Consider the following 254,881-nt stretch of genomic DNA (forward strand, 5'->3'; position numbering starts at 1 on the left):
TATTGTTCTTCAGAAAATGCTTTCAGTTTAATAAATTAATATAGTGAAGAAGATCGGGAGCACACCTCTGACAACATACCAAGCATACTAAGTGTACAGTATGCCTCATTAACCATTCCTATGCTCCTTTTCTCACATTACTACATTCCCATCTAACATCCATTCATCTTCGTCTGTACCACATTCATTCAGTATACTCCCCCCATCTCCTTCACCCTCCTCCTTTCATTCAGACCTCTCTCTACTCTCCATTCTTGAATATCTAAAGCTCAAAGGGAACTTGGATGACATAATGCCCGTACAAGCCCTGCCCACTGAAAATTAATTTCCTTTTTTCATCCATTCATACAACTTCCACAGCTACTCTGTTTAATGGACCTAAATCCTCAAATCAAGTATTGCTGATTCCTCAAAGATGAGGAGTGCAAGGTGTGAAACAGCAGGTTTAACATAAAGTAGTAACTATGAGTGTTCATGTTTTTTTTTTTCAAATTTGGCCAATCTGACTTTCGACAACTCTTAACTACAGAGTTTATCCTCTTTATTATGAGTTGTCAGTATAGTTTTTATAATTGGGTAAAAGAAAAAAAATGGGATTTTATTTTTTTAGGTTAAAGATGCAAAACAGATAAAATGAACAATATATTTACATTGCTTTTCTTAAAAAAAAAAAAAAAAAAAATATATATATATATATATATATATATATATATAAATATATATATATATGCATACTGTATATTAATAAGTTCTAATGTATCTGCATGTAAACTTTACCAGTCACATACAATTTTTTTCTGAAGTAGCAAAGCCTTGCAGCGAGGGAGTAAAGTCAAACCCTTAATGCCTTTAGGTATGTCAATGTGAAACTCTTTCATGTTGCAGATAGTTTAGTTAACCAAGCCGATTAGATTTAATTAGTGGTGAAACTGTCTTCATCATGAACATCGTTACAATATGGGATAGAAAAAATCTTTAAAAAAATCTAAATTGTGACTCCTTATCTCAGTTTGCTATCTACTACTTAAATATAAAGTCCAAATAAATGCAGATAATCTGTACTTTTTTGTTGTTGATTTACTTCAGAACTGCCTTCAAACTGTTGTGAATTCACAGAGGATCACCTGAGACGTCTGGCCAACATAGATTTAAAGCTCTTTCCCTCAGCTAACAAATGTTAAATTCTCATTGTTTCAGTTGCAATATTGAAAATAACTTACTGCCGTTGAGTGCCTCCTTACTTGGCTGTCAGCTCTTATATGACTCACAAGGGGCACCACAAACACCTGCTAATGACCCAGTGCAAGCCGTGTAATTACATCACAACTACATCATGTGATGTGAAGCTCACGGAAAATGCACCTGATTGTTTACATGTCCTGCTGTCTTCAGACCGACATTGCTCAACAAAAACACACTTATCTTTAACCGATTTTACCTGATATTTGACTAATGTGAGGTTTACCAAACCATATCATCTAACATTGCAATTGTGTTTTCCATTTACTGGTTGAGAGCCACATCTAAATATGACTCATGGTCAATTAGCAAGTCTGTTCTATGAGTGCCGTAAAAGTCAAACTCTCATTATACATGTGTATCAGCAGGAAATTTGGACGGGACCTTCATGTTTTTCCTGACTTCAAACAAAGTTTACTACTATGAGTTCATTTAATAATTAATAATAAGAATAGGATCATTAAACTCAACTTCAATTCAGAGGTTTTGGTGCATTTATCCAGGCTCCTTTGATTAAACTGTAATATCGAACACAGCAATCCCATAAGCAGCCTACTCGTGTTATTTCTACTTCAGTCAAACAAGTTAAAGAAAAGGCAGATAATAGAGTACAGAGTCACTTTTTAGGTGTTCGATGAGGAGGGAAATGGAGATGTGAAGACACGGGAGCTGAAGAGATAGATGCATTCAGTGGCTATCAATCCTACCAAGACCTAGCTCAGACAGATGGCTGAGGATGTGGTCAATGATGGTGAATATACCATGGAAACAAATATTACTCTTTAAAGCAAATTAAACCAAAATCAAAAGTTCTATTTTGATTCCAAATTCTATTCTTAGAATTCTTCTTCTTCTTTTCTTTTTTACCTTTATGTGACAACAACAAAGATGGTAATATATTAGATGAAAAAAAATAGTCCAGTGCATCAGCCTCGCTATCATTACTACATTAGGACCGTGTGTAGTGTAATGTTCAACTTCTCATCATACTTTGTTTAAAAGCTGTCGATTCAATTCAGCTTTAAGGCCACAGGGATTATGTTGTATTGGAACTGCTCTGAGTGCAAGACGGTTCTTTTAAAAACACAAGTAACATCTTTGAAATGCCTTCAAGCAATGGCCTACAACTACTCTGATCAGCTTTTGAGTGTGTGGATGTTGGTGGCAGCTTTATCTCCCTTAATCTTTATTCAAAATCATATAAATACTCAAAGTTTTGGGTTTTGTTAGAAAGGTCTGGCCATTCATGCTTGCTGAGGTGCGGACACATGAATAAAATTGATGAGGGTTAGTTGTTACCTCAATAATGTTCAGGACATAACATCAGTCAGATCTATGTGGAAGTTTGTGCGGAAATAAGACTGCATAATGCTCTATAAAATAGCAAACTGTTATCTAACACAGCAGTATTACTGCAGCTTTCCTCATGCATCTCAAGGTGGCAGTGTTTCTCAATGTGCAGTCTGTGGACTTTATAAAAATGACTTTATAAAAAATAACAACACACAATCCCATCTGCAAATATTATTGGAGGTGGACATGTGTATTGGATTGTATTGGGTTACCAGCCATAGTCCTGCAGTTCAATCAGTTTATAACCAGCCTGCATGTTAACACATTCAATGTTATCTCTTTAAATATTGGTGCTGTTTTTTGTTTTCAATTTTTTAGCTTGAGTCTAAAAGTTCTGAAACTGAATTGTACATTTAATAGCTGAGTTAAAACATTCGGTGGAATGACATGAGTATTGTTCCAGCATTACTGTGAAAACCAATTCTACAACAAAACCCTAACAATGAGTTTTCCATCGCTGTAATGTGAGTTGAAAAGGACCTTCATGATGAGATGCCGCAATGCACTGAAATACTACCTTCTGCTCATTGAAATGGGACATTTTTAAAATGGGCCTTTCCTGTTAGAAAGATAGTTTTCATGTCGGACTAAGTTCCTTTCAAATAACTAACACATTTTAGCTATATAACCCTTTTTTTTATTATCTGCTGGAGAATATCAGCACCATTTCCTTTCCTGTTTCCTATTTCCTCTGCGCTTCCCTGCACGCTTTATGCCTCCCAACTCACGGCAAGCCGAACAGAAGAAAAAGCATGTGTAAGCTGAGACACTGCAATTTGAGATTTGTCTGAGATGCTCTGTAAATATTTGAAGAACACCTCCCTTTTAATCAGTGAGTGTTGGGATGCTGTGCAAAAATGTGAATAAAACCAGAGTGTAAAACCATTGAAGCCCTCCATTTAACAGGGAATAGTAAAAAGACTAAATGTTTAATTTGGAACCAGATGTTTTGATATTCTGATTTTTACTTTATACAGTACAGCAGCTCTTTTGTTGTCATTTTTTGCTAAATAATGCTCCAAATACTTTCAGTGAGTGATAGGTCTGGGGTCCATGCAGGCGAGTTTAGCACCAGGACTCTTTAACTTAGGAGCCATGCTGTTTTAATGTGGGAAGAATGAGGCATCTTTCTCCTCCCAACAAGACTAACATTTTTTTTCACTTTTATGACTTTTCAGGTAAGAAGAAATTTAACTGTGAGAGCCAAGAACAGAGAACCAGGACGCTGGAGTCAAAGCTGCTTTTAAAGCAGTATATGAAATAGGGCATGCTCAAAGGAGAGTAAAATGAGGATGAAATATTTCTATTAAAAAAAATGTAACATCTTCCTGCAGTAAGTAAATTATTTCTCAGCTCTTATGTTGAGTCTTACACGACTGGTCCCAATTCAAAATTCGGCTATGATTCACTTGCTTGTATTTTTGTTGTCTTGATCTTTCAGGTTGTTTCTATCTATCTTCAGCAATTATTTCTTAGTTTCTACATGTGTTAATTAAATTGTTATCAATATATTTATACTGATTTCTTCACTTTAAGGAATCCATGGCAATGATGACAAGGAACTTGTTGAAAATAAGATGAAGACTACAGAAAAAAACAAAGACACTCATTTCAAATATTGTGGGTACAATGCCAAAAATGCAAACATACTGCGTGTGGAAGCCACTTATCTGTGTGATTTTACAATAAGTTAAAAAAAACAGAACTTTAAAAAAAAGAAAATAATGTAAAAAGGTTGGATGTTGATTTGTCTTCTCTTCTGTGAGTAATTCAGAAAATTCAGGAACAGACAAAGACATCACAGGGTTAATTTCCTCAGACCTGCCACCCGGATGCAGTCATTCACATGGTTCTGACAGCATCTGGTGTGCAGAGCCATTAAATCCCATTCTCATCCCTGCAAAGCCAAACGGGCAGCTGAGGAAGCCAACCACATTTATCATCTTGAAGCCATTAGACCAATTGCAGGCTGAAGGGGGAGGGAGCTTGCCGCACTGATCTCTGTTTGCAGCATCCCAAAAGCAGCCTCTGTTGTGTGAAATTCAAGAAAGGGCAAGACAGCGGGAGTGGATCCAGGGAGGCAATCGAAGAACTGGAGGGGAATCTCCTGGGGACTGCCAGGATAGGGTTACTTTGGTGTGCGGAGGGCTTCCTCAGAGAAAATGGCTGTTGTGTCAATGTAAACAGCCTGTGCAATACCTGCATTGCTAAAGGGGGAAGCAGAAGAGGCTGAGGAGAAGGAGGAGGAGGAGGGGCAGACACTGGAGCAAATGTTGCCTCTTCCAATGAAATATTTCTGCCTTTAGCTAGCCTGCTGCAGTCCACCTCTGAACATACATGTTGTATTTTAAGGTACGTATGCATCTCTAATCTGAGAGGACACAGGACTAAGACCTGCCCAGGTTGGCAGGATTAGTAGCTCAGCTGTTTGTGTGAGACAGCTGAGATACAGAACATGTTGACTAAAAATAACGTGTGTGTATACACAACAACAAGTCCATAAAATAGTCCTGACAAAGACTACTATATTAAAATGCTGCAAGCGCTGTCTTTGTGCAGTGCAGGGCTCGTACACTAAACAACAGCAATGACTGAATTCAGTCTTTGTTTTTCATTGGTTGGCTTCAGTTGCACATGTTCCTCATTAAGAGCACAAGCAGACAGGATGAGGAGGGAGGAATGGATCATATGTCTGTGCCTTCCTGTGTCACCATATAACACAAATAGAAAGCGTGCTCCTGTTTTAAAACTCTTCATATATGCAGATCTTCAGAAAAAATAGCTTTTCACTCTCATGGGACGTGTATAGTACGTGAGTAGGTGGGCGGCACGTGTACTCACTTATGGTTGCAGTGGATATTTATGGAACTGTGTGCTTCTGTGTGTGTGGTAATGTGTGTGTGGGAGGGTGTAAGTTGATTTTGAAGTCTGTATGCGCTGCCAACACGTTTCCTCACTGTGAACGTTACAGTTTGAGTGGTTAGTATTCCTCCGTATTTATCAAGTTGGTATACCAGATTTCTCCCATGCTTTTGCTACCCACATCCTGCCCAAAACACCTAACACAACCCTGCTGGCATTAACAGCCACAAGTTGAATGACAATGAGGATGTTTGATTTTTTTATATATATCTTCTTTTTGCATTTATGTTAGGATGTAAGCAAATCACAATGTACATTTGTTTGGGAAACTAAGATGTTGGGATTTTTGCAAAAACAAAAAAGTATCACATAACTCTACGGTTGTTCTTCCTTCAACTAATTCAACATCAGATTTCACAAATCCAATCAAATCTTTAGCGCTGGAGTCCTTCATTAGTGGTTTTCCTTTATGTTTTACTCCACAGGTCTAATGGCAGACGCACCATCAATACGTCAGCCCACCCCAAACCAGCAGGAGGACACCTGTGTTGACCATGATACACACTAGAAACTGAGCAAATTTACCCTGAGTTTGAAAATACATCCTTCAGTTGAAACACTCACACCTAACCATGGCTGTGAATGCAGCTAAGACAACTCCGAGCTTTTTCTCCACAACTGCCACAACCACCACGGCCCCCCTGCTCTCAACGAGCCCGGGAACAGGAGAAAACTTCACCTCTAGAACATTAATGACTGTTACCATAACAACAAACGAGACCAGCTTCAACGCAACCACGTTTCCAGAGGTGGTGATTGAAGGATCGGGTGTTGGAATGTTGCTTGTACCCCTTGGCATCATTACGCTCATTGGCCTAGCTGTGGGAATAGTAAGGAATCTTTAATTGTCTTTAAATGAACTTTTAGTTCAACAGAAAACAGAAAGATCCTAAATACTTGACCTCCATCTTTTGGATAAGTTGATTTTGTTAATAGCCCTATTTGCTTTTCTTTTATTTCAGATGCTGTACATTCGGAAACGGAAGCGGTAAGTTTATCAAGTTTGCTGATCCCACAACCAGGCTTGGAACAAACTCTGAGAGCCAAAATCTATTTTTCATGGCTTTAAGAATTTTTGCTAGTTTGTGACAGAATTTGCACCACTAATCAAGCTTACAATCTTGTGCAAAAATGTAGTTTAAAACGTTTGTTTTAGTAGCACCATTCAACCAGGCTGGACTTTTTCAGAACTGCCAGCTGCTCCTCACTTGCGTATTTTTTTCCTCTTAAAGGTTGGAGAAGTTGAGACACCAGCTTATGCCCATGTACAACTTTGACCCGGCTGAAGAACAGGACGACCTGCTGGAACAGGAACTGCTCGATCACGGCCGAGAGGGCAGCCTCACTGGACCCAATGCCAAGGTAGGCCAGGTGTTTCTTTGTTGTTTTTTTTTTATCTCTAAATATCCTCATGTGAACCTCTGTTTGGATTTGTTTCACTCACAACAAGACGTAGCGTCACAGCTTTTGTGATAACAATGTTTCACATGACCCCATAGTTATAAGAGGCATGAATGAAAAGTTTTAAGCTTTGCTGCACGGTAGAAATGTTTCTCATCATCGCTGTAATTTCTTTTCAAAGCGTAAGAGTGTAAACAAAAATGTTTTTTTTAAAAGTACTTTCTGATTCCCTGATTGAGTGCATTACTGTTAGCCTTCTTGTTTTCTTTTCTTATATCCTGTGTAGTCTTTGGGCTGTTAATTTGAATATTGCATGTATGTTTTGTTGATGCTGTTTACTGTTTTAAGTTTTTCATTGTGATAATTCTTCTGTATTTTCTTTCATTTCTTTTTTTTTTTTAAAGTTTTGACAATGATATAAGGCAAACATGGTAAAGTATCACTTGTGTGTCTTTTCAACCATTTCTCTTACACCCCTTTTCTCCCCACGACCCTTGTTTTTTTCATGCCGTCTTTGTTTCAGTATCTAAAGCAACGACCAGTAGGCTGGATATTTGTCAATGATTTCTAATGATTACATCACTAATATGTATCAACACATCTGAGCCGCAGCATTTACTCTTGAAGTGTTCTCCTCTGAATCTACCTTCGTTTTTCACTTCTTTACATGTATGATCCCTCAACTAAATACTTCAAACAGAAAGCACTGTAAGGGCCGCATGAAGCAGAAAAATAAAACCTCTCAAAACCTTACCTTCTAACTCCAAAGGTGGGGGGAAAAAAAATCAACAAAATCCAATATGATGTATGTACTTCACATTCTATCACACATGGAAAAAAAATGAATCTTCCTGAAAAACTATAAATGCTTTTATATTTGTTAGATTATTCAAGGGATTTTTGTCCAGTTGCCATTGCATCATAACTGCAATCTAAGAAGCTTTATGCCTTGTTTTGAGCTTTCCCTATAGTTTTCTAAAGCATCATGCTTGTTGTAGCAAAGCTGATCCTATAGCCACTGAGCAAATGCCATGTTTGCCTTTTTAAATGCTTCAATCTTAGTTAAGATTATTTTATCAAACCCTTATTTCTGTATAGCAATGCCTTAACACAACAATTATTTGTCAACCAATGTTGGAAGTAATGTCAGTAATTTATAAATGTGCAATTTCTACAGTGAACTTCCTGCTTCCTTGTAGCCAATTACATGCTGTGTGGTCTGTGGCTTTTGGTAATAATCATTTCCTGCTTTTGATTATTAATCACTGCCCACATCCTAAAATAATAACAGTTGTCATTATGATAAAATTAATAAAACACCACCTTGAACAGGCACTTGTTACACTGGGTGTGTGTGTGTGTGTCTTTTTAATATTTAAGGTCTGGAGTCACTGTGTGATTGTAACATCCCTCAAAGTTTTATCTCCTATCTTCTCTGCAGACTCTCACAACTTCCCAAGGGACAACACAGCGACCCAGTCGTCTGGTCTTTACAGATGTAGCCAAAGCTCTCAACGCTTAACAGCCCTCTTCCATTAATTGATTTCAGTTTGCGAGGACTATTGGCCTCGTCAAGACATAGACTGTCTTTCAGGAAGGAAAACAAAGGGAAACTGGACTATTTTAGGATGCGAATGGAGCACGGATGGAAGTTTTCTTCACAGTGTGTGAAATGGCAGTGGTTTAATTGTTGTGACAAAAACAATTAAAGCAGAGGTCTGTTATGATCTTGAACTGTTATCATCTTGGCGCACAAATGAAGTGCGGTGCACTTTTTTTTAAAAACTTATTGTGTCACTGCTATTTAAATGTTTGTTAGCTTGTCAGTGAAGTTCCTTTGAGGTTCTGCATCCACTTTGTTTTGTAAGAGAGATTGCATCTGCGTTCTAGTGATTTTGTGGTCTTACATTTCTGACAAGCTTGAACATGGGATGCGTCACCAGTCTCAAGAGATGCTATCCTCCATACTTTTCTTCTCTATCAATCAATAAAACTTACTGTTTCCATCTGTATACATTAAAACTGTCCAAACCCAATCTGAAGATAGATCGTACAAATCTGTAAGCAAAGAGTTGATACGTGATATTTTATTGATAAGCGATAAAGAAGCAGAGTAACACAAATCACAAGGTAAAGAATCATAACAAAATATATATCACAGGTTTGTGAGTTGTATTAATGAAGTGGATGAGGACACATCAATAACATATCTATAAAATGGTGTTAAAAGTAAGGCATAAAAGAGGATTTCTCAAGTTACACTTCAACTTTTCAATAGTTGAAAATGGATCAAGTACTGTATGTAACTATATCACTATCAGTAAGATCACAGAACAACATTGTCCCCATATAGAGAGTAAATATCCAAACACAGCTCGTGTAAAATAACACACACTGACTCAGCTGGAGTTTAAATTAAGAGGCACCCTTCAGGCTGACTCCCATTCACTTGTGGTCATATGAATGTAGTGAGATGAGATGTGTGGACTACGACAGTACTAGTTTGACAGTTATTTCAAGATTTCATGATCCACGTCGCCTGCAGGTCTGATGGAAACTAGTGGCCACAAGTGACCAAAAGTCTCCCCAGAGATGACTCAGGCTAGGTTGTCTTCAGAGGTAGTCCAGGGGACAAACAAGTAAGGTCAATGCAACATTGAATTAATCTGTAACTTGGCAGCAGTTTAGTCAACAATGCTGAAATACATGAAATGATTGAAATACAACATATCATCAGTGATAAGTAGAAACATTACATATAAAGACAATTATGGGTGACATTCAAGTAATGATCAACTTATAAGTGACACAGAGTTTGTGGTGGATAAATATTTGCCACTCATGATGAAAAACAATCTTAAAAAGTTGGTATATTAGCATTAATGACTTTGGACTGTCAGTGTAAATACAGATATCCAAAAAAAACAAACTCTCAAGACAATCTTTTGTACAACTAGACTGGAGGATGTTTTTTTCAGACATTCAGTTATCCATCTTATAAGCTTATCAATCAGCTGCTTACAGTGAGTATTACAATGTGTTTTGGGTTATCCCATCATAAATGGACAACTCTGCATCAGTTTACACCTGGTATTAACATGTGACTCCACCTGTGTCTTGAGCGACCACTTATGATTCCCACTTGGGATGCAAGTATAAACATAGCCACGTACAATCAGCTGTGGTGAGCAACAAACAGGACAAGATTCTGCAAAATCCCAAAGCAACATTATTATAGTTTAGACTCGCCCTACTCACATCTATTGCAATATTTTGAAAAATGCTAGTTTTGTTAAGTCATAAAAGCGATATACAGTACGTTGAAGAGGTCAGTCTAAGTGCACCTCTGTCGAATAAAGGCATGCGAACCGAGGCTTTTGAACTTCCTGCAGTTTGAATTCTGAACCAGCTCCAGTGCAGAAATCTAAATAAAAGCCTAAAAAACAGGAAATCACTCTGCTCACAATAAAAAGTCAATTTACTGCACCAAATATTTCCATGAGCTCTGTGTGCAGTGTGATGTGTAGGAACACATTCCGCACTCCCTTTAAGTTTCGGCAGTGCTGTCAGTGTTGTTTTGTTAAGCAGAAATCCTCTCAGAAACCCTGACTCCTGTTTGGAGGCACTTCAGATGAGTGTTGGGTCGCCCAGTTTGGCCTAAGACACATTTGAGTTTTGTGCTTTATGAGAATGTGGTCACATGTGTCCCTAACCACCACTAGATGTGGTCTGAGTGATCAGATCTGCATGTGTCCTGAGAGCGTTTACACCTGTACCATGAGCTGTCCACTTGTGATCAGATTATCAAGGACACATGCTAATAGCAGGTGTAAACAGGGCCAACTTGGAAAACAGATTGCAGCTCTCCAGAATATTCTATAACATTTTGCAAGTAGAGTCATTCTCTGGCTGTGAATCTACAAACTGAAATAACACAGAAAAAAAAAAAAAAAAAAAGGTAAGGTAAGGTTCATTTACATTTTCAGTCAATCTTCCAACATTACCAGGTTATGTAATAATAGTGGTGAAAACTAAATTCCCTTTACTGTTTTGGATTTTTACACTACAGTAAAATCATCAAAAAACCCTCAATCATCACTAGAATGTAAGTCTTAATTATAAACTAACTTATGATCAGTTTTGATCTGAAGTATGACTTAATCATAAAACTACATATAAAGGCAGTAGATGAATTTATCTCTAAGGAAAGTTTAAACTTGAAACGGGTGATTCTCTTGCTCATTATGCTGGGGTTTTGCATTATGGGAGGCATACGAACTTCAATGGTGAACTTTGGCTGAGCTTAATGGTAACTGTGGCAGGAATTCACTACTAAAGGTGTGAGGACTAATCACCAGATAGAGGTCGCAATGTTTGGCTCCCAAGCTGTGGGTTTGGTTCTGTTTGTCATCCCTTAACTCGTCCACAGAACAATGCATGTTGCCTGACTTCAATTTCCTCTACGGTCGCTGTCCCCTCGCTCGTCTAAAGATTTGCACTTTTCTTCTGGTCCAAAGATATCCCTGACAAACGTCAGTTGTGCTGGCCTTATATGACTGGAAATCATCATCATCAGCAGCATGCGATGTAAGTTTACGTTGGTTTAAGATTTATGGATCATGTGAACTAGTTAAAGATGGGACTCTTAGAAGCTGCTTCATCGAGTTTTTTTCTGTTCAGCATGTTTCCAGAAATCAAAACAAATCGCATTAGCATTCTGGTCAAAAGTTATCTCAAGACTTGGGTCAATTTAGAACAGTTTCATTAATGAGGTCACTGGTTTTGACCAGGTTTAATTTCACTGAAGCTTTATTTGAAAATGACCCACATCTGTAGGTGACAGAGGCGTTTAATTTACGGTAATCAAAGAATCAATTTCACGAGAAACAACATAACATACTATGTTACTGTGGATGAGCCACAAACTTCTAAGTACAGACTTTTCATGGAAGGATTTTTTAAAAACAAGAAACTGGCTCCAATGCAATCTATGCGCCACAAATGAAATCCCATTCACTTTATTGTAGCTACACAGTCTCAGAGGTAAACAAAATGGTACTTTAAAGTAAGACTGTGTAAAATCCAAAGAAAGAAACTAAACATTCGTCCTCTGTGAAATGACATATCAAATTGTTGAGCAGTAAAACGCACCCTCAGTTTCATACAATCAGGTGTTTTGTTGCTCTAATACGAGTTGCTTCAGTAAAAAAGGCGGCGGCAAATGTAATAGTTACCTTTCATGTATTTCAGCACTTTGTGGCCATTTGCTGCCATGAATTAAGAGTGTCACACATACAATTTACAGTGTAAGAATCAGAAAAATACATGATGTAGTAAAAATGAGAAAAGAATAACAACCCCCCCCAACCCCTAACCCCCCCCCAAAAAAAACAAGTATTTCAAAAGGAGCTATACCCTAAAAAGCAAGTATTTCATCAAGTTGTAAACTATTGGCTGCATTTTATTTCCCAGGAGAACAAAGTCTCACTGCAGTTTTTTTTTTCCTAAATCAGATACAGTTTTTCTTGTTGTTGTTGTAAAGAAATGACATTGATGCTTTATTTGTACACCTCTACTGGAGTGTAACATCTGCTTGTGTGTGTTTGTGTGTTGGCATGTAGCCCTGAAAACTCTTTGCATGTTTGTACTGTATAACTGCACATGAACCTGCGCTTGTATATATGAACGTGTGAGTGTGTGTATACAGTATCACTCCTGAGGGAGTGATGACTTTGTAGGAGATCTTCTGTCTTTTGTGTTACTGAGGTAGAATGAGAGATTAAGAAACTGAGGGTAACTGAGGTTTCAATGAGGTCTTTGTGTCAAGGCATACTGGTAATGTCAAATACAGATCAGAAATGCACAACAAACACAGCACCACAATTATTACTGAGTAGACATCATGTTCCTGAATAGTTCTGTACCTGAGGTTTTAAAATGGTGTAAAAGCACTGTTAAAAGTGAGATCCTGAGTGAAGTAAAATGACATGTCAACACTGGAGTTGACCAAAGTATGTATGAAAGGTTTCTTTGCTAAATTAAATATCCATTTTAAACTTCGGGCAAGCTTTTCTTCAATCAGCTTCGGTTTGGAGGGAAAAACTGAATGTTACTCATAATTACAGTGAGATTGGAGTCAATGTAATAACTTGAGGTACTTTTCATCTTTTAGACTGGAGATTTAATTTTTTAAGCAAACCTTTCACACCAACTTTCACAAGAATGACCAGCACACCTTGTTTATGTTGTAACAAAGTTAAAAATGTCATGTTTCAAGCACTTGATATAGAAACACGTTAAAACTGTTCAGCTTGGTTCCTTTGTTTCTCTTAACTCCTCTCATTTTAGCCTGCAAATCTGACCCCTCTCCACACACACAAGCACACACAGACTCACCCAGACACACTGAGAGGTTCAGGACTGCCGACATTGTCGAAGAATAGTTCGACATTAAGGGAAAGCTTGCCTCCTTTCCCTTTGTGAAATTTGGAAGAAAATAAATGCAAAAAAGGATTTACAAGGTTCGTCTTAAATGTAAAAACAAGATCGACTTTTTTATCTTGGGAACAAAAAAGCAAAACCAAAACATGTTTATTAATGAGTTGTGGAGATGCTGCCAGTGAATATTTACCTTAAATCCAGGCAGGTGACAAATTAAAAGAAAAGTGAGGCGCCATCATGCTGGTGCGGGGGTTACTAGCATGGACTGGGTTTGCTTAGAGTGAGTTTATCTTCTGAAGAAGCATTTATAACCTGATGAGTTTTCTTTTCTATGTCGACAATGCTCTCTTCCATAAGGCACGAAGGTCACTGAAAGGTTTGATGACAACATGAAATCCTCTGACCGTTCAGAACATACGTCTACAGATTTTAGATGGACGTTTAAGAAAGCAAGCGCCATCATCATCAAGCCGTCAAATGAAGCGCTGTCTGTTGGAAGAAAGGAGTCCCATCCCTTCAGTTCCAAGGAGGTACAGTGAGGCTATTCGGCCCCTCACTAAGAAACTTGGTGTTGGTCTTTCTTTTAATTTGTCACCCGTCTGTATTCAAAAAACAAAACTCATCTTCTCAAGAAGCAAGACAATGAATACCTTTCCCAAAATGTGGAACTATACCTAAGCAAAAGGTCAAATACTTCCATGTTAAAGAAGAATTTGCCCACCAAAAGAAAACAAAAACAAAAAAACCTCTTCAAGGCAACAACAAATCCAGGGTGCTGTTTAGAACAGGAGAAGAAACCACTGTCTGCCATGATTTGTGAGTGTGAAAGTGTGTGAGTGTGTGTGTTCCTGAATCCCCATCACAGATAGGAGTCAGATTGTACCCCTGTTTGCTTGAGGCCAAACCTTGAGGTAGGTAGAGAGGTATCTTATCTACTCCCCTTCCTCCTGCTCAGGGACCTGAGATGACGAGGGGCCCTCTTCAGCCTCCTCTGAAGGGCCCTGGAACAAGAGGGCACCAAGTGGCTATCAGTTATTATGTCTGTTTACTGACTCATGATGCTCAAAGTAATGAATCAATACTAGAAAGAGCCCGAGAATACAAGAATGACTGTTAAAACTTCATTGAGTGCTTGCGTGCGAGGAAGTAGGTTCCGGCTGTCAGACCTAGAAATGTGAGGAAGACGACGGTTACATCAGGAAACCAGAAGACAGGGGAAGAGAGCAGTTAGATCAGGTTTCCCCTCTCTACACTGACTCATTCTTCCCCTTAATGTGCATGCATCTGAGACAGGGAGTCTGTCTCAACGGTTTCAGTTCTTTAAGCATCTTAACCTCTTTGACAAACTGCTAAGCAGGGAGGATGCGATAAGACAAACGAGGGGCATCACAGGTAGTGGCTCGCTTTGGTGAGAACTGTTGTGCAACATTTTCCTTTGGTGAACGAATAAGATGGCTAAAATAGCGCAACGTTTCTGAGAAACACTAGGTGTATATTCTCCAGAAACTGGATGAGGCGAGAGCATGTTTGCCGGTGTATGTGGGGAATTCAGCACTTCCGTCTGTGAGTTTCCAAGAATTCGCCACATCACCATGAAGTCGGTTCACAAAAAAGCCCAAGAAGCATGTGCAGTCAAATTTCATGTAATTTTACCGTTTTAAGCTACTTAACTGTTAATCCGCCACCATTTCTAGAAGTAAAGTTCCGACTTTGTACTTCGCTACACTATTTATTTGACAGCTTCAGTTCATTAACTTTTAAGATACAACGCATCTTCGAAGACTGAGCCTATGATTTCCAAACTTTTGAGCTTCTGATGCCTATATGTATACAAATGATTGTTTACCAAAAGGTGAAGATATTAACCTTGCCCCCCAAATCACGTGATTTAAATTGATCAAAACATTCTAATAAATCAAAATATCACAAAAATACACATATTTTCTTCATTTTTGACCTGTTAATTATTTCAGGGCCCCTTTAGATTTTTCAGGTATACTGTTCAGGTAGAAAGACCAATTGATCTAATAGTTGAACAACATTTTCTTTGCTAATACGTAAGCATTTAACTACACTTCAGCCTTCGCTGCACTTTTACGTCGCCTAATCAGAACTTGTACTCGACTTGAGAAGTATAGAATGGTGCTTTGATTGCAACCATTTGATGTTGAACTCATAGTTCAATGTTATCAACTCTGCAAATCAACACTGCACTACCTAACTATGTAACCGAATCTAGTCAAATGATAAAAGTGACACGAAATGGGATTTCTGCTTACCCAAACCAGAGGTTGAACTCTTAGAAAGTTTGCCCCACCCTCAGCTTGATCTAACACTTGATGTACTTTAGATTATTCAGTTATTAAAAGAATGAAAAGAACGTATGCGAAAAATAATTTATTAGATCTGTAGTGGAGGAGTTTTACACAGGAGAGCTTCTATGGTTAGTGGCTTAAATGGCTGAAGGGTTCTACCACAAACCGACCACTAAATTTGTTACATTATAAATCATGAATATACCAGGGGGAAAAAAAAAAATCTGCGAAAGTTAAGTGATTTGCCCTACATCAAGCAATCATTTTATGCTATTGTCTTTAAAGCCTTATTTTCATTTTTCCGAATACAACACAACAGCTGCAACCTGCGTCTCAAAGTGCCACATCAAAACAAAACTGGACCAACCCACTGCCTCTTAAGATTTCATTTTCCTCACCTGCTGCTCTTCAGTCACTTCTGGAACAACTTTCTGGGGCTGTGAACAGAAAGGAATTAAACATGAAGGGAAATGAGCCCACAAGGACTGCAAAGCTCCAGCAGAAAGAAACAGTGGAAGCTTTGCACATACGTGTACACTAATCCATGAGTGTCAGTGCATGCTCCATACCCATTTCCTCGGTCTCCCTCGTGGTCGTCTCTCCCCAACAGGCTCTACTTTCTGAGAAGGAACAGACGAAGGGTGGAAAAGGTTTGAGATTTGACTAATCATGCCATGCTAATCCCAGTTTTCATTTGAGTTTTTGCAGTTTTAAGCCATTTTTACGTTTGTGTGGGGAACATCCCTCCCAGGAGCAGCAGAGGCTTTATGCTGTAAACTATCACGATGTTAGCTAAACAACAGTTCTTACAGCCTGGTTGTTAACAGCTGCAACTATGCTCTTTGGTGCTAAAAAGAATTTTCTTTCCCTCTCAGTCAAATCTCTTCCTCGATATGCATAATGCCAACATAGATTTCAAATACTACAGATACATTAACATCAGAAATGAGGAAAACTGATTTCTGGATTATTCTGATTATTTAGCATTTTATGTCCTTTTCCTCAGAGAAATGTTAAATTTGCCAGAATTTGAAAACACAAAGAACGCATCGGTGTGATTGGCACGTCTAATTGCGGTCTCAGACACGAAATGTCTTACTCTCTCATGTTGTAACAAGTTGAACAAGTTCAGTTGCCTGACAATAATTGTTTTGTCATTGCTGGTAATGTTTCTTTTAGTTTTTTTTACAATAAGTTTATTTTGTGTCTCCCAACAAAATAATGACAAAGGACACTTTTTCACACATTTATAAAAAGACTACCCAACTTCCAGAAGTTGAGGTCGAAAGCATTACATAATGCAAACACTCAAGTCTCTGCCAGTCGTCTGATTTGAATGGAAAGCTGCCAGAAGAAGCACTTCTTCAGGAACAACAGGCTCCCTAAACCTTTCAAACATCAACTGTAACAGGAAATTGTTCAGAATTGTAAATAATTTCTACACCAACAAGTACATCATGAGTATCACCAGAAAATAGTTGATTGACTGAGTGGATTTTAAAGCCAAAGAACCAAAACTTCACTGAACACGGAGTTTCAAATTTGGCTTTGGGTTAAAAGTCATAGATTTTCTGACATTTTACGGACAGAATGATCATAGGCACGACATAGCTGCCGCAAAAACCCTTATACATCCTTAAAAATCTAACGTGTGTCATTATTTTTGTTAACGAGGTTCTAATTTCCAATGCACAAAAACTACATAAACTACTACCTTGTGTCGCTTTACAATTTTTGTTTCTTTTGTTTGAATACACAATGATAAAAGCCTTGAATCCAAACTTATATGCAGTTTAAAGAGGTGAATTCTATTGCTGAAGTATCCATGACTACAAAGCAATTTACCGTTGCAGCTTGAATGGCGGAGGTGTAGCCAGTTTCAGCCACGTGGTACACTGATATATGATAAACCATAAGAAGCAGAGTGAAATTTGAATCAAGTTATAGTTTTATGCCGACTGCCCTGATCAGTTCAACTTTAACGGTTGAGTCCCAGGCTAAAGCATGAAATGTAAACAGTGTACTGATTCAACAGCAGCTGTACGCTGACACTGACCCCGCTGGCGGCTGCCTTAAAGTGTCCCACAGCACCACTGAAACTAATGCAGATGCACTTGAAACAGAAACCACGCAAGATCATGTGCAGTACAGATAGTGCTACTATAACCGACTCTGTAAGACAGATAAGCACTAGGATTATCACAGGTTGTTAATTAGACCTATAGTGATCACACTTATCAGTGCCACATTAACTGTAACGTTTGAGTGTTATAGCAAAATGATTTGATGATTCTGACATGATCTTTTCACACATTTACACAAATGTGAAAGTGTTTGGATCAGTTTTGCACCTTCAGTGCAGTTTTGGGGCCTTTGTTCTTGCTGCCTTTTGGTCGTCCTCTCGGTCGCTTTGGAGTCGGTGGTCCAACAGGCTCCTGTGTGCACAAATCAAAACTGCATTATCTATCATCTGCCAATAGTGCACACGTACGCAAGTCAAGTTTTGCTGATTTCATTTCATTTTTTGACATTTCAACGAAATACTTGTCAGTAAAGGCTGAGATCCAAGCTGAGCACAGTCACCTACTCTTAAAATTGAGGTCATACCTGTTGCTGTTTCCGTGGTCGACCCCTGCCCCTGCGCTGAGGCTCATCGGGTGACTGGGCAGTGCTTGGCTGAGGAGACGGCTCTTTGGTCCCACTGTTACTCATGCCTGCGTCTGTCCACCTGCTTCAAAGAGTGTGGGCATCAAAGCCTGGAGCAGTGGCCTCGAGGGCTTAAAGAGGAGAAGAGCTGAGTATCAGGAGCTGGAGATGTGATCACAACAAGAGAAGAAGTGGAAAAAAAATGACTACTTTTGAATGCAGCGTTTGCAATCATCTTTTACAAATTTGGGATAATAGGCTCTAATCTTCCACTTCAAATCATCTTTTTGCACAATTACCAAGAGGAGTTCCAATCAGAGCTCAGTGTGTCATCACAAGGATAATTTCGAATCACACAGGAACCTTTTCCAAGAGTGAGCGTGGGAACTGCTCATATATAAGCCTTGGCACCAGGTTCATCGGAACACAGACAGGGATCTGGCAAATGCAGGGAAACATGAGAGTGGTGTGCAGAGACTAAAAGTAGCGCAGATATTCACAAGTCAATCTGCCACCCAAAATCTGCATCTACTGTACTGAGCTGTGCGTTTCCATCTGCCCTCTGCGAGGTATTTCTCAATGGGGGGTTGTGAATACTGTTGGTGTGGTGATGCTGTTAGGGTCAAACTTTTACGACTGTGACAATAACATGCAAGCACACACACGCACACACATGTACGACATGGAAAAGCTTAATGGAAAGAATCACAAACAATTAAGTAACCTGAGAGCAACAATCAGTCACATGAAACCTGCATCTGTTTTAATAGGTTAAACGTTCACTCGAGTGCCAGTTTCTACACTAATAATTTACTTTACTTTCAATTTTCATTCATGCGTTTTGGGTTTTAGGAATTATTGGACAAAAAGAGAGACAAGCCCTCTTAATAGATTTTAATTGAATTTTGCAGTCCTATGGATGGATTAATGTATCAATTAAATGTTTTATCTGCTTCTACACCCATTCATTTAAAAAAAAAAAAAAAAAAACTAGCAGCAAGGTCCACCCCATGATCCACGGTGACATCGTCCAGTTGCCTGCTGTGTCTAACCAAAAACCAAAGGGAAACCATGGTCAGTTTATCTTTTTTTTTTTTCCCCAAAGAAAAACAGAAATTTATCACATTTTGTATTAACATTTTTGTCTGACCAGGTACGGACTGTTTCGGCTCTAGCCGAATCCCTTGTTTTCACTTGAAACTAGTTTAGTTAAGCTCAATTAATCCCAACCGCATGCACTAATATGGTAAGCAATGTATCCTTAGGTTGAAACACTTTTTTAAATGTAGTTAGCTGTATCATTAGCTCACTTAATTGACTTCTTATTAGCAAAATAAAGCATGCATATCTTCTTGAAACCAACTGTTGGTAAGGTCCCGAGGTGGTCGTTTACACGACGTCCAGCTCCGTCAGGAATGTGCCAAACACTAATTGTCAACACAGCCTATCAAAACGGCCACACTGAAGCAGGAAGTCGGAGTAATTTGAGAAATACGTCCTCGTAGAAACGATTTAAAGCCAAACGAGACGCACGACGTCGTTTCGTCGCCAATAAACTCGCTTCGGAACAACAAGCGCCGTGGTGCACTTCTTCCTCTGCAGCAGCTCGCCGTCCACTCTACTTGTTGGTGTTTGGCAGTCAAGTACGGGACTGAATGTACTTTTTGCATATGGGCGGCAATAGCAACCATAAGTGCACATTATTGTGCGGCGTTAAAGGAGGCGCGCGAGGCGCTCGAGAAGCGAACCCGTGAGTTCAAACCTCCGACTTCGGTTGAGTAACTGGTACATGTTGACGCCAAAACAACAGTCGAGGCCATCGGCGTTTTAAAGCATAAAGTCGGCGCTCGCCAAACAACATCCTCCTGTTTCCATCACTTGCGCAATCGATTCTCTTAAATGTGTTGGGTTTTGTGGGCGATAACACAACAGGTCCGGAGAATTGGATGGACCGAGTGGCAAAACGAGCTGGAAAAAAACTTTACCAAGGACAAAGGCAAGCGACACAGGTGCAAAAGCTCTGCTTTCAGACCAGCCAGGCTGAACAGAGCCTACATGTATACATTCAGGCTATAGGCTCCATGTTCAGGCTGAGTAATCCCGCTCATGCAGCCAAACGCTACACAGAGAGAGCAGAGGAAGTTCAACTTACCTTATGTTGGTTTGCAGTTTTACCTGGAAGTTCACACACACTCCGTTCACTTTGTGCTCCTGCACAACTATGAAAATCTTAGTGTATCGACCGCCTCATTGGCTGAAATGAAAGGGTAATGTCTCTCTCTCACTGGCCCTGTCTCTCTCTCTCTCTCTCTCTCTCTCTTTCCCTCCCTCCTCCTAATCGGAAATGTGTGTGATTCCCCCAGACGTCCAGTCGCGAATACCCCAGATGCAGTATAGTGGGGGGTTGTTGCAGAGCAGTATGCATTGCATACTTTCTCTATTAAAGCATGTTTCAAGAAAGAACGAGGATAGGAGGGTTGAAACAGAGGACCCCGCCCCGAGCAGCTCACCGGACCACCCACTTGAGAGGGAGAAAGAGGGAGAAAGACGGGCATTAGACTGGAGGGTCTGGTTCCGGGGTTCACAAAGTGGGGTCTGGGGGGCTGGGAAGTTCCCCAAAGAGGGGAGGAAAAGGTTCAATTTGCTTCAGTAGAAATCATAGTGAGAGTAGACTATCTGCACAGTTTCAGACAGAAGTTTCTGTCACTTTCCCTGCCGTTATCTCCCCACCTACAGTGTTAGAGATACACAGTATCTGTAAGTCATAAAGGACTCTTGTTTCAAATGAGGTTTCTTATAGCAAAATCTTCTGAGAAGCAACTGCTTGTGCATTTGTTTGTGAAAACTTTGAGCTCAGTTTGGCTCATTTAATTATGTGCCTCATGCAAAGAAACTTTACTTTACTGCAACATTACTTTGCAAACTGCAGGAAGAAAATGAGGACTTGCATGTGTATATAAGGAAAATTACAATTTTTTTCAAATGAAGTTTTTCACGATGATTTAAAAAGTTGCGCTCTCCAGTGTTTTAACACATCTACACTTTAAAGTCACAATGATTTTCTTGGATCTGCAAGTAGAATTATTTTAAAACACAAATAAAAAATAGATTTTTAATATCAAATTTAGGTTTGCGTGGACCAAAATGAATCCTTCCCTTGTAGTTTTGGTTTTGCATTTCTGCATGGGCTTATGATTACTATCCAATTAAAGTCTGAAACCATACCTTAAGTGATTTCTGTATTTTATTTGTCTCTAGGATTTTCAAGCTGTTGCTTTTGAAGGTCACATAAATTGATAAATGCAGATGAAAAAGTTGGAACCACGGCGAACACACATTCCAGGGGCGGCTAAAACTGGACTGCTCATGGAGTCATGTCAGGTGAGCGAGCTGGCATGAGACCAGAGTATAAAGCTTTACGTTACAAAGATGAAGCACAGAGCAAAGTTTCAACCGTTTGTAGTGTCGGTTTAATGATGCAATTCAGAAAGTTTCAGAGTGAATTCCACTCAAACCACACATTCAGATCAAAAGAAACCCCCAAAAAACCCTTGACCTGAATGGTAAATTCAAAGACACCAAATGTTTATCTTATACAGCCTACACGATTTCTCAGCTTATTACGATAAATTGCTTAAAACATTTGCATTATTTGTTCTCTCAAACTTGATCAAAACTTTAGTCAGGTTTCCCAGAAGTTTTGGCAACAGCTGCTGAGAACTTGTAGTCATACATGAATTTGATTAGTCATTTCTAAATAAATTACTAAATGGAAGTTGAAGAAGATGACACTGAAATCATAACTGTCAATCTGGCATTTCCAAACTGTCACTGGCCAGCATCAGTTACACCTTCACTGAATTTGTTTTAATATCATTCGTTGCTATATCTTCTTCTTTTTCTTTAAAAAAAAAAAAAAACTCAGTGTGAAAAATATTGTTGTGAAGATCAACAAGTGAAATGAAGAGAGACGGGGGAGGGTTTGCATGAGAGAGAAATTGTATGTGTGTGTGTGTGTGTGTGTGTGTGTGTGTGTCTACAAATGAGAGAGTTCAGTGGCCTTCTGCAGTCTGAGATTTGGTTGGACTCTGATCTTGAGGTTTATTTAAGCTGAATTCCGTGGGCTCATCAGGACCGGGTTACAAAAATCCTCCTATAGAACTAGAAAGAATGTGCAGCGCATACAGTTCTGCATAAGGCACAAAGGCATGTCTTTAGAGGTGGGGGCAGGCATCAAAAGACAGGCAGAGGAGGGATTTCTTTTAGAGGCTGGGGGCAAAGAAGGTATTTCAGAGCTCCATTCAAAGCCAGCGAGAGCAGGGGAAGCGTACAGTTTTCTGGTAAAGGGGGCATTTACAGGGGATGTTTGGAGCTTTAAAACTGCTGTAAACCTGCATATCTCCTCTCTCATTGAAAGTTAATTAGCTGCAGTTGTTTTCCTTTGAACCAGATGGGCCACAATTCATTTAATGTATGTTTTTAAACCTTTTCAGCAGTTAAATTTGGCAGCAGTTCACTGTGAGCCCTCATATGTGGCAGTAGGTGAAATATAGCACTTATAAGTTCATAAAACAGTAGTCAAAGGCAGAAATTTATTACAACAGTAGTCAATAATGAATAAAAAGTTATGATAATGATATAAGTCAGGAATACTAAATAGAAAGTGTCCCCATAAACTTTTGTTTTCAGGATAACGCTTCTCCAAGTTGAAGTGCACATGAACATTCATTTAAAGCAGCTATAAACGAACAAATTGAAATGTGATGTATGTATTTTCTACATGTCTAAATTTACATGACATAGTAAAGTTATAGTAACAATGCATTCTAATTGTACAATGTGTATATGTACCAGTTTTTAATGTCAGAGACGTCTGAGAGAAAAAAAAAATGTGCATGCTTTGCAAGTGTTTCTGATGTATCAAATCAGTTCTGCGTTAGATGGCAGCATCTGTCGCTAAGCCATCTCCATGACCTTCTTGATCCAGTCCACGTATACAGACACACGGATGAAAATGTTGGGCTGCCCCGGGTGTCCACAGCGCCTCATGGGGATGATCACACCCTCGAGTACCCAACAGTCCCTGTTCTGACACGCCAGAGGGCCGCCATAGTCTCTCTGCAGAGACACAGAAACAACACTCTGGAGTCATTATTTGTCTCTGTTATGACTGACTGTCACTGCTGAGGTTGGAAACATCTTGCAGTCACATCTTGCCCAGTTCCCTTACATTATCCAAATGGTGAATGTGTTTGATTTATAGGAACTTATAAATAACTGTATGTTCTTTGCTTATAGTGATTTAAATCATCTCAAGAACTTCTTTACCATCAGTGTTTAAGGGAATAACTCACAATGCCTTATGTGCATTATTCCTTAGTATTAAAGAAATATTCCCATGTTTTGAGAAAACATATAATCCCATTTTTGACTGCAACTTGCAGGTTATGTTGTTCGCTAAGTAAAATGTGTGTTTGTAAAGTAACTTACTAATTTCATGTGCTTTACAATCCAGAAGAAAAATGCTTTTATTCTCTCCAAAACACCCTCATCATAACATGGGGGCTCTGCTCTGCTTTAACGCTCTGTTTAGGATGGGTTAAAGTTGTTAAATCTTGTTTTGAGATTGTCTTCTCTGTGAATGTTGTGTTCAAGCAGGTTGAGTCCAAAGTTTTTCTAACCTAATGGAGCTAACAGAGCTAGTGTTCCTAGAAATTGAACTTCACTGATGCTTCTGCAATATTCAAACACAACTATGGGCACTTAATTAAGACAAGACGATTATGTACATGTATATTTGATGGAGTTCCAGATAGGGCATAGACGTCAGAATGAGCGGCTCAATCCGTGCAGCCACATCAGCAGGACCATTGCCATCAGCCTGCCAGGAAAGCGGCGTACAAGCCTGGGGGGATGGATTGTGATGGAGCGGTGAGAGATTTTCTCTCGATAGAGAAGGAAACTGTGCTCCATAAGTTTTCTCTTAATTGAATAGTGTGTCTTTCATTACTGTCAGAATTTACTTTCTTGCTCTTAGTCTCTTTCTTTCTATTAGATGGTGTTAGATATGACTAAGAGCTCCCTAGATGATCCTTTGGTAGTAGGTTCCATAATACATCCCATTGCACACTCTAATAGCCCTCTCTATCTTGTGTAGTACTCTGATTTGTGATGTCAAACTTTACAGTACTGAAACACAATGTTAAAACAATGTCAGCAATTATTAGCTAACTATTGCTAGATAATTAGTCTATAACTCGTACTCAGACACGTGGATGAGAAAATACAAATGAATTTCTCATTGATGATTGGGAATTTTTTCAAATCCTCATTCTTCCCAAGTGTCTCTGGTTTCTATTAGATTCATAAGGCTGGGGTCTGTTAAGTATATGTTATTTGCATTAAGCGTCTTAAGCGTCAAAACTCCTGTGTGGATTCATATCTCTTATTGTTAAACTCTTCCTAGTTTGGCTGCTCTCCCTTATGCTGTCTCATAGCTGAGCTGTGTTTTTTTGTTATCATATGGTGTACAAAACTGATGCTAACGCCACTCTTAGTTGGATTGTAAAGCTGTGTTCTTGCTGCATGTTTCCACAGTTTTAGTGACGATGCTTGCTAATATGCAAGTTGCATTTCAGACAAGAGTTTCTATTATCTGTTCAATGGAAATCTGCAGCTTGCAGCTGATTAGCTTAGCTCAGCTTAACACAAACAGAATAGGAAACAGCTAGTGGAAACAGCCTGATTAGATATATCTCTACAAACACATCACACATTGTAAAACCAAGGAAGCAGTTTTGTTTCAGGGATTCCAAAGTTAAAATGGCATACAGCAGCTATTTTACCCTCTTCCTACTGAACTAAATTAAGCAGCTGCTGGCTGACTCTTCACATTTTTCAAACTGACATTTCACAAAAAATATTTGCTCATCTTGAATTTGATGGTAGCGACACACACACGCACACGCACACACACACACACACACACACACACACACACACACACACACACACACACACACACACACACACACACACACACACACACACACACACACAACATTGTTGGAACAGGGCCATGTTTGACATTGTGTGGCATCCCCTCTTTTTTAACATCTGTTAAAATCTAGGAATTGAGGAGACTAGTTGCTGGACCTTTGGGAGAGGAATGCTGTCCCAGTCTGGTCTGATATAGGATTCTAGCTGCTCAACAGTCCTGCTTTATATTCTTTGTTATATTTTGCTTTTAATAATGTGCCAAACATACTGCTTCTTTTTTGCATGATAGAGCTTTCACCAGCATTTGTGGACGGCATGGTAAACTGTTCACATATAATGATATCTGAAAGTGTTCCTTAGCCCATGCAGTGATTTCCATAACAGAATCATGTCTGTTTTTAATGCAGTGCTGCCTGAGGGCCTGAAGATCATGGACAGCCAATATTGATTTTAAGCTGTGTCTTGTGCACAGAGATATCTCCAGATTCTCTGAATCTCTTGATGATATTATGTGCATAGATTATATTGAAAGTCTTCACAATTTTATGTTGAAGAACATCTGAATTTGCTCCATAATTTGTAGACATTGTTTTCTGCAGATTGCTGTACCTCTGCCATCTTTACTTTTGAGATTCTGCCTCTCTAAGGTGCTCTTACAAGGCCCAATCCTGTTAATGATTTGTTGCCAATAAACCTACTTATTTGGCAACATGTTACTCCAGCTGTTTCTTTTTAGGATCAATTGTGTTTCCAGCCTTTTGTTGCCCCTGTCCCAACTTTTTTGAGACAGGTTGCAGCAAAAATTCAGGAGAGCTAATATTTATTTTTTGAAATTGCAAAATGTCTCACTTTCACTTTCTTTCTTTCTTTTTTGTTTAAAATTTAAATCATGCTTTTTATTTCTACTGTTTTAATGTATCTGTAAAGCACTTTGAATCGCCTTGTTGTTGAATTGTGCTCTACAAATAAACTTGCCTTGCCTTACAACATTTGATATGTTTTCTACGTTCTATTGTGAATTAAATGTGGGTTTGGGCATTCTGCTTTTATTAACATTTTAAACAGAGTTCCAACATTTTTGTTATTGGGGTTGTATAAACCCTGTCATGGACTGGCGACCCGAGTGACAGTTGGGATAGGCTTCAGACCCCCGTGACCCAGAATTGGATAAAGCGGATATAGACAATGGATGGATGAAGCAGACTTCGGCAGGCATGGAAAAAATTAATTTTGGGACATCTTTAGGGCCTGGTTTAGTACAATACATAACCACGATACCCCTTTCTTGTTTCTAGTTGGAGAGGGTTGTTCCATGTCATGAAGGAAAAATAGAAGATCTTTTGACACATTTTCTCTCCGGACACCTACCTCACAGGCACCTACTCCACCCTGGAAATAGTTTGTGCACATCTCGTTTTCACGAACACGACCTCTGAAGTATCTGTTGCATTCTTTATTACTAATAACTGGTATATGGGCCACATTGAGAACGGTCTCATCCCCAGTCCCTTGAAAAACAGAAGGAAGGAGACATTAGCATCTAGTGTGCTTAGAGAGCTGGAGAAATGAAAAGGACGGTGGACAGATGTTGAATAATTTTGCAAATAACAACGCCATCTGTTGCTCGACAGTCTGAATAGCTTTCTCATCAAGATGCAACATTAATTCAAGGGCAGAGAAAAGGTGCTTGTTCTAAATTAGTAATCTATTTTCAAACATCTGGATAGATGCATACTGTAGCAGCCCACAGTTCAATGTCAAGCTATCCTTTTCTTATAGTCATACTTGCCTTTTGTCTCACCCCATCCTGCGATCTCACAGAATGTCCCCTCGGGCACTATGTACCGCTCAGGAGGGAGGCAGATCTGAGAGATGCGATCATTGAACTGGGCAGGGCTGCAGACAGAACGAAGACAGAGTCAAAGGGAAGTTACTTGTCAAAACTGTGCATATTTATGCACACAAGAGGTACTTCACAGTACACACTATTCCAGTTGTAGCATGACCAGCTGAGACTCAGACGGTCCACAGACGATCTTGGTGAGAGGAATGGTTTGCACACTGGGTTCTTGTTCCTGCGGATCACGAAAAAGTGTTCCCATCATCGCAGAGTACCCAGGCAGGTCAACATAGCTGTGCACACAAGGAAACAGGGACCAATAAGAAAAGTGGGACTATGTTTGTTTTAATGATACTGTGTGGATATTACACCTTCATAAAGACCTGAAACCTTCTTTTAAAGGGTAAAATGCTCCAGTGAAACTTCAAGAAACATTTTATAAACACACAAATTCACTTTGTGAATGACCAAAGAGATGCAAAATTCAGCAAAGAGACATAATGTAATCAGAGACATCAGATGACTATGAAGATACAGAAATGCAGACAAAATGAGAAACAATGAACAGAAATACAAACATAGTGTTTTCTGGAATAGTTGGTATGATAACCTCCTATATCTTTATCTAAATACTTTTCCTTAAGCAAGAGGAATTCATATAGACTGCAATAAGAATCCGAACACGCTTACACCAAGCTTTGATGTGGGTCTGCAGTCATGAAACTGCAGCTGTTCACCAAAAAAAAGAGAAAAACCCACAAAAAGTGCTTGAAGTCTTCATCTAATACTTTCCTACAGTGCCTACAGTATTATATTACTAAAATAAAAATATTGTAAAATATTAATTGCTATGGTTGGTAATTCAAAAAAGTAAAAAAAATACCCCAACAATTAAACATGTCGTATAAGGTGCTGAACATCCTGTGTTTAAATTCATCTGTATGAATCCTAATTAGTATGAAAATACCAGAGCACTCTTTTGAATGTTGTGGCCTCAAAGAACTCTTCGACAGCATTATTTCCTTTGCTCATACAAAGGATGGTTGGGAATTTCCAATGTTAAAGTAAATAATAAAAACAAGAAAGGAAGCTCCTGAGAATTTGACATGGTCTCATCATGGCTGCCACTTAGATATTTCTGGGTCATTTTACCCAGTTACAACCTTTCCTAAGCTAAAAGGACTTTACAATCGCATCTTTAGACTGTACAAAATATGGATGTTGTCTACGAAAGTTCCAATAAGGTGTTCTGCATCACTCTCTGGCTACACCCTCATGTCCAAATATGGTCACTTCTGCTGCAAAAGACCAAGATGGTGATGACAGATTAGAGAATTTGAGACTTTGGAATGGCAGTTTAAACAAACTGAAGCAAAATGACCACCAAGATGCAAAATTACATTAACGAGATGGAAACTGACCAGAAAAAGGTGTATATGATTAAATAAGCAAAATGAAGATAAATAGTCACCACCGCAAAAATGAAATTAACATAGGCCTGTTGTCTCATAATCTGTCTGCCTCGCTAAATTGAACTTTTTAAATTGAACTAAAACACTGAATCTCTTTTTACTAATACAAAAGCAGTATAAAAAACCCCACACAGTTACCGTGCTCAAGCAATAAATATTTATAACCCTGTAAAACAGAGAACTGGTAATATTGACACACTTATGGTTTGGACATGATAATTAATGTCTGAATGTCTCATTCAGAGCCCTTTAACTGAATTACCAGGAGGAGAAACACTGTTTGGTGCTGATCACCCATCTGGGATTCACCAGAGATCCCCCACAGAAGTGGTTTCCTTTCCTGTGCACAAGGAGAACAGAGATCATTCACACCGCAGCAGAGTGTGTTTTGATTGTTCATCACCACACGTGATCGGCTGCCAGACTGACCTGTCTCTGAGGCTCACTGTCCAAGGTGAGTTCCCAGGCACCCCGTTCACGATACGTGACCTCGGACCTTGGTCAGGTACGCGGTTGTCTCTCTTTCCGCACTCACTGAATTCCACCTTCTCTGTGTTCACAAAAGCATTTATCATTGCAAAGGCCGGGTGTGGAGTCTTGTGTGCAACATGCTCTGTGCTCATTCTCAAACTAACCTACTGGTTCTGTCAGGGACACTTTTTCTCCAGCTGTTTGAAGACAACAACAACAGAAATGCTAAATTGCCTGCAAGAAAACAGGAGCTCTGGAAGTCCATTATACGGGGTATATTTGACTCAGAAATCAGAGATGTGTACCACACTGTTTGATGGCACAGTAATCAAACTCCGTTTTGAGGTCTGTGGTGTAGCACCAGGGTCCGTGCTGATCCCCATCTGGGTTACGACAGTAGTTCTCTGTCAGATTGGCCTCAGGGTGTGTTCGTGGGTTTATCCTGCAAGATCACACAAATCTTTTTAAGGCAGATGACATAAATGTCACAGTTTTTGGGCCGACATTGTAGAAGAACAGTGTTATTGAACAAGGATGTTTTCTTCTGTTGACTGCATGCTCAATTCATTCAACAGTTTGAGTACAAAGAATTTTCAGATCTTCAGTTCATATCATATGGAGTTTGGACAGTTTTAACATTAAGGATTCAAGGTGTTGTGTATTTCTGTCAGAAATATGTTCAAAGATTGTACTTGGTTTGGTGAGGTGTGTTGACGTTCCATTTCTGGCAGGTGATGCCTTTACGAGTTTTGCGGACAACGCCTCGGTAGTTTTTGCCGTTTTCATGGTAGCAGTCTGAGAACAAAAATTATTGTCATGACAGTGACCACAAAGAAGAATAGCTGGCCAGTGACACTTCCAAAATGGGATGTATCACCACAGAAATAAGGTCGACCACCAAATAATGACCTGACACTCCTCCCCACCTGACTGAAATCCTACTGTACAACCAGCGAGGAAAGAAGATGCACCATTATCAACAGCATTTGGAGGATGTGGTTGCTGATCAGTGAAAGTTGATCACGAAAAGATCAAAAACAGACAGATGGATCCACTGAATAGAAGGAAGGCCTTATTGACCACTTTAATTAGTATTTGTGAAATGCCAATCATAAAAATTGTCATTTTGTGTCACTTACTTGTTACACTTTCTTTAAAAGAGAAAGTTAGAGCTGGGAGTTAGGTAGCTACTTAATAAATGTATATACCGTTCTAAGAAAGACACCATTAAATTTAATTCTGAGATTCGAAGTATTTTCCACTCAATAGTGTATTACTATTTTAAACACATAAAGATTTTTTATCAAAGTAACAGTTTCCATCATGGGCACAAGAGACAAAAAAAAGATAAAGCAAAATCACTGTGGTATTTGGCAATATGTATTTATAGACATCTTTAAATTAGTTACCATATGCCCTTGGTAACTACCACACTAATTAAGGCTGTGGTAGCATGATCCTCCTCATTCAAGATGAGGAATGTGTTATGCCTTACTTTAAAAGTTACAGTGTCCAATTGATAAAGTATATAGACTGAGCAAAAAAAAACAAAAAAAAACCTACATTAACTGATTAGAATTGAAAATAAAATAGACTTTATTTTGTCAAAACTTTCTCAAAGGGAGTTTTTGGCACACAAGTGTTACAGCTCTGCACATGGTTACATGGACATTCATCAAGTATTTGTACCAAAGGCTCATCTGTATTCATTAATGTCAACTGTGATCTATTCACTGGATTTATATTTGTCCTCAAAACTGAATCGAGAAGTCGTACCCTCAGCTTCTATGTCGTCTGCACAACGTTTGATCTGCAGGCAGAGAGCAGTCCTCATCTCTGGCACAGATGTGAAGCACCAGGGAGCCTCTGATCCATCTGGGTTACGGCAGTAGTTCTCATCCAGACCTCTGAATGACAAGTAACCCAGAATCAACTTCATGCATCAAATGACATGTCACTGAAATGATTTGTCTGGCTACATTAAAAATGTAGATATCATATTGAATTTGTAACTTCTCATGAAGATTAATACATTAAATAGTGGTAATCAATACTGGCATGATGAACGATCACTGTCATAAATAAGTTTGATTTTAATTTCACATCTCTATATATAGTCAGGAAGTGAGCCGCTTTTCATTGTGGACTGTCTGACCATCTATCATCTACTGTCAACTGTCAGTTGACAAATCAGATCGCAAGAAATGTCCCTGCAGAAACACTGTGACATTAATATTCATGTGCAAACATTCATGTTCAAGGTCTGAGTGCAGTAAAAAAGAACAAAACCAAAGTACTTACTTGCACTCATATGTGTTTGGGTAAAAAGGGTGTTCATGAGGATTTTGGGCGTCCCAGCGCTGGCAGGGTATACCTGATGTTGTCTCATTTACTTTACCGCGGTAATCCTCTCCACGACCACGGAAGCAGTTAGTGGTGAAGCTGGAGCGCTGCCGCTTCTCCACATGAACTTCAGCTAGAAAGAAGGAATGAGAAGCAGAAGAAAAAAACTGTTAAAGGTTCAAAACACAAACCATTAAAGCTCTCGTGGGTCAGCATTGGAACTGACCACCACTCAAAAATGTGCATCGCTTATTGTTACTTGAATGTTTGATCGGTAATGGGCACAATGATGCATTTCAATTCTCTTCCTACAGTCATACAGGAAGGACAGTTTCTTCATGCTTTTCATAGACTGGATATGGTCGTTAAGTCTGGGTCTAAAAAGTCAATGTGGAAGTGTCTTAAAGCTGCATTCTTTCTAACAAACAGCTGCCAACCAGTCTGACTGCAGAAAGAAGTCAATGAAAAGCTGCTGTAAGAAAATTACCCAACTTTACAAAAAACACTTTTTGTCAAATTTATGGACTCATTTGCAAGTTTATAGATTTTCCAAAACGCATTGTAAAAAAAAACCAACAAAAAACCTTTGTTTATCCCAAAGGGAAATTATATAATGACATACAATGGTGGTCATTTTGTAAATGTTGGTCCCATTTAAAGTAAAATGGATGATAAAGCAGAATATGCTCAAGGGTGGGACTACCTTGTTATTGACTAGTAACTACTTACAGTGACCTTTGGATCCCATTGGGATTCCCCACTCATTCCCCATGTTCAGTTATGAAATACAAAAGGGACTAATTTAAAGGTGACATCTTTTTTTTATACAGTCAGAGAGCTCACTTGAAATCCCGGTTTTTGATATATGAGTAAAAGTGACATCACGGCTAGTTTTGAGAGCACGTGGTCCCCTGTGCAACATGCAGAGCCCAGTTCTGGCCACAAGTTCAAAAGAGTTGAGAAATGAAAACCATGTTGGAAACAAATTTTATAATAATGCATGGTCACAAGAACTGTCACCTTTAATATAAAGACAGGCGGCTCTGTAGGCTCTTTGACTTCATTAAGGAGGAGCAGAAAGTTCTGGAGACCGCACTCTTACGGGTGGTTGCATAATCAATACCTGAACAATGGGACTGATGCAAAAAAGGAGGATGTTCTTCAAGGTGACAACTCGCACGATTTCCACATATCGTTTGAGTTAAGAACCCATTAAGAAATACATCCTCACAAAAAAAACTTTATTCGTCACAATGGAGAATCATCTGTCAGTTTCCTCATGTTGTCTGATCTGTACTGCACGTTATAGCAGCTGAAGAATAAAGCTGTGGCCCATGACTTTTTCACACGGTATATTAAGTCTTGAATATGAGTCATTAATCTTGTGGCCAAGATTAGTGGGAGCTCTGTGTGGTAACCTTGATTGTGTGATACAGCAACTTGGACTGCAGAGATGCACATACTGTATACCAAGAATTTTTAGTCAAGCTGAGATTAAGTCTTATAGTAGTTAAAGAGCAACTAACGTCAATAAATTCTTTGATAAATGAATAAATAAATCAACTTTCATTTTCCTTTTTAATTTAACATTTGTTTCAATGAAGTGTGAAGCTTAATATATATATATATATATACATATAAATATCTATATATCTATATGTATAGGTAATGTCCAGCCAGCCTTATAGACCACTTTTAAAAACAACTGATGAACAAAGTGCCCACAAGAGATACAGAGAAATTCTGCGATTAGCCATAGAATACGACTTACATTAATGACTAAAATAAAAAGATAAAACCAAATTCAAATAAACAAACATATGAAGTAATTTGTGCCCTCTCAATACACCACAAGATGGCGCTATTATATGCTTTTTTCTTTCTTTGCGTTGCCCAAATGATCTTATCTGTCACTGGAAAAAGCCCATGTTGCTGGATTCCTGTTGCAAAACTTGTGTTGAAATTTGGGAGAGAACACTGAATCCCCAGTTGTGTCCATTTATTTCTATTATGTCCTGACAGCATGTAATTTATTCAAACATTAATGTAGCGGTTCAAACTAAAAATAATTAACAGGAAATTGTATGTGGTGTCTATCTAACTTTGCATATAACAGGGTAAACTGTAGAAATAATGAAAGCTATTTCACAATAGAAATCTGTAAAAACCAAGTTCAAACTGTGATAAGCTGTATGAATAGAAACAAGCTGAAGGGATACTTTTTAATTAACTTTCACTGAGCCTGAAACCCATTGAGAAAAATCAGGGGTTCAATCACTGACAAACATCTGCACACTTCAGTCTGAAATCAGACAGAATCACTGGTTCCCAGTCTGAAATCTCACATTTTGGGAGGTAATTAGCACTTAAAAAGGTGTTTTTTCTGGATTTAATTACGGTGACTCAATGAGACTCCCCAGTTCCTGTGTATCCCAGAGCGCTAACGGGAATCAGTTCGATTTAGCTTCCTCTGTTCTGCCAGAGGGAACCAATGACCAAAACAAAACAGGAGAAACAAGCAAGCAGTGAATTTGTAACACGGGGAAGCATTATTGTACAGTCTGACAACTCATTTCTCAATTAGCTGATTAACTGTTTTGTCTTTGAACGTTTAAAAAAAAGCAGAGAAGTTGCCAAGCGTGGACATTTTTTTAGATTTAGAGAACATGAAAAAGTTTGGTATATTTTTGCACAGAAAAATAAAATGTAAGTGTATTTTTAAGTGTGCACTTACTGCATTTCCTGATCTCGCAGCTCTCTCTCTCCACCTCAGGGTCTGTAGTGTAACACCATGGCACCGGAGAGGCATCAGGGTTACGGCAGTAGTTGTCATCTAAACTCTTGTCGGGATACCTAAAACGCACACATGAGCTGTTTTAGTACATCCAGAATAAAAATGAACACTTGATTTTAACTGCCACAGCATCAACCAGTTGGGTAAGGAAACGCATACTTTTCTGGTTGGTAGATGTGTTGGTGGGGATACTGCTGATCCCACCTCTGACACTCTCTGCCACTCACAGTGTGATCCACCTGGCCCCTGTAGTCCTCTCCATTGCATGTTATACACACATCTGCAACCAGAAACAACAAAAAGAGTAATGTTAAACTATTTCTTCCACATCCCTGTCATTTTCAAACAGCTTTATCGAAAATGCAACCATCTTACTGTAATTGCACAGCAGGCAGCAGGCAATCCAAACCTGTGAAAAATATTAAACTAGCTTCTTTTTGTGGGTGCATGCATGTTGGTACAAACAATTCAGCAAGAAAATAAAGTTTCCAATAAAATAAATGAATGTTTTCTTTGGTTCCTCTGGTTTAAAGTGATCTGTGTATTCCTCTAAAAGTCAAAATTTGCCCATAAAATGTACCCAACTGATAAACACCAACCTTATTTTCACATTCTATCAACAAAGAACTTTTTTCTTTTACTTATGAGAGGATAATTACCATGTGTATTTTCCACTCCAGCAAATTCCCATGGAAATTAGTGAAACAGTTCAGGAATGAATGAACCTTTCCCTACCATCTTTGCACTGACGGATGTTGCAGCTCTCGTAGCGCCGCTCGGGGTCGGTGGTGTAGCACCACGGACCGATACGATCGCCATCTGGATTCCTGCAGTAGTTCAACTCCAGACCGTTGGTAGCTGTAGGAGTCCATCTGACACAAGGGAGTTTTACAGAGAGTGACAGACCGTCACATATCGCTTTACAGTGTGTTGCCGTAGCATTCACTTTGGATGTCCAAAATCCAGATGCTTTTAAACACAGCGGCCCAAATTTATTTATAAGGACAGAAAATTAAAACCGTATTAACTGAAGCAGAAAACATACGACTGAAGATCAAACACCCCTGACTCATCACTCACTGTATTATTTGTTTAAGCTAAATCTGCAGGTATTTGGAGTTGCACAATGCTGCTTTCAAGAACTCTGGCACACTGCGAAATGTAAACAGAAACAGAATACAAGGGTTGCGACTAGTTTAAATCATATATCTTATTAACTATTATGAAAACAACTCTTTTTGAATTTGGTCTGCACATGTTTAAATAAACTTGTATTGGGGCATATCTGCCACTGTTCCATATTGCATTTCAGTTACTCTTCATTTATAGACTTCTTTAATCATATTTATTTTTGGGCAATATGCTTAATGTTTTGAACTGGTGACTGAGGGGAGTTTAGAATACGACCGTAATATTTCTTTAATTTTTTTCAATTTCTTCAAAACTTGGTGGGATATTGACTTGATAATATAAGCATGACCTTCCCTAAAAACCTGGACAGCTGCATACGTTGTTCCAAAACTACATTCAGCGAAGTTTTAGTGAAACATTGGGTTTTAAATTGTGTGCTAATAACAAGCTGGGTGATCACCTAAAGGATGATACATCTAAGTCTTTTATCCATTGTTTATTTATGTATTAGCTGTTTGTATGGTAGGTCTTTAACTTGGAATGCATCTTAGAGGTGCTCCTGAGCACATGCAGTGAGTTTCACTACAGAAACATATTCATTTTAATGGAATTGCAGCCATTCACTGCTGCCTTAAGGCTGAAGATCATGCCCCTTCAGTATTAGTTTCCTACCTTATTTTTCTGAATCTTTTGATAATGATGAACCATATATAACAGAATCTTTTTACATCAAGAAATCCAACATTTGATAAGTCATCTGTGTAAAACTTTCTTCTGCATTTTAGTTGAAAATGATTTGATGAATATTGTTGTCATATTGTTTTTCTTTTGATTGCAAACATTGTCCTAACTTTTTTTCAGTCCAGGCTTTATATATTTCTAGACACCAGATAACTAGTTAAAATGAAAAAAATGTGCCTACTTTACTTTGATTTATGTGTGACGGAGATGTGAAGCCTGTTCATTTCTTGCTTAACTTTGGTTTTTAGAAGAAAATAGATGACTATTGTTGGAAATCAAGTTTTTCATTTTTTGATGATCCTGTGTGTGTGTAGCACCTTCGCTTCTTATATATTTCAAGTGTGTTCTGCCTGCAGTCTAGTTTTTATCAAGTAGATAATTGAAAATGAATGATCTGTTATTAGTCAAGCAATCGATATGGCCAATTGAGAACATTACATAAAATGTTTGTCTTTAATATCTCTGTTGTTGGTACATAAACAGCCACCTCATCATCATTTTGCATAGATTATGTATAAAAAGTTTCAGAGTTTTATCATATTCACTGTTCACATTTAATGTATTTATTTATTTCCACTCTGCTTGAGGACAGAAATCAAATCTCTACATTAAATGAATGATCTGTGTCTCACCTGTGATCATGAGGAAACTTGGACCACCACTGTTGGCAGGTGAGTCCGCTTTTCGTGGTAAAGACTTTCCCTCTGTAGTCTTCTCCTTTTCCCACGATACACTGTCTCACATAGACTGCACAAAAAAACAAAAACAACCAGTCCAACAGCTGATACACAACACTGATCTCTGTAATGTTACCCGATGTGAGTCTCACCCTTCTTCTCGTAAAGGTCACAGTTGACGTTTCTCTTCACTTCAGCATTGTTTCCGTCGCCTACCCAGGGCAAGTGTTTACAGGTGACAGTCGGTCGAGTCTCATAGTTGAAAGCTCTGGAGGTAATGAAAGTTTTTACATCAAAGCGCTTTAAAATGTATCAATTGACAATAAGGTATGCTTGTTAGAGTGTTTAAAATCATCGATTTGGTGACTGACAAATTTTCCCTCAAAACAGTTCAGTAAACTGTGTAGTTTAGCAGCGGTCTGGTCTTATAACTGCATATTTGTTGCCACTTCTGCTTTGTAGGCATGTTCTAATTTAAATCATTAACTAGAACAAAGGTATCATTACAAACAGCTCTCTCCAGAATGGCTGGCATGTTGAGTTAATATGAGCAAAAAAGTCTCCCACAGATGTCTTTAATGTTTACAAATTCCTATTTGGCTTTCATTCAAAATGATCTAAAAAAGTAATTATCCAAAGGGTAAACAATAACGTTGATTTTTGATCATTATGTTTCTCAACATTTACAGACAAACCTAGAATATGTCACAAGTAACTTATAACAGAAGAATTTCCAGTCCTATTTTGCATTCTTAAGGTCTTTGTTAGTTGGGCAAGCGGTCCACTGTGACATCCCCTGGTGTTAATATGCCATTGAATTTGCATGGTGATCCATCCAAAACACTCATTTCCACTATCAGGGCTTAAGAATTTAATCAAAGTAACAGGAAATGTTAGAAATTGGCCTGTAAGAGGATGTGCGTACATCTTCACAGCTTTTACGCTGGGCAGTTTGATCCCCTGTGAATCCACATGCTTAAGTGCAGAGTGTAAGACACTGATCCCCTTGTCTCTTCCTGTGGCAGGTGAGCACCCTCCAACATCGCAACGCCTCCAGTAGTCTGTGACAGTGTGGGTAGCCGGTGAATAAGAAACGCATTGTAAAGAGCCGTGTAGAGCCTAGGTGAGGTTAAAAAGATGCTATATTCATGTGTAACTTTAGGAGGACAGTTCGACTGGCAAAATCAGAGCTGGAGAAATCCAGATATCTGTTGAGTCTGGGTCTGAGTCTTGGGCTTTCAGTGGTCCTGGGTTGTACATGAGGTTAGAAGAGACCGAAATACATATTTTTCTTTTGGCACAAACATGTTAGGTTGGCCTGCTGTAGAACAACCAGAGAGAATATAGCCTCAAATCCTGTGGTGGATATTTCATGTAGTCAGGCTGTTTTTCCGTATCAGGGTCTCCATTTAATACAGAATCTAACAGTCTCCATCTGGATGATTGACATGTGGCTGTGGCTCGACCTTGTTGCAGGACAATGATTGCATAAAAGCTTTGCCATTGTCGCCACAGTCCCCGAGCTAAACGCCAAAGAAATCTGTGGGATGACAAAAGGAGAAGAGACCGGATGCATTGATGATGGGAATCTGAAGTTAGTGTCTTCTCCAGTCTCACTTCCCATCATAGTGGAAAACTCATCTTGGAAAAAAGAGGGTTAACAAATATCACCTGAAGAGATGCAAATAACTGCAGCATAGAAATATTTGCCTGATGAGAAGACTTCAGACTTTCTTTCAGTTACATGCTATAATCTGGCGGAGACTTTGAATGAAAGTCAACAAGGTATCGATTTTACACTTCTTTTTGTTCAGTTTTACAAAAGGGTGCCAATGATTCTGGAGGGTTCTTCATAGAAATGATGGTTAAATAAAAATATGAAGATGAGCTGTGACCTAACCTTTGAGAGACCAAAATGATCCTTTAAGGTCATAGTTTAGTGAATATATATATATTTAACAATTTATATGTACGTATATATTTTAAAGAGAACATCTCACCCATTTAATAGTAAATAACAGTATTTATTTTCTTCACAAAGAGAGATATTTTATATTGTCGTATTGTGTGTACTTCTACAGCTTTCTTTCATAAAGTTATTATAATTTGTTCATTTGTTTATTAACATTTGTTTGTGTCATACCTCTGTCTTGTGTTGAACATTCTTAAGCACCCATACTGCCAGTGTGTGAGCGAATAGTACATAAAACCTTTTTTAATCTAAGTATTTTCTGATAGCATCACAAAAACAAAGCCTTTCTTTAGTCAGAGAGGTACAAATAGTGTTGGGGTATAATTCAGAATCAAATTATTACACATTTGGTGCCTATTTGGACTATTCACGACAGCAGAATGAAACGGGATTGGCAAATATATTTCCCACATTTTATAAGGTAAAGAAACATGTCAAACAATGATTTTAATTGATGTGCTTTTTTGTCAAGGCAGTAAGCAACATTAGGCTTTGGAATTACACACAGTAAATTCTAACTTTCACCAAACTTAAGCACTTTTGTTCTTCTTTTCACAGAAAGGCATTGTAGATCCCAACACTTGAAAATGATGTTGTGCTGCTGTTAAATCTTTTTTTTTTTCTGCTTGTATACCTGCAGTCCAATGATTGTGAGCACCGGGTGGCACAGTCCTCCAGATTTATACCTGGCAACATCTGCACTCGAGCTGAGTTCCAGGAGGTGGGAACGAGCTCTCTGCCCTCAGAGCGCTGGAAGTCATTCAGAGGACTCCGGTACCCTGTTCATATATAGCAGAACCACAAACATTATGCATACATGTTGACTGCTGGGACGCGGTTTCTGTCTGTTTAACCCTGGTCTTAGCTGAAGTACAGGAGATCAGAGGTACCATCTGGAACATTTGGGCATGAGCCTGCACACATATAACCTTTGGACCAAGACTGTGCTGCTGGTTTGTGACAGCGAAGGACCGGAGAGAACTTCAAACAGCAGCACAGTTTTACATCTGGTTACCGAAACAGACCCAACACTTCAATAACTGGCAGTATATATACCCACTAAGTAAAAAACATAGCAATCTACTAACTCACAAATGAAAAACAACTGACTGCTGTCCTTATTTTAGTGGTTTAACCAGTTTTTAAAGTCCCGCAGGCAGTTTCTCTGTAACCAAACCCCATCAAGTTTATCTAAAAAACAATGAAATTAAACTCATGAAAACAGCAAAGAAACTTCAGCGAAACGAAACAGCATATAATGAATTAAATCAGGGTCTTACCAGTGGCAACACCAGCAGTCAGGAGGATACAGCGCAGTAACAGTTTCATTGTGTGTCCCAATGGTAGATAAGACTCTTTTACTGAGTCTCTGCTCTGAAGTCTTGCTTCTGTGTTGAGCTTGGATGGTAAACGTAAAACATGAAACCTGCCAGAGAGAAAAAGTGCCACCAGTGCAGCAGGAAGTTAGGAATCCTGACAGAACAACACGACTAAACACAAGACCACCCACACGAACACTGAGTTCTTATCCAAACAGTGACCCTAATTCCCAAAACACAGCCAATCCATATCCTTATCAATCATTAATAAAGAGTGACATATCGGTCTGGGCTCAGGCACTTACTCAAATAACCACAATGATGGCAGTTCTCCGCACCGACGCTAGACGTCAGTAGAAGGATTTCCAGACGTTTTTCTGTCTTTCTCCTGTTTTCCGGGAGTTAAAGTGAAACCACAGCGTGTTCACCGCTTGTGTTATTTCTCTGTTTAACCGTCGGTGGAGGTTGTCAGGTAAGAAGCGGATTATTTTCTCGTCGTGCTTGCGAGGCGTGTGCTCGATTTGACAAATGAAATGATCCGATCTGGACTTTGATCAGACTCTGTTGCCCCCAGTCTGAACACAACCCCCCACTGTCAACACCACTGTAAATCCATTTTTTTCGTAAGTAGACAAGTTTTTGGGATGGGTGGATGTTTAAATCACAAATGAATAGAAACACGATCAAGAACAAACTTGAAATGCGGCTTTCAGTGTTGGCTCTCAGTTAGTTGGGAATTCAATTAACTTGAAAAGGAGGAATAACCTGGTGTGGTTAACCTAAATATTTCCTTTGGGGGAATCTGTTTCACTGTGAAAAACATTCAATTCCTTTCTAATGTTGTTTCATGCTTCAGCTCCACACGTTGCCTTTTTTGTGTGTTCAGAGGGGCAACACTTTACAGTTGGTTCCTCTATTTGACCTTTGTGATCAGTATACATTTGATAAACGGTGTTCATCATACTCGTGTATCTACCAGCAGTGATAATGTGTTTTTATGTTCTCTTAAAACACAGCTGTTTGTGGGTAACGTTATGTCTTATTAAACCCACGATGAACCTATAAAAAATGACGCATTACTAAAGGTTAATATAACTCTCAGTAAGTAACACTAAAGCAACACTGCTGCCAGCTGTAAGACATGTTGGTGCATCTTTCAGATGAATTCAGTATATATATATTGCGTATTGAATGTTTTTTCAATGCAGTAAATGTTATTTCTCCGGAGCAGTACTTTCACAGGAAATCTGCTTGTTTTATAACAAGAACCCATGTCATGGATCAGTACAATACAGGAAGATTTAATATCAAAAGTCATATTTTAATTGTTGCTTTCACATGTGATCCTGAACTCCTCACATTATCTCCTGTGATGTATAATTATTAGTAATGTTGGCTACTTCATTTTATCCTCAGTATATATTAAGCATTTAATAATTATACCAGAATATTACACAAAAAAAGGAAATTGCTGAATTCATATTGATTTATTTCCTTTTTTTTTTTTTTGGCCTAAAACGTCATAATCTGTGATATCTTAGTGTCTGTGTTAAAATAACATTATCAGGTGCTTTGTTTAAGCATTACAACAAGCTGTTTTCATCATCTGTTGTTTTTCAAATAGTTTGCCTTCAAAAGGTTATTTTTCATTCTTATTTTTGTCCCCGCAGTTTTTCCAAAAATAAAGGCATTACGATTTATGATCAGATGACAAAAGCAGAAATTTATTCATTTTGACAAATGACGCAGGAGCCAGAAAATGATTATTGTGTCTGTAATTTGTTTAAAATATTATTCATTACACTTGTATTCCAGGGTTTCTACTTTTCCGCCCTGTAAAGATGTTTTTTTTTTCTTATTTTTGATGGAGTTATTGGTGTGAGAGACATTGTTGGATGTTTTCCAGATTTTAAAACAACTGTTTTGTTGTGTATAATAGGGACAAGAGCGTGTTTTTTGATGTTTAATTGATTTGTCGAGTTAATATCTTTCACTTCAGGATGTCAGCTGTTAAGATGACGGAGGGGAGTGTGCAACTGGAGATCTGCAAAGCGCCGCTTTTCTATAGACAATGTGAACCTGCCACAGGAGAAGCAAAGATGTCAGTCCTGCTTCTTCACGGCATCCGGTTCTCTTCAGAAAACTGGCTTAACATCGGCACTCTGGAGACTCTGGCCAAAGCCGGCTGCCGTGCGGTCGCCATTGACCTTCCAGGTGAGTCTGCTGGAAACAAACTCCTCTACCACACACAAGTCTGGACGAGCAACGAGACAAAACATGCAGCAGGCATGCATACACTTTCCTGCACATGTTCATGAGTGCACACAAACAAGGGTCCTTTTATGTCGATTATATTGTTCCCTCTTTGTCCAATTGTCCACAGAACTTGGTCGGTCCAAGTCAGCCAAGGCCCCGGCAGCAGTGGGGGAACTAGCCCCTGCGGGTTTCCTTAAGGAGGTTTGTGAGCAGCTGAGTCTAAACCCAGTGGTGGTGATCAGCCCGTCCCTCAGTGGGATGTATTCCCTCCCTTTCCTCCTGCAGCACCAGGCTCTGATACAAGCGTACGTCCCCGTAGCTCCCATCTGCACTGAAAAATTCACAGCGGAGCAGTACCAGAGTGTAAAGGTATGTGTGGGTGTTGGTGAGGATATGCCACTTCTCAGTCGTCCTTTATAGCTTCTCATCCTAAACTTTTCCTTTTACCGTATTTTCACTCTTCATTTTCTCTTCAAAGGAAAAGCTTGAGCAGCTGTGAATCCCATTTGACAGCATGTCCTTGTCTCCTTTTTAAATAGAGAGTCTTTCTTTGTTGGAAAACCAAATAAGAAGTTTGTTCAGGGTTTTAAAGTGTACTCTACAACTAAAAATGCCATCGTGACTAAAGCTTAGGTAATAAACTAATGCAACAGCTCTTAAGCTGCACTGTGGGAAATTTTATGACCCAACAAGTTTGTGTTTTGCACCTTTTTAAGAACCAAGCACTGAGTTATGGTTCAATAGAACTTGCACAGTGAGTTATTGGCCATGTTGGATGGCAAAAGTGTTAGTAAATCCTACAGATAGGCAGTCCTACTGTTGTCCACATTTTCTGTCTTTTTGCAAGACAAGATTGATGAGTCAAACTGAGTAAATCCATTATGCATGGACTTCTTTTTCAAGACAAACAGAAAGACATTTTTAAAGAGAGAAAATGGGCTGTAGAAGTTGTCATTAGAAAAGTTTCGGTCATCACTTGTACGTTTGTGTGTCCAGGTCCCAACACTGATCGTTTATGGCGACCAGGACACTCAGCTCGGTGAGGCGTCGCTCCGTAACCTGAGCAATCTGGCCAATCACAGCGTGGTGGTGATGAAGGGAGCGGGTCACCCCTGTTACCTGGATGACCCAGACACTTGGCACAAAGCTCTTATAGACTTCCTTCACCAACTGTGAAGCTCTTCATCGTCCACGAGTGGAGAAGTGACCCAGAGGGACCTCGCAAATACACATCTAGTCATGAGGAATTGAAGCCTCAAGGGTCACTCTGCAGGACCTGATTCTGACAGTCTAATGATGTCTGCAAATCAAGTCTGCTGTAACCATGGCAGCAGATGATGTGATCCTTGAAAAGTTTCAATTTAGACAGTTATCAAAGTATTTTTGCATTTAAAACTTTCGACAGAATATTACATTGTATGTCTTGCATATCTCATGTACACACACATAAACTTTCATACCAGTCCTTTTCACATAAAGCTTGTCTTGACACTACTGCCACCGTGTGGTTCTGTACACATTCTTTAACTCCTACCACAATCGCAAATTTAGAACTGCATGATTTTAATTCAACAAATGATAGCCTGCAACTCATAAGAAATCTGTACACACAGTACCTGAAACGCCAGAGTCCGTTGGTTGCCTGGTAATTGGACCAGGCCAAGATGTTGATGAAAGAGATGCGACTCTGTGGGTTGTCAGTTTCTGAACAGGGTTAATTTTAACATCCAACTGCGAAAACTACAGTACTTCCCTGAAGTCTCATAAACAAAAGACACAAAGGAGAGCAACACGTGTCATAGTATTTATAAATGTCATTTGATTCACAGAAAAAAACAAATTATGCAGAAAAAAATACAGACTGGTGCTTAAAAGGGTCACCAGAATTCAGGAAATGGAAGCATTTGATGCCTAACATTTCTTGGGGAAGGGCTCCTCGCTTAATATGCAGTCTTACCAGTGTTAAATAAATCCTGGGCCCATGACAGGTCAGAGTTGTTCAGGTAACACAAGTGGGACCTCCTCAGTATTAGGGGGCTTTAATGTTCTGGATGTTTGAATTGTTGAGGCAGGGTATTTTAATCCTCACAAAGTCAAACCTATAAATGACAGTGAGTGATCAAAAGTCACTGCTGAGTAAACTAGCTGGTAGTTTCATATTTAACCATTAAACTGTAATGCCATCAAAACAAACGTGTGTTGAGATTTTTTTAACTTGTTAAACTAGATTTGACTTTTCACTGTAAATGAACCATCAGCTGAAAAATCAAAACACGACACATTGAAATGAAGTGAAAAATATGAACATTATTTTAATAACTGATTCTCTGTAATAAACAATTTGAAAATATTTTACAAGGAGTCACAGACACAATATTTTACAAATTTTGCCCTCTTCTTTTTTTTTTTTGTTTAGCTTCATCTGTACAAAAGAATGGAGCGACATGGACCAGAGCCCAAAAAAGAAGGAGCTAAATCTTCCTCGCACACGTACATTCACACCCACACACGTACAAGAAAAAAAGGAAATAAAATAAACATTTTGACGTCAGATCTCAAACTTATCAACAGTGCTGTATTCCTATATATATGTTTTTTAAAACTTCACTTTAAGTTCGACTGATTTTACAGTTTTTTTTTCTCTAAATGTTTTTTTCACACACTTGTCAAACATGGTCACATAGCACCAGACTACAGACTACAGAATCACACACGTACGTGTCTTTCCCACAGAGACGCACCAACACAGATGCAGCGAGGGTCGGGAGGGCGCTTCATGAAAACCCTCCTTTACTTATTCTATAAAGTGATGTCTTAAAGCTGACCCCTCCCTTTCATGCCCAAGCTGGCCCAATTTTCTGTTTTCTTTGTTTTTATGTTCTTTTCTTTTTTTGGCAAAACTAAAATAGTCAAACCAGAGAAATCAGACGCATGTGTCCAGTCCAGATGCACACGCAGACCACGCTGCACGATTCGTCCGCGACCCTCTGATTAACTGGCCCGTGCTGCTCTGTGGAGATCCACTCCCTGAGCTTGCCTCTGACATCCCGCCCGCTCACAGAAAACACCTGGGGAGTGACGTCCCTGGCTCACTTCTGTCCCGTGTTTGACATCTCCCAGGTGGGAATGAATAAGTGTCATTACATGTTTGCTCACAGGTGTGTGTGCATAATGTCTTAGTGCAGGTGCACAAAGTGCAGGCCTACGTATTCAGTTTGTGTGAGAGCATAGAGATCCAGGAAAAGAGAGGAAGTTACAGGGGGTACATTTCCACAGGCACGTTATAGCGTTAATTTACAGACAGTGGAAATAGTGAAATACAGAGAGAATTAATGGCACAGGACAGAGACAAGCTAATGCCAGAAAAGTAAAACTGCATCAAGCATCAAGGCCAAATTGTGTAGACTCATCTTAAATTTTAGTTTCTGTAACAGTCTTGAACTTTTTGTTTCCTCCCGTTTATTAAGAGCTGAGCTGCAGTTACTGTGCCAGCATGATTTGTCACATCAAATAGTACCAACAATTGTACAGAGTGTGTGGTGAAGGTTCAGATTGTTGTGCAGTCATCCCATCAAAACACCAAAGGTCAGAGGCTTCTGAAATTGAAAAACTCTTTCTGGCTTTCAAGCTTTTAATCAAACAGGCATCAGTTCATAACTGATCGTTCCAAGAGGGAAAAATACTAAATCAGAGCTAACCATACTTACTGCATAACACCAAGAAAAGCCAGCGGATGGAGGATTTTAGGATCCATGTGTGTGAGAAACAGGGTATATGTGGGATATCAGAGCTCCACATCGTGTAACACTAAGGCATTGAGAGAGGCTTTGTTAACTTTGCTGCATTTGAACAGAAAACACTGATGAACTACACATTCTTTCACCTCTGCTCTTCTATATTAATATTTAAGCAGACTGATAGTAACAGATGCATCTTTTTGTTTTGGTAAAATTCCTTTTTTTTTCTCCACCACAACACTGGATTTTATCTGTTGCAACACAGAAATAGGAAAAAACAGCTATGCTAGCACAACTGTGATCCCCCACACTCTCATTTAAAACACGTTCCCTTTGAGGGTTTTTAAACTAACGCACATACATCCACACACAAACACATACGAACCAGGCAGAACTATAGCAGTCAGGTGGCCCTAAAAAACACTTTATGGCCAGTTAAGTGGCTGTATACTGATAGTGTATCATAGCTCTATACATGGCTTCGTAAAGGAACAGTAAAGTAACTCCATACGATGACAGACAGGAGGCTCTGGGGGAGAACAGCAATGACAGCCATGAGGGCAGAAACATTAAGCTGAGCCAGTCAATGCGATGGCTCTGTGTAAAGCTAGTTCTGTAGCCAACAGATTCAGTCTCCTGTAGCATCTGAAGCCTCAGACAGGCGTCTGAAGGTCCTATACAGTACCTCTACACTTATACAGCCAATGGGTTCCAAAAACAAAGTGCATCAAGGCACTATGAAACAGAGCGGCTCCTAAACATGGGAGTCTGAACAACTTTTCACACATCGCGATGAATAAATGACAAACTGTGATGGATTACGACCGGACCACTAATGTACTTGATCACCATATTTAGTGGCCTCATCTGCACTTTAGTTGGAAATGCTTATAGGCCCCTATCCCCCAGCAGCGGATGGTTTTGAAGTTTGAACAGCATTAGTCAAAGGTAAGACGAGCCAAAAAAAAAGAGAAAAGAAAGGTCTCCTGTTAACTACAGCGAGGCTGTGTGTGTGACAGATGTAAAGCACATACACAAACTGTGATTAGGAGCATTGGTGGAGAAGCCTCACGAGGATTGGCAGAGGTGAGTTTTCTTATCAGAGGGCACAGAGAATTTCTTTTTCAACATCCGTCTAAACTCGAGGTCAGAATGGTCAATTAATCGTAAAGGAGAATACTACAAGACATCAACAATGTTACTGCAGCAACCGAACACTGATTCATATTTTACAGCTGGCCTGTGAGCCAAAAGCACTATCACTGAATAGTAAATATGACGAAAAACACATCAAGAATTGTGGTTACCAACATGTAATTACAATAATCCACAGTGGATGCCTTTTAAACGCATTAATCTGTAATTAAGAGCTGCACAAAATGAGTCAGTATTCAGCTGCTGAGTGTCTCCTCTTCCTCTTGTGGTTTATCCTAAATCTAAATCCACTTCCTCTTCCTGTTTTGGCTACAAGAATAAGACAACGTGAAAGTATATCTCATTTTGGCAAATAGATATAGCGCATACATTTTCTTTTTTTAAGTTAACACTTAACTTCCTTTTCAAATTGCAATCTAAATATACTGTATGTTCGGAATAGTCATCACTTCAGCAGTTAATACTTGACATTTTGTATACTTTTTTCTGTTATATTCTTCAATGGTGGCTATAACTGGCTGAATGGTCCACAGTCTTACAAGAGTTGGATGATGGAGTGCTGAGACGGAGCAGGAGGAGGAGGAGAAGTCCTGCCGTCGAAGGTGGTAAGCAGAGAGGCAACCTCAATTTTCCAGTCAATATATGGTATGAGGTCTGCAATGGCAAGATCTACATGTCTTTATCTCCCTTCCTAATCTGGATTGTGGAGGTGTTGGGGTATTCATGGGAGTTTTGTTTTCTCTGTTCTAAGGTGCCTCTGATGATCCAGGTGGTTTGGCATCACCCCCTCTACCCGGCAGATGAAGGTTAACTGGCTGAGGACAATAACATCCGGCAGTTGTCACTAAGCGAAACATACTGGGTAGTGCGGCACTCAGGGCTTCCAACTTGCTGTGATGGGAAGTCCCGTTATTACCTATGACTATACCAGGGGGGGAGGGCATATAGGCATGAGGGTGGGGTGGCAGAGAGTTTTAAGGATGGGACAGAAGCTCAGGAGGGATAAAAGTAGGGTAAGTGCAGGAGAATGGAATTAATGTATAAGAGAGAGAATGTGGGGACTGAAAGCTGGGTAAAGAAGCAGCAGCTGAATGAGCAGTAAAGTGTACAGGGGCGGACGGAAGGAGTGACCTCGCCCACAGTCCGATGTGTTCTCCTGCAAAATAAACCCAAAAAAACATGATGAAATTACACTTATTGTATAATTGGTTATTTGTACTGAATTAATCTAATCATCCAAAATGAACGTTCCCCATCCTCTTATCCACACAGGTTTGTGAGTTTTGTATGAATGTAATTAATAAACATTGCATGGATAAGAACATACAACTAACCCCACTGTCACACGTGCACTACAGCCCAAACATTTTTGAGACTTGTTCCGGAGGGATTGCATGTGTGAACATTAACTCTTCACTTATTTGTGGAAATTACTAGCCAACTACCTGATAATAGTTATCGAAAATCACTGTGTCAGACCATCTGTGAACACAGTAGCAAAGCTCCTGCAGCATTTACAGCACAGGGTGAAGGCGCATGGTGATAAGAGTTCCTGCAAATCAACATAAACACTGTCTTCCTTATGAACAGGCAGGAAGCATGATTCTCTGTTGTTAATGTTTGAAAATGGCTTTAGTGATGTCAAGTGATCAATATTTCTTTGGCAAATATTATGTGATTATTTAAAGTTTCAGGTGGTTTAATGACCACGTGGCAGTTATGCAGTCCGTCCGCTGAGAAGCAAATGAAATATAAGCTGCATTTCTGTGTCTAAGTTCTTTATAATCTTATAAAAAATATTTATATTGTGTCTTTTAAAATAAAAAATCAAATACAAGCAGCCCATTTCATGCCTGGATCTCACTGAAATCTGGACACAGATATGGGAACAATAAGGCGCTGCTGCTTACAACTGGCATTACAATGCGTGTTGGGTGATCGAATCACCACAAGACATATCTCAGCATGTCAGCTCAAACTTGGCAGGAAGCGGCTCAACATACGTGAACACTAGCGATCGTATCACACATTGGGTCAAGTTTAAATATGTTTCAATCTAACATAACTCGATGTGCCCTTAATGCACTAATGACAGGAGACGTGAAATGTTAAAAGTTTGTCTTAAATGAACAGTTTATTTCAATCTTTATAAATGATCACATTTCCTGAACCAGGTGGGTCTGGAGCTTTGTAATCTTGAAAATGTTGTATTTTAAGGGAAATAATTTCAGTCGTGGATTAATACACATTTGGTGCACTAATTAGTATTTACAGCTGAAGGTCTGTTTGGGTGTGACTGATTGCTGACTGAGGTTGAGGCTCGGCCCGGCCCGTGAACCTTTGCTTTCTCCGCTTTCTCCGCTCTCTCTGACCTCTTTTTTTGTTGAACTGTTTTCAAATAAAAATTTTTTGGAGCTATTTTCAAATAAAAAATTTTTAAGACTTCAAAAAGCCTTCAAACAGCCCCCAAAAAATCAGGGCTGTTTAAAGTTTTTCCTTATATTAATCTGCAGTGTTCAAACAGAAAGTGTCACTGAGTGTAGGTAATTAGGTGGGCTCAGTATAAAAACAGTATAAAAAGCCAGCAGAGTGAGTAAATGCTGCTCAGCATCTATCTATCCAAACTGCTGTGGATATATATGATGTGATGTCTGAAAGTCTTACAGCATTATTGTTGTCGAAGCAGGTGGGGGGTCCTTTTCGATAACGTGCCGTGGCAAGTTCTTCACATGGATTTCCCTCTTTGACTGAAATATGACTTCATTAAGGAAGATGAAAATCATTTGAACAATAAGAATAGCCTTGAAACGATTTTCTATGTTTCCGTAGATTTTAGATAAGAATGTGTGTCTGTGTCTGTGCCAGCAGGTGTACAATATGTAAAGGATACACTCTTCCACATCCTGGGAGAGCCTTTCTATCTCGCAGGAGTCACACGGCATCTTGTCAGCTACCACAAACAGCAAGTTGGTGTTGTTTATCCTCTTGGCATGAATCAACCTGCGGAGATAGAAAGACAGATCTGTCAACAACCTCTCTTTGGTCACTTGCATCATGGAATCATTTGCTAATGTATCAGTGACATTCAATAGACAGCCTTTTAAAGCTCATTTAGCCAATGATACGAAAATTTCATGAATACTGATGCAAGTTAATTATAAACTAAGTTTAACTCTGGCAGAAAGACAAATCTGTCTGCTGACTGTTTCTGTCACAGCACATTTCTTCATGTTATTCATGTGAGAGCACATGCATGTGTGATTATGTGTGTACAGTATTTTGTCATGTGTACAGACCTGGAGCAGTTGCCACAGTCATGTAGAATGTTGTAGGAGCTGGTGAGATTACTAAGGTAGAACTGGGTCTGGATCATTACACAGCTTCTTTCTTTTAAGTCCATTCCTTCTGCATCCACCTCATCTGCAACATCACAAGAGCACAGAGGAACCAAACATCAAAATCCAGGTTCAACACATGCTGACAGCAAAATTTGATGATGGAGCCAATAGCAAAATGTACAAAACACTAAACTGACATTAAGTCATAAAATCTTATTTTCCCCCACCTGTGACAAACCAGCTATGGTAAGCCAGTCCATATAAAAGTTGTTGGAATAAGGACCTGTGGAGACAAGAGGTGTGAAGAAGAACATGTAACTTCAATAAATATAGCCTGCTAACACATTTTCTGAACCTACGGGTATCCATCCCCTCTTAGGACTGCAAATCACAGAGCTAAGATGTCGTCAGAATTAGATTTACACAAGTACAAAGTCAAAACCCTTTTACAAAATGTTCATGAAGATGAAAGCCATAAAAACACACAGAGGCATGTAGGTTTTCATGTGGAAAAGTGCTTATGCATTTTATGGAATTGCAGGTAATAAAATAACTCTTGAAAGAGTTCCACTGTGCAGCTGACAGCTGACTAATGCACTTTCCAATAAAACAGAACACCTCACAGACACATTCCTTCTTTTCAATGTAACAAATAAGCCAATGCAAGGTCCTGAATCAAACAACACACGGTGTAAAGATGCTCTTTATACACAAATTGGAGTACAAAGTAAAAATGTCAAAAAGGGAGGCACAATAACTTCCTACACACAGATTAAACTGTGGCACTGTGCCTGTGTCTATTCTGCACCAATTTGCACACCTATTTACTCAGTAAATAAACATGCTTCAGGTGTAAATTAAGTCTTGTTTTACCAATGTTAACATGTATTTATCAAATAAATCATGATAGTAGGATCTCTACATTTCCAGCCATCTTCGCTATGAAGATGAGCTGCATGATATTGTATGACAAACTTTAGGCCTTAAAACTAAGATCCACTCAGTTGGTAATGTCACGGTGGCTACATTCACTTATCATATACAGTTTATGGGTAAAGTATGTGTTACATAAGCCTGTATGCACTGTAAGTTAACATAAAATACAAATCTTACCATGCAGCAGCAGATGTCCACCATGCCAGGTTCACAAAATCTGCAATTGTGGGCTACAGATAGACAGGAAAAAAAGGAACCACACAGTTATTTTAATGACATCCGTTTGTGCCTCTATACCCATCCATAGATTCAGGACTTGTGTTCTAGTCTGCCTCTTTTGCTTATCACACGTCTTTATTTATTTTCGTGACCACACTGTAACAATGTTTTTTTTTCAATAAACCCAATTAGGAGTGAGCGTATGTGGACACACAGAGACAAATTGCTGCATCTAGTGTCTTTTTTCAGAGCCATCTGCCTTTTTGGCACTGCTGTTGTGAGTGCTCTAAGTCATACAGCTTTTGATTTTCAAACTAATCATATTACATGTCATTTGAGCAGAAATTGTTCTCTTGGTAACCATGAAAAAGGAGCCTCGCACGTGGCACAGAAAAAAACCCAAAAGCACTGTTGAAGGAGCAGAACACTGAATGTTTTTCATGAGGAAAAAGAGTTGAAAGCCTCTTTTGAACTACATTGGCAACAGTCATGTGAGTGGGACCGTTCTTTTGATGAGGTGCTGGGATGAAACACTTCCCAGCCCCCTGACAGCCCATTTTTGGAGGAAAAACAAAACAAACAATGATTTAAAAAAAAAAAAAAAAAAGAAGGAGCCTGGAGTTATCTTCTTACCACAAACACTCCTCTGGGTGCAGCACCAGCTTCACTGTTTGTCAGCCGTTCACACACAGACTGGTAATCCAATGAATGCTTGCGATTGTAGAAGGAATTGTTGTAGAGAGCGTACATCAAGTTGGAATCAACCTCACCAAAGAACATTCCCACCTGCGAGAACAAAGATCACTGGTCAGACTCAGTGTAACGATTAGAGATAAATTATGATCAGTCAAGGAATTATTTAATTTTTAATGGAACCTTGTTCCAGTCATCCTTCTGATTGGACATGATTAGGAATCCACCATCATCTAATAAATAACACAGGAGATCCTGCACACAGACACAGACATAGAGTGTTAACTGAAGGTGCAATTCAATTAAATTCAGTTCAGTTTTTTTTATTTAGCATCAAATTACAACAAATGTCATCTCAAGGCACTTCAAAGATACAGTCCAATTCAAGCCAATTACAATCAAATTAATTGAAATACATTCATAACCTAATCAAATCAAATGAACTACATTCCAATATAATCCAATTCATACAAAGCCAATTTAAAAAAAGTTGACTAGTTAAGAAAACCAACAGACTGCACCGAAAATGCGAGTCTCCAGCTGAGCACTTACATCACTGTTGGCTTCACAGTCCATCTCACAGCCCCTGTTTGGTCCGCACTATCACAGAAAAAACAAAACAAAAAACATGTTACTAAAACAGAATACACTGATAAGACCCTGAGAATACGAGTTTTTTGTATTCTACACAGTATATATCTAAAAACTATAAATATTTTACCATATTTGGGCCTTGACGGTTGTCTGTATGATTGCTAGCAAGAATCTTGAACTTATCAGTCCAGGCTTCAAGGTCCAATTTCACTCCAACAACTAAAAGAAATTTAATCAGCAAAAGAGATCTATCAAGAAAGATTGAAAACGCACAAAATAAAATGAGAGATGCAAAATGATGCACAATAAATAGATACTAAGCTCAGACTCGTCCACCAAGAGAGGAAATTACTTCTTTATCTTGTTCTGAAACAATTCCTTTAACGTCTGTCACTACAAGGATCTCGTTTCCAGTTTCAGATGTCAGCTCACCTGCAGGTTTGATGGTCTTCCCTCCTAACGTGATCTCCAAAGCCGTGCTGACCAGAATGCCTATGGTGTCGTTTTCTGGATTCAGCAGCTCGTCCTTGACTTTAAGACAAAAACAAATAGAGAAAGAAGGCATGAGGGGTGTTAGAAACAAAAAGCCTCTGCGTAAGTTATTGCGATATAAGACAAAGAACATCCTTCACCTGTTCGATAAGGTGCTCTGAAGATGTAGCCCTTGTTGTCGAGGCTGCGGCGGTAATAGCTGGCATTAAAAGGCTCAGGGTCTTCCTCCCAGGTTTCTGCAGCCCTAAGATTTAAGACCAGAGACAGTGGGGCTGTCAAGTTCTGCTGCACAAGCTTCTTGCTGAGCTTATGAAATGTCACAACTTACCAACTTAAAAGAGAACAAAAAGAAGAACAACAAAGCTTCAGTCCATACAAACAACCATGATGAAGAATGCACTCACTTGTTTGGGAAAACTCTCGTTATACCTCCGTCAGTCGCAGCAAACACGGCCAGGAAACCGTATCTAAACATCAGAAAGGACAGAAAAAGGTTTAAAAATAGAAATCTTATCCACAGTTGGAATTGGACAATACACTTTTCTTGCCACTGTTTGGTGAAACTCACGTATTCAAATCTTTATTCTTCCACACTTTCTCAACCAGCTGCCTGATGATGCCAGTGTCCAGAATCAGGTTGTGAAGCAGCAAATTGTCACCTAACAGCATAAAAGAGACTTGCACAATTTAAAATCTGCAAGTTCAATGTCTCCACAAGATGCATTCTTAAACATTACTGATGCTGCATTGGTTCTACTGTTAAGATGCACCTGTATAGCTCTTACTACTGAATCAACATCAACAGGAAGATAATAATAATATTTGGTATGGCTGGGCGAGTTAACTCGTTATTATCGCGTTATCTCGTTAATTATTTAACGCCAATTTCTTTCTTAATTTTACATTTTTTTTATTATTGTACCAGGCTTTTATTTTGTAAAAGTCTGTTGCTGTCTGCTGCGGAACCGAAAAAGAAAGTAATTGGCGGATCCACCAAACACGGAGAAGGGTACGGAACTTTTACTCGGCCATTTTCATTTTAAAGTTCTTCCAGATGGACAGAACCAAAGTCATCTGTAAACACTGCCAAGTTGAATTGTCTTATCGCCATAGTAGTTCCAGTCTATAAATATCACTTAAAGGCAAAACACACAACTGATAGCAGCAAGTCATTCAACGAAACAGACAGTGGAGCGAGGCTTCTACATAAAAACTACATAAAAATGCTGATGTTAAAAGTGTGTTTGCACAGCAAATGTTATGGCACTTTCATTCATATGGCAGTACATTTAAAATAAAACTAAATGCTAAAATCTATACACTACTTTTTTTGGATTTTGTGTACAAATGCAAATAATCATGATTAATCAGGGAAATCATGTGATTAATTAGATTAAAAATTTTAATCGTTGCCCAGCCCTAATAATTAGTCATGTTTTTAGATACTTTTTTTCAAAGGATAAAGTTAAAATCCTTCCATATTTTTATTAAAGTTAACAAATAGCGTCTTGGAAATATTTCCTTCATTCCATCTAAATACATTAATCTTCTAAAACAGTCCACTTATACACTGCAATGAATATTTTTACTAAATATTGCTCAAAGAGTCAATATTACATTTGCTAGGGACTACTTTCATCTGTGGATTAATACACATTTTAAGCACTGCAATGCACTGATTTTTGTGAGATTTGTAGGCAAATATTCCCAGACTTGTTCATCCTTCATGGATTGTTTTAAAATCAAATGTAATGTGAAATGAAACTCACATTGTTTGGAGTCAGGTGTCACCTTCTCCATGAGAGCGATGAAGTTGAGCAGGAACTCAGTGTTGTTGTTGGACAGTTCAAGATCATTACAGTACTCCCTGAAGAACAAGCAAAGCATTAAAACTTAGATAATCAAGTTAAAAATAAATACTTACACTCTGCATCACTCGTCTTTTATTGAAGGACACACAACATGGAGTGAGACGAATGAACAGGTACACGCTTTATTTGATGCTGATGTGTGCAGCATGCATGCCAAAAAGCTTATATTTCCAATACTGCTATCAGTCAAAACAACAAGTAGATTGCACTGCAGAGGAGAGCGCAGGCTTGACAAGAAAAGTGTTTCAGAACTGAGGCTGTGGCTGGAGACCACAACAGTTTTATAACAAAATGGCCCATGCAGTAGACTTCAGTCTTCTAATGTTTTTGCAATACAAACATGCAGCACCACATTAGCAGCATGCAAAAGTCTAAAGTGTCTTCTGCACTTTTATTTAACCAGAGTGAGTAAGAGAAGATAAATAGCAAATGAATGAATAAACAATGAGGTCGTGATGAACTTTTCCTCATAACAATCCAATTTTAAAAAATGTCACTTTAAGTATAAACTTAGATTCTTTTTTTGTACAAATTGTGCAATCCACATAAAAGTTATTATAAGCAGGTGACAGACATGAAATTCGAAAGTTGCATTGGTGAAAAGATATATTGTGCATCAAATGATGTGAAGACAGAACACAAAACTGATGACTATCAACCACAGCAAGCATTGACACACATGGCTACCTGGGAGCAATGAATACATGTCCTTCAGACTCAAAACTGTTTGGCAGCAGTGATTCAAAATCTGTAATAGAAAGGGGAGATTATCCAGGAGGAGCAGTGGGCAGAGCAGTGGGGAGCTGTGGGTAACCAGCAGCTGTTCTTCAGAGGTGCAGGGACGCAGAAGGGACTTTACCATAGCAACACTGAGGTATCATGGGAACACTAGCGTTAGCCAATATGGTGCCTAAAGCTGAACCTGACTCTAAATGTACGACTGCTTTAGTTTCACAAGCACTCACGCCTTTTGTTTGACTTTTTGTTACTTTGTCAATAAAAAAAATTTGGATTATTTTTGGTTTCATTCTGACACTTTTTGGATATCTGAGAACTGACTAACCGGTTTGTCAGGAAGCAAGTTCTCAGACAGTTTGCCCACAGTGAGTGCTTTTAGATCAGGCAGGCATCAACATGGCCAACTATTGCAGGGGGAGGTGGGTGAAGGTCCTGATGGAAGTGGTCACCCCTCAGACTGGCAGGGGAGAGGACTCAGAGAGACACATAATCGGAGGAAGTGCATTGCATTGTGAAGGGCATGTTGAAGGGCAACTTCAGTTGACCTATCATAAATAAAACAGAACACACAGTATCAACCATCATTACGCTTCCACAGATGAATCTACCGTGAATTCAATGTTATTTTCTCATTAAATCAGGACCTGCAACTGTGTCCGGAGGAGGAATTAAACATTCATTTCGACAGCTAAAATAGAGTGTGCCCAGGTAGTTTTCCGCCCACAATGTCATGCACATCCGGGGTCAGGTTTATAGAGGAAGTGTTGAGCCGTACCCTTGGCAGTCTGAGGGGTGAGGAGGGAGGGGAAACAAGCTGATGGAGACAGGGAGTACAGAGGGACGACATAGGAGTCGGGTGCTGTGCTGAGTGGCACGGTGACACCCGACAACATGGGAGGACCTGGGAGGGCAGGACACAGCTCAGCCCTGTAGGGTGAGTCTGCACGCTGCAATGCTTCCTGCTCTAGATGAGATATTACAGCAGCTAACAAACCACAACTGTTAAACGTATTTGTTACATGGCGAATGGTAAATCTATACAGTAGTTACATTAATTCATTATGACCACAAGAAAGCCCTTTGACAGAATATACATGTCGATAAAATGTAATAGCTTAGATCTGACACAGAAATGATTCGTGTGTGTCTATGTGTAAACATTTCAACATTATGAAAGTGTTGCAGCAAACATCTAAAATCGGTTTACTGTGTGTAGAGCTCAGTGCTCTCATGTAGCCAGAAAACTACAAAGAGGAATATTTGGCAAATAAAAGAACTTTACTGAATATCTGTCAGTACCTGAGCCCTAGTCTAAGAAGTAGTTAGAACATTGATGAACTAGTGACACCGTAAGAAAAAGACAGAAACAGAGAGACAAGAGTGAAAGAGCAAGGAAAAGAGAGAAATTATGGTGAGGTATAAGAAGAACACGGAAGAGAAAGAGAAAGGACACAGCTCATTTGAAGCTTTCTACAGAAGAAGAGGAGATTGATGTGGGGGGAACAAAAGACAAGTTTTAACAGAAAACGTATATATCTATCGTCCGTGGGTGCAGTACACATTTGTTTCTTTCTTTTTGGTAGTTTGTAGAGCAGCGGATATGTAGGAGGGAGGGTGAAGTTGGGGACTGGAGGAGCCATTGTGAGAGGATGTGGGATCTGAGCTGCAGCAAGAGGGTGAAGAGGAAGAAGAGAAGAGGGGGAGAAGAGGGACTGGGGGAGGAAAAAGCGGGGCAGGAACAGAGGCAAGCAGGCTGGGACAGGTGAGGAAAGGAAGGGGGCAGCAGGAGGAGGTTTAGGACGAGAGGTGAGGGAAGGAGGAGGAAGCGGTAGGGAGGAGGTAGAGGTAGGGAACGTGGACCAATATGGAGTATACTTGCCCTTGGTGTATGACACTGTGTGGATCCATCAGAGAAGGAGTGAGCAAGAAAAGAAACAGGGGATTGGGTGGGAAGGGGGGGATCACAGACAATATTTTATTCAATTACTGTTTGAATAAAAATATTGTTTTCTTGAAAGAAAGAAACCAATTAAAGTCAAACAAGACAGGAGAGAAAAGAAATGAAGAGCAAACATCTTATTTGCAAGAGCAAACCAGGAAACAGAAAAACAACGTAAAAAAGGAAAACAGGGTAATCCCAGAAATGAAAAACAGTGAAGACAAAACCAGTAATTGTGTGAAATAATCATGGCAGAACAAAACAAGAAAAATAAATCAAAAGCACTAGGAAAAGAAGGGGGGGACCTGGGTCTGGATAAAGAAAGAATGAAAGAGACAACATATGTCCCCATTCAGACCCACAAAAACCCAAACTCCCACAGTTGACAAGCCAGTATTCCCGGCCATGTGGGAGTTTATCAATTGAATGATTCCAAAGCTGATAAACATCTCACAGAGTCTAACAGAAAAAATAAAAATCACACACATAACAGAAGGAAAATTCCCCAAATCATAAAACTCATCATAAGGAGTGAAAAGCATGCATGTTTTCACACTTTTTCAGAACATCCAATACTTTGAACACAGACGCTTCAGAATCATTACTTGGTGGAGAAGAGGCGAGAGCATTTGGCAAAAAAAATAATAGCACAAAGGTCACCATTATTTTCACCTGAGTAACACAGTAAAACCACAGCTTTCACCTTTCTGTCAGTTCAGTTATTTTTTTCTTCAGCCAGTGTGAAGAAAAAACATCACCATTTTACAGCACAGCATGAAGACAGAAGGGAACGGGGGCAGAGGAGGAGTCGGGGGACCCGTGTGATCCTGCCTATCAGAGAGCGTACAGAGGAGGGAAAGGGGAGCAGAGGGACAGGGGGAGGCGACTTCGCTTGGACACTCCCTATGATGATGTTGGAGACCCGCGACAAAGGACTAAATTGGATCGTAAGGTCATATTAGGGACAGAGAGAAGAAAAGAGAGGGAGAAAGACAGAGAAGAAGGGACAGAGAGTGGATGGTGCTGGGTACTCCCAGTACTTACACTGCACCTGAAGGATCTGGTCACTCAGATTGGCCTTGATGTGGTTCTCACTATATGTGGGCAATACCAACCCTAGACTGAGGTGACAAGTCAGATGGAGAAAATCAGCAACATTGTATCCAAACACATTGTAACTGCCAAGGCTCATACACATAAAAGCAGAACTTACTTAAATCCAGACATAAAGTACCCTAAATGGTTAATAAATTCGTATATCTATGTATTATTCTAGCGTAAATGGAGTCTCGTCTCATTCATCTCATTGTGGGAGTCTTTTTTTAACTCAAGGGAGCAGGTTATTAAGGCAAGAAAAGAACAGAGACTTGCAAGCACAAACATGGACACGGAGCCAGGGCAGCTTTGAGAGCAAAAAAAATACATTATTGGTCATTATTGAAAATAATGACATCAAGAAAAGCACGCTTCAGTTGGCTTGAAAGGTGGAAGCATGCAAACATCCCTCCCAGTCTGGAAGAGATATACATTGTATACTGCATCCAGTTCAAAGCTCATTTAGAAATTGCCTGAAAGGTGTCATGATATGAACCTGATATGATGCTGAATCATATCATTAGATGCCAATGGCTGAATTATCCTTTTAGGTTTAATTTCTTCTTTTGTTCTTGAGCAAATTTCAAAGCCTGTACTTTTCCAATCTTACTTGAGTATTTTTACTTTGACTGTTGCAGATAACAACGGTAACACATTCAGCTTCTCAAATAAACTAGTATTTGAATATTAAGAGATCTGTGAAGAGAAAGTCTCACATGGATCGGCCAATCAGGACCAATTTTTATTATGCCAGCAGGTGTAATTGAAATTACAAATTACAAATCAGGCACTTGATAGATGGCTACAAATCAAACTGTAAGTGTCGAAGATAAAAAAAAGTATTGGGATTAATAAGCTTTTCCGTTTAATTGGTGCTGTAAATTTTATGGAGGGAAAAACAGCTATTTACTTTGTGTAATTCATATAAATGATCTAGCAGGTTAATCAGCAGGATTGATGAATTTGGTCCACTTGTGTGATATATACGGTTGCTAAAGGCCACAAAACACTGCTGGTTGATAGGTAACAGCTGTAAACCCCAAATCGTTTGGTTCAAAATGGACGAAATCAAGAGAATCAAAGTTAAATTTCACTCACAGGTTCTAGTTGCGCAATCTTTGGTTTGAATGTCAGGTGACGCATGTCTGGTTTTAAACCTACCTATAATCTGTACCCTCCACAGGAGTCCATGTGTATGTCCGCATGGCTTCATCAATGTACCTCTGTGGGCGACCACAAAGAGACTGTAATAAGTGACACTGTCCCATGTTCAGCACATCACGCTTCACGTAATTAGAGGTAAATGAAAGATAGTAAACATACTGAGTAATTCGGATTCATTACAACACCATTCAGGAAGATGCAACTTTGGATTATGATTGTATCTCACAAACTGATGACTTGCCTCATCAACTGACTTAATGAGCGTCTTGATTTTTCTTTGCCCCGATTTGCCATCAATCATCTGTCGACGGATCTGGAAAGCAAGTGAGAGAGGCAGTGATGTCAGAGGGCACGCTGACACACAGAAATGGGAAACACATGAAAAATGAAAAGATGAACTGTTACATATATGAAATGTACAAGCTAGCAGCAATGTTTCTGGGAAAGTGTTTTCACCTCCTCCTTGTTGCTGTCCTCCAGTTCTGCATCCAGGAAGTCCAGAGTGACAGGCTCCCTGAAGTTAATGATCTGAATAGAAAGAGGATACAGGGGAAGATGGTGGAGAAGGGCAAACATCAGTCCACAGGAATATGGTCCAAATTTAGCTTCAGAATTAGAAGCAGGAAACGAATTAGATGCAAGAAGGAGCACAGAGTTGGGCCTACCCTGGGCCGTAGGTTAGGATGCAGCAGTACATAACCATTTGGGTCGATGGCATAGGTGTAGCCATTAGCTCCAAGCTGTACAGAAACAGAGTGATTGAGGGAACCATTCAGTAATTGTTCATGAGAAAAGTGACATGCGAGTTTCCAACATGCTCACTCTGTATGTTGGCGTCTTCTTTTTTATTTCGTTGATTGCAACGTCTACGCCCATAACTCCCAGGATGAGCTGATTCTGTATGAAGCACACAAAGTAGTTAGATCCTCCACAACCCCTGGAAATCAATGGAAGCTGTGCTGTGAGCATGCACAGAAGACCCCTGTGCCATCTCTGACTCATCACTCTGTGTGCAACCTGGATTTATCTTAAGCAGAGCCTGTTAGCATCGTGGCTTAAAGTGTGCATTCATAAGCTCAGAGCAAATACTTTGCTCAATGACACAGAAAACTGAATGTATCTCTGCTCTGCGGATGTTCGTGGATTCTAAAGATGACTTGTTGTGATGTCTGCTGTCACCTCAGGGTGGAGGTGTTGCCTCAGAGAGCTGCAACTGAGGGATGCCATTACAAATGATTGATGATGGTGAAGAATAGAAAAGAGACTCAAGATATTACCTTATCCATCTATGAATGGACAGCCTTGCCCACTATTAATAGATATAAATATAATTTATACATTTATATATATATATATACATGTAAGTCATATTGCATGCTGTGTAGTTGAATTCCCTTGTATCCTCTTTCTATTCAGATCATTAAGTGTTTGTTATTTTTATATGCTGTTTTTTATTTTGTACTATACAGTTTTTACCCGAGAGCTTCCACTATCTGCAGTGAGGTTGAAGACTGGCATCGTCCCAGAGATGACGAGGCCCAAACCCTAAAAAAATTACATCAGAAATGTCCATAAGAATATCAAAAAATGTTTTGTAGATTTTAAGGATTTTTTTTATGCACCGTCCAATCACAGTTGGAACGAAATAATCAGGCACTTAGGCTTGAAAACATTTTTTATATTCAACATTGATGAGGCAAAAACATGCCGGTCTTATAATTATAAAATTTATTGTAATAATATCAGTCAAAGGTTTGGACATGCTTAACCGCTTAACCACAAATGTAATAAATTGCTATAAGGCAGAAACTTAGATTTGGTCAAATTCAAAAGTTCAAGAATTAAAAAAAATAAAAATAAAAACATTTAATACCAGAACATGTAAAGAATAAAGATCAAAGCAGGTTTGGTCACAGAAGAAATATAAACTAAGAACAGAAATACAATGATATGCTTTCAAATTCCCACTCACCAGGGCATCCTGGTAGACGTTTGTCCACTGTGCCAGCTTGGCTTTCGGCCCAGCTAGCACCATAGGACGGCCCAGGACATCCAGGTACTCCTGCAAAAGCAAAATTACACGTAGTGCTATGGCCACACACAGTAAACACACATAATCTAAGAGACATTTATAGCACTTGTTATGTAGTGGCATTAAAGGCAGAGAGCTTGAAAAGCTTTCCAACATTCATCTGTCATAAAACTACAAGTCCCTGACCGGCCTCGTCTCTATCACCACATAAACCAGCAGGCCACCAGCCACAGCATCCCGGTCCTGCCGAGCTATAAAGCTTCCAGTCCTGAGCCACTCAAGGCCATTTTTCATCATCATGAAGGAGCTATTAAAAACACATTAAGGGAGTCAATGGCACCATGTGCAAACACACCATTTCCCAGAGGCTCCACTGCCAATGCTGGCACTGTCAGTGTCCCACAGTGATTGTGAATGGAGGTGAGGGGTTAAGTCTACTAGTTATACATCATATTTGCTATAGTCTTCTGTTTTCAGGAGGCACCTCACCAAACAGCTCATATGTCTTTTGCTGTAAACAATCTAATTATCCAGGTAATTTTGGAAATGGTATGTAATTGGTCAAATTACTACATGAGTGACCTCAGGAGACAGGTAAAAAAAATGTAATGTCACATTGTCACAATGTTTTAATACTGAAAAATATTTTTAAGAAAAATACATAATGTGTATACTTCAATGAACCTTTTACAAAGCTCTAAGTCAAAGAGTCAAGTGACTATTTTTATGTATCAATACAACATAAATGGGGAGAAAAAAAGGGGTCAGCACCAAAATTTGCATGTTTTATGGGGGTTAAAGATTCATTTTACAAACATTAGCAGCTATCAAGTAAGGACAAAATTCCATAATTTTAGAAAATGAAAATATTGAAAATATCTGACTGTCGCCACCATCTACTCTTGATACATAAAGGGGTGCCCTGCATAGGAAACCAGCTTTTTTGGTATCACGAGACCGTTTGTTTTCTATCATCTTAACAGTTAGGTGCTGACAAGCGTAACCTATTCTATTATTAGCTCAATAAAAGTCCAGTTTAATGCGCCACAGGGAGATATTCCATCAGGACGGTGACAGCCAGACCTTTTCATGGGATATAGGGGGAAATTTTCCACCTTGCTAGAACAATCTAGGAGGCATAACGAGTCAGGGAAGCAGAGCCATATAGACTTCAGCAGCATCGGTGTGTGTTGTTAAATGCTTTCGCCTCCGTGAGTATCATAGCAACCATGATGGCTGAGGGTAAACTCCACGGTGTGGTCTCTCTGAAGAGCAACATCAAAACTAAAGCCTGGACAGTTATTGTTGCTCCACTGATACCATATACAAAGAAAATAATTGACTTCATAAGTCAATAAAAAAACTAAACTTTACAGAACTACAACATATTTTCAAAACTATTCCTGGAGTCCTATACAAATGGAACTCAAGACGGTACTTATAATATTTTTGCCATCTGTAGTCCATCTGTTATTTGAATGTTGCCTTCTTATCAAAGCCAGACGATGTGATGAGTGTGTGATATTGAAGGGTAGAGTACGGTTAAATAACACAAGGCCTCAATGTGTCTTCTGGGCCAATACAAAGCGCTTTAGTCACCCACCTTCAGAAAACCTATTAGAGTAAGTGGCAGTTCTCAGAATATAAATATGCCAGAGTTAATGGAACAGCTGACAGTCTATTCTGGGGCTTGATCGCTCACCGGGGCTGTGGGGGGGTGGGTTGTTGGCAGAGGAGAGGGGAGAAGAAAGGAGGAGGACGACGAGTGTGCTGTAGCTCCCCCTCCACTGAACAACTGAGTCAATTTCTGCTGCTGGAATGAGGTTATCCCAAGGGCCTCTCAAAGCTTGTTGTGCCTCAAGCGAATGTGGCAGTGGGGCGAGGGGGGCTGAGTATGTGAGGACGATGAAGTTGTGTTTGTGTGTGCACATGCAACAGACAGAAATGCATGTGTGTGAAAGAGAAAACACACGGAAACCTTTACATTTATTGACTTCCAGATACAGCCCATGTAAATGTCTGTCACTTTCAATCTAAAGTCATTCCAGCTGTGCTGTCTCCTGTCCTTTTGTCATGAAGTTCAACTCCAAATTCAGCTTTTGTCCCTAACACTGGTTTTAGACTGCCCTCCACTGGATACTGAGCCTTCAGAAGGAATTTGGAAGTGGTAGAAGTAACAATCCTTACCTAGACATTGGACAACCAGGACCTGTGGTTGAGCCAAAAGATAGGGGGACTAGGATTGGGCTGTAGTCTGACTCAATGGGTGATGATTCTTTGTACAGGCCTGTCATTGGACATGTCCATGTCGCTTCCCCTTCTGCTGTCATTGTTATAACGTTCCCAAAATCTACATAGTACCTTTGAAAGGTACTTTCATTTAATGATTGTAAAATCAACAAATATTTGCAGTTTTACAGATGAGTCCTTGCATGAATGCTCACCATTTCCACCAAACAAGCACTCCCCCAAACACTTCTTTACAAGGACATTATTAACGCATTCTGGGCTTAGTTTCACACTGTAACACTGCATGAAAAACAGGCTTTTTGTCAGTAAGCAACACTATAAACTATCATGTAAGTCCATGTCAACAACTGGTAACATTAATTTGTAGGCAGCACAGAAAACCCCCAGGAGCTGAAGAGTTTTTATCTCAAGCGATATTACAATCTGTAGCTCCATAACGGAAAATCAGGATCAGCAGGGTGACAATGTGGCTCGACTGGTGTAATTAGAAGTCTTGGTGAAGTACACAACAAGGATTTGCCTCGTATGCAATGCCCACAGCAATGGTAATTCATGTAATACTGATAATCAACGACAAAAAAGAAAAACAAACAAAAAAAAGACATGAAACTGTTTTACAACTTTTTAAGACTAGAATTCAAGTACTTTTAAAACAAAAAACATCTATTCTCACAACGAACTATTGACTGTTGGTTGATATCTTTAAACTAGTGTTCAAAAGAATTGTGAGTCTACGCTTTGATCACAATATCAAATGGCTGTTAATTTAAAGAGGAAGGCCTTTTAAAGCTGCAGTCTGCAACTCTTTTTCAAGCATAATGCCTGGAACTGTCCGGGGATTCTGAAAGTAGTACATTAAATACCCCAATACAAAAAAAAATGAGTTCTCTAGGTCCCCTATATGTCCCGCTAGGTCCCTCCAAAGCCAGCAGGTTTGTTTACAAAATTGCAGACCGGACCGGTAAAAGGTAACCAATCAGGTTTACGAGCTGGGCTCTGCTGCCTGTCAATCACCGATTGTGCACGCGCGATACAAGGTAGGCTCGTCCCCACGCTTATTTATCTAGACTATTGAACTTCATTACGGGCTTGTCTACTTACTGTGTCTTCCATGATCGCAAATGACAGGTGAGTTGATGAATGAGGAGTCGTGTAAGCGCATCTGGCGTGCACGTCTACGTGCACGAGTTCTCATGTGTTTTGATGGGGCGGGACAGGAAGTTGAATAACTTTTTATTTTTCGGTTAAAAAATAAGCATTTCTTGCATTTTGCGACTACGGAGGTCACCGTTTTCAACTTCAAGCGTTCTGATAGATCATGTAAACTCTTAAAATGCCAAAAAGTAGGACTTTACGTATGACAACAACAAATCCTGCAGACTGCAGCTTTAATCAGTTGAAGACTAACTATGTGCTTGCATTCAACAGTAGCCACAGAAATATCAGTATGTTAAACCACCATGACTAAATGATCAATGATCAGATGTCACATTTGCAAATATCTATCAGAAATATCAATGTTGGAATGTTTTGAGCTCATTCTGCTTACTTTGTCTCTATATCTTAGATCTCAACCACTGTGTAGAGTTTCATGACAGCTACCATTTTCACTGTCTTGCTTAAATTCACAGAGGATGTGTTCACTACACATCCTCCAGCCATCTGCTCAGCAGGGAGATATGATGTTGGGTATCAGGTGTATGTTGCCTGCAAGCTCAAAACTTGTAGTGGCTTTCCATAAAAACGTCTGTCTTTATGGGCTGAAGTGAAGAAATGGTTGCAATAACAGCTTTGGTGTTATGCAGTCCACCTATTTTACACAAAATCTGTTCTTAGACCATGTATGGAGTAAGTTGCAATCTGATATGTTTCCCTTTTGCAAAGCATTGCAAATTTGAGGGATGCAATTTACAGTTTCATAATTTAAATAACTGTTATTTTCATTACTATCGCTGATGCTTACCCAAGCCATTACCATAATGACACAGATTGACCGACAGTGACAGATCTACTAATAGTGGAATTTTTCTAGGTGACTTCATCCAGTGCTGAAGTGAGGTCCTATCCAGGTGTTTCACTGCCATTAAGATGCTAATTAAAGTCGCTCACACACCTCCGGCAATCGGTACGTAGGACAAATTAATGGCACAGACAAACATGGTTTTGATAGGCTGCAAACAATCATTAACTCCCAGAAATTACAAAGGTTTGCGGGCATTCACAGGGCTGAACATTTGGCTTTTCACACAGTGTACCAGTGTGATTGGTTACATGAAACACGAAAAGGCAGTGTTTTCTTTTCACCAGTGCCAGATGAAACAATAGATGTAGTCAGACTGTTCTGTGTAGTGCTTTTGAAACAGTTCTTGCAGCAAAACAACTATGAATCACTGAAAGGAGTATCTACAGTCACCAATTTTTGTGGCTTCGTAAAAGTGTAATCAGTAGCTTATGCACATTCCATACATTGTATCTTACCTGTGTGTTGATTCTGATAGCTCCAATAGATGGAATTTCAAAGTAGTAACCTGAAGATTAAGAAGAGACAATCAATATTCTATTCCAACAGAAATCATGTCTGTAATATATTCCTATTTTATTTTCAATAATTCAACAGTGTGTACATTAGTGATACATTTGTAGGCTGGAGTCTTATCTCTTCATGTTATTATTAGGTATGTGCAATAGCATCAACGCCGACCGATGAAGCTGGGCAGTTCTTGTGGCCACTGACCCCCCCCCCCCCCCCCCCCCCCCCCCCACACACACACACACACACACTTGTGGTTGTGCTGCAGGATGTAAATGTGGAGGCTCATTGAGAATGCTGAGCCCCAGGCAGTGCTGCTGCTGATTAGGAATGGAGGAGAATGACCGACTGGGTCAATAACCAAGCCGCTTCACAAGTTAATAAAGCCATGAGTGTTTATACAAAGAGCCACGAAATGGAGGCAGCATCCCCAGAATGTTAAAAAGCGGAGGCAACTTTCATTATTTTGATACATTATGCATTTTTTCACAGTAGTTGGTGTCGAAATTTCCAATCACTGTCTCATTTATTAGCACACGAGAGCATGCAGACACTTGAACACTCATGTGTACATCCTCACACATCTTTGCACACTGAGTCTATAATGCACACGCACATTAACACACATACACAGAGCAGTGGTTTGTCCCAAGGCTTTGTTTAGTGCCAGTGAAGTGGCATTTGTGATTTCTCAGCAAAGCACCCCAAAAGGTTAAGAGAGGACAATGTAGGCAGTAACTAAAAAGTAGGACGGATGCAGATTATGAACAGAAATTTGAAATGCTTAAATAAATTATGAACTTAGTCAGTATTCCATTTTCTTTCTTTTTTTTTTCAAATATCAATAAAATTCTAGGGAATTTCTTTGGTTCAAACAGACTCCGGAGTGTAAAATATGATTTATGATAAATAGTAATATAATAAATAGCAAATTACATTTGACTAACTAAATGTATAATCTTTATAATGAGAATAAAACCATTACTGTGCATTTCACTTTGAAGTCGACCAATGCACTTTCCATTCAGACCCCAGAAAGGCTGTTCAACTAATTAATAGAGGAACCTGATATCACTTTTCTTGTTGACAGCATGGTGATTTTTTTTTTTTTTTTTTAGATATTTCATTCCAGCATCAGATTAAAATCAACTCTTTCATGAAAGCATTAGGATGTCCATCATGGTAAATCACAACGGCTGCTTTTATCCTCCATTTCACCTTCTTTTTTTTTTGAGGATAACTCTGTGTTCTGTTTTTTGGGGATTTTGTTAGACTGTTTCAGGCAAATGATCTCATAGTCCTCAGACAGTCACAGACAAGTTTTATTCTTCTGAGAAGGAGACTGAAGCTCAAGTGAGACACCAGCAAGCATCTCCAAATGGCATAGTAGTGTTTACAACTATACTTGCTCCCTTAAGATGTGTGCATGTGGCAGGTGAAGGGTTGAGGCCTGGAAGTGTCAGGGAGCAAGCTCTGTTGAAGTGAGATACCAAAGAGTAATAAGTTGTTAAGATATGAGAGGACAGCTCCATTGAGGCTGGTGTGTCAACACTATTGTGTAATGCTGGCATAGACTTTAGTAACATGGTAATCACTACATTCGTGAACAGCAGAGAGCATGTTGGCACAGAGGCATAATCCTGGACTTTCCCCTGCCTGTCAGGGAGATGGCATGGTAATCATGCTGCTACCAGACTTCTCCTGCTAATTAATAACAACTTCTGGGGAGATACTTCTGAAGCACTTGGCTCCACTGGCAATAAGTTAATCAGCAGACGGCTAAAGTCCTCATACAGGAGCGGATTCAGATAAACACTGAAGAACAACATTAAATCGAATCATAAAAGTCAGGATGAGAGGTTGGGTTTGGATTAAATGGAAAACGGTGTAAAAAGTGAACACAGCAGCAACAGTGGGGCTGGACATAAATGAGCAAAGTCGAGATGAGATCCGTGGAGATTAAATAGCAAACGGGAAGATGAGCTGAGTCATCTGGCCCGTCACACTGTTAGTCAGAGGCAGAACTGCCTCTCTGTTAGCTTATTTTTCTGTGCTGTGACCGCATCAGACTAATAAACTGATTTCAGCACCACATGAAGTATGACGGTTATCATTAAGATTAATCTACAACACTCAAAGTAAGGCAACACCAGAGTGACAGCAGTGTTTTGTTTTTCTTTTCTGCCATTTTCTGACTGGAAGCTTCCCATCTTCACCTCTGACGGAACACCACCTCTGTGCTGGTGTTGGGATGTGTATTTTGTTTAGCACCTGTAGATCACTGCAGCAAGGTTTGCCTTTGAAGCTCTGGAAGCCACAAACGCTATAATATAAAAGGCTAGTTTCTAAGTAGTAAGGTAAGCACCAAACACAACACAACAGGAACGACCCTGGACTATATCAATAAATTGTAAAATGCTTAAAAATCGTCTTCAAAAAATGTAATTATATTTATTTTCAGCCAAAGCTCACAAAAATTAGGCTGTTTAATAATTAAAAAAAAAAAAGAACGTTTGCGTTAATTGAACTATAAAACAAACAAATGAAAAATAAGTGAGTACACCGTCCTTAGTTTAGAGAGATTCTATACTTTTATTTTTACATTATTCTAATGTTTATTTTTGATGACATATTTCATCCTCAATGGTATAAATGATAGTGGTTTATAAAGGGATGTTCTGATACTGGTCATGGATGATTCTTTTCAGCTGCTCTGTGCTGGAGGCCTTTCGTTGCTCTCCATTCCACTTTGAAATAGTCCACAGGTGTTCTGTTGGATTCAAGTCAGGGATTACTTGGCCAAATCACAGTTTGTTGTTTTCTTCTTCAGAAACTGTGATTGTTAAAGTGCATTTGTTATCACTGCTTTTTGGGAGGATTCCTCCTAAATCGAGACTGTGAGAAATATTTCTTTCACTATCTAAGTATCCATTCATGATGCCATCTATAAATGTCATCATTCCAACATCTTTTTTTGGTTTGGTTTAATTTTTTTCTTAAACTTGAAGGTTATGTTGTTGATTCCATGGCATGTAGAGTTGCCTCATAGTTAGTCACATGTTCAGTCTGACCTTCATAGCCAGAGTCATGTTACTTGTGAATGTGAAAATGTTTTTTCTATACTTTTAAGTGTGAGCCCTTCCACAGGGACAGCTTTGGTGCTGTTGATGCTGAGTCAGCATCAGGCAGGATGATCCTGAGAAGGATAATTGATGGATTTATTAATTAGGTTGAAGAATAAGTGGCAACAGCAGTGTGTCTCGCCAAGTTACCAGTGTCTAGAAAAAAAGAAGGAACACACCACAATACGACTTCGGTTGCCGTCTACGACAATCATAATAAAAACATATACAAAAACATTTCTGACGACCCTGAATTGGATTAAGTGGGTATAGAAAATGGATGGTTTTGAACATATAAACTATTATTAAAAAATCCTTGAAAAATAACAGATCACGTAACGTTTGTAACGCAGAGTTAATTCAGTGGACAAACAGACAATCAGTCTCTCTCTCACTGACAGGCCCGATGCTGATTCAGCATTTTTTGAAAAGCCAAAAAAGGTGTCGATGAGGTTTGACAGAGCCAACGGTGCCTTACACTTCAAAAAGATGAAGGAGACAGCTGTTTACTGACGGCTGACTGTCAGCTTGGTGTATAAAGCCCTTAAGTCTCTTGCCAATGTCATCTTTGTGGTGCTAAACACATCTTTCAGCTCTATGACTTTCGAACAAATGAGAAGACTTGTGCTGTCTATTGACTGTGTGTTTTCAACAAATGCAACTTGTTTATTCATTATTTCTAATATCTATTAAATATTCATTCATCATTCTTTTGTGGAGATTTGAGAGATTGCATTTCCCAATTTCCAAGTAGCTTGTGATAATGTAAGCGGTGTTACTATTAATTTAATGATGCACTATATTTTTTAGGGGTATGCAGATGTTTGATGTTCGATGAAAATGTGTCTATTGATAACATTTGGGACATTCACAGTTTTTTATTGAAGTAAACTGATTTGTGAACATGTGAACATAGCTGCTTCCATTTTTTTAATAAACATTTTATCTTAAAACATTGGTGTTTTAAAAGGTCTCCTTACCTTTATTAGCACACGCTATCCACTGCAAAGGGGTGACATCATAATTATGCTGGCCAACAGAAAAGGTGAAAACTCGCACCTGATTGAGGACAAAGAGAAAAGACAAGAGATTAATCAAATGAAAGAAAAAAATCAAAAAATCAAAACTTCCAAAAACCAGGAAGCTAAACAACAAAAGAGAAAGAAGCAGAAAGAAAAACAGACACAGAGAGCGGAAAAAAGTTGAAGAAAGACCAAAAAGCTTAATCACAAAAATCGAAAAAAAGCCAGACAAAAGTGGAAGTGAAGAAATTTGGAAAGGACACAGTGTGCACAGATTGGACTGCTTGGCATGTCTGGCAGTCTGATGAGCACAACTGCCTGTGCTATAATGAGACAATGTTGACAGAAAACAGTGGAAACTGGAAGGAAAAGGGACTCCTCCATGCATGATTTCTTGTGCTGGCAGAATCAATGAATGCATAACAGTATTATGGAGACATACTCACTGTTTTGTTTGGCCAGTTGTACTTTTCAAAGATGTCCTGTGCACGATCCTCCCCGCCATCTGTAAACATCATTATCATCTTATTGCAGTTGGCCCTTGGGGCACTGCTCTCCTGTGGCAAATAAGAAGGAGAACAAAGATTGAAAGTAGGTGCGGACTCAGGTTACAGAAAACGCAAGAATAAGAGGCAATGATGCTAGAGCATCATTTCAAGAAGTGTTAAAGAAGCAAAACTTCAGTCTGTTTACACATTATGACCCTGATCCCTTCCTACCATTACTTGTTTAGTTTTTATAGAAACCATATAAGCATTTAAGAAATGTTACAACACTTTAACGTTGTTGAGGAGGCTGGGATTCACAGTGAAATCTGTTCCTCCTTGTGTACACATTCAGATACTATTCTTTTTTTATCTTCTTTCCTTCATGTTGTTACAACAGAGCCATGTAATCCCATCTTATCTTTCATTTTTAGAACTTCATCATTCATTTATAGATTTCTTGGTTGGCAGGCACATCAGCTTCATCATATTTGCATACATTTAGGATTAAACCTCAAGTATAAAATATTAACTAGTATTAGATTTGGCTGCTTCCCCTCCCTCACTGCACGGCAGTTGATTTAGATTTGCAGGCCAGCAGCATGCCAAACTGATAAGATTCTAATAAAGATAAAAAAATATTACGACAACTACATATTTTCATTGTGCTTCTGCCACCAATCATTTATGTGTGTCTGCTGCAGACAGCGAATAAAGAGGCTTTTTTTTTTTAAATTCTCATGCTGCCAAACAAAAGGGAGGATACTTGGCTCTTTGCCTCCAAGCCCACCAGAGGAATATAAAGCGTCTGTGGCTGATCTCCTCTGAGCTACGCTCATCCATCATCCCATCAGAGCCCATTAGGGTGGCAGTCTCCTAAAATGCGCAGCAGCATACGGAGCTGAGGCAGCACCTGTTTCGGGAGCACGTGTATGCTGCTGCTGACAGACCTCACCTCTGGAGCCGGCTGCTGCAAAAGCTAACGTCACTTCATCGCAACAGCAGTTCTAATTAGACCAACCACAAAAAAGGACACCCCTCTAAAAAAAAAATGTCTTATGCAAACCTGAAAACCTCCCCTTGTGTTATCACAGTAAATTGAGTTAGATTAATTGGATTAGACATTAATACTGGCCCCAGAAAAAACAACAACAATGCACTCTAGGACAGCTTTTCCCTGAGAAGCTTGTTGTCTCTTACATTGAGAAGCTGCTCGAAGGCAAACGTGAAGCCGGATTTGTAATCTGTTGTTCCTTTGGCTTGCATATGCATGACAGCTTCCTTGAAGATCTTCTTGTTACGAACGTTGGCTTGGACCAAAGTCCTGAAGCATGGAACAACAGCATCAGCCTTTTCATTGAACTGAAAGAGGACATAAGAGGACAAACATCAGTAAATATACCATGTAAAAAAATCCCTCCAAATTTGCCAAATTAAGACCAAATGAGTGTCTCTGTTTTTATTATGTGATAAGTGTGTGTAGTTTGTGGAGGCAGGATTCAGACGTGGGTGTGTGCAGATGCAAGCTGCCCCGCTACTCTCCGGTTGGCAGTAAACACCGGTAATTACAACTTTCGCCACAAAGAACAGGTGCACCTGAAACACCAGAGCAATACACTGAACAGAAACTCAGCCAAGGTAATATAATCTGTTTCATCTCATCCACCAAATTAGTCTAAAACTGTGTATGCACGTGGCTCATGTTTGTGTGTGTGTAGCGTACATATCTCCTCTTGTGAGCAGTGTCTAAGCACTTTCACAACATTAGCAACAATGTCTGAAATGGCACGTTTCAAATGTGGTTTCCACTTGAAGGTCAGCTTGAGAATCCACTGACATTTCCAGGACAGTCTGATATAAAACTATAAGTGTGAGAAGAGCTGACATTTCCCACGGGAGCTGACGTTGTCTCATATTTGAACCAACAAATAAATCAAACACCGTAAAGTATTGAAATTCCACATTATCAAAGTGTTGCTTTCTAATATGTTAGGAAATACAGAAGCTGTGAAACAAGATTAAGAAAACATCTATCATCTATCGGATGAATAGATAGTATATATCGTAACTAATTATACCATCATTAGAAGTGAGGAGATGGTTTGTCATGAAGACATATAAAGTACTGAAGCAGGTAGACACAGACGATAGGGTTAAATGATTGTTCTGATAAATTTTTAGTTGTTCATGTGTTTATGTTTGCAAATAACTCATGGCAGGTTTCTGTAAGCTACATTGTGGGGACAATCAGATGTGTTCTCACCCAGATTACCATGCTCATTTCTTGCTCTAAGAGCTGGGATTTAAGGGCATACAGTGGCTAAAAGCAATGGATTATGAAGGATTACCGAAGAGCTGTGTGAGCGGGAGTAAGCGGCAGCGACAGTGTGTTATCTGTCCGGCAAAATAGAAAAATATTAATATTCCCCTGCAAATTAGTCTCAGTGGAAAACTTGGTGATCAGCAGAGTGAAAGACACATGGACAACAGTGATGCAGGAGGAGAAAATACACTGTAATGTGGGAGGTGCATTGTTTTCACTACAAGCAAACAACTGGGAGTGGAAGGAGCCCACTGTGCCGCTTACTGACTCCCTGCTTGATTACCAGCTGCCTAATGAAAACAACAAATATCTATATTAATGTCGCTTTCAGGAGCAATTAATTTAATTTATCACAAATCACAATCTGCAAGCTTCCACTTACCCTGGCCACATTCACATAGTCGTCATCTGAAAGAGTGTCGAGCATCTCAATTACGGAGGTTTTCATGAGCTTCAGAGTGAGTCCGCTGACACTTCCACTCCTACAGAAAAGAAGCAAAGAGAAGTGTGAAGAGAGAGTTTCATTCAAGTTGTTTTTCAGTTTTTCTGCTTCTGTCCACATTTGAAGCAATAATGCACCAGCTTAACTACTTCATTCTCCATCAAATTTGATGGTAATAAAAGTGACATTAGCCATTAAAAAAAGATTGAGGACTTTTTTTTGAGTAATATGGCAGTCAACACTGCAGTGGAGAAATATGTTATGTTCAATGTGCGTGTAATTTATTTCCATATTATCCCCATGTCATCCAAATGCCAGTCCATAACCCTCTGGAGTGCCTCCATGCCCCCCCCCCCCCAAGCCAACAAGTATGAAGACCACTGATCTAATTCAACATGGCTCTAGTTTTTAAACCAGGGTGCAAAACTTGAAGCCTGGAAAATGAGCATCTATTCTCTTGTTACAACTTTAGCCTTTTCTTAGACCAACAGGTGGCACTAGTGTCCTTTGAAGGAGAGGTCTAATCTAAATAGGAGGGGACTGAAAATAGAGTGAGACACTTACACATCTACAATGATGACCATGTCCTTTGGAGACGATGCACCTTGGATATACCTACAAAAAAAAGAGGCAAAGAATAGGCTTTAATTTGCTCACATAATCTGGGAAAACTGCACTAAAGAAAGAAGCCAAAGTCAGGATGAGCTGAGCCATAATAATATGGAGCAACCATGGCTGAGCCCACTTAAGCTACAGAATGCTGAAAAGGCTTATCTGCTTAAGAGAGTTAATAAGTTGTTATATACTTCAGTGTTGGCTACAGCTGCTGTTGGCTGACTTCAACGTAGATTGTCCTCTTTACTGAATAACACTACCAACTCTGAATAATTATTGCACAAGCCAAAGTAATTACTAGTTGATGGTCTGAGTATATAACAACACATTTAGTACAATGTCCTGCACTGAACTGCAAACGCCTCTTAATAATGCACAAGCATCACCGTGGAGAAGGCCCTTGTAACTGGTCTAAAAGGCATGAAAAATAAAAACATCTTGCATAGTGTCATCAGACGATCAAAACAACTTCCAAACAGTTATTACTTTTTTTCTTACAAAGGCTGAATTTGAAGCGTTTTTTTGTGTAGAAGCATGTTTGATATTCAGACAAATTATATGATTAATCCTACAAAATGAGTTGGTTCCTTGTCTCTCAGCAGACTGTACTTCTTGAGGAAGCTAAGGTCCTTCAAGGTTTGCAACAAGATGTTGCAGATATTCTACAAGTCTGTTGTCGAGAGCGTCATTTCCTCTTGCGTCATCTGTTGGGGCAGCAGCATCAGAACCAGGGACCTAAAAAGACTCAACAACCAGATAAAGAAGGCTGGTTCTGTTCTGGGGACGACTGTGGAACCTCTGGAGACAATAATGCAAAGAAGGATTTTGCATAAAATCAAGAGAATTATGGACAACCCTGAACATCCTCTCCATGAGACTGTTATCGGAAAACAGAGTCTCTTCAGTCAAAGGCTTCTTCAGTTTGGATGCAAAACGGACCGCTACAGGAAATCTTTCCTGCCCACAGCCATCAGCATCTATAATAACTCCCTGATTTAATTGAGCTACATCAACATTTAATTTCCCTCTGGGATAAATAAAGTATTTTTGAATTTGAATTTGAATTGAATTTTGACATTGCTGTGACAGGAAAGATACACTTTGCTAAAGACCTGTTTCAGCTCTTTCTTCATTTCAGGTTAATCTAAAGAAAATTCGTCATAATATGTTGTCAGTAAGTTAAGACTTTCTCTTTCCAACATCACAGACTCGGTTTAGAGAATGAAAGTATCAATCAAATAATCAATCTTACCAAAACTCTTTTCTGTATAGAAATAGTCTACATTACCCTGCCTCGCTGAATGGTTAGGATAATAATTATTTCAACACAGATATTTTTGTTTTATCTAATTAACTATAATTGCATTTTTGAAATTCAAAGATAACACAAGACAATTATCCTTTATCCCAGTAGTCACAAGATGTGATTAATACATTTTCATATGCCTTTTATCTTGTAACTTGATTTTTAAGGAGCAGCCTGAGTATTGTTAACCTGTGCTGTGAAGAGCCTGTGCTGACCTAAGTAATTTAGTTAAACATCTGATGCAAGTAGCTGATGTTCTGTTCCCTTCAAGATTCATCAGTTGGGTGTCAAATCCATTATTTAGTATGGTGAACCCTTTGTTTGGGAAGGAGGGGGAGGTGCATAAAACCATTGTACTTCAGAAGCAAAGCAACTCCTGAGATAGAGCTGTTGTGGGTGTTTCTGCTACAGACACAACTGAACTGGCCAGCCATATAACTTGTGTCCTGGAAGAGGCTCACACATAACATCTGCCTGATGTTGATAGAGGATGACATACAGAAGGAAACCAAAATATCCCCTCAGTCTCCTCCAGTGGCAATTAAATTCACATTTCCCACTGATACTAAGAGAGTTGAGATTGATGGACAGTTCAGGCCTTTTTCCATGGCTCACTGAGATGGGGAGGGGTGTCTCAAATGTGAGCATTAGTCTGACATTCTGAGGAGTGAGCAGGAAAGCAGTTAGCAGCCGTCTCAGGCTGAGTAATCATCAGGGGTCTCTTTCTGCTGATTATCAGACGTTGTGCTGAGTGTGGAGGGAAGCCAGCTGCCTGTGGGCCAAAGAGCCTCTTTTCTTATGTTCGGCCAAGTTGATATGGAGGTAGAGCAACGGGGACCCAGTGGGCTTTGCCACTGCCACGAGTCTCGGTGCTCCCACTCACTGCCAGGCTCCACTCCAATGCACAATGACCTCTGACCCGTGTTAAAGTGACATCTCTCAGCACACTGCCTGGGCTGCTCGGATCTGTATTTCTTTAGACACACCCTGGGCCCCATTTTGCTGAAAATTCAGATAAAACAGGACCCGATTCACAAGAGGTCGATTAACTGAGCATACCCAGAGTGAATATAGGCAGAATTTACGTGTGTGTATGCGAGAGAGGAGGAAAGAGAATCCAATTATTTTCAATAATAAAGAATGCCACATCAAAGGTAGAACTTGAACAGCCCTCCACAACTGGGTGGTGAAGGAAATCAGGTCTGGAACCATGAGGCAGAGAGGCATGCATGACTTTTATCAATTTAATTACTGAAATCTTAATTTGAGGCGGTGAGGGAGAGGAGGAGTGAGATGAGACTCCACGCAGCAGGGGCTGCTTCATTTTGAGCAGCCAGGGTTTGTGAAAGTGATCATTGATGCAGGACCGAAGCTCGGTCAGAATGTGGTCCACGTCTCAACTCCCTCAGGCTCATGGACGGAGTTGTTTCGTCTGGAGATTGAAGGAGGGTCATTTGGTGACAGCTGATGCTCACAGACCAACTGCAGGATTTCATTAACTTCTGTGGTCACTCCATTTCTCATCAAAGAGAATGGTCCTTTAATGGGTCTTCAAGTTATTTTGAAGGGGCAAAATGTTAATCATAAGGCAATACAGACGTTTTTACTCACCCATTACAGGTCATCTTCAGCTGCACAAATGTATAATCTTAAAATAGTGAACTGTGCAAGCTTTAGTCCTAAAATATGCTGAGAAATATTACTTTCAAGCAGATAATTTCTCTGCAGCTGTGAAAGAGGCAACATTGATCAGCAGTAATGGGGTTTAAGAAGAATGTGTGAGCAGTGATGGAGTAAGGAAGAGCTGGAGCTATAGTGCTGCCATGGCTGATCTTCCACCAAGATTGTCTTGGTGTATCAGCACCACTCTTTTTCTCTTCTTTCGTCGCCTGAAGTATGACCGAGTTTTGTCTCTGCATCTGAGCAGAGAACGTCAGGATCAGAGGGAATGGGATGGAGTCAAGGATTTTCAGTCTCTGGGCTGATAACGCAGTTCTGACAGATATAAATCATGAATTGAGACTGGTATCAGTGCATAATTCTCCACATTTTGACTCATGGATCCAGATGTGTTGTTTCTGCATGGATTCCAGGCAGTAATTACCTCTCAGATTCTGCCCACTGATGCCATTCTTTCCCTGTCATTACCCAGTTTCCTGCTTGCCAAGGCCAGGTGACAAGCAGATGGGCCTGGCTGGTGCTGAACAGAGTCCCGTTGCCCATTCTGCCCCCATGACAGAAGCAACCACCAACAGACACAAAATCTTAGCCAATGGCTTGTCTGTCGATTCACAACAAGTTATGAAGAACATCTTAACACTAACAGGGAACCATTGATTTGACTGACATTATCTAATTTCAGATGTCACAATTCAATTTTACACAATTAATGTGTCGGCTCTTATTTATTCTGGTCAGCCCATTAAAGAGGAAAAACAGTATAAAAAAAAATCTTGGATCCAGATCTGGACTGACATCATAAATGAATCAGTTCTAAGTTAGACCTTGCTCCACCTCTGGTAAATTTTTCATATAACAAACAAATCACATAAGCTCCTTGGCTGAGGTAATTTATGAGAAAGCTAAATGGCAAAGAATATAAAACAACAGACCTCATCACACCAATCTGATGTGTGGAGAGGCAACGCTGGAGATCAAACCAATAATCTTGTGGCAGAGAGACAAGTACTTTACGAGCTGAGTTAAAGGTCTTGTGAGGGCGTCAGCCTTTTGTGAGTTAAAGGCCATCAGCCTTTATACTTGACAAATTCACTATATAGGCCAAACGGTGTGAGATGTATCTGGAGGCAACAGTAAACTGCAAATATATTGTTAAGCATTAAATTGCAGCACACGTCTGTACATATCTGTATCCTCTTGTATTGCCATAAATACAAGAGACGGTAATATGCATTGTGTATGTCATGATATAAATGTGTTCACGTCATCACAAATATTTGCATGGCAATAACTGTGATCAAGATAAAGCCTGATATGTGCAGGTTCTCGATGTGTGCCTTTCACACTGAGGTGGAATAGGGTATTGCTCCACGTAAGAATAGATTAAAACAGCAACATTCACAGGCACCCCACCTTAACACACCCCGAACCCCCCAAAATTCATCTAAAAGAAACGCATTATACAAGCAGTGAACACTACATTTTCTGCATTGTGGTGATTGTATTTTGCTCTTTTTGTAACAGTCTAGTTTAGGAGTCTCATTGGAATTCATGAAATAGTTTTATCATGGCATAGCGCTGTAAAATAAATCAATACATTAACGGTGCCGGTGGGCTCACTCTCTCAGGAGATTGTGTTTATGCACCCTGACCCATTTCCCAAAGTGTTGTGCATCACATTCAAATTGGAGGAATTATCTAGAACATACATTTCAGAAACATGCAATAGATGCATGTAATATGATGCATGGTGTTGCTTGGTTTTATGTGGTCACAGCAAAAGCTTACTATTGTGTGTATGAGCAGTAGTCCACAGTGTGTTCCACTGTTTTCTAATATGAGCTGTGCTTATTGGCCACGTTGTACAGTGCTTCTATACAGTTACAGGTATGTGTACGGTACTTTTTCCTTTGTGTGAATGTTCCTCACAGGGAGAACTTTGATACACATGCATCATGGACAGAAGATGTGAGGAGAGTAACCATAGAATAATGGGAGAACTGAATACACTACAAAGAGAGTGCTAGTATGTGTGTGTGTGGATTTGTGTTGTGCTGATGGGCTTATTATTTTATGGACTGCTGCTCTCTTAGTGCTCCTGTGGATGTGGCAGGCGAATAAAGATTGAATTAAGATAAAAGTATAGAAGGACGGTGCCCAGAGAGGCTGCAGGAGACATAGATTTTGTCTGCCGCTTATTTATTCCACGTTGTGTTGATTATTGGAAGTGTCGGTACCGAAATTCACATTTTCCTATTTTTGATGATGCCCAAGAACACGCTGAGTTTTGGCTCAACTCTTCCTCGACTTCTCTTTGTAATAACAAGTGAAGCACATCTTCGTAACGACACGTACAACAATTCTGATGCACCTTTGCAATTTGATATACCTCTGCTCAAACTTGTGTCACCTTCAGCAACAACAACAGCCCTGTCTTTCGATTCAGCTTCCATCTGAAGCGGGGCAAAGAAAATGACAGGAGGAAAAAGCTCAGGGCTGTGGATATTGGTAATAACGTTTGAGGGAGCCACAGCTTCAAGAACTGACCAGCAATCATAATATTTATAACGAGGTTCGATTGACTTTTTGAAGAAATCAATATGTGATATAGCCAACATGCTGTTGTGAACCTGGGAGGTAATGGGATCTTTGCAACGCTTGGCTAACAGGACTCCATGCCTGTCTGTGGTTATTCCTCTCTTCGCCTTTCACTTTTCCCTCTTCTTTGCCTGCACGTACCCTCCACTTTGCTTCCTCTGATGAAACGAGCAGACGTTATAATAGACAAATGTTAATAATTAATGTCAGAGCGATTGGAGACAATTAGGTGTGTTGACTGGACCATTAATTTTCCTGAGGGTGTTGGTGGGGGAGCAGAAGGGGAAAAAACTCATCTATAGAGGCAGGCAGCCCACTGATTTCTTTCTTTTTTCTTTTTTTGGTTTGGTGGACCACCTGAGTAGCTGTAGCACAGTCAGCCACGTTACTGTCAAATGGTCCCAGTTAAAGCACAAGTCTGTTATACAACAAACTGACAAGGGATTGTGGCCGCTGTATCCTCTCTGCCAAGAAAAGGACATCTTTGACTAAGGAAGCCTTCTTAGAGACGTGGTCAGTTCAGATGCTTCTGAAACCCGATCCTGTGATTAGATCTATGTATGTAGCTTGCTTTCCTGGCATTTGTGAAGCTGTGTGTCTGTCTTCGTATCGTTCTATGTGATCTAAGGAATCTGTTAGTTTCATGGAAGGGAAAGAGCATGTTGCTGTGTAGGAGGAATGGTAGACGGTGTTTGTTTTCCTTTAAAAGATGTATTCACTGTACACATATGTGAATGTGTAGGACTCATTTTTTCAAAGTCTCATAAAATCGTTTGCAAATTCTATTGTCTGAAAGAGGTTTGGAATCAATAAGCTGTGATCAATTTGTTTTAATTGACTGATAATATTGCTGGGCTGTGAAGAAAGTTATAGAATAAATACATTTAAATTTAACTTAAGTTTTGAGCACAAATCTGCCTGTGTTGATCTGAGAGTAGGCCGTTTAGGGTTTGATTTAACAACTGAGATATTTAATGAAAATGATGCCAAAGTTGAAAAACTAGCCACTGATTTCTGAGTAGCAGCTTATTGCTTCATATGAATACAAACTTAAATTTAGTAAAGGGATTGATTTAGATCAGTGATGATAAGCTCCAAAGGGCTTTGATGTGCTTCAGCTAGAAACCCACCACCAAAGCGGACTTGCCGCTGCCATAGGAACAATTTATCCATGTGCTTAAATCTTAGCCCAAAACACATCTAAAAATTCCCTTTTAAAAGCACACATTTACATGATAACTGCAGTGTAATTAAAGTGTAGATTTCATTACAGAAAAAGGGAGGGATACATCTGTATGCCTTATATAAATGCTTGATGATGATGTGCTACTGTCCCTGTGACAGATCCTCATATCTACTGCTGTCACAGAGGCACACATGAAAGGCTTACCTAACCCTGGCACTCTGTTTTTGTAAAATGCGCGATTGGCTGACCTCTCCAGAGAATGTCAGTCAGGGCGACAGCATGTTAGGCTATAATCACACAAGACTGACCTGACATATCATGACACTGGCTTCCATGGCCCCGCCACTCAGCTCCGCTTTGGCACAAGTTGCTAAGCAACAGGATACAGGAATGTCTAAGGCATGAGGAAAAGCTCAACAGAATGACAGTGACAAACATGGGGGACCAGGGAGGTGACAAAGACTCCCTTTGCACAAAAATACACCTCTTATTCTTTCACCTTGTCAGCCTCCCTCATCCCTCTCCCCCATTGTTTCTTGCTGTCTCCCAGTCTGAGGGTTTGTAAGAGAATCAAACTCTTTAGGCACTGAGTACTTCGGGCACTGAGCTGACAGATCACAGACAGGATCAATGTTTTAACTTGTCCTTTAGCACATTAGTTTGTGTTTACAACATTTTACAAGTTCATAGTGTTGCCTTGTGTGACAGTGCAGCACAAGGGAGATTTTCATCTGCTGTTTACTTAATTAAATTGTCAAGGAGCACCTTGTTAGTCTCATAGTTGTAGCTACACTGTGGTGCAATGTTTCCATTAAAGGACACAATTTGTGATGAAAATGGAAACAGTTATGTTACAAAAAAAAAGTATACCCATTCAAAATATTCAACTAGATTATATGTATCAATAGATCTTTAATTTCTGACTTTCCTTTAATCTACAGCGGACGGCACAACCTAATCTTTGCACTGATATGCAGAATATAATCTTTTCTTGTATCTTGACCTTGGATTTGTATTCATGATGTTTCAGCGGTGCTTTTTAACAACACTGTTATGAAATATACATTGATGCTGTTTTAATGTTCAGTTTTATTGTATTACCATGCCTTTATGGATTGACAAACTGAACCTTGACTGGACCTTTTAATTCTGCTTGTGACCGATTTTACATTTAATTTTCTACTGATTAAATTCAGTTTTTGTCAGTTTTCAAGATATCCAGATTCAATTTTGAGGATCTTGAGTTTCATACAAACTTTCACAAAATTCAAAGGCTCCTCTGCTCCTGTTTATTTAGTGTGAGCTTGTTGACTTCATCTGCCAGCTTGGCCTGACCTCAAACAGCCACTCAATGTGAGCTGGACGAAGACCGAGATGGAAAATGGGGTCATGTCTAATCAACGCTGCTGTCATGATTATGTCCAGTTCATTCCAACCTGTAACCAGGCAACAGGGAGAGCTGCCACAAAGCTGATGTGACAGCTGCAGGTAGATTGAAAGTGGACGGATGGACAGGAAGCTTGGGTAGATGGGTGGGTGAAGTGATGAACAGCCTTGTTCTTTCCAGGCTGACTTACTGTCCATGCATCGGTATATTGAACCGAAATTGAATCTGAAGTAAACACAGGTCAAAGAAAAAATGCATTCCATTAACAAATATACTTCACAAACTCTGGGTTGGCCAGAGCACATGTGATCTATGAAGGAGGAAAAAAATCTGTAGAGGAAGACTGGCTGAAGAGTTAAAGTCTTTGTCTTCTATATTTAGCTAAAGATAAAAGTAAATATATGACTACTTGAAAACTTATTTTTATTAAAGATTATTTGTCAAAAGTATCTTAATAACAACTGTACTGATGCCTATAGTAAATAATTCAGAGAAGAATGTTTTAGTGGAAGAAAGCACATGTAATTACCTAAAGCATCTGTACATAATGTAAGTAGAAATTATGTAAAAATGACATCAAGTTATTTAAACAAAAAAAAAAAAATAAATAAAAGGGAAATGCATTTAATAGACATGGATTGTTGCTTCTATTAAAACAATCTGACTAAAATCAGAAAGTGCTCACAGTGTGTGTTTAGACTCAGAATGGATCAGATTCATAACAACAGGACAGCGCTGCTGCAAACAGCACAGGTGTCACAATGAAAAGTTACATTTCTGCAATTTTCAGCACTTTCACTTCACTGTTGCTGATTATGTTTGGATTCATTCGTTTGCTTTACAGATTGCTGTCAATGCTCCAACCGACTGTCACTACCAGATGTAAGATGCACATGAACAGTAACTCTGGAATAGAGGATGTTTCTAAAACTTGTTCTTGTGTCAGCATTAATTGATTAGTCAATTAATAATAAAAACTTAACAGCAGCAATAAAACAATTAAATGTTTTAGATAAACAATGTGACGTCTGATATCTGTCCTGCCTGCAGAAGTGGGTTTGACTTTAGTATTTATTGAAGTTGAACTAGCCTGTGGTACAGAATTTAACACATTTGTAGGAAGTCATAGAGGCTGAAACAGTCAATAAAGGCTGTTAATAGTACTATTCCCACACAAAACTGTAGCCAAAGTAACAGAATTTAATCCCAAATTGTAATTAGCTTGACATTTAATTTCTCATGAATATAACTAACAACATTCCATGAAAACAACTTAAAAAAATAAGCAGGTTACTGTTTGGAATCCAAATATATAGCAACAAAGTACATCAGCAGTCAAAGAAGAAGCTAGGTTTTATAGAATTTATATCTATACGGGTAAAGGATAGTGGGAGGGTTAGGAAATCTTTGAGGACCACTCTGACTATCATAATTTGTGTACAATATACTTCATATTTTTCGCAATCTGCTGTATATTTTCAAAAACACAACACATTCCTTTCAAATTTAACTAAAAGCTGGTCTAATAAATGGAGCTTGTTTGATAAAAAAATATCTAAATTTTGACATTTCTGAGTAACACTTATGTTCCTCGAGTCTTCACATTTGCGATTGCAGAAATGATATGTAAGTGAAAATGGATAAAAAAAAATTATGAGGGCAATAACTGCCCTTTTCATATGGTTCACAAAATGGTCTGAGAAAAATACACACACTAATTCTACACACCTTGTGGAGCCAGGATCTTGATAATGACATCACTTACCATGGTCTCCTGCGGACATCGTACAGGTCAATCTTGTTAGGTGCCCTCCATGGAGTAGCTGCAGAGAGCAAGAAAATAAGCTGTGGGCCACACAGTGCACTGTGGGATGTTTCATATCGGATTATATCAAAGTAATGATAATTTCACTCAGTCTGTCGACTGACTAGTACAGCCATTTGATAAAAAAAAATCGGCATTCCTTCAGATAACTTTAGACTTAATATTGCTGTGAATTATAAGGCAAACTGTTGACTTCGTGCCCCGGAGCATACCTGGGTAGTATCGTGTCACTCCTGTGGCGCTGCCAAACACCTGCCAGCGCAGGGAGCTGTCGTCTCGCCGGTTTTCAATGAAGACCCTCTCCAGCGCTTGGGTCCAGTTTAATTCGTTTAGGATGACTGGGGCTATAGAAAAAACGCACAAAGAGGAACACAGTAGGAAAAGGGAATAGACTTTGACAACGTTTTCATGGCATCACGTCCTCACAAAACTAACTATTCACACAAGTTTTTGGTGACTTGTGTATTTTTTTAAGGTGTAAGGTATTCTTGCAATAAGCACAACCGAAACTATACTCTTGGTTATGTGCAGAAAAAAAAGAGAAAACTGCCAATGAGCTTATGGTCATGTGCCATTGTCAATCAATTTAAACAGCCAAGAATTGTGAAACAATTTTTTATGATCCATTTTTTATGATTTTTATGATGTGTGTTTGTTTACATACACAAAGATATATTTTCTCAATAACTGATTCAGGAATAATAAGCTGTAAATACAGAGCACCTTAAAGTAAAACAACTCGAGTTTTCTCTGTAAGTAACCAAAGGGTTGACTGTCTGCTGGACAACCTTGTCAATGGCAGCTGAGGGAAGCTAAGTACATCAGGATGGATGTACGCAGGCCGCTTGGCTGGCGGTAGCCGTCTGAGCGAAGCTTTAGTCTAATCTGTGTGATCTCTGTGGAGCGCAGAAAAAAGATCACCTTGGAGGAGGGTCATACCGTATGTCACTCACAGCATGTGGAGGATGAAGACACAGCTGAATGTTTGATAGCAGCGCACTATAAACTTATTCTACAAAAAAAAAAAAAAAATTAAAAATAAAAAAAAAAAATCAACAGTAGGTGTGTTAATGGATTTGTGGCTGTCTGGAGAAAGAGGTGAAAGGGAAAAAGAAGAATCACCGATCTGTTCGTGCATGTGCTGCCAAATGCACTGACGTAAGTGCTTTGAGTTTAACTGTGACGTCAAAGATATCTCACATGTCCATGGTGAATGGACTCATAGATGTGGAAAGAAACATTGATCACCTAGTCAACAATAAGTGGAATAATACGCTGTAGCCAGGTGGTGGAAAAAACACAACAAAATCATCAATTTGTGTCTGTTCTTTTGTGCTTTGCTCGCCTGTAACTTGTATTTGCACAGTCCTCATTTTTTCCCACTTGTGATCTGAATTATTCTTTCTATTCTTACACATCCTTTCAATGTGACACAATATGCAAGTACACACATACACATACAAACTGAAATGCTTTCAATCTGTGTTTAATAGCTAAGCTGAAGTCAGAAGATGGGTGCAATCAGAGGTTTAATAGCCACCTGATTAAAGAGGAAACAAGACAAGGCGCTGAGCTGCAGAGAACTTCACTCGCTTCTCTGATTTAATTACTCAGCCAACCAAAGCTAGATAAGCCTCTGAACCGACAAGTCTAGGTTTTCCCCAACCCTCTGTTTGAATTTTACACAAATAAATGATCATTATCCACTTTTCACATGATTTTCAATTAGTCTTTGACAACCTTCCCCTATTTAATGTTTAAATCTTGCACTGTAATGCGGGGGATTCTCAAAGAAAAAAAAGATTAAACACACAACATAGCCTATTTCATGTGAAAGCCTTGTTTTACTGTATCCTGCCAAAGTCTTTCCAAAATTGTAGCTCCAAACTAAAATTGAGTATTATTACTCTATCAAACAAATTAATGCAAAACAGCACAAGCACAGTCACCCTCAGGCGTAACAGCAGCACTAAGCAGTGTCTGGAGGACAGGAGGATATGAAAGCCAAATTGCTGCCATCACCAAGGGGACCTCCTCTGCATGTTTTTCTCAAAATTCACAGACATGAACACAAAAGAAGAATGGAGGAGTGTAGAGGCTGTCATTCAAGTGAGTGTAAATGTAAAAACCCATCTGGGGAGGGGGAGATTGACGTAAAGAAACACAGAAATTAACACGAGTGAGTGGCTGCTTTCACAGCTAGGACAAAGACAATTTCTCGCCAATGAGGGCAGAGAGAGAGAAAACAAACCACCAAAAAGAAAACTATGAAATGCTAAAATCAAAATAGCATAGACAAGGTTCCTGCACATTTACATTTTTTTTTAAAAAATCCTTACTTTTCATGACAAAAAATTCCCAGTATCTCAGTTGAATTTCAAGCCATTTCTGACATCCGAGTACAAAATCAAGATGTTTAATAAATAGTTTTAAAATCCAATTGTTGACATGTATTTTTCACTCTATCTATGTCTGCTATTATGTTGTTGTTAATATTTGCCAGAAGATTATAGTTCTAGGTACTGTAGCTTGTGAAAAAGCTCTTGCCACCAAACCACAAAGCATGCCATTCTATTCATGCTGCAGTGCAAGAACAGTGAGCATAAGAAGTATTAACATATCTGCTCAATGAGAAAATAAACTTGTGCTACCAAAGCTCTTAATAGTTTGCCTCAACATACTGAATAGATATTATCACAAACTGTATTCTGGTTTCATTTTTTGGCCACAATTTGTCATGAAAAGTTACAGTATATATACTGATTAGGGGGCATAGTGATTTATTATTTTCATTCAGAATAGGGGGAATAGTTTGGAAGCACAAATCTTTTCTAATACTCTCTTTTCTTTTTCCCATACTTATCCAGAGCTGGAAAATCCTACAAAAACAAGAAAGAAAAGAAAAGCTCTCACTGGTTGTGCTAATCATGGGTAACAATTAAACAGGTGTCCCAATAATGGTATAAAATCTGGATGATATGAAGAACATAAGGGTTTGAACTACAGACAGAAGTCTCTGATATTTCCATCATGAATTTACAAACTTGCTGCCTTCGCTTTCATGACTCTGAAGCATTTCAGTGAGACCAGCGGTTGTATTTCACTGATGCTTGTGTGAAGATTATCAAGGATCCAAACCACGCTTTTCAATTTCATCTGGGCTGCGCAATACTCCATGGTCAAAGAGCAGATCTGATTATTGTGTAAAAAAGTATTATCCTTCAAACAGAAGCGATCACAGCAAGTTGCTGCAGCAGCTGACTGTGTGCAGTGAAGTCCTGGGTGCTCGGAGAGGCACTGGGTCTGTAATGGTAGCTGTCCCTGTCAGGCCAAGGGCGAAGAAACATACAGGATGTAACCTCTGTTAAAACTGTCACCATCTCTGAAACCTTAACTAACAACTAGGCATTAACTCATTCTGCCTAAGCAAGACAGATTATCTCACATCATTACTTATGCAACTCAGCGGCTGTGATATGATTGCTATCTTTTCTGCATGTGTGTCTTTCTTAACAGTAAGCATATTTATACAACACGAGAAAAACAAAGAATGACCACAGAGGATACTGTGCATCTTTTTATAAAATGAATGAATGAAGGTTGATAAGGGACAGAGCAGAGTGCATGTGTTTTTATGCTGACAGGCAAAACAGCAATAAATGAGCCACCTTCACAGGTGGAACACAGGACAACTTTTGCCAACACACACACACACACACACACACACACACACACACACACACACACACACACACGCACACACACACACACACACACACACACACACACACACACACACACACACACACACACACACACACACAGTCCACATGGGCACTCGCACCCAGTAATGCATATCTACAAGTGATCTCTGCAGAAAAAGCTTCACATCAAAGATAACGAAACACAGAAAACTAACTCTATTTGATTTATTCAGTTAGGATATGCCGTGACTTCTCTGGACAGTTGATAAAAAGACAAATTTCCCCTGGGGGGGAAATATGCTCACGCAGTCAGACAAGGCCTATGAGCGCTGCGCTGGCCTCATCTTTCACCTGGAATCTTTCACCTCTCTGATATCTTTAAAAGGTAATTCATCAGCACGCCGTTCCCCTGACATTTAGAGCACCCTTGGCTTTGCTCCTTTATGGAGCAAGACTGCACACCAAGTAGAGAAACAATTATGAGTGAGATTTATGGCGTATTTCTGCGTCATGCCTCCACTCCACTCCCCTCACCACAACCCCCGCCCTATGACCTCCACCCCTAAACCCCAACGTAAACACATCCTTCACACTGATGTACCAGAGATTAAGATCTGCAGCTTATTGCCCTGTATTAATTCAACATTACAGAAATGAATACAGGCCTTCACTGTGCACACACTGCAAAGAAATGGCACTGCAATATGCCTTGAAGGAACCCAAGTGGTCCCTCATAAGAAATCCATAATGGTAATGGAGCTAAACCTATTAGCCGAATCCCTTTGAAGAGCCATAACCATTAATGCTGCCATCGAAATTAAGCGCTTACACGTTCGATGGTTAAAGCAGAGTAACTAAGTGGTGGCGATGCTCAATCCTACTCTGATGTAAAGGTGACATTGCTCAAATCGACAGACAAGGTAACTGTAACTGTCAAGGTACACTGAGAAATGTACAGTTTGCATTGAAAAGAAGTGGGTTGATATTTGAAGTTAAACGCTTAATGTTTTAAGTCTGTTTACCCTGTTTTGACAATCAAAACATGTTCTCTCACTTAATATTCAGCCATGCACATTGCAAGATAATTTCATTTTTCTAGATTTGTTTTTCACCTCTAATGTGTTTCAATACAATGGAGGGGAACAGAATTTAGTTTCAAGTTTTCAAAGTATTTGAAGAGCAGCATCTGAAAAATGCTACAGCGATGTTAATTTTCAGCAAGAGCTAAAGTACCGCTGGATATTTTGAAGACTTCACATATTGAAATAAAACAAACAAGCAGCTTGAAAAAACCAATAGATTCATCCACAGTTCAAAATCCTCACACACCTGCACCTTTTATTCTTCTGCATGTATCACCTCTTCTCATCCTCTATACTGTCAACACAGTTCATTCTCCATCCCCATCCTCCACTGTCCTGCTTCCTCCCTGTCTACCTCTTTCTTTGCTTCAGGGCTGATTTTGAGCCTGGATGAGTGTTAAAGAGCCTGAACCGTAAACCTTTCATCCTGCAGAGGAAAAGGCAGCAACAGGAACTGGCAGCATCTTACACAGGCAGGCTACAAACAATGGCTTTGCCTTTACAGAGGAAAATGTGTCTTTTCATTTATTTTGTCATTGAGGACCACAGTTTTGCGAAATGGTAATGGTCAGACTCTGAAGCCAGGGAGAGGAAAGTAAAATTCTCTGAGGACGGATGATAATTCAATATACACAAGAAGACAGAGGGGAGAGATCCCACCTTACCTCCTGGGTGCTCCTCCAAATACATTTTCTAATTAAAGCAGAGCAGTAAATAACAAACACACAAAATGTAATTTGTGAGCCTGGTGGTGAGTGAAGTAGAGTTTGCTGTGCTGACTGTTCTAATTAGTGTGCGGGTAAATGATAGTGCCCCTTCACTGGGCACACACTATAGGGGTTGGATGTGTGAGGAGCAAAGAGAGAGAAAGATGTCTTTAAAGTCAAGAATGAAAGAAGTGCAGCCTGCAGTGTTTATGTCATTCTTCTTCTCCTTTGGTTTAACTTTAAATCCCTTTCAATTTTTTCCACTTTCACTATTTTCACAAATCACTTTTGCTCCCCCCCAACACATTTTAATGTTTGATGTTGAGAGGGGCTGAGTTGATCTCCCGCATGGCGTGAGCTTGTTGACAGTGAAGCTGAAGGCAATGTGCAAAATGAATACAGACTACATGTGTTCAAATGCACACACATACACTCACTCACTGACAAAAATGACACTTTGCAATTAGCTGAGGTAGGTCTCAAAATGTATAATAATTCAGGTTGACAAATGTAGAATTTCAGTGCAGCGATAAAGAGGCACACTCAACTTGAGAATATATATTATGTATACATACAAATACGAAAGGAACAAAGCATACTTATTATTTGGTCTTAGTTTTTGTGAAAAGACCCGGGTTTCTCTATCGAAAGTTGCTTTTGTCCCTCCAGTGGGAGGCGAGCTCTTGAAAATCATTTTAGACAAGATGAGATAGATCAGAAGCTGTTTGAATCAAGTGAAACCAAGCAGATGCAAATCTTTCTTTTCTTTTCAAATCTCAAACAACAGTGCACTGACTCTATCTGCTGTATCTGTTGCACGCAGTTTCTCTGCAGCACATTATATACAGCTGCACTGAATAATTTATTTTTTTTTGCCCAGAGCTTCCTCCCAGGTAACCAAAGACAGACCAGAGTGTTCTGCAGCAACATGAAAGCTGACTTTCAAAATGCAGGGAGCATGAGCTTATTGCTGTTTTTTTGCAGTTAATTCAGGATTTGTTTTCTCTGTTTTTAAATGAAGTTTTGTAATCCATGTTTTAACGTACACATCGTTTGTACTCGCCGTTACTACTGACCACCCGGGAAAGCATGACATTTTCCCCCCAATTACTGGCCTTGTCTTTGACAGATACTAAACAACAGCAAGCATTGTCTTGTATTTATTGTCACATGTAATAAGGCTCCAGGAACTGATCAAAAACCTCTTAGTTGTTCAATCACAATAACCTTTTTTTTTCTAAAAAGGTTTGACTTGCCTAGCACAGAATGGGAGGTGGATAAAAATTTAAAAAAAAAAACTAACTATCTAGGCATTTAGCAGCTGAAAAGCCAAATATTCCACTCAGGAGTTGAGAAATGCCATAAAGAGATGTAGCATTTTGCATATCTGTAAGTAGGGATGGGAATCAAAAACCGGTTCTTGTTGAGATCCGGTTCCCTGTGTTTCAATTCCTTGGAATCGTTTGGCGATTTTGCAAACGATTCCCTTATCGATTCCAGTGGGCGCGAATGACGTCACCACGCAACGTTGCATGGCCAGTCCAGCGCAGCCAGCAGTCAACAGTAAACATGGCGCCCAAGCGGTACAAACGCTCGAAAGTTTGGTTACACATTCCTAAAAAAGACGACAACAGGGCAACTTGCAAAGTGAATATTTCACCAAAAGAAGGAAATACTACCAACGTGCAATAACTATGAATGAATGATTAACGTCGGTGAATCTGAACCCAGCAATGTTAGCAACGTTAGCATATCCTCGGCTAACACTGCAGGTCACTAACTAACTAACAAACACTGTCTATCATGTTAGCGCCATTTGCCTCATTGTAAAACCTGCTGTTTGTAACGGTTAAGGTTAAATGAATGCCTTCTCAGGCATTACATTTAGATGAAATCATGAGAGACAGAGCCTGACTGGCTCAGAGCCAGAGGCTGGTGATACTACCCCCAGTTCACGTCTACTTCCAGCTTCTCCTTTCACCAGAGCAGGGAAGAGTTAAATTACCCAGGCCATGATAGACCAATGTGGACCTCACCTTTGTTGGGTTTGTAAGGTCATGACTCGTGTTACTTCTAAACTGAAAAAAGTTGATGCTAATCGACCGGTTTGTTGTCCTTTTTCTCCAAATGAGAATCAATAAGGGAACCGATAAAGAACCGAATCGTTAAAGGGGAACTCCGGTATTTTCAACATTAAGCCTCTTTTATGAGTCGTCTGCAATGTTTTAGAACCCCCCTCACCGCTTTTTTGATGTTTACTGCTGTCTCCGGTATTTGCCTAATTTTGATTCATCTCAACCTGCTTCAGAATGGCAAGTCATATGCATGTCTTAAAAGGTCCGTAAAAGCACCATAAACGTCCGTTTTCAAAATCATCAACTCACCGGAGTGGTTACTGGTGTGCACTGGTAATCCATATCAAATTTCGTGGCGAAAAGTTGCTTCTGTCGTGTTTTATTTGACATTTTGTACTGGATGTTCGTTGATATTACTCCGCTAAGAAAATAGTGCGAGCATGAACGAGCTGCCAAATAAAACACGACAGAAGCAACTTTTCGCAACGAAATTTGATATGGATTACCAGTGCACACCAGTAACCACTCCGGTGAGTTGATGATTTTGAAAACGGACGTTTATGGTGCTTTTACGGACCTTTTAAGACATGCATATGACTTGCCATTCTGAAGCAGGTTGAGATGAATCAAAATTAGGCAAATACCGGAGACAGCAGTAAACATCAAAAAAGCGGTGAGGGGGGTTCTAAAACATTGCAGACAACTCAGAAAAGAGGCTTAATGTTGAAAATACTGGAGTTCCCCTTTAAGCAGAATCGAAAATGGAATTGGAATCGTAAAAATATTATCAATTCCCATCCCTATCTGTAAGTTACCTAACAACTTGGACCTATCAGCTAGAAAGGGAATATTGTCCGAGCTGTGCTAACAGCCTTTTCTGCATTTTCACCGTGGATGAAAGAAATTCAGCTGCTGGAGCATCTGGCAAAACATAGAAAATGCTATACTTCAGAAAATGTAAAGTGATTCTGATCAGTCTGAAAGGAGAAGTGGCTGGACTGCCAAGTAAAGTGAGCAGGGAAATGAAGGCCGTTGTGTGTCAGCAAGTGTACGAAGGGTAGGATGGGTGCTTGTGTGGGTTAATCGCCTGATACAGAAAAAATTTAACTCCACTCTTTCATCTGCACATGCAGTTAACCAGTTGCAGCCATTCAATTCTGATAACCAAGTTCCTCACTGTGCCTGACAACAATAGCAAAATGACAACATGACGTTAGGCTGTTGGAAAAAAAGCCCCATGCAGCGGATTTAAACTTCACATCTAATGAAAGAACTTCCCACATTCGATGTCAGTTTCCTTTATTCCCTGCTGGGAACGGTGGCTGCATGTTCTCTGACAAACACTAATGTATTCCTACACTGTGTACACTACACACACATAATTACCACCTTTTTACAAAAGGCTGATTTACAGTGTTATACATTGTCAACTTGTCATAAAGTAAATGCAGTGGTGAAATGGCCCAGTTTGGATTCATATCCTCTATCTGTGAGAGTGAACTTGGTACGAGGAAGATTACACCGACTGTGTATTCTCCTACTGTTTGCATACTTTTTAGTGATTATTTCAGAGATGATATTCTCAGAACTCCTCCTCTACAGTTATTATTAACCCTAAAAACATTAACTGAGGGAATAAAACCTTCTCCTGAATAGACAAAACCACCTACATCCATTTATTCCCCTGTGGGTGTGTTGTGGTGTCCATTTTGTAATAAGCAATGATAATTAGATGAAAATTGTATGAATGTTTGACCTAAGCTAATTAGAAAGTTTGCAGACTTGGCAGCAGGAATCAGCAGTGGGATAATGAATCATAAAATGGTTCATTACTGCACTCAGGGAACACTCTCTATCTCAATAAATGGACATGAGGCCTAGCAGACAAATCAAACCAAAACGCACATATCGCCTCATTTAACTGCTGAAAGGACCACAATGGAAAAAAAAAAAAAAGAGGCTTTTCTTTGCACCAAATGGTTTCTGTTATCAAAGTGACTACTTTCTCCTCTCGCCTGTTTTCTTTCTGTCTGTCCTTTCTGTCAGTCATTTTATTTGGAAAAGATACAGCAAACAGATCAAAGCCAGATACTTCCAGTACACAGAGCACAGGTGAAACAAGTAGCACAGACTCTTTCAACAACTGCTGGAGATTAAGCTGGAATTTGGACAGTGTGCGATTCTTTCGACAGCTTTCTCTGCTTGTCCTCGGGCCTCACCCTGAAGACAGAGCACTGAATCTGCCCACTCACACTGCCTCTCTTCTGATACTCCCAAATCTACTAATATACTTTAGATCGAGACCCCTCAAGACCCAGAGGACATCAATCCGCCCACATTAGTTTTCTCAGACATCGTCTCCAAGGTACCCTGCAGGCTCCTGTTGCTGGGCCTCGAGCAGAACACTACTCATTGATAGTAATCCTTTCTCTACCATCCCCTTGAAGCCAATGCAAATCCTATCACATAAACTTGATGAATTTCATTTTAACTTATTGAGTTAAGAAATATTCCATGACAGTTTCCCTCTAACTATCAAAACATATAAGGATGAATGAGAGATAACCTTTAACCTTTAATACCCCACATTATAGCGCTCCTCCACAAAACCTGTGAAAAACGCGAGTCTACACATCTCACAATGCAATTTGACCAATGATAGTTCAGTGGTAGTTTTGGGGTTGTTTCTCTAATTTAAGCAAATTTAGCCTGGATGGGCTAACCTAAAGCAGAAATGGAGGAGGTGTGGCCTATCGTTCCCATAGTCCCCCAAAACAATGTTAGTATGGATGAAATTGTAGGAAATCAAAGCTCTCAAAGCTGGACTATAACACCTGGATAATGCGGTTGGCGTTGAATGTATACACCCAACTAGACATATTTAGGCGAAGGTGCTCAGTACATTCTTGAAATTTTCATCTTTTTCCATCTATTAATAGAGCAGAATTTCCAATAAAGCCGCTCTCATTCAGGTATTTTTCTTTCTTTTGTCAGACGGCTAACACATTCAAGGACTGCTGTGGAGTAAATTCACATATACTTACAAGGGCAATGATGTACAAGTACAAGTGCATCATTCCAATGATGGCGGAATGTCTTGAAAGTTTTCCCACACAGTCCACAGTCCAAAGCATTGTGCCGTTGGATTTAATTCAGTTAATAACTTGATTCCCCTCCCGAGCATATATGCTGAGATGAAGGGCAGTGGTCCAATAAAATGGCCCAGTCAAGCTATAACAGTAGCTCAACTGTGTATGTAACTGACTTTTGGTAGGGTACTTTAAATGGACAATGATCCCAAATACAGATCATAACTGACGGGCCATTAAAGGATAACTGCGGTATTTTCAACATTAAGCCTATTTTCCGAGTCGTCTGCAATGTTTTAGAACCCCCCTCACCGCTTTTTTGATGTTTACTGCTGTCTCCAGTATTTGCCTAATTTTGATTCATCTCAACCTGCTTCAGAACGGCAAGACATGTTGTCAAGTTGCTTCTGTCATTTTTTATTTGACATTTTGTAAATCCCATTGAGTTCTATTGAAGACTGGATGTTCGTTGATATTACTTCGTCACCGAAACCATCAAGTGGTGTGGAGTATAGCAAGTCAGATTCAACTGCTGAGCGGAAATTTATCCACGGCTGTGAGGTGGCTAAGAAAATAGTTCGAGCATGAACGAGCTGCCAAATAAAACACGACAGAAGCAACTTTTCGCAACGAAATTTGATATGGATTACCAGTGCACACCAGTAACCACACCAGCACTATGGTGCTTTTACGGACCTTTTTGGACATGCACATGACTTGCCATTCTGAAGCAGGTTGAGATGAATCAAAATTAGGCAAATACCGGAGACAGCAGTAAACATCAAAAAAGCGGTGAGGGGGGTTCTAAAACATTGCAGACAACTCATAAAAGAGGCTTAATGTTGAAAATACCGCAGTTCTCCTTTAAGCTTTTGAACTGGCTACAAAACATTTACCTATATTTTAGGTGCGCTGTATTGATTTCAGAACAATTAAATGTATGTATCGCAGTCACTCAAGACAAAGATCACCTCAAAGATGTTATCAAAAGGGAAATATTACCATGACATTCATATTCAATATGAGTCTATGCAAATCGGCAATAACTGCATGTTCGTGCTTGGAATGTGTTGTTTGGTCACAAAGCATCTTTAAGAATGACTTTTCACTTTTGCAGCAACAAGGTTTTCAAATGCCTATTTATCAACAACTTAAACACAGCAAATGTGTTCATAATGGCCTTGGCACAGAATCTGCAGTTGACAATCTCAGCACAGCAGACCGCGCACTGGGAGCTAACTAAACAACATCAATCGTAAACATTTTCCAGGGAGCAGAAGAAAAAAAAAAAAACAATTCCATGCACTGTGCCACTCTACTCCTCTAGACTCCACCGATCTCAATCAAGAGCCCTTTATTCTCTGACTCATATCCTCAGACAGGGGAACCAGAGCTGCCACAAAATGGCTCCAGGAACAATGCGCAGGCCTGATTGCTCTATTGTGAGTTAGCTTTGGCCTTTGACATGTCCTCCTGAACCAAGAGCGTCTAAATCTGACAAGACTTGTCTGGAGACACAGCTGGAGGGCACTGTTACAGACAGGTGCCATACACTGTCTGTTCAACAAAGAAAGTGGAGAGCAAGACTATAACAGAGAGAAAAAATTGTCACAGTAAAAATCCCTGTCTGTCTGCACATGCTCTGCTTTTTGAGTCTTTAAAGAGGCTGGCAGAGAGTGTCCAAAAGATCAGAGGTAAATAACAGAGGGAGAATGCCAAAAGAAATAAGAGTCCCAGAAGGTACACGTGTTCCTTTTTGTACATTTGGCAGCTGCAGACCAAGGAGGTGTTATGTCTGCAGGCCAGCATGGTGACAGGCAGGAAGGGCAGGATCCGCAAGCAGGGGAGACCATGCCCACATGGAAAAAATAAATAAATAAATATAGTTCAGATCGCGTGGGAGAGAGCATCTGTCATCTGAAATCATGTTAGTGTGCTAAAGTGCTGGCTGATATCAAAGGAAGAAAATATTAAATTAACGAGAGAGATGGGAGTGGTCAAGTCAGAACAGAGAACAGAACATGAGCCGACATTGTGCATGAAAACCAAAAAGCCTTCTAGTACATCCAATCTATCGCAGATAAAAGAGCTGGCAGCGCTACCAGTCACTTTATGAATCCCTTAAAATCACTGTCAAGCGACCATTTTACTAGTTTCTTCCAACCAAGAAAGCACAAATTTCAACATTACCGCCATTATGAAATTGAAACTTACAGCCTTTGTATATGTCTGTAGGAATCTGGACTGCACTGGAAGAATAGTTGACCTTATTTTTAAAATTGGGATCATCCACAAATTCCAGTTCCATTGTGGACGTGGTCTCCAGTGGGGCTTCTTCTTCTCCGTCCTCCATCTGCTGAAATACACACGCATGCAAACACACACCCATTTGTTATTGAGTTACAATAACAAATGGAAAGAAAAGGCAGGGTAAACATAAAAATATCAAACTGTATTCTCTCACTGTGGTTTCAGAACACATATGTATACATTATATCATACATTATTATTATGTTATTATTACAATGTATTATTTTTCTTACAGACTCCCATAATTTGGATAAGGTTATGGTCTGTTAAGGTCAATAATTACAATTACTCTGCCCGCAGTCTGGCCTCAGATTAGGTGGTTCTGTTCTCTCCTTCTCATCAGAGAACAACAGCAGGTATTAAAGCAGACACCAAACAGAGAGACACACTCATTAGTAGCTGTGATGACTATCACAGACGTGAGCGGTGCCAGATGAATTAACTCCACAAATAATTTAACCTGCACCACTTAACCACAGTTTAGTTTCCAACCCATATGAATAAAAGCATATCTATTAAGCATATAAAAGCATAACGGACACTCCTCTCCTTTGCTTTTATCACTTTAAATGTCATTTAAACCATTTAAAAAAAAATTATATTCAGCCTAAGTTTTTTTTCCGGTTGTCCACTATAATTTATTAGAAAAGACTAATGCAGATGGAGGGTTAGTGAAGTGGCAGATATATATGAGTCAGAATATAAAGCAAATGGAAATGAAAAAACTGACATTTAAGTTTTTAATCTTGATAAGTAATCAATGTAGATAAATCTGCATCTGTTCCCACAGGATGAGATTATTGTAAGATTGGGAAAAAGGGTAGCAAGAAACAACCCCGCTGGCTGACTCAATTTATCAGCTTTATCTTGAATTCAGAAAATAAGATGTAGGCCTAACAGTTGACTCTTTGTTAAACATGTCACTCTGTCATTCCTCCCTTTATAGCTATCCTTCATTAGTCTTCATTCACTAAACATTTTTAAAAGAAAATCCCCATCTTAGAGCATCTCTATGAATTCAAACATCTAAAAAGTGATAACAGAATCTGGAATGAGGTCAAATATGCTCTTTTTATTTAGATAAAACAGCATGGGTTAATTGGATCTGACATGACTGAAAACTGTTTGTTTTGAATAATCTGAATCAAAAACCCATGTCCATTGCAGAAAATGATTGATGAGATGAGTTTAATTGACTATTAAAATGCAATTACAAGCTGCTGTAGGGACAAGGCAGGGGAGTATTGACTGAAGCCCCAGCTGACGTAAACGGAGTAAGATACAGAAGATAGTGTTGTGACAGAGACCAGCTCATGACCGGGTTTCCATGTCTACAACTTGTGTAATATCAGAGTGTGATTAGAAAATGAGCATCATCATTTAAGACATGAATCAGTACTCCACCATCAGTAATCAATCGGTTGAGTGATGTGGTGTCATAAATCAAATATTTAGTAATGTAGTTTGGTAACATAGTTAAAGCTTTTATTATGACATTTCAGAGCATTTTCTCAAAAAGTAAAGAAAAAAGGCAAAAAAGTGAATCAACCAAAGAAAGACGGATTCCTCCAAGAATCAGAAGCTAGAGGAATGTGTGACTGAAACGGTCAAACACACAAACTTTAGCGGTAGTTTATTTGTATTTGACACTTTTCCTATCGCCATATGATATATAGAGCTTTGATTCCAAAACTACAAGAAAGTCAACACTCATCAAGCTTATTTATTTATTTACTAAACTAATACCTTCAGCACTGGATTACGGTCAATTAAAACATTGTGCTGACACTGCGGATTTTTAAGGGTTTGATGGTGCACACTATTTGAACTCAGAAGTTTTTCAGTACTCAGAATATTCAGCTTCCCAGTAGCAAAACAAAAAAGTCCCCCCACCTCAAAGTCAGATTTCTAACTCACATGCCCCAACTTCAAAATCTAACATGGCTGTTTATTGTTTGTCATTTGTACACATAGCACTGTCCAACTTCTATCAGTGAACCTATTGCTACAGTGTTTGTGTGCACGAAATAGAACATGACACATCAGCTTGTATTAGTAATAATAGTTAGCTTGGAAAGTTAGCACAAAAATGAGCAAATCCTATTGAGGCAAATGTAACACAGATTGATCAAATCAGTAATAGTGAACCTGACTAGGTTAGGGATGTTGGCTTTTAAACAGCACTAACAGTGTGTCTGTTTATCACTCAGTGTGACTCTAATTCTCTCAGGGTCGGTACTAGAGTCTTTAGTCTTTTTTCCTTCTCCAGAAGAGCCCAATCATAATTAACCAAGGCAGTGTCTAATTAGAAGCTGAATAAATCCATACAGGAAAGATTGATTGGTTCATTTTCCTCAACCATCCACCACCTGTTTTGCTCGATTCATTAACCAATTTGTTAATTTTATCTCCTCATTCTCAAGGTTTAATTAAAGCCTGAAGAGGCCAATGATGACCAAGCTTCTTTTCACCTCCACCTTCAGCCGACCAAGGCTAACCTTAAACATGTCACTCGTGACTATACGAGTGTCTTCAGATCAAAGAGTGCATGCAGTTCTGTGATGGAGATAAAGTCCCTCAGTAAAGAAGGATTACTCTATAGATGAAAACATTGATAAATATCTGCTTAAATATTTGGCACGCAGCTTATTTTGTAACAGCTGACAAGCAGTAAGAATCGATTTTGATTGAAAAGTTTAATAATCAGTCTAGTAATAATGCATTTTATGTATTTGATGGTTGTCTTACAAGTAAATTATTACCCAGAGACATGACTGACAATATTTGTCTACCAGACAGATCAATGTATCCCATTTAAAGTCTCAGACCAAGGAATGTTTTAATTTTTAACCAGGATGTGTTGACTGGAGTAAATGCTAGTTGCTTTTTACACGTTTTTTTTCTTTTTTTTTTCTTCTTTTCATAAATAAATATATTTTAACCCATGGTCAAAAGGAACTTTAAGGTCAAAACAATGCATTTGCAGACACCTAATTAAATACAACAGAATAAGGCTTGAAGGTTGTTGAACAAACCTGAAAAGTGGCAAATAAAATGCTTTTCACTCTCAACACTGGAATGAACATAAGACATGCTTTAACACATCCCATTGCACTTTTGCATCAAGGGCACAGGGACAAGAGGAGAAATTAACAAGGTATAGCGTACAAGAGGGAAAAGAGCCTGCCAATGACTTACCTTTACTTGAAAGCAATTTTGTATGACATCTTGCTAACAGTAAAGAATTTTATTCAAGCAGCAGTACTTGATTGAAAAGCCATTGAGTGAAGCAGGAAAGGGGAGCACTGGTAGGATACTGGTAGGATTTCAGAGAGAAATGACCTCGGCTTGTCTTCTGCCGTTGGTTAGGGTTGGTGATGTGAAGGTCAGAGGTGTGGCACTGGCTCAGCCTCAGTGTGCCATGTTAATGGTGACCGATGCTCTCCAATTAGATGAGCTGACAGGCTCTAAAGTGCTGTGTCATTAATCACGAGATAGGCATGCACAAAGAGAAAATCACATCATGATTTATTGCTCCTCTGCTTCACTTTCTTACTTCTTTTCCCATCTTTTTGTGCTCTGGTGATCTGAAAAGGGACACTGAAACTTAATAAATCAGGGGGTATGGGTTCCAAGTGGCTATCCCGAGGAAGAACTGCGAGCTGCAGCCAGAGTGGTGGCATGGTGAGACCAATGACTTGTGGAGCTTACCCAGCCTGCTTTCCCTTCTTTGCATGCCGTTCATATTCTTTGCTATGAATTAGATGCACTAAAAGTGCTTCCCTACTGTATGAAACTGTGATATGTATTGTGTTATGGTCTGACGTGTTTTTATGGACATACTTCTGTCACACCCCGCAGTTCAGATACGCCTCTAATACAGCTGTGTCTGGGGGAGAGAGAAAACTCCGGAAATTACATCAGGAGAAGACAACAGAATTCATTGTCACATGCATTTTGGCCTGCCCGTGCTCTGTCATACCAACTCACCATACAGCAGCGTGACCTCACTAATGCACACAGACAGAGCAGGATCCTATGACCGAGGGAAGAGAGAGCATCAACACCGAGAAGGCCAAGGGGAGGGGTGGAGAGGACTTGCAGGAAATGGTGGGAGGGGAAGGTAGGAAGTAGATCGGGTAAGATTTGGCAGGGTTAAGGCAAGCAGACGGGGGAGAGGGAAGCAGTCCGCACTGTACTCACATAGTCAGAATCCGCTTTGGAATCGTAGTATGAAATGGCATTCTCCTGTGCAGAAAAGAAAAGTAAGAAGAAAGATGATGAAAGAAGATATAGCAGCGCCTATATCATCCCCGACCTGTGGTGGAAAGCTAGAGAGAGTCATGGTTATATTCAATCACACTGTTCAGCATGAGAATATAATCAGCATCACAGAACACAGGAGTAGTGTGATGTGGAATGAAAGGCGAGAAGATACTGAGGAATGTAATGCATCTGAGCGATGCTTTTTAAATATGATGTGGTATATGTGACACGTGTTTGAACTTGTGTTTTAAACACAAGGGCAGCGGAAAACCGTTTGTGCTTTGTTTGTGCGGCATAGTGATATATGCTCAAATGGTTTGCAGTGGGAGCAGAATAAACTCAAAAGATGACTCTCTGTGGGAGACTTATTAACCTCAGCTGGTTGTGTTTTCAGCCCAGGCAAATAACTCTCACAAGAAGGCAGAAACTCAAAACGGAGAGGAATGAAAATTTATGCCACTGTGTTATACTGTTTAGTTCTAATTAATAACTTAAGTTTCCAGCCACCAGCTAAAGCCCAAGATTCATCCTCTTACCAGCAAGCTTTTACACTTTATCCACCCCCATACCCAGGACTTTAGCCTCCCAGCCGTCCTCTTCTCCTCTGAGCTTGCATCCTTATCTCCCATAGAGGCAGGCGTGAGGGCGGTCAGGGGCTGAAGCAGTGGGCAGCGTCTGTGTGGTCTGCCTCATTATCATGAGGAGGCTGGCTGAGGACACGCTCTCAAGGGCACCACAGTGACTGTATCGCCCTCACTAGAAGAGATGTGGTCGTGGTCTGACAGGTGAAGACTGATCACAGAGAAAGACTCTTCTTTTTAGGTATTGCCTTACTTTACTTAGACTTATTTTCTTTCTTTGTTTCTTGCTCACTATTACTGTTTTGTTCATCCTTAGTTTAATCTTTCTCCTGCTATTTTACACATGGTCTCATTTATTTCACTCAATAAATACACACAACTTTTTGCACATGCACAGATTGCTTATCTCTCCCTTAGCCCTCAACTTTCTCTCAGTCCCTTTAAGCATAAAAGCCTCTCAACAGTCTATAAATTTCAAATTGATCACTAAAGAAGTTCTTCTTGGATGACCAGATCTAGAACTGAAACCAAACACAGGACGTAGACAGTATATTTGGAAATGAGAAAGGACAATACAAAAGAGGGACAGAGTTTGCCCCCACCAGACAAATCTCCTCAACTTAGCAGCACTCCCTCTGCTCCCCAGCTCTGAAAGAGATCAGGAGGAAGGTGGAAGGAAAGAAGCAGAGTGGAGGGATCAGAGCAGATTGTTCAGGGAGTACACTGGGTTAAGTTAGAGGTTAGGGATGGAAGCTCAGGTCGGGCTGATATGAAGGGATGAATTGAGAGAAAGATGGGTGGTGGTGGAGGGAGTAGCTGGGAAAGAACTGCTAAAAATAGCCCATGCCTTTGCAGAGATTGGAGAAATAGTGTGAGTGAGACTGTTGTGTCTGCCAGGAGGATTGATCTGAAGCCCAGTCCTGCCAAGACCGGTCCCTCTCTTCTAAAGAGTTTACTCTCTCTACTGCGGCATTACAACTGATTATTCAGAACTGCTTCCTGTAAGTAAACGCCCGGTTCCTGACACTCAAGGGACACCATCCAGCATCTTTACTCAAACACAGAGAACATTAAAAAAAACAGTCAAATAAGGAGTGAAGAGAGGCATCCAGTCTGCAGAGCCCTTCCTTACACTTTATAATTTCATTAGTATTTTGTTCACATCTTCTTTAGCACTGCACCTTATCACAAATAATATAATACACAAAGAGGGAGTAAATCAAAGTTAAAACCCCACTGAACAAAAGTGAGCACTTTTTGGACAGTATCCTTCACAACTATCATCTAATACCAAACGATATACAATATTGTATAGTGTTCATCTCTGCAGCTGTAAAACAATCTATGCAACAGAGCTCCAAACACATTCTGTGTTTGCTTTCTCTTTAATTGTCACCTGTCTGTTCTGGAAATGCCTTTAGCTGCATTTTAGCCACAGGAGCCTTGTTCAAGTATCAGCCTCTTTTGGGGGTCATTTTCTTCACACGATCCATTTCCAATGTAGGAACAGAGTTTTCGAGGAGATATTTTACCCTTGATAATGGCTCTGGTAGGTAAGGTAGTACCTTTGAGATCACCCTGAACATTCTGGTTGGGGCTTTCACTGCTAAATGATCCTAGCCCATTGAGTACTCCCAGCATTTTATCTCTATAGTTCTGTCTAAGTTTGATCTCCAAAACTGCTGATAAAATCCGTTAAGCCTCTACAGCAGGAATAATTGTTCCGGTTTATAAACACAACATTCATATTCAGACATTCATGCCCTCTTCAACATCCTATAAACACACAGGCACATTGCATGTTGCATTGGTTAATTACAGAATTAATAAGAGGAGATATGTTATGGACTGGGGTTTCTGTTTTGTGTTTGTTTCCATATAGTTTTTGGCTGTGTATATGTTTGGGTTGTTTTCCTTTTTTCCTGTCTGTCCTGCAGGGCAGGTGATGGCTCAGGGGCGGGGCTGACCTCCTTCCCAGAGGAGCACAACCGATTACACCTGAGGAATCCCATTCCTACTCATCTTTACCTCTTTTATTTCTACCCCCTACCCGAACCAGGGTTTGCATCCCCACCCCGCTGTGACTGGTGTGCAGTTGGTGAGAGGCTGAGGTAGCTTGTGACTGTGGGGAAAAAAAAAAAAAAAGATGGTTGTTGTGATGTGAGGAGATGTGTTGGCTGGCATTAGGGGGGTGACTCTGGGACGTCAGTGATCAACTAGACGAAACACTGATGAAAGGAGGTCCCCACCTGATGACCCCAATGACATGTTGGTCAGCACTGCTCACTGATCTATATAGGGAGTATAGGGAATTATTCACTGAGTCTGGTCCATTTTTTTCTTTAGCACAAGTTTCTTGTGTTTACCTTGAAACTATCCAGCAATCATCTCACCACTCCAGAAAAGCCTGGTTCACCTCCACACAACTGCCAGATGATTCAGTTACCAAGTCATGCCTACAGCCTCGCTGTCAGCCAGCCCCAAGCCATCGCCGCCTGCACCAGCCCGTTTGAGTGTTTATTCCCCCGTAAGGAAGTCTAACCGGACCCCCCTATACCGCTTCCCCAGCGGCTTCTTGAGTTTTGTTTTTTGTGAATAAACCTCTGTTTGGAACTGCCACCTGATCTCCTGCCTTTTGGGTCCACCCTGTACACGTATCATCACAAGATAGTTCTCATTGTAACGATAATAGCTTTACCTGAGGAATAAGACTATCTCCAACAACCCATAGAAATGTGAAACATTAACTGATTGTTCATGAATGCAGCTGGAATACACGTCATCATTTACTGCAACTGCTTTGGGTGTCTACTGTGGAGAACAGGAAGCACCGATCTCAGCGAGAAAGCATTGAATCGGAGCAATAAAATGTTAATGTCTGATTGTTTCCTAACAGTTACATTCCACGGCACAAATGAAAACACACATAACCTGTGGAAATGTTTGAATTTACGGATTTTACAATAATGAATAGAATGAGGCTCACTTTTTCATTTGACTGCTGTGTTACCCGTGTGATAGTCCCAACACTCCCGTAAGAAGCAAGGTTTCACACCTCAACAGTCTGATCTACCCTCAGAACTCAGTGGAAATATAAACGACCCAGGGCGGAAATAATATTTCAGCTTTCGGTAAGAAACCTTGGACTTTTAGGTTCTGGGGGCTGTTGATCAAAACGGGCCATCTGGTATCTTTTCTGGGTCTCGAGGGGAACAGCTGATTTGTCATCACCAATAAGAATAAAACCTCAGCATTGTCAGCATCAGTTAATAGATCAAAACAATGTTAAAGAAACAGGAAATGGATAAACTTCTTTGTGTTTCATAACTATGGGGTAGTTTTCACAGTCACGTGAGCTATAGATGGTATATCCAATCACACACAAGAATGCACTGAAGAAATGGCTCTATGTTAATGAGTCCGAGGCCACCGTGACCCTCTGAGCAGTATCAGTGTAGAAAGGCCATCTGGTGCAGCTGGTCACAGGTCTCTATGGGCTCAGAGTCTGGGTTAAACACACATCTGATTTGACACAAAGCCAGCAATTATCCCACACTGATCTCCTTGCTGTAGAGACATGCAGAGATATAATGCATGATTTATTGCTTGAGGGTAATCTCATACATTGTGAACGCACTTTTTAATATACACACTGATATGTGTAGTGTGCATCTGCAAATGCTCAATACACTCACACCTAATGCACAAGTTAAAGTCTTAGAAAGTCCCTCCGACACAAAGTGCTATCAGTAAATTAAATCTATCACACCGAGTGGACCAACAAATTCCAAACGGGAGACAAACACTGAGGTCAGTTGGTGATCTCAAGCCCCTCCCCTGCATCAATCTTCCCCTGCTCATCTCCTACCCCGCTTCCTTTCCTCAGCCTTATCTCAATCTGCTTCCACTCTTCTTTTTTTGCTCTATCACTCCTCCTCCTCCCTGCCATGTCTTATCTTCATCTCTTCCCATCTCTCTTTCCTCAATACAAGCCACATCTCACCAATTTCAGATTTCAGCAAAAGCAGCCACACGTAGGTTAGATGGCTACTGTTGCTATAGAAACCGCTCCTCTGCTCTAGATTACAATGTGACTTTGTCTCCTCGCCAATGCTACAATGTCTGCTTGTTTTCAATGTCTGACCAGATACATGCCTGCATATATTCTGATGGTAAAGATCTTTGTCATCCAGCAAATTTTACTGTTATTAATATATCTTCTATGTTATTTCAAAGTCCTCTCTTGCTTGTAGTTGCACAGTTAAAGCACGTAATCCTCTTTAAAATAAGGGGTCAAAACATTTAAAATCCCAAATTTCAATTTATGGGAAGAAGACCTTGACAGGTGATTTATCAAATAATGTAGAGGGCAACAGTTGTAAATGACAAATGGCAGGTAGATTGGTATAGATAAAATGCTGCCATAGATAGAAGTACAGAGTATAGTTGCCAAGACTAAATCTTTTGAATTAGAATCTGTGAGCTTTCTAAATGTGCTGGCTGTGACAGGTTGACATTTGAGTGCGAGACAAGCACTCCATCATGGGTGGGGACAGATTACAGTCATATTCATATCTCCTCTGGACACCTGCTAATGATTTTATAATTACAGAACACACTCTGTGCCTCTGCCGTGCCCTGGGGTGTGCACATAAGCATGCAGTAACACACACACACACACACACACACACACACACACACACACACACACAGTGCACCTCTCCTCTGGCCCCGATAGTCTAGCAATCATTCCTAGCACCAGTTTCTCTAATGGAAGCTGACATTATATCAAACACAATAAAGGATTTCATTTACTGCTCTTCATTAACCCGTGCGCAACAGTCCATAAGGTACACATCAACACACGCACACACCAAGCTCTCTAAGAGCGAAAATTCAGCCATAATAAAGAAGAAAAAACTTCAGAATTGTACACGGTGAGTAAAGTTTCCAGAAAAGCTGTTACAGAGGAATACAATCTAATTTCTTTCTTTATCTCTTTTTTGCCTCTTTTGCTTCCTGGTATCCATATAACCAATTATTGGGTGTCAAATGGTACAAAACAATATACATTTGAAAAGGATAATACTCCACAAAATTCATCAGAAAGACTCTTCAATAAGAGATGCAATCAGCCAGGCTCAGCACATGCTCACACTTGGCAAACAGATGCATTACAATTTACATATGTTCAGCATGTAATGACTGACATTCAATTTATTCTGGAGAAAGGAAATGTATAGGCTACACAAGGACATTCTTACAAGAAGGACAGATGTCAAAAAATAAAATCAAGTGAATGCCATCAGAAACTAATTTGCTCAGCTCATTTCCTTTAGTTTATATGGCCCATAGGCTTGTATCAATGTGAAAAGGTGAACGTGATTTTCAAATAGAGGTAAATTAATCACTGACTTGTAAAAATATGTCAGAGATATAAAAGCCCTTTAACCACTGTGATCTTGAGTTAAAGAGGTGGCCCGTAAATAAGATATGAAACCTTTGGTTCCGTTTTGATTTCCAGTAGTTAATCTTGTACTGAGTGCAGAAGCAATGCTTATTCACAGAAATGTTGTCCAGCGTTGTTATTCAGAAAGCAAGACAATATGAACTTATACACTTTGATAGTTTATTAGGTAGATAAAACCAATGCATTCTAAGGGCTTCAGCATGGTTCTGGATCCTCTCTACATTGGTGCTCCACACAGTGTCTCAAACACATGTCTAGATGTTAAAGCATGTTGCTGCCACTTAGAGGCAGTGTCATATGGGCAACTCTTGCTAATATTCATAATGCTGTTGGTCCATTAGCTTTGTTCTGAAGCAGAAAGACAGAAGTCATATTAAAATAGTAGCTGTTGAAAATATAAATGCTAATAAATATACAGCAATATTGTGAGGCATGGTCATCTTTGTGGTGAAATCTCCTGTGATTGTCCCCCCGTCCTGTTTAAACTTTTAAATAATCAACATTCAATCCACGCATTGTTAATCTGCCATAATACAACAATCCAGCATGAAATCCTACTTTCTTGAAGGTCGGTATGCCATCACTTTATTGTCCGACTTTTCTTTGAGAAGCATCATTACAGAATCTGGGGTATTGCTGTTGACTTATGTTGTGTTTACTGAGAGGAATCCCTAGATGTTTTTCTAACCCAATTTCAATCAGCAAATTTGGACAAGATTTTCAACATTACAAACAATCTGCAGATGGCCTCAAAGATGTACAAATGTATCTACAAAGTTTCATCAATAAAGTAGTTGGAATAAATATACCATTGATTTAAAGTATTTTTATAAATTAATGCTAGTTACAGTATGAGACTTTTGTTTATGAGATCTAAACAGTGTCTTATTTAAGCTTATTAGCGTTTACATTCTGTTAAAGGAAATCTGTCATCCACTGTTTCTGTTTATGGAACAAGGGGCTAACCCGGAGAATTTTGGTAATATGTAAACATAAATAGACTTCTAGTAGGATAGCAAACTTTATGTCAACTTCGTAAAGCCCAGCTGTTTCTATAATGATAGCATAACTATTGATTCATCTGCAGTCAAGTGAGGCTGCAGAGACATCACGGAGTAACAGAGAATTGTTAAGTATGCAACCTCTTCTGGCTCGCCACAACAGGGCACGATCAGGTTCAGCAGACCCTCTGCCAGAGGCTCACAAAAATAACCAATAGTAGGAACACTAGAACCATTTTTCCACAGCAGGACAGTTTTATACAGACTCTTGTAGCGAAAGGTAGTAAGCACATAGCTGTGTAGCAGTATCAACATTTTATGTCTTCTTTAAGCAATGTTATGCATTATGTGTGGGTGTGTGTGTGTATACATTCACTGCATGAATTAAAACATTGCAACTCACTGAATTTTCCAGTGAAGCAGCCAGTGTAAGGAAGGCGTTTTCTTGCACAACATTCCAGCTAGTGTTTCGAATGTTTGTTCTGGCAAAATAGAAAAATATTGCTAAAGTATTAGGAGAGCTCAGAGGTTGATTGGAACAAATGAAACATGACCTTGATCACATATATAACCAAAACTCACTCTCACAGAACTTCAGAGATGCTGTGAAAGACAGGAGATCTTTCTGGAAGAATAACCATCTGAGCAGCGCCGTGTCATCATAGCTGCATCTTTTTTTTTTTTTTTTTTAATTTTTCAATTGGTAGTGACTTTAGACACCCAAATAAAAAAAAGAGATTTTTTTCCTATAATATGACCCCTTTAAACACTGAAGGTTACCAAAATGCCTCTTTATAATATCAAGTCAATAAAACAGTCAACCAGCTTACTGAAAATTAAACTGTTGGCCTGGAGGACAGAGAAAGTGCGAAAGGAAAAGAGCTATTGAGCTGAAGAAAATCTCAGATAAAGAAGTGCATGACAGAGGCCTTGGGTGCGGCTGCCTCCCTCTCTCCCACTTTCTCATTGACATGCTATGCATCTCCAGGCTTTTAAGCGATTAGGGAGCTGCTGAGACCATGGCGTCCAAGCATAGCTTCATGCAGATGTTCATTTGTATGCCAATAAACAAATGCGCCCCCAGATTAAAGCTGCAATACACAGTGCAAATTCAGCAAAGTCAATGACATTCTCCATGCACATGTCATCAGCGTCTTGCCCCTCTTCAGACAGAAAGCTGTGCCATCTCTGAACTGCACGCTCACTTCATAGACTCTCAGAGAGATGGACACCAGACCAAGACATGGAGGAAGTGAGTGCAGAGAGGAAGAGTAAATGTGACAGAGAGAAGTCTTGATTATTGTGAAATGAAAGAAATAATTTTCTAAATAAGGTAATATATACTCTAGTTATATCTCATGCCCCCAATTTCACCCACAAATCTGCTCATTCCACAATTTAAATCTTTCTTTGTAAACATCCTGCAAGTCTTATTATTTCTTCTCTCCCTTCCTCTCCTCTTTGGCTTTCTTCTTCCCATCTTTGCTGTGTTGTCTCTTTCTTTCAGAGCCTGACACTTCCCCCTCGGTAAAAGCAGTTAAATCACTCTGTGAATATTCCAATCCTGAGATAAGGAAAGAAGGCTTTGTCCTGCTGCACTCTGGGTAATGCTGTTCTCCATTGTTGGCTGACAGGGCTCCATTGAGGAGCAGGTTTTAATGCTGATAGCATCTCCACCCTCCATGGACACAATGCCAGATAAAAAGCCTATCCAACATGACACACGCATGCCAACATCTCGCAAACAAGCCCCCAATCTGATCATCACAGGAAAAGCAGGAAAAGGGTGCAGTAACATCGAATGAAGACAAATAAGATAACAGGCCACGGCAATATTAATGCTATTTTTGGATTCCAGAGGGAATTGATAGAACAAAAGCAATTAGTATCCAGGTCTAACATTTTACAGCATCTGTAGCTGCAGTGACCAATCCTGTACAATCTGTTACTATGTCTGGACCTACTATGCGCCATCACACCACGGTTTGGTCAGCACTGGTGCTCCATTTATCTGAGCAAAATGTTTCCATGCTCCACTTTTCTTGAAGGGCTGTATACATATTTTCAATTCACCTGATATCTTTCAGCCATTTTACCACTGCTAGTTCATAGAGTCCTGAAAAGTCACCACCCCCTCTCTTCAGGCTGACTGAGAGTGCCCAATCAACAATCAGCGCCGGCAAAAGGAAACCTGTTATTTTCGACCCCGTAATCATTTCCATCAGATGCCTTGCTGTCTTTCTCAGTGATTTGAAAATTCAAATGACAAAGGGAACCCTGTTTTAAGATATCTGCAGGCAGGCGCCAAGGACAGGAGACAAGGAGACAATACACCAAGCATCTCTAAAACCTCAGCATAACCAAATTCACCCCTCACAAGCTGCTCAGACAGAGGACATCGATTATGAACTGTAACATCCTTGTTTTAAGTCCATGTAGGTCTAGTGCATTTCTATCTCTTTCTGCCCTAATTTCTTGTCCTCTACTGTCAGTTTTAAACTATAAAGAATAAAATGCCTGAAAAACTAGCTCTAAATTTGTTTAAATTAAGTCAATTAAAAAAGCCCATGCTTACAAGCCCATACTTCTTTTTATGATTCTGCTCTGATCAGAGAGGCCAAGAAGCAGCGGGTTTACCCTTTAGAATAGCATTTCATGGGTGTTAGCCATGTGGTGAAATGGGAAAATCAACATCTGCAAGGTGGTTCGCTGGATTTCTCTGACTATTGATTCCTATCTCCCTGTGAGGCAGGGGGATCGATCAGTGGGATTTAGACATGGGGGCCACTTTTCAAACACTCCCTCCTGGCACCAGGCTGCATTAGAGTTGGCCAAGCCTCTCCTGACGGTACACCTACCGACAGACCCTAACTTCTCTTTCTCCGTGTTCTTTTCCACCTCAGCTTTTCTCATTAGCTGTTCCTTTACTTTAATGTCTCTCACGCTTATAGTCATCTTTAAGTTTTCAATGTCCCTCTGCTCGAGTGCAGAGCAGCTGGAGTTTTTATTCAAAGAGTTCTTGACACTGTGAAACAGTAGAGGTAATGCAGGAAATGAGCCACGAAAGATTAGATAGAGAGAAAAGAGTCGGAGCTGGAAAAAAAATGTCAAAAGGGCATTTCTATGTTGGAGAGCACCACTTAAACAAATTACAGTGGTCTACAATCAAGATACTGAAATTACCAAATTGTTGGGTCACCACAGCAACCAAAAGTCTGATCAAAGCTGTGAGCAGTGCAGCAGTTGATTGAAAATGAACAGAGGAACAGGACAGATAAGGAGGGGAGAGAAGCTGCAGTTAAAATGGAAATCTACGTTGAAATTTCTATTTACATTATAATAATTTACATGCTGTGTTAGTATAGTATAGATTCAATATACTTTAGTCCATTTTGTACTGCGGCATCCACACCATCAAACACATTTGATAGGGAATAAATTGTGTTTAGAATGTAGCTAAACTGTATACTGCATAGGGATTTCTTTCCACAAAGTCCTCCTTACTTCCTCTGTTGCAGTGGCAATCATATGGAATTTTGTTCCATAGCTCAGGATTCAGTGATACCACAGAATATGAGTTCCATTATGTGCTCGTCTATGCACAGCCACAAGGAAGTGAAAAATATACCTGCTCACAACAAAAACAGCCAGATTATATTTGTGATAAGACAACGTGGCTTTGCTTATTAAGGTTTTAAACAAATGTTCAAAACAATGCTCACATGGCTCACCAGCCCCCTTAGACCGCTGCAGAAGAGGTCCTTTTAAGTCTTTGTTGTCATGATTCTTTCAATGAAAATGGGCATTATTTTAAGAAGCACAGTGGCTATTTTTTTTTTTTAGAAATGAGGAATAGTTGACATCAGGTCAAAATGATAGTTATGTAAAATAGATTTGTTAGATTTAGATTTGTTTGCCTATTATTGTAATCCAAATAAAAAAGCAATTAAACATGGACAGTGAACAGCTAATATACTGTCCATCTTTATTTGTAGGTGTTAGAATACAAGTAAATATAATTTATTTTGGGTTTATTTTGTCTAATAGTGGTGGGAAGAAGAAAAATGGTCAAAATGTTGCAGGAAAGATTAAAAAACAAATACCACAATTTGTGCGCCTGGACAAATTGACAGTTGCTTCATAGTATAGTTGATAGAGTGTGGATTGTAATCAGATTGGGAAACTTTTCTGACAACCAAAGAGGAAATTAACAAATAAAGAGCAAAGAGAGATAAAACAACCCCAAAGTGGCTTATATCTTTATTTCTGTCTGTTTCAAACTAATTCGAATTTGAATCTGTCCAGCCTTTGTAAAAATGAATGTATTTTGTGACTAATGGTGCTGGTAGTTTTGAGGGCTGGGCTCAGAGGTGCCACACTGATTCTCACTCATTTCCTCTGAAGGGCCAATTACGTCGAATAGAGGCATAAAAGGAGCCCAACTTGGTCAAGTGAACAAACCCTTGCAGCTCAGGTCATACTACATGTCTGAGGGGCTCTATTGTGACTTGAGGGCAGGTAGCTTGACTTAAATACTGGCTAAATGTATCTACTACTAATTTTGCACAAAATATATTTAAGAAAATCTACAACATATCTAAAAGCTCACCGTGGGCTACAGTGTTCACTGCTGAATCTTATTTGTGGATGTTCCAGTACAAGGGCCGTGCCAAACATACATGTGCAGAGTGCCAGAAGAGGTCACACTGATACTACTATGTTATGTATGAGGGTGGGTAGCTGAGAGGAGATCAGAAGAGAGGCAGAGAGAAGAAGAGACGGAAAAGGGGAGACTGTGTTGTCCTGTGATGAAAGGCTTGATTGATTAGAGAGTGATGATTGCAGTAAATGGCCTGGAAGATGGCTCCATCTCGTTTCCTGCCCCCCCCTCTCTCCCATCTCTTATACCTTCTTCCCTCACTCACTTGCTTTCTCACCCGCACCTCTCTCCCCCCTCATTGGCTCTTTCTGTCTCACCCTCTCCCTGGTTTCATCATGGCAGCCCATCAACAGTGTGTCCCTCTTTCTCCTAATGGCACAGCTATTATCACTAATGCATTTCCAACGTACAGCAGCTGCCACATCACCATCTGAATGAAAGGACATGTCTTCCTCCAATCTCCACAATCTCCGTCCTGTCTTCCACCCAATCTTGTGTCTCGGTTTCGATGTGTTGCGCTTTGTGTCAACCCCTCTTTAGCTATGTGGTAGTGGTCATCATCAGCAGCATCACGATGTAAGATGAGTGGCTGACGCTAATGTAGCTGATATGTTGTTGATCATATCATTAATCTGAGAATAATGATAACCAGAGAAAATCTTTCATTTAATTAAAATCAACAACAAAGGTAATTTTACAAAGTTACCAAATTACCTACTCTCGTGAAAAAAAGTGGTTGACAGAATTTTTATGTGTTTCAGAACGATCAAACCTTAACTTAAACTCTAATAGTCGTGGAGCCAGTTGTGGCTATATTAAAACTGAATCAACCACCTTGAAACCTACAATCAATAATATAAAACTAGCTGAAACAGGATGTAAACACTGTTCAAGCAGACATGGGCAACTTCCAGGACACACAGTAAGACAAGCATTTCTTTAAAGATGTTTTTTTCCCCATCACTTAATTAATCTTTCTTACATTACATTGCATTAATTTAGGAAAAACTTTTATCCAAAGTAACTTAGAAGTGAGGAACACATTGGGGTACAATGTAGAGTTGAGTATCTTGCACAAAGATACTTAAACATGTAGACTGAGAAAATTGGGGGATTGAATGAACTACCTTCCAACTGAGAGATGCCCAAAATTTGTCCTAAATATCTTTTCATCATTCACTCTCTTCTTGCTCAGTTTATGGTCTTCATCTGCTGCTGAGGGAAACAGCAATCAGACAAAACATTAAAACCAACTGCCAAATTATGTGTACATCCCCTTTGTTATGATCCAACAGGGTATGGACATTAGACACCCGAGGGACATCCTGCGGGGTCCGGCATTAGGATGTTTAACAGCAGGTCCCGAAAGTCTTTGGCTGATTTCATTTGAATAAATGAGGACAGTTGAATTTTACATAAGCTCTACATGTTTGCAGGCGACATATAAAAGCATGACTGAACTGAGTAACAGATGCTAGTGGGCCAGAGGCTCACAGAATTAACAAAGTAGCAAAAGTTTGGTTCTGCTATGTTACCAACTTAAGACTCATCAGCCAATGTGGCCTGTTTGGTCTATAAAAGTGAGCAACATTTTTGAGACTAGACTTGGCTGAACTGTTATTTCAGAAAAGTTACTGAGCCTCTTAGGTGAGCCGTTGGTTCTTCAGGATCTTTTGTTGATTTTATTAGTAGTCTTAAAAAAGAAAGGAGATATTAGTCAAAGTTTTTTTACAAGGAATCAGTATTATCCATAATCGCTATTCGCTCTTTTCAAAGCAGTGAATTTTCAAATAACAGTCCTGTTCAAGTCTTTTCAAGGGAATACAACAATCTCTTCAATTTACCAACAAATTGATTAATTGAGGAAATCTGTTAATTAGCATATAATTTCTTTATCTGGAGCGAAAGAATTCAATAATTATTTGCCTCTTTTATGTGACTGAATAGGTGTTTCCATTTTTTCATTGTATTTAAATGTGTAAATATGTTTCTACTTAAAAATGTAGAAAGTTTACATCGAGCTGCTGCATAAACTCTCTTGCTGCACATGTAGCAAGTCAAAAGTAACTAATGCCAGGACTGTACAAAGGTGAGAAACACTGGGAAAAAAAACATTTTAGCATTTTAACAACTACTCTGAGTTGGAAAACACCAAGTTAATGAAAACACCTAGAGAAATGCATTTTGTCTTCCAGGAAATTTAAGATATTACATCTCCAAAAAAAAAAAAATGCCAAAAAAGATATTCAAAACAAGATGATTTTGTGAAAGAAAAAAGAAAAAAAGTTCAATGTGGATGCAAATCCCACAGGTTTAGGTTATTCACCTGTCAATTTGTAGTTAACAAAACAAACAGAGGTTGTGGTATTTGGCTCTAAGGTTGCTGGTTCTCCATTGTCCCTCTGAGAATTGTAAAGCGGATGTCTATATTGCCGAAGTAGTAGTAGTAGTAGCAATAGTTGAGCGTCGCAAAGGGAAGGTCATCTGACCTTGAGAAATCAGCAGCAATTCAACACTTTAATGTCTATTTCACACACCATTTCATTCAAATGGATTCAAAACCCAGAACGACCATCTCAACAGTTGTTATGATCAACATTTTGACATCCATAATGTCCAGCAGTCAGGCTGGTCAGACACTGGCTCTGCAGTTACACCAGGAAAACGCTTGAATGCGAACATGAGTTAGAAAGAGAGAGAGAGAGGAAAAAGAGATTTTCCAATCGCTACGGTAACAGCTGCGATGGCAGCCGCTATGAGGAACAGGCGTGTCATTGGGTTTCTATGATGTCACCAGTTTGGTGTGGCAAGCAGATGGGCCGGGCCAGGTCCAGAAGCTGCCATTAATAAACACATGCAAATAAATACCTGCTCGCCCACGATCGCAACCACAGTTGCTTTTCCAACAAACAGCAGAGCACACACACGCACACAAATTCCATCAAAACGCACCGTCTCTCATGCATAAACACCTTTTCTCTCCATCTGACAGACTGCTCCACCCGCTAGTTTAAGATGCAACGCATTTCTCCTAATATGCCCAAAGAGCACGAAGCCCTAATCTAATTAGACTGTCAGTCAGCAGAGTGTTCAGCCAAAGAGAAATTAGGAAAGCACAAAATCTACAAACGGGAAAAATCTTCCAGCAAGGATGTTGCATATCTAACCGCTCCACCAAACACTCCCCTCACCCCCACACCACCTCCTCTTTGTGATATTTTTTTTAATGGTTTCATGGTTGCCCCTGCTGCGATTCATTACCTGGTCTAATTATAAAGGCAAATGAAATCAGCTCAATACATTATTAATAGGGAAGCACTATTGGGATTCATTTGCAGTATTTGCAACAATATGGTATATTCCAACTGTTTTCATGCCTGATTAAACACACATACAGATAAGAGAAGGGTATATGAATGTGGTGGAAGTGTACAGAGTGAAGGTGACAATGAAGCCAGGGTTTGGCAGGAAGAGTTTGAAATGAGAGAGAAAAAAAGGGAAAAAGCCAAAACAGAGAGAAAGAAAGGTTTTGGAGAGGGAGGGGTGGATTAAAGAGAGTGCTAGCTTTTCCACTTGAGGGGGTATTGATGCCATATTGGAGGCAGCTACATATGAACAGGTGTGCTGTGTGTGGGGACTGTGACTCAGGCTCCACTTCCTGCATGGCTTCACATCCGATTGAGGTGCATCGGAGCTGGGCGGGGAGAGGCAGGCATCAACCCCCCTCAGGACTAAGATGAAGGGACAGCAGTGTTACAACCCCCCTGCTCGAACCAGCAAGGTTAGAGGGACGGATGCAGCCCAGCCAACACAAGACTACAGCTCCAGAGTGTAAGCAACCATGAATAAAAATGGACTTTGCAGGGAAGTGGGGCTAATAATTATTCACTTTAAATCAGTTAAAGCCTTTTCTCAAATATTCCCCAGGAGGCATGGGGTTAAAAATCCATTTGTGGGAGGTGTACCATGACAGTGAGCTTGTCTCCCTGGAGACAAAAGGATATGACAGCAGGGAATGTGAAAGTATTGGATGTGTATATATTTATATTTCCATATTTAGTTTTACATGGGTGTGTGAACGTGTGTGTGTAAGTACATTAGCAGAAATAGTTAACTTTTTTCTCATATTTGAACAAGAAAACCTTCAATCCTCTCTGGAAATGTGCACACTGATAAAGGCTGTATACTTAACACCAAAAGGTACATTTACATTTTCCAATAATTTATTAAACAAAATATTATATTATAGATTATATTCAATGGGAAAAGGTAAGATACATTATTGGTCTAGGAGACTAGTATTTCCATCCTCAGCAGAAATAACTTGTGGATGTTTGAACATTATTCTCCACCAGAGACGCTGTTTTACTTTTTAACCACTCGTTTCATGTAGGTGTTCTAACATGTACTGCTTGGTTAAAATCCTCCCACAACTCTCCAATAGAATTCAAATTTTATCTTTCACTTGGCTGTACCATAACCCTCCATTCCTCTTTCTGAGCGGTTCATAAGAGAATTTGCTGATCTGCAGAAAACTGTTATCTCTGTTAAGAGGTACACTTTCAGTTATATATATGTACACAATGGACAAGTGGCCTCAAACTGTCTTTATGCACTCTTTGATATGATGTAAAATATATAGCTGAATCAGTAAGATGTACTGTGTTAGTTGTTTTTTTTTAGGTTTTTGGATCAAACGGTCTTAGATAGTAAATGGTTCACGTCAGGGTTCTGGGTTTCTTAATGTGGTTAGGACCCAAATGCAGGATTTCCTGAGGGAGGAGGCGAGGAAAGGCAGTAATGAAGAAGGCTTTATTTAAATAAACCAAAGGCGCTGCCAAGACAGGATGTAAAGCAAAGACATGAAGTAAAAGAACTTACCAACAAAAAAAAAAAGGGTGGCAGACTAACTAAATGGAAACAGGGGCATCGATAAACTGGCAAAGAGCAAAGGAAAACCAAGATAATATATACTGAGGGAGTGATTAGAAAATGAGTGGCAGGTAAGGAAATCAGCAACGGAAACCAGGTGTGACAAGGAAGTAAATAAAACAGGATACACAAGGGGGCAAACTCAACAAAAATAAATCAGGAAGCAAGGAAATAAAAGGGTGAGAAATATACCAAAAAAGACACAAAAACTCATAGACCATGACTGTTCACCCTTTAGCTCATTTAGGTTGCAGTAAATGCTTTAAATTTGTTTCTCACCGAGTCACACAACCACGCATGCACTGATTCTTAGTACAACCCCCATTTCAAGAAAATCTGTAATTAATTTCTTTGAACTTTTATTCAACAGACACAAGTAGAAAGGAAATTATTTCCACAGTCTTCAGTGACCCACTCCATTGTATCCATCCATCCATCCATCCATTCACGCGGGGGCTAGAGCCAATCCAAGCAGTCATTGGGCGAGAGGCGGGGTACACCTTGGACAGGTTGCCAGTCCATCACAGGGCCACACAGACACAAACCAGACAAACAACCACAGGGAAAATTTTTAGAGACACCAATTAACCTAACATGCATGTTTTTGGACAGTGGGAGGAAGCTGGAGTACCCGGAGAGAACCCACGCATACACGGGGAGAACATGCAAACTCCACACAGAAAGGCCCCAGCCGGGAGTTGAACCTGGAACCCTCTTGCTGTGAGGTGATAGTGCTAACCGCCTCACCACCGTGCACTCTATTGTATAAAGAAAATTTAAACAAATGGGCCATAGCTCACCGTTTTATGCGAAATGCAGTCAGAGAACAATAGATGGGTTAAAAAGAAAATAATTCAGATGGTCTGGGGAAATCTCTGTGCGTAAAGACCGGAAAGGGCTGTTTGATGCGTGTGACCTTCGAGCATGAGAAATCAACATACTGCCGTGTTCAATACAGCCACATGAACTCAGGAGTACCTTGAAAAACCATTTTCACTCTACATAGTCCGCCGCTGCATCCAGAAATGTAACCTGATACTGTATTACACAAGGAGGAAGCCATACAGTATATCAACTCTGCACAGAAATGCAGCAGTCTTCTACACACAGCTCATCACAGATGGACAGAAAGACGGTGAAAACATGTTCTTTGGTCAAATGAGTCCACCTTAAGCTGCTTTGGGGAAACAAAACTGATATCTAGCTCTGTGTGTCAAATACAAAAAAGGACTTTCAAGGTTGTTTCAGCGAAGAGAGCAAAAACTAAACCCTGTTTTAGTTTGGGGGTTCATCAGTGCCCATGGCACGAATGACTTGTACATGTGTGAAGCTATGATTGATGTAGAGGCATATATTGACATGTTGGAGAGACATATGTAATCATCAAGGTAAAATCAGCAGCATGATGCCAAACCTCATTCTGCACGACTTAAAAAGATCTGTCTCCCATGGAAAATATATGACCATCATGAAGAAGAAAATCAGACAACTATGTCCAGCAGAGAATGGACACAGATTGATGAGTAAAACTCCAACACTTAGCTTCCTAAGTTCCAGTTATTAAAGAAAGTGTCATTCAAAGGGCGGGTGATGTCATCAAATGGTTAATATACCTATACCCCAACTTTTGAGCATGTTGCTGTCATCAAATTCCAGATATGTTCATATTTTCTAAATACTGTAAAGCTTCTCAGCAAAGACACAGAAAATGACATGATTTGCACTTGTGTCTGTTCAATAAATGTTCAAACAAATTAACAATACGTATCCACACATTTTTTTCTTGAGGCTTTTTATAAAGCTCTTAAGATGTTGCCATGGTAATCCCTCACACTTGAACTGCAAAGACCCCAGACATCAGAGGTTTAAATATCACTAGGTCCACCTAATCCAGAACCCCAGATTCTGAATTTATGGGTTTGAGAGTTTGACAAATGCAGGCACTCAACGTCAACTGTGTGTAATTTGACTCTATCGCCTTTTAAAAGTAGGAAATGTCTCAGGGAGGGTCAAATGTTTGCTTTATCAAATATCTTTAAAATGTCAACAGTTTTCATAGGGTGCATTTATTTTTTTACATGACTGTGTAATGCGTGTGCAGGCGTGCATGTTTTTGTGGGGAATTTGAATGTTCGACTGTCAGAGAAGCACGCAGGCTCAGAAGCACGCAGGCTCAGAAGCACACATGCCAGAGTAATACCATTTTCCCTTTTTAGGTTACAAGAGCAGATCCCTTGTGTTTCAAAGGTCAGCTGCGAGAGAATACAAATATCTGGTTGCTATGGCCTATGTAACAAAATACGCTCAATCTCTAAGATAATGCCCAAGACAATCAAATTAACAACCTCAAAAGTAAACCATTTTGGGGAGTGTGAATAAATGTAGGACTTTTTTCCAACTAATCATCAGATAGTCTCTGTGATGCTGATCACATTGTCATTAAAGCCTTTCAAATAAAGTTGCTAAACTGAGGGGAAGTTGAAAACAGGCGGGAACAGGCTGCTGATGGGAAGATAAACTAGTTTGTCTTGTAAAGAAATAGGAAAAAAGAAGTCATCCTTCGAAAGAGGGAGAGGAGTGAGTGTCCTACTTTACCGTCACACCATCTTGCCATACATGCTCCTTTTGAAGCTGCTCAGCTTCCCTGGCCAGTTTCTACAAGAAAACACAAAAAAACAGCATTGTGAGCATCAGACGTCAGTAAGACATTGATGTGTGTTTGAAAGAGACACACAGAGAGAGAGACAAAAGCAGACAAAAAACCAGGAAAAGGAAATAACAGGAAGATAAAAATGATGACCAGTACAAACGCACTTTGTATTAGTGGTAGATTTTTTAATTTGTTCTTTTCTTTTTTAATGCAAACCACCTGCATGCTGGTGGTTAGCACTATCGCCTCACAGCAATAGCGTTCCTGGTTCAAATCCCGCATGGAGCCTTGCTGTGTGGAATTTGCATGTTCTGCTTGTGCATGCGTTGGTTAGGTCAGTTGGTTTTTCTACATTGACCACTGGAGTGCGAGGGTGCATGATTATTTGTCTTGTTTGTCTCTGTGTTGGCCCTGTGATACGCAAGCCGTCCAAGGTCTACCCTGCCTCTTGCCGATGGCAGCTGGGTTGGGCTCCAGCCCCCCCGTGACCTTGAACTGGATAAAGCCGGTATGGAAAATGGATGAATGGATTATTTAAAAGAACTCCTGATTAAACAAAAAGAGGTAAAAATGATCCCTTGTAAAAAGAAAACGAGCTGTAAGCTTTCTCTTATTTTATATTTTATCCTAACATTCGCCGACAAGTTGTCTGCAGTTTTCCCTGATGGATGTTTGTCCATACTTGTAGATAAGATAGATGGGAACAATAGCTTTAAAAAGGTGTTACATTAACATGTAAATATACTGCAGCTCATTACTGACAGTTTGGCTCAGTACTGACATTTAACAATCAACACTGTGACTTGCAGAAAATTTTTAGTTCAGTTAAGAATTCGTCAAAATATATAAAACTAATGAAATCATCATATTATCATAACTGGGTACGATTTACTGTACAAGTAGAGACTGTTTTGGGTCATTATCCATCCATATGTAACTCTGTACAAACAATGCTACATTTGGATGAATTTGAGAAGATAATATGTCACTGTATACTTTAGAGTTAAATCCATTGCTTCTGTTTGTTGTCAAATCTACTGACCCAGTACCCACTGAAAGGCATCCACGTCCATGCTATCATATACTGCTTCTGTGTGTTTTAAAGATGATCATGATGCTTCTGATCATGAGTCCTAATTATTTTCCATATTTTTTCCCTATTTTGTCACTGAGGAGCAGGTTGATCTTCTGTCAAACAAATTCTGTTCAAGAACAGTGTGACAATTTTTGAGGATTTTTGGCAAAGCCTAATTTGGCGTCTCTATTCTCTGAGCTTATCGTTGATTTGCACCTTGTAAAACTTTCTGCATTTCTTTCATGGCAAATTTGGATAAAGATACGTCAGCCTGCATGAGAGTTTTCTCCTCTTTGGCTGGATGTTGTGAAAGTGTTTTTTTTTTTAACCATGGAAAAAATTCTCCGTTCATCCATCAGTGTTGTCTTAATGGACATCCAGGCAACTCATTTTGGCAGGCTTAATAGTATGTATTTTTATGAGCCAAACTTTTGATTTGGCCACTTCTAGCAATAATATGTTATCTCCCTGATGGATTTGTTATGGTTCTGTAGTGTAAGGAGGGTCTGGCTCACTCGCACTGAAAGTTCATTTGACTACATTTTGTGGAAAGCAACAGCTTTAAAAAGCGAAATGACATAAATGGAATCAACTCTGAAACATTTACCAGTTTAACTGATGAAAAAGACAATGAAGGAATAGCCAACAAGTCTCCATGAAAGAGCTTTTATGTCATCAGTCCAATTCCATTTGATCTATTGAAAACAGAGTTCCAGAAACTGAAATGCTCTAACTTTCATCCAATTTTTATGTAAAACCCTTGAAAGCTGGAAGTCTGCATTTTGAACATCTGGATCGTGTACTGTAGGTGTAACTTGATTCTGCTTTTGTTAAAAATCCATCCATCCATCCATCCATCCATCCATCCATCCATTATCTTCCGCTTGTCCGGGGATCGGGTCGCGGGGACAGCAGCTTGAGCAGAGAAACCCAGACGTTTTTGTTAAAAATCAGCATTCCAAAAAATATCTGTTCAAATAACATCTCATCTCATTACTATCAAGAAATTACTAACCCTATTTAGACCCCCTACTACAGTGAGAGTTCATTCATTTGTGGAGCCACATTGAAGAAGCCTATCCCCTACCATGGGAGACTTTTTATCTACAAAAAACACTCAAGACATAAACTGTCATAATAAGTGAAGATGTCCTATTTCCATTAAAAGCCCCACCCACCTCATCTGAGCAGTCCCTCCTACTAATAGCCACACAGAGACTATGCTGCCCTGCTGATTTTAATATACACCAGGCACAGAATGTCAGGCTCTTAGTGATGTTATATAGTATATTTTAAAGTACGTAAATAATAGAACATCGTGATCTAATTTGTGGCACATAAAAGTAGAAAATGTTGATCGTTTTCAGTCCTCTGTATCTTCATGTATCTCCAATATGATTTTAATCACCTGAGCGAGCCTTGAATAACAGCAATAAGACTGGATTAATATCCTAATTAGACAATAGGCACCTGAAACAATGAAAAAAGGTAGTAATTACCTCATTGAAATGATTACCAAAGAGCCCATTATATTAAAAAAAAAAACAAGCTCTGTGGGTTTTTGTTAAACAGGGTCAGCTTTGCTAAAGAGTAGCAGGCAGCACCGGAGTGGCAATGTCTTGATAAAACACCAGATTTTCAAATTTAATTTCTATAATTTTTTAATATAACATATATATATATATATTAAATTATCAAAATACCTTGAAATCAATTCAAATTAAATAAATTGCATTTGCTAAACTTTTCCAGCATTATCCACTCTTTATCTATAATCTAGCAACCCTTTCATCCCTTTAGTTTAGTCTTTTTCCCAGGATTTAATCTGTCAGAAAGAATCTGTACTATGTAGCTTTTGAAAATCCATTAGTCTCCCATTGAGTGGCCAACACGTTTTTTCGGGGCCATGTTTCTCCAGCTGTTTCTCTCCAGGTATTCTTCATACCTCTCCCTCTGGTAGGCCACCATTTCTCTGGGACTCTATCTCTTCCTGAGCAGCTTAATGCAGTTCCCCTGCTCCAAAACAGTCATGTGTCTTTCCCTCTTCTGTGTTGGCCTAGATGGATTGGCAACACAAACAGCCAATGAATCAGAGTGAGAGATGTGGGAAAGAGGGGGGCAGGGATATATCATCTATGCTGGTGGCTGGAGCCCAAGCAGCTTAGAGAACTGGATGAGCATAGTGAGATCAGCATAGAACAGCACAGATAAGCTCAGCATAGGCCCACACAACACAGAAAATAACACTAGGATACAGGAACAAATGCACCAGAAGTCAACAACATGAAAATGAAGGTCTAATATTACTGCAATTGTAACCTGGCCACAAAATGCATCATACGTTGGGCCATTTGTCACCCAGTCCTCAGGGAAGGTCAAGAACCATACACATCACTGTGTAATGGATAGTGGTATGTGATGCACTGCAACAAAGTCTGCAAACTTAAACATCCCACAGCTGAGTCTGTCAAGTATCCAACTCCTGTATGTAACAGTATAGGTGACAGTGTAATTGTACAATCAGCCAGAGAGCAGGCTGCAGCTTGGTGATGTTTGCACTGTCGAAAAATCGTGTTGTTAAAAAGTCGTGTATCCTCACTGTGAGCTCACAGAGCAAGAACACAGCAGGAAAAAAATTTTAACGAAAAGCTCAGCATGAGATGATTAGGATCTTTAATATTCATAACTGTTCAGATTTCTCTGTTCCAGAGGGGAAAGGTTTAATCACTCAAAGTCATGTTATTTCTAAGGGAATGACAGCACACCAGGGATGGAGGGCATCATGCTGTGGTGAGCGCCCAACTCAACACTGGTCTGCCTGTATGATTCCCGTAGCCTGTTAGGCCCTTTCACTGAGCATTAACTTAAAGGGCACTTGACACACTGCATTGTCAACTGCGTGATCTACAGGGACTCTCCAAAACAGCCCTACAATGTGGGTGTTTGAGTGAGAGGGCACTTGAGAAAACACGATGCAGACTGTACATGTGATTGCAGCTTTGAATAAGGTACTCAACATGTTCCAAATGACTTCATTTGGTTTCTGGGAATGCTTGAGTCACCTTGGGGACCAAAAGACTGTGAAATGACTCTGTCTGGGTCACTTAACCTTCTCAGAGTGACTAATGCAGCAAGGAAAGACCTTTAGTAAATTTTGCAAAGATTGGCAGTTGTGGACAATGAGATAAAACTCTTTGTAAAAGGTGCCTAAATATAGAACAGTTTTCTTAAGGCTCCTTTCAACAATGTGGAAAAATAGTCTGATATACCATCACAAGACACTATCTGTTTTTTCTATCTACTGGCATTCATGTGATCAAAAACCAATGGCCTGTTTATCTAATAATGATTTAAAAGATATTTTTGATGAGATCTGAGAATATAATTATCCCTTGCGATGCTTATGAAATGATGAGCTTATGTAAAATTTAAGGCTGTAGCGGTGCAGAGAGATGGAATGTATTGCAGCAGTTAGTCCATTAGGTGGCAGCAGATGGAACATACCAGTGAGCTGCAACAACAACAGCAGCAGCAGCAGCCAGTCGAGCCTGTCGGAGTGAGAGCAGTCTGCTTTAAGCTCTTCATTCTGTCTTCTCCACTCGGCCAGGATTAAGGCCAATCATAGAAATCACCGAGTCAGAACCGTCCCACAATAACAGATGGAGGGACTCGCCACTCTAGAATTTTAAAACATCACAGACAAACTCACTTTCACTTTGCCTTGCACCCTCACCACCACCAGCCCCCAGCGCCACCACCAGCCCTTTTATCTCTCCTCTTCGCCCGCCTGTTTTATCATGTGCTTTACTCCATTTCTCTCCATCTGTCTCAGTTTACTGCCCTCAAACTTTCTCCCCCCTCTCATGCCATATTAATTTCAGTCAACTTCGAAACAGTTTAATTGACTTTACAGAGCAAAGGACTGGTCAGTAATGAATTATGGAACAGAGAGAAGCTTGAAAACTTATGGCTTGTTTTGATTGTTTGCGTAATTATATACCTTGATGGAATGACCATTCCAAGACCCAGACACAAAGTGTTGCATGGAAGACATTAATAATAAGAACAAATGCCCCCCTTTAGATTCACTAAAGAATAACAAGGTCCTTAATGAGACAAAATAATGACCCTTAATTCCAGGTCCCTGGTTGGTTCACTGCTGGCAGCTGGGTATTGTAGTCCTTATTAGCTAACTCTAACAGAGGCTCTGCATGGATGGGTGGGAGACCATGTCTTTGTTCTGAGATCCAAAGCACCCTGTGGCAAGCTCGTTTGTAAGCGCCATGCATGTAGTGCTATTGTAGCATGTGCTCGGATAATCCCTGCCTTTGTTTCTATGCCATAATCTTCCCCCACCACAACGCAAATGTTAACATTTTCTTTTGCATTTCCCCACTCATGGTAGTGCATTTCCAACTCAACTTTGGTGTTTCCAAAGAGAATGGATCTGGGGGACGCAAGCTGTCACCTTCCCACAGCAGCAGCAACTCACCAGCTTTTCTACGCTCCACACAGACCCAGAGAAACGGCATATTTTCACAGAAGATTGCCTGCATTGTGCTGCAGATCACTGAGACAAAAAAGGCAGCTGTCTTTACTTTGGGACAATGCAGTAGAGCGTGCAGCAGCTAAACTCTATTATAAGGGATCCTCAGTGTTGCAATGAAAATGATTGACCTTGATCAGAAGCTCTTGTATACTAATCAGTAAACTTTTTGGTTTATTGTATGGATATAATGTAAAAACCATTATAATATAAGTAATATTCAAAGAGCAAATCTGCTAAAATAATGTGCTACTGTATAATGAAGTATTTCCATAAAACAGCTCTCACTAAAGACTAATTCTCTGCTAATTGGGACGCTTTTTGTTTCAGCTTAGACACTCAACTTAAAATAACATGCATTTCACTCATTAAACAACAGAGCCTCTGTAGCTGAGTTGCAGAGTCATCTGAGCCCAGAATGTGGCCAATTACCATTGTACTGCACACTATCGCTCACTGCAGCAACTACCAATGTTAATTTAACTAAACCTCCTATGGGATAAATACTACAAACGGTTCTATCTATATCACATACTCACAGGCACCCATACGCAGCACAAATCAACAGACTCAAGAGATCAAACAGCCATGCAGATCTACAGCCTTGTCTGCTCACAGGTCAGCAGGAGTCCTGCATGCAACAGGCCGGCAGGGGGCTCAGGATGTGTCTGCAGACAGAGCAGCTCAGTGGCATGTGAGTGTTTGGCTGGTCGGGCTCACTGTCCACTTTTTTACAAAAACACAGACAAAAAAGATAGATGGAGTGAGAGAAAAGGGAAGCCTAAAAATGACATTTACAGAATAAATCAAATTTGTCTTGCCTCTCTGGCAGTCAGAAACATGTCTCAGAAGGAGAAGATTGCATATGCACTGTCTGGTGCTAAATAAAATAACATTCTACTTGAAGGAAATTGAGCACATGACCGCTCTCTTAGCAGGGCAGCTGTTAACAGATGTGCATGAGTGTGTGCTTGTTTTGTTCAGTTGCTCAGTAGGCTGAGAGGGGAGGAGCAGAGCGAAACAGCATCAAGATGCAGGGCAAATGTCTCCTTGATCAGAGGTGAGAGTGATAAATACAAGCGTGCTGCAACACAACAGCAGAACAGGGCAGTTCTAAAAAATCTAAAAAAAATCTGTAACTTAAACAAATACACATATTATATGGAAACACACACTTTTCAAAATCATACACACTTTTAGTCTCTCCTGGTTACACAGAAAACCAGTACAGACTCCACTCGGGATGTACATGCATACTGTGCTCTTGCAATCACATCAAATGAGCTCTTACTAATCAACTTGCAATCATTTATATTGTCTGTGCTCCTTCATTGGCAGACATTCATACACCAACTGCTGAGCTTGGATGGATACACAGTTGGAAAAGACGCAATGAAATTTTCATTACCGAGGTGGACATGAGGTGAGTGTCATCAGTACTGAATCCAAAACATGTGTTTGTTTTTTCCAGTCTTGAATTTGTTTTGTGTAACCATTACAAAAAACAGGGTGGCTTAAAAGACTGTTGGGGGGGTAAAATAATGTCAGAGGGGGAAAAAGGCAACCCATAAGAGAAGGCTGCGGATTTCTTTTCTTGCCTTTATCCTATTTTTTTTCTCTTTTGCTCAGGCCCATACCAATAATATCTCAGTCCACCAGCTTAGTGCCCCATCCTTTCCCTTCACCTCTCCACAGCACTGTCTGCAGTTCAAGGGCAAACAGTTTATTTTTGCCGTCCATTTTTGCCCTTTACTTCAATCAACTTTCCTCCTACTTGAAGATTGCTGATAGTTTAATGAAAGAGGTTAACATTCAAGGCTTGTGAGGGCAGTTATTATTCAGCAAAAAAGGTCATGATGTATTACAGAAGGGATATTCTGATGATGTCTTACTGATTTACTTTGCTCCCTCCTATCGTCTTTACTGCTACAAATCAAGTTCATGGTGTCTCAGTCTGACGAAACCATTGTCAAAGTGCCAGAGAGCCCAGTGACAGCTGTTGGTGTTTGACAAAGTGTATCACTGACAGTGTGTGGCCAGTCAATTGTTCAGGATTTACACACTTGCGCACAGACATTAGCACACACCTTTAGTCATATCCGTCCATGCACACACACAAACCCACACACATGCACAGACACACCCTATCCAGTATTCCAGTAGACATAAGAGAGGGAAAACATACAGACACGGCCGTCTCTCAAAGCAATTACAGCAGATTGAAACCAAATTAAATTTGAAGCCTAAAGCAACACCGGCGACTGAACGTCCATGACAGATACGACAGGGAAGGAAAGGGAGTGCTGCAGGGCCAAAAGGTGGAGGGAATGATGGAGAGAAAGGCAGGTGTGGGTCACAGAGTAAGAGGGAGCTACTTGGAGTGAAGAGCAAGGAAGCAGAAGTAGGGCAGAGAGCTGGTCTCAAACAAAGAACATCGTTAGTGACTCCTTCAAAGACTTAACAGACCACAAGGATGCTTTTAACCATGTATTTTATGTATTGCTGCAGACACTTTTGAAAGCATACCATATGTTTCTTACCTTCCTTCAGGGCTGCCGTTGGTTCACGATTATTTGGCATAAAACATTCTTTTTTACTTTCATTCCAGATGGAATGAACTTGAATACAATAAACTTGCTTAAGATAAGTTCTCTATAAAAGTGCAACATAATTTATCATCTTTATAATTCCGACCTCTATAAATGGAAGCTTAGATATTGAACACCTTCGTAATGCTACAAATCTACACGATCTAAATTCTTGTGATCCTTTTTCTTTTAATCCACTTGTTTATTTTCTAATTATGTGCTGCTTCTCCTGAATGCAACGCTTTCCTTCAGGTCAACAGTAAAGACACTAATTGTGCAATATGAACAATTAACCTTCGAAACAATCTATGTGAGCTGATTTTCATTCTGTATTGAAGTGAAGCGAAATTACTTTTGAAAGTAAGGAAAATCTGTGATTGAAAACTAATCGAATAAGTTCTTGGACTACAACATGCAATATTATGCTAATTTCTGAAATCAAACTATGTGGATTACACTTACACCATTCTAATTATATCATGCTTCCACATATGCAACTTCTGTTAACTGGTCTACATGTTACAGTGGAGTGTGAAATTATTTATGAAAAATTACACAATTATAATAGGTTGGGGAGAAAATATCTTTAAAAAACCACAACATTATATCCAATAAAAGCACATTTTCTTAGCTGTCATCACAGTGATAAATTATACCCTGCAAGTAAAAATGTACTAAAATCTGGAGACCATTTAGCAATCAACAAATATATGCTCGTTACAGGCAAACAGATTAGCTCAGTTTCCAGCTCTTCGTGAAATATCATTTCTCAATTTTCATTATTCTTCTCCACGAAATGACAGGATTAGTTGTGGCGGTTTTTAAACATCTGATATCATCTCTCTCCTGGGTGAACAATTAATCCTCCTTACTTTCCTTCTTCTCATCATTCTCTCTCCCCAGCCAAGCCTCATCTCGCCTCCTTTTCCCTGCTCCTATTTACCCTTACATACTGTCTATCTCTCCCCGAGGAGATCTTTTTTACTGGCGAGAAAGGAAGCTAAGTGGCCCCACATTTAAGTATCTACAGCGGGCCGTGGAGCTATTTGAAAACACACAAAATGAGGTCTCTGTAATCACTAGTCAATGGTCTTTAAGCAAATATTTGCTCAAATGTATACTGTAAGATTTACTCCATCATTGTCTTATTGTCTTTTTCAGGTCTGCTGTGGTGTACAGTGCAACCTGGGCATGGAAGTTCCATCAGTGTAAACAACATCAGATGGATCTATATTCAATACTGCCTGTATAAAATGATGAAATCTGAAATAAAAATCTGGTTCACATTCTGGTCAGTAAAAAGAAATAAAGGACACTGTCTAGAGAGTACCTTGCATGCTGGTTTCCTTTGTTCATATAAATAACATCTGGCTAACAATGTAAATGTTTGATTGGTCTGTTATGTTTCGTCCTCATGCAGTTTATGCTCCTCAGTCTTTGGGAGATGGTTTGTTTAATATTCAGCAGAACGATGATGGTCAGTATTTACATGGAACGCAGCTGGTACTAAAATACACACAGTCGTCAGTATGTGTCAGTTTGTGAAAAGGCAAAAATAGGAAATTATGATTGTTAACAAAAAACGCGAGGTCTGCAGTGCTGCACTTACAAAGCCTATTATGATGCACTGGGGACAACATTATAGTTTAATGTAGTTTGCCTACAGTCATAAACAACAGAGTCTTTTCCATCTTGCATACCTGACGAGTTTTCTCCCTTATCTCAAGGAAAATAATCCCAGAGATTTCTCTCTATAGCTTTTGTTTAGAGTTTCTGCTTTTTCTGAGCTGCTGATAAATTAGGGCGCGTGATAGGTAATGTGAGATTTATTTGTAGTTTTCTTAATTTTTCTATTATGATCTGGCCTTTTAAGTGTCATCCAACACCCATTTGCACTCTAACTCTATATTCATGAGCACATTTATCATGACCACAGACTGTATAAACATAAAGGCTATACATTGAAGAGTTTTGATATATGACATCTTCTCTGTCATTTTCAGAGTCACATTGGAAATTAAATTTCAACTGAAAAACTGTTGTTACTAGGGATGGTGTGTTTTGCAGAAGCTTGTATATAAAATAGACTGTACTGAAAGTAGGCCGCATAGCAAAGACGTGTCTGAACAGTTTCCATGTCACAGGAAGAAATGGAGACAGAAAATAATATATCAAGATGCATGCCATAACACACTGAAACTACATAAAGTTGTAGCTCAGAACCACACTAACTCAAGAAAGTCCCGGTCCAACGCTCATTAGATAATAAACGTGGAAATTATGCATTTCTGGAGCTGCTGAAAAGCTAATTTTTTCCCATTTCTTAGATTAAGGATGACATTTTGAGTCAGAGCATGAACTGAGCTTGAGAAGGAGCGACACAAAGTGATTAAAACAAATAATTCAAACATATATTTATGACCCAGTGGTGACTTAAAAAGCCGTGAGTTGGGCTGCACAACATTATGCTTTCTTCATATAACAAATATCTTTTTAGAATTAAAGTATAAAACTTTAATCAACACAGAGAAATCTCATATGTTCTCTTCTTGAAAGTTTGGTTGACTCCTGTGCAACCAATAACTCAAAATGTAACTACAGCTACTGTGAGGTGGGCAAAGAATTAGATTGTTTTTTTTCTTTTTCACCATTTACTCTACAGTAAATGGTGTTGACATTACAACACCCACACTTACAATAATACAATGAGACATAGACATAGTGGATTTGCAGATGAATAAAATGGAAATTTAAAAGCATTGGCTCGATGAATCACGTGATAACTGATTCTAAGCTGAACTAAGCTAATTGATGCTGACCATGAAAATAAGACACAGCTCATGATAACTGAGCTAGATGACAAGAGGCAAACAAGAACATCCATCCATTTGCTATACCTGCTTAATCCGTGGGGGCTGGAGCCTATCCCAGCAGTCATTGGGCGAGAGGCAGTCCCACACAGAGACAAACAACCACACACTCACTCCTAAGGACTAATTTTAGAGACACCAACTAACCTAACACACATGTTTTTTGACAATGGGAGGAAGCCAGAGTACCCAGAGAGAACCCACGCATACACAGGGAGAACATGCAAACTCCTCACAGAAAGGCCCCAGCTGGGAATTGAACCTGGAACCCTCTTGCTGTGAGACAACAGTGCTAACCACCACACTGCCGTGCAGCCCCCAAACAAGAACATTACTAACACTAATCAGCTCAAGAAGGCTGAAAATAATATTGGAGATGTCTTAAACTTGAACTATCAAGAGGAGATTCACTCAATCAAAAACGCACCGACGTGGCTAAAGCAGCCCAAACATGCCCCAAAGCCATTCACATCCAACTATTATTAAAACACTGTTGCTGAAGGTCAGGGAATCAAAATGACCGACTGTATTTAAATCATTTCACAAAGAATAAACTCATTCTTTCAAAAGCTTCACACACACAATAACCTAATAGCATATTCAGTGTTATTTGAGACTACCACAGCTCTAAGATTATACTGGGTAGCCTGTAATGTCTGTATGTATGAAGTCAATCTATAAGGTGGCATTTTCAGGCATTTTCAGCTTCTCCTCCCTAAACTGGTATACACTGTGCACCTTTTATCTCAGTGATAGCATACTAAAAATATCTGCTGAAGTAAATAAAAAGGGCAATGTGGAATATCTAAAATTACAGAAGAATCCTTGCAATAAAGAAGAAAATGGTGAGCGATAAAAAGAGTAGATGAATTTTAAAATCGTAAAATGTAAAGAAGGGAGACAGGCGACGACAGGTAGGCAGGGCTGGCGCAGTCTAACCTTGACAGAGAGCATCTTCTGACAAGCATCTGCCTCATGTAATAATTTAGAAATAATCTCCATCCACAAAGGCCCAGCAGTCTGGCGGAGTAAATGCTCTGCGCCTGATCGATCACTCCGATTCAGCCAGCTGCCGGTCTCAGCGTGCGGAGGACTGACATCGATCTCAGGCCTTCTCTCTCTCTGTGTCGTACAGAGAGGGATGATAGAGTAAGGAAGAGGATGAAAAGGTGAGACAGAGGTGGTGGTGGCAAACTGAGAAAAATAAAAAGGGATAGAGATTCAAAAGCTGATTTCAGAAACAACAGTGCAAAGAAAATGGTGTAAAAAAAAAAAAGGACTAACTGAGTCCAGGCCCTTGCTGCTCTCCAATGTTACTTTGCTTAACTAACATCCACTGGATATGAGACAATCCTTTTGTTAAAGGCTTTTATAGGTGCAGCAGGTAGCCACCAAGTTTAAAAAAATAATATGCACTGACACACACAGGCACAACCCATCAACACATCCAATTACTACTCAGCGTTGTGACAGCATTAACTGCCACTGTGCATTTGGCCCCTAGCAATTAATTGACTTTTAAATAGTCTGCCATTAGCACCAATTTAAATGAATAGATGAACTCCTCCGCCTTTACTTAGAACACTTTGTCATGGCTGCCTTTAAGAAGCAGCACCACTGAGTCATTTGAAATGGTAGTGTAACAAGCAAGGGTTTAAAACGGAGTGATGACAAAGTGAGCAATGCCTTTAATAAATGCCATTATCACGCATTTATAGACTGTGATTACAGTATCAGAAATAAACTGGATATCACACTAAAACACCTGCATACAGTATGTGTGAGCTGCAACCTAGACTTTCCATGTTTTGGAAGATGAAATAGGAATTAGCAATATTTAAGCTTGATTTGCCCACAAACACATCTCTTCATTCTGCCCAGCCCATATGATTCGAATGAAAGAGAACACGAGGTAAAAAAAAACAAACAAAAAAAGTCAGGTTTTCTGTCCACGCAGCTATTAAAGTAGAAACTCTACCAAGAATTCAATAGTAGCTGATTGGCAGCCTGCAGCCTTACTTGATGACTCCAGGTGACAATCAGGACCAATAAAAAATCAGATGTATTCTTTAGAGAAAGACAAAAAATTTGCCACAATGAAATTTTAAGCAAATCATTAAATATATTTAGAATTGTTACCAATTTAGACTATTTGTTCAATCGCCACTTACTGCAAGATTGTACAAAGGGCAGTTACAGTTGTTGAAGGACATCAATAAACACCACTGAGTTATCAATGCATGAATGCAAATCTGTGAAACCAAATCTACACCTTAGTGTATATACTGTCATGTATACTGTTGGGTATTATAACTCTTGCTGTACGGCAAGAGTGGGTCAAATGGTGGAGGCTTACTGTGATAAGCTTAACCTTACCTTGTAAGTTTGTAATCAATGATGGGGATTATTATGTTCAAAAAAAGAAGAAGATCTAAGTTGCTTTTCTGAGGCTTCTAAGATTAAAGGTGGAGAGGACTCACACAGAAAAGAGAGACAGACCAGGGAGTAGGGAAGGGAAAAATATGGGGATGGAGTAAGATAATCATTATCATAGAGGTGGTTTTCCAAGGTCAATAACTGAGATTCTCCTCAACTGTCTTTGAGGCAGAACACCTTTCCACTGCTACCTCCAGCTACACACCCATCTATTCTTTCCTTATTCTTTAGTTCCTATGCCTTTTCTCCTGTCACTCACCCAGTAGAGGAAGACTGGGTCTTATCCCGCTGGTCACTACCTTGAAGAAGCTTAAGCTACAGTACACAGCTACCTTACAGCTTTTCAAACACAGGATAAATTAAATGGGTTATAAATACCCCAACAGGTCTCCTCTTTGTGCATTTCGGGGAGCCACCTGTCAGTCAGTGAAGAAACAAGGTAACTGATCATTAAACTGCTTCTCCCAGCCCTTACTTTACTGGTCTAAAAGAAAAAAAAAAACACCTGCCAATCATTAAGTATCAGGTCATTATGTTAAGACTAGAACAGGCTAACAGAGTTATGACAGCCTGTCAAAGCGTAAGACGGTGGGGCAGAAACAGTGGATGAGGAAGAGGAGAGGTAGTGAGCTGCAAAGAAAAGGCAGGTGAAGAAGATTTGACAGCGTGACCTGAAAACTCCTCTTGAAGATAATTTCAACAGAGGAATTTAAAAGTTTCTAAACTTGCCAACAGTCCACTGAAATTATGCACACAAGTTTTAAAATCATTTCAGAGAAGTTAGCATCTGTTAGACAACAACAACAGGGGTAAGAGTCTATCTATCCTCTATAATGTGAAATGCATGGGAGCATTCTATTTTTTCTGTCATGAAAATCTTTGTCAGAGTCTCAACAGTTTGAGGCACCTTCTGTCCAATTTTCTTGTTCTGTCGAAGTGTTGGCAGCGGGTGACACATCGAGACTGCAGTCCACTCTTTTACTCAGGAGCAATGCTGTTATAATACCTGCAATTTGTAGTAAGGCATGACTAAAATAAGCAAGGCCCTTTGTAAAAAAGGAAAACGCAAATCTGGATGACAGCATACGTTGCCCAACAACCTGTGTATATCATTCAGCATTAATGGTGCCTGCACAGATGTGTGAGTTATCCATGCCATGTGCACTAATGTAAACCTGTAACATCACTGAAGTGGACTTTTGAACTGTGAACTGATGGTTCAGACGGTCCCTACCCTCTAAAGCTGGCTCACACAGTATTTCACAATAGTGAAACCTGTCACTAATCAAGCTAATTAGATTTGAGATTATCTCCAAGATTTTCCTTTTAAACATTAAACTACACTTCTTAGGTCTTTTGCTGCATGCGTCCCAAATGTTTTAATATCATTTCAATTTTCTGCATTTGTCTTCATCCTACATTGAATCAAAATATATACTTTAATTAATCTGAAAATCACAGCATTCAGTTATTACACACTAGCCCAATTAAAAAATAATAGTCAGGGTAACATTAGAAAAAATATTCAATCAATTTTTTATGTTAAACTTACTGAGTATAGGATCTCTATTACAGGAAATATTTTATCACCTGAACTATTCAGACAAGAGATAAATATCTCAGGACTCTTAAATCATTTCCACACGTGCTCGGGTCCTGAAATGTTCTACAGATGTTCCAGAAGCATGTGAAAAAAGCAAAAGTTTGCAGCATTAGCTCCAGATTTTTTTTAACTTAAATTTTCTACGGAGCCACCAAGTAAAATCTCTGGAAGATAAGAGACTGTGATAGTCATAGATGATAGAAAATAGAAGAAAATCTTCTGGAGCAATTACCGTCAGTGTGACAGTAAACTTTATGTTGCTTTCCACTTGATCCGTGCTATTGTGGGATATGTTCAGATACATGTGGCTTTTATGTCAATACAGTAAAAAGTTTCATCTGCTTATCTCAACATGATGTGAAGAACACAGAGCGATTTCCACAGCATCATTTCTGCATCACATCCTGCCTCCTATGACAGACGTTCACCTGCTTTCCCTCCCTCGTCTTTCCAGCTGTGAAAATGCATCTCCAGCAGAAAGTCTCCAACTGTGAAGCATGTGTGTGAACAGCAACGGCAGAAAAAGTCTGAACCAAATTGTCCACACACAGTCTTGAAAACCTCCGGTATTCATGTGTGAAAAAGGCTTTTGTAAGATGTAACAAAAAAAGATGTCAGCGCAAGTTAAGCTGCAGCCCTAAATATAGTTACATCAATGGTTTTCCAAAATGCAATCTTGGACCATATTTCCCAACCACGTGTGTGAGTCCACTGCCACCAACGAATACACAAATGAACACAGGGCATGTGTACAGCAGTTGCCTGGCAATCACTTCTGCAAATGTGCTTGAACACCAATAAAAGGCCTGTTTCTGTTTTGTATAACTAGCACTGCAGACCAATGCCACAACTGATCTAAGATGATATAACAAGCTGAGACAGACCCTGAATGGCTTCCACTTAAGGAACAAACACAACAGAAGAGAAGTGACAGCACAGTGCAAATAAATGCAAACTTGGGAGAAAAGGAATGGAGAGAATAATTCAATCTGCAGCCCCCTCCTCCATTCAGCCAAGGAGAACTGAACTGAGTGGGAGGCAAGAGGAGGGAAGAGGTGCAGAGGGCTGAGGCATGTGATGCTGTTCTCCATGGGCACACTAAGGTGGCAGACGCCAAGATAAGCCCACAAAGATTAACTGCTTGCTCTGATGAAAGAACAAAATAAAGGCAAACCGACCTCTGATTCCCTTGTCCTCTCAGCTTGAGCGTCCTTTCTCCGCGCGGACAAGTAGTCGTGATTGTTTACTTTAACCACAATGAGAATTTTTAAACAGTCAACTACAGCCCAGCCAGAGAAAAAAAAAAAACTGTCATTCCTCCTGTGAGGAATAAGAGCTGCATGACCTCTCATATATTTTAAACTCGCCTCTTTTTTCCTTAAACAGAGTTGAACTTTAATTTCCTACCATTCTTCTCTGCAGATTTGCACAATAGTATGGTGGGTACATTTGCAGAGCAGACAAACGGCTCCCCTGAACGCCACCTGTAATTGTCTAAGCCCATCTAATATTTGAAGGACGGGTATTACAAAAGACAGCGCTTTCCTTGTGAAACTGAAATGTTCCACGGCAGCTGTAGTGGTCCTCTAAAGTTGATCTCTTGGATCATTCTAGTGTAGTTGAGCTCAAGGGCTACAGCTCTGCATATGACATATTTTCTATCAATTCAGACCCTTTTTTTTCCGTCACTGCCATTGTTTTTGGCTTTTACCGGTTTTTCTCCTTTGTCTTAGAGAGTCATTTTTTCAGTCATTTGTCTCATAATGCAATTATTCGAAGACTCTTTATATACTTTACACCACTGAAGTGATACGTTAGCATTAATTTGTGCAATTGCTTTTTTCTTTTTTTCTTTGGTGAAACAAGTCATGAAACTTTCTGCCAATGGAGCAGAATTTTTTCATCTACAGTTAAATCGCTGGTGTGTTACTTAAGAAATGTATCCTTCTCAAAAAAGAAACCACATTTGGGTAATTGAATGGAAAATACTGATTATCAAAGCTTACTTTATGCTTTTTATGTAGTTTAGGTGAGCATGCTGATGACAGTCTCAGATTGAAATATATCACAATGACAGAAGTGAAGCTAAATTAAAGGAATGATGGTGATTGTGTACTTTGATATTTAAATCTATTAAATCTGAAAATCTGATCAAATTTAGTCAGATTTGCACAGCAACAAAAAAAATGTTTTTTCCTATAAAACAAAAACAAAATATTTTACCAGCTGCATGTTAAGGTGGTTTGATAGTAACCACATTACTGCAGTGCATTTAAACATATCCTCAGATTAGCATAAAACAGGCAACTCTGTTGTGATGCTCTAAAAAGCCTCTAAGCTCAGTAAAATATGGTGTGATAACTCTGTTTGTGTGCACTGCAGTGACAGTAAATTCTGTGCCTTAAACATGATGTACTAGGACATTTGCTAATAGAGTAACATGAGTCTGGTGTGTTTTTGCATATGTGCGTTCATGTATCTGCTTATGTAAGTGCGGCATACTGTGAAAATAGCCCTTGTTCTCCTGATCAGTGGTCTGTCAGGAACTGAGAGCTCCTTGTCAGGATGCAAGCCCATTATTTGCCCTATTTGCTCAACAAGGAATAAAAGAAGGGACTCACTCGAGCAGAACCCAACACCCTCACACTGGAATTAAGCACAGCTTTCTGAGGTCAAAGGCAGACCACAGATACCAGGCCAACAATCAGCCAAAGGAATCATTTATCTCCAACAGTCTGAGCAACGATGAGTAACACTTAGCCTCCCACTCACAGCAAGGTTTAAGAAAAGGTGTTCCCACTGGCAAAGTGCGTTGAACCCAAATAAACTCTAAATATTCTAAATTTAAATGCAGTTTCACTGCAACACTGATTTTCATGCAAGTAATTACTCAGGTAACAAACCAGTGGTTTAGAATAGACTAATTAAAATGGGCTATAAAAATCATCCCTTCAAAACTGGTTTATATCCACATAAAGTGAGCACCCTGACTTCCTCCCATGGGAGCCATTTTTCTGTTTGGCCTCTCAGCTGATGACGCTGATAAGAGAACAGGCAGATAATCAGCAAGGTGAGGACATAGCAGAGGTGGAGGAATCTAATCAGATGAACAGGTGGCAGGATTAGAGGTGGAGTGGATTTTGACCTGCTTGGAAAAGCAAAACACAAGAGTATGCTTTCCTAAATAATCTTTTTTACCATTCTACAACAGGGTCCCACTAGCAAAAGCAGATGGCCATGCTGTTTTGTTATGTCTCTGAAATCAATTATTAATTCAAACAAGGCCCTATTTCTACACAACTTAATTCTTTTCGCCACACAGCTGAACAACTTGTATTTTCTATTGGAAATCTGAGGCATTTTTCAAAAGCTCCTTTCATAAAAGTGATCTTTTCAATTGTGCCCTCTAGGAAAGAAAACATCGAACAGACTAGAGTGCTGCCTTGCCATAGGGCAGGGATGGGGGGGGCTCGTTTTAGTAAAGCAATTCTCAATTCAAGTGTCTGTGTCATTTTCCCTCTCCCTTATAAATATAAAATCGCAAATGGAACACTAGAAATATATGTTTTATGCAGCTTGGGGAGACGGCTGCATAAAAGCACAAAGCAGTCTTTTCTATTCATTTGTCTCTCGCTGACGGGGAAACGGAGGAGTGGAGCAGATGCTACTGCTACGTGAACAAGTTGCTTAAACACAGACAGCCGCTTTTTTTGTCCTTTCAAAAACAATTTAGATAATTAGATGCTGAATCAATCCCTCCATTTCCTGCCTGGAACACATATTGTCACTCAAACAAATGATTTAAGAAGCAGGAACACACGTGCACACATATATGCATATGCATGTGTATGTATATAAGAAGGGTCAAATTACTGGACTGCATCGAGCCACCAAAATGACAGAAGATTGCTGAAACTCCTAAAATTGCGTTAGGAACTGTCCCATGCATTCTAATAACCTCGAAGGATTATGTCGAATGTCAGAAGATAATCTTGAATGATGGTGATCTGAGATCACTTTAACGTTTGGGGAAATCAAAACAAAGAAAATCAACAGTAGTTGATCACATTAATGTTTAATAGTAAAAGTAAAAACATTTCCCAATGCACACGAAGAGAATTCAAGGTATTGAGAACAAACAGCTGTATAGCCTTAAGAAAACCACTTATACGGTTTTATTAAAAAACAAATCATAATAATTGGACTTTGGACTATTGGAAAAAAGCCATGTGATCTGATGAGCCCACATATATCCTGTTCCGAAGTGATGTGCGCCTCAGGGTAAGAATAGCCATTACCCATCATGCCACAGGCCTAGTGTACGAGCCTGTGGGGCCAGTACTATGATCTGCAGTTACTTCAGTTTGTCAGGTCTAGTTTTAGCAACATTATGTGTCTGGAGAATGAGGTCAGTTTTTTCCACCTATAGATTTCTGCCATATTCTAAGACGACAATGCCAAGATTCACCGGGCTCAAATTGTGAAAGAATGGTTCAGGGAGCATGTGACATAGTTTTCACAGATGGATTGGCCACCCTATAGCCCAGACATTAACCCCATTGAGAATCTTTGGGATGTGCTGAAAAGAATTTACACTTCAGTCCAAGTTCCCCATTATCATTACAAGACCATCGTTAAAAAAAAAATCCAAAAATCCAGCTCTCAGCATAAATTAATATTGTGACGTTACATAAGCTTATCAAAACCATACAACGATGAACAGGTCCCTTCATCAAAGATGAGAAATTCCAACAAAAAAACAAAATGTGGAACTTTTTATACATAAATGTTCTTCAAACTGACATTTGTTTAGTAAGAAAAAAGCAGAACATTCAAATGGAGCTGAAAATTGTACATTCACACTTGAAATATATGTATGCACTCGAGATGTGAAGAAAAGTGCTTCAGGCTGCCTACTGCCGCGGAGCAGATCAGGTTCTGACATTTTGTCTAATGTAAAATGCTGCCAAGCAACAGTGGGTGCAATACTGTGACCTTTATCAATGGGAATGACAAAATAACCAAATACTACAGTTTATGTAATCTGGAGATATAACAATCTGCTTTTAAATCATGATACCATGCCCTTTCCACTGTGTTACGATGACCTCCTGTGCATCAGTCTGTGTGCATCAGTGTGTGTGAGCACGGGGTTGCTGACACATCTGCCGTGGGTAGCACTATAGTGTATCGCAGGTGTTTTTGAGTGAGCATGTGACTTCTACTTTGAAGGTTAAACAGGCAATGCTTCAGTAAACTCTCTCAAGGATTGGAAGAAGTTAGTTCGCCATACGTTGAATGAGGTAAATGTTTTCATTCATATGTCTGTGTGTGTGAATGTGTGAAGTATAATGGCTTTGCTGCAGGTTGTAACAGATGGTTGCTAATGGAAGTTCATAGATCTGAATGACAGGGCCAGGGGATTGGGAATGAGATTAGGGGAGGGAATGCGTGATTTAAAGCATTTGTATGTGTGTCTAGGTGGATGTGTGCACATTCGTGTGTTGGGTGTTTGTCTTCCTCTGCATATATATGCCAAATAAGTGTAAAGGTGGACCAAAATAGCTTTAATAGGACTTCGGTCCCAGCTGCAATGTAATTAATGCACAGATTGCTGTGGAATTTGTTGACGATATTCATGATGCACAGAGAATTCATCCTAATAATCCTGGTGATCCCAAGACATCTGTTGTTCAATCAAAACAGAATGAGAAAACATCTTACTTGTAAAAAACTAATTGTGTCCTCAGCTCTTACATGTGTAGTTATCAAAAGAGGAAGTGACACAGCATAGTGCTAAACATGTACCTGTTTCAACTTTTGAATGAAACATATTTCTGGCATCAAATTGAAAGAATATATTTTTCGAAAACAGCCAAATTTAACGTTTGTGATATTTTCAGTTACATATGGGATTTAGATAATCTGTAAATAATTGCATTCCGTTTTTACTAACATATTGAAGCAGCGAAGACCTTTTCGGAAACACTTTAATTATCTTAAAGCCATTTCACACATGAATTTCTGAAGAATCTGTGAAGAGTCGGGGCCAGACGATTCACACAGCTGCTGTTCATACATACACTTCACAGCAGGACATGTTCCTCTGGATAAGCCGTCTAGCTGGAAATATTCCCAAGTGGTACTTGGGTAGAGTGTGCAGGAGACAGGAGACACGATATAAAAAGTACGCTGTAAAAATGTCACAATATTATATAAAAAAGATTGACGGGTTTTCTGATGCTATGAAGGATTAGCAGCTGAATTTTCAGTGGCTCGTTATCTGAACTTTTTGTAAAATGGCTAGTTGGATCATTTCCAAAAAATCTGGGGTAAATGTTACAGATTTTTGCTATAGATATTTACAAAGCCAAAGCTTTTATAATAAAAATGTGTATGAGGGTTTACTCTCAGTTTGACAGTTGATAAATTAAAGATTAACAATTACAAAACACTACAAATCAAACATTAAAAGAAGGTGAATAAAGCAATTTTCTATATTTCATTAGAGTGTTACACACCTCCATTACGCTGTTACAATAAAGCCTGTTATTTAACATTTCATATCACTTACACAGGTAAGCACTTGTGAGTGCATTAGATATATATTTTCAAATCCCAAAAAATCTCACCAAAAATGGAATAGATCATAATATGTTTTTGTTAATCAGTGCACAAGGCAAATTGTAAAGTTTTGTCCTCTATTTTTACCCAAGTAGAGCTTGGCCTACTTCCCCTGTTCTTCCCTGATGGGACCTGAGAGTTATAACTGCGTCTCGAAAGGTCTACTGGAAATGGAAAATCAAATTGCTTTGTTAGAGTCTCCTCTTTAATTTAGTTTCTTCACTTTCTTGGAGTGTGGCGATGGAAAGGCTGGGCTTATACTGTGTAGCTGTATGCCTTCTACTGCACAGCAGCACATACAATTGTTTCATGAATGCTAAAGTTCTTATTGGTGACTGAGTTCATTAGTTATTCAAACCATCTGACCTCCCAACAGCACTGCTCAGACACAGTCATTACGAAGCCCTTGTAATTCATTAGGCTCCCTAAATTAACACAAGCCATACCAAGAGGTGCTTGCTATTACTGAGTGGCAGGCTGTGCCTCTGGGAGGTTAATGCTACGCATGTGAATTAAGTTTAAATGCCATGATAAGGATAGAAGTGGAGGCTAGCTAGTTACACTATGAATCAAGGCCTAAAGGTAAAAAATAAACCATAACAAGTGTGAAGACTTAAGCAATAAACATAACTTTTGGTCTGAGCAGGCTTTAGTGAACATCGAGTAAATCTTAAAAGTGAAAATTACAACGATAAAGACTATCGGAATACATAAGCTTATAAATGCTCCAAAGGTGAAAGATGACTTCAGTGCTCGCACTAATGATGGTAATAGCGTATGCATTTTCATTTTCTCAAGTAAAATCACTTGAATGTTGCCACAGAATGGGAATTGATGGGAACGAGGCTGTGGGGAAATCTCTCTCCCCTCTAGAAAGTGAGACAACTGGTTCATTTGTCATTGCTTTACGCCAAAAGGGGGGACATAATCACTTGCTGCCAGTGGTGTAAATCATTGTGGGCTCACAAGCTGCTGCTGTACTGCTCCTGTCTCAAATGACAGACACTTAGAAATTACTTAGAGAGTGTAGAAAGTCAAATTTACAGGCGCAGCAGGCAATACATACATATAAAAGAAAAAAAAGAAACAAAGCACAGAAGTGGGTGACTGATGAAAAAGATTGCTTTCCGCTGCACATCAGTCATTTACCAGACCCACATCAGACAAAGGAAAATTTAACTACTAATCCTCAGACTCTAGTGCACTCTGCCAATCAGGGCCAATCCAGATCCAGTGACAGCTCACACTACTTTTAACAGCTTCACCATAGTCTGATAGTGAGGCCCATTTTTTTGTACTTGTTGGGCCTTTTAAGAAGCAAAGTCTAAATTTAGCTCGCTGTTATAGATTGGCTATTTGTGCCGGATGCCTGTTCAATTAAAGCCAGCCACTGAGGCATCTGACGTCTCTGGAATGATGACTCAACCTCAAGCACCAAAGAGGTGGTTATATTCCCAAGGTTACGTCAGGAGCAATAATTAAGCTGCACTCTCCCTGTTGATTTTTAAAAAAAAAATCATTAAATAAGTGTGTAAAGTATGACTTGCCGCAAACAATAAAGCACACATATAAAACCTTTTCATTATTTATCACACTAAAAAGTGACAAAAGTTGAATTTCTCTGAGCAAAACAGTTGACTCACAGATTAATCTACATGTAAATGCTTTTGACAGAAAGAGTGTGGGTACTTTCACTTCATGTTCACCTTGATACATCTTCAACTCACCTCTTCAAAGCTATATTTCACTATGTAACTTCTCAAAAAGCCCATTATGGAGCTCCCCCTACAGGCTTGGAGGTAATGTACGGTTAAGACACTGTCGTAAATCTCTTTCTCTTCCTTGCTTCATCAGTCCACGTCTTCTTCTGTTTCTTCGGTGCCTCTGCCATGATGATCGTACTGACAATGTTGCGCTAGCTTACCCTTATACCTGGGAGCGTGAGAGGGGTCTATTTGTTTTTGCGGTAGGTGTGCCAGAAAGCAAGTCGAAGTACTTCCGCTCAGCTCCCGGGCTGGTCCAGCAAAGTTACATAGCGCAGTTATTCCAACTCAGACCCCCGAAGGGCATAGGAGACAGGCCAATCGTAATATTAAAACTCATTCTAGCCGCACAATTTCAAACTGTCATTTTAAGGTAGAAATGTTACATAGTATTGCTTTAAGTCACACCAAATGGTCATCTCTTCAGAACAGTGGTGGCAGCATATTCTGTGATTTTAAACTTGTCTCCTCAGTGTTCTTTGTCATAACGAGGTGGACATAACTGTCAGAATTGCTGCCTTGAAAGCAAGTTCATCACTTGATGCAGCCACTTCACAGTTTGATAGCCGTCATAAAATTCTGTTTTTTCTTTGTTTGGTGTTGTTCCTAAGCAATGTAAAAATGAAATTACACTGCAGTGCAAATAGGTCACAGAGTAAGCAGATATAAATGTTCACACCTGTGTCAACACGTGCATGCTCACACTCATTTCAGCATGCATGTTGGCAGTGCATGCCATGTGCGAGAGTCAGTGTCTTAGTGAATTATGAACGAATGTAACGTGATGACAGATGACTGCTGCTGCCTGACCCTCCCCATCCCTGGGCTGGCTGTGTCATCTTGGTTTCTATGGTTAGGAAGAGGCACAGGCCCACGCAGTCTGATTGATTAATACTGTCAAGCAAACTTTTGCTGTTCCTGCACAGTGTCCGGTCTCCTGCCATCTCTCACAATCACTATCAGCATGACGGCACAGTCACAGAACATCTCCGTCCTCTCCTTAACGACAAAAAAAAAGAAAAAAAAATTTGCCTGACAACCACCCCCTCTCTACTTCAGGTCTAATGGTCTTTAAAGGAGAAATTCCTCTTGTTGTGAGTGGCTACAGCCTTTCACAAGACATAAAAATAACGAAACCAGAAGAACCACATTAAAATATACTTCCGGTGTAAACATGTCAGGTGCAACTATATGCAAGTTTAATTTCTGGTGTAAAACATGCTTGTTGCAGATCTGGTGTTACTCCACTGCACAAGCTCAGAGTGAATCATAACCATATATATGGGTCAATCTCCCTCTTTGCAGAGCAGTGAAGTGAGCCTCAGAACCCAGCATGCACACTTGTTTGACAAAAAGGCCTCACTTTAGCCAGAGTTTTTCCTTGTAGTGTGTCTGTGCATCTGCTGCTGAAGGTCCCTCACTATCTGTCGTCCTTCACTGTATTCTTTTAAAAGCACTTAACTGTGCTTCTTCCTTCACTCTCCCTCTCTAATCTCTGTGGTTTGACCCTGCATCTATCCAAACCCATTAACCAACCCAGTCGATTGCTGTGTGACTTTCCATCAAACAGCATGCAGAACAGAGGTACTCATCCTTCTGCCGTGAGTGGTATTGGAATAGTATTGAGATCTGTGTAATTGGATTAGGCCACCCTTAGTCCTCTCTTTATTTCATCAGTCACCTCTGTGAAATCAGAACGTACAAGCTTTGAAAATGGTAGTTTTTCTGTGCAGCTTGTGGGGATACAGCATGATCCCCCTCTGTCTGTGTTCGTGGCTTCACCTTCCCTCACCAAAGCTTGAAAATCCCTGCAGCACCTTGACTGACAGCTCAGCTCTGCCTAGCTCTGACAGTGTACAGGATGTTGTGCCATCTCTGCTGGTTCTGAAGGGCCCAGCTGATCTCAAGTATCTGAGGTGATCATATGTTGGATCACAGAGAGGAGCAAAAATGGTACAAGGACAAAGATCAGTGCGATAGGTCTACTGTACAATATCACACATGTGTGGCTTTATACACATGACAAGTTAGGTGGAGGACTTTGTTCTCCTTGGCTGCTCCAGGTTAAAGGGCCTGTAAGAGTGACAGTTTTCCAGAATAAGTCAGTTTGAGGCATGTTGCTCAAATAACACACACACAGAAATATACAGTGGAGGCAAACACAATGAAAGAATGACATGCATACAGAGAGTTCAGATGCTCAAAGCACATCAACAAAAACCGACCCAGCAAATCAAGCATTAGAAGCAGTTTAAACTACCGCACTATAATTCACAAAATCAATAATAGACCTATACATTTCACCTCTGAAGCTGCTGGCAAATATTCTAAAGGCTATCAAAAGATTCAGTTTGAGAAAGAGGGTAAAAGACATTTCCTGAATTTGATACTATTTAAGAAAAATATATATCTTTACTGCTTGATTTGAATCCACAGGTCAGCAGTTTGATGTTCATCTAAATTGTTTTGTATAATTAAGTAAAGATTATGAGGAAAACAGACATATTTTTGAAAGCTAATACTTACTACAAGCTGATCATTCATTAACCATTTATTGAAAAACTGGAAAATGTGTTAGCAACTATGCAAAATTACACGCTCACTTAGAGATCAATTTTACAAATTTGGTTTGTACAGCAGATGGACAAATAGGCATTTTTAGTTACACCAGCAATGGACTGGAACAAAGAAATGGAATAAAAATGACCACTTTTTCTAGTGTTGCTGGAAATAAATTAAAATTCTTGAAAATCAAAGCTTGATTACTGAAGGACTAAAATCCTGTGAAATAAGCAAAAAGCTTCTCAAAAACTTCACTCTTACATGAGAACAGCTTAAAGACACCATCTTTACGTGTTCTGCCCAAATGTGCATAAAACAAAAGCTGAACTAACCAAACATGGAAAACCTTAGTGATTTTCACTGCGCTCAAATCAGACTGGAAGCAAAGTTAGCTAAAAATGGCTGTATCCTCCTAAATGAAAACATGAGGCCAGGTGTCGGCTTCAACATTCTGGAAATAAGCTCAAATTTGAAACTCGATCACGTCCAAACACACCTGACAAACCAAAGAGATTTACGTTAAATGTCCAACGACAACATGCAGGCTTTTCAGCTAGCATGCGGTTTAATACGTTTTAATTTTGGCACCAACCATCGGCTCAGATCATTGTTTAGGAAGATGAGTAAAGCCAGAGGCAAGACAGGAAGAAAAGACATGGACACTGAGTGCAGGAGATTAAAACAAGGAAATGAAAAGAATAAACACCGGATAGGCTTTTGACAAAAAGCAAGTGAGCTTACAATGTTTCCATTTTTAGAATGAGTGGATTGCAATATGAATGATACGTTAGGGATTTTCAAATATCTATGTTCTTGATAGTTATATGAAGGCAGGCATTTATCACTCTATTGATTATACTAAATGTGGATATTACAGCTGAAATGCTAAAAACAAACAAACAAAGGAAACATGTATTGATTAAGGTCTTTTTTCTGCTGTGACAAACGTTGTAAGAGAGGAACCCCGGGGACAGTCTCATTCCAGGCAGGTAAACAAAAATAGGCTCACAAACTACATTTTGTTATGTTATGCTCCATCTCAGTGTACAAGAAGAGCTTTTAAATGAATAAAATTTCTTGCTAATTAGACAATTTAGCACTAAAGCAACGTAAATTCCGAGCACTTAGAAATGCCTTCCTCTCTACTATACATTAGTAACTGTTTATAGTCTATGTGTATTTTCTTATCAGTAATTTAAACATGAATTACAACGAACAGCCCAAAGCTGTATATAAATAGGTTGCAGAATAGTAATTTCTTCCTGCATATATACAAATACTTGTGCAAACACACACACGCATTTTCTCTTTTTTAAATGTGTGACAGGAAATTTCGGGGCTAAATAACCATTACAGGGGGTAGAAACAGTCTGGAATATAAAACACTGTCAATACCAGGCTGAGAGGGGTTTGACATCTTCTTATCTATGAACTGCATTAAGACATGGCTTTTACTCTTCTCACTGTATGAATAATAAGTGAATTTATTTGCCTACAGTCTTGAATTTTCATTTTTAATAAACAAAAAAAGGGAAGAAAAAAGAAAGACAGAAAATCACAACCTACCAAAATGAAATGTGTTAATGCGTATTTCTTGTTAAAGGTTTGTACTTCCCATGAGTTTTATCACTTGATGGTCTTTTCCTCTCTTCCTACTTTCTTTTTGCTTTAAACTCTTCCTCCTCCCTTCCCCTACACCTCTTCTATGTCTCGCCTTCTCCCCCGTTTGCTGCTCATTTTTAAATCTATGAATTTCTGAACATCATTTTCTGGATTTTTCCACGCCCGAGGGAGAAATTCTCATTTCAGATCTTCTCTTTTTTCACCTCATTTCCTCCCTCCTGAGTCTGAATCTCCCAGGCAGGATGCTTGGTGACAATGTGGCCCACGAAGGTAAAGGTGTGGGTGATGTATGTGTGTCTGTGTATATATATTAGGGGAAGTGGGGGAGGCGAAAAAAAGTTAAGAAAACATTAAGGTAGAGGGTCACTTCCATTGCAAATCTACTCCTACACATGGTCACAAGAAAAACTTACATTTTTTTAAAGATCCATGTTGTAGAATTAACCATGCCTTTCAGACACGTTGATTCTACGTGTGTGTGTGCCTTATCTCATCCAATAAGTCCTCATGTTCTTCAAAGAATATACTTCTGCTCACATATGAGGCCTCAACTGTGGTAAAATATATCACTACCTTGCCTTGAGTAACCAAACTTGAGTTGAAACAGAAAGAAGGAAAGTGGACAGTCAGTCTTCTCTGTCCTTAAAGATGCCATGTGGATGAAAGCCTGACACCACCTACTATTAACTGAGATATACAGAGGAAACTGTAATACAAATACAAATTAATAATAGTATCAAAGCAAGGTTTTTGACATATATACACTCTGTGCTGAAGTTTCTTCATTTCTAAGAGTTGTTTGTGAAAAGTGAAGTATAGTTCTCGAAATGTAGAGGACGAAGGAGTCGTCCTTATGTCCAGATAAGTGCAGGGCTAGTTGTATAGTGGGTGGATATTGGAAAACTCTTAAAATCAGCTGCGTCAGTGTCATTGTTGAGAAAAAAATGATTAAAATTAGTTTCAAATAGCAACTCTGTTTCAGAATTACAAGGTGACCTGTCCAGGGTGACAGCTGTGATAGGCTCCAGCCCCCCGGCGACCCCGAGTTGGATTGAGCGGGGATAGAAAAAATAGATGGATAGATGGAAGGTTTAACATTTCATTTCAAGAATGATGGTGATGCAAACAAAACGTACTTATTCTCTGAAAGGCAGGCTGTGTTTAGGGCACATTAGCATTTGGTTTAAATATAGTATTTCAGAATTAGTGCTCCTTTACCTTCTCTCTGCTATTAAGTATACTATCCTAATTTCCCGTCATGCCACTCATCTTTCCTGTCACTGTGTCCCCACCCCTCCCTTTTTCTCTAAGAGGTTAGAGGTTTCCCACTGGGAGAGCAAAATGAATTTTCAACTAATCACAGAACCATCTGAGCATAACAGTGGAAATAATTATATCCCAAAATTCAGGACAACGAAATGATAACCTTTTCACGCACCACATTAATAAAGTAAATTAAATAGAGAAAAACACAACCTTAGAACTAATGCTGGGCAACAAAATGATAAAGATAATTGTCTCAATTATTGATAGAATATAATTAGCTTCAAATTGTGTTTCAGCTGTAAAGAGATACCTTCGTGCTTTCTATAAGAGTTCAAACTGAAGGAATAGGGCTGATCCCCTATCATCTGTGTCCACACTGAAATTAAGTCCTCTATTAAACAGAGTTTGAAAATGGACACTTAATAAATGCACAGAATCATTCCAATCAATGATATATGATGACACTATAAACTAAAAATGTTCTATCCAATTGTTTGAGTTGGTCTTATCATTTAAGGCCTAAGCCGAGACACTCAGTAATGCATGTTGGATAACTGAACCAGAGGCTGAAAATTTACTGAACTACAAGTGATATCAAATCAGACCAAAGGCATTATGCAATGTGGAAAAATACAGCACGGTAAATATACATTTTATTATGATTTTATCATTTCTGCTAAAGTCATAAAGAACAAAAAATGTTAAGGCAGAGAGATCTGTTAAGAGACTTTCACACACAGAGATACTTCTGCGCTCCAACAGGACTCCAAAGAGTAAAACTGATGGATAAATGGAGCACCGCGTTAGTTCTGGCAGACCACGTAGTCAACGCGCCCTTTGCCTATTGGCTGACGCCGACCCAACCCTTATGGCCAGCTGCCCTCAATGGGTAATCAGCTGATGCTCGCAATTGGATGCTGGCATTTGGGGCACTTCATTTAAACTTGGTTTGCTTTCACTGCTTTTTTTTTGCTCTCTGCTTGCACCCACCACCTCCCCTGCTCCACCGACTTCTCATTGCCAAACAATGTCATACTGTTGTTCATTGTTGCTTGCTCTGTTCTAGGGGGTTTGTTGCCTTTACAGCAAATGGAAGGCACTCCACCTGAGGATGCTGCTGTTCCCTGTCTTGGCTTCCATGGAGCTCATAGAAAAGTCGGGAACTTCCTCCGAACAGAGCCATACCACCAAACATAAATTGTATGCATTCAGAATAAGCTTCTGAAATTCATCTCTGTTCTCGTCTCGTTTTGACGAGAGTGGTTCTGACAGAATTCCTGTTAGTTCTTTGAAACAGAGGTAGAAACTTGGCTGCATTGCATATGTAAAGGCAAAGTTGTCATGGTCCCGAGTCAGTGATATGAATGAATGATGATGAATGATGATTCAGCCATTCCCTTGACTCCTGTTTTATTAGGAGACAGATCCTCAAATATATTGTCTTTTTTTTATATATATATATATATACATATATATATATATATATTCTATTGTGTTATAGCTGAATGGATCACAGATTTTGGGATTATTGTGCCTTTATTGCCTTTAAAAGACACGGTAAATGCAACAGTTGAGATTTCATCTTATATATCCATGATTGGTTGGTATAAACGCAACATAGAAAAAATGGGGATGCCATATTTTCTCAAACAGAATCTGGGATTCAATTAAAGCCGGGTCTGTTATAATGGAGTTGACAAGAACAAATAGAGCCCGACCTCTAATAATGGCCAGGACTATACATTCATTGTATTCATGTATTCATTTTAATTTGATACGGTGAAGGAAAGGTTAAGTGTGTGTGTGTCAAGCTAGTACTTCATTAGCCTGTCCTTTCTTTATTCAGCTTTCTGGCGCATAGTGAGGTCTCACTACACAGTCTACCACAAAAGTTCAAACATTTTCAGTGTACTCGAGGCACATTCTGGAGGGGAAGAAAATAATAGCTGTGTTTCGCACCTGCTTACTGAGCTCTCAGTAAGAATTACTTCCAGTTGGCTCTTACTTCCCCACACAATTGTGTGAAAATTTGTCAGTGTTTAGATGCACTGTTTTTGAACTTGATATGAGGCACTGACAGGTCACACAAGCTATGATGAAATTTTGAAATAAATGCCTGCCTCTAATAAAGGCGTTGGACACGAACCTGTTGAATCCAACAAAGGCCTCTACCTCTATTTGAGGAAATTCACCACTCTGTAGTATCTCTGTTGGACTCACATTAAGACTGATGGTGACAGGCTGATCTTACCACTTTTATACTGTTTTATTTTTAATTGTTTTTAATCATTATTCCACGTTTCCCTTTATGAGCCATGTCTTCAGAAAAGAAAAGGAAATGAACGGCAACTACTTTCCAGCGAAGTCATGATATCCACCGTGCATCTGAGCACTGAGGCATAGCGCGTGTTTGTAGACACAGGTGTTACAATACATGGTATATCATCATCTTACCTCCAGGGCTTTTCTCTTGCTGTTGAGCAGCTTGGAGATGTCTCGTGCAACTCTCTCTACCAAGTCCTTTGGGTTGTTTCTCTTGATTTCAAATTGGCTCTTCTTCTCATTATAAATCTGCAGATGGAGAACAGAGGAGATCAAAGGTCAGGTAGCTGCAGCCATTAGATTAATTAAATGATCACAGAGGAGCTGTTTGCTTATTCTCAAGGTAGCACACAAAATAATAAACATTTACTGTAGAGTAGGCAGTATGTAGCCTGCCATTATACCCAGAAGCCTTGGCACTGTAAAGAATTAAACACAGAACAGAGCCTTAATGGCAAAGCACTTAAGCTAGCCAGCTGCAGTCTGGCAGTCAGGATCAAATTAAAAAAACAGAAACTCCAGCTGACTGCTGGGTGAACACCTTGCATCCAATGTTAAATCCTCTGGAACTAAGACAAGTAGCCCTTTTAACATCTTGGGGGAAATATTTGCGTTTTTTTCAGCCATTGGATTACTCAAGAGTAACCTGCAATCACCAATGTGTAGAATTTCTGCAGACTTTGAATGACTAATCACACCGAAACAAGAACAGTTACAGACAAAGGAAATGCAAACTACATAAAATACACACCAGTAAGCGACTGGATTCATGATACCACACGGGACTGGGAGGTTTGAAAAGAAGAAGCACACAGTGGCGGAATGAGAGATGCTTGGACCAGTGACAGAGAAAGGTACTTTGGAGATTAGTCTGCTCTCCTGTAAGAATAGTGAGGGCTGACTCAGCGGCCAGAACTCTCTACAGGATCTTTAGTTTGAAACAGAGTAAAGCACAAGAGACTACCACTTATCCTGCAGCCCTAAGACACCACAATACCCACTTCACACCATAAACCATTTTGTACAGTTATGCTAAAAGAAACCCAGGAAAATCCTGTTGCTGTGCTGGAGTATCTTTATGCCATTTGGCTCTACTCCAGCCTGAAATGCTGCATTTGTACGGTGTTTTAATTTGCCTCACTAGGTTTTCTGGCTTATAACAATTTTGCATGTGGACAGACGCACTCTTTATATTGTGCTTTTTATACATTAGAATATACAAATTACAGTGTGCTTCACTGAAAGAAGAATTACAAAAATAGAGCTCGATAAAAATAAAAGATAAAGACATTTGGTTGATGCTTGGTTGAGGCTCTGGTGGGAAAACTTTTTATGACAACATATTAAAAAAAAAAAAAAAAAAAAAAAAACAGTATAAGGACATTTTTAAAATTTAATCGGAAAGTTTGTTCTGAACGTCAATTTGCGCAGGAATTTATGCTACATTGAAGTTAACTGCTTAGTTAACTGTCCTTAATAAGTGGAGTCTGGGGCTATATTTTCTGCAACGATTGAGATTTAGAATTTTAATAAATAGCACAATATTAATGTTTAAAGTAATCCCTCAAATATCAGAAATATCAGAAATGTAATTGTAAGAGTTGCATTGTCTTCCAGTATCTACTGATATCTGCCATAGCATTTGAGAAAAAATATCCTCTACACATCAAAAGAATTTGGGTGAAAATGTATATATCTTTATTGATGACACACCGGATAACATCAAAATAACAAATAAAAAACATGCTTAAAAGATGGCCAGACGACTGACAGGTAGTGAGCTTTAATGCATCTCTCGGTTTTGTTTGAATCAAAAGTGTTTTCATTAATTAGAGCAGTAATTACTTGGGTTGACATTCTTTTTCTTAGTAAAATATTTTTATAATCATAACAACGGGACAAACCTATCTGTGACACACTGGACAATAGATTAATTAAAGGTGAAAACAAACAATAGGAGTCTTAGTACCTGACAGATCGTACCTGACAGATCGTACCTGACAGATCGTACCTGACAGATCGTACCTGACAGATCGCTTCTACCAGGTCACACTGAGAGGGTCTGTGTCGAAGCCACGTAGGCTCACTACCGGGGTTCCCCAAGGTTCGGTCCTGGGTCCTCTTCTTTTCTCCCTCTACAAATCATCTCTTGGTTCTGTCATCCACTCCCATAACTTTTCCTACCACTGCTATGCAGACGACACCCAGCTGATTCTGTCTTTTCCCCCTTCTGACACCCAAGTGGAAGCACGCATTGCTGCGTGCCTGGCAGACATCTCGGGGTGGATGTCGATGCACCACCTTAAGCTCAACCTGGACAAGACTGAGCTGGTGTTTTTCCCGGGGAAGGGCTGCCCATTCAGAGACCTGGCCATCACCATGGGTGACTCTGTGGTGACATCAACCCGGACCGTGAGGAATCTGGGTGTGACCCTGGACGACGAACTGTCGTTCTCGCCAAACATCGCATCAGTGACCCGTTCCTGCCGATTCCTCCTCTACAACATCCGGAGGATTCGCCCCTTCCTCACCGACAAGGCAGCACAGGTGCTCATCCAGGCTCTTGTCATCTCCCGCCTGGACTACTGCAACTCCCTCCTTGCTGGCGCCCCGGCTTCTGCCATCAGACCTCTGGAGCTGGTTCAGAAAGCTGCTGCTCGTCTGGTGTTCAACCTCCCAAAGTTCTCCCACACCACTCCCCTTCTCCGCTCTCTACACTGGCTCCCTGTAGCTGCTCGCATCCAGTTTAAGACTCTGGTGCTGGCCTACAGGGCAGTGGAAGGAACAGCTCCTTCATACCTCAAGGCTATGGTCAAGCCCTACACCCCCGCCCGACCACTTCGCTCTGCGGCCACCAGGCGCCTGGCTGCCCCGTCACTCAGGGGTCCCTGCGCACGATCGACACGGTCACGGCTTTTCTCTGTTCTGGCACCCCGATGGTGGAACGATCTCCCGACTGATATCAGGACAGCTGAGTCGCTGCCCATCTTTCGCCGTTGGCTGAAAACCCACCTCTTCAGGAAAAACTACCCTGATCCGCCCTCTTAGGACAGCATCTGCGCCGTCCTAGTTCCTTACGTACTTATTGTTTCCTCCACCACTGGCACCCTCTATATTTTCATTACCCCCTACCCGAACCAGGGTTTGAATCCCAGTCCTGCTTTTCTTACCTCTTTTATTTCTTCCCCTACCCGAACCAGGGTTTGCATCCCCACCCCGCTGTGACTGGTGTGCAGTTGGTGAGAGGCTGGTTGGTTATCGCACTTACTCTAGCACTAGTTTTGCTCTTAGCTGTTTGGTATTAGAAGGAAATGCACTTATGATTTCTTGTGACCTGAAGTTCTTTTGCCTACCGATGTTGAACGCACTTATTGTAAGTCGCTTTGGTTAAAAGCGTCTGCAAAATGACCGTAATGTAATGTAATGTAATGTAGTAAAGTGTTGGACCACCACTGCTGTAGCCCCCGTTAGTGCTTCTTGCTGTTGATCCTTCTTTCTGTAATTGATGGATAGAACACCATTCTCCCAGAAGTTATTCCCTCATTCGGTATTCCTATTTCAATGATGATAATGGAAAACATCATTGAACATAACGCTCAAAGATCCTCCATCAGTTTTTTACCAGGGTTGAGATCAGGCAACTTAAGAATTAACATTATTTTCATACTCAAATCATTCAGTGACTCCTTGAGCGTTGGTGAATGGGAACATTGTCATCCTAATTGAGGCCACTGCTATCAAAATACAGATGTTTAAAGGTGATGGTTCAGGATAATGCATTCATTTGCAGCGATCCGTCACCTTTAATGGATTAAATCCAAGATGTCAAAATGCCCTTTACAACTCAACAAACTGGATTCAGGGTCAAGCACCAAAGTTTGCATCATTCTCTTGGTGTAAAACACACATGCACTCGCCCACATGTCTGCAGTCCAAAGCCTCTGCTTGATACACCACTGAACAGGGCATCATTGTGATGTTTATTCACTGCAACCCTACAATAAAAGCCGGTTCTAACTGATTTTGCCAAAAGTCTGACCACGTCCTGCTTTGAACATCAATGAACATTTGCTCTTTTGTTTTTTCTTGCATATTGAACTAATACTCATGAATCACTGTCATCAAATTTGTGCGGTAAACCACAATTTCCAACCCCATGTCACAACCCGTGAACTCTTTGCCTCCTGTCATCTTGATACAAAACCAGAATTAACTCAGCCTGCTCAGCGTTTTTATACATGCGGCAGAGCATGACTGCATGGTAAATCCTTCAGTGTATCCTTCATTCACCAATTAAGTTGGGTGGGTCTGTTGTTTTAGTCTCATTTGATACAACAGTGGCATGATTATACTGTAGGAAAAATATCAGTTCATACTGTATGTAAGATATATTACAGACTGACTTTAGAGACTGAAATGTCCCTCACGCACACACATTCCAGAACAAGATTTGAGGAGGAAGAAAAATACAAATTTGGAGCATAGAAGCTCACTTGCCTTTAACGTGATGTCCTGCGTTGCCAAATTAAATTCTGGTTTGTTGCTTTACTTCCCTAGCATATAGCTTGCAGCAAAGAATTATGAAGAGTTTAACATTTAAAGTAGCAGGAGATAGTGTGTCTGACTCAAAACTAAGTATCACTCTAATGATTATTAGTTGAGTTACTGCACCACGTTTGTGTGAATCCTCCCATGGGGAGGGTGCTAAAATGATGTTTCTAATGACACATACAACATGGTTCTGAATGGTAACGTATGTCTCTCTCCTCTTTGTGATCAGCTGAGCGGAGCTGCCCACCAACATATATCCTCACATCATAAGTGAAACATATAAACACACAAAAAGACACCAACATTCCCACAATATTGGTAATACAAATACACAAACAGAGTCCAGGAGTGAAATACACAGGCACTATGATTTGAATTTAGCCAATCCTGATCATGCCTGTTAACCACATGTGAATAATAATGAAGACAGTATGAGTAAACTCAGGGGCCCGCTGAACCCGCAGAACACAAAGATTAGTTCAACCAACCATGGCTGAAATAAGCTCTAATTCTAAAATCTCCTGACTGAATGTGTACACACTCATATTTATTTTTAAATAACCAAAACAAAGGATCACTCGCTCAGTTACTAAATATCATGTCTTAGAGATTGATGAGATGATGTGCTGCAGTGAGAAAAGAAAAAAAAAAACACTGGTGTCCATATGATCTGTCTCTGTCAAACTGCAAGCTGGGCCAGCAGCCAGAGGCAGTTTCTTTCCACTGGCCAACTGAGTGTGCAAACCTGGCCCAAGAGACTAAAACCATGCCAATAGAGCACTCCGATGAGATTGCCTGGTGTCTTATTTTGGCTGCCCTCAGAGGGACCAGAGATCCTGCTTAGCTTCAAACAACCCTTTCAACTACTGCTAAAAGTGAAATATCACCATAAAGTCTGCATACTTCAAATACTGCAAAAAAAAAAAAAAAAAAAAAAAACTCTTAAAATGTTTTTCAATGAGTAAAAATGTGTGGTTTAATTATTCAAGTTTAACCAGTTCTATTTTATACCTCAGCTACTCATCCTGAAAAAGTCATTAGTCTGCAGTTCAACAGTCTGTCCACGCACACTGATTCATGTACACACAAAAAGTAGTCAATATCCCTCAGTTCTAAATGAGACCATCCTCAGACCAATAATCACACACACACGTGCACACAGACACACACAGACACTAAAAACTGGCACACATCATTTCAGAGGGCTTTTTTTTCAAGGTGGAGGAAGCCTTTAATGGAATCTTATTAAAACATAAAACAAGAGCAAAGTTTTCTCCACTCCAATGACAGAGTACAAACCGTGACTCTTTTAAGTGAAGCATTTTTCAAGTCGATTTAAAAACCATGTCAAATTTGTTTTAAAATCAATATTCATTCCCTTATTGTGTAGTAGTACTCTTGGATCTGCCTCCTCCTGGATGATTCATGGCAGTTTTGGGGAAATTTCTTTCAATGCTTTGAAACAAAACAAAAATGAAATGATCAATAAAATTCATGTTGCATAAATATTCTTAGTTTGCTATACCATACAATGAGGCAATCATTTATTGTTTTTGTTAATCCACCATCAATACAAAGCTCTGACGGTATTCTGGCAGGGAAAAGAAACCTCTAATGCAATTTCCACCATTAAGGGGTTTAAAGATATTTCAATGTTCTATAATTGTGCAGTGCATTCCCTGCTACATTACCACTACAGGATACTCATCTTAAAGTGCCACTGGAAAGTGCACTGCTTAATCACAATATCAAAACATGGAGTCTGCAAACCTTTGAGAAATAAACTACATTCATTGTGGTGATAATGTATGGAAATTAGCTCCTGCCACACTTAGTTAGTATGACAGTACTTTATGAAAGTCGAGGGGGCTGATGATCATTTTGTTCACATTCAATTCTCTACAATTTCACGCAGCAGGTATAGCTGGAGCAGCCAGAGCTGCCAGGTGTCAGTTTAAATGGGCATGACACCAGTGTGCTGTATCCACCTACACAGCATGCTCCCTTCTCCAGTGACCTATACCTATTGTTTATCGTACACTACCAAATAAACACAGCTAGTATCACTTTCTCTGTCATTCTTTATGTGAACTACATTAAATGCTTGACCTTTTAACTCCATTCTCAAACTACATGTATTTAATTTAAATAAACGAATTTTATGGGCGCCTGTAACGGCTGTCAACCAGATTGCATTCTCGACAGCCAATACGAATTAGGTTGGAATAGCACCAGAGTTTAGACAGACAGCACGTGGTTAAACTGGACCTCATGGGCTTGAAAAGCTTTAAATCCTCTTTGGCTAGAGGCTTGATATGAGTGACCATCATTGCTTAAGGGCCATAAGCACATCAACACCGCTCAAAATGATTTTGTTTCAGTGTTTGACTCACGCAGGTTATGGGGGAAGCTAAAGAAGAGAAACACATGGCTGATAACCAAACACATTGTTTGAGATGAGGCAAATAAAAAAATTAAAAAACATCAGAAATATTTGACCTTCATCAAGGTTAAGGTTCAGCAAGAAAAACAGTAGGTGGCAAAGAGCCAACGGGGAGTGTTTCAGTAACATGATGCGATAGAAGAAGCATTGGTCAAACTTCAAATGAAGGAAAACAAAGCGTGAATAAGTTAGCAAGATGGGAAGCTTGGTAGCAGAGAGCACAGTGAATAAACTGAGACCTTAATACAACACCTATTACTAGGTGTATGTGTGTATTACTATTGTGTGTTAGTCTGGGTTAGAGAAACTCAATTCAGGATTTCCTAAACATTCTAAGTTATATTTTGCTCAGACATTTTTTTTTCTAGAGTCATGTAAATGTACTGATTTTTATGTGCATTTTGAAATACTGTATTAGAGACATTTGGTGGACACTTTTTTCAAAAAAAGAGCCCATCCACAGACTGTAAGAGAAGATTAAAAGAACTCTTCCGAGTAAGTTCTGAAATATTTTCTCACAAAACTAATAAGGCATGTAATCAAGTCTTTACACTTGAAAATTAAAGAAACATTACTTGACAAACCAGTTTTACACCAATTTTTCTCTCCCATGTGGTTGAGCAGACTGCTTATTTGTTTCAAATCAGGTTAGTGGAAGTATGAAAGTTTGCTTCAGTTACATGAAAATGAAGGTACTGAAAAATAGGTAAGAGGTAAAAGTCCTAAAGTAAAAGTTCACAGGTACTGGCAAAAAAGTACACTTTCCCAAGTTACTCAACTCTTTTATTAAATATATATATATATTTTTTTTTAAATGTCTTTGTGAATTTATTCTGTTTTCTAATGAAGCAAACTGAAAAGTAATGAGTAACATTTACTGTAATGCAGAAGTTGTGGAGAGAAGTAAGAAGTACAATGTATAATAAATAATATCTTTAAATACAGTTAAAGGGGAACTCCGGGGCATTTGAAGCGCAATCCCATTGCTAGAGGTTGTCAAATACTGACAGTAGGACACAGACAGGTGCAAATCGGCGCTCCCTGTGCGGCGATTGCGCTGTTTGCGCAGCCTGTCATGCTAGCCAAATACGTGGTGGCCAAGGGGCAAATTCTAAACCTTCCACGTAAAACAACAACTTGCACACTGCAGAAACGTCACACCACTTTATAAACCATCCGACAATAAAGTCACAAGCCTTACCATCAAAACCATATGCATGGTTCTTACATTACTGGCATGGGGATGTTACAAAACAACTTTATAAACAGCATGTCACTTACCTCTTGTCGGTATGCGCGCGCATGTGAAAGCCCAAAACAGTCAATGGACAATCTTATCGTCCAGAAAAACTGCGTTCAAGTATTTGAACACAGTTTTTCTAGAGAAGATAATTGCTTTGGATATGGGAGTATCATCCATTGACTGTTGGTTTTGATGGTAAGGCTTGTGACTTTATTGTCAGATGGTTTATAAAGTGGTGTGACGTTTCTGCAGTGTGCAAGTTGTTGTTTTACGTGGAAGGTTTAGAATTTGCCCCTTGGCCACCACGTATTTGGCTAGCATGACAGGCTGCGCAAACAGCGCAATCGCCGCACAGGGAGCGCAGATTTGTACCAGTCTGTGTCCTACTCTCAGTATTTGACAACCTCTAGCAATGGGATTGCGCTTCAAATGCCCCGGAGTTCCCCTTTAATGAGTCAATGTATACTTTCAACCACTACATAAGACATCTTTTGCAAAGCTGCGCTAAAGAGAACAAATGGCCACTAATTTATTAACTTATTTTTTTTAAGTATGCGGATGATTGAAGCCTTTTTCCACTAAAAGATTAGAGACATGGTTAAGCCCTATTTACACAGACATGTCAGCTCCAAGCAGCATTTTACGGTATGAAAACAGAAAAAAAAAAATGTTGATGTGACTGTTAAGTGGTGCCCATCCTTTTTATGTTAAAAGGAATGATAACTCATGGATTGGAATGGCTGCGGAGCAAATTAGGGGAGTTAATCAGTTATGCTGTTGGCTGAAAGCTTCGACACTGAAACAGCTTTCTGTGTAGGCCTGTCATTCTCACAGGAAAAGAGGAGAGGTGGCTCTGCAGCCTGCTACCGACAGCCAACCAAACCTTCTGCTGCTAACGCTCACACAGGACACGACAGAGGTAACTATGCCAATCGCAACCAATATGCTTTCTCTGGCAGCTAGGACGGTCACAAAATCCCACACATAGTGAGACATGCAAATGGACATGTGCACAAACTCTCATTCACACCCTCCGCACAGTTCACGTCACACAAATTCACATCCTCATCATTAGCAGTGATGACTGGTTTTAGTGTGCCAAGCCCTGAGCATCACTGTAAACACACAGATGGCAAGACAGAGGGTGGCGAGACTCCAGAAAATAACTGTTAAAAGTGGTATGCAGATTCTGCTGGCTCCAAATATTTGTCAAAGAAGTCCTCTGCTTTGCAAGTCAATTCCCATTCTCCCAGCTTGAGTAACACTGCAAAAAAAGCCAATCTAGTCGCCTGTACTGTTGCCGACACAACAGAAGGGAACCAAAACAGTAAGAATGATAACAAATGAAAAAGATTTCTGTCTGACTCTGTGACTTTATATGAAGACTTGTTTGTTGACTTTTTTGCTGTGTTCACTGGTAACACTGACGTTCTTTGGAAGTGCTGATGCTTTTGTCCCTTTGCTGGTGTCTAGGATAGGGCTGCTTATCTCTGTGTAGTCAGCCACAACAGAGTACGTCTGGCTGCAGCAACACAAAAGTTGACAGAGACAGATGCCACATCATTAGGGCATATTAGTGGGCTGTGCCGAGCAGACCCAGCATCCATGGGCCTCAGGAAGAGTGCAATAAGAGACAACACATAGGCAACACACAGCCCCTCAGAGGAGCTTGATGAGACACAACACCCCAACAGCCTCTCACAAAAAGTTCAGTGGGACTGGAAGCCTTCGGAAGAGTCCGGTCAGTCACATGAAAAGAAGAAACATTGACTGCTATCGTCAAACTAGTTTCTCTGGTTTTCTGCAAGAAGAGACGAGTTTATCTGCACTGGACAACATGTGCACAATTAATTTGCCACCGACTTTGACGACACAATCGCCTACTGATTGTATCCCAGGGCCAATATCATACCAACAGAACACAATGCAGTCCACCACTAGGAAACTTTCGAAATGGTCCAGCTGAGCCAAAACAAGCCAAAAAGAATGACGTTTTGATTTTTGCTGTTGATTTTCCAAAGCACACACATTGTGCTTTACAAAGAGCAACACTGGACTTCTGAACTTTTTTTTTAATTCCATGATGTGGTTTTTACACACTGTTTTTACATACTTAAAAACTCCTGTGCCACATGGTATCAGTGTTAGGCTGCCATTACCATCTCAGCCCCGCTCTATATTGAATTTGGGGAAATTTAAATCCATCCCTGTGATACAATTTTACACTGATTAGTTATGATCTTAATAATTTCTAGTTCCGTTTTCGTGGTTTGTGTGTTAGTGTTTAAGACAGAAAACGAGAGAAGGAATGGAAATATATATATATTTCTGTCCCATCCAGCTCACTTTTTGATAACAAATATTGTATTTTAATACTGCCAAGAAACACATTTTTCTGTTTGTTGTAAGCTGTTGAAAGACGGTTGAAATAGTGGTTTTGGCTTATCGTTACATTGTCTGGCATAGTGAACAACATGTGGGGATTTTAAAAGAGTGACAGCTGGATCCTGTAGACATACAGGTGACATAAAGCAAAAAATGGAAAAAAAACAGACAGACAAAAGACAGATGGACATTCCAGCACAGTCTCAAAGGCTACAAAGTATGTCAGTGTAAACACAAACTAAGGCAGAGCCATCCTGGGCACTGATCCTAGAAAACAACGGCTGAGCTAAATATTTACATAGAGCCCATGGGGAGAGTTTGAGATTAGAAAGAGAAACAAAAAAGATTAAAATGAATGAAGGTGGGGTTTGGCCTCCTTAACTTTATCAGAGGGACTGTCAACCTGAGATACAAACAAGTCAAAACAAAGAAAAACATTATTGGCATGCACAAAACCATAAACACCCCACAGAGACAGGACTTTGCATATGCTTAGCCCCATCTAATCTCCACGGTGATATATCCTATTCAACTGCAGGTACCCAATGGTCTAATTCAAATGTCAGAGTATTTAAACTTGCCGTCGGTTTTTTGTGTGAAACCCAAGCTAATATATGTCACATTTTACAAGACATATAGGTCCTTAAAGTGGTTTATAATTCCACTTTGGTAATTTGACTCAATGTTTATTGCAGCCCAGCTCAATAGGCCTAGAGACTCAGATTTTGAACCGTGAACTTTAAAATTTCTAAAATCAAAATGGATACATTTTTGCTACCAAATACACAGATTAAAAAAAGACTCTCCAAACAATTATAAAGCATGCCAATGTGATGGCAAGGGGGGGGGGGGGGGGGGGACATTTACTATGCCAAGCCACAGACGGGGTAAACCAACAGGCAAACAAAACCAGCTGGACAGATGGAGCCCAAAGCGATCTTTTAACTGCTCAGTTTTGTATCTATTCATTAATAACCCCTGCCAACAGAACCAAAAGGGTCATGCAGAAGTGGTTTGTGATCCCATAATTGCTCAGAGAAAACCATCCAGCCAGTTGGCAACAATCAAACAGAGGGATTCACACAAAGTGACTTGTTGGAGCGAGGAAGGACGAAGGTAAATGTGGGGCATCCTGCCCCCTGCTCCTTTCCTCCCTTCCATCCTCCCTCAGTCAGGGCATTTGTCTTTCAGACAGAGATAAACTGCAGCCTTTTTATTAACTTGCTGATGGTCGGGAATTGTTTTTCCCCATTCAGTAGGTTTTCTCAAATAGACAGCAGCAAAAATATCCTCCCTATAATTCTTCCATCCACAATTTCTTATTTTCTTGACTTCCTAAACCCTCTCCCCACCCACTCCCCCCATTCAATTCTGTATATAACACTAAAACTGCCTGCATATTGTCACCGTAACGTCTCTGTCAGGAGCTACTGTATATCAAGAACACAATCATCCACATTCCATCTCACACCCCATCACATTAACCCAAAGCTATAGCAACATAACAAGTGATGTCTCTGTGTGTCTCTGTGTGCATGCATGTGTGTGGGCATGAGCATAATGTTTTGGGGGCATTGCTGTTTCTCTGTAAGTCTCGAAAGATTTCATTTAACATGTGAAACTCTGCACATTACGTTTTGGTATTTGAGTGAATTCATTTCTGCATGGCTGTGTTTTCCTGTGTATGTGAGTGTCTGTGTGTGTTTGAGTGGGCTGTAGAGGTCCAGCTGAGGAAACAGACCCCCGGGGGGGAGGGGGGGGGGGGTTCTTTCTGTAGCATCTTCTTCACTTTCTCTTCATTTGATAATCTACTAAAACTCTACTGATGAAGCCTGGCACCTGTCCATTAATCCAACTGTGAGCTTGACATGTTTCAGCCTATTGACATAAATGTCTCTAAACATTGTTTCATCCTGTTCAAAGCAACAGATTGTGTATTTTGTGAGAAAAATGTGGTTAATTATGCTTTTGAATAATCAATTTTCAATTGCATTATTTTTGGTTTGCACTCACATGCTCATGCTGATGTTCATCTTAGGTAATCTGTGACGGAACATAGAGTCACTGCTCTTTCACGCCATCTGCTTGTCTCCTTCTGAGGCTCATCTCCTCACAACATCTTTTACACAAAAGCCTTATCTCTTCCACACTGCACAAACTGTTGTACTACTCTCCCACTACCACTGCCAAGCTGAAGCAAGAAGAGTTTAACCAAGAGGGTTTTTGTCTTCCTGTTTCCACTGTGTTGGACGACATATATTTAAATACTAGTGCCTCCCTGGCAGCCTCACTGCTCCCGTCCACTCTGTAAATAAGACACGTTGGCGTAAATCTCCTCTGCTAAGTTCTTCCTTGTAAAACATCAGTAAATATGAAATGAATAATGAGCTCAGAGGAACCTATTTCATAGCTAGAAACCGCTAAGCATGGATCAACTATAATTTGGGGATGAGGTTTCAAAGAGGTATTAGAGCAGCAGAGGTCAATGAGGTGTTATATAATTCAAATGGATGAAGATGCTGTGCTTTGGATGCAAAGCAGCGGCACACTGCTGATTAGCGCAACACATCTCAACACTGCAAAAATGTTCATTTTACATTTTATGGAGTCAGGGTATGTTATTTTCAAACAAACTAATAAAAGATCTGTTTATCTGGGCTGCTAATTACAATAAGTTTCCAATTCAAATGACCATTTTTCAGAGCATTTGGTGTCTTCCCATTTATTCTATATTTCATTTAGCAAACATCTTACTTCATTATAGTTTGGTTGTTTTTTCTTTTTACTGAAATGCAGTGCGAAGAGCTAACTGAGCTTCTGTGTCTTCCTCAAAGACACTTACAAATGTGGGAAAGAATAGCTTTTGGGGAAAAAATTAACAACACTCAACCAATTCATCAAAATAAAACACATCTGTCCAGTTATCTGGCTAGTTTCATCTTATTTTGAAAGCTTTTTGAAAATTCCAAAAATAAAAACACTTTAGTCAGAAGAAATGGAATTATTTGAAGAAGTGATGTTTTCAGAAAACTTGACATCGCGTTCATTTAGTATAAATAGCATATTGGCTAAAGTTACAACTAGAGTTGTATGAGCAATGATATTGTTTAAAATGGGATTCAAGTATAACTTGTTGTTAGGCCAGTTGGGATACATGTCTGACTCTCTGCAGGCCCACCACATACCTGAGTGACAGTTACTATGACAGCCATTTTCTTCTGGCTGACTTATCTCTGTCTTACCACAGGCAGAGCAGGGTAGGGAGGATGGAATCCAAAGACAATTTAAACTCACAGTGCAGATTACATTTCAAACCTCCCAGACTGAATATTTAACCCTCTTGCCTTTCGATAAGGGATAGGGGGATTTTCACTGACTCAGGAAGTTAATTTAACCTTTCCTGTGAGAGGCAAAGCTGACAAAAAGTCCTATAGGCTTGCCCTTGGTGATGTCCGAAGCTCTTCTTCCCTCCTACCCCGCTGTGTGGAAGGCTAACAGTGACTATCTGCCGGGCCTGATATAGAGTGGCTCCATGCTAAGTCATTACACAGGGAGCCCAGCCTAATTACACTCAGACAGCCCCCTATGTAATCTGCCAGCAGGGTCACTGCTCTTAAAAGTGACGGCCATAACGGGACAGCTATACAAATCCTGGTTACGAGATAAGGAACGGTGGGGACACTTTCTGCCTGCTACGTGTATCTCTTTGTGTGGGTAGGGGTGCACCCTTAACAACCTTCTATATCTACCCCTGCTAAGTGATGTCAGACCCTGTCCACATGCTTTCAGTCTATGACTCTGGCTTTACAGTATAACTAGTAGCCCTACCATGTTAGCAGTGACACACTAAACTGGACAGACTCTCAGTAAAAAGCAGATATATCTCCACTCATTCTTAACATAGCAGGACCACTTTTACAGCATGCCAATTCCAGCCAAACTGGTTGTTTCCATGGAAACATAGCACTTAATGACCGATAACAGAGAACGACCTGGGAGGGGGGGGGGGGGGCTGAAAGCGAAAAAGAAAGACACTGACAGAGAGTGATGGAGAAAGAAAGACTGAGATCTTGTGGAACAAAAGAAGCAATTTAGCAACGGAGGACAGCGTGAAGCCTGATTATGTCGTCAGTGTAAATGATCATTAATTTCCTTCTGTCCAGCAGGGCCAGATTAATGTCTACCCATTTTGCACTGAAATAAAAAAGAGCCAGCTTAAACATTTGACTGTGCACCCCCGCAGCAGCATCTGTAGCCTTGATAAAATGCAGAGGTTCATCCAAAATGGCACTTCTTCATGGAGAAAAGCACACATTTCAGCAGAACAATGCAAATAATAACTGCAATTAGTTGAGTCAAACATCAGAGAGAAAGAAAATAAATAACAGGAGTATTAAGTTTTGTTAAAATTTGCCCTATAAACTAACTGATATATCAAAAATGTAACTGATTATATTGAAAACTCACATCCTCTATCATGACAAAGTCTGACAACTTATGGTACAATTTAACAATTTCACAACTGAAAACAAATAATCTTCAGTGTACTGTGTATAGAGGCTTTGGAACATCATTAAAAAAGTCAAACAGTTATCAAGGCCTTTGAGCAGTCAATATAATTTCATGTTGCGACTGTTCGGGCATCATAACAGAATGTCTTAAAGAAATCCAATTCTGTGCAGCATTTAAAATATTACCGAAAAATCTTTGTATTGTCATCCTTTCATAAAATCTGTTCAAACCAACATCCGGCAACACCACATGCTCTTTCTAAAAAGTTTCCACTCTGCCTGAACCAATTTACCAAACAGTAGAACAAGAAGATGAAACTATATATTACAAACAAATCTCAATCAATCTGTAAAGTTTGTTACGTCATTTGAAGCTTGCTCCTGGTACAAATTAGCGTTTAAACAAAGGTTTTTAGATTGTTTTAGTTGAGTGATATTAAGGGCTAACAGGCAACAGCGAATAGGACAAATGGCAAAACTGGTGACCAGAAAACTTTAACTTTAACTATTTTGGTAATATTTGTTCAGTTTTTATTCAAATCCAAATGATTAGATTTTAGTATCTAAAAGATAAAGTCAATTGAAATCAAACTGTTTGGCCATACTTTGAACAGACTAAGAATTTTTTTTACCATGACAGCCTGTGAACTTGATTTTGATACACAAATATTATAATATCAAAAGCTGTGTGAAATCCAAACCTTCACTCTGGACCCTCTAGGTCAGAAGAAAAAATGTCCCGTGTGATCAAAAATCAAAGCAGTACAAACACACAGCCTTTATCCTTTGACATTTCTCCACTGAGCTTTGTGTCTCATTTCCACATAACTGCATCTGGTCCCTTTCATCAGAATCAGCGTGTTGTGTGGCGGCTGAAAGCCCACAGTTTCACTCCTCTTTGCATGCTGATCTGTTTATTCATAAAGCAGTCAGTTATTTGCAAATACAAAAGCCCGGATCAACAAAAGTGTCACAAGGATCAGGCTCTTTATTGAAAGCAACCTCAACCTGTTACCTACATGCTTTTTGGCTGGTGGCCCATGAGGCCCTCACATAGTTTCCACCTTTCCCAGTCAGCTTCTATGGTCAGCATACGATGACAAAAATGCTGTCACAAACAATACGGCTGCAAAAGTGCTCTATTATTTCCTTAAAATACTATCAACAGCAACAAATTAACCACATACCATGAGAAGAAAAACTCTTCAATGGCAGCCTCTCCACCCACAGTGATCAGAATTCATCAGACTGTTGACTTTAACATAGTAACATAGATTAAGTAATAGCAGTGACTCCTTGAAGATGTAGACATAGACACACCCAGCATTTTGGAACACACTCTAATTTGGGCCCAAGTTTCAGTTTTTAAACCTGATTGTGACATTTTTCACGTACATGACACAAAATGACTAGCTTTTTTGCTTTTTTGTGTGACCTCAGCTGAGGTTCTAAGTGAGCTAAGCCAGTACTATGATGTACTATGATGTGGGAATGCAGACTGCTGAGTGGTCCGATAGAATCTGTCTCATTAATATCTCATTCGGGTGTGTGGATCGCATATAATGTGCATAACGAATACATTCATTTATTCATTCATTTTCCATATCTGCTTTTTCCTATTTAGGGTTGCAGGGGGCTGCCAGTCGCCATCAGACGAGGTAGCGTTCACCCTGGACAGGTTGCCAGTATATAACAGGGCCATACACAGAGATAAACAAGACTGACAACCATGCTCACTCACTGCCTTTCAGGTCAATGTAGAATCACATATCACCCTAATGTGCATGTTCTTGTACAGTGGGAGGTAGCCGGAGCACCTGGAAAGAACCCACGCTGGCACTGGCAGAATCTACAAATTCCACACAGAAAGTCGTCAGCCGAGATTTGAACTGGAAACCTTCTTGTTGTGAAACAATATAATAAATACGTCAGTATGTTTATTACATCCAAGTATGAATATTTTTTGAGCTCCTTAGTGCTCAATTGTCAGGACCACTACAAAAGACACTGAACCCTTCTGAACTAGAAGCCTATCACACACTCTTTGAATGCAATAACCACTCTATACCTATTACAGAAGTTTCTGCTGAATCAATGCAACGTTACAGACACAGTGAAGTTTAATGTTCCATCTTTATGTCACTGCAGCCTTGATCTCACCCATGGCGAGGAGATGCACATAGTTGAAAATGAAACATGGACCATTTATTGCTTCTTTACATTTCTTGCCATCTCAGTTCCTAGGCACCGGGAGAGATAAAGAATTTAGTGTATTTAGAAAACATCCATAAATAACACCTCTTTTTGTTTTCTTTGAGCTCTCTTTATCACTGAAAAGTAATGAATAGTGTCAATCTTTCAGTCTGAACTCCAGTTGTACAGCCAAATCTGCCTTCAATTTTACAAACACGTCTCTTTCTTTCGCTGTCTTCACATTAGCGTACAAGATTTTACAACGAGAAGAACATTATGAAGAAAAATAACAAACTCAAGCATTTATGTAAGCAGGAACTTTATGGATTTGTAGCTCTTGTTGAGAAAACCACGAGAGGTAACATCTCGGTCTTCTAGCTTCCAATTGTTTGGCCTGACAACGCTGACAAAAACTTCTAATTTTGTAAGCCAACATTGCTCTTCGTAATCTTTCCAACAGAAATTGTTCATTTTTGAAGAGACAACAAAGAGACGGCTTCAGACACCGTAAAGTTGTGTGGTGTAAGTGAAGACCACATTCAAGACACAGCTGTCCATCAGCATTTGCACAAAGCGTGTGTCTGTGGAACAATCAATGTCTTGGAAATATGGGCTGCTGCTGGGTCTTGCATACAGTGTTATCGTACAGCACAGACATATGTAGCCTCCTAACAACTGCTTTGTACCTACAAAACACAAACAAATTTTTTTTTTTAAAACACTCTCAGACTGAAGGCCCCTGATTATTGAGCATGTGACTATTCCTGAATGTCACTCCTTTAATTTCACAATTAAATATTGCAATAACCTTCAATTCGAGAAAAACATCTCATGAAAGATTCCTTAAATTCCAATGTCAGCGTAAAACACAGAGTGCTGAAGCTAATTTCACTCATTACGTAAACTGAAGTGCAGCCGGCAAAAATCATACAACAAACCAATGCTTAGTTTGAAATGTAGGTCATCTATTAAAACTAAGGTAAATATGATTGAAACTGAAAATATCAGCTAAATTCACAACAGGAAGACTCGTGGGGGTTTACCTTGGTTCTTGAAAAATCTATCAAGTGAAATTGTTGAAAGAGGAGGCACAAAGCTGTAAAGATGTACTGATGAAAGATGTCACTGTTTTATCATTTATGTCTCACGAGTATGCTCAAGCGTTTATTTGTGTCAGAAATGTGGAAGGCAAAGGGGCTGCGAAGCAGGCTGACTGATGGCTGCAAAATGTGATCCTCTTTAGAGCCAAAAAGTTGACACTTTAGTGCACAAATTTCCAGAGCTACAGTACAAAGAAAAACGTTTTTATGAAATACGCATTCTTCAAGCTGTATGTTTCAGTTTCCACTTTAGCAGGTCTGTCACTGTGGCTTCTTTATGTCTGTGAGGAAAAAGGCAAAAACAAGAGTCTAACCAAAATACTATGACCTGTACTGCATATTTTTCCTTTGATTACTAGATCTTTTTTTCCCGCTCTGCAAGAAATTTGGAAACAGAATGTGGTCGTTCGAACACAATGACAACCAATTTCAAATGAACCAGCTGCTACATGTTTAAATTGGTCAATAGATGTAGGCTAATTTGAACTTAAAATGATTTAAACTGCATGCCTGCCTGCCTGTGACTTCATTATAAGAACAGATAGCTGAAAAGCATTTTCATTTCCATGACTGTTCGCTGCAACCTCTTGGTTTACTTTCTCTGTGTAAACAGATTCCCCTGACTTTATTACGAATAAAGAAAAAAATTTATTAACAATATTCACAGCCCAATAATTTTGATAAATACAAAGCTGTAAAACTAACAAACATTTTCAAAAGCTTAAGTCAAACTCAAAACTATCTTGCTCATTTTGAGGGAGTTCTTTGGTTTTTTTTTGCTTAATGTGCCCCTCTACTGGTTTCATGGTGTATGCTCACTATTTGTCTCCCTCTGTACGTGTTCTGTTTGGTGTATTGCAAATTATCATGTTGCGCGCTGACATTGAAGCAACATTTCTCTTGTAGTGTTGGAACTCTAAAGCTGTTGCTGAAAGCCTGACATGGACTATCATTTACTTCTGAGGAACTCTCCCTGACTGTAACAGGGGACGCATTCATTTATTTGTAAAGGGTAGCACTTATTTTACTGCGGTCTTGGTTTTAAGCTTATTCAACCAGGCCATTACAACATAAATAACTGAGGCTTCATAAACTGGATGGCAATTTGAAGATTTGATCCATATGACACCACTTTGAGATAGAAATAAACAGGTACATGGACCATTTATTATCATCATTTACAAAATTATTTTGTGTTTATTATAATTTTTGGCTTGGCTTGCCATTTGTTAATTCCTTATCATTAACACCCAGGCAGACAGCTTTAATGGTTTATACAAAGAAAGCAGGTTACAAAATCCTTTTTAAACTAATGTCAGCACTTGAACGGCTAATGATAATAATACCAATGCAAATAACTTATGATAACTCAAGTGTTCTTTAAGCAGTTATGCAGAGTTATATTAAGGTATGCCATATGCTTAGAGAGAAGTATGGCTGACCTTGGCTGTCGACTCACACTGAGGCTTTAGAGTTGAGTCACACAGAGAGCTTAGACTAAAAGCTGCTAATTTGATTCCAGCAGTCTACTAGATACAGAGAGAGTCAAGCTGTGTTAGACAGAGGCCTTTTGAGGCAAGAGCTAACCGTATCATGATGGCACAAGAGACATAAAAGCAAGTGACCAAAAGACAGTTGGAAAATGTAGACATGGTTATGGCAAAGTAGCAATTAAACACTGGGATGAATCTGCCCCACAGATCAGTATACAGTTTGCGTGTTTGTGTGTCATTAGCTCATGTCCACTTGTCTTGCAGATGGAGTCGAGATGCTGGGAGGAGTCCCAGAAGAGGGCTTCCCAACACCACATATTCAACAGTGAATTTAACAATGCAGACCTTGGAGGCCATGCAGGGTTTACATCATTGGCAGATAAGATTATTCACAACCCACAGGAGACTAATACGCACACACCCCTGAGCCACCTTCAGCTCCAAAATCTCCTCACAAATGCACCATGCTGGCGAACAAAAGGGGATTTCTCTGTCAATGTTTGTACTGCATGTCTCCCTCTTGATGATATGACTGTGACTGATTATTTCCTCATGTGCACAAACATAGATCTAAGCTCCACACAGACACACACTCATGCCTCACAACGGTGTGGTATTCTTGCTTCTGTATTATATTATGAGGCTCAATCAGTCCTGGATGGACTATTTATCCTCCTCATTTGACGCTAAATCCTATCCAACACAAACAGCTTTATCCCTTTTGTCGCTCTGCAGACCCAGCGACAAACACACAAACACATTAACACACACGCACAGAATCTAAAAATGCACCTAGATCATTTCAGCTGAGTGCAACTATATAATTCATATGAGGGAAATTTATGACAAGCCTTCATTACAAACATGAAAAACTCGTTTCGGTATGGTACAATATGAGACAGACTCAACTAAAGTGCCACCCTATGAGCAATGACCTATTACCATTGTATTGGCATGCAGAAATGAATGACTTCAGAAATCAGAAAATTAACACTTCACAGCTATAATTGTGATTGTGTGGGCACCTGAAACTGATAAATGGTGTTGGTCTAATATGTGAGCTTTTAGGCAACCAATAAGGCCTATAACTGAGTTTATTGAATTAGGAAGTACAGATGAGCCTAGAAATTGTACAAATTAGTGTTCACTGGATGGGTTTCAATCACTTCAAGTCTATGAACAAGTTGCTGAAACCTCAAACGGTGATCCCTTTGTCAACTCCTGTTCAAGAATTAAATTTAAAAAACTCCAAATCTCTAGTTCAGTCTATGCTTGTAGCGCCGCCCACAGGCCCACCAGGGTTATATAATGTTATATCATCTATTGTGTCCTCTTTTGCAAAGCTCTCTCTTGAATAGCAAATGTGAAACAGTATGTGGGTGAACATGTGAAAAACATACCCACACATATTCTACACGTGACAAAGAAATATTATCTCAACAAATGCAAAGTGTTTAAACCATATATATGTTTTTCAGCTATAGTTTTAAGTATATTGGCCTAAAATATGTTTGTCACTATCATGAGTATGATGAATGTGTGATGAGTGTGCTTACACGCTATAAGTAGAAGGGTGAATGCATACATACCGTACGTGGGTGTATACGAACAATAGTCCTATACACTGTTAAATTTAGCAGTCATAGACAGAAAGGCCATGCCAAATAACCATGGTGAAAAGACTTTCTGCTGTAGTACCTAAAGCAGAGTGTGCATGTGTGGGTGCTTGTAACACAGTAGGATGAGGTAAGGTCTCAGCGGATTACTGAACAACCTCTAGAGGAGACAATAAGAGGCCATCATGGGGAGAAGAGAGGGGAGAAGCCAGAACAATGAAATATTAATGTGTTTACTGAACAGTTGTTATGGCAGCCTAGTGATGGTTGAAGGATATTAAAAGTACACAGAGCAGCTGACAGATTCACCTAACTGCAGCGACCCCTGCCATCTTCAGAGACCACTCTAATCAGCATGCACCTCATCGCAATCACAATCACCCGCAGAAATGATCATCGTCGCGCTCTTCATCACCATTTCCATCCTCGCCATCAACGCTTGTTCATCTACATTATCGTTTTCATCGTGCAACAGAATCGTGCTGCTGCAGGAAATTGAAGTTGGCCAGATCAATAAATACAATATAAAATTAAATTAGCTGCCAAGATGAAGTAAAAATGTGCAAATGTGGTTGGATATAAAAGCAGAGGTAATGCTTTTCAGTAAAAAAAAAACTTATATTTTGGACACAAGCAATGTGATGAGGCCACTGCTTCCTGTTACGGTTTTAAAAGTGAGTCAAAAGAGGTGAGTCACATATGCTTTGATGTGCGTACCTTTGTGGGTCTCTAAGTGTGTGTGTGAGACCATGACATCATTTCTACAGTGTCTAATCAGGAAGAAAGGGAGCCAGGTTTTGCAAGAGGCTGTAATGGAAACACAAATGACCTGCTTTAATAAGGAGAAACATGATACCTGCACTTTTCCCACACTTAAAACAGAGACACAGAGCACCTCTACTTCGCCTGTGAATACACACAGCCTCGCAAAATGCAAACAGACGCAAATGTATCTTGGCTCTTTTGAAGTTTTATCTTTCCTCAGCGAAGGATGGTGATTCGGTGCATAGCAAAACTCCATCTGTTCATTTCAATATGAATGGGCATGTAAGTTTGGTGCCGCTGGAGCGACAGAGATGTGAAATTGCGGATGGCAAGCAGAGTGGCCCCGACACGCAGGGTTAATTCAAACCGTCTTTGATGTCTGCCTGTGTGTGAAATGAGCTGTTGGTCCAGAGTTCACACAAGCACATGCCAACACATACATATGCAGTCATACGCTCATATACACATGTTCTAATCATCACACCAAATACTCAAGAGACCACTTATGAAGCCACATGACATCAACCACACAGAAAGTAGTAAGTTCATATCACAATCAAACTGTCCAGAACCAAAACACCAACAAAAGTTCTACTTTTGTGTGTCAGTGAGCAGTAAATCCATTGCACTCTTTGGGATTTAACTCCTAAGCATCCCTGAACATTCACTTCACAGCATCCACATGACAATAGTAGCTAAGCCGCCCGTAGGCAAAAACAGACTGCTGGCTTACACACAAAACCTATGTAAAGCAGATGGTTCAGCTATACAGCACATAGAAAACATATCTGACTGATTAAAGTCACACAGTAAAATGATGGACAACTACATTGAAACTGGGGACAAAATTACAGGAGAGCATATACTCGGATGTCACTGTTCTCATAACAAACCATTTACTGACGTTAGCACACGTTAATTCACATCCTTTTTGGTTTATTTGAAATTGAAGGTACTGAATAGTACAAAACACAACATAATCCGTGACATAATGCAGAAAGTTGCTCAACAGTTTTGAGTAGACTGTAAAACTGGTTGGAAGTAAAGGGAATATTTCTTATTATCTTTCACTTTGACTGTGAAATGACACATATAAAAGAAGTAATGCTACTCTCTTTGCCTGTATTCACTTTAATGCGTGATGGTGACTCATTTTACAACATCACACTTTGAGGCGCATCAATATTTTTTACTTGCCTGTATTCATTGAAATGCTTCAGGTCCACAAGCTTTTATGGTTAAAAAAAAAATGGGAGGTTTGGTGTCTTCAGTGCTTTTGTTTTGAAAATTACTATGGAGGAACCAAGGTGTTATTGTGTCACCGCAAGTAAGGTGGAAACAGTTTAAATCTATTTTCATTATAGTCATACATTTTGTGGGCACTTAAGTAACCAAGCCCCTCTGAATTTCAGTATAACTGATTCATTTCGCCAAAATATTTTTTTTAAATCATCTTAAAAGTGTAGTCCAACATACAGTTATGCTATGGCAGCATTTTAAAACAGCTCGAGTAAAAGCTCGAACATCTTATTCAAACAGCTATGAAGATTGTGGGCAAAAAAAAGGAACTTTTTAAGGCTTTATATGAAAAATATGTTCGTAAGAAAGCACAGAAAGTTTAGAAAGATACAACACATGATCTAAATCCTGACTTTGATGAGAAGCCATCAGGCAAAAGATGTATGAAGCCAATGGACAGATCAAAGTTTTAGGAGAACTCCTTCATTCCATCTGCAATCACAGTATTAGATTATTAGTAAGTGTAATTTGTGTGTTTTAGTTTGAAACCATTGATGGGTGTTGTGGAGAAAAAGGAGTCGGAACCGCGCGGTCAGCCTCTCATGGGGAATTTTATTGAACAAACCGTCAGACATGTGCATTCAGAATGTCCGGAAATTCCCTCTGACCTCAGTTTGTGCCAAGCCTTTATACCGTTCTGTATCATACAATGCGTACGTGGCTCAAGCCCAATCTCTCTAAGTCGCCTGGCTTTCGCCATTATCGTAAACAAGCTCATTCTAACCTTAAACAATATTCATATGGACCGAACAACTAGGCACACAGTGTAATTAGGCCATGTCATGACATTTCTCTCCCACATGGGCAGTGTGGTGATAATGTAACTGGTGTCTTTGGGAATGTTTTCCTTTTGTGATCGTGTATGTTAAAGTTGTTACAAATGTGCTGTATGATGCAGTCGCTTTTTAGCCCAAGACAAGTTTCCCTATGGAAAAATAAAGCGTATCTTATCTTTACTTTATGTGACAGGGGTGCAATACTATGCGTGGTTTCACTTAGGCAACAAAACTGTGATTAAGGAGACACACAGAATGTGATTTTTGTTAAGAGTAAAGAAACAAGTCGTGTCTTTAATTTAAAATCAAAAAATCCAACTTCGACCACCGTTCTTTACATATGTAAATAAAATGTATTCATCATGAACAAAATTTGAATCTTCTTTTACCCACATACATCATTCACAAGTTTGTAAATTTGTTATAAGTATGAAGACATGTACTCATGTAAGTGCTTGTGTAAGAGCCATTTTATAGCCTCAGAGTGGTATATGTCTGTGGTGCAACCATTTTTTCAATGCATACGGACAGAAATCCAGTCCTCTAATAAACTTACGACGAACAGTCTCAGTTGAGTTCGCTACTCATTGATCAAATGAAAATACCCAGGAGGGGCCGACAACAACTTATTTCATAACCAAAAGAACAAAGCACTCAAACTATAAATAACAAAAAAGCAGAGGTGGAAAAACAACAACAACAGCTGCGCTGAACAATCTTCAATATCTCAACACTTAGTTTCACGCCACCAAAAAGCAGATCGTTTCCCACTTCGATTTCTGTCTTTTCAGCTACAGAGCAAAGCTAAAGGATGGGACCAACAACGTTCCACAATTTTATGAGACAGCCCAAGTGGCAGCAAAATGCTATAACACAGAATTGCGTCAGCAAGTCATCACTGGAGATCTTAAAGCAGCAATTGTATTGGTGGAGCACAAATCCCTTCATATGACTTAGCCCTGGGAAAAGAGCCAAAAGAGGAAATGAGAGTGAGTCCAACTCAAAGCCAAAGAAGGTAGTGGCTAGATTGAGGAGGAAGGAAAAGCTTCACCTCCAGCTTTTACAGAGAGAGAGAGACAGTGAACAAGGCAGAGGACATTGACGTCTTGGGAATAAAAGCACTGTAGGTAGCTCTTATGAAAACCCTCCTCAGATGGCAGTGAAGAATCCTTACTGCCTACATGATCAAAAATTGAAACACTTTTCTAAGTCTTCCACAGTAACTCTGCATTTAAAAACCACCCACCACTGAGAGAAGCCAATTAAGGTTATTCAGAACTGTGACCAATCAATCACAGACAAGTGCAGGTGGGGGAGGAAGAGAAAAAGGAGAAGACAAAACCTTTGAGACATCAGTGCATCCAAACTCTGGGACATGCAAACAACAGCAGCCATTAAAAAATTATATAATTTGATGACAATAGAAAGTAAACGTCACACCTACCATCTCACACGTGCAGAAGCACTCCCTCTGCAGTGGAATGAATAAAGCACTTCACACCTGGAATTTTCTAGGGCATCACGCCACTCTACATTACCACTGCAACCCACTCAGGGAACTGTACCTAGTTGTTTCCCTCTGTCAAGCACAGATAGCACCAAAGACACGTCATGTTCTTTCTGAAACATCAAAGAGACGGCAACTGAAAATTACACAAGCATGTGAACACACACTCAAATATACGCAAATAATACTGTAGAGAGCCAGAGACAAGGAATAAAGATTTATAGCGTCTGCAAAATACAGCATCACTCTCTGACAGGGCTGGTACTTTAGCAGACCCCTAATCCTATTTTGACACATAAAGCTACATTGTCTTCCTTTAAACAAGTGCAAGGCCTTCTTTTCTACTCTAAAAGCCACTAGCAGCATGGATGCATTGGCTTTTGTTTTCCTTGAATTCATCAAACGGCAATTATTTACACAAACACAGTCCTCAGAATGTACCACAGAGGATGTCAGTGAGATTCAGACGTCATCACTATCTCTGTTAGATTTGTGCTGACACTAAAAGGGTCCCCAGACCCCTACTCAGTGGGCTTTTAAAGCTCCATCCTGGTAATTTACAGCACTGGATGAAGTCAAAGTGATGTACTGTAAAATATCTCATAATATGACCTGAGAATACATAAACACACGCAGCATCCAACAAGGAACATTGTCTTTAAGGCCTGCATTATTCGTCTCTGTCAGCTGGCTTTACTCAGACACCGAGCAGTTAAACCTGAAGACGTTAAAAAACAGAGATATTTTGTTTCATGGTAGAGATATCAAGGAACTGCTAAATGTTTCAAAATGAAACACTTGTGAGGTGAGGTGATATACAACCCACTGCACTGTACTACAAATAGCTGAGGACTGACTGAAGCTACAAAACTGTGTAATTCAAATTTACCTTCACAGCACATATTTTCAGTATGCCGAGAGGAATATCAGCAGTTGAATATGGCTTAAAAATAAATAAATAAAAAGTAAAACGGAAAATTAAACATAGCGGTTCTACTTTTCTAAACTGTCACTATTTTACTGCAAAGCTATTTCAAGTAATTAATTTCAACGACAACCCATGGTTATCTGCATGCAGTGCTGGACTTTGCAAATATATGCATTTTTATCGATATAAACACCACAAACCAGTGCCGAGCCATCGAGACAGGGAGCTGAGGAATCCTCGTAACCTTCCCCAGTGTCAGAAAACCAATAAAAAGGCAGAAAAATAAACACAGTCTGTTTGTGTGGCCTTCTGTTCTCTTGTCAGCCCAGGGGAGGCTAAAGCTGGGAGTAATGGTGCTGACCAGTTCCCACAATGCTTAACACTGAGCCGACCACTGGTTTTATGGGCCTCTAGTGTCCACAGCAATTTTGATGTGAGTTTTGTTTTTTGTTTCGAGTAAATACACAGTAAATGCCAGAGTGGGCACAAAGACAGACAAAAAAATTGATTGCTAACAGACCATGTCTAAGCTTTCACAACCCTGATGTGAAACCCTGATGACTCTGGAACAACTAACAGGATTTGAATGACAAACAGAGCCAGGTAACTGATATGTATATTTATCTGCATACACAAATGGATGGTTAAATTGATAATGAATGGTGGATATTTCCTGCAGTATCACTATGACATGATGAGAGTAACTTGACCTCTTAAGCTACGAGAGGCCAAAGTGTACCTTTTAAGTTGTAACGCTCACTTTGAATTTAGCACAGTGTTAAAAACGGCAGACCCCTCATTGATCAGATATTTCTAACCCACCGGTACTGTGGGCATTCAACACAAAGGACTATTGCTAAAAAACACTGAGAAACCCAGCAAAAAGCTTTGCTGCCACCTTTTACTGCCAACTTTCTAATTATGACAAGACCACAAACAAAATTAGAAAATAGAATACTAATGTTCAAACTTTACCCACTAAATCCATCACGAAAGCTTGTGAGTGTCTGTTTTCAGTCTGCTTTTTAAACAAGACCAAGCTTTGTCTTGTTTAAACGTAGCAGACCTGTGTTGTTGCTAAAACTGAACCTCGTGGATCAACTTCCACTGATCTGGATTTGAATACAAATTTACCTGTTTTCACTGAACCCATTTGTTTAAAATTCTTCCAAAACATGAACATTTTCTGGAAAACATTTCTATTCCTCAGCCTTTTTAAGAAACTACAAACATCATATAAAAACCATTTGAGAAGTTGAAGCTTTGGCTTTCATTGTAATTTACTGACTTTGTTTTCATGCTGGTTAATATTTTTTCAACAATTTAGTTGAAAATGTTGGGCCAATGCATGCATCATTCTTTATTTTGATTGGACAAAATTGTGTTTGAAGGGTGTCATACTCGTGGCGTCATGTGTGTAAGACCACAGACTAACACCTTCCATCACCCCTCCTTCGACCTTTTAAACATTTGTAGCCAAATCAACATTGAACACTACAAACAGGATCGGTAACAAGTGACAGCCCTGACAGCACCATCCGGCGCTCACAGTAAACTCTACTATAAGCTCGACTTTGTTCCCAGAATGTGAACACAAGTCTTGCTTTGGTTTTACAGGGACCCAATAGCCCTGGTACCTTGTACTGCCGCAACACCCCCCCCAGAAACCCTCAAAGCACACGGTCGTAAGCTTTATCAAAGTCAACGTGACACATGTAGTCCAGTTTATCAAACTCCCATTACTACTTCACTAAATTGCAGAGGATAAAGATATGAAAGATATGGTCCACTGTTCCCGGGATGGCTGAGTACTCTCCAGTCCCACCTTTTAAAAACCACCCCGGTCTGGCAGTCCATAGGCATTGTTCTGGACCTCCAAGCAACATTTAGGAGGTGTGTCAGCCAAGACAGCCACAAAACGTCCAAACCATTTAGCATCTCAAGGCATCCATCCCGCCCAAACAGTGGGAAGCTTTTTAACTACCAACTCAACTTCTGTCAAGTTGATGGAAGCATCTTTCCCTGAGTCCGTAGACTCCGCCTCCTCAATGGAGGACATGCTGGTCAGATTAAGAAGATGAACAAAGTGCTCCTTCCACCGCACAATAATATACCCATTTCGCATCCACAGTTATCATGTAATGAGACATCATAAGACATCAAGCATTGATATCATTTCATTCTAAGATGTAAGCTGCACCTATGTAGGGGAATTAATGTATTTGAATAACCCATTTTGCATGATTACCTTGTCTTGGTATAGCCTCGTCTTAGACCACATTTTAAAGGTTTGACATTTGATAGATAATTCCTTTAATGGTTTAATGAAGATCCAGTCAACATACTAAGACTAGCATTTCTAGATGCTAGATAACATACATGTAATGAAAATGAACTTTTCTGTTATTTATGCATGTTTTCATGTAAATTATATTCCTGTTTTGCCTGCTGTATGGTGAACTTGTTTATAAGGGCCATTGTTATTATCTATCCTTTATTAGCACTGTGATAGGCATTTATGTCGAGAAAACCCAGTTAGCTCAAAAGATACAGTTCAGGTTCGATCCCCACTTGGAATGACATTTGTCTTATGAATCTGTAAAATTAAAATCAAAATATAGACACAAAAATTAAGTTGAATCAATTTGTTTGAATTTATACTTCTTACTGATGACAAACCTTAATCAAGTCCAAATATCTTAAACTTTAAGATACTTAAAGACTTAAAGTAAATAAACATGTAAAAGAAATGTATCTGATGCCTTTTAAATATAACATTTAGTGGCTGTAATCAACAAATTGGGGCTTTTAATTTACCTCAAGGACTCAGAGAGTAAAAAAAACGTTTGAAAGGAAAAGTGCAGTGACTCAAGGATATGCAAGTCGAGCCATTGCAAAAGAAACCAGAGCCTGAGCGTAAGCAATTTAGCAGAAATAGCCTGTGATGTTTCAAACAACCAGTGAAGAAGTAGCTGTAAGGTTGAGACCAGAAGATAGAGGGCGGGGTGGTGGGTGGTGTCTGACAACGGAAACCAGAGTGCACTCTCTCTTAGACCTTTAAATGTATCTTCACATGCTGACAGAACATACCATCAACTCGTCTGTTAACACACTATAGGCTAAAGGAGCTCTTAAATCAAGAAACAAAATAATAAACTCTAATATAATCATCTACTGATGGATCAACATGACGGGGATGGGGGGGGGTGTTGATGTCTAGCAGAGCGCACATTTGATTATTAGAAATGTCTGTGCTCAGCGAGTATGGGTAAATCCAAAAGTCTGTTTGTTGGCTGTGAGCAACATACAGAGATGGAGGTAGAAGAAGAAACCGTTGAAAATGGCTTCAGGCTGCATATAACATCACCCTCAAGTAACAAACAGAAACCTGTGGAGATCAAATGGAACAAGAGGTTTCAGCAATATAAACAACAAAAAAGGATTCCCCGCATACACACGCACACACACACAGTCATAAACATGAGCATGAGCATGCACATGCGCACTGGTAACACTAGAGGCAAGAAGGAACTGTTGAACTGAGATAAACCTGCTGCCAGCATGTGGTCAACAGGCTGACTGATGTTGTTGACAAAACAGCTCACAGACACGGAACGAAGAGCAAAACTGTCAAAAAGAGAGGAAAAACAAACTTAGCAAAATCAAGCTCATGTAAAAACTGAGCAAATCCAATACCTGTCTTCCACCGGTCAGTCCTGTGTTCACAAAAGGTATATTGATCTCGATGCTTTTCTCAGGTTTCCAATAATTAGGAGCAGCAAACAGAAAGTGGACAATGCATGAAGGCAGAGCCTCAGAGCTGTGAAGTGCCAGGGCAAACCTATACCTATTCCTATGCAACAGCCTTAATTATTCATTCTGACTCAACTTTACTCATAGAAATAATTTTGATTTTAATTTGGGTGAGCTATTTAAACAAATTTTACACAAAATCTCCACTTAAAAGGCTTGCTGTGCTGATGCTGTGGATAATGCTCTGATCTGCATCTGCATATCTGCATTGTCTGTTTTTGAGTGCAATGTATATTTTAATATACTTTAGCTAACACACAGGTTTCTTCTTTTTTCACTCAGAGTTCACTCTTCACTACCAACCTTACAATGCCTTAGATTTACAGTGTGAGCTACTAGCAAGGGCTCCATCCCAACCTGACCCCGGGTTAGTGATGACATTATTAGCTGGAGCCACCTTCAGCAGCTTCAACAATAAAATGCATTGGTGTTAACAATATAATAATGTCATACAATGAAATATTAGTCCTAAGGTATTCTTAGAATTAAGAAACATAATATAAATAGTCTCATCAATCTGTTATAATGACGCTATTCTGTCATTCATAAATCAATTTCACATTAACAGAAACACTACACCACCCAAATGTACAAGACTGCAGTACATCGAGTGAGGTAAAGTGAATGAAGTGAGAGCTTTTTTCTTTTCTTTTCGTTTAATTTTTTTTTTTAAATTGTGTTACGGCCTTTTAGAGGACTTTCCAAAAACCACTTTATTTTTGTAGCACAAGACGTGTGCAAACAACAGAAAGAAAATGAAAAAACACTTTATAGGAAAATGAATGAAAAGAAAAAATACACATTGTAGATTAAAAAGAGTTGTTATTTTCTAAAAATAATGTTCAGAGAAACAATATATATAAAGCAGGTAAAAACAAAAATGCTTGCAATTAGTAATGTATTTTTTATTTGTCTTTACATTTCCAGTTATATTTTCTTTTAATCTTCCCTAATTACACATTTTACCTTTAGAGCTGGTCTTGTGTTTAGCATTGGTGCGTACCAGCAAGAGGGGTCCTGGTTCAAATCCCGGTGGGTTCTGTCCAGGTACTCCGACTTCCTCCAACCATCCAAAATCATACATGTTTGGTTAATAGGTGATTCTAAATTGACCCTAGAAGTGAGTGTGGGTGTGCATGGTTGTTTGTATCTGTGCTGTCCTGTGATGGACTAGCAAAACGTCCGGGGTGTACAATGCCCCTCCCCCAATAGCAGTGGGATGGGCACCAATGGCGGATTGATTTAATATTTTTTTGTTGTTTTTTTAAATCATCTTTCCACATTTGTTGTCTTTCTCTTTTACACACCTGCTATTTTCTGAGGCACTCTGATCACTTAAACTTTACTGTCTTGTTTTGTCTGACTAACTCTAAAACGACACAAGACAAAAGCACCAAGTCTTCCCTGGAAGGATTAACTGCTCTGCAATTTTGCTGTAGTGACTAAAAGGTTTTTCAGTAATAAAGATAATCATGATTATTGGATTTATTGAACTGTTGGTGCTCTGCATCTCTGTAATAACAGTATGTGGGCGAAAAAGGAGCACTGTTCCCGTGTGCCTTTTAAAACTGTTCTGAATCAGCCTGAGGATATGAAAACAATGCAAGTGTCCACCACGCCTCTCATCAACACATACTGTAACACATCAAACACAGCAGCACACAGGATAATGAAGAGGATCAAGACTAAAAACAGTATCCGTCTGCTCACGTTTAAAATAACCAAATCTTGTCCCTCCCCTCAATCTTTTCATCCATCTTTGTCTCTAAATATACACAAAAAACTGCCTGAACATCCATCTCGATTGTCAAGCCATTCTTCATTCCCTCGCTGTCAAAAATCCCACCTTCTCTGCTCTACAAGCCGCCCACTCTCCTCGCCTATCTGTGCTCCACACTTCCTTTCGAAAACTTCCACCTCTTCTGATACATCACTCAACCGCTATCTTCCTGTCACTCCCCCAGGCAAAAATAACATCTAGGCCAAAGCAGAGAATATAAGAATGTGATTTTAACAACTTGAGATTTTATATAGCTTTTGACACACTCAGTTGGCACAAATTACAATACATGAAAATAATTATTTCCAGTTAACCCGTTCAAAACGTGCTGACCTCTCTTGACATTTCACCTTCATTCATCCGCCACTTAACTTGTCAGAAAATATAAGAACCAGGGAGAACTGAACAGACCACATTAAATTCAACTTAGTTCCCTTGTCTCTTCCCATGTAAGACAAACTCAAAAATAATTTGCACACACTTTACATTTTTTGTCTGCGAGAATAAACTGCGCATGAAGAGGAAGGGGGCGCAGAGGGAGGCAATCTTGTTACCAGCCGGCATAGCCCTGGGAAGATTTCTATCTGACACACGTATAGAGAGAGGCATCCATTTAGAAAATGGCTTTTCTAGGCATGCTGGGCCATTTAGCACACCCTGTGACGACTCCTGTTTGGGGCAATGATAAATGTTCTTTCACACTCAAGTCTGTGCACACAGTCAGGCCAGCACATACACATGCACGAACAGCCATATGGGCGTTAACACAAGACACCACTGGGATGGACATAAAATAGAGACTGGCTCCATTGAGCCAGGCTTACAGAAAGTACTTTAGACAGTTGTTGAGTGAATTGGTATAAATCCACAGAACTTACATCGCCCCAAGCACTGAACACCTTGACAACATCAAATCCTAGATTTCAGTCTCACTGAGCTCAGATCAATTGAACTATATAATAAAGTATGTCCCAACATTATGACAAGCAATGAGGAGACATCACAATTAAACCATTTATATAGAGCATTACTCTTCACATCTGGACAATATGAACTTGTGATCATGTTTTCTAAATTTTTTCCCAATGTTTTGATAAAGTTATTAAGATATCTGAAAATATTTGAAAAGTGTGAACAAAACTTCAGAATAATACATTAATATAAGTACTGCTGCAGTAGATTATTCTCCAAAAATGATTTACAAGAATGATTTACACGATTTGTGAATTTTTCGATTCAGAAGACTTTCCAACTGACTGTATTCATCTTTACAATAAATCAAATCAAATCAAATTTATTTGTATAGCACATTTCATGTACAGAACAATTCAAAGTGCTTTACATTAAATAAAATCATTGCAGCAGGGAGTGTAAGAAGATTTAAAAATACATAAAAGAATATAAAGAGAAACAAATAAAATAATTTAAATGAATTTAAAAACAAGCAACAGTCCAGATTAATTAAAAGATATCGTGCAGATTTCAGATTTCTAGGTTTTAGACACAGATTAGTTTTCTTGTTTGTCTGTGTTGCGTGAATGTTTTGTCTAACTGTTTTGATTTTTTGGCAAAAAAAGTTGGCAAATTCGTTGCGGCTAGGTGGAGGAGGTCTGGGTTTGACTGTTTAGGAGGATTTGTGAGTTTTTCAACCATAGCAAACAGAGTTCAAGAATTGTTGACATTCTTATTAATCATTTCAGATAAATGCAGCTGTCTGGCCTTGCACAGCTCATTGTTATAACTACGCAGGCTTTGTTTGTACAGCTCATAGTGAATCTGAAGCTTTGTTTTCCTCCATTTACGTTCAGCTCTCCTGCATTCTCTTTTCAGGTTTTTGACAGTAGTGGTGTTTCTCCATGGGGTTTTCTGTTTGATCAAGGTGCTCTTGATTCTTATCGGTGCAACAGCTTCCATTACATTCAAAATTTTTAAGTTGAAATGATCCAGCAGTCCTTCAACCGACTCTGCGCTGATTGATGGTAACATAGCTATGGCCTCCCTAAACTGAGCACTTGTTTTCTCATTGATGTACCTCTTCTTAACTGAGAAGCTGGTTGTTTGAACATTCTTAGTGATCAGTAAATCAAATAAAATACAAAAATGGTCCGACAAGGCCAAATAAATAACCACAACAGAAGAAATATCAACACCTTTAGAAATAACCAGGTCCAGAATGTGACCTGGGAGGTGGGTAGGTTCTGTTACATGTTACCACAAACCAAACATGTCCAGCACAGAAGAAAATTATTTGGCATTACCATCCGTCATATTATCTATGTGAATGTTAAAATCCCTGGTCAAAATAAAATGGTTAAAATCAGTCGAAATAACAGACAATTATTCAGAAAATTCATCAATAAAACTTGCACAGTATCCTGGGGATCTGTAAATGATTAAGAACAGGATTTTAGGAACACCCTTTAAAATAAAACTAAGATATTCAAAAGAAATTAATTCACCAAATGAGATCTCTTTACACTGGAATGTATCTTTAAATAAGGCAGCCTCCCCCCCACCTTTCCTCCCATTTCGGCATTTATCCATAAAACTAAAGTTTGGGGGGGCTGTTTCATTAAGAACAGTAGCACTTGTGCTCTCTGTTAACCATGTTTCTGTCAGAAAAAGAAAATCTAAATTGTGTGAAATTATGAAGTCATTAACTAACAGTGACTTATTGGACAGAGATCTAATATAAAGTAAGGCTAGCTTTGTGGAGTTTACACTGGTCTCTGTTGTATTCTGAGTTGTACGTGGTACCGTTAACAGATTAGATAGATTCACCCAGCAGGCTGACTGTTTTCTATTCCTTCTCTTACTAACTAATACAGGAATCCTACTGGGTCCCAGCTTGTTCTCAGAACAGCTGTCAGTAGTAGGACTACTATAGCAGGGACCCTGAATGCATCATGGCATGGTATCTTTGTTTTGAACTCTGGATGTTGTGCTGCTTCTTGAACATCCTGCACATCCCCCTGTGTCCTGCTCTGCCAGGACAGATGATGTAAGAGGAGGAGGAGGGGGTGCCCTGCGTTTCTTGGTTGATGGTGGTCGCTGGAGTCCTGGCTGGGATAGAGATATCCTTTTGAGACCTTGGGTGATGTGGAGTAAAGGGTCTGGTGAGGGGGGAGGGCTGGGGGTTGTTTGCCTCGCTGCTGTGTCCTTCAGTCTAATCTGTACAGTTATGTTTGGGTTTGCTGTCCCAACAGCATGGCTTAAGTGTGCACCAAGTAATCTGCATCCAGTTCGATTCGGATGCACGCCATCAGGTCTAAAAACCCTCCTTACAGTTCCAAAAGATATTAAAGTTATCAATGAACTTAATCCCGTGGGCGATCCACGCATTTGACAACCAATAGGTTGAAGGATAGGTTTCTTTAGAGGTAGAGAAATTCTCCCACCTTATGCACATCTTATCTTGGTGCCGAAACCTTTGTAAAAACTCATTGGGTCTCAATGGTACCAAGTCTGAATGAATAAGCACGGTTACATGCAAAGTTGAATCAAGGTACAGTTGCAGTTCGACTTGGCCATTGATTTGATCACAATCCTTGTCCCAGTATGCTAACCTTCAAGACCAAAGAAATGCTTTGAGCAACTGCATTTTGACATGTAGACCTGATTTTCAGTCACCTTTCCTGATGCATTTAGCCATCTGACAAAGGAACCTGATAGTGAATAGCAGCTTTCCTGGAAATTCAGCTGCATTAATATACACTTACCCTTTACCGTCTGTACCAAAAGATGCAAAACATGGAACTTTGGCGTATGAGCAGAGCACCTAGGCACATTTGAGTCTGGCTGAGCTCATAAACTGCACAATCACATTATCTGGATGTATTAATCTGGTTTTGAGACGCTTCAGTTCATATGATGTTAGTTAGACTGGAATTCAAAAGTCCAGTTTTGGTCTGAATAAAACAAATTTTCTAGTGTCATGTGAATGTGTTTTTTACAGCTTTGGAGCTACATGATTTCTCAAACAGCAGAAACATCCTTTCGCCATGAGAAGCCATGTTACTTTAGAAGTCTACTGCTGTGTATATACCCACACTGCTCAATGGGCGCTCTGAAAAGAATATTTTCACAAACTGCAAAAGGTAAATGTTTTGACAGGTAAACGCTCTCTGCTTTGTTTTGTTTACACTGGATGAGTTCTAAAAATCAACCTCTTTCACTTCCTCTATCACAAGCTCTGAGTATCTGCCTTATATCCACTAATGGCCATTACCCTTTAAACCATCACAATCCCTGACAGCTCACTTCCTTTACTCTGGGATCCATCAATGTCGCCACCATACCACCAGCTATCACACAACCCCCTGTTACTGCTAGCATCCAAGCCACAGGCACCATACAGGCTGGAAGAATCACTCTCACCTAAACAGCAATCATGAAGTTTTTATCTCAGGGCGCACAACGATCCCTGCAGCATGGCAAATACGCACATGGCAGAAATATGATGAAATAGTGTCAATAACACTATACGCAACCATCTGCTCAGCCACAAGACACACACGTTACACAGAATCTGATACAGGGATGTGGACACAAACGAGAAAACCCATGTTCTGCTGATAGTGTCCTTGTCAGCCAGTTAGTGTCACTTAGTATCAGGACTTTCATGAATTTCATGTGTTTCCTTGGTATTAACACTTAAAAACCTTTCTTCACAGGACTTCATACTTTTTTTAGACTTAAGAAAGGCAGTACAGGGACTTCAGGAAGTCTACAGGTCTAAAGAGTGAACAAAATATTTATTTAGAATACGAACAAGAAAAGTCTTAAAAAGATCAAGATTTTCTGCTGTGCTTCTACAAACACGCTGCCTCAAAGGCACACATGCACTTATGTTGTACAACCTAGCCCATCAAAATCTGATTAATAATGCAGAGAAATTGCAGCGTCACATGCAAGCATGACGTCAACTTACCGATCTCATCTGCTGAGTCCCAGTGACGTGCTGAAGAACCTTTTCCAGCTCCTTCTCGATGCGTCCAGCCCAGTGAATCATTCTGGAAAATAAAATTAGTCATTTAATCTGTATCCCTCAACATTATCACCTAAACATGTCATCACACGAGCCTTCATTTCTCTGTCACTGCATGTGAGTGAGTGTGTCTGTAAGATAGTGGCAGTGAGTGTCCCCATTTTTGTGTAGCTCCTGTTCTGTTGGCAAACTGCCACACTCTCCCTTGTTTCCGGATCCCTATCTGGAAGTATCCTTGTCCTATCTCTGCTAATGCCTGAGTTAGTCATCAGCACCTCCTTTCCCTATCACATCTTGCATATATCTGGTCAGCCCTGGCAGGACTGGCAGCGAACGTGCGTGTCTTGCCTCGGCTGGGATCAGTGGCTCTGCAATAAAACTGCTCAGGTCTGACAGAAGTGCACCCTAAGCAGGAGCTGATCTCCATTAGAAGGAGCCAAGTTTGGAATTAAGAGATCAAACGGTCGGAGCTCATCACTGTATATCTCCCAGAAAGCAACAAATGGCTTAATGGATCGAGATTTGTTACTCTAAATCATTCTAAAGAAGCAGCAGGAGCCAACCTGCCAACCTGGATATTTGTGCTGTAGACTCCATGTGCATGGCCAATGATAAGTTCTCACAGAAAAAAAAAAAGGTTTTTGAAACCTCATCATTCAGAAATCAAATCAATAATTCTGTCATGTGTTTGCTAGCCAACCACTGAATATGTGCCAACCTTTTCTTTTCAGCAGCCTGCAGATAAGTAATCACTAGCATCAACATCACAACAGTCGTTTGTCTTTTCATATGATGACAGAAACAAATGTCATCTTTAAATGTCAGATTTGCTCAAAAGACAAGAGAGAAGACAGAGTTATTAAATTGCACAAATCTGCCAAACAGTGACAACATTTGCCACAATCACCAAGCTGCAGTGGGCCTCATCGGGAGAGAAGCAATGGAGCAAACACGCCAGCCAGTGTGAGCGTTGCCTGCTCGTTTATGTGGACACGATTAAGAGATATAAAGAGGACTTCCAAAAGGAGTACAGAGGAGGACCACTGTGGAGAAGTGGCTGGCTATGAAAAGGTCACCTCAGTATGGAATAAAAACAAGATTACAGTCAGAACTGAGCAGTGCTGGATGCAATGACACTAACAGTGAGGGACAACAACTCTTTGTGTGAGCCAGACAGGTTTCCCACACAACTTCTACACATTTACAAATACATATATTCATTAATGTTTCATATTACTGTACATCTGTGGATGACATACAGTAATCTCTTTGAAAAGTGACATATTTCTTATAAATGCAATGGTTCACACATCTAATGTCCTTATCATTAATAAGCTGGCAGAGTTAACAAAAACTGCCCACTTGCAAACTTCAAAAGTATTATACATATTATCTAACACAGCATGTTAGCCACTGGTTTAAGTTATCACTGTGTCAATTTGGATATCTGACTCAATATCAAAGGACAAAGTCAAGACATAATACTTATAAGAATAAGGATAATAGGCAAATAATGTTCATTTTGATTCTGTCGCTCATCCTAGTCAATGATATGATTTAATTAAATATAGGGCAAAAAGCAGACTACTAAAACAGTCAAGTAAAACATATGAAATACACTATTACAACTGTACTAAAATACTGTGAAATACTGAGATAGAAAAACCATACTTTTGCTTCATGTCACAATATAAGAATCTGTGCATCACCATCCATCTCTAAACACACATACACATATGGACATCTCAGCCAAACCATTTCACCCGCCAGATATTCAATTACATTTCATGAAATAAACAATCAGGCGCATCATATATGTGGACTGATATCTGAATTCTACAGGCTCTCATCCGACTCGTCACATGACTTCACAACCTTTACAAGTCATTTATGTAAAGTACCTCCTAATGACTTGAGATTCATGTTGGAGTCATGCTAAATCAAAGAAGAAACATATTCTACAGTCCTAAATACGCAGAACTCCCCATATAGTACAACTGCTAAAATACCAGGACACGCTTGTTTGGTGAATTACATGCACTACTAGGGCCTGATGCTAAATGAATGCTTGGAGACCTTCTGTGTAATGAAAGCTGTGATCTCTTTCTAAAACAAAGAAGTTGTCATGGTGCACCACATTAAAGCGACTGATGCACTGTGGCTCTTTGTAGTCTAATGTAGTATTCAAATTTTGCCATTTGCCTCCGGTGTTTTTGATGTATTTTCTCTGTATTATGATTTATGTTAGCCAAACATTATAGAAAAGCAGAAAATGTGATGGCATGAGTTTGAATGGACGACCTGTGCGTCAGCCACATACTGTCATTCTGTGCATTTTACTGCAATGGATCTCATCATTTGAAGTGCCACGCTCAAATAACTATTAGGGCAGAAGGTGGAGTATTTTTGGGTGTGTGGAAATAACATTTTGGGGAGAAAGCTGTTGGCATTTTACTATCGTAAAAAAGATTTTACTTTCCTAGAATACAGTTAAAACATCCATTTATATTCCAACTATCAAAACAGTTTTCTCTACATCATTCAAAAATGTGGAAATAACCTCCTCTACGGCAAACAATACAAAATACAATAACTAAAGAAAATTGACCATTTCAGGAGTAAGGGGGGAGAAAATGTTCACTTTCTACACTGCAGTGAAATAAAACTGCAGGACAGTTCTTCTTATAGATACGCTTCCTCAGGTAGAACTCAAACAGACACCTCTGAGCTGTGCGTGTTATATACATCCAGTAGACTCCCATAGTCCCATAGACTCCCAACTTCAATTATGTGGTCAATTCTGAACAAACATCACAGTAATGTGGGTGACCCAAAACCCAGTTTATAAATCCCAAGAGGCGACTGGATATAATACAGACTTAAACAAGGGCACAGACTTGAGGCGTACCAAGTAATGAGATTGCTTCAGCATAAAAAAGGTAAGCAGTAAAAGAAACTGCATCAAGGAAAAGTCGAGAAGGAAACTGGCTGTAAGATTTTAACCACCGTGTTTGAAAAAAAAAAACTGACAATTGTGGATTTTAAAATAGTTTTTTAAAACAATATGGTTTAAACAAACATGTGATTTTGCCCTCAAAATAACCCAAGTGGAAGATAAATGGCCTGAATCACTCTTCTTTAAAGAGCTCAAGTAATCAAATCAACAATCCAGTTAATTGTAATTTTGGATCAATCCACAGTTATATAAAGGATGTTATTTTTCCTTTGAAAGTCACCTTGGCCATCAAATTAACAAAGCCCCTCAAGACTTTCAAGACATAATCCAATGGGTGCATTACAGAGAAATCCTTTAGATTCCTGTCGTTTATGTGAACCTGCTTGACAAATCGTTACTACAAGCTGGAGGTTGTGTTTACATCAGATCATCCCGTCACGGCAATTAGAAACAGGGAGACACAACATCTGAATCAATAATTCATAGATCTGGGCGACTGTTGCACTCTTAGAGTATATATTTTAGAACGGAAATGCAAAAGAAGTCGATATAAGTCCTGCTGCAGAACTCTCACTGTAAAATAAGATATTTCTGGCTTAAGTCGAACTTTTATTGAATGGACGACGCACAGGTGGCAAATTGTTGCAGCAAGCATTTGACTTGCCTATGCATGCCCTCTAAATGTTAAACTCTTAAGACTGGATGAAAAAAAGCACTGGGCTTTAAATTCTAACTATTGATACAAACTATTTTTTCCGACAGGTGCGTGCTGAGAAAGTGCAACAATAGTTTTCGTTCTCTTCTATGGATGCTGCTTCTTTTTGTGCCTGCGGTCCCTGAGATAAAACATCACTGTGTTGCTGTCCTCGTTTTCTACTTTAACATTTCTAGATTTGGTCTCTGTGACAAAATGATACAGTTTAAAACATCAGTGTACCCCTCGGAGGGATTGATGTTCTTTCCAAACAGTGCGTGCGCAGTATCAATAAGACTTAATAGGTGGCTAAATTGGATGTTTTCTCCACATGTAGATAGAGCAAAATAACTAAAATATTATTTTTTTCATTTCATTCAGTGTTTAAATGATCTAGTCGCTTGGGGGGGTTATTCGCCTTTGGCACGTGTGTGCGCTCCCTGTAAGCCTGTTCTAATGTTGACGGTGACAGACTGAATAAGAATATTAATTTCCACGATACCACAAAAACAAAAACAACTATAATGTGTGTGGGGAATTATATCCATAGCGCTGCATCAGATGCGGAAGCCGAGTCTCTCTGTGAACATCAGCTCCTTCAAGGTAAACGGCGCTGCATGTGTGCAGGCTTGTCGGGGCCACCTGTCCTAGTTCAGCGCTCCGCATCTCGCTTTATCCCCCAAACCGCGCAGGGTACTTACGTGTAGTGCTGAGGGAAGCGTTGGGTCCCGACTGTCGGCGAGGAGATGCATATGAGAAGTACAATTTGGATTGCGAAGAGGCAGAAAACACCGACTGACTGCGTGCAGATCGCCATTTTCCATTAAATATTCAAGAAACTGGGATAAATAAGAGAAGGACCGGAAGGACAGTCTCACGCAGCTGAGCTAAGAAACCCAGCAACAGAGAAAGTGAGTGGTGGGAGGCTGGCGGCGGAGGCTTCTGGACACTTCAGCCGGCAGTGAAATCTCAATTGGTGGTGCGCACGTAGAATTGACCGCCTTGGACACGGGAGATGAGGATCAGGAAGATGCTCAGCTGCTGTTGCTGATGTGCCTGCCTGGTTGCCAGTTCGCGCACTCGCTGTCCTCCCTCCCTCACCGCCACCGCGCACATTCGCTCTTTTTCTTTGCCACTGTCTCCAATGTAACAACCACACGGAGTGATGCTTACTACGACGCGAGTGTTCCCAATCTTTCAGAATAAAACCAATGTACTTTTTAGGGCACCAAAAGGCGCAATAAATAACCGTGTGCATTTGTCAGTGGCCTAATTAAATGAGTTGTACTCTCAGAAAATGCTTTCTGAAAATCTCAGGGCCACCACTCAACAACAGTGTTATGTAACCAGAGATGGTGCTCTTATGTCCTCAACTTACGGCAGCGACAAAACTCTGGGAAAGTGCTGCTATTGTAGCCTATGTGTTCAATAGACGCACAGCCTTGACGCCACATTATGATTTGTATTGTTTTATTTTGTAAGTTTTAAGTCTCAACTTCCTGTATTTGTCTATCTGCGACACTTGATTCAGCTGTTGGAAAAAGCGGTCCTTCCTCCACAAACAGCCTATTCCTGTGCGATAGACGGGGGCGCGCATCAGGCCACCTCCTCTTCCTCCTCCTCCTCCTCATGTTCGCAGCTCTCCACAAACTCTGGATTAGGAGCAGAAATCAAGGCTTTACTTTGCTAATTAGAGACATGACTCTAGAGGGGCCTATTGTATCAACTGGAGTGTAAACATTCAGCAGTCACAGTGGGGCTGCTCCCCAACTACATTTGTTCTACTTGTTAACACATCTGGTCCAAGAATGAACTTTTGAATGAATGAAATAATTAATAACCTCATTCTGTCACCAAATATTTAGATGGAGGGCCTTTAATCCTATTGAGAGACTGTGCATACTTTGTTTCTCACAAGTGGTGACCTCTGAATAATTATATTAATAGGTTTATTAATAAGATACGGTTTTGTCATTTATTTCCCACAGACACACACTAAGTGAGATACAGTTCATTTTAAGTGGTACACAAGGATGAGCGGTGCGCTGAAACCTCAGAGAAAATCTAATTCAGCATGAAGTCACCCTCTGGAAAAGTGACTATCTCCCTGTGTCAGCTGTGTGTGTGTGTGTGTGTGTGTGTGTGTGTGTGTGTGTGTGTGTGTGTGTGTGTGTGAACTTGTGCATGTAAGTGTCATTGTGTGCGCACCTGTATCTGTCGTATTGCTTCTTCCTGCAATCCTGTTTGTTCTCCAATCTTGTGTCAACTGGAGGGCATAGTAGGTGTGACTCCTTTGAGTTTAAAAACAAAGCCTATTTTTTAGGTTGATTCATTTGAATCGATTTTTACATGCAGTACTTCTGCTATATTTGTATGCATTCTCAATGTCAGAATTAGGCAACGCTGTCCTTGAGAATACAAAATGAGGGTACAAATCCTCCTTTTTTCAGAAATTTCATTTGTCTTAAAGTTAATGCAGAGGTGCAGGACACATGGTCCCCTCCCTCAGGTGCTTCTGGGGGAGTCTCGCATCTCTCAGCTCATATGGCGGGAACAGAGAGACAGCTGGTCTTGAGGCTGTGTTGTCCTTGGCTCAGTCTGTCAGCAGGGGACACACAGGTGCTCTGCTACAGAAAGCTACGCAGCAGTCAGCAGGGCTGCTGCACAGCATTGCCGTGTCCTCTGTGACAGAGAAGAAGAGGCTGTTGGTCGAAAAGACACACTACGGGGCGCAAACCTCAGCAGGACTGGGAAAATCCACCTGATAGCAGGGACAACAAGCTATGTACATAGATGTCACGAGTCATTCAGTCAGAGCAAATATATGTGCTTGCTCCTCAGGGAAATCAAGAATAAAATCTGTTTATATTCCTCAGAGCCACAAATTAGACATACTGAACAATATACACCCTCTCATCCACCCCTTCAAACAAATCTGTGAGAAGCAGGAGACAGCCTTGTTTTGATTTATCATTATTTCCTGTGCAGAAAAAAACAGTCTTCATTGATGGCTACTCTCACTCATTAATTTCCCTAAAACCCTTACATCCCATCATGACACAAGCAAATACTGGCAGTGATATAGCTTCAGCCTGGTTGACTCATACCTAATGTTTTTGCTGACTTCTTTCATTCTAACATGCATTAGACCAGAGGCCCTCGAGGACCGGATGTGGACATCCCTGCATTAGACAAACTTTTATCTCAATTTACCTGTAGCCAAGAGAAAGATAAAAGGACACAAATTTAATTTTGAATGAGTGAACAGCTTTGCTCACTGAGAGAGTAGTCATGAGCATGGGTTTTTTTTCTGAGCTGTGCGAATAAAACATCAGGGGTGGAGTTCTTTCGGGGATGATCATGATGCCTGAGTGTGCTGTCTTACAGGCCCAGGAGGAGGCCGGCTAACATCTTAAACTACAATGTATGATGACTTTTCCACTCTCCGCTGTGTCACATTAACTTTGTGTGGTGATGGTTGGAGGAAAAAGAGTGGCATGTAGAAGAAGTGGTTGTCACACTGAAGCCTCGGATCTCACTGTACATGCTGCAATGCTTATTGAGAATCCACTCTTTATTACAGGTGATTGATCATGCCAGCTAAGGAATCCGCTCAGTGAAAACATACAGATCAATGAACTCTACTGGTCCTTCAAATGTGAGGGTCAGACAGGAGGTTGGTCTCCGCTACCCAGGGTGTTCCTCATTGGCTGTGCAGTTTCTCATGGAGAGATTGACTTGCCAATCTGTTATTGATCCAGGGAGTAAGAGTGGAGTGAGACAGGCTTCACTGTTCTGTATCAGATTCAGGCCTACTTTCTGGGGACTGCTCCCCCAGACAGAGGTCAAGTGGGTTGGAGTAGAATTAATCACTCCTTGTTGTGCTGTCTCCAAGCCTCAGGGAAGTCACAAGCAAAGGTGCACCCCACACATCCAGACACACACGAACACTGGCGGCTTATCTTCCTCTTCTTCCACCTTATCCATCTTCTCTCTCTCCCTGGCCTCCTCCCCCGTCTCTCTTTGTGGCCTGTATGTTGATGTTCTGGTGCACTGGACAGAAAAGTAAGGCTTGACACTCTGTAAAACCTCATCTAATCAGCATGCTGAATGCTAAGATTTTATATTTCTGATTAGAGAGAACTGTGCATTGCATTCACCCGCAGATGATTGAGCCAGTTGCCCTTGAGAGAGGTCTCAGCGCTCTCAGCAAACTTCAATGATCCTTTCAAATGCTCTCTGTTAAAACAGGAGCATGATATACTGTTGCTTATTCGCCACACTTCTTTCAATGAGGGCTCTTTTTTTTGCAACCACAGCAGAGAGGAGTTAGTGTGCTCTTGTCCTGCTTTGGGGACATACTGAGAAAATCAGCAGAGCGATTTCAGCAATACAAGGTTATCTTCGTTCTGTGTCCCTTTTAGTTCTCTCTCTGCTCACCTCTCAGTTTATCCTCACATTTATTTTCATCCACTCACCAGATCAGAAAATCCCAACTCAATAACACATAGGATTTAGTTTACATAAATATTTGTATAACCCATATCAGTATCACTTTGCTAAATAAAAGGGGGGGGACACTGTGCTCTGGAGACCTCTTTTACAGTAAAATGCTAACATATCCAGAGAAGTTGGGCCGCAAGGCACTGAGATTTTCATGCTCAAATGTCAGAGCGTTTCATCTTGATGACGATGACTCACTCCCCTCAGTCTGAGTCTGCATGACAGAACAACAGCACCAATTAATGACCCAATATCCTCACATTTAATAGTAGGGAAATAATCACGATTGTAAATGTTAATATAAATCCCATACATAAACCAAAAAAAGAAATTCTAAATATTCACAACAAAGATTAAAAGTTTACATTTTTATCAGCCCCGGAGAATCCTCCCCTTCTACCACCTTACTCACATACACAATTGGGTGAGGTGGGGGCATGTGAAAACAGAGCAAGACAGTAGTCATTGACATGCTCTAGTAGAAGCCCAATGGCCCCTGGGTAATGGCCCTCTTTGGTCTTCAGGAAATCCTCCCTCATGCATACATCAAAGCTGGGATTGAAAAGGATACAGAGTGGAAATAGAAGGGAAAGAAAGAGACATCAGTGCCACACAGGGAGGAGAGATCAAGCAGCACATTTAAAAAAAAAAAAAAAGCTCTGTGGGTTTTATTTATGATTTAGGAAAAGGTCAATCCAGTACCTTTAGGTCGGACTGAAAGTTCTGATCAGCATGGTAGACCATCTTCAAATAAGGCTAGGTATCGAAAACAAACAAAAAAAAAACAGGGCATTTATACAGATTTTTCCATAAATGTTCTCTAACCAAAAATAGAAAATAACAGAATAAAGTAACTGACAGTGAAAGTAATAACTTGCAGTATATCATCCATGGTATTATGTTCTCTTCATCCTCGGTTCCCTACCCATTTCTCGCATATCTTGCCATCCATGTCCACCTCACTTTGCTGACACATATTATCCCAGAGTTGTCAACCAGCTGCTATAACACAAGACCTGAAGCTCAGCTCATCACCCCACATCACACCCCGCCTCCTCTCACTGTCCACGAGCCATCTGCTTAGTCTGCATATTGCAGATCTGTCAATGCTATCTAATTGTAATTCAGACAAAAGTGTTGTGACCCTGACTGTGTTTGCAAAAGTTTTGTCTTGCTCCATATGGTTGGCACACAGGAGAGCAGCCTGCATATCGATAGATAGATCGATAGATAGATCGATAGATAGATAGATAGATAGATAGATAGATAGATAGATAGATAGATAGATAGATAGATAGATAGATAGATAGATAGATAGATAGATAGATATGTGTGTGTACATAAAGATATTTAAAACCTTTAGAAATTATTACATAATTACAAAACAAATATTTCAGAAAATTCGAGGAAAAGTATGAAATCTTTTTGAAAATAAGATACTTTAAACACCATTAGGATTTAAATTGTATTAATATTGTTCAATTGCTGGAATAGAGTCCTGCTTTTCATTAGTCTTCTTTTTTTCCCCCAAGTGTCACTATGAATTTTTCCTTCTTGGATTTCTTATGGTTCCTTTCTGGCCTGGTGTCTTTTGTGCTGTGCTGTCATCATTGTTCATCAGCTTGTTCTCTCGGCTACCTGTCTCTTTTTATACAGTACCAGTCAAAAGTTTGGACACACTCTTGCATACACTTTGAACGAGTGGAAGTGTCCAAACTTTTGACTGGTAGTGTATGGAATATAGGTATACATTTGTGTGAATACACAACTTATCATCCAATTCAACCTTTGGAATTTGATCCACCTTTTGGCAAGACTCATAAATCATCTGAGAAAACACTTCAGTAGTTTGTAGTAATTCATTTGGTGTGAAAACAAAGCTGAAGCTAATTTAAGCTGCTTCACAGTGCCATGCTGACATCAAATTAGCCTTCAATGAATTTGCAGTGACTGAAGCCATATAGAGCATATTAAATGGCATCTGTATTAAAGAGGCAAAGCTAACAGGCCTGTGGAGCCTTTAGTGGTCTGATAAGGCAAGCGGGTGGTCCTGTCTGAACGTGGTCTACTCTTCTTCTCTTGTCACTGTGGAGTGGGAAGTGCATAGTTGCTTGCCCGCCCTTCCGTCAAATTAAAGCGCATCTTAATTGGCATTAAAACTGTTGATAAGGGCTTAATGAAGGCATTAATAGATAACACAGATTCTCGAGCTCGTGCTCCACATTCACATTCTGACAGACACACAAATACATAGCTGTACTCAAACAAGCAGATTTTACAACCAAAGAATGAGAATGAGTAAAAATTCTTGAAGAAATAGGTGGCCTGTTTCAATAGGCAGGGCCAAGACTTAACGCATATAAAACATCACATCATCTTGCATGACAACAACTGGCTTTAAACTAGCTTCTAAGCTGGCACAGCTGGATGTTATATCCTGCCATTACTTGGTTAAATAAGTTTACTGGCTCAATACTGCACTCAATACTTAGATTCACACCAACAGGGTGTTGGTTTATCAATTAATAGACTATTGTACATGGCTGGCTATGTATCAGTGAACTATACAGCTGCATCCATAAACTCTAGTGAGTGAGACTTCCAATTCTGCAACATGATATTGAGCTCAAACTCGACCATTAAGAGGGACCATTCTCAGTGACAATCACACAAAGAGAAAGACAAAGAAAGAAAGAAAGACATAACGTAACACATGAGATCATAGCTGTTGGTTTAAAGGATCTTTAGCAACAGCAAAGCAAACCAGAGGGCAGTGGAATCCTCTTCCAACTTTGTACATGAAATGGAGATAAAAAAAAAAGTAATTTCAAGTTTCAACTTGCCCACTTCAAAGGTACAATGAAAGCAGCAAAATGCTACATAGTGGAGACAGTTAAAACCGTCATGCCTCACATTTGTGTCTCATCTGACTTTGTGACAAAGCTCTACTTTGCAAACAAATCTAGTGAAGTCACCAACGTTAGGGTGGCAGCTCTTTTTAATTTTGCGATCCTTTTGAAAAAATAGGTGGAGAAATAAAATGAAATAGTTGAAAAAAACTATAAGAATGAGAAGAACTTCAATCATCTCTGAAGTTACATTTCTACGTTTGGGTTGCACAGATTCCATAAAGGACTGTGCAGTCTGTGATACTGTATAGACTGAGAAATGCTGTATGACTGTATGTATGAATGGGTGGCTGAGGCCAGGAATGTTAAAGCTCTTTGAGTGCTCAGCTAGACTTGAGAAGTTTTTATAAGAACCGTCCATTTACCATTTAGGTTGTTGAGCTGTGCCTCTGAATTGAGAGTTCAAAGATTCAAGATATTCCCTTATTCTTTTGTTTTAAAGATGGCCGTGGCCCAATAATCTTCTATAGACGCTGAGTTGACTTGTTATCTAATAGCTGTAAAATGTCTCATTATGGAATAAATGGGATCCCACTGAACAACTTTGTATGGATTTACAGTGACCATTCCACGAAAGGAAACCAAAACCAAGTTTTAAAATGATTCCCCTGCAGGTTTAGGTTTTTAATCTAACTCGAAGCTGACTTTTGCCCTTACTGAGAGGCAAAAATTTATGAACAATTCTCACCATCTATCTTTTTTATTTTCCCCTTTGTCTTTGCTGATGTCAAACAGCAGATAGTTTAGTTCACACCAGTTTGATAACCTGCCCACCACTCTCTGGTATTCTGACACATCCACTCCCCTGATGCATCCAACAAAAGCAGATTAATGAGAGAACCTCTGTAGGTGGTACATTTCTATGTCTACCTGATGTCTGAAGTGTACAGGATCAAGTCTTACAGCGTCATGTGTCACGGTACAAGCTCACTGGTAGACAAGCTAAAGAGATAAGCCATGGATAATGTGTGTAAAAATGCTGACAGATTCTACCTGGCACAGACACATGTAGACCTTCGTCTATAAGACTCAACGCTGTCAGAATTAGTGCTCTCAAGATTACGACTGATTAAATTATCGTTATTCAACAGGAAGATGTGTGACAAAATTTCATGCAGTCCTAAAACAGTGTGCGTAGCTGAGAAAATACTATTTTACCGTACATTACGCTATCTATAGGGGTTTTCAGTTTTGTTCTAAGATATGCATAGTAAGTGCAAAGTCACCATGTGCCATAGAAATATCAGTAATGCTACAAAAATGTGCTGTTAAAGGACATAGAATGCAACAGCTTCTATGTCTGCCAGGTCACAGTACTTTTTGCACGAGTCTACAACTCATATTTTGATTGCTGCTACAACCAAGAAAATGTTTCATTATGTCTTAAAATTATGCCTGAGTGAATGAATTAACTTGAAGAAAGCAAATAAACCAGATTTGGAACAGAAAGAAGTAATAAATCCTTATTTTAGATCTTGGAACCTGTCAACGCTTGTCAGTTTTGGTTTAAGAATGTTGTTGACATTCTTTGATTGTGGATATTTATCTACAAACAGATTTAGCTCTGTTGACAAGACGTTACCGTCTCTCTGATTCTTACCATACTGCCTGCTCCAATAGTGCACAATATATTTCTTTCATGCATGGTTTTTTCTACGGTCCAAGTGGCACAGCACAATGAAAATACAGAAAACTACAAATAGGAAGACTAACCAAGCAGGCAAAGCACTATTGTTGTTGTTTTTTGGTTTTTTTGAAAAGCTCCTTCTGAGCACCTAATGAAGCCAGCAGTGTAAATCTTCCCTTATTACAGCTAATGGATTGTTTATATGGTTACTTTATCCCAGGCTTAGAAAAGTGTTGCATGAATCCTTATTGTTATCAGTGTTATTACTGCATCACCTCAAGCATGTAGGGATAAGCAGCATTACACTAATCAACAATATACAACGAAAATTAGGATATAGAAAATACATTTGCGCAAATGATTGTCATTTTTGCTCAGGTGAATATTTGTTTTCTCCCCCTCCCCCTGAGCTGCAAGTTTGGTCCATTTTCACAGAAATGTGTGAGACAGGCAGAGGGAGGCAGATGCTTTCCTGCGCTCCCAGAGGAGTCTGGAACACATGTGCGGAGTGACTGGGCTGGTCATATTAACCACACCATGTGCACACTGCATGTGACTATATGTGAGCACGGCTATGTGAATGTGTGTGCGGCCTAAAAACAAGCATGGAGTGAGACATCTAGTGGAAAATGCAGGTTACTTCAACAATGATGACGTGTGACATGGGGGATTTTAAAAGAATATAAGCAAAATTTGAATCTGCTTGACTTGTCTTTTTTATTCGAGAAAAAAGGAGATTTTACTTTGTGTTTACTTGCAGTCACAGTATGCCTTCGTGTGTTTGTCAGATTGTGATATTGCTGCAGTATGATACCAACTTTCCAGCTGTCATAACAATAGCTCTTGCAGTTGATGTCCTCTGTCAAACCATCAGGGGTAGGACATGGGCCGCTGCTACCATGAAGATGTAGACTTGACTCACCACCATTTTTCGCTCTCTTTTTGCTTCCAGAGCTGCCTCTGGACTGCAGGGGTTTATGCTTGCACATCCCTCCACAGAGGATTATATTTATGATGCATGGCTAAGAGCTGAGTATTTGTCAAGGGGTTTTCAGGATCTATGAGCTGCATGGTAAAGCTTATCTTATTTCATCTAATGGCTTGGTAATCAAGACATCTGCACACGAGTAAATAGGATTCTGAAATCCTTCCATGGTTATTTAGAAGCAAATTATCAGGCTTTTACAGTTTGGATCAACACTAAAATCAACTTCACAACTGCATAGTCTAACAAAGTCCAACGATACAAAGAGTCAACTCTGATCACAGGATTTTTTTTAATCATAACTTCAAAAATCACGGTAGAATTTTTTTATTTCTTCAATGTTTGACATTAGCATGAACAAAAGTCATCCAAAAGAAAGGTCTGCTAAATCAACACCCTCGTGCACTCTGACGCCAAAGTTACAGCAGAAATAAACAGGTTTCAAGATGCGTGCTGCCCGATTGGGCCTCTCCACGAATCTCCAGCCTCTTTGTTACGACTAAACGGAGAGGCGGGACATGCCCGTGGAATAGCAGACAGGAGATTAGGACCTGAATCAAAAAGCAGATTAATGGTTTGTGTGTGTTTGTGTGGGCGGGTGGATAGATGGGCTGAGGGGGGGGAGTGTATTTGTATATGCCTGAAAGTGCTCTTAACCCAAACAGATCATCTAATTGAGCAAATATGGCTTTGTAAATACTACACTCACATGTGGCTGTTACAGTTTCCTAGCACTCATGGAGAGGGCTGCGAAACTGATTTCATGACACATTTTTTTCAAACTTAAATTAAACACACACAGGCAACCACGTTTACAAGTCGCCCACTCTCCCAAAATGTCACTTTGAAGCTTTGAACACTGAAGCAGAATAATCCCCAGGTTCAGACAGGCTGTGATGCAGCAGATAGATTCAAACGCTGCCGCTTCAATATGAAAGGTTGTTGAGTGTGCTAACATGTCATCCCTGACTGTACACCTCTGCCCCCCTCCCACCCCCGCACATACACACACACACTCTGACTTTGTGTGCCGACACCCTTGTATCTCAGGCCAGCCTCTATAATCATCCCCCAAGTGATCAACTGAGATAACATCAATGAAAGCTCAACGTGGAGGATGGCACCAACAAGTTTACCACAGAAATTGGGTGATAGAGCATAAACAAAGGCACACCTTGAATTCAAATCCCTCTTCGGATGTTGTGATAACTGAGTTCAACTCGACTGAGCAAGAATAATGATTGTGGCAGAAGCTTATCAAAAACTCCTGTGTCTGGGCCACTTGAAGCATGTCCTGGACTACAAAGAATATAGGAAATCCAGCCTCATACAAACCTTTCTCCCCTAATTATGATGACGGAGTAATGATGAACCTTATAACAAACCTATAGCAACAGCAATGAAGTAAAAGACATCTAAACCATCAGAGATAAGTGCTATCAAAACTGGGTGTGTTTAGAACTGCAACAGAAATTTAACCTAAAGTTTGATCATTACACCAGACTGTGGATGTAGATTACTATATGAACAATTAGAGGGTAAATTTTAGTATGTGTCCTTTATCTCTTCTAAACTAAGTTTATCTAACCTCTGAGTTTGCATCAATATCAGAGTTTGCTTACACAATTGTAATGGCCAAAATAATTTAAAATGTATATCATTATCACTATATCTATAGAAAACTTTAAAAAAAAACAACTATCTGCTATCAATGATATTTTGTTCTACGAGCTACGATGGAATCAAATATGTATTCTAAGTTGTTATTAAAGCAAAATCAATATTTCCTTTATTTGGTCTCATGATTATTGTCAAGTCGGGAATGAGATCCTTCCCCAAGTGGAGGAGTTCAAGTATCTCGGGGTCTTGTTCACGAGTGAGGGACGAATGGAGCAGGAGATTGACAGACGGATCGGTGCGGCGTCTGCAGTGATGCGGGCTCTGCACCGGCCCGTCGTGGTGAAGAAGGAGCTGAGCCAGAAGGCGAAGCTCTCGATTTACCGGTCAATCTATGTTCCTATCCTCACCTATGGTCACGAGCTGTGGGTAGTGACCGAAAGAACGAGATCGCGAATACAAGCGGCCGAAATGAGTTTCCTCCGCAGGGTGTCTGGGCTCTCCCTTAGAGATAGGGTGAGAAGCTCGGTCATCCGGGAGGGGCTCGGAGTAGAACCGCTGCTCCTCCGCATCGAGAGGAGTCAGATGAGGTGGCTCGGGCATCTAGTGAGAATGCCTCCTGGACGCCTCCCTGGTGAGGTGTTCCGGGCCCGTCCCACTGGGAGGAGGCCCCGGGGAAGACCCAGGACACGTTGGAGAGACTATGTCTCTCGGCTGGCCTGGGAACGCCTCGGGGTCCCCCCAGAAGAGCTGGAGGAAGTGGCCGGGGACAGGGACGTCTGGGTCTCTTTGCTCAAGCTGCTGCCCCCGCGACCCGATCCAGCGGAAGATGATGGATGGATGGATGGATTATTGTCAATGCAGGTTAATCACAACACCTTTTTTTTGTTTAGTTGGCAAACTTTCAACCTCCACAATCTTAGCATACTTACTTCTTGTAATTAAACACTACTATATGTTATGTGTTATTGTTTATCTGAGGTTGTATTTGCCTTATTTGAAGATCTGTAAGGACTAGATAATTTTTTACAACATCCTAATACGTAAAACCATAGCATTGAAAGAAGGCATCTAATGACTTTGTGAAGTACAATGTTGTTTCTTACTGCTGAAAATGATGGAGATAGCCAAATAAATTTGGTGAACGTAAATGAGACTGAAACTTTTCTTTCCTGACACTTATTCAGCATTGTTTTTTCACTTAATTGTTAAAACCTGATTTAAGAGAACTGATTGTGTTATGTAGTGATTTTGTGATCTATTTTCTATTGATAGTGATGACATGAACTTATAGAGGGAGATGGTGGTAAAAATCATGGTGAGGGAAGCAAATGTGTGCAGTAATGCACAGTAATTTTGGCTACTTATTACTATTGAATATACAAGGGCATGATAAATTAAAGAAAAACCAACAACAAGTTTAAAAGGAATTGATTAATTTCTCTAACATGCCTGAATTCAAATTCAAACTAAAAGTTCCCCTCGTCAGCTTGTCGTCAAAATCTGCAGAAGCCTGTTAGTAACCTAAGTGTCAAAAAATGTGGAAAGATCTAAAACGTGCAGGGCGAAAGATCCAGAGGACCAGAAATGGGGAAAACTCCCTCAAAGGGGAGAAGTTGACCTCACTCATGCCTGCAAATGCCCCCGCATGGCATAAAAGAGCCACTAGATCCCTTCTTTAATCACAATCCTCTAACGTTCTTTCGTACACACGCTCTGTTGTCAAGATTATTATAAATGAGTCATCTGACCGTATCACTTGTTTCCACATCTCTGCAAACCAATGCCTATGGCTTTTGCACCACTGAGCTCTCAAATGTGCGTTAATTTTTGTAACGAGGGGTTTATGCACTGCGGCCCCACTATTATATCACTCTCTATGTAATTGTGGACAAACTGTTCTTGCTGACATTCTGATCTTGTCCTGCAGTGACATTCTCAGTCAGTCGAGTTGCTTCTCAGTTTTTTCTAACAGATCACACTTATGTAAGGGCATCATCAAATCTGCCATCCACAGTTTCTGACCCAATTTACTGACGACTTTCCTGTTGATCTAGATGTAGATGTCATTCACTTATTTAGGTCTTTTCTTGAATGTATACCCCTTTTTGTCCATGTTGGATTTTGTATTTCCTTATAGGAATTTCGAACACCTGATTACACAAGTTGAATTAATGTTTTGTGTACCTGCTCAGGGGTTTCAGATGGAAGTAAATGTGCAAAATTGAATATGTTGTTATAATTATAATTATAATCATATCATAGTATCAGTTTAAAGTTCCTGACAAACTGAACTATTCATTTTTTTAAATTAAATTGGAGTTTACGTTTTGTGGCCACAGGGCCAAAAAAATAGGACTACAAACTTTCAATGAAACGTTGTAGAAATAAATGTATTTTTTAGATTAGTCCACAATATCAAACAGAAGATTATCATGTTAGATGTGGTTCAACCAGGAAGTCATTTTTTCTTCTGGCTCTAATATACACTGGTCCTCTGAGAGAAAGTTTGGACTCATTCATTCATTCTCGAGACCTCTACAAGGCAACAGGGCAAACCATGGAGTGTTGTGAAGATTTCCATCACTGTTTCTGAGTTATAGCAGGTATGTCCGAATTTATTCATTGACTGTACATTACTGTGAATAACAGGAAACTCTGTCCGACTGACAGACAGCGAGGACAGATGAGCAGTATGCGGAGACTAACTGTAGATGACTGGCTGAGGATAAAACAAAGAAACAGCAGGATTAATAACAGTCTGAAGCGCTGTAAAATTAACTAGCTTGTTTTGAAATGGGGTGTCACATCTAGAGGAGATAGAGTATTGATTTTGAAGTTGGAAAGCAGAGGTGAATTGATCATCATAAAAATCTTTTGCAGCATATGAAACAGATCAGCAATTTGAATTTGTAAATATTGTGTTAGATTTATTGAAACAGAAAATACATGTACACACGCACATATTTCCAAACATACCACCGCCCATACAACAAGCTAAAATGAAGAGGCTCTTGTACGTTTTCCATCAGCTTCGTCCTTGACTTGTCCCAGGAAAAGAGTGGAAAACATTTTCCTCTATTTGTTACTCTAGAGACACTGACTGGCGGTGACTAAAGCAGAATTTAAAACAGTAAATAATAAAGTAATGGGCTTTGAGCCTACTGTCATCTCCAGTCTAGGTCTGGCTATCACCAAGGATATTACCAGATAAATCTGAATGGCTTCGCTTGGAGGCAGTGCACAGTGGTTATTGATCAGACAACCCCGTGCATAGTGGGGAAAGAGGGGCAGAGTTTATTAATTAGGGATTGACAGCCAATTCCGTCTTCTTATTCACACAGGGACAGCTTGGGAATCCTGATGAGCTGTGCCCTCCATGCTGCCTGCAAACACAAGAATACACAGAGGGAACTGAACCGGTGACCCTGCTAAGTGCTCACATGGCAAAAACCTGGATACGATGAGAGATCATCAGGTTGCTCAGGTATAGAATTACCAACCAATACTTGCTCACTTGATCATTTTCTTAGTTCTGAATATGTTGTTTTCTACTACCTGTTATAATTGCCAAGATGTGAATTTATGCCATGGTTACTTGTCCAAATTGGCCTCTTCAAAATGTTTTTTTATTTTATTCTACCTTTTTCTCGGTTCTACATGCCTCTCCATTCTGATGGCTATATGAATGTCTTAATGGCTGTTCTCGAGCAGCTCTGCTTCTCCTCCATAAACTTGACTCTAATAGGATACAGGGCTTTTCCACTGATTGGGTTGCTAGAGAATAAAATTGGCTCTTAACTGTACCTCAGTGCTGAGCAGCGCCCTAATCCAGCCACCCCCAGGCTGCCAGGCTCCGTTGTTCTCCCTCAGCTCTCCCGTTTGCTGTGATACGGATCTGATCCCCTGCACAATTTCATGCCTGCTTTGCCCTCTTCTCCAGCAGCAAAGCATCAATTACCCTCATAAAACAAATTCTGCCCCCTTCAGAGGCTTCAGCCAAATGCAACCTCTTCAACACACACAGTCACTTCCAAATCCTCATGGTGGTCAAACAGCCATAACTTTGAGCTTGTTGTTGAAAAACACAAAAATAAAGATTAAAAAGTTAACTTCCAGAATCGTGTTTCTACCAGTGAACATATGTGATGGAAGGCTACATGAACACACAGATTCACAATCAATGTTGAAGTGAGAAAAGATTTTCGGATTTTTTGCCATGTGTGTAAGAGGAAGGCAACTGTTCATTTTGAGAATGAAAAAACCCACTTATTCCCTGAACCTTGACTTTATTTCTCACCATTCACACATTTTTCTGTTGTACCTCGTCTAGATGGAGCTGGTTTAGTTTAGTTCCATAAGGTCACAAGATAAATGTGAGAGGTCATGAAGTGATTTATGGGAGATGCCAAAAGAGCAAACTGTTCTGTTACACAAAAGTACTTTTGTGATGCGTCTTTCTGTGAAAGACTGTGGCATTTGAAATGTTACAAGGGCCGGCATTGCAAATCAAAATGCCAGAAGCAGCTGTTTCCATCTTTCTTTCGTCCTAACATGGTTAGTTATTATACTGTATGATCTTATTTGTATCACTGTGTAGAATTTATATCTGACACATTAACAGTAACCTCAGCTGTAAAACACATAGTAATGTAATGGGGTAAAATGGTGCATTTTCCTTTTGACTGCAGCTGCTGGAGGATGGAGCTGCACAAAGCTGAACCTTTTCTCAACCGCAAAAGGTCCACGCTGTACATGTGACATTTGAGTGTAGTCAAGGAGTCTAATCCAAATCAAATGACGGATCAAACGTATAAACCAAAAGTGCTGCAGGACAGGAAGAAAATGTAAAAAAGTCATTCATAAAGGCAGCACAGAAAACAATTTATATATATACATATATATAGTCTCCTTTGCAGAAGTCTATCTGGAATCCATGACATCTCAAGGGAGTGTGACACAATGATAATCCCACAATGTAAACTGAATCGAAAATAAATATATACTCTGTCACAAACAGATTTAATGCTTATCTGACAGAAATGATTAAATATAGCGGCAGGCAGCAACGTATCAGTGGTTTGATGACGCGGCTGTGTCACATTTAATTGACGCTGGTTTAAATTGACGGCTTCAAAGCAAAGATGTCTCATTTTGTTAAATGCCTGTCACCTCGCCTCCTTGTGTTTGTCCTTGAATCCTCTACTTGCATCTCTGAATGGGAAGGACTAAGATGTGAGAGGAATCGAGGGGAGGAATCAAGAGTGTGCAAATTGGGAAAGAAGACAAGGGAAAGATCTTACAAAATAAAAGAAAAAGTAGGGTAAACTAAGACAGAACATAACAAAAGCCTAACAAATAAAGGAAAATCTGAAATAATTGATCAGAACCCATAGACCGTAAGAGGTCATTTTGTGCTGCTCACTGGCCATATGTTTTGGGGTTCGAGGAGTGTAGCTTTACGCAGGCAGGGCAATATATAGAATAGTACAAAAAATCCATACACTTTATTATCATCTGACATGACACACTACTCTAGCATAAACATGACCCTAACACATCCATGATGTTGTACGACCGAGAGGTGCATGCTGGGTGTGGCTAGATGCTTTAATGCTAAAACAAGAATCCCAGGCTCTGACCTCTTGGTTCACTTCTACTTTCAGTGAGTGATAAGTGGCTCTGACATTCTGTCTTTGACGATTCCTGTGCTTATTGCTGGTTGGTTATTCAGTTTAGTGTTTAAAACTTCAAGTGGTTTGTGTGGGGCAGAGAGATGAAGTGGGTTGGTCGTGTTCAAAAGAGTAAACTAGAGGAAAATCCATCCTCTGCCAAGGTCAGAGTTCTTTTTTGCTGTTGAAAAGAAAGTGATTCATAATCACTGGGTTCTTCTTTGCCCATGCGCTATCTCTCCAAGTTTTTGAATAGTAAAGAGGTAGTTTTTGCACAGTCTTACTCACATAGCAATGTCATATATTCATAGAGCAGACTGCACCAGACTTCATGGAGCCACATGCTTACAGAAAAGGGATCAGACAAATGAGTACAAAAGCTCATTCAGTGATTGTTGAAATTTTTTTGCATGTGTGCACCAGTGTGTGTAAAAACAGATCTCTCTTTTTGCAGTATTTTGATTCTACAGCAAGTGTAACTGCTACACAAGTACAGTGAAAGTAGAAAAATACTCAGTCTGTAGAGAAATACACACAAATGATGAACAGAAACTGCATTACAAGATACTGTCATGACGTTGTAAAATCACAACTATACAGCCACCGCTCAGTCATACCCCCATGAAGTGCCAATCTGACATATAAGTACTTCACACAGTCTCACTTTAAAACAACAAATATGCCTTTAGAATGTTATTTAATTTGATAGTGTTATACATCTGAAATACATATAAGCTCTCATTTTAATTTGGCCACATTCTCAAATGATTTTACTTAGCAGTGGCTCTATTTAAGTGCAAATTTCCAGCACTCAGTCAGTCCCTGCATGTATATAGGGCTCGTGCAGACAGTTATTTCTCTTTCTTTCTGGATGCACATTGACATGCACAACCAAACAGAGACCATTTATTTTGCTGTTGCCCCTTACTGTGCCCTCACTCAAATCTTACCAGTTCTGCAGGGTCCCATCCCATTACAGAACTGTTTTCTCTATAAGATATTCAAATGATAAACTGTGTAATGCATATTACTTATGGGGGAGGCTGGAATTGCACAGGAAACACAGCATTTTATCTCAGAATTGTACAAAATGAAAAGCCCAACAGGGTAAATTTTTCGGTGACTGAGGGAGGTCAAGGCAGAGGGCAGTGAAATGAATCAACTAAATACTTTGAAACAGTAAAAGGAGCTCTTAGTGCTCAAATGTTTCTGTAAGTAATACTTATGAGTAAGATGTATGTAAAAGACATTACGTTGTGTCATTTGTTTCTTTTTTTTACATTTTTTATGATGAACTCAATTGAATGGGAAACAAAGTTAAATTGGATCCGTAATAATCAACAATAAATAACCAACTGGGCAGCATTTGATTACTTGCACTGTGGTGACTGTGAATTTATTACCTACTCAGTCGGCTGTTGGTGCTTAAAAATTAAAAAGAGGGTAGACAATTGTGATGGAGTCTTTTGGTGAACAGTTTTTTTTTTAAGTTTATAGACTGATTGAGATTTTTTTTTTTTCATCGCTTAATTAAAATTCAAATACAAAAGGTTCTTAATTTCAAAGTAATTATCGTGTGATTGGCTGACCCATATGCAAAGGCCGTCTGCTTTCCGTTTTGTTAAACCCTTGTGGATTTCTCCTTGGCTTGATTTACCTTTGTGAGTCTGTGTCTGTTAACAAGCGCACGTGTGTGTATTAGTACAATACCTCAACACCTTCACAGCATACATGTAAACCAGCTTGCCTGTTTTATATTCTCTCAATCAAGTACGTATATAACATGTAGCAGGTGGACAGCATCTGCTGTCCAAAACATTGTGGACACAAGGTACTCCGTCATTATAATTGCTTTCACACAAGAGCATATGAGCACATACACTCATTATGTGGATGTTTAACAGTTAGGCCTTCAGAAGACTCTGGGATCATGCACTTTCTTGTAGTGGGAAGAGATAAACAGTGAATGTTTCTGCTGCCGTCAGCTTCTTTGTCTTGTTCGCCTCAGCTCAGTATTTATCTGCAAAGAATCCTGCGTACATGTGCTGAAAATGCCCTGAGATTTCAAAAGTTAATTACAGCATCAAATTAAGGGCATGACAAGTGCCAGTATAAGGCCAGTGGAAGGGTCTTTAATCCCCGTTTGTTTTCTGGACTCTTCCCCTCGACACCTAACGCACCACCTCAGCCACTGTTTTCCAAATTAAAAAAACATCCCAGCTGTAGGAGGCAATCAGCACACTGGTGGATTTACCCAACTCCTTCCCCCTCACTTGTTTGTTTGTGTGTTATGAAAAGAAAGTGATGCATGATTTAATTGAATGAGGTCCCTTTTTGTAGCCAGTTTAGGGGGTAAATTTGATTGCAGTTTTAATTAACCAGCACAGTTCGCCCCTTTCATCGGTCCAAGGGATTACAATTATGAACACAATGAGGCAGCAGTCGTGTGGTGATTTGGTCGATTGTACTCAAGTGAGGGCTGTTCAGCTGCGCCTGAGCTATTCACGGCCACAGTGAAACATTGCTGTAGTGCGACTTCAGGGACACTTTTATACGGACTACGGAGACGTGTACATCAACATGTGCATAGAAAATTATCTGGAGAAAAGTGTCACCAATGGATTAAAGACAGGAATGTGTTTAAGCATGGGACTTTTTAGCCATATAACTGACTTAGAACGAGCCAAATTCAAGGAATTTTAGTTTCTGCCATGATGAGTATTAATCGTACTGAATTTTACGTAAAACTTATGAAACACGTTTCTTGCATCCACATGGTTTTGTTAAAATCTAAAAGTCTTACATTTGATAATAAACTTGTAATATTCTATCATACGTTAGGCTATGAGGCAGAGATGTCAATGTGTCATCAAAACTTACACATACATTAAACATAATTCAGTTTTTAGAAAGAAGTTATTTTAACAAACCAGATGCATATCTTAAAAACTAGTAAAGATTTTTGATTTGGTTGTTTTGACGACCAAAATATGTCACCAACCCATAAACGTCTTCAGAAGCCACACGGTTTCTAATTTCTACCCAAATTTGTGCAGATGATCTTAAGTTCAGACGTAAAAAAGTCCGAGAACAAACTTGTCTTACCTATTTATAGTATGTGACTGCCATATTGGAATTTATCGAAAGATTTCAACATTTTTAACAACCTATACTTTCCAGAAATAAAAAAAAAAGATCATATGGATTTTAAATTTTGGAAGCTTTTTGTAACCGTAAAAGAAAACTGATGGTGACACCACCAAACAGGAAATGAGAATTCAGACTTCACACAGAAAAACATTCAAATCTGGGACCTTCTTGCTGTGGGGCAATACTGATCAACCTCTACAGGACTGTCTCAGAAAATTAGAATATTGTGATAAAGTTCTTTATTTTCTGTAATGCAATTGAAAAAACAAAAATGTCATACATTCTGGATTCATTACAAATCAACTGAAATATTGCAAGCCTTTTATTATTTTAATATTGCTGATTATGGCATACAGCTTAAGAAAACTCAAATATCCTATCTCTAAATCTTAGAATATCATGAAAAAGTATACTAGTAGGGTGTTCAACGAATCACTTGAATCCTCTAATTAACTCGAAACACCTGCAAGGGTTTCCTGAGCCTTGAAAAACACTCAGCTTGGTTCAGTAAACTAAATCACAAGTATGGGGAAGACTGCTGATCTGACTGCTATCCAGAGGACCATCATTGACACCCTCCATCAGGAGGGTAAGACACAAAAAGAAATTTCTCAAAGAGCAAGCTGTTCACAGAGTGCAGTTTCAAAGCACATCCACAAAAAGTCTGTTGGATGGGGGAAATGTGGCAGGAAACGCTGCACAACCAAGAGAGATGACCGCAGCCTTAACAGCATTGTGAAGAAGAGTCGCTTCCAGAATTTGGGGGAGCTTCAAAGACAGTGGACTGAAGCTGGAGTCCAGGTATCAAAAGCCACTGTTCACAGACGTGTCCGGGAAATGGGCTACAATAGCCGTATACCCATGGTCAAGCCACTTCTGAACTCAAGACAACAGAAGAAGCGTCTGACTTGGGCTATGGAAAAGAAGCACTGGACAGTTGCAGAGTGGTCCAAAGTCCTCTTTTCAGACGAAAGCAAGTTTTGTATTTCATTTGGAAGTCAAGGCGCCAGAGTCTGGAGAAAGGCTGGAGAGGAGCAAAATCCAAGTTGCTTGAAATCCAGTGTGAAGTTCCCCCAGTCAGCGACGGTTTGGGGAGCCATGTCAGCTGCTGGTGTTGGTCCACTGTGTTTCATCAAGCCCAGAGTAAATGCAGCTGTGTACCTAGAGATTTTAGAGCACTACATGCTTCCGTCTGCTGAAAAGCTCTATGGAGATGAGGAATTCATTTTCTAGCATGATCTGGCACCTGCCCACAGTGCCAAAACCACCAGTAACTGGTGTACTGACCATGGCATTACTGTCCTCGATTGGCCTGCCAATTCCCCTGACCTGAACCCCATCGAGAATATGTGGGGTATTGTAAAGAAGAAGCTGAAAGACGCCAGACCCAACAATGCTAATGAGCTAAAGGCCGCTATTGAAGCATCCTGGGCATCCATCACACCTCAGCAATGCCACAGGCTGATTGCCTCCATGCCACGCCGCATTGATGCAGTAATCCGTGCAAAAGGATTCCCAACCAAGTACTGAGTGCATTAATGGACATTTTCAAATGTTTGATTTTGTTTTGCTGTTATAAATCTTTTTTTTTTACTTGGTCTGAGGAACTATTCTAATTTTTTGAGATAGGATATTTGAGTTTTCTTAAGCTGTAAGCCATAATCAGCAATATTAAAATAATAAAAGGCTTGCAATATTTCAGTTGATTTGTAATGAATCCAGAATGTATGGCATTTGTTTTTTTTTTTATTGCATTACAGAAAATCAACAACTTTATCACAATATTCTAATTTTCTGAGACAGTCCTGTAAACACCATTTGTATTCCTTTCACTACCCACTAGATCAATAAACTCAGTAAATTTCTGTTGCTTACAAAATCTTTTGAATTATTGTGCCATTGTACAATATACAGTATTTCAGCTATTTCAACTGCATTTAGGCTCCTACAACATCTGTATCATATACTGAGATTAAATTTGGTTTTTGGACTCTGTGCTCCTATCTGAGATTTGCTAAAAAATAGATTGGAAACTTTTGTAATATGTGGCTGCATAAAGAAAGCCTTTATTTCACATAGTTTTGCAGATTTTAGAGAATAACTTTCCAAATCACTTATAGTTGAACCAACAAAATTATTCCATCATTATTTTCTTATAATTGAAAACTTGTCCAAGTAACTGGATCAATGTCTGTATTTTATATCATTCCCGACAAATAAATAGCTGTTACTCATCTGAAATAACATATTACTTATAAACCAACCATCCTCCTAATTATTGAACAAAGTGGCATTTCCTCGCGTGTGCACACAAGTCAAGCCCTCAGTAATGTAATTTCTTCACCTGGACCTCATCTTTGCAGGATTAATATGATGTTTCCTTTCTATTCAACCTGGATCCAAGCAAACACTATTTCTCTGCATCGAATTCTTTCTTTTTCAATAGAGAGGAATGCATGGAAACGCACTGTATTGTCTTTATGTTATGACATTAGGAAAGTATACACATATGTATGTATAGAGAGAGAAAGTGAGAGAGAGATATGTACATCTAATGACAGTCTGACCAAAACTAGACTTTTAAAATGCGTGTAAATGTGTTAGTGTGACTAAAATTGTCTGAAAATTATATGAAGAAAACAAGTGCACACCTAGATAGATGGAGATTTAATAGCATAGTGTCACGTAGGTAGGTGTGGCATGGTGGTGAAGGAGGAACCGGATGCAGATATTTCAAAGAAAACACATGTATTTTAAACAATCCAAACAAAAGGCACAGCTGAGCCGGAACAAAAAAACTTAAACTATGAAAAACACGTGGCAAAACAAAACCTAACTATGACTGTGACAACCTGAAGAAACCTGACATGGACAAACCTGATACAGCCTGAGTAAACATCAGTGACGGTGAGAATCTGTCAATGAACATGAAAAAAAACCTGGAGACTAAAATCCCGAGGAGGGTGATTAGTGATTGAGTGCAGCTGAGGGGAGAAACACAGGTGACGTGGGTGAAGCTGATGGCAGGGCAGAAGAAACTGAGGAAAACATGGTAAAAACTGAAAACTAACCAGAAACATAAAACATGACAAAACTACAGACAAGACACATAGAAATAGAAATGCTCAACTAGACTTAAATGGGCCTTGGTGCTCCACACATGCTCCAAAGTTAAATCTTTTTGCATAATCAATAAAGTGTAAGTGAATACTAATACGGCCAATTTCCTCAAACAAGCTGCTCTTATTCACATATCATGTTTTTCTTTTGTCGGATGGCAAAATTGTGACTGACAATTAGCCCATTAAGACTATGCGTCAGCTCAAGGGTTTTTAAAGCATCTCAAGACTGTCGCTCTGCTCTGCTTCCACTCTCCGCTCTTCTGATTTTATAACTGCAGTGTCATCTAACAAAAATGACTCACAAAGAAATCACTCAAAATTGCACAATCAATCCGAGATGTTGCAAACAACTTAGAGAATGAGTTATCAACTGACAATAGTGACCTGTCCAGGGTTTACCTCGCCTCTCGCCCAATGGCAGCTGGGATAGGCTCCAGCACCCCCGCAAGCCTCAATTGGATTAAGCGTGTATAGAAAACGGATGGATGGATACAGATACTGTGCATGCAGTATCGTTATACTTAAAGGACATCATCGGGATGTTTAGTGAGAGACAAATAGCCTTTTTTGGGTCAAGTTAGTGCTGAGCTCTGTAGCTACAACCACAATGGAGGAGTTTTAACATGTTTAGTTTGCCATGTGAAGGATCTGCAGGCGAATGTCGGCAAGGTTTTGATCAACTTTGCATATGACATTCATAGGATTTAGATTTAGTTTCAGGAAGTTAAACTGTTGCAGTCCTGATACGAGAGCAAAAATGTTCAGTGCAAACATGTTCAACATATGAGGATCAAGTAGAGACCTCTTTCTTTCTAGACTAGTCTTGCTCACACCCAGACAAGGGCAAGAAGGCGAGACGGACACAGACAGACACCCCCTCCTCTTCCTGCTCCCTCCTCACCCCTCCCACACTGTAAATGAGCAGCGCTGGTGTAGATCAGCTCCTCTTGGCCAAATGGGTTGTGTCAGCTCACAGAGAGCATCATCATCACGCTGCTTAGTTTAGACCGGCAGTCCTCTGGGAGGAGTGAGCTAATGCATTTCAATCCACAGGCACACACGCATATGTATATGATCACATACACAGACCCACACACACACACACTGAGTAATGAGATTCAACTTCAGAGAGACAGAGGTCGCTAGAGGGAGCAGGATAGAGGTTGCACAGAATTTAGATACAATGAAGAATAAAGTCAAGTGAAGGCTGAATTACTTTCATACTTCGCCATACCCTGCCTCACAATCTCACACTCACAGAGAGTTGTGTTTCTACGTCTGAAGACGTCATAGTTATCTCCTTCCTCCTCATTAGAAGAACCTTAAACCAGATCTTCACCAACAGACTTCATGAGTGACTTTATTTTGGCACATATGTACCTTCCTACACTCCGCCTCCTCCTGCTTGTACAGTTTTACGATGCAGAACAGGACCCAAGTGACAGTGTGAGTTTAATGGCGCACTGATGAGGTCAAAAAGAGAGGGGAGTCAGGTTAATTGGGAACTGCTCAGGAAATCTCAGGTTGAATGATGATTACAGATCCTCTAAATGTTAACTTGGGAAAAAATAGGATAAATATAACTTCCATTTCAGCTGAATGAGAATGCGGAGCAGCATGATGACAGAACAAATCCTCCCAGGAGATGGTATCTCTTAGAATTAGGTTATGATACAAGATAGAAGGAGGGACAATTATCACATCTCCTCCCATCCAACCGCACTCAGTGATTGATAAGGCGCCCCGTTGGCTTAGACTTTTTTTATAAGGATCAGACAAAGTCAAGGGTGGACGTAGTGTTCATTTTTAAAGCTAAATGTTAACTCTATTAATGGGGCTGTTTCTATTGCTTTTAGGACTGAGTGCTCCCTGTCTTTAAAATTTTCCACAGTGGCTCATACATTGGCTTGCAAAGATTTGGGCAATCTAGGTCAGACTTAAAAGATAAACAAATTGATAAAAGATGTCAAGTTTAGGATGAGGCATACTGTAACGTTTTCAAGGAGACGTGTTTGGTTTTCAAATTGTACTGTTTCAGATAACAAAAGAGGAGAAGTACCTAAAGCAAAAGTTTCAAAAGTATTCAGTTAAAGTCAATACAGCAGTTAAGCCTGGTCTCACAGCAAAATGGGAAAAAGTCATGAAACAGAAACCTTTGAAATCGTGCTATTGAAAGGAAAATGAGTAACTTTTTTTTCTTGTCATCCACCGTGACTTACAAAGTAAGTTATTTAAGTAGGATGTCTGGCAGAGAAAGGTTGAGATAGGACACTTTGATGCAATGCAGTCTCGTGACAGAGCGCAAGATGTGTATGTCGGTCAATGGAAAAATAAAAAAGTAAATTCACAACAAAGACCTAAAAATTTTGTAATACATTCATTTTGTTTCTGCTGTTCTCTACTATAGATAGATAGGCTGGTTCAGATCTGGTCCTTCACAGTCTTTCCTGTGTCTGTTCGCTCTCAACTTCCCGATTACTTATTTTACATCTTCGCTCCCACCCACTAATGGTTACGGTACGGAGCTAAGACGTGTCGTGATGCTGCATGAAACAGCTGCCTAAAATACATTGTCATTTCACAATTTTTAACCCTGGGTAGTGAAACTGCATCGTTAGTCATATAAACATTTCATCATATTTTCCTTCTGAACCTGTTTAAAGAGTGTGTTTATTATAGAGTTTCCCTTATTTAAACATGATGTTTTTGATACCTAACCTGAGCCATATACATTTTCCCGCTTAGCCTTAACCAAATAGATGTAATTTGTAAAGCAGAAACAAAATTGTGAAAAAAGAAATTGAAACAAAGACATTTTCCAATAAAGTTACTTGAAAACAGGATTGTGAGTATTTCAAGAAATATAGTGAAAGTGCTTTTATCTGTGGAGTTATTTTCATGCCCAATAGATTCATTTTCAATCAAATAGATAGAAAATAGATAGATAGAATCACCTTCTAATCTGCACATCTGTTTCTAGCTTTACATAATGTGTACATGCCCTCTGTTTCAGTAGGACACTGTGGATCTGTTTCCACCACTGGATATGAACATCTATTTTTGTGTAAACCCACCTACTCCCCTAAGCCATACAAATGCTTGGACAAAGGTGCAGACAGACATTTCAATACATTATATGCTAATAGGACTTATTCTCCTTAGATCACCTGAAAGCACTGAATGCTGCTGTTGCTTCCTTTTTCATAGAATCATTCATATGAATTCCTGCTCTTTGCTCTCTGGCACAGCGGCTCCTGTGTCCTCACAGCATCTAAAGAAACATCAAGAAACACTGTCTGTACCGTTTCCCAGTGGAGACCTTATCAGTGAGAGGTGTTTGTGTAATGGGCTCTGCAGGCTGGTGCCGCAGGTCACACTGTCTGGAGCAAACAGAGAAAAAAATATACAACTTCGAAGGACAGGAGGACAAAGGAAACAGAATAATGAATAGCAGGTTAAAATCCTTATCATGTCTTACATGCTGGCTTCTCTGAACAATGCCTTTCAGCACCACTGTGTCACTGAAGCGTGGACTTAACCAAAGGCAGGAAAACTGAAAAATAAACCTCCAAAACATCATGCTGCATCTCACTGTTGTTTGATTTTTGTTGTCTTGTTAGAAACTGTGCATCAATTCGAATTTCTGCAGCGTCGATTTTTCTTTTCTCCCTCGCTGCACATCCCACACACATACACCCACACACGCTCACATGCACACACGCAAAATGCACAGTTTCTCAGAATACTTCCCACATGTCTCCACCTACCTTCATTTGCACACAGCGATAGCAGCGAATGTATAATTGCCGTGTGCAGCAGCGCGCACCTTAGAGGAAATAATTACCACCATAAAAAGAGCAATTACTAACCTGGCAGAGAGTTGCAGTGGATTTTAATGCCTCTGCCAGTAACGTCTGCTCATATACCGTTCTTTGTTTGTTTGACTAATGGTTTCTTTTGAAGGATAAACAAGCCACATTCACCAATACTAAAATGTTCTCTGTTTTGCACACATATTTAGATGTAAACCACAGTCAGCTGCTTCTATGACAATCAGAAAAAACAGCGAAGGCTGGGAAGGAAAAACAGGGCTGAAAGGTTAATATGAGCTTGATTTATATAGCTAACATTAAAGAGCTTCATAGGAACTGACTGTTGAGAAAAGGCCTGCTTCAATTCAATACTTAATATCCAGTTTTGATTAGCTCATGTGTCATTTCGCTCCCTTTCATCTGTTAGGAATAAATTCTTGCAAAACCTGGCTGTCAGTGTAAGACAACTAATAGTTTCCTTCTTCAATGTCATTAAGAGATGATCATAAAAACGATAAGACCAGAATGAGTGAGTGAGTAGAGTGGTTTGTGATTTGCATTATAAGCACTCCGCTCTGTGAGCAGAGCAAGAAAAGATGCATGAAGGCGATTGGTCTTGTTTACACACTATTAACAGACAGAAAAGAGGAAATAACTGCAGCAAATTTTTCACTAATTCTGGCAAATCATTTATAGAGAATTAATCAAATTCTGTTCCCAGAATATGGCCATCTATCAAAAGCCTTTGCTTGTCCTCGACGAACCAAAGAATTCACAAGTCATCTCACAACTATTGTCTCTGGGCTTCAATGGTCTGATGGATTTCACAAGACTGCTGCTGGGGATTATCATTTGGTAACATTGTGTGTGTAACCACCCAGTATTTACTCATGCCAAAACAAAGTTAAAGCCAGTATTGAAGAACAGCAATTTTTCTATTAGCAGTTGTAATTTGTGAGAATTCAAGAGTGGTTGATCAATAAGTCTCATTACCGGCCTAAATTCACAGATGCCAAAGTGCCTAAAAATGTTTGAAACTATAGAAACCGATAACAATGAATAAATTAACACTGGAAGCAGTTTAGCCATTTCTGAAACCGATTACATTTAGGTTTTTAAAATGTGTTTAGGTCTTAGGTAAAGGTTGTATAATATGTAAGAAAACAAATTCTTCAACAGAAGAACTTCCAGATGAAGAGTCAGCAGCGTACAGAGCCTGAGAGTGGCTGGAAAGAATATGATTATGAGGCCATGTTTTACAATGTTGAATGTATAACTTAGAACTTGCCCCCATGTTTGTATTTATTGTGATCTTTTTCTTTTATTTTAAATGCGCATATATACACAGAGTCGGTACAATAAACCAGCCTTTCACCCTTCTTAAAAAGGCATGGCCTCTCATCTGCAAACAGATTTGATAAACTTTTTAAAGCCTCTAAAAATTGACAGTATGCCAATGAGGGTTTTTTTATTGTTATGCATTTCTAGTTTTTCTGGATCGTGCATAATTTCAGCAACAAAATCAAATACACAGCCACTGTCTCCTTGCTGCTTGCCACGGCACATGTCTCCTACTGTTCTGCTGTCTTGTTCTTATTTCTCATATTTTCACTCAGTGCTTGATGTGTAAACCCTTCAGGGTGTTCCAGAAGGTTTTGTTTGTTTGGGTTAAAGCAGAGAAGTCCAGAAAAGCCCAACAAAATCCACAGCATCCAGAGCTCATCCAACAAAGCCTCTGCAGTACCTGACCAAACTAAACAATCACCACAGGCCAAGCATTTTTTTTCTTTTTTTTTTCTTTCGGTCAGCGTTTTATAATCAGAGTGCACAGAGGTTTTATTGGTGTGGTGGTTAGCATTGCCAACCCAGAGTAGGAAGGTTCCTGGTTCAAATCTCAGCTGGAGCCTTTTTGTGTGAAGTTTGAATGTTCTCCATATTCATGTTTGGGTTCTTCCTGCTATAAACTTCTCCTACACTTCTAAACATGTCTAATTTTCAAACCGGAAGTATCCTCATATCCTGGAACCAAAATAAATCATACTTTATAGTTTATATTTTAGAGGTCTGGTAACAAGCATAAGGCCACTTGAGTCCATCAGGCTGTCTGATATAGCTGGTTATGAATAATCTGTGGTTATTTTTTTTGTTCTCTTCCAGCTGGATGCTGTGTTGTTGTTAGACCCTTTAGTGAATCATATGACCTCTGCCCTTATGAAATATGAAAGAGCTGCAGGGTGTCTGAACTGCAGTCCATTCAACAATCTGTAAAAGACTGACAGCTGCGTCATGACTACATGACGTATAAAACTGTAGCAGAATGTTTCAACATTTGTTGACCAGCTATTACAGCATTTTATTCATCTAATTTAAAAATGTCATCTTCTTAACTTATTCAGTTTAATTATGATTTTATGAATACGATTGAGTCATTAATTCTGAAGCTATCTTGGAGATTTGACCAAGTGTTTAAAAGGTTTTATATAATGTAATGATCAGTGATAATGTGTACAGAAGTGCACTGACTGCAGACCCTCAATAGACTGAAAAAATAGATAAATAAAACAAACACAAAAATTTAATGACAGGCCAGAAAAGTGCAAATAGTAATAATACACAGACGTAATGGGCAGTATATTACATTACCTTCAAAGGGAACATCACTCTAAGTGTGTCTGTTCTTCTAGCAAAATCAATGTTTCATAGAATTGAAAAATTAGGATGAAAGGAAATGGGAAATATACTAAGTAATAAATGCAGACAGAAAAACAAACAATATCAGAGAACAGACCTGCCAGACAGTCGATATCAAAATATCCGTAGTTTATACAGTCCGAATTGTCTGACACAGTCTTGCAGATGGAAAAGATGAGAATAATCTTAACAATGCTTCTATGAAATGATGGATGGAGTTTTTATCAGGCAGAAGAAAAAGTGACAGAGGCTACATTCTAAGGCACAAGTAACAACACCCACAACCATCCATCCATTTTCTATACCCGCTTAATCCAATTCAGAGTTGCACCTGCAACAACACCATTGAGCAGCCCCACCCACTACCACTTAAAATCTATAAGATAACTGTGAACACAACATTTGAACTCCGCCCACTTCAATCAGCTAGGGAGACAGTGTGCAACTCAAAATTGTGGTGCGGGAGCAAACTCGGATAACGAGAAGGAACTATGATTATGATGGAGAAGCATTGAGTCAGAACAATGAAATGTTAATGTTTCACTGTGGCTTAATTCTAAGACACAAAAGAAAACACCCACTACCTGCAGAAATGAGCAATATGAACAGATTTGAGGGACTTGAGTTGGAGTTCACTTCCAGGTGTGACTGCTTTCCAAGCTGCTCTATGACCACTGCAGCACAGCGTAGTGACACACCTGACATGACTCAGTTTAACCGAACATCCTATGCCTTTAACCTCATAGAAAATGCAAAACACCCAGACTCCATGAGTAAATGTTTAAGCTCAGGGTATTCTTAGTTGAAATGTGCCTGTTGACTTAGATGCTTTTATTTGACTTGTCAGTCCCTCCCAGATTAACACACTTGAATTTGCAATAAAACGCGGGTATTGCTCCCCTTCATTGACTCTCTAAATTGGCTGCACTCTGTATTGTTTTTACTGTACAGGAAAGGCAGGATTTAAACTTTGCTGGGGATTTGCCATGTTAGGGTAATTGTGGATGTGTCTGTAAAAATCTGAATTAAATGTTGACAGGATGGCAATGCCCTTAGTCCTCTGGTGCCACTACAAATGACGAATTTCCAGGAAACTCGCGTTGAATGGACCAAATTGCGAGGCTGTTCAAAATTTGTCATGTAAACTGCTACAGGAGGCAATGTGGTGTGGTGGTCTGCACACCATCTCCTTATGACAAGATTGTTCCTGATACACATTTTGTCTGGAGCCTTTCTGTGTGAAGTTTGCATTTTCTCCCCATGCCTTTTTGGGGCTTTCTCCCCTCACATAAAAACATTCAAGTTAGGTCGATTTGTGATTTTAAATAGAGCATAATTGTGAATGAGCGTGCATGGGTGTTTCTCTTATTTGTCTTTGTAATGGACTGGTGACCAGTCCAGAGTGTGTTCCCCCTGTGACAGCTAGGATAGGCCCCCTCCTGGCCCTGAACAGGATGGCTTAAAAAATGGATGAAGGGATGTTGTAAATCGTAAAATTCGTAAAATCGTAAAAACTGTAAAATGGTGAAGGAATGACTTGTCTTCAGTTACAGTCAGCAGGCCAAGTCTAGTCCGGTCTGATTAAGAAGGCTAGATTTATTTGTATCAAAAGTCAGACTCTCAAATGCATTTATTGACTTTTGGATTATCATTAAATTTGTTTGATTTCAGACTTGTTTTAATTTGGATTACATCATTAGGTCCAAACCTCAGTTTGTACTCAGGACCGAGCTTCCTCAAAGTGCAGTGATCAGTACTATCCTTTCTACCTGATCCCTCTGGTCAGCTGGGTTCTTTTTGTGTGCAGTTGGGCTTTTTTCTGGGTGCACTGGTTTTCTGCCACAGTCCAATGACATGTGCATAGTGACTAAATTTATTCAAATGTCTGAATGTGGAGCTTGGCCGGTCTCTCAGTCTGGCCCTGTGATGGACCAATGAACTTTTCAGAGTGTATCCTACCTCTGTATCAGCTGCTGGAGGTTCCTCGCCCCCGTCACATTTTACAGGCTTATAGCTAATGGATGGTTTAAAACCAGACTAATGAGATTTCCATCAGCCTAGCAAATACTATCAAAATATATTCAAATATTATCATGAGCATGTTAGCAAGCTGACATCATTGTTTAGGACTAAGTACCACATTTCTCAAATTTGGCCTCAAAGACCCACAGCCTCACTGTACAGTTATAAGTAGAAATGTCTATAAGCGTAAATCTTTGTTTTATGCACATGCTTTTATGTGTTGCTGTGTTTTTTGCTTAATTTTATAGGTATTAAGGCATTTGTTTTCCATGGGTATACCTTTTATTACTTTACCTTACTGCTGCTGGCCTGTTAAAATGTTTTTAATTTGTAACGTCTTTCATTTATGCATGTGCAGCTAATGTTAATCACTTCATAAAGACTGTTTTGTAAGTGCCTAGTTGTGCAACATTTTAGAAAAAAAGGGATACATTTTTTAACATGTGTCCAGTCATTTAACAGCTAACTGCAGTATATAGTAATAATAATAACAATAAGATGCCCATTAATTGATTTCCAGTTGGAAGTGTTTTGCTAATATTCATTCCTTTTGCAATGAATAGCATGCATACATTTACTCTTGTTTATTTGTTAAATGGTATAATTACTAAGAAAGTAATAGATACAAGGTTTACAGTGGTGGGGCATGAAGTACTGAACTTTTCATGCTGATCTCGAATAATTCTTTTTTTCATTTTTCAAGTGCATCTCGGGGAACATGTTTTTTTCTACTTGACAAAAAACAACCACACAAAGATGGTTACACGAGCTCTTGCTTTCAAACATTACTGGGTACACGTTAGGGATGAGAATCGAGAACCGGTTCTTGTTGAGAACCGGTTCCCAGTGCTTCATTTCCTTGGAATTGTTTGTGCGATTTTGCAAACGATTCCTTTATCGATTCCAGTGGGCGCGAATGACGTCACCACGCAACGTTGCGTGGCGAGTCCAGTGCAGCCAGCAGTCAACAGTAAACATGGCGCCCAAGCGGTACAAACGCTCGAAAGTTTGATTACACAGCCCTAAAAAAGACAACAACAGGGCAACTTGCAAAGTGAATATTTCACCAAAGGGAGGAAATACTACCAACATGCAATAACTTTGAATGAATGTCGCGTTTTCGATCTGCTCCGGACTAACATTGGTGAATCTGAACCCAGCAACGTTAGCATGTCCGCGGCTAACACTGCAGGTAACTAACTAACTAACAAACACTGCCTATCATGTTAGCGCCATTTGCCTCATTGTAAAACCTGCTGTTTGTAACGGTTAAGGTTAAATGAATGCCTTCTCAGGCATTACATTTAGATGAAATCATGAGAGACAGAGCCTGAGTGGCTCAGAGCCAGAGGCTGGTGGTACTACCCCCAGTTCACGTCTACCTCCAGCTTCTCCTTTCACCAGAGCAGGGAAGAGTTAAATTACCCAGGCCATGATAGACCAATGTGGACCTCACCGTTGTTGGGTTTGTAAGGTCATGACTCGTGTTACTTCTAAACTAAACAAAGTTGATGCTAATCGACCGGTTTGTTGTCCTTTTTCTCCAAATGAGAATCGATAAGGGAACCGATAAAGAATCGAATCGAAATCGAAAATGGAATTGGAATCGTAAAAATCTTATCAATTCCCATCCCTAGTACACGTCCACCAAGATGGCAAAGCCAAGGTTAGCAGTCATGAGACAATACCAGTAGTAAACATGTATTTAACATTTGTCATTTTTTGTTGATCCAATTATTTAAAAGCTCAGTCATAAAACACTATTTAAGAGTTCAGAGTTTTAAGATAGACTTTGATGTAGAACTGACAGTATTTCTTGATGATCTTGCCTGCTTTCTGACATTTGTTGTGTGCTTTTGCTTTTCTTATGTGACAATATCAGCAGCCTGGTGGCGATATTAGTTTAAGTAGGCTCAATAAGTCAAAATGTTCACATTAAAGCTACTTTACAGCTTGCCACATTAAACTGAAATTATTCCTGCAGCAAACATAAGACATGAGACGTGACAACTAGCTTAGCTTGGGATAATACATGGAACGGATTATATTGTTAGCTTGGGCAGCATGACTGTACCAACAAATCTGCGATTACAAAATAACTAGAACCTTTCTATGTGAGTAATTTCCTGATGTTTCCAAATCAATCATGTCTCATTTTGAGAGACAAATGGTGAGCACTGCAGAGGCTATGCTGCATTTGTGGAACCCCAATTCATCCTTTTACTGGCCTGGATCCACAATCTTCTGCTTTTAGTAAAAGGGTGTGTTCCCCATAGATTATTGAACATATTACACTCACCTTTTTTAGTGGTTGGTACAGATAACTGCCTTGCCATCTTTGCTTGGGAGGTTGTCTCTGCCAAACAAAGTGGGATTAGTAAAGCATGCAAAATAAATGGTCGTGAGGCCCAACATCTATAGCAACCATTTATCTACATTGGTGAACTGATTTACTTTAAAAAAAAAAGGGAAATTCGTTAAAATGATAATTATCATTATATATTTATCAACTGTAAGTAAATGTTAGATAGCCTGTGACGGACTGGTAGCCTGTCCAGGGTGTACCGAGCCCCTCGCCTGATGGTGGCTGGGATAAACTCCAGCTCCTTGACCCTGAATAGGGCACAGCAGGAATGAAAAATCAACTAATAAATGTTCCACTTGTACAAAACAGTAGTGAAGAGCACCAGACACAGATTAAGGAGGCAGGAAGAGGTCCACACAAATCTATTTGTTATTAATACAAACAAAGAAAAAGTTGAAACAATGAAAGCAAATGCTTATTATTTTATTAACTAACCTTAGTAGCATCTCTATAAAAGTATTATGAGTATTATAAATTATGATGAATTTATACCTTAAAATTGGTTTAAATTAACAGTAAAAGACAGTCAATACAATGCTTGTTACTGCATGAATTAATATATGAAATTATATTTATTGGGATTAATCAATCACAACAAATAACAAAATATAAATATAAATACATACAAATATAACAAAATCATGCATGCAGTCACTTTATGGAAATCATAGGTTAAATATCAATGAACCTACCATCCAGTCAGAAAGTAAAACAATATTTCAAACTGAAAATTAGAGGATGAAATCACAGATTATTATTAATACGCTCTGAGGCCTGTTGGTACATGAGCAGATACTGCAGCACAAGTGTGTTTATTCTATCTAGTGCAGTTTGACTGTATGCATGTTTTAAAGGGTCTCTTACAAGGGAGGATTTAAACAGCAGACGAGCACACCCCTGATCACATTCTCACTTTTCAGCAGGCTAACAGATTGCTCGCTGGGTTGGGGAGTGATCAGCATCACTCCCTCTCTCGGTTTAAGTAACACAATCTGGAGTCTAATTTCAAACAGCTGTCCACTCTGCTACAGGACAGCAGCGAGGGCGGAGGGCCAGAAACACCTTGATGATTCATGGCCTGAGAAATTAAGATGAATATTTTATACGAGCTGCCGTTGAGAGGTTTACTCACAGTCACCAGATGAAACAGAGCAGTCCAGGTCTTCTTAGTTGGTGGGCTGGTGTGGAGTTGAGGGGCAGTATGCATGAAGAGTATTGTTCTTATTGAAAATTAATGACAAACTAATCATTACGGGCTGCATTCACTCTTTTGTGTGTTTCATTTTGTTTTGCGCACATTTCCGACACTGTGGCGAAATATTTCATGTCATTGCCTGAAATAATGTATCATTTCAATTTACTGCACAAATTAGAAATTGGATTTAATCTCTCTTAATTTAATGTCCTAAATCCTGTTAACTAATGTGGAGTACGTGCATTTAAGGATGCATCCATGCAAGTGTGCATATATGCCGCCGCACAACATGTGTACGCCCCCACGTCTTTTCCTACTCTAAGATTGCATGAGTAAATTGAGTGTGTGACTGCAAATAATTCACTCTCAGAACGACCTCATTTCCCTCTGCCTGCCTGCTTGGTCACGCCAATTCAGTGCACCAGTGGCAATGCAAATCCATACCAATACATTTCACCTTAGATGGGTCGTGTGTCCCATCAGCTGGGGATGCCCAAGTAAAAAACCAAACCATAGTTGGTTAGCCACAAGAAACTGGCTGCAATTGGCTCTTAGTGTTCCTCTCAGGGTGCTTTTATCCGTTTCCCATTATAGTTTTATTGTCATGATAACTTAACCTAGACATTCCCTTTCTAACACATCCACACTCATCCTGCACTGTCACCAGTGTGCTTTTAATGTTAAATCAACACAAAACCCACCAGTCTGACTGCGTCGGTCATCTCATCTGGCCTGTAATGGCCGTACGCTGTCTCCATGATTGATTCTGCTTATTTGATGCATCTCGACAAGGGTCACAGACCAGGCACAGATCAGCCACAATAGTCAGACTTCAGTACTTTGATGTGATGCATGCACCATTTTTACAGGTTACAATTTGGATTTTATATGTACAAGTCCTTTCACACATCATTAACTTGCCCAGGGTCTTCTTGTCATTATCGATTCTTAAAGGCTACTCGAGCTGTAAACGCTCCCGATGTCCTTCAGAGATATCACTCCTAATCAAAGTGGGGCACTCAGACATGGAAGAAGCAAAGGCTTCACTATGTAAAGAGGTGCTCTGTAATCTCATGCATGCCATCTTTCTGTGTTCGTTTATGTGCTTGTGTGTGTAGCTGTAATGCATGCTAAATGGCAAGTTGTTGACAAAGCTGTCTGCTGCTACAGAAATGCAGCAACGTTCTGTAGAGTCACTGAGGAAAACAAAGACAGCCAAACGGAGAGCTGAGTGGATTTACAATTTGTCTCAATGTTCTGGGCCTTTTTTCAAATACTAGGACTCCCTCATCACTCGGCTGAGGTCCCTTAAAGGGATGCGCCACCCCCAGGCCAAATTAAGTGTATCCCCGCATTCCCGAGACATAAATAAGTGTGTGGGAGCGTTTTCCTGGCGACCCAGGCATTGTCCGAATCTCACAGCACTGACCACTGCTTGGTTTCACGTAATACCTCCATGCTTGCGTCGCCGATCGAAATATTACTCCGCTCAACCTCTGTTTCAAACACAGATGGGACAGCTGTATGTTTCAGTCTTAGCACCATCCTTTGCGAAGCGTGGGTCATTTTTTGGGCATAGTCTTCTGGCTTGAAATGCTCCTCGCAAACACGGTATTGGTTTATTTTTTCCACCGGTGTTGTCTCAGGAATTCCGAGGGCAGCCAGCCAAAGTCTTCTTCTTTGCTCATCCTTCGGAATTCTGTGGAACATTGTCGTTTGGTGTCTCTTCTGCATGTTCTCGCAGCCCCTTGCTATGCACGTATTCACCATTTTTCTCAGTGAAATCAAACAACTACCGTAGTAACCACACTGATTCAAACCACACCAATGCTCTAGCTAGCTAGCCACGGTTGTCTGTGTTGTCCCTGGCTGCTTCACGCTGGTTTGTTTGAGGAAGTCGGGGGTGGGGATTCCCAATGACGTAGCGGGGAGTGTGTGTCGGCTGTGTTGTCCGCACCGGAAACTAGTTCCCAAACCGACATGAGCAAACCAAGCCTTCCGTGTTGATTTACACTGTCATTTGCACTCGATGTGAAAGTACACCACTCACACAGTAATTAGAAGGTAAATCAAGTAAATTAATTCACGTTGGGCGAAATATTTCGATCGGCAACACAAGCATGGAGGTATTACGCGAAACCAAGCAGTGGTCAGTGCTGTGAGATTCGGACAATGCCTGGGTCGCCAGGAAAACGCTCCCACACACTTATTTATGTCTCGGGAATGCGGGGATACACTTAATTTGGCCTGGGGGTGGCGTATCCCTTTAAGGCCCATATTAATATTCACAGACTAGACTATGGTCAAGCAAAACATTATCATTGCTGATTAACTGCGGATGGCAGCAGAGGCCAGATTTTCATTGGCATTTTGATTTATGTTTTGATTTTCAAGAAATCTACAAATGAACAGCAAACAGTCTGACTGTACTCAGTGAGATAACAGCACTGAGCCTTTCTTTATATTCAAAAGAGCCTGACCCGACCAGTATACTGCACATCACCTCTTGTCACTTCAGATAGCCAGTGTTAACACAATGTTAAATGAGGATATAGTAGTTTCATTGAAGCTTGACTCACCAAATCTGGTTTGATTTCCATAATCTAGATTCTGTTTATCCTATTCTCCAGTTGATCTACTCCAGTACTGCTGATCTATTACCTAGGGGAGAACATGTTACTTACATTGGGAAAGATGTATTTACTTACTCTAATTGCTATTTAGTTAGCTTTAGTATGCAAAGCAGCATGATGAAGAGCTTTGTCAAGAGGTGCTGGAAACTACTGAAACTATAAGAGAAGGTAGGCATTGAAAGTCAAGTCAGTGGGTTTGTCTCTTTTACAATAGAGAAAAGGCAACAACAGCACAGCGTAATCTGTTCTGTGTAGTGGTCGTCATCTTTCTCTGGTGGTAAAGAAGTTGTGTCCAAGCAAGCACAGAACATTTAACTAAAGTTCATCTGTGCTTTTCCCGAGGTTATATTGGCAAGAACCATAAACTAAAAAAGCAGAACTTTCTCTCAACATTTGGGTATGTGAAACTTTCATGGTACGCTTAAAGGTGCATTGCGATCTTTATAATGTTCTCAGCTGGTTGCATTCGACGATTTGTTTGACAAGTTGTCTAAGGAAGCCAAAGACTCGATCCTGACTCATTACTTCTGGTATGTTTTCTCTGTGTTTTGTGGGGTGTTAGTTTTCACGCCGCACACAGCACTTTTTACACATCACTTCAGTAGGTACAAATCTGTTTACTCACATGTACAGTTCACAGACAGATGGGTACAGGAGTTACAAATCTATATGCAGGCAAACTGTGGTAACACAGTCAATCGCACTAATGTATGTGGAGTCAAGCCTGTCAGGCAGTTTGCCCTGCACCTGCTCAGCTAGTTCACATGAGCTAATGTGCACAAGGTTATTCATATCATTTAGATAGAGAAATAGGTAGTGGATGTTAGATATTAACACTGCTCTCACGTCAGCATCTCTCTGAGTTTACATATAGGAAAGCTCCCCCTCAAACTGTGATGGACTGCTATTATTTTGCATTATGCCGGACAGGATTACCGCTCTGTCACCTAGGGGAGTACATTGTACAAGATGTATTAACGTTATTTATTTGCTATTCAGTAGGCATTAGTATGAGAAGCACCATGATAAAAACCTTGTCAAGAAGAGCTGGAAACCATTGAAACGAAGAAAAAGGAGGTAGGCATCAAAAGTATTCTTTCTGCTACAACTGCTGTCCTGGTGACAGTCCTGGTAGTGTTAGCAATTGCCAGCAAGCAATAAAAAGATGTTTCCAGACCCAAAGGTTGCTAATTCATGTGTTTACTATAAATCCAGGCCACAAAAATATTCATCTCGCAGCAAAAAAAAAGTCTTGTGTTGCCAATTCCACTTGCCAAAGGTGTTTGCCTTGTAAACTTAACTGCATCATGACTTCAAACCTTGAGAATGCCTCTAGCTTGACTGTTACCTTTGAAGAGATGGAAAAAAAACAGCAGGTTGCTGTCTAGGTCAAAAGTGATATATATGATAGATGTTTGTGCATTTCGTGCTGTCACTTGGTCACTAATGGACCAATAAACAGGCTGATGGGAAGAGACAGTGGATGATCAAGTAAATGTCTCTTTCTCTCTCCACTGTCGACTTTGTTATCATGCCTCGCTTCAAGTCTGTAAAACTATTATGGATGATATGCCTTATATCTTCTATTAAGGCCTCCTGGGCAATGACCCAGCTAATAGTTAATGTGTGTTTTAAGCTGTAGGTAATATCTCCACGTAACATTAGCTGCAGCCTTATTAGATAATATTATTAATGTTTAAAAGTGGATGAGGATGGATGATAGCCATAGCATTTCAGCTAAAGTCCACTTGTCACATATTGATTCATGATGAAAAAAGGCAGAAGGGAAAACTGTCATCTGTTCAATGAGGTTTGACCACGCTGAGGTGTGTGCCTTTATGTTTGTGTATTGTTGTGCGAGTGTGTGACTGATGCAGCAAATTGTCCATTTGCAGTATATCCGATGGGCTCAGGGATGTCATTAGTCACAGCGTGCTCGCTCTCATTAAATGCCCCAGTCGCCATGGCAGCCCCACAAAGGCCAGCCCCTCCCCGCCAGAGCACAGAGAGTGACAGGCCAATTAGAGCAGGGCCCTGTGACATGCAGTCTGCTGTGATTACAGCTCTGAGGAAACAGGAGCCATGCAGGGGACACCGTACACCGGCATGGTCCCAACAAGATCCATCTCCAAACAAACATGATGAGGCGGGACCCTTGAGGTCATGCCTGCTCTGACGAGGCATTACACGAGGCACCTGCCATTGAGAGCAGTTAGCTCGGCAGAGCATGCTGTACCACCCAGATGGTTTGGGCACAGATCAAATGTCAGCAGAGCAATCGTCCAGCATTGTTCTTTGCTGAACATCTTCAGCACCTCTTAAACAGCACATACGCTGCTTTGCTTCAGTCCTCTGCAAGGCAGCATCTTCTGTGGAAAACATGTTAAGACAGGTAAGTGTCTGCGACGCAGCAGGAGAGTGAAGAAAGGGCTCTAATCTTGGTGACGATGAGTAGACAATAGAAAGAGAAAGCGTGACACAAAGTGTAGCGTCGAATCTGTCAGCCTCGCTCTCGAATACATTAAAGATATATCACACTTCATGATTCACGGCAAACAATATGGACTCATAACTGTGAAAAAAAAAGCTGAAGTATTTCAACTAAAACATGCCCCACCTTCACCAACAAACTATGAATATAATACAATCCTCTTTCTCAGAGTGAATGTTCCCACTTGTTGATTTCAATGTTTTTAGACATATTTTGATAATTTTAGGAAATGTTGTTCCTTAAATTTTTGACTAAAACTTTGCCCAGACAATATGGCGCACATAGCACATTTTATGATTTAGTGATCGCCTGTTTGCAAGATCTAAAAATAAGCAAGCTGTTGCAATGTCAACCAGTAATTACCAAAATGAACCAGAACTGGTCCTAATCTGAACCACAGCTTTCATTCTGGTCCAGACCTGACCCACACCAGAAGCATTTATCTGGAACTAATCTGATGCAACAGATGGTTTATGACACCAAACCATCTTGAAAATACTCTATTTTTCAAACAATTTGAGCCTTACATCATCAGCATCTGCATCCTTGCAGAAATGCATCAATGTTTTATGAGTCAATATGCTATGCAATATAGAAAAAACAGGATTTTACATTTACATTGTCTTTAAGTTTAAAAAAGAATGCCTTGATGTTTTTTGACACTGAGGTTCATGCCTGTCCCAATGAACACCACAAACAAATCCACATTGACTTTCAAATATTTCTTGGCAGGTGACAATATGAACCGTCTTTTGTTTGTAATGGAATAGCCTCAACCAATCAGCTCAACTGACTGGACTGTTAAATTGAACTCTTGCCAAGAAGTCAGCCAGATGAAAAAAATATGCCAGATTAAAGACGTCATTGTTGTGATTTCCCCTGGCTTCGGTGAAGAGACATTTTTAAGTTCTACTAAAACCAATGCGATAAACGTCAATGCAAACTCTTTAAATGCTATTTCTGATGACTGACGTAGCTTTGTAAACCCACCAAAAACTGCTGGATAGAACAAGTTTTTTCATAATTGTGTGAATATCCTGAGAGTCCAGCTGCCTCACAAAAAGAAAACCTTTGATACAGCAGCTGATGAAACAGCAATGTATTATTTTGGAGCTTTCAACTGTGCTGTACAATTCTCATTTTATCTCTGCTTTAGAGAAAAATATTATATATATATACATATATATATATATATATATACATATATACAGTATATGTATGTATATACATAACTTGACAATCTGCTGAAAAAGCATCACCAGCAAACACCTTCCACATAAAAAGAACTTGTTGTGAGACTTTTTTTCCCCTGTCCACAGCTCTTTCAGTGGTCACGATAAACTTTTAAAATCAGAATAAATAGAGCAGATTAGAAAAAATTTTGATGAAACACATTAAGCTCAAGGCTCACAAAAAAAAAAACCTTTGACTGTGTGTGTTTTTTTTTTTGGAGTTGTCATGTGCCGTACGTGCAGCATGTCAGTTTTATGGTATCATCTGGCCTAACATGTTATAGTCATCAGACTGATGAGAGCTGAAAAAAGTTCAAGAGGAGTGCAGCGCAGGGTTAGGCTTAGATAAATGTATGAATCCTTAAATGGCTTGTTTTAATATCACCAGGGGATACAAATAAACCCTGTTATCAGCTGTAATTACATTGTCAGATTTGCTGGAAATGGAACTTTCTTCAAAAAAACTAAAATGTTCACAACAACATTTATAAATGTTGACCTGCAATATTTAAACATCAAGCAGCAAGGAAAATATGATAGCATGGTCTGTGAGTACAAATGATCCTCTTGCACTTCGCTTCTCAGCAGAAGAGAAGAATGAACCAGACGTTCATGCATCTTAAAATGCTGCAACAGTTGTTGACAATCATGAAAAGAAAGGGCTCTGTGGTGGCCTCCTGGCCCATGGAACTGCAAAACGATTCGCAAGTTGAACCAATGCACACCTGGCACTTGCATTGTCTCAGGTCCTGTACTTGGTTTTGCATCATGAGCTATTACTACTATGGACTGACTGTATAACAGAAGTGGAGGTAACCACTACAGATACAAGAAGTTGACTTAGTTTGACGCATAAGTTTGTGAACTGGGGTCCGTTTCACGTAGCAGGTTCAACCAACTCTGAGTCTATTCCTGATCTCTGAGTTGATCTACTCTGAGATAGAAAACCCTGAGTTTTCGGTTCCAGAAACGCTGATTTGAGTGAGGTTAATCAACTCTGAGTAAGTTCACCTTGAGTTTAGCGCGTGCACCACAACTTTAAAAAGCCAGCATCAATGGAGCCCCGATTCGACGAGTCACCTTGGCAACGGGGAAGAGGAGAGGCTACGTTTTTCACCAACCTCGAATTGGAAATCTTAATGCGCTCATACGGCGAGTTTCAATACGTTTTTAGAAATAAGTGCAACACCGCTGCTGCTGCAAAAGTGTAAGTTTAAATGTAGTCCTTTGCAATCACAATAATATTACAGGGAAACTGCTTGAATGGTAGCCCATTCATTTATTTCATTTAGGTGCAATCCCGCAGGGGAGAAGCGCTCTTGGCAGCAGTTTAAGATGAAATATAAAAACATTGTTCAAACAGGTGAGACCTCGGCATGGAGGTACCTCATTTTCATCATGTTTTACACTGTAAAATAAATATTAAGTGGCTATTTGACTGTGCAGTTATTTTATTCCCAACATAATGCTGTTTTCACACACATAAACTATGTCTTCTCATCTATATCATCCATCCATCCATTGTCTATACACCGCTGAATCCGTCAGTCGGGTCGCGGGGGGGCTGGAGCCTATCCCAGCGGTCAATGGGCAAGAGGCGGGGTACACCCTGGACAGGCCGCCAGTCCATCACAGGGCCACATAGAGACAAACGAGACAAACAACCATACACACTCACAGTCACTCAGAAGGACAATTTTGTGTCATCATCTATATCATGTTCTGTTAAATAATTAAGCCTATTTAAACTAACACAGACTTCTACTGAGCCAACGGAAAGAAGGCAGATGCCCATAAAACGGGTGGTGGCCACCACCTCTAACGGGAGGGCAGTGGCTGAGGGAATCCCCGGAGGGAATCCACCCCCCACACACGAGTGCCTTTATAAAATATAATAGGCCTATATATGTCTTTTTTAAGCCTATTCATACAAATATTTATTTGTCTTTTATGTCTTTTTTTTCTTTTGTCCCAACACATTCTGATGGTCCCGCTCAAAAAGATAATTGTCTGTCAATGCAAAAATCTATGCGCGGTCTGATAACCATCTCCGACGAATATTTATTTCTCTGCGCAGTAATGCTGCACCTTCATCCACGGGATCGTTGTCAAAAGGACATGTTCGTGAAAAAAGTTGCCTCCTACTGTGCCTAATGGACTTCTAGAAGTAGAAGAACTCGCTCTGCTGACTGAATGAATGAGGAAATCAAATGGCGTGTGTTGCTGAAAGAGGGCGGAGACAGAAAGAAACTCAAGGTTTCTTGAATAAAACCTGGTCCCGACCAGGTTAGGTTCAGAGAGTCTGTTACTCCGGTAACTGACCGTGAGGTTAAGTTACCTCTCTTTGTGAAACAGGCTAGAGTTACCCCTCTTTCTCGGGGTTGAGTTACCTCCCTTTGTGAAACGGAAAACTCAGGGTTTCCCTCATTTCAGGGTTAACCTACTCAGAGTTTTCACTAAACCTGCTACGTGAAACGGACCTCTGCTGTCTGATGGTCCTGTGTTTGTTATTATTGCCAACTTGGTGCCAGAAGTGACCATTTCCACCAGGATGGAGTAGAGTGATACATGAAACCTGAATGGACAAAGAAAATAGTGTATTTGTGACTTAGTTGTGCATTGTATGATTTTATCTATAGATTTTGATCTATCTTTAGCTTTTACTCTGCTAAGAGAGATCTGTGCTGCCAAAATGTGATGCACACTGACATTCATTTTCTTCTGATTTGTTGGTCTGGAAAATAGCAATTTAGTGACAAATTGTTTTACAAGATGTTTGGCTTCTGTAAAATAACTGGAGTGCAAAAGAAATGAGCAGATTCTGTGTTCACGTTCATGTCTCCCAATGGAAGTAGTGGACACAGGACCTGCTGCTAATCTCCTAATGACTCTTTGGTGGGCCGTCTTATGTATATAATGTACAAATGCTCCAGAAAGGGCTGAACCTTGAGTTTAAAAACATGTATCCCACCATGAGCAAGTTTGACTGAACATAATCACACTAAAACAGAAATATATATGTGGGATACAAGCATGCCCACATATGTATACAGAGGAAATTGTAGTATTTAGATGCTGCAGGCTGTGTTTGCAGCAAAAAGATGAATTAAAAGCCACTTAAAGCTTTTTCTGTCACAAAAGAGAAAACTGAAGAAAAGAAAATAGAAAAAATTCTGTCTGAGCCACGGGCCTCTTTCACTGCACAGCTTTTGTATTTCAGAGAAAATGGTTCACTGCCTTCTGACAATACAAACCACGTCTGGGAAAAAAAAAACATAATTTTCTTCAGACTGATGTTTGACATTGCTAGCTACCACATGAACAGCCTCACAGAAAAAAGCTGGAAATTCTTATTTTGTTCTCAGTTTTTTATGAACTGCATCTCTAATTTTATGTAAATATGAGATTCTTTCATCCAGCAGAGGTGGAGATGACAGGGAGGAGTAGAAAGGCTGCAACAGCGTAATGGCTTAATTGCTGGCATGCAGAAAAAGATAGCAAAGACGTCAAGATACCTATCTTGTTGTCAAATAGATTTACACCAAAACACAGAGCTAGAGCTACAAATACAACTGAAGATAGAAAAAGGAGATTCAAAAAATCAACTTTTCCTTCAAAAATAGGGGGACGAGGATCTTCTATAAGGACAGCGTGAGATGGAAATCAGTTCTCATTTTAAGTATTTTAGTGATAACAGTAATCAGAACTATAAATTCCTCATTTGATTAGGGGTTATTGATGGAATAACTTTATCAGTGTAATCTGAAAGTTTGTGGACAAATACATTTTGAATCACTCATTAACAGCCCACTAATTCCAAATGATTAATAGGCTGCTGTAATGGCCCTGTCACACTGTTGCGTATGGCACTAGCGTATGCCAGCATATGAAAATCATCACTCATACGCTGGTATACGCTGACATACGCTGACATACGCTAGGGGAACGTTAGGCATAGGTTGTATACGTTTCAAGCACGCTGGCATACGCTGAGGCAGAAATAAATTTTTGAACATGCTCAAAACTTTTTGTTTTTTTGCCTTTACCTCGACCTCGGCCTTGGCCCAGGGCCCGGGCAAACTACGATTGCTTCTTGGGAGGCATGATCGAGATGAATGTCTCGAGAGATGTTGATAGCGCGTCGTCTACTGCAATAATGGAGCAATGTGGAAAGGCTGCCGATAGAGGCGCGTTGAAACGTATGCTGGGCATGCGCAGTTCATATGCTACTCACACGCTAGTCATACGCAGAGTACGCTGGAGTATGAAAATTATATTATTAATTTTCATACGCAACTCAAACGCTTCTCTCATACGCAACAGTGTGACAGGCTACATGTTTTTGAAAACAGGTCGAAGGGACTTTTTCAAATTTTTTTCCAGAAGAGCCACAGATGCTTGGCTAAAACACATTGTCTGCCCCACTGATCCTTGAGGTGTCAGACAGGGTTGAAGTCGAGGCTTTGTGCACACCACTCTACAGAGGACACAGACCAGTGTTTGGTTGATAAAGGAAAAGTGACTTCCACACAGCTGCAACAAAAAGGGATGAAACCTGCCATCCATATTTTTTCTATGCAGATACGCCGTGGCATTATGATGTTCCTGAAGTGAAACCAAACACTAACTGATTGTTTCAGCGGAGTGAAACAATCGGCAGATGTTTGCAATTTGTCGCCATCATTTGCAAGACGGTCACTTGTCATTTACGTTGGTTACAAGAAAAGTGGTGGTTAACATTTCAAACACTATGATAACTTAAACTTAAAAGAGCAACTTACAGGTTTTGTTATACACAACGCATGTGCATTATTTTTCATGGAAATATGAGTTGGAGAATCAAATTCATAAATTTAGAGGAGGGCTGCGTGATGGTGTGGTGGTTAGCACTATTGCCTCAAAGCAAGAGGGTTCCTGGTTTGAATCCCAGCTGGGTTCTGTCTGAATGGAGTTTAAATGTAGGTTCTTTCAGGGCTTTACTAAAAAAAAAATGCATGACAGGTTAATTGGTGACTGTACATTGACCCTAGGAATGTGTGAGCATCCATGGTTGTTTGTCTTGTTTGTCTCTGTGTAGCCCTGTGACGGACTGGCAACCTGTCATGGGTGTACCCAGCATCTAGGGGATAGGTTCCAGCACTAAATTGGATTAAGTGGGTGTGGAAACGGATGGATGGAAATTCAGAGTTGGAAAAAAAAGCAACGCTCCTAAAAAAGCTTTCTTTTTTCCAGCTCATCATATTTTTCTTACTCAGAGGAATGATTGCTTCAGCACTTCAGCTTCAGTGATTTTATGTAGCTGTAATTAGCTTAGTTGGTCTTTCTTTTTTTAAATCGCTGTGTCAATTGTTATAGTGCAAGTTGAACAAACTTAAGCCTTTATGGATATTATATGTCCACAGTTTTTTCTGACCAAGATGTTCTGACACATGACCTACATGAGATGGGACTTTACTATTGTATCTGTAATTTCATACTGAATCTATCCTGTGACTGATCAGCTAAGTCCATCAGTAGTTGTGTGAGACTTGTTGGATTGCTAACTGCTGGGCAATACTTTTGCAAAGATTTAAAAGATGGTAAGTGTTTTTCAGGATTTTCATTCAATTTCACTGTCCACTGCTTGGTATTTTGAGAAAAAGACCAGAGAGTCACAACAAGTCAAAATTGAGCAGTAGGATACATTGAGCAGCCGCTGTCCATGTAATGACATGTAGTAACAAGGATGTTCTTTGGTTGAGTGACAGCTGACAAAGTAGTAAAAGAACTGTCAGATAAAAAGAAGAAATTGTGGAAAATTTATTCTATACACCGTTACTCAAACTGCTCTAGAATGTTTGCGGTTTGGGTTGTTTTATATGCCGAACATTTGCTCTTGAGCTAGAAGCTATGGTTAGAATTCAGTCTAGCCACTCAACTGGACCTGCATACATGCAAGGGAGGGGATTCTACTTATTGAACAAAGTATGTCACATTGTGACACTGGATTGTGTGAAAAAATGTTCGAGACACTCTATCACTTCTAACTTTCTCTGTGTGTGGTCATTGTACATGTAAGTATACACAGATGTTGTCTTAATATTACTCGAATGGTGATTTTATCTGTTGATGTTACGATTCTAAAATCAATATTTTATTAGGTCAGAATGACATTTTGATTTTCTGTCACAATTTCTGAAATATTTTGCCTTCTGATAAAAAAAAACAACTTGTAAATAAGATTATTTTTGGGGGGAATTTTGCCATATTAGTACACACTCACACTTTACTAAAAAGATGGAACTTGCTGCATGTGTGGAGCGGCTGGGCCCATTTGAGTCTATTTGATATTCAGAGGTGATTCAACCTCCAAATGCATCAACTGGGTTCATTAGTCCATTTTTAAGAGCTTTGATTTAGTCAAAGATGAGGATTTCAGTCAGACTGACATGCTTACATGCATGAATTTTTTCTTTTTCTAGTGTCATGTAGTGTCAAGTGCTTCACACAATCCCACTTCAAAAAAACTAGATATCCTTTTAAATGGTTTGGTCTCTATGGCAAATGTCCCTGTCCGTGACAGCTACATGAATGGAAGAATTTTCACATTCATTATTAAATTGTACTGAGGCTTAAAATGATGCATTGTTGAAAAGAGTCTGGCCGAGTTGAGAAATATGAGAAATGCGTATCCAGTATCCAGTGGACATTTTATTTTCAGGCATAAGTAATAAAACATGTGGGACTCGTAAATATGATGTCATCAGATATCCAGTATAAGGCATAACATTGTATTTATAGGTTTGGCACATATTTCATGATTGAAAATGAACACGTTTTACTTTTTTTCTCCATGTTTCTTTTTGTCTTCCCTGTTTTTCTGCCTGAGGACAGAGTTGTGACTGAAATTTCAGATGACAGGACAAGGTGAGCAGGGACAGAAGAGGCTGTAAGTGGCTTAATAGTCAGAACTCAGAGGAAAAAAACTACAAAAGTAATGCAAGCCTGGAGTATGAGATGTAAGAAATGTCTTTGAGTGGCGGTGGAGCGAGAGAATCAGTCTGGGGCTTTAGAAATTAACGTAAAGGTATGAAGAGAAAGAATGACAAAGAGAGGACAGACGTCGAAGGGTTAAGGGCGAAGTTGGAGTCTGTGTGACAGTATCAAAGCCACAGGAGCAGCAGAGAAAAGCTGTTAACGGGAGCTCACCGTGCCTTAATCGATTGTGAACAGTGCTGCAGAGCACAGCCAATCACAAGAGCTCCTGGAGAGTTCTCTGGGTTAGAGCACTTACACGCTGTCTGCCGCCCGATCAGGGAGACGATGCAGGGAGAGGAGAGTGAAAAAGACAGAATGAGAGAGGAGAGAAAAAAAAAAAAGAAATGAGCGAGGATGGTGGTGATAGTCAGGGAGAGGCAAAAAGTAGGACTTCGAGGTTTTGCTTTTGCTTTTTCATCTTGGTGACCTTGAAAGGATTTGTGAGGGTATGAATATGTTTGAGTAAATATCAATCAAGTGTTCTCTCTTTTGCCCCATTTGTCTTTTTGCTAGATGATCTTTCAGCTGTCTTTCTTCAACATTACAAGGACCTGTTTCCAGATCGCAATACGTTGCACATATGACCTTGAAAGCCATGTCACATTGCATCAAAAGTAGATTTCAACAGCTCATATTATGAGGAATATACCATGATGTTCCTCTGACACAAAATGAACAAAACTGTAAACAGATGCAGCAAAGCAGCTTATAAGATTTAGTTCTTTCTATATTTATCTGATCTTAAATGCAGATTTGAGATTATAGTTCAATAGCTTAAGCAACTTTTAAAGCATCCACTAAATTAGACAGATGTGACTCAATAAGGAATTCATTGATTAAAACCTATAACAATCACTTTCTTTGAAAAGACCAATTTAAATTTTGTTTGATGTAACTTGAAATTTGTATATAACATTTTAGAGTCAATCAAGTTTGTGCTTTGCGATGCTTTTACTGTGATATAAATCAATGACTGAACTTTTAGAAAAGTCAAATATACAAATATTTATGGTTAAAATTTCCTTAACATCTGCGCAGTTTCCTGGAGGAATAATTCAGAAGATATCCAACACAGCATTTGAGACTATTTTTCTTTCTTCATTTATTTATTAATGTATTCGTTTATTTTTGGAGCAGCAACTGAAACCCAAGCATGAGGCTTCGCCTCAAAGGAACAGTCCACTCCTCTTATTATTGCTCTGCCCGCGAAAGTGAAAATTGTGTTTCGATGTTCCAATCATGAACATTCAGATTAACTCTGAAGTGCTGATGAGTCTAATTTGGGTTGATAACATCTGCATCAGGAACAGTGAAGACGAGACAACTAAGCCCAGTGAGTAAAAGTGTTGATGAACACTAACAGAAGACTTCCCGCTTCTGCTTATGTGAGACTTCCTGTCTTATCGTCAGCTCTGTAACCTACTATTAGTCCACACAAAGCTTGGAAGGGGGTTTTATAGCCACAAATACCTTAAACTAATGTTTGTACAGTAATTATCAGATTCCTGTAAAATGGTGTGCTTGCTGATGATACTTTCAGTGTTTGGACTCTTGCATACATAGGCCAAACCAACAATTGGCTGTCGGAAAACCCGCTTCTCTTCTCTTTTCGTTGTGTAATGCATGTTTAGATGGTTTTAAACGTGCTTTGAAAACCTGGCTTAGAGATCAGTCAGTGTAGGATAGCACTTTCATAGTAACAATTTGTATTGTGTATGCTATATATGTAATGTTGTTTTAAAGTTTTGGTTTGGTCCCAGTGCCATTCTTCCCATTTTAACATCTGCTGCCATTCAACATCTAGGACCACAATGGAAATAAGCTTCCGAGCTTTATTGTGTTATCCTGGCGCTCTGTTTTTTTTTAATTTAAGTATGTGGTGCGGTTTTTATGGAACTTAATCATGTATTTATTTTTTAATATGAACGGAGAATGTCAAATAAAATCAATCAATCAATCAATCAATCAATTTGCCCCAAAGGACCTTGTTGAGGCATCTTTCAGCTGATTCAACATTGCCATCGGGTCTAGCATTGACAGAGATCACTCTGATTTCATTCACAGTTCATTTGCACTCTACTGAATACATAAAGCTTAATTCGTTTTCATAAAATATTTTTTTTTTTCAGTCACATTATTACACTTAGTTTATCTGTATTTATATCGTAACACCTCTTTAGATTAGATAGTCCAGTTTTTGGTGTCATTTTGGCATTATCGTTTATCCCCCACTGGATTTTTCCATTTCTTTATACCTGCTCGGTCCTGCTCAGGTTCGCAGGAGGGTCACAGCCTGTTGCAGCTGTGACACACCACGATAGAGCCCTGTATGGGACAGTTTACTTAATCCCACTCCTGATGGATTTGTGACGACCCACTAATACACATTCTGACTATTCAGAGATGGATATTGTTTGCAACAGTGAAAACTGTCCAGATGTGAGACTGATGTAGCTTTGCATTTCTATTATATAGTCCTGCTTTAATCCTCCTCTCAGATTCATTTGTTGGCTCCAGCACCATGGCTAAAGCTCGCTAAGTACCAGACCCTGTGTCACACAGTTCATGTTTTGATCACCTCAGCATCGTAAGAACCACCTGCTTAGTTAAGGTTTCCTGTGTCCCAATTCCCATGCAGCCCTCTGCTCTGTGGGCAACTTGGAATCACCAATTAATTTAAGATGCATGCTTCTGGACTACAACAGGAAGCCAGAGGACCTGGAAAAAAACATGCGAGTCGAGAGAGAACATGCAAACTCTTAACAGCAATGGATGGAATATTGAAGGGTTATTGCTTTAAAAAACCAACAGTCTTTCTCCAGAAGAAGATGATTAATGTGGAAACTGCAAATCAACAACTGTTTTTTGCTTCTGTTTAGTTGAACTACCTGATTTAGCTTAAAATATGTTGAACATCTCTGAGAAATGCACTTCCCTTTTTAATTTTCCATCCATTTTGTCAATCACTTGAGTGCAGTCATCAAGTCAGTCTTATTTGTCTCTAAGTATGATCATATGCCCCTGATTCCCCCTGTTTTTTTTTACCAGATTGGCCAAAATTACATTCACAGACTCTTGGGCTTAAATGCACAACACTCAGGACATTCCCATCATCATGTGGTCGGATGCATTGTGCTTTCATGTGGATATTTAAACTCTACTACGGCCATTTCTGTTAGTCTGCAGACGTTTCCAGCAGGACTTGCTCATAATTTTTCATTTTTCATTGTTGATCGTTCTATTCTCGACTAAATGGGATTTTATGTGTAAAAGACAACATTTGATGGCTTTCAAGTTTGTACAGTTATCTTTATTGTCAGTCAAACATCTGATAAAACTTTCTTATGTTCGTGGCTTTCCTGTCTCTTTGTACTTTGCTAAAATCTATTATGTCGAAGTGCAACAGAGAGAGAAGGATTAATAGATGTGAAATAAAAACTGCATGACAATAGAGCATTACAGTACAGTTGAGTATCAGTTTAGAAATTAGAGTGGAGATTGGGATTGGGCCACAGCAGGATTGGCTCCAAAGAACAAGGGGGTTTAGGCAAGATTTTCTTCAGGTGCCTTTCTTACTGTACTTTTTCTTTGTGGCTGGACTCCCGTAACACTTAAAATCAAGAAAGTGTCTTTCTTACCGGGCTATATGCAATCCATTTCTGGAAAAGACACAAAAATGTACCCCATTTATAGCCTCTGTTGGCAGCTACGGGTGGGTTTTAGCTGTGATATAAGGAAAAGATGCTCTGCTCACTGACCAGCTTTGTTTGTAACATCACGCCACCTGACATGTCAGTCGATTCTTACTTTGTCTGGAGACAAAAACTATAAAATAAAACTGTGGGCTTCACAAGTAAAGATTAAAAAGGTTTTCAAGTGTTCTGAAATGCTGATGGGCCCATGCTAGTTTCCTGTAGAAATCCATGGGCCCAACATTAGAGAAACATGCAGCTAAACGTGACAAACAACGACAATAGATTCCAATGTAAAACTAGACTCTTCAATGGTGTCATTTCAGCATGTGGCAGAGCAGCAGCTACACAAAAAGCTGTATCACTGCAGCTAATGATGCACATCAGATATATATAGCGGCAAAATTCAATCCAAAACATAGTTTGTAACTTCTGTGGTCCAAGATAAAACTGGGGAAAAGATGAGAAAAACAAGATAAGCATAGTTGATATATGATCTATTTGTTACATACTTTATTTTTCATTTAATTCATTTTTCTCTCACACTGAACTGTTCATTTCCTGTCAGCTAAATCATATCAGACACGAACAACAACGCTCACATATAACTTGTTTCTTTATAAAGAATCACGCTCAAATCATACAATTTTAATTACTAACTGATTGATCAGGAGATATTATGTTTCTTTATCTAAAAGCCAGCATGGTTACTTGCTTTGTTGAGTCAAGCTACAGTTCCAGCTTGACTTGGCCATTCAATTGGACCACCGTCTTTGTTCCAGTATAAATACACAGCAGTATTATAGAGTTATTGACTGAAGTACGTTAGATGCCTCAACACTGTGCACTGCATGAGAAAATGTTCAAGACATGCTTCTGCATCTATCTTTCTCTCTGAAGAATCGTCATTCATACAAATAGAGTCCAATTCAAGTTGTCTTTAGGTTATTTTAATAGTGATTTTTGTCAGATGGCACAGCGGTTATAAAATTAGTATTGATTAGAGCAGAGGCACAGTCTGAAAAATGCTTAACCATGAGTTGACATGTAAATTTCATGGGCTAATCTTAAATTACAGTTTCCGAAGTGTTAGCTGTCTGACAAAGAAAACAAAAAAAATCTGTGAATGAGAGCAGCTTTATTCAGAACTTGAATTAATAAACATTTGCACTTCACAGTTTTTACTGTTTTTCTACAGTTTAGTTAGCAAAAATCCTCATACAGTATGATGATAGTCCTGGCCTCTTGTCATCCTCACATGCACACTTTTCTATGGGGTTATATGGGGATGGGAATGTCTGGCTAATAAAGAAATAAGCTAACGGGTCGAAATAAGCCACATCTGTTAGTCTACTTTCGGCTAAAATACCCCTGAACAAAACTGGCTGATATTCACCTGTTGATTGCTAAAGAATATCCACATTAATGCCTCATTTGCATGGCATGTATCATACCCTAGTCCTAACTTTTGTATCCCAACACAAACATACCTTAATCCCAACCCCTATTCTCTGCCTTATTTTCTTGATTTCAGCAGAGTTGAAGGACATTGGCTGCAGCATTAGACATGCGGGTCCCCTGCTGGGTCAGAGAGATGCTCACAGGATGCATCCATTTTAGAAGGGGGCTGGTTTTGGGTCAGTCTCTTAGTGATGTTTGTATGCCCTGACTAACTGGGACGCAATTCTTTTTAAACAATCTTTTTATGGTCAGTTGTGCCGAAGCTTTACATGCACAGCCATGTTAGTGTTTGAAAGTATGTTGGAGAGGTGTGGATAACTAGTTTTTCTGCAAAGTCTCTTCTCAGAGCAAGTACCCATGTTGTTGTGAGGTTACAAATATTTGGGCTGCACATAATCAGCTGAGAGGGACCTGGTGGAGCCTCATAGACTGGTGTTAAATTTACCGCACACTGACCCCACATAGGAGTGGATGCAGAAACTGTGACTTGCTTTCCAGTGTGTAACTTTTACATTTACTGTGTTACTTTAGTTTATTTTTTTACCGTTGTTTTTCTTTTGCTTCATCTTTAGACTGGATTATGCATTTTGTTTGCTCCTAGCCTCTGGTTCGCCTTGATGTCCTCATTCTCATGTAGGCCTGAGTTTAAGGCTTCTATTTGAACTTTAACCTGTCTATGCTGCTCATCGTGTGGGTCATCTTCTCCTTGAATCATCACACAAAAAAGAAATACCATATTATCAAAGTTTAAAATAGCTGAGGTTTGAAACCCTCCAAAAAAGTTTTCCTGCAGACATTTCACAAGAAGTTAAAAGTTGGGTTCAATATTCTGAATTTGTCCAATCTATTTAATAACATTTTGAATCTAACTTGCTCTCTCAGGAAATGATCTTCTCTTTGTTCTCTGTGCAAGAATAAAAGCTGTATTTGATTAACTTGATAGTGAGAAAAAGAATAATGAGAATTGAGTAATTCTACTTGGTAAGAAGAATTTAGGTCAAATAAAAAAGAAATAAAATCAAACACATTGAACCCTCGTGCTGATTGTACAAGTTGAAAATTCAAGAGTGCACTCCTGTTTTAATGAAATTTTTCTTCTAGATTTTGCAGACAGGCAGGCCACACACAGTTTAGATGTTTTTAAACTGTGGTTGACAGGTCTGCATGGCACCAAATCTTTATGTTTGGCCATGGAGTTCCAAGTCAAGATATCCAATTCCCCATTTCCATAATGTCAGTTTTTAACTGAACAACGTGAAGTCAATGCAGCTGTCTCTCACAATATTGAACAACAAACTTGTAGACAATAAACACTAGATTTTATGATCGTTTATGCACAAAACAAAAAGTACCATATGTACAGCTTCATTAGGACCACACAGACATGTAGATACAGATGTGTAGAACTATGCAGCAACAGTTTCAGAGCAGGCAGCAAGATGGAAACTGAGGGGTGGGGGGAACAAAAGCTGGGTTCAGAAGAGAGAGCGGCAAAGAAATTAGAGAGGCCTGCCAGGTGAATCTGAAGGTTGTAATGGACGACTTTGCACAGCAGTAAGCCAAACAAGAGCAGCTGTAATGTACGTTGAACTTTTCTTTTGGCCTTGGTGCAGAAAACGGTGCTTTCTTTCTATTTCTTTTTAAAATAGTACATCACTGCTTAAAATCTGAGTTATCAAAAGAATACAATGAAACTCTTTAAGAAGTAAAATGAAAAATAAAAATGCTAAAACAGTAAAAAAAAATCCCATTTTTTATATATACTTGAGTCCCACCACCATGCTTTTGTATCTCTCCATGTTAACTTTGCCATTTTATTTCTTTGAAGGCAAAGAAAATGGACAGATATATGATACGAATGCAAGCAATTAGAAAATAATAGGCAAAATAATGAATAAATGATGACAGAAATATAGGTATCTTACACCTTTCAAGTCTTTATTGTAAAACAAATGGGTTTTCCATTGTGGACCAACAAAGCGATTTAAAATGTGAATGACTTGCCCAGACGGCTTTTGACAGTCCCTCAAAAAACATCTGTCTCCTGTCAGTGACTCAGTTTAATGTCACAGACTTATCGAATCAATGGATTACTTGTTTAAGTACCTTCCCATTTTGTCGGCATAAAAAAATTCTGCATCTGTTTTCAAACACTGTCATTTTTTACAGTAAATATCAGGTTTCAAACACAAGGTGTGTGCTGCTATTCTAAGGTGAGAAATCCCATTATTCTTGCTTGACTGATTTTAACCTGTCAGGGAATAATTTCCCCATAATCAGGAAACAGAGATGGTTGCCAGATTGAAACATGAGGCTCTGTTGATAACATAAAATATCATTCAAGGAGGATTTCACCATAAATCAGAGGAGGATCCGAGGGCAAAACAATTCTCACCACATTCATTTGAAGTAGTTTAATTTTGATTTTGTGGCATGGTAGTTGCACTGTGGCGTGCCAGTGTCTACATAAACCTGTTATTCAGTTACTCGAGTGAATCTACAGCTACACCTACACAAGTGCTGCGCTGCCAGATGATTTTGGCTGAAGTTTGCTTATATTTCTCCCCGTTTAGGCAGATTTCCTACCATAAGCATAAACTATGACTCAAATCCATTCTGACTGGAAATCTTCACTAAAAAAAAAAAAATGCCAGACACAAGGTTTAATCAGTGGCGGTCCGACACTGATTTACGCCCCGGGCGAAACCCGGTGCTGGTGTCCCCAACCCCCCCTTAATTATTTTTTTATTACTTTTAATATTATTTTTATCATTTTCCAAATGGTCCTGTACAAAGTCGCCTAGACATATCCATACAGATGAGTCCATCTTTAAAGGGGCACTAGGTAGCATTTTCACCTAAAATTATAGCCTTCAGGAGTTTACCAATGGTTAAACAAGTCAATAGTAAGCGAATGAAGCCTGTCTCGCTCCCAACAGGGGTCTGTATGCTGAAAATCCCATATGTAACTTCTGAAGTGCCGTGATGCGCGAGAAGAGTCGTTTGTGTTTACGGCACTTAGCTAGGTACTGTATGCTAGTTGTAGTTGTAGGCTATGTGTTCGCTTGCGTTGAAGAGCCAACACCAAGCGTTTCATATTCTGCCTTTCACAGACTGAATATGAAACGTTCGATGTTGGCACTTCCCATCTTTGTGAAATTTCTCCAAGCGTGATCTTCCATAGTAATCTGCATTTTAGATCGCAAAGAGACAGGTTAGTCTGGCCCTTCTGATGATGGTGCTCTAATTCCTCCTGAGTTCGAGATGTAGCCTAGCTTCAGAAATACACGGACTGACCTGATTAGAATAAGAATAGCGTTTTGATCCGAACAAGAATTGTCATCTACACATGAAAATGGATTCATTTGTTCGGATTATAATTGTAATCGGAATAGTGTAGAGCTTGTCTGCGTTTATTGCGGCGTGTATGTTGGTAGTGCCTGCGCGCATCTGTCTAAGGCTACGTGCCCACGACAACGCTCTGAAGCATAAACGCAGATGTCCGTTTTTTTCCTCCACAATTTATCTGCGTTCTCACGAGCGCTTGGGGGTGGATATCTGTCTATCCATGGGAATAGGGAAAACGTATAAAACTCATAAAACTCGCAGTTTGCCGATGTAGTATGCACGCCCCGGACGTAGGTGGCAGTAGCAACAATACCTTTGGTATTGTTATATGAGTTATATTGTTATATATTAATAAATTTGAGAAATGCCTGTTTTGTGGCTACTTCCTCCGGGTCAGTTGGAAGAAAATGGCGAAGCGCGGCGGCAACAACAGTACGCCTTCAAACTTTGTTTGGACAGATGATGAGGTCCAGTTGCTCCTGAACATGACGCTGAACTACAAAGCCAGGAAGGCAGTGGATAATGTGGATTGGGAGAGTGTCCAAAATAAATATAGTGAGATATGGGAGTCGTTAATGGAGAACTACCCACTTAACGTGTGCAAAAAAACGCACTTCTGCGTTTTGAACTGTTCCTACGGCGACGAGAGGTTGGATCGTTTTCAAGATCTCCACTCTGGGGGGCGTTTGCGTTTTCTCCGTTTTGAACTCCTAAAAACGCCGTCGCCGTGTGCAAGATAGGCACATCTGTCGAAATGTTCTGCGTTTATCTGTCGTTACCGTTGTCGTGGGCACGTAGCCTGAGATATAACTTTTGTAAGTGTCTGCTAATACAAAGGAATCACTCCACGAATACACCATGATGAGGGAAGAATCCCATTCAAGATCAGCAACAGTCCATCTATCCATCCATCTATCCATCCATCATCTTCCGCTTGTCTGGGGATCGGGTCGCGAGGCAGCAGCCTGAGCAGACGTCCCTGTCCCCGGCCACTTCCTCCAGCAACAGTATTATAGCATATTATCTTGAGTTTTCTCTTTAGAAAATCTCTGATTATAGTATCTTACGTGGGCAGTCTACACTTGTGAATCAGATGACCTAACTGCACTGACTAAATAACACAACGAACGGCAGCATTCGCCACGATGTTTAGTTAGTGGATGTGTATAATACAAAGGTGGGCATTTTTACAACAGTGTAGAATTTCAGGTTGACCAGTAGAGATCGCTATACTGCCGCTAAACTACCTTGTATCCCTTTAAGGCCTTTTAGCTATTACAAGCCTGTTTCATGGTACATATTTTTTTTTTTAAATCTAGACGAAGGTAGAAAAATCTACAGTGATCGTTTAAGAAAAAGTGCAGTTTTCAGGCGTTCCTTCAGGAAAATCACCAGGAATGCTAAGGGGTTAAGGCAGTTAAAATACAATCAGGTGCTACCGTCTCCCCCCCCCCCCTCGCGATGCCGCCCCGGGCACCTGCCCGGTCGGCCCGTCTCTAGGACCGCCCCTGGGTTTAATGATGCCTCATGTGTTTTATTTTCGCTTTCTTGCTGCACCCAAAAGCAATAGACCACATGCAGTTTTTAGTGGCAACCTGCCATGAAGTGACAGCGATTTTGCAGAGAGATTCAGTAGCAAAAACTCAAACAGTTACCGGCTGCAACCAGCTGTTTTTAAGACAGAGTGCTGGTCAAGGGCAAACTGTCAACAGCAAGAGCTTCCCCTTTAAATGTCAGTTGTCTGGGAAACAGGTGCAGAAATGGAGGATTTGGATGGTGCCTGAGCAACACAGGAGCCACCATTTAGCAACGCCCAAGAACAACAGTGTGCCGAGCCAATGTCACCCCGTGGAGCCACTCTGCTCCACAGAAAGCTGCAATTCAAGCAAACTGGAAGTTACAAGAGCATGAAAAATAGCAGAGAGGCCACCTGATGGTATAATCTTTGTCCTCAGTATAATTCATGAAACATAAATGTGGAATAAATAAGACATGCAGAGACAAAGTGTTTGAAAAGAACAGTTCTTACAACTGACATTTCAGACTAGTTTTTAATATGGAAATTGTCCTGTGCTCAACCCTTTAATGTCCTGCTCAGATATTTGGTAGAGCACATTTTAATCTCTATATCTAATCAAATATTTGTGAGAGTGAACCTGACTGAGCCATCTCTACCTTTACCTGTATGTAGGCATTATGTTAAAAGTGATTTATGTTATCACACTGTGATTTGTTTAAAAGGAAGTGAGATCTAAAAGTTTTTGTATGAAAAATTATTATTATCCCAAGAAACTCAATAATACGGAAAAAAAACAAAAAATGCCTTTTTTTCTCAGTGAAAAGAACTGGAGATTTACGACCTCACCCTGAAATACTGACAGAAAGCAGGAACCTTAAAACACAACATCTCACTGCAGAAATTCTATTCACTACTGCCCCCTGCTGTGACCATAATTGCTGACCAAACGAGTCACCTACAGTGAACACTTTGACCAGAGATGATAGATATATATTAGTGCTATTCTGTCTAACATTTACCTGTGTGAGAAACTATCTTAATATCCAAAAGTAGCTCACTTGAAGATGCATGAGAACGGTCACAAGTTAAGTTTGCCAGTGTGATGTCTCCTTCACAACCAGCCCAACTCTAAATCAGTCATGACAATCATATTGTACAAATAAGTAAAAAAAAAGGATAAGAGCTTAAAGAAATGGAATACTGCTAAATGGCCCAATTATAAAGGTTACTCTGTATGTCTGGCCTCCTCAGAAGCAGCACGGGAAAAAAACTATTCATTGAAATATCTTAAGTAAAAGCAGTGCTTTAGTTCAAGAAAAGTCAAAGGAAAAAAAGTATTCAATTCCATGATTATGTTCAATTTGATTTTCTGTATCGTGAACTGCTGAATCCGAATCTTTTCAGCTACATGGCAATCTCAAAAAATGGACACTTTATCATTTCTATCAAACTGTCACTCTGATACAAACTGTAAGAAAAATGTTGGTAATGCTGTCTCATTCACAGCATGGCCACTTTAATAAAAGGGTATTAAAGGGATTTCTTATGCCACATATCTGCAGCATCAGTTACATGGACGATTGCAACAAGGGCGTAAATCTGAAAAAATAACCTTCTGATACAAGGGCAACACGGTGTAAAAATCCACAATATAGTGTTTTCTCAAACTGCTATGAAATGATTGAGATATGAGTTATGGCGAAAATCTACTCGTCTGGTGACCCTGTTGAGCACTGGTGACTCACCCGTTGGAAATCTTTTCTGATTCTCTAAACTGAGAGCTGGCTTACCTGTGTGCAGGTAGCACTGATTACACATTGGTACTTCACACGAACACACTTAAAAAGTCAGGACTATCCTTTTATAA

At 39.7% G+C, this 254,881-nt stretch overlaps 5 protein-coding genes across 14 annotated transcripts; 2 read left to right on the forward strand and 3 right to left on the reverse strand.

Moving 5' to 3' along the window:
- Nucleotides 1-4,531: 4,531 nt before the first annotated feature.
- On the forward strand, nucleotides 4,532-9,703 carry c3h3orf18 (chromosome 3 C3orf18 homolog). Of its 2 annotated transcripts, XM_075461270.1 has the most exons (6): nucleotides 4,532-4,944; nucleotides 5,940-6,344; nucleotides 6,477-6,502; nucleotides 6,747-6,876; nucleotides 7,320-7,346; nucleotides 8,357-8,446. In XM_075461270.1, the coding sequence occupies exons 2-5, from the start codon at nucleotides 6,087-6,089 to the stop codon at nucleotides 7,323-7,325; spliced, it is 420 nt and encodes a 139-aa protein (XP_075317385.1). In that variant the 5' UTR covers nucleotides 4,532-4,944; nucleotides 5,940-6,086; the 3' UTR covers nucleotides 7,326-7,346; nucleotides 8,357-8,446. The 2 variants fall into 2 exon arrangements, with proteins under 2 accessions (XP_075317385.1, XP_075317384.1); XM_075461269.1 differs by lacking the exon at nucleotides 7,320-7,346 and having other exon boundaries at nucleotides 4,537-4,944; nucleotides 8,357-9,703.
- A 2,586-nt stretch (nucleotides 9,704-12,289) lies between these two features.
- On the reverse strand, nucleotides 12,290-20,757 carry LOC142377306 (uncharacterized). Of its 3 annotated transcripts, XM_075461271.1 has the most exons (7): nucleotides 20,470-20,757; nucleotides 18,617-18,755; nucleotides 18,279-18,479; nucleotides 18,023-18,106; nucleotides 16,241-16,291; nucleotides 16,070-16,108; nucleotides 12,290-14,357 (listed from the first exon to the last, which is right to left on the reverse strand). In XM_075461271.1, the coding sequence occupies exons 3-7, from the start codon at nucleotides 18,381-18,383 to the stop codon at nucleotides 14,289-14,291; spliced, it is 348 nt and encodes a 115-aa protein (XP_075317386.1). In that variant the 5' UTR covers nucleotides 18,384-18,479; nucleotides 18,617-18,755; nucleotides 20,470-20,757; the 3' UTR covers nucleotides 12,290-14,288. The 3 variants fall into 3 exon arrangements, with proteins under 3 accessions (XP_075317386.1, XP_075317388.1, XP_075317387.1); XM_075461273.1 differs by lacking the exon at nucleotides 18,617-18,755 and having other exon boundaries at nucleotides 18,279-18,448; XM_075461272.1 differs by lacking the exon at nucleotides 18,617-18,755.
- A 2,101-nt stretch (nucleotides 20,758-22,858) lies between these two features.
- On the reverse strand, nucleotides 22,859-40,491 carry mst1 (macrophage stimulating 1). The gene is made up of 19 exons (XM_075461284.1): nucleotides 40,382-40,491; nucleotides 40,038-40,183; nucleotides 39,392-39,536; nucleotides 36,938-37,053; nucleotides 36,741-36,855; nucleotides 34,972-35,108; nucleotides 34,396-34,516; nucleotides 34,177-34,295; nucleotides 31,401-31,575; nucleotides 30,876-31,006; nucleotides 29,792-29,894; nucleotides 29,405-29,541; nucleotides 29,264-29,296; nucleotides 29,058-29,178; nucleotides 28,891-28,968; nucleotides 27,303-27,449; nucleotides 27,106-27,212; nucleotides 26,685-26,824; nucleotides 22,859-23,435 (listed from the first exon to the last, which is right to left on the reverse strand). The coding sequence occupies exons 2-19, from the start codon at nucleotides 40,084-40,086 to the stop codon at nucleotides 23,274-23,276; spliced, it is 2,136 nt and encodes a 711-aa protein (XP_075317399.1). The 5' UTR covers nucleotides 40,087-40,183; nucleotides 40,382-40,491; the 3' UTR covers nucleotides 22,859-23,273.
- abhd14b (abhydrolase domain containing 14B) lies at nucleotides 40,446-43,826 on the forward strand. 2 transcript variants are annotated; one of them, XM_075461281.1, is made up of 4 exons: nucleotides 40,446-40,548; nucleotides 42,076-42,290; nucleotides 42,460-42,701; nucleotides 43,329-43,826. In XM_075461281.1, exons 2-4 carry the CDS (start codon nucleotides 42,077-42,079, stop codon nucleotides 43,506-43,508), a joined length of 636 nt encoding a protein of 211 aa, XP_075317396.1. In that variant the 5' UTR covers nucleotides 40,446-40,548; nucleotide 42,076; the 3' UTR covers nucleotides 43,509-43,826. The 2 variants fall into 2 exon arrangements, with proteins under 2 accessions (XP_075317396.1, XP_075317397.1); XM_075461282.1 differs by lacking the exon at nucleotides 40,446-40,548 and adding an exon at nucleotides 40,592-40,699.
- A 793-nt stretch (nucleotides 43,827-44,619) lies between these two features.
- cacna2d2a (calcium channel, voltage-dependent, alpha 2/delta subunit 2a) lies at nucleotides 44,620-195,082 on the reverse strand. 6 transcript variants are annotated; one of them, XM_075461276.1, is made up of 39 exons: nucleotides 194,653-195,082; nucleotides 190,245-190,326; nucleotides 153,044-153,160; nucleotides 121,579-121,638; nucleotides 102,277-102,321; nucleotides 97,978-98,116; nucleotides 85,319-85,450; nucleotides 85,047-85,104; nucleotides 75,074-75,124; nucleotides 74,450-74,549; nucleotides 72,945-73,106; nucleotides 71,706-71,816; nucleotides 71,218-71,296; nucleotides 67,064-67,113; nucleotides 62,276-62,365; nucleotides 61,780-61,848; nucleotides 61,126-61,200; nucleotides 60,969-61,043; nucleotides 60,760-60,831; nucleotides 60,545-60,616; nucleotides 60,301-60,362; nucleotides 59,089-59,165; nucleotides 57,985-57,999; nucleotides 56,055-56,115; nucleotides 55,266-55,363; nucleotides 54,065-54,155; nucleotides 53,901-53,963; nucleotides 53,637-53,740; nucleotides 53,437-53,535; nucleotides 53,132-53,223; nucleotides 52,963-53,010; nucleotides 52,594-52,665; nucleotides 52,351-52,503; nucleotides 51,676-51,728; nucleotides 50,790-50,845; nucleotides 50,521-50,644; nucleotides 50,115-50,224; nucleotides 49,889-49,971; nucleotides 44,620-48,380 (listed from the first exon to the last, which is right to left on the reverse strand). In XM_075461276.1, exons 1-39 carry the CDS (start codon nucleotides 194,766-194,768, stop codon nucleotides 48,258-48,260), a joined length of 3,339 nt encoding a protein of 1,112 aa, XP_075317391.1. In that variant the 5' UTR covers nucleotides 194,769-195,082; the 3' UTR covers nucleotides 44,620-48,257. The 6 variants fall into 6 exon arrangements, with proteins under 6 accessions (XP_075317391.1, XP_075317390.1, XP_075317393.1 ...); XM_075461275.1 differs by having other exon boundaries at nucleotides 97,978-98,119; nucleotides 194,653-195,081; XM_075461278.1 differs by lacking the exon at nucleotides 57,985-57,999.
- Between the last annotated feature and the right edge of the window lie 59,799 nt (nucleotides 195,083-254,881).

Source organism: Odontesthes bonariensis, chromosome 3, assembly GCF_027942865.1.
Source record: "Odontesthes bonariensis isolate fOdoBon6 chromosome 3, fOdoBon6.hap1, whole genome shotgun sequence".
In the NCBI taxonomy this organism is placed as follows: domain Eukaryota; kingdom Metazoa; phylum Chordata; class Actinopteri; order Atheriniformes; family Atherinopsidae; genus Odontesthes; species Odontesthes bonariensis.

Coding starts and splice junctions, on each gene's coding strand:
- abhd14b (XM_075461281.1), top strand. CDS start 42,077: ATGTCAGCTGTTAAGATGACGGAGGGGAGTGTGCAACTGGAGATCTGC. Junction 42,291..42,459: donor GGTCGCCATTGACCTTCCAG/GTGAGTCTGCTG, acceptor AATTGTCCACAG/AACTTGGTCGGTCCAAGTCA. Junction 42,702..43,328: donor AGCAGTACCAGAGTGTAAAG/GTATGTGTGGGT, acceptor TTGTGTGTCCAG/GTCCCAACACTGATCGTTTA.
- LOC142377306 (XM_075461273.1), bottom strand. CDS start 18,383: ATGAGTAACAGTGGGACCAAAGAGCCGTCTCCTCAGCCAAGCACTGCC. Junction 18,107..18,278: donor GACCACGGAAACAGCAACAG/GTATGACCTCAA, acceptor TTGTGCACACAG/GAGCCTGTTGGACCACCGAC. Junction 16,109..16,240: donor GAGGGAGACCGAGGAAATGG/GTATGGAGCATG, acceptor TTCTGTTCACAG/CCCCAGAAAGTTGTTCCAGA.
- cacna2d2a (XM_075461275.1), bottom strand. CDS start 194,768: ATGGCGATCTGCACGCAGTCAGTCGGTGTTTTCTGCCTCTTCGCAATC. Junction 67,114..71,217: donor GATAGCGTGTGCTAATAAAG/GTAAGGAGACCT, acceptor CTTAATCTTCAG/GTTACTACTTTGAAATTCCA. Junction 52,666..52,962: donor ACTGTGAAGCCAACAGTGAT/GTAAGTGCTCAG, acceptor GTCTGTGTGCAG/GATCTCCTGTGTTATTTATT.
- mst1 (XM_075461284.1), bottom strand. CDS start 40,086: ATGAAACTGTTACTGCGCTGTATCCTCCTGACTGCTGGTGTTGCCACT. Junction 37,054..39,391: donor TCACAATCATTGGACTGCAG/GTATACAAGCAG, acceptor CATTACCTCCAG/AGCTTTCAACTATGAGACTC. Junction 31,007..31,400: donor CCAAACACATATGAGTGCAA/GTAAGTACTTTG, acceptor CTTGTCATTCAG/AGGTCTGGATGAGAACTACT.
- c3h3orf18 (XM_075461269.1), top strand. CDS start 6,087: ATGGCTGTGAATGCAGCTAAGACAACTCCGAGCTTTTTCTCCACAACT. Junction 6,345..6,476: donor TTGGCCTAGCTGTGGGAATA/GTAAGGAATCTT, acceptor CTTTTATTTCAG/ATGCTGTACATTCGGAAACG. Junction 6,877..8,356: donor TCACTGGACCCAATGCCAAG/GTAGGCCAGGTG, acceptor TCTTCTCTGCAG/ACTCTCACAACTTCCCAAGG.